The 238,498-nt window shown below is 44.5% G+C and overlaps 8 protein-coding genes and 3 long non-coding RNA genes across 24 annotated transcripts; 6 read left to right on the top strand and 5 right to left on the bottom strand.

Moving 5' to 3' along the window:
• Window positions 1-9,172: 9,172 nt before the first annotated feature.
• abca3b (ATP-binding cassette, sub-family A (ABC1), member 3b) lies at window positions 9,173-67,999 on the bottom strand. Its single transcript, XM_052508448.1, has 17 exons — window positions 67,731-67,999; window positions 61,527-61,621; window positions 54,690-54,948; window positions 44,031-44,158; window positions 36,975-37,140; window positions 35,413-35,672; window positions 35,228-35,344; window positions 34,946-35,066; window positions 27,018-27,191; window positions 26,626-26,807; window positions 24,265-24,402; window positions 21,593-21,722; window positions 18,009-18,163; window positions 14,497-14,652; window positions 11,959-12,169; window positions 9,851-10,001; window positions 9,173-9,377 (listed from the first exon to the last, which is right to left on the bottom strand). Exons 2-17 carry the CDS (start codon window positions 61,578-61,580, stop codon window positions 9,188-9,190), a joined length of 2,592 nt encoding a protein of 863 aa, XP_052364408.1. The 5' UTR covers window positions 61,581-61,621; window positions 67,731-67,999; the 3' UTR covers window positions 9,173-9,187.
• Window positions 68,000-68,685: 686 nt separating this feature from the next.
• ccnf (cyclin F) lies at window positions 68,686-89,032 on the bottom strand. The gene is made up of 17 exons (XM_052508447.1): window positions 88,765-89,032; window positions 87,682-87,836; window positions 87,146-87,252; window positions 86,952-87,019; window positions 86,629-86,825; window positions 85,736-85,789; window positions 82,870-82,974; window positions 82,626-82,703; window positions 79,089-79,243; window positions 78,589-78,753; window positions 78,044-78,167; window positions 77,643-77,823; window positions 76,973-77,060; window positions 74,209-74,308; window positions 73,516-73,649; window positions 72,438-72,619; window positions 68,686-71,496 (listed from the first exon to the last, which is right to left on the bottom strand). Exons 1-17 carry the CDS (start codon window positions 88,775-88,777, stop codon window positions 71,018-71,020), a joined length of 2,385 nt encoding a protein of 794 aa, XP_052364407.1. The 5' UTR covers window positions 88,778-89,032; the 3' UTR covers window positions 68,686-71,017.
• A 28,259-nt stretch (window positions 89,033-117,291) lies between these two features.
• On the bottom strand, window positions 117,292-122,216 carry LOC127924068 (transmembrane protein 100). Its single transcript, XM_052508446.1, has 2 exons — window positions 122,144-122,216; window positions 117,292-122,014 (listed from the first exon to the last, which is right to left on the bottom strand). The coding sequence occupies exon 2, from the start codon at window positions 121,883-121,885 to the stop codon at window positions 121,448-121,450; it is 438 nt and encodes a 145-aa protein (XP_052364406.1). The 5' UTR covers window positions 121,886-122,014; window positions 122,144-122,216; the 3' UTR covers window positions 117,292-121,447.
• A 1,195-nt stretch (window positions 122,217-123,411) lies between these two features.
• cfap70 (cilia and flagella associated protein 70) lies at window positions 123,412-162,583 on the top strand. 5 transcript variants are annotated; one of them, XM_052508458.1, is made up of 27 exons: window positions 123,412-123,591; window positions 143,969-144,041; window positions 144,357-144,540; window positions 144,722-144,820; window positions 144,947-145,032; window positions 145,254-145,439; window positions 145,782-145,964; window positions 146,632-146,726; window positions 146,966-147,068; window positions 147,192-147,326; window positions 148,932-149,093; window positions 150,145-150,237; window positions 150,545-150,636; window positions 150,880-150,940; window positions 151,299-151,493; window positions 156,262-156,393; window positions 157,039-157,164; window positions 157,457-157,590; window positions 157,865-157,980; window positions 158,382-158,567; window positions 158,768-158,961; window positions 159,500-159,652; window positions 160,121-160,282; window positions 160,595-160,684; window positions 160,884-160,985; window positions 161,348-161,395; window positions 161,478-162,583. In XM_052508458.1, the coding sequence occupies exons 2-27, from the start codon at window positions 143,970-143,972 to the stop codon at window positions 161,556-161,558; spliced, it is 3,270 nt and encodes a 1,089-aa protein (XP_052364418.1). In that variant the 5' UTR covers window positions 123,412-123,591; window position 143,969; the 3' UTR covers window positions 161,559-162,583. The 5 variants fall into 5 exon arrangements, with proteins under 5 accessions (XP_052364418.1, XP_052364420.1, XP_052364417.1 ...); XM_052508457.1 differs by lacking the exon at window positions 123,412-123,591 and adding an exon at window positions 143,257-143,400; XM_052508460.1 differs by lacking the exon at window positions 143,969-144,041 and having other exon boundaries at window positions 123,413-123,591.
• Window positions 134,018-143,867, bottom strand: LOC118379665 (tubulin epsilon and delta complex protein 2). 3 transcript variants are annotated; one of them, XM_052508462.1, is made up of 10 exons: window positions 143,761-143,867; window positions 143,131-143,252; window positions 142,950-143,005; window positions 142,223-142,832; window positions 141,933-141,986; window positions 141,354-141,432; window positions 140,751-140,958; window positions 137,892-137,990; window positions 135,417-135,625; window positions 134,018-134,537 (listed from the first exon to the last, which is right to left on the bottom strand). In XM_052508462.1, the coding sequence occupies exons 2-10, from the start codon at window positions 143,232-143,234 to the stop codon at window positions 134,403-134,405; spliced, it is 1,554 nt and encodes a 517-aa protein (XP_052364422.1). In that variant the 5' UTR covers window positions 143,235-143,252; window positions 143,761-143,867; the 3' UTR covers window positions 134,018-134,402. The 3 variants fall into 3 exon arrangements, with proteins under 3 accessions (XP_052364422.1, XP_052364424.1, XP_052364423.1); XM_052508464.1 differs by having other exon boundaries at window positions 142,328-142,832; window positions 143,131-143,805; XM_052508463.1 differs by having other exon boundaries at window positions 140,802-140,958; window positions 143,131-143,802.
• A 322-nt stretch (window positions 162,584-162,905) lies between the features above and the next one.
• On the top strand, window positions 162,906-164,655 carry LOC127924072 (uncharacterized). The gene is made up of 5 exons (XR_008116681.1): window positions 162,906-163,020; window positions 163,267-163,390; window positions 163,666-163,727; window positions 164,157-164,218; window positions 164,419-164,655. It is a non-coding gene; the product is annotated as an uncharacterized LOC127924072 (long non-coding RNA).
• A 4,045-nt stretch (window positions 164,656-168,700) lies between these two features.
• On the top strand, window positions 168,701-180,261 carry hmox2b (heme oxygenase 2b). Its single transcript, XM_052508453.1, has 8 exons — window positions 168,701-168,796; window positions 169,556-169,635; window positions 173,379-173,515; window positions 173,910-174,027; window positions 174,474-174,686; window positions 174,987-175,262; window positions 177,115-177,244; window positions 177,572-180,261. The coding sequence occupies exons 3-8, from the start codon at window positions 173,433-173,435 to the stop codon at window positions 177,697-177,699; spliced, it is 948 nt and encodes a 315-aa protein (XP_052364413.1). The 5' UTR covers window positions 168,701-168,796; window positions 169,556-169,635; window positions 173,379-173,432; the 3' UTR covers window positions 177,700-180,261.
• LOC127924070 (uncharacterized) lies at window positions 175,941-177,108 on the top strand. Of its 2 annotated transcripts, none has more exons than XR_008116674.1 (3): window positions 175,941-176,064; window positions 176,125-176,205; window positions 176,428-177,108. It is a non-coding gene; the product is annotated as an uncharacterized LOC127924070 (long non-coding RNA). The 2 variants fall into 2 exon arrangements; XR_008116673.1 differs by having other exon boundaries at window positions 176,125-176,340; window positions 176,482-177,108.
• Window positions 180,262-180,462: 201 nt separating the features above from the next.
• On the bottom strand, window positions 180,463-190,875 carry dnaja3a (DnaJ heat shock protein family (Hsp40) member A3a). 4 transcript variants are annotated; one of them, XM_052508450.1, is made up of 11 exons: window positions 190,612-190,875; window positions 189,845-189,981; window positions 189,650-189,733; window positions 189,166-189,378; window positions 188,723-188,875; window positions 188,456-188,603; window positions 185,788-185,981; window positions 185,569-185,684; window positions 184,076-184,173; window positions 183,775-183,904; window positions 180,463-182,114 (listed from the first exon to the last, which is right to left on the bottom strand). In XM_052508450.1, exons 1-10 carry the CDS (start codon window positions 190,817-190,819, stop codon window positions 183,789-183,791), a joined length of 1,467 nt encoding a protein of 488 aa, XP_052364410.1. In that variant the 5' UTR covers window positions 190,820-190,875; the 3' UTR covers window positions 180,463-182,114; window positions 183,775-183,788. The 4 variants fall into 4 exon arrangements, with proteins under 4 accessions (XP_052364410.1, XP_052364409.1, XP_052364411.1 ...); XM_052508449.1 differs by having other exon boundaries at window positions 189,845-189,987; window positions 190,612-190,873; XM_052508451.1 differs by having other exon boundaries at window positions 183,855-183,904; window positions 189,845-189,987; window positions 190,612-190,873.
• A 58-nt stretch (window positions 190,876-190,933) lies between these two features.
• coro7 (coronin 7) lies at window positions 190,934-219,556 on the top strand. 3 transcript variants are annotated; one of them, XM_052508456.1, is made up of 8 exons: window positions 190,934-191,331; window positions 193,663-193,759; window positions 194,152-194,232; window positions 196,820-196,890; window positions 202,514-202,700; window positions 204,844-204,920; window positions 216,918-216,968; window positions 219,530-219,556. In XM_052508456.1, exons 1-8 carry the CDS (start codon window positions 191,272-191,274, stop codon window positions 219,539-219,541), a joined length of 636 nt encoding a protein of 211 aa, XP_052364416.1. In that variant the 5' UTR covers window positions 190,934-191,271; the 3' UTR covers window positions 219,542-219,556. The 3 variants fall into 3 exon arrangements, with proteins under 3 accessions (XP_052364416.1, XP_052364415.1, XP_052364414.1); XM_052508455.1 differs by lacking the exon at window positions 219,530-219,556 and adding an exon at window positions 219,282-219,315; XM_052508454.1 differs by lacking the exon at window positions 219,530-219,556 and adding an exon at window positions 218,627-218,768.
• On the top strand, window positions 198,426-200,418 carry LOC127924071 (uncharacterized). 2 transcript variants are annotated; one of them, XR_008116675.1, is made up of 3 exons: window positions 198,426-198,491; window positions 198,562-198,631; window positions 200,126-200,418. It is a non-coding gene; the product is annotated as an uncharacterized LOC127924071 (long non-coding RNA). The 2 variants fall into 2 exon arrangements; XR_008116676.1 differs by lacking the exon at window positions 200,126-200,418 and adding an exon at window positions 199,706-199,791.
• Window positions 219,557-238,498: the final 18,942 nt, after the last annotated feature.

Below are 238,498 nucleotides of genomic sequence, written 5' to 3'. Positions count from 1 at the left end.
CAACTTAGTGGACTTCTCTAGTCTGACTTAGTGGACTTCTCTAGCCTTGATCCAAGGCTTCCAAGATGGCGTAGCAGTAAATCGTCCTGTCGTATCGTCTCGTCTCTCTGTAAATATAGTCTCTTTTTCGTTTTAGATATTTTAGATATTTTTTTCTTCGCATATCTTTAAAAACATTTTGCTAAACCTAAGCTTCCAAATACTCTTCTGCAACCCGCCAATGTAGCTACTTTTCCTAAAGTATTTATATTTACTTTGAAACCGGAACCCTTCAACTGAAGCTAGCCAGCTATGCTCGCGGTCTTCAGCTAACCGGTCATCAGCTAACCTTTAGCTCGGAAAGCTCTCGCCAGTTCGAACAACGCGACGCTATCCAGAGCATAACGGACCTATTTAATTTTTTACCCCCGGATTCCCACCACAAACGGAACATTCTTCAGCTGGATCTTCACAACTAGCTATCGAGCTAAACAGCAACCCTGGTTGATTACTCCTGGCTAGCGTTTCCACCCACGTAGCTTGAAGCTAGCCCGGCCAGAGCTCCTAGCATACTCCTGGGCTACAATACCTGGACCTACGACCGGTCTATCGATATCACTGCATGAAGAGGAATAAACAGACTCACCCCATCGCAACGTCCTCCAAAGGCTAACTCTCTAGCCCTCGCTATCTCCTTGCTTGCTAATTCGGCATGCTAACTGCTAGCTTGTTTAGCCCAGGTCCGCTAACTACTACCTTGTTTACCCCGGCCTGCTAATCTGTTAGCTTGTTAGCACAGGCCTGCTAACCGTCTGCATCGCCGCGTCCCAAAAACACAGTGGCCCATATGCACTTTCTATCTCTTCCCGATTTTAAAAAAATAATAATTTGTTTTTACCTTCCGGAAACCTGCCTCACCCAATGTGATACGGAATCGCTATTATCTTTATTTTTAGAACACACTCAAGAACCTCCAGAAGCTAACCAGCTACAAGCTACTTAGTCATTGTTATTTTTTTTTTACCTGGATAACACTCGCCAGTCCAGCCCCCCTGCCCCATCCACCGCTGCCCCCTGGACTCTGATCACTTGGCTACATAGCTGATGCACGCTGGACTGTCCATTAATCACGGTACTCCATTCTGCTTGTTTGTTTTCTGTCGGCCCCGTTGCCTAGTCAATGCCATTTTACCTGCTGTTGTTATGCTAGCTGATTAGCTGTTGTCTCACCCACTGTTTTAGCTAGCTTTCCCAATTCAACACCTGTGATTACTGTATGCCTCGCTGTATGTCTCTCTCAAATGTCAATATGCCTTGTATACTGTTGCTCAGGTTAGTTATCATTGTTTTAGTTCACTATGGAGCCCCTAGTCCCACTCCTCATACCCCTGATACCTCCTTTGTCCCACCTCCCACATATGCGGTGACCTCACCCATTACAACCAGCATGTCCAGAGATAAAACCTCTCTCATCATCACCCAGTGCCTGGGCTTACCTCCGCCATACCCGCACCCCACCATACCCCTGTCTGCGCATTATGCCCTGAATATATTCTACCATGCCCAGAAACCTGCTCCTCTAATTCTCTGTCCCCAACGCTCTAGGCGACCAGTTTTGATAGCCCTTAGCCGCACCCTCATACTACTCCTTCTCTGTTCCGCGGGTGATGTGGAGGTAAACCCAGGCCCTGCATGTCCCCAGGCACCCTCATTTGTTGACTTCTGTGATCGAAAAAGCCTTGGTTTCATGCATGTCAACATCAGAAGCCTCCTCCCTAAGTTTGTTTTACTCACTGCTTTAGCACACTCTGCTAACCCTGATGTCCTTGCCGTGTCTGAATCCTGGCTCAGGAAGGCCACCAAAAATTCAGAGATTTCCATACCCAACTATAACATCTTCCGTCAAGATAGAACTGCTAAAGGGGGAGGAGTTGCAGTCTACTGCAGAGATAGCCTGCAAAGTAATGTCATACTTTCCAGGTCCATACCCAAACAGTTCGAACTACTAATTCTGAAAATTACTCTCTCCAGAAATAAGTCTCTCACTGTTGCCGCCTGCTACCGACCCCCTCAGCTCCCAGCAGTGCCCTGGACACCATTTGTGAATTGATTGCCCCCATCTAGCTTCAGAGTTTGTTCTGTTAGGTGACCTAAACTGGGATATGCTTAACACCCCGGCAGTCCTACAATCTAAGCTAGATGCCCTCAATCTCACACAAATCATCAAGGAACCCACCAGGTACAACCCTAACTCTGTAAGCAAGGGCACCCTCATAGACGTCATCATGACCAACTGGCCCTCCAAATACACCTCCGCTGTCTTCAACCAGGATCTCAGCGATCACTGCCTCATTGCCTGTATCCGCTACGGTGCCGCAGTCAAACGACCACCCCTCATCACTGTCAAACGCTCCCTAAAACACTTCTGTGAGCAGGCCTTTCTAATCGACCTGGCCCGGGTATCCTGGAAGGACATTGACCTCATCCCGTCAGTTGAGGATGCCTGGTCATTCTTTAAGAGTAACTTCCTCACCATTTTAGATAAGCATGCTCCGTTCAAAAATGCAGAACTAAGAACAGATACAGCCCTTGGTTCACTCCAGACCTGACTGCCCTCGACCAGCACAAAAACATCCTGTGGCGGACTGCAATAGCATCGAACAGTCCCCGCGATATGCAACTGTTCAGGGAAGTCAGGAACCAATACACGCAGTCAGTCAGGAAAGCTAAGGCCAGCTTCTTCAGGCAGAAGTTTGCATCCTGTAGCTCCAACTCCAAAAAGTTCTGGGACACTGTGAAGTCCATGGAGAACAAGAGCACCTCCTCCCAGCTGCCCACTGCACTGAGGCTAGGGAACACGGTCACCACCGACAAATCCATGATTATCGAAAACTTCAACAAGCATTTCTCAACGGCTGGCCATGCCTTCCGCCTGGCTACTCCTACCTCGGCCAACAGCTCCGGCCCCCCGCAGCTCCTCGCCCAAGCCTCTCCAAGTTCTCCTTTACCCAAATCCAGATAGCAGATGTTCTGAAAGAGCTGCAAAACCTGGACCCGTATAAATCAGCTGGGCTTGACAATCTGGACCCTCTATTTCTGAAACTATCCGCCGCCATTGTCGCAACCCCTATTACCAGCCTGTTCAACCTCTCTTTCATATCGTCTGAGATCCCCAAGGATTGGAAAGCTGCCGCAGTCATCCCCCTCTTCAAAGGGGGAGACACCCTGGACCCAAACTGTTACAGACCTATATCCACCATGCCCTGCCTATCTAAGGTCTTCGAAAGCGAAGTCAACAAACAGGTCACTGACCATCTCGAATCCCACCGTACCTTCTCCGCTATGCAATCTGGTTTCCGAGCCGGTCACGGGTGCACCTCAGCCACACTCAAGGTACTAAACGACATCATAACCGCCATCGATAAAAGACAGTACTGTGCTGCCTTCTTCATCGACCTTGCCAAGGCTTTCGACTCTGTCAATCACCATATTCTTATCGGCAGACTCAGTAGCCTCGGTTTTTCGGATGACTGCCTTGCCTGGTTCACCAATTACTTTGCAGACAGAGTTCAGTGTGTCAAATCGGAGGGCATGTTGTCCGGTCCTCTGGCAGTCTCTATGGGGGTGCCACAGGGTTCAATTCTCGGGCCGACTCTTTTCTCTGTATATATCAATGATGTTGCTCTTGCTGCAGGCGATTCCCTGATCCACCTCTACGCAGACGACACCATTGTATACACTTTCGGCCCGTCATTGGACACTGTGCTATCTAACCTCCAATCGAGCTTCAATGCCATACAACACTCCTTCCGTGGCCTCCAACTGCTCCTAAACGCTAGTAAAACCAAATGCATGCTTTTCAACCAATCGCTGCCTGCACCCGCATGCCCGACTAGCATCACCACACTGGATGGTTCCGACCTTGAATATGTGGACACCTATAAGTACCTAGGTGTCTGGCTAGACTGCAAACTCTCCTTCCAGACCCATATCAAACATCTCCAATCGAAAATCAAATCAAGAATCGGCTTTCTATTCCGCAACAAAGCCTCCTTCACTCACGCCGCCAAGCTCACCCTAGTAAAACTGACTATCCTACCGATCCTCGACTTCGGCGACGGCATCTACAAAATTGCTTCCAACACTCTTCTCAGCAAACTGGATGCAGTTTATCACAGTGCCATCCGTTTTGTCACTAAAGCACCTTATACTACCCACCACTGTGACTTGTATGCTCTAGTCGGCTGGCCCTCGCTACATATTCGTCGCCAGACCCACTGGCTCCAGGTCATCTACAAGGCCATGCTAGGCAAAGCTCCGCCTTATCTCAGCTCACTGGTCACGATGGCAACACCCATCCGTAGCACGCGCTCCAGCAGGTGTATCTCACTGATCATCCCTAAAGCCAACACCTCATTTGGCCGCCTTTCGTTCCAGTACTCTGCTGCCTGTGACTGGAACGAATTGCAAAAAAAATCGCTGAAGTTGGAGACTTTTATCTCCCTCACCAACTTCAAACATCAGCTAGCTGAGCAGCTAACCGATCGCTGCAGCTGTACATAATCTATTGGTAAATAGCACACCCATTTTCACCTACCTCATCCCCACAGTTTTTATTTATTTACTTTTCTGCTCTTTTGCACACCAATATCTCTACCTGTACATGATCATCTGATCATTTATCACTCCAGTGTTAATCTGCAATATTGTAATTATTCGTTATTCACCTACCTCCTCATGCCTTTTGCACACATTGTATATAGACTCCCCTTTTTTCTCTGTGTTACTGACTTGTTAATTGTTTACTCCATGTGTAACTCTGTGTTGTCTGTTCACACTGCTATGCTTTATCTTGGCCAGGTCGCAGTTGCAAATGAGAACCTGTTCTCAACTAGCCTTCCTGGTTAAATAATGGTGTTCTCAACTAGCCTACCTGGTTAAATAAAGGTGAAATAAAAAAATATTTTTAAAAAGTCTGAGGGATGAACTTACTTATAACAATTTAACTGAGCTTCCCTACTGAACGGAGCTTTATCAGGACAACATAAGGAAATATACAATTTACAGTAGTTAGATACCTAGTATTAGATTATGACAATTCAATTCATCTGTAAATTCAATTAACTATGCTGAGTTTTTCCAGACCATGTGTCCTGACCAGGAAACTTCAGTTCGAGATCCATTTTTCCCTAATCATGTCAGGTGGTCCGGAGGAATCTTTCTTTGTACTGTATGACATCTTGACCGTTTTAGACTGTACAAATGTATTTATAGACATGAAACATATTAATTCATAATCAGATGAATCTTTGTGTTCCGGAAGTGGCTTATGGAGAGAGCACTCTGTGTGAATCAGACGGATGTTGATGCTGAAATCTCTTCACAGAACTCAGGAACACACCCCGGGGTCTATTGTACACCAAACAAAGGAGCTCATCGGAGAGTACTTAATAAGTGGGAGTGTGTTTGTGTTACTGGTGATGGTGAACATTTTATGTCATTCCAGCCCTGTTAACTCTCTCGTCTTCTCACTCTGAGGGGATGGACAGGAGCTTGGACAACCACAATAGCCTGAAAGCCATTTCTGTCCGTTACAAATGAATGATAATTTTTCAGCCAGCCAATCTCCACTCCCACAACGCCTGACACAGACAGTACTCCCCTCAAAGAGCTTCATCTAACAGTTCAGCCAGCCAATCTCCACTCCCACAATGCCTGACACAGACAGTACTCCCCTCAAAGAGCTTCATCTAACAGTTCAGCCAGCCAATCTCCACTCCCACAATGCCTGACACAGACAGTACTCCCCTCAAAGAGCTTCATCTAACAGTTCAGCCAGCCAATCTCCACTCCCACAATGCCTGACACAGACAGTACTCCCCTCAAAGAGCTTCATCTAACAGTTCAGATGTAGCCAAAAGAACTCCCACAATGCCTGACACAGACAGTCTGAACAGGTGTTCAAAGAGCTTCATCTAACAGTTCTAACTGAAACTGAAATGACAGGACTAATGATCCACCCCTTCAGAGAGCCCCTAAAGCCAGGAGTGTGAAAATGGACTCGGGCCTCTGCTGATGGCAGCTTTTAGTGGAGTTGAAAATGAAATGATAAAACTAATGGAGATGCAGATGTAGTAAGATGAAAAGAAGCAGAAATGACTTGGCAAAGGTAGGAACAGTCTGAACAGGTGTTAAATTAGGTGGCTTTCAGTATATTTGAACTGAAACTGAAATGACAGGACTAATGTAGATGGTCCACCCCTTCAGAGAGCTGGGTGGGAATAAAGCTGAATGAAATTGGTAATGGAAAGAGGCTGTATGTAACAGCCAGGGTGTGTACAGACTGAACACATGTTAAGATGGCAGCTTTTAGTGGAGTTGAAAATGAACCCTAATGATAAAACTAATGGAGATGGTGTTACACCTTTAGATACAGTACATGTATGTATCAGTGTGTACAGACTGAACACGTGTTAAGATGGCAGCTTTTAGTGGAGTTGAAAATTAACCCTAATGATAAAACTAATGGAGATGGTGTTACACCTTTAGATACAGTACATGTATGTATCAGTGTGTACAGGCTGAACACGTGTTAAGATGGCAGCTTTTAGTGGAGTTGAAAATTAAGGACTAATGAGGCTTTTGTATACGGGGAAAGATGGAGACACTCACTGACAGACCCACATTGTGATGTAAAAATAATGACGCCTGAAATGAGATATTTTGGAGGTAATTGCTATATCCTGTTTAGAGCCTTCACAGCTGTGTTCTACTGAAAAAACACGTGCCCACAAGAACACGTGCAAGCAAACAAACTATCCTACCAGACAGTAACACAAAGACATGCATGTATGCTCACCCCCACAAAACAAACACTCACACATTAAAATATGCTTAAAAACACACACACACACACACACACACACACAACAAAGAGGCTTTAAACACAGGCAGAAATAATTGCTCAGATGTAAGCTGAAAGCAGCTGGCTGGTTGGTGATGCAGAGTAATTGAGCGGAAGATGAGAACTGGAATAAGTGTGTGTGTGGAGGCTCTTCAGAGGAGGAAGGGGAGGACCATCCTCCTCAGAAAAATACAAATGTATAAAAAGTTATATTTTTTAGATAAAACTATACAAAATATATTCACATCACCAAATCATTGATTAAAACACACTTTTTTGAAGTGAGGGTCTAGAATAGCCTCAACAACTCAACAACACTCTGTAGGGTAGCACCATGGCATAGCCGGAGGACAGCTAGCTTCCGTCCTCCTCTGGGTACATTGACTTCAATATGAAACCTAGGAGGCTCATGGTTCTCACCCACTTCCATAGACTTACACAGTAATTATGACAACTTCCAGGGGACGTCCTCCAATCTATGAGAGCTCTGGCAGCATGAACTGACATGTTGTCCACAAAATCAAAGGAACAGAGAATGAATTTAGTACTGAAAGCATAAGCTACAGCTAGCTAGCACTGCAGTGTACCAAATGTGGTGAGTAGTTGATTCAAAGAAAGATAAAGACAATAGGTGAACAGTTAAATTAATTTCTTCCAAAATGAAAGAGAAGCAAGAGAAAGATTCTTTTTTTTAAACTTTCAGTTTCACTTACTTAGCTAGCAAATGCAGCTAGCTAGTTTAGCCTACTCAAACAGAGGGATGCCATGTTAGCTAGCTAGCTATGACTATCCAACACAACACTAGAACACTTCCAAGTCAAGGTAAGCTTTTAATTTTACTAATGCATTGCCACCGGGGCCTGCCGGTGTAACTGCTAAACTGTTTACTGACTGCACACTAACGTTACTGCATGATTGTAGCGGGTTTAGTAACCTGTGATTTCTATTAGCTATGTTGACTAGGACGTTACTTTAGCAAATATGGTGACAACGATGTAGGCTTTAGTGGTTATGATATGGTTTGGCTTGGAAAGGTTTCTTCGCCTGGTCACATACATCTAATGTGTTGTGCATTGAAGAAGTCTCAAGCGAAGGGAAAAAGGTGAGAGGAGGAGAGAGCATAGATGTGAGAAGGAATAGAACATGGCTGCTATGAAACAAATGTTCATGAGTGATCAGGGGTGAATTCATTCCACGGATTCTGTTGAAAAACATTTCTTAAAACGGAAGCACACGGAACGAAACAGGGACAAACATTCCTGAATTTGTCCAATAGAAACTCTCATTTGCCACTGTTAGACTAATGATTACACCTTAGATTTGCTAGACGCAGGCAAGACTGTGCAAGGCGGTATTGCATGTGTCACTGTCTGTCACTTCAAATGTTCCTCTCGACCTGTGTGCACCGACGTTGTAAACTTTCATTCACAGGCTAGGTTGTAGCAACCTCATGATGGGTATAGGGAACATGTGAGTTTCATGTAGTAGCCTAAGCCTATCGATGTTACACTGAGCTGGTTGAATGGAATATGAAAGACAGTTATCCAATATGCTGTAATAGAATTAAGCCCATGCGCATGACACAAATCATCCTCCATCTTAAACGGCATCGACCGCCACAGGTGTGTGTAGGTGTGTGTGTGTGTGTGTGTGTGTGTGTATATATATATATTTGTGTGTGTACACTTAAAAGCCTGCAGGTACATACATACTCATGACAAGTGTTAATATTTATTACAACTGCAGGCTTTAAGGTACTCCCTGGGAGCTGTGGTGAGAGGTACAGACCTAGCTGGTACTCTCCCTGGGAGCTGTGGTGAGAGGTACAGACCTAGCTGGTACTCTCCCTGGGAGCTGTGGTGAGAGGTCCAGACCTAGCTGGTACTCTCCCTGGGAGCTGTGGTGAGAGGTCCAGACCTAGCTGGTACTCTCCCTGGGTGCTGTGGTGAGAGATCCAGACCTAGCTGGTACTCTCCCTGGGTGCTGTGGTGAGAGGTCCAGACCTAGCTGGTACTCTCCCTGGGAGCTGTGGTGAGAGGTCCAGACCTAGCTGGTACTCTCCCTGGGAGCTGTGGTGAGAGGTCCAGACCTAGCTGGTACTCTCCCTGGGAGCTGTGGTGAGAGGTCCAGACCTAGCTGGTACTCTCCCTGGGAGCTGTGGTGAGAGGTCCAGACCTAGCTGGTACTCTCCCTGGGAGCTGTGGTGAGAGGTCCAGACCTAGCTGGTACTCTCCCTGGGTGCTGTGGTGAGAGGTCCAGACCTAGCTGGTACTCTCCCTGGGAGCTGTGGTGAGAGGTCCAGACCTAGCTGGTACTCTCCCTGGGAGCTGTGGTGAGAGGTCCAGACCTAGCTGGTACTCTCCCTGGGAGCTGTGGTGAGTGTGTGATCCCATACCTGAGGAAGACCTCCTCCATGGTGGTGACAGAGGCTCCATAGCTGGCGATGCCCAGCTCTTCTCTGTTCATCTCCAGCTCTGCAAACAGCAGCTCAAACCTGGAGAGGGAAGAACGTTGATCCATCAGAGATCAGTCAGACCCGTATCTAAAACAGTCTTCTGTCATGGGGATCTACGGTGACATCACAGGCCGTTAAACAACCTCAACAGTCAGTCAATACTCCCTCCAGATAAAACCAACAACTAGGGCAGGGACCAAAATACCACCCTATTCCCATTTTACTGCACTACTTTTCACCAGGTCAAAAGTGGTCAAAGGTAGTGCACTAAATAGGGAATAGGGTGCCATTTGGAACATAAGCTATATATCTACTTGAAACATCACCCTTACCTCTAGAAGTAGAGGTGTCTGTAATCATACTGTAGCAAGCAGCAACACCCTCAGATTGGACCCAACTTGGGCTCATCAAAATAGACTGACAAAAATAGTATGTGTGTGTCACACTAAACACTGAGCTGTGGCCATCGGCACTGATGGCCTGTGTGAGATTGGGTATTGATTTTGTCTTACCGGTTGGTGCTCTCTTTGGGCAGAATGTATGAGAGCTCAGCCCCAGCACTGCTCTCCAGCGTGGCATTGGGAACGTACATGTGGACCAGCCGTGTGATCTCAGACACGTTGCACAGCGCATCCTTCACAATCACCATGTGGTAGCCAGCACCTGAGACGCAGGAGAAGGAAGGTAAAGTTACATCTCTGAATCACCTCATGACATTCTACAACTATTAGTTATTCACACTATGTTCTGTCTTGTATTCTTCACTCCCACTTCACCCCTTCTATCCAACCCTTTTCATTTCACCACTACATTCCACCTCTTCTCTTCTCTCTGTTTCCACAACCTCTCCATCACACCTGTTCATTTTATCATCCCTCCTCCCTCATCTGTCCCACACCCTTTACCCTCTCTACCCATTCTTCTTTCTCCCTCCCTCCTCTCTTCCCTCTCCCACACCCTTTACCCTCTCTACCCATTCTTCTTTATCTCCCTCCCTCCTCTCTTCCCTCTCCCACAGCCTTTACCCTCTCTACCCATTCTTCTTTATCTCCCTCCCTCCTCTCTTCCCTCTCCCACACCCTTTACCCTCTCTACCCATTCTTCTTTATCTCCCTCCCTCCTCTCTTCCCTCTCCCACAGCCTTTACCCTCTCTACCCATTCTTCTTTATCTCCCTCCCTCCTCTCTTCCCTCTCCCACAGCCTTTACCCTCTCTACCCATTCTTCTTTATCTCCCTCCCTCCTCTCTTCCCTCTCCCACACCCTTTACCCTCTCTACCCATTCTTCTTTATCTCCCTCCCTCCTCTCTTCCCTCTCCCACAGCCTTTACCCTCTCTACCCATTCTTCTTTTCCCTCCCTCCCTCTCTTCCCTCTCCCACACCCTTTACCCTCTCTACCCATTCTTCTTTATCTCCCTCCCTCCCTCCTCTCTTCCCTCTCCCACAGCCTTTACCCTCTCTACCCATTCTTCTTTATCTCCCTCCCTCCTCTCTTCCCTCTCCCACAGCCTTTACCCTCTCTACCCATTCTTCTTTCTCCCTCCCTCCTCTCTTCCCTCTCCCACACCCTTTACCCTCTCTACCCATTCTTCTTTTCTCCCTCCCTCCTCCCTCTCACACACCCTTTACCCTCTCTACCCATTCTTCTTTATCTCCCTCCCTCCTCCCTCCTCTGTCCCACACCCTTTACCCTCTCTACCCATTCTTCTTTATCTCCCTCCCTCCTCTCTTCCCTCTCCCACAGCCTTTACCCTCTCTGCCCATTCTTCTTTATCTCCCCTCTCCCACACCCTTTACCCTCTCTACCCATTCTTCTTTATCTCCCTCCCTCCTCTCTTCCCTCTCCCACAGCCTTTACCCTCTCTACCCATTCTTCTTTATCTCCCTCCCTCCTCTCTTCCCTCTCCCACACCCTTTACCCTCTCTACCCATTCTTCTTTATCTCCCTCCCTCCCTCCTCTTTCCTCTCCCACACCTTTACCCTCTCTACCCATTCTTCTTTATCTCCCTCCATCCTCTCTTCCCTCTCCCACAGCCTTTACCCGCTCTACCCATTCTTCTTTATCTCCCTCCCTCCTCTCTTCCCTCTCCCACAGCCTTTACCCTCTCTACCCATTCTTCTTTATCTCCCTCCCTCCTCCCTCTCTTCCCTCTCCCACAGCCTTTACCCTCTCTACCCATTCTTCTTTATCTCCCTCCCTCCCTCCCTCCCTCTTCCCTTCCCACTCCCTCCCTCTCTACCCACCCTTTACCCTCTCTACCCATTCTTCTTTATCCCATCCCTCCCTCCTCTCTTCCCCCTCTCCCACAGCCTTTACCCTCTCTACCCATTCTTCTTTATCTCCCTCCATCCTCTCTTCCCTCTCCCACAGCCTTTACCCTCTCTACCCATTCTTCTTTATCTCCCTCCCTCCTCCCTCTCCCACAGCTTTACCCTCTCCCACAGCCTTTACCCGCTCTACCCATTCTTCTTTATTTCCCTCCCTCCTCTCTTCCCTCTCCCACACCCTTTACCCTCTCTACCCATTCTTCTTTATCTCCCTCCCTCCCTCCTCTCTTCCCTCTCCCACACCCTTTACCCTCTCTACCCATTCTTCTTTTTCTCCCTCCCTCCTCTCACCGTATTTGTTCTTGAGAAACAGTGGAGAGCCGCAGCACTGCAGCTCTCCCCCAGCCATGATGACTATACGGTCCCCCAGCAGGTCGGCCTCGTCCATGAAGTGCGTAGTCAGCAGGATGGTGCGCCCGCGCTTCTCGCCCTGGAGCAGGTCCCAGGTGGCCCGCCTCGCCGATGGGTCCATGCCCGACGTGGGCTCATCCAACATCACCACCTGGAGGGGAGGAGTGGTGAGATGGAGGGATGGAAGGACAAAGATAGAGACAGGGAGGGGGGTGGAGGAACGGGAAGATTGAGGGATGGAACAGGGACAAAGAAAGAGCCAGAGGGGTAAGATGTGTTGAAATAGCCTTGTGTGTTGCACATACAGTGCATCAAGTATTCATACCAAATTTTGTTATGTTACAGCCCAAATTAAAAATGGATTTCAGAGATTGTTTTTCTCACCCATCTACACACAATACCCCATAATGACAAAGTAAAAACATGTTTTTAGGAATTTTTGAAAATGAAATAAATAAAAGTCTAATTTACCTTAGTGTTCACACACTCGAGTCAATACTTTGTAGAAGCACTTTTGGCATTGATTACAGCTGTGAGAAGGCTGGGTCAGTCTATGGATTGTGCAATATTTTCCCATTTATTATTTTCTAAATTCTTCAAGGGCTGTCAAATTGGTTGTTAATCATTGCTAGACACCCATGTCCAGGTCTTGCCATAGATTTTCAAGTAGATTTAAGTCAAAACTGTAACACAGAAACTCAGGAACATTTACTGACTTCTTGGTAAGCAACTCCAGTGTATATTTGGCTTTGCGTTTTCGGTTATTGTCCTGCTGAAAGGTGAACTCATCTCCCAGTGTCTGGTGGAAAGCAGACAGAACCAGGTTTTCCTCTAGGATTTAGCCGGTGCTTAGCTCCATTCGGTTTCTTTTTTTATCCTGAAAAACTCCTCAATCCATAACAATTTCAAGCACACCCATAACACAATGCAGCCACCCCGATGTTTGAAAATATGAAGAGTGGTACTCAGTAATATGTTGTACTGGATTTGCCCCAAACATAACACTATATATTCAGGACAAAAAGTGCATTTCTTTGTTTTAGTGCCTTGTTGCAAACATGATGAGTGTTTTGCAATATTTGTATTCTGTACAGGTTTCCTTCTTTTCACTCTGTCAATTAGGTGAGTATTGTGGACTAACTACATTATTGTTGAACCATCGTCAGTTTTCTCATAGTAATTCAACTCTGTAACTGTTTTAAAGTCACCATTGGCCTCATGGTGAAACCCCTAAACGATTTCCTTCCTCTCCGGCAACTGTGTTACGAAGGACGCCTGTATCTTTGTAGTTACTGGGTGTATTGATACACCATCAGAAGTGTAATTAATAACTTCACCATGCTCAAAGGGATATTCAGTCTAATTGATTTTTTATCTAACAATAGGTACCATTCTTTGCGAGGCATTGGAAAACCTCCCTGGTCTTTGTGGTTGAATCTGTGTTTGAAATTGATCATTTCCTCTATGGTTGAAATGACTAATGATGTATACATTCCAATCAGAACTGACTAGTCCAAATGCTATAATGTACTGTACATGTGAATTTTCTCTCTTGCTCCCTTTCCCAATTGTATATAATGTAGTCAGGAGTTTAGTAACAATGAAGGTCTGTTCCTTAGTTCATTCAGTTGTACAAATCTCCAGGTGGTGGGAACGGGCCATCTCCAGATTGTCTAGAATGTTGATTTATACTGACTGGCCTTGACTTTGTGCTGATAACGCGAAGGCTCAAGAGCTAGAGGGCCCCTCTACTTGTAAATAGAACGTTTGGAAAACGCTGACGTCATTTTCAGTTTATAACCTGTGGAAATATGTGTATGCGTTTAGTACTCACTTGAATTAAACGCTGTTTACCTGGCTTTTAAGACTGGTCTCGATCTACTTCATGCATAATTAATGAACTTACACCTCATTAATGAATTAGAAACGAGTGCGAATTTGGTTTTGGCTACAAAATACATAGGAATCTAGAAATCCTCTATCAGAAATTCACTTCTAGACGGAGGGGCCTTACATATTGCATGTGTGGGGTACAGAGATGAGGTAGTCATTCAAAACTCATGTAAAACACTATCATTGCACACAGAGTGAGTACATGCATCTTATTACGTGACTTGTTAAGCAAATGTTTACTCCTAAACGTACTTATGGACTCAAGACATTTCAGCGTTATATTTTTCGTACATAAAAAACAACATAATTCCACTTTGACATTATGAGGTATTGTGTTTAGGCCAGTGACAACAATCTCAACGTAATCCATTTTAAATGCAGGCTGTAACACAACAACATGTGGAAAAGGAATATGTATTTATTCATGCAATTATGTTATGCCTGTACTTTGACAATGCCACGCTAACTAACTCTCTGGGGTTAATAAAGTCATTTTCAATTGAGTGACAAGACAATAACTTCAGGTCAAAAGCAGTGCACTGAATAGGGAACTGAGTGGCATTTGGGACACAATCCAATACTGACCTTGGAGTCTCCGATGAGGCCGATGCCAATGGATAGTTTCCTCTTCATCCCACCTGACAGGGTCTTGGAGTGGGAATGTCGCTTGTCCTCCAGGTTCAGAATCCTGATGATCCGGTCCACCTCAGCTGGAATCTTCTCCTGGGAATACCCCTTCAGCTGGAGACGAGAGAGAGAGAGACATAAGGAATAACCCTTCAACTGGAGACAAGACAGAGAAAGACATAAGGAATACCCCTTCAGCTGGAGACGAGCTCGTCATCAAGCTCGAGACCCTGGGTCTCGACCCCGCCCTGTGCAACTGGGTACTGGACTTCCTGACGGGCCGCCCCCAGGTGGTGAGGGTAGGCAACAACATCTCCACCCCGCTGATCCTCAACACTGGGGCCCCACAAGGGTGCGTTCTGAGCCCTCTCCTGTACTCCCTGTTCACCCACAACTGCGTGGCCACGCACGCCTCCAACTCAATCATCAAGTTTGCGGACGGCACAACAGTGGTAGGCTTGATTACCAACAACGACGAGACGGCCTACAGGGAGGAGGTGAGGGCCCTCGGAGTGTGGTGTCAGGAAAATAACCTCACACTCAACGTCAACAAAACTAAGGAGATGATTGTGGACTTCAGGAAACAGCAGAGGGAACACCCCCCTATCCACATCGATGGAACAGTAGTGGAGAGGGTAGCAAATTTTAAGTTCCTCGGCATACACATCACAGACAAACTGAATTGGTCCACTCACACAGACAGTGTCGTGAAGAAGGCGCAGCAGCGCCTCTTCAACCTCAGGAGGCGCAGCAGCGCCTCTTCAACCTCAGGAGGCTGAAGAAATTTGGCTTGTCACCAAAAGCACTCACAAACTTCTACAGATGCACAATCGAGAGCATCCTGGCGGGCTGCATCACCGCCTGGTACGGCAACTGCTCCACCCACAACCGTAAGGCTCTCCAGAGGGTAGTGAGGTCTACACAACGCATCACCGGGGGCAAACTACCTGCCCTCCAGGACACCTACACCACCCGATGTTACAGGAAGGCCATAAAGATCATCAAGGACAACAACCACCCGAGCCACTGCCTGTTCACCCTGCTATCATCCAGAAGGCGAGGTCAGTACAGGTGCATCAAAGCTGGGACCGAAAGACTGAAAAAATCTCAAGGCCATCAGACTGTTAAACAGCCACCACTAACATTGAGCGGCTGCTGCCAACACACTGACACTGACTCAACTCCAGCCACTTTAATAATGGGAATTGATGGGAAATGATGTCAAATATATCACTAGCCACTTTAAACAATGCTACCTAATATAATGTTACATACCCTACATTATTCATCTCATATGCATACGTATATACTGTACTCTATATCATGGACTGCATCCTTATGTAATACATGTATCACTAGCCACTTTAACTATGCCACTTTATTTACATACTCATCTCATATGTATATACTGTACTCGACACCATCTACTGTATCTTGCATATGCTGCTCTGTACCATCACTCATTCATATATCCTTATGTACATATTCTTTATCCCCTTACACTGTGTATAAGACAGTAGTTTTGGAATTGTTAGTTAGATTACTTGTTGGTTATTACTGCATTGTCGGAACTAGAAGCACAAGCATTTCGCTACACTCGCATTAACATCTGCTAACCATGTGTATGTGACAAAACATTTTTTGATTTGATTTTACATTTGATTTGATTTGAGAGAGAGAGAGAGACATAAGGAATAACCCTTCAACCGGAGATGAGACAGAGAGACATAAGGAATAACCCTTCAACTGGAGACAAGACAGAGAAAGACATAAGGAATAACCCTTGAGCTGGAGACGAGAGAGAGAAAGAGACATAAGGAATAACCCTTCAACTGGAGAAGAGAGAGAGAGAAAGACATAAGGAATACCCCTTGAGCTGGAGACGAGAGAGAGAAAGACATAAGGAATAACCCTTCAGCTGGAGAAGAGAGAGAGAGACATAAGGAATACCCCTTGAGCTGGAGACGAGAGAGAGAAAGAGACATAAGGAATAACCCTTCAACTGGAGAAGAGAGAGAGAGAAAGAGACATAAGGAATAACCCTTCAGCTGGAGACGAGAGAGAGAAAGAGACATAAGGAATAACCCTTCAGCTGGAGACGAGAGAGAGAAAGAGACATAAGGAATAACCCTTCAACTGGAGAAGAGAGAGAAAGAGACATAAGGAATAACCCTTCAGCTGGAGACGAGAGAGAGAAAGAGACATAAGGAATAACCCTTCAGCTGGAGACGAGAGAGAGAGAAAGAGACATAAGGAATAACCCTTCAGCTGGAGAAGAGAGAGAGAGAAAGAGACATAAGGAATAACCCTTAACTGGAGAAGAGACAGAGAGAGAAAGAGACATAAGGAATAACCCTTCAGCTGGAGAAGAGATGATCACAGAGAGAGAGAGAGAGAGAGAGACATAAGAAATAACCCTTCAGCTGGAGATGAGGCATAAGGAATACATACCACAGCTGGAGAGTGCAATAGAGAGCGAGAGCATGACAGAACGCAAGGGAGAGCGAGCGCGAGAGACATAAGTGGGAAGAAGGGAAGTATGGAATGTGAGGAAAAGTTAGAGTGAAATTGAGAAAGTAAACTTAAAAGGAACGATAAGAGGACGGAATGTAAGGAAAGTAGAGGGGAATGGTGCCTGCGTGCCTGTCTCTGTACCTGCATGCCTGACTGCCTGTCTGTCTCTGTGCCTGTCTGCCTGCCTGACTCGGTGCCTGTCTACCTCCCTGCCTGTCTGCCTGCCTGTCTCTGTGCCTGTCCTGCCTGCCTGTCTCTGTGCCTGCCTGCCTGCCTCTGCCTGTCTCTGTGCCTGTCTGCCTGCCTGACTCGGTGCCTGTCTGCCTGCCTGACTCGGTGCCTGTCTGCCTGCCTGACTCTGCCTGCCTGCCTGCCTGACTCTGCCTGCCTGCTGCCTGCCTGACTCGGTGCCTGTCTGCCTGTCTGCCTGCCTGACTCGGTGCCTGTCTGCCTGCCTGACTCGGTGCCTGTCTGCCTGCCTGCCTGCCTGCCTGCCTGCCTGTCTCGGTGCCTGCCTGCCTGCCTGCCTCGGTGCCTGCCTGCCTGCCTCGGTGCCTGCCTGCCTGCCTGCCTGTCTCGGTGCCTGCCTGCCTGCCTGACTCGGTGCCTGCCTGCCTGCCTGTCTCGGTGCCTGCCTGCCTGCCTGTCTCGGTGCCTGCCTGCCTGCCTGCCTGCCTGCCTGCCTGCCTGCCTGCCTGTCTCGGTGCCTGCCTGCCTGCCTGCCTGCCTGCCTGCCTGACTCGGTGCCTGCCTGCCTGCCTGCCTCGGTGCCTGCCTGCCTGCCTGTCTCGGTGCCTGCCTGCCTGCCTGTCTCGGTGCCTGCCTGCCTGTCTCGGTGCCTGCCTGCCTGCCTGTCTCGGTGCCTGCCTGCCTGCCTGTCTCGGTGCCTGCCTGCCTGCCTGTCTCGGTGCCTGCCTGCCTGTCTCGGTGCCTGCCTGCCTGTTTGCATGTCTTACCTGTGTGTAGAATAGCAGGTGCTCCTGGACAGTGAGGTTGTCAAAGAGCACGTCGTGCTGCGGACACAGGCCCAGGCTGTGGCGAATCAGAGCCATGTCCTGACAGATGTCATAGCCGTTAATGTAGGCCCTGCCACTGCTGGGAGGAAACAGACCTGGAGGATACACAGAGAAACATAGCTGTTAATGTAGGCCCTGCTACTGAAACAGACCTGGAGGATACACAGAGAAACATAGCTGTTAATGTAGACCCTGCTACTGAAACAGACCTGGAGGATACACAGAGAAACATAGCTGTTAATGTAGGCCCTGCTACTGAAACAGACCTGGAGGATACACAGAGAAACATAGCTGTTAATGTAGGCCCTGCTACTGAAACAGACCTGGAGGATACACAGAGAAACATAGCTGTTAATGTAGACCCTGCTGTTAATGTACTGAAACAGACCTGGAGGATACACAGAGAAACATAGCTGTTAATGTAGGCCCTGCTACTGAAACAGACCTGGAGGATACACAGAGAAACATAGCTGTTAATGTAGGCCCTGCTACTGAAACAGACCTGGAGGATACACAGAGAAACATAGCTGTTAATGTAGGCCCTGCTACTGAAACAGACCTGGAGGATACACAGAGAAACATAGCTGTTAATGTAGGCCCTGCTACTGAAACAGACCTGGAGGATACACAGAGAAACATAGCTGTTAATGTAGGCCCTGCTACTGAAACAGACCTGGAGGATACACAGAGAAACATAGCTGTTAATGTAGGCCCTGACTGAAACTGACCTGGAGGATACACAGAGAAACATAGCTGTTAATGTAGGCCCTGCTACTGAAACAGACCTGGAGGATACACAGAGAAACATAGCTGTTAATGTAGGCCCTGCTACTGAAACAGACCTGGAGGATACACAGAGAAACATAGCTGTTAATGTAGGCCCTGCTACTGAAACAGACCTGGAGGATACACAGAGAAACATAGCTGTTAATGTAGACCCTGCTACTGAAACAGACCTGGAGGATACACAGAGAAACATAGCTGTTAATGTAGGCCCTGCTACTGAAACAGACCTGGAGGATACACAGAGAAACATAGCTGTTAATGTAGACCCTGCTACTGAAACAGACCTGGAGGATACACAGAGAAACATAGCTGTTAATGTAGGCCCTGCTACTGAAACAGACCTGGAGGATACACAGAGAAACATAGCTGTTAATGTAGGCCCTGCTACTGAAACAGACCTGGAGGATACACAGAGAAACATAGCTGTTAATGTAGGCCCTGCTACTGAAACAGACCTGGAGGATACACAGAGAAACATAGCTGTTAATGTAGGCCCTGCTACTGAAACAGACCTGGAGGATACACAGAGAAACATAGCTGTTAATGTAGGCCCTGCTACTGAAACAGACCTGGAGGATACACAGAGAAACATAGCTGTTAATGTAGACCCTGCTACTGAAACAGACCTGGAGGATACACAGAGAAACATAGCTGTTAATGTAGGCCCTGCTACTGAAACAGACCTGGAGGATACACAGAGAAACATAGCTGTTAATGTAGGCCCTGCTACTGAAACAGACCTGGAGGATACACAGAGAAACATAGCTGTTAATGTAGGCCCTGCTACTGAAACAGACCTGGAGGATACACAGAGAAACATAGCTGTTAATGTAGGCCCTGCTACTGAAACAGACCTGGAGGATACACAGAGAAACATAGCTGTTAATGTAGGCCCTGCTACTGAAACAGACCTGGAGGATACACAGAGAAACATAGCTGTTAATGTAGGCCCTGCTACTGAAACAGACCTGGAGGATACACAGAGAAACATAGCTGTTAATGTAGGCCCTGCTACTGAAACAGACCTGGAGGATACACAGAGAAACATAGCTGTTAATGTAGACCCTGCTACTGAAACAGACCTGGAGGATACACAGAGAAACATAGCTGTTAATGTAGGCCCTGCTACTGAAACAGACCTGGAGGATACACAGAGAAACATAGCTGTTAATGTAGGCCCTGCTACTGAAACAGACCTGGAGGATACACAGAGAAACATAGCTGTTAATGTAGGCCCTGCTACTGAAACAGACCTGGAGGATACACAGAGAAACATAGCTGTTAATGTAGAGTTTGGCTTTGAAACAGACCTGGAGGATACACAGAGAAACATAGCTGTTAATGTAGGCCCTGCTACTGAAACAGACTGTTACACAGAGAAACATAGCTGTTAATGTAGGCCCTGCTACTGAAACAGACCTGGAGGATACACAGAGAAACATAGCTGTTAATGTAGACCCTGCTACTGAAACAGACCTGGAGTGTGGATACACAGAGAAACATAGTTGTTAATGTAGGCCCTGCTACTGAAACAGACCTGGAGGATACACAGAGAAACATAGCTGTTAATGTAGGCCCTGCTACTGAGAACAGACCTGGCTGTCTTGTTACTTTGAACTCCTGGCAGGATGAAAATAGCTGTTAATGTAGGCCCTGCTACTGAAACAGACCTGGAGGATACACAGAGAAACATAGCTGTTAATGTAGGCCCTGCTACTGAAACAGACCTGGAGGATACACAGAGAAACATAGCTGTTAATGTAGGCCCTGCTACTGAAACAGACCTGGAGGATACACAGAGAAACATAGCTGTTAATGTAGGCCCTGCTACTGAAACAGACCTGGAGGATACACAGAGAAACATAGCTGTTAATGTGGCCCTGCTACTGAAACAGACCTGGAGGATACACAGAGAAACATAGCTGTTAATGTAGACCCTGCTAACATGAAACAGACCTGGAGGATACACAGAGAAACATAGCTGTTAATGTAGGCCCTGCTACTGAAACAGACCTGGAGGATACACAGAGAAACATAGCTGTTAATGTGGCCCTGCTACTGAAACAGACCTGGAGGATACACAGAAAACATAGCTGTTAATGTAGGCCCTGCTACTGAAACAGACCTGGAGGATACACAGAGAAACATAGCTGTTAATGTAATGGCCACCTAGACCCTGGAGGATACACAGAAAACATTACAATGGTAGGCCCTGCTACCCTGGGAAACAGACCTGGAGGATACACAGAGAAACATAGCTGTTAATGTGGCCCTGCCTGAAACAGACCTGGAGGATACACAGAGAAACATAGCTGTTAATGTGGCCCTGCTACTGAAAACAGACCTGGAGGATACACAGAGAAACATAGCTGTTAATGTAGGCCCTGCTACTGAAACAGACCTGGAGGATACACAGAGAAACATAGCTGTTAATGTAGGCCCTGCTACCCTGAAACAGACCTGGCATCTACACAGAGAAACATCATTAATGGGCCCTATCCCTGGACTGAAACAACCATGAATGGATACATCCCTGAGAAACATATTACAATGTGATTTTTACAATACAAAGTCTATTGTGAGTTTGGTTTTAAGTGGAGGCACAGTGGCCTGTCTATGCTTTCGGTTCTGTTAGCGTAATCACTGTTTTCAATTCGGTCTGTAGATTGTACAAAGGAAAAGTAGCAATGTGTATGGCTGTGTGTGTGTGTGTGTGTGTGTGTGTGTGTGTGTCCCACCTGTCAGCATGGACAGTGTGGTGGTCTTCCCGGCTCCATTGTGCCCCAGCAGAACTGTGATCTGGCCCTCGAACATGTTCACTGTCAGATCCTTGACAGCCTGCCGCGTCTTGTTACCCACTTTGAACTCCTGGCAGGATGAAAATCTAAATGATTACAATGGCATCCCTATCCCTGGATTAACATCATTACAATGGCCAACCTATCCCTGGATTAACATCATTACAATGGCCAACCTATCCCTGGATTAAAATCATTACAATGGTCAACCTATCCCTGGATTAAAATCATTAATGGTCAACCTATCCCTGGATCAACATCATTACAATGGCTTTACCTACCCCTAGATTAAAATCATTACAATGGCCAACCTATCCCTGGATTAACATCATTACAATGGTCAACCTATCCCTGGATCAACATCATTACAATGGCATACCTACCCCTAGATTAAAATCATTACAATGGCCAACCTATCCCTGGATTAACATCATTACAATGGTCAACCTATCCCTGGATCAACATCATTACAATGGCCAACCTATCCCTGGATCAACATCATTACAATGGCCAACCTATCCCTGTATCAACATCATTACAATGGCCAACCTATCCCTGGATTAAAATCATTACAATGGCCAACCTATCCCTGGATTAACATCATTACAATGGTCAACCTATCCCTGGATTAAAGGCATCATTACAATGGTAACCTATCCCTGGATTAACATCATTACAATGGCCAACCTATCCCTGGATTAACATCATTACAATGGTCAACCTATCCCTGGATCAACATCATTACAATGGCCAACCTATCCCTGGATCAACATCATTACAATGGCCAACCTATCCCTGTATCAACATCATTACAATGGCCAACCTATCCCTGGATTAACATCATTACAATGGTCAACCTATCCCTGGATCAACATCATTACAATGGCCAACCTATCCCTGGATCAACATCATTACAATGGTCAACCTATCCCTGGATCAACATCATTACAATGGTCAACCTATCCCTGGATTAACATCATTACAATGGTCAACCTATCCCTGGATCAACATCATTACAATGGCATACCTACCCCTAGATTAAAATCATTACAATGGCAAACCTATCCCTAGATTAAAATCATTACAATGGCATACCTATCCCTAGATTAAAATCATTACAATGGCCTACCTACCCCTGGATTAAAATCATTACAATGGTCAACCTATCCCTGGATTAAAATCATTACAATGGCCTACCTACCCCTGGATTAAAATCATTACAATGGCCAACCTATCCCTGGATTAAAATTATTACAATGGCATCCCTATCCCTGGATTAACATCATTACAATGGCCAACCTATCCCTGGATCAACATCATTACAATGGCCAACCTATCCCTGGATTAAAATCATTACAATGGCATCCCTATCCCTGGATTAAAATCGTTACAATGGCATACCTATCCCTGGATTAAAATCGTTATAATGGCCAACCTATCCCTGGATTAAAATCGTTACAATGGCCAACCTATCCCTAGATTAACATCATTACAATGGTCAACCTATCCCTGGATCAACATCATTACAATGGCATACCTATCCCTGGGGGAATCATTCCATCGAAATGATTACAATGACCAACCTATCTCTGGATTAAAATCATTCCATCTAAGTGACTACAACTGCCTATTTATCCACTGAGAAAATCATTAAGGACCGCAGCCACCCGAGCCACGGCCTGTTCTCCCCATTTCCATCACTCTGACGCGGGCAATATAGGAGCATCATGACAAAAACTTCCTGCACTGTTTGGAGCCTAACAATTTCACTGTACCCTGCAATTACATCTGCGACCCTGTGCATGTGACTAATAAACTAATTTGATGACAACAATAGCCTACCTATCCCTGAGGGAAGTCATTATTTTGCTCTTTATTATCCATCTCCAGCCCTGGGTCTAATCACCTCATCTCCAGCCCTGGGTCTAATCACCTCATCTCCAGCCCTGGGTCTAATCACCTCATCTCCAGCCCTGGGTCTAATCACCTCATCTCCAGCCCTGGGTCTAATCACCTCATCTCCAGCCCTGGGTCTAATCACCTCATCTCCAGCCCTGGGTCTAATCACCTCATCTCCAGCCCTGGGTCTAAGGGCCTAGCGTCATAATCGCCTTCTCCGTTATCCTTCTCCTCATCTCCTTCTCCCAAACTTAGCAACGTGTTTTATCTCCCCAGCCCTGGGTTGTGTTGATTAATCTTCAAACGGAAGAAAACATACAAAAAATGTACCAAAAATCTCCTCCTGCCTAGTTCCAGTTCAAAAACATCATTACATAACAATAAGAAATGAGATGCTCTTTTACATGTTGAGGACCACACTGAAATAAAGGCACACTCCCATAATGGTAAAGTTACAAGGGGATTTCTTTCTTTTTTTGGAAAAACATGTTCAACCACTTGATGTCTCAGTCTCAATTCGCTTCCCAACTCCTTGGCCCAAGCCTTCTATGTATAGGGAACTGAAGAGTCTGAACAGTATAAGCAGTGTAGTGGAGGAGCTTTCACTGTGTTGCTTCCACTCTACAGATCTGCAGACATCATAGGGTTACAGCCAAGGGGAGGGGTAGGGATAGAATTGGGACTGGGTGGACAGGTTGCATTTAAGACCTTGCCTTGTTCAGGTGTTTGATCTTGACTCCTGAGACCAGTCCGGCTGGCTCCTCCTCGATGAACTCTCCCTTCAGAGCCTTCTCCACGTCTTCCTCTTCCTTCACCATGGCCATGCGGGGGCTGCTGCACCAGTAGGACGGCTGGAGAGAAAGGGAATGGGAGAAAGAAAATAAGTGGAATGCTTCTCTTTCCTCAGCTCGTACCCTTATGGTCAGTATCAGAAAGATACCTCTATCATAGGTCTTGTCTATGGAGTAAACATTAACCTAGTCAGGGATGGTCAACTCCAGTCCTCGGGGACGGAGTAGTCATACTTTCCCCCCATCCCTAGTCAACACAACTGATGAAACTAAAAGCATTCTAAACTGAAGACCATGATTAGTTGATTATTGGAGTCAGATGTATTAGCAGGGGCTTTGGAAAACATTCAAATGAGACCCAAACTAAGGTCAATGACAAAGCATCCAAAACAAAACCACCCGATAGTTTCACCCTGCTTTCAAATGGCGCGTTCATTGTGAGAATCCCGCGAGCCCTCGTCGTTTGGCGGGCGAAAATGTTAGTGTCACTCAAATACATGCACTCTATTGCGCGCGGCCGATTTGGGGCACGTTCTTTTCCAAGTAACAGCAATTGAAGGCGGTTTGTCTGTTCGCGCTGATCATTGTTTTACATGTTAAAAACATCATAAAGCTCGATTCTGCACATAGTTTGACCAGTTTAGTCGACATATAATATGTAAATTTGAAGTTTTGATGCGCAAGAGTGCGGGACCAGAAGTCATTTTGGGTGCATTTCAGCTGAAGCTGTTAGCATATGCTAATACAGAGACACACAACGTGAAACCAAACAATGTATTGGGTAAGTATGACTCCTTCTACGTCTTCTGATCGAAGAACATCAAAGGTAAGGGAATATTTATGTGGTTATTTTGGGTTTCTGTGGACTCCAAACGTAGAGGAGACATACTGCTAATATCTGAGCGCCGTCTCATTGTATTACATTTACATTTAAGTCATTTAGCAGACGCTCTTATCCAGAGCGACTTACAAATTGGTGCATTCACCTTATAGCCAGCCAGTGAACGAAATCTGTAACGTTAAAAATAAATGTAATACAGCGGTTGCATTAAGAAGAAGTGTATCTTTGTAACTATATGTAGAACATGTATATTTAGTCATGTTTATTGCTTGTTATCTGACGTTATCTGTCGGAGCTATCATCATTTCTCCGGACATTTGAGTAGCATTTTTTGAAATGTCGTCATTGTAAACAGAGATTTATGGATATAAATGGCATATTATTGAAAAAAAAAAAATGTATTGTGTAACATGTACTATTTCTGTCATCTGATGAAGATTTTCAAAAGGTTAGTTAATGATTTATTTTTTAATCCTGCTTTTATAATTTTATATTTTCTGGGACAAAATGGCTGCCTCTCGTCTTTTGTTTCGGTGGTGGTCTAATATAAATATGTGCTATGTTTTCGCCGTAAAACATTTTAGAAATCTGACTTGCTGGGTAGATGAACAGTGTTTATCTTTCATTTGAGCTATTGGACTTGTTAATGTGTGGAGGTTAAATATTTCTAAGAATATTTTTTTGCATTTTGCGTTATGGTAATGAGCTTGAGCCGTAGTCACGATACCGGATCCGGGATGGGTCGTCGCAACCCTGGACCTTAAAGGAACCATCAGACATCTGTCTAACCCTAGTGGACCTTAAAGGAACCATCAGACATCTGTATAACCCTAGTGGACCTTAAAGGAACCATCAGACAACTGTCTAACCCTAGTGGACCTTAAAGGAACCATCAAAGACATCTGTCTAACCCTAATGCAAGGGTTCTCAAACTTTAAGGGGCTGAGGACCCCTATCGTGGTATCAAATTCATCAGGGACCCACCGTCTTCCATTGCAAAACATTTTGCTATTGTGTGCCCTAATGAACATGTTTGAGTTTCCAGTCCAGGAAACACAGCCAGCCTCACTCTCACTGTCTGACACAACATATACTTCCTGATATTTCTTGTAAATAAAAGTAGTCATTCTGCATTCCTCTCAGACTAGGGGTCAAATGGGCAAAGCTCTAACGCGCATGTGTCAAACTCATTCCACAGAGTGCCGAGTGTCTGCAAGTTTTTACTCCTTCTTTGAACTTGAACAGTAAGGCATTTCCACTGTTTCCATTGTTTAGGGCTTCATTTTTTTTTACCTGCAGACACTCAGCTCTCCATGAAATGAGTTGGACACCCCTGCTCTAATAGATTTCTCCCCTTGGAACACTGACTTCATGGACACACACACACCTTATCTCCCCCCCACACCACCACCCAGACCCAACCTACACCCACTCCTACGTACCAGTAGGAAGAAGTAGCAGGGCAGAGGGACTCCGTACTCCCCTGGGAACACAGCCTCCACGTACCAGGCCACCAGGCCATAGAGCAGGGCATCCAGCAGCAGCAGCCCCAGCACCTGGGCCAGGGAGAAGTCATCGTCCACCGTCACCGACTCAAACAGGTTACACCACTGGATCCCCGTGCCTGAGGGAAGGGGGGGATGGACGGGAGGAGAGGGAGGGAGTAAAGTTGGGTAGAGACATTTGAAATATATTGTGTATAGATTGTGAAGACTCATAATTGGAGTGTTGGTATTTAAACACAACATTGGTATGAGGGCATTGGTGGGAGTGTGTGTGTGTGTCTCTCTGTGTGTGCGTCTCTCTGTGTGAGTCTCATGAGAACATGGCTCACCTTTGCCCTCAAACATGCCTAGTAGCTGCGCTCCCATGGCCATGGCCACATTGGAGATGAGGCAGGAAGACACCTTCTGGGCGTGGCTAAGCAGGTCATAGCGAGGCCATAGGAACACGTACGGCAGGTAGGACAGGAAGTAGATGAAGCCGCCCGCCGCCGCCGCCACATTGGCTGGAGAGGGAGAGAGACGGCGTGTGTTTGAGAAAGATTATAGCAGTCAGACTGCAAAGAATCACTGATCTGCAAATCCCCTTGGATCCCAAATAACTTGTCATTAGTGATTTTGTAGATTGCCTTGCTCAAACTGATCTCCTTAAACACGCTGAGAGGGAAAGGTCTGGAGGGGGGGAAACAGTTGTCACATCGTGGCCCTTTGGGGTGTATATCGTGGATCCCCCCTCTCGCTCTCCCACCACAAGTTATGACTTTATGAAAGAAGGTCATAAATTCCTGCCAGAGATTCTCTCCCCTGGTCATGCAGAAAGAGGGGGGAAATAAAGAGCTTCTCTTGGTTCAACTCCATTTCCCAAAAATTGGAGGATTAAACAATATTTATATTTTTGTGGGAATGGTCCGTGGGTATTTAAAGAACAATCCTGTCAGAGTTGTTTTATTTTGTGACATTAGGAAGGATGGTAGCACAGAATAATGGTAGTTTTTGAAGTGTACGTTTCTCAGTTATTCATTTTCTACCTGAATGTTGTGTACAATATATGATTGAATATGAAACTATTTGTGAGAAGATGTAATGTCATGTTGGCCTTCTAAACGAGATACTTGTTTAGCTATCAAATCAAATTATTCTTACATCAGCTGATATCTCAAAGTGCTGTACAGAAACCCAGCCTAAAACCCCAAACAGCAAGCAATGCAGGTGTAGAAGCATGGTGGCTAGGAAAAGCTCCCTAGAAAGGCCAAAACCTAGGAAGAAACCTAGAGAGGAACCAGGCTATGAGGGGTGGCCAGTCCTCTTCTGGCTGTGCCGGGTAGAGATTATAACAGAACATGGCCAAGATGTTAAAATGTTCATAGATGACCAGAAGGGTCAAATAATAATAATCACAGTAGTTGTCGAGGGTGCAACAAGTCAGCATCTCAGGAGTAAAATGTCAGTTGGCTTTTTATAGCCAATCATTCAGAGTGTCTCTACCGCTCCTGCTGTCTCCAGAGAGTTGAAAACAGCAGGTCTGGGACAGGTAACACGTCCGGCAGAACAGTTGAACAGTTTCGTTAAAGTTTTAACTAGTCAGTGGCCACACCCCAGTGAGCCCAGACATTGCATCAGGCGTCATAGAACCGCCCCTTTTCCCACAGTATAAAACCCACTTCCTACAAAATATACATTAATAAGTCCAGACACGACACGGTGTAGATGCAAGATGGATACCAAATACAAGACAGTCTATGGAAAATGCTCAACACTTTATGAATAACAAAGTATGTTGTACTTGTGGCTTTTATAGTTCCTGTCACACTAGTCGTCCTTGTGAAAGGCAACATATCTCGGCACACACACACCTTGATGAACCGATGTACACAAAGAGGTGTGAGAAGCATGATGGATGTGATGACGGGAACACAAGGTGTGAATGAACACTTCTCTAATGACCCCGTAGGCACAGCCTTGAGACGGTCTGTATACGAATGGTCTGCATGCTTAGAAAAGTCTGTATGATAATTGTCTACACCGATAGGATTCTCGAAAACGTAGGGAAAGCTATAGTCACAATGCATGGTTCCACTGCACCATCAGTGTTTTATAAAGTAACTGTCACACTGTGTTGTTGTTGACTGGTCAGCTTCTACAGAATCTTCAGACAAGACAGTAAAGGAAGAGAGAAATGGGTGGAGAAATAGAGGAGAGAAAACAGAGGAGATGCATTGTGCAAGAGAAATACCACAATACGTTCCTCTTTCTCCCTATTCTTCCTGTGAAATGACTAGGGCCCTGTGAAAAGCCACTTGCGGCTGACAATGTGCTGCTTTAGGCCTGAATGGAGCTTACGTACATAGAAACTACCAAGTTTCCATTATCTGTTCCTTTGGAGAACGAGAGAGACAGAGAGATGACATTCCTTTATGAGAAGAACAATAAAAAGAGGACAGATGAGTGTGTGCAGCTCAACCCATATGAACACAGACAGAGCGCAGAGAGAGAGAGCGACCGGGGGAGAGAGAGAGCGCCGAGAGAGAGATCGTAAGAGCGCCTCGAGAGAGCGAGCGAGCGAGAGCGCCTCGAGAGAGCGAGCGAGCGAGAGCGCCTCGAGAGAGCGAGCGAGCGAGAGCGCCTCGAGAGAGCGAGCGAGCGCCTCGAGCGCGCTCGAGAGAGCGCGGAGCGCGAGCGAGCGAGCGAGCGCCTCGAGAGAGCGAGCGAGCGCCTCGAGAGAGCGCGAGAGCGCCTCGAGAGAGCGAGCGAGAGCGCCGCCTCGAGAGAGCGAGCGCCTCGAGAGAGCGCGCCGCCTCGAGAGAGCGCGAGAGCGCCTCGAGCGCCGCGCCGAGAGAGCGAGCCTCGAGAGCGAGCGAGCGCCTCGAGAGAGCGAGAGCGCCTCGAGAGAGCGAGCGAGAGCGCCTCGAGAGAGCGAGCGCCTCGAGAGCGCGAGAGCGCCTCGAGAGAGCGAGCGAGAGCGCCTCGAGAGAGAGCGAGCGAGAGCGCCTCGAGAGAGAGCGAGCGAGAGCGCCTCGAGCGCAGAGAGCAAGCGAGCGCCTCGCGCGCTCGAGAGAGCGAGCGAGCGCCTCGAGCGAGCGCCGCCTCGAGAGAGCGAGCGAGAGAGAGCGCGAGCGAGAGCGCCTCGAGAGAGCGAGCGAGCGAGAGCGCCTCGAGAGAGCGAGCGAGAGCGCCTCGAGAGAGCGAGCGAGAGCGCCTCGAGAGAGCGAGCGAGAGCGCCTCGAGAGAGCGAGCGAGAGCGCCTCGAGAGAGCGAGCGAGAGCGCCTCGAGAGAGCGAGCGAGAGCGCCTCGAGAGAGCGAGCGAGAGCGCCTCGAGAGAGCGAGCGAGAGCGCCTCGAGAGAGCGAGCGAGAGCGCCTCGAGAGAGCGAGCGAAAGCGCCTCGAGAGAGCGAGCGCGCCTCGAGAGAGCGCCTCGAGAGAGAGCGGCGAGCGCGCGCCTCGAGAGAGCGCCTCGAGCGAGAGCGCCTCGAGAGAGCGAGCGAGAGCGCCTCGAGAGAGCGAGCGAGAGCGCCTCGAGAGAGCGAGCGAGAGCGCCTCGAGAGAGCGAGCGAGAGCGCCTCGAGAGAGCGAGCGAGAGCGCCTCGAGAGAGCAAGCGAGAGCGCCTCGAGAGAGCAAGCGAGAGCGCCTCGAGAGAGCAAGCGAGAGCGCCTCGAGAGAGCAAGCGAGAGCGCCTCGAGAGAGCAAGCGAGAGCGCCTCGAGAGAGCAAGCGAGAGCGCCTCGAGAGAGCAAGCGAGAGCGCCTCGAGAGAGCAAGCGAGAGCGCCTCGAGAGAGCAAGCGAGAGCGCCTCGAGAGAGCAAGCGAGAGCGCCTCGAGAGAGCAAGCGAGAGCGCAGAGAGAGAGCAAGCGAGAGCGCAGAGAGAGAGCAAGCGAGAGCGCAGAGAGAGAGCAAGCGAGAGCGCAGAAAGAGAGCAAGCGAGAGCGCAGAGAGAGCGAGAGAAGAGGAGAAAGATAACCTCCTCCATCCTTTCAGATTAGATGTGAAGGCAGTATTCAGCCTCTGTTCACCCATCAACTCCATCGGTAATTACATACAAGACAACTCTGGGCCAGGGAGAGGTAGTTAGAACAGGGGACTCATTGGTCCTGTGTGTGCAATGCCAGGGTCGAAGATTAATCTTAAAATAGTTATTCTGTGCCCGTCTGGCTATCTGTATTTGCTATTCCTTCAACCTGCATACCTTTCAGACTAGCACACATTGAGAGAGAGACAGAGAGAGAGAGGGGGAGAGAGAGAAAGAACGCGAGAAACATTATTCACAGAAAATTCCACCTGCTTTTGCTCCAAGGTACATTAATAATTCAGTCCCCAGAGAGGCCAGGTGCTACCTAACAGCAGGAGAGGGAGAAAGAGTGAGGGGAGGTGGAGAGAGAAGAGGATGAGCAACAACAGAAATAAAAGCAACAGAAATAAAGGTGATAGAGAGCGTGAGACAGACATTTTCTGCAGATTACACAGACCCACAAAGAATATGTAAACAAATCCAATGTTGATAATCTCCCATATTGATCTGGTGAAATTCCAGTGTGCCATCACAGCAGCAAGATTTGTGAGCTGTTGCCACAAGAAAAGGGCAACCAGGGAAGAACAAAAACCATTGTAAATACAACCCATATGTTTATTTATTTTCCCTTTTCTTCTTTAACCGTTTGCACCTCACTACAACACTGTATATATAGACACATGACATTTGTAATATCTTTATTATTTTGAAACTTTTGTAAGTGTAATGTTTACAGTAAATACTTTATTGTTTATAATCTATTTCACTTTATTTGGAATGCAAGCATATGGTTCCCATGCCAATAAAGCCCCTTAAACTGAAATTGAATTGAGAGAGAGAGACAGGGAGAAATAAAGACAAATTAAGAACTGCCTCATCTCTAAACGCAAGACACTAAAAACCTGAATCCACAGCCCACAAAAGGGGCTCTCCATCCACATCAGCCCCTGATCCAGTCCCCAGTGGACCCCAACATTCAGGCCTGGCTGATTCCTCCATTACTACCAGCAAGAAGCAAAAAGCAATGAAGAAATTATGTTTCAGTTTGCTTCCTGAATTTAAATGAAGCCCCCTTTGCAGAGTCACGCCAAGGAGCCCGTCAATGTGAGTACCCACTCACCTAACTCTGCAGTTCAGATCTGAATGTGAGTACCCACTCACCTAACACTGCAGGAGGTCAGAGTTTCAGGCAGCGGAAGGCCACCTGGAGAGGGGTCCTGTTGTGACTAGGGGCCAGGCACAGCTGAGGCCAGCTAAAAGCCCTTTCTTGCCCTACTCTAATAATGACATCATACTGTATGTCACACACCCAACCAATAATGTAAAAAAAAAAAAAGAATCAGGAGAAAATATATCATGCACACCGTAATCAGACGCAATTTCAACGTTTTAATTTGCTAAGCTTTCAGCTACTCTTTTACAAGCCAAAGCCTGACAGAAATTGTATGGCAGCTGGGAGTAAATAACAGCTTGTCTGATTACACCAGAGTCCAAATTGGTCTTGAACACAAGACCAATCTCCATCTGCACTCTTTTGTTGAGGAACGATTTGGAGAAATTGAACTGGACTTTTTTGTTCGAAAAGATATGGAAGTATAGAAGAAAGAAATTGTGAAAGAGAAATGATAAAGGACTACCAAGCATCATCAACTGAAGGCCATTTAATAATCACCATTACCTTTTTGTGTGAGCAAATAACCAAAGTAGCCTGTGTGAGATTGGCTGTATGTGATTGGCTGTGCTTTAATCCTCGGTCATGTTCAGTCCGCACAAACCAAGAAAACCTTCCGAAACTGATTGAAATGAAGAGGTACCCTCTGAACTTGTCCAATAAGAAACGCTTATTTTTGTTTTACATTTAGATTTTTTTTTTCTACAGTGTGCCTTTCTGAACATAACCCTGACAACGGTGAACAGAACAACCACACAACCTCTGTAAAGTCAGTCCGGAGACTAGTTGACATTTTTTGCGAACCTCACAAGTCATCTTTCCAGTACAGCACAACTCTGACCACACCAGCGGGGATAAAAGAGCAACATCCGCATTGTGCCGAGATGAATAGATCAACACCCAGGATGTGTAGAACTGGAAATGTAATGTATCATATAGCATCAATCGCATTCGATTAGAACATAAACAATTGATTATTCTAAACCTCCCAAGCATGTGTATTGGCTGCTAAACATAAACGTGTAGACATACAGGTTTTTAACCACATCTCCTCTCCCTTTGTTCCAGTTTGTCACTTTGAGTGACTGTTGAATTATTCCATGAGGCCGAATAGACATTTGATTGCCCATCTTCCAGGCTCCAATGACTGATGGAGCTGGTTTACTGCTGTTCACTCAGAGGAAAGACGAAACAACCTCAGAGTCAAATAATATGATCTACACTACATTTACGGTTGAAGTCGGAAGTTTACATACACCTTAGACAAATACATTTAAACTCAGTTTCACAATTCCTGACATTTAATCCTAGTAGAAATTCCCTGTTTTAGGTCAGTTAGGATCAACAATATATTTTAAGAATGTGAAATGTCAGAATAATAGTAGAGAGAATGATTTCAGCTTTTATATCTTTCATCACATTCCCAGTGGGTCAGAAGTTCACATACACTCAATTAGTATTTGGTAGCATTGACTTTAGATTGTTTAATTTGGGTCAAACATTTTGGGTAGCCTTCCACAAGCTTCCCCTAATAAGAATTTTGGCCCATTCCTCCTGACAGAGCTGGTGTAACTGAGTCAGGTATGTAGGCCTCCTTGCTCGCACATGCTTTTTCAGTTCTGCCCACAAATTTTCTATGGGATTGGGGTCAGGGGTTTGTGATGGACACTCCAATACCTTGACTTTGTTGTCCTTAAGGCATTTTGCTACAACTTTGGAAGTATGCTTGGGGTCATTGTCCATTTGGAAAACCCATTTGGAAGTATGCTTGGGGTCATTGTCCATTTGGAAGACCCATTTGGAAGTATGCTTGGGGTCATTGACCATTTGGAAGACCCATTTGGAAGTATGCTTGGGGTCATTGTCCATTTGGAAGACGTATTTGCGACCAAGTTGTAACTGATGTCTTGAGATGTTGCTTCCATATACCCACATCATTTTCCTACCTCATGATGCCATCTATTTTGTGAAGTACACCAGACCCTCCGACAGCAAAGCACCCCCATGACATGATGCTGCCACCCCCGTGCTTCACGGTAGGGATGGTGCTCTTCTGCTTGCAAGCTTCCCCCTTTTTCCTCCAAATATAACGATGGTCATTATGGCCAAACAGTTCTATTTTTGTTTCATCAGACCAGAGGACATCTGCAAAAAGTACGATCATTGTCCCCATGTGCAGTTGCAAACCGTAGTCTTGCTTTTTTATGGCGGTTTTGGAGCAGTGGCTTCTTCCTTGCTGAGTGGCCTTTCAGGTTGTCATTATTTTACTGTGGATATAGATACTTTTGTACCCGTTTCCTTCAGCATCTTCACAAGGTCCTTTGCTGCTGTTCTGGGACTGATTTGCACATTTCGCACCAAATTACATTCATCTCTAGGAGACAGAACGCGTCTCCTTCCTGAGCGGTATGACGGCTGCGTGGTCCCATGGTGTTTATACTTGCGTACTATTGTTTGTACAGATGAACATGGTACCTTCAGGCATTTGGAAATTGCTCCAAAGGATGAGCCAGACTTGTGAAGGTTTAAAATAATTTTTCTTGGCTGATTTCTTTTGATTTTCCCATGATGTCAAGCAAAGAGGCACTGAGTTTGAAGGTAGGCCTTGAAATACATCCACAGGTACACCTCGAATTGACTCAAATTATGTAAATTAAACATTAAAAACATTTTCTGGAATTTTCCAAGCTGTTTAAAGGCACAGTCTACTTAGTGTATGTAAACTTCTGATCCACTGGAATTGTGATGCAGTGAATTACAAGTGAAATAATCTTTATGTAAACAATTGTTCAAAAATTACTTGTCATGCACAAAGTAGATGTCCTAACCGACTTGCCAAAACTATAGTTTGTTAACAAGAAATGTGAGGAGTGGGTGAAAAACATGTTAATGACTCCAACCTAAGTGTATGTAAACTTCCAACTTCAACTGTAACAGAACATACTATACACAATGGAGCATCTCTCAGATAGCACAGGACGGCTGAGGTTTTAGAAAACCATGAATAAACAGACCGATGCAAGGTCGGACAGACATTTTGAGACACACACAAACAAACAAACCTCTTGAAACACACACACACACCTCTTGAGAAGAAGGCACTGATCATGAAGCTGAAGTTGATGGTTGCCACGGCAAAGACAAGCAGGAAGACAAAGACCAGGGTGGGGTCACTATAGGTCAACACAGCTCCATTAGGGCTCACCTAGAAAGGGCCAGGACAGGAAAGAACACCATTATCATCATGAATACTAAACACACTGAATGAAAAATAATTCCCCTCCTCAAAGCAATAGAAAGAAAAGACGAGTTAAGTGTTTTTGTTTGTGTTTTATAACATAACCGTTATGTAAAGTGCAAACTCACCTTGATGCAGAAGAGCAGCGTGACGAAGAACATGGAGATGGCGAGGAAGAGGAAGAACATGAGGAACCAGGCCGTCCAGTGCAGCCAGTTACTGAGGCCCATCATCCGCATGTACTCCTGTAGAGAGTAAATAGAGTGAGATGGACCGTTTGTTTGACTGACAGGTAATCCACCACCTCACCCACCTTGAGCTTCCTCTCCTTCTCCTGCACCACGGCCCTCACGATGTTCAGAGAGGTATAGGTGAGGCTCAGCACCAGGAGGAGGGGCAGCTGGTTCTGGATGGCCAGGATGAACACGTCGTAGATGAATGGCGGGAAGGGGAATCGGCGGAGGACCACCCGGGTCTGGGAGAAGAGCCAGGCTGCTCCTGTGCTGTTATAGGAACGCATGATGGCCTTGTTGACCGCATGCTGCACTGCCAGGAAGCCCTCGCGGAAGTAACCTACGGAGAGGAACCGGGTTGTTAGAATAACTACATCCCAATTCTCACAATGTGGGCCCTTGTGCACTCCTCCCCATGGATCAGCACAAACATGTGCTACAGCCTAGGGAGGTTCTTTAATAAATCTCCTGACAATGTTAGTCTGTGAAACCCAAGTCATGTTTTCCTGTTTGCTTATGGTGGAATACAGCTCATTCAGTTCAGCGTTAGTGCCAGCATCAGTCTGTGGTGGTATGTAAACAGCTACAAAGAATACAGATGAAAACTCTCAGGCGAACAATAGCTCGAGACTTCCTTAGATATCATGCACCGGCTGTTGTTTACAAAAATACGTAGACCGCCGCCCCTTGTCTTACCAGACGCCTATGTTCTATCCTGCCGGTACATCGTATAACCAGCCAGCTATATGATAATATTGTCGTCATTCAGCCACAACTCCGTGAAGCATAAGATGTTACAGTTTTTGGTAGTTGGCAGTTTAATCTTCCCCATAACACGGTGAACAACGCATATAAAACAACAAACAAATATTGGCTGGGGCCACGTAAAACACCTGCCTGCATTCTCCAGCGCCATCTTACGAGGACCCATTCTCAGCGTCTATACCTTGGGCCCATTGTTTTTCCTGTTCATGTCATACTGTATACTAGTGGGGAAAAAACATCTGGTTCTAAGTATGACACTCTTCCATTACCATGGAGATAAACAGGAAATGAGGACTCATTCTGACCTTTTTACCAGATCATTCCTTAACCCCACCAGAAGTTCATTTTAAAATATACTGACCTGAAAATGATGACAACAGCTACTCACTGAATAATCTGAACTGATGAAGGGATAGACTAAAGAGGCAGGAGGTAGGCCTCAGTAATGATGAAGACTTTTTAATCCATATTTAAAATTCATGAATTCTGACTGAAACTCTTTGTGGTTATTGTCAAGTAGACTGGAATGGTTTCCTCTAGGCGAGCCTTGGGCCATATTCATTAGGCACCATTTTTTTTTTAAACACTGAAACATTTTCGTAAATGTTTTCCATTGTGTGCTTTAATAAATATGACCCTGATATCTCCCATTAGAGACACATTAACACAGCTACTTAATTTGAGATCAAAGGTCTGGCTCAGTAGAGAACACCAGAACGCCAGTTCTCCTCTGTTCTCATCATCTCTTCCTCTTTTGAGCTAAAAAAAAAAAGTGTACCTATGATGACAATTACAGGCCTCTCATCTTTTTAAGTGGGAGAACTTGCACAATTGGTGGCTGACTAAATAATTTTTTTGTCCCACTGTACAGACTCACCAGGCGTCCCCCCCTGGAGGTCGTACTGCTCCCTGGGCCCGGGCAGTTGGAAGAGGGGGAACAAGTTGAGGGTGTGCCAGTCAAAGTCATTGTTGATGTTTAGCTCAGACTTCTCCTTGGCCGGGGCATTACGGGGACTAAAGCTGAACCGCAGGTGGTAGCTGACCTGTAGGGGATAGGAGGGAGGGAAAGAAATAGAGAGTAAAAGAGAGAAACATTATGAACAACTGGAAGAGTGTATTTTCTTTTTGTAGATGTGAAAGATCAGAATATATATATATATATATATATATATATATATATATATATATATATATATATATATATATATATATATATATATATACATATAGATCCAGGGTAGAAAAAAAACATTTAAAAAAAAACACGCCCCGTTAAGAACACACATATATATAAATATATATATATATATATATATATATATATATATATATATATATATAGACTTTCAGACCTCTCTGCCCAACACACACCTAATCACCAACACATTCCACTGACACAGGAGTTAAATCTCCATAGGGAGGATGGTGTCCATCAACCCAACCAGGTAATTCTCGTCTCTTTTTCCTGACTTCCTTCCAGCAGGTCATTCCCGCTGCACAGGTTAAACAAACACTGTGGAGCTTTGGCCTTTGGTGTGTCGAGGTCTGCCGCTTTCTGTCCAATCTGCTCATTTCTGTAGAATATCTATGTCTCTATAGGCAACCCCTTTTGGCTCAAGAGCAACCTCAGATGCAAACGTTCTGTATAGCCTCAAACCAGGAGGAAATGCTAAAGTGTGGTTAAAGGTTAGCATGTCAAGGATTTGGCTGGACTGCAGGTGACTCCAGGATTATTGTATTTGAATGAGGGACAATAATACCGTCAGTGATAACCAGATGTTTTCATATGTAAACAAAGAGCTGATTCAGGGTTCAAGGTTCAAGTAGGGTGACCACATGTCCCAGATTGTACGGTACAGTCCTGCATTTTGGCCTTTCGTCCCACAACCAAACAATCATGTCCCGCATTTTACCAACAAATGAAAACATCACTAATTTAGAAAAAAGGTACATTTGTCTTGTATTTCAGTCAGACTTCCTATTCCTTTGCTGAGAAGTGACATTCCAACCGGTCTTGTTTGAAGTCACGTTGAGCTTACGACAAGATAAATATCAAGGATGTGGTGCTGGTGATATTAAACACTTCTCCAATCGTTGTTGAGATCTGATATTCTGCGCAACACAAGAAGAGACATAGGCCAATGTTATATCATCAACCAATCACATTTGTCAAAACCTTTCGGGCTAAATTCCAGCTAAACTTGAAGGACTGTTAATTAACTACTAACAAAAATTGTGTGTAACGAAGAGCTACTAATGTCAGTAAATAGTCATATTAGACAAAGATATAAGGTCATTTTGGCAAACTTGTGAGGCTGTCCATGCTCATTAGTTGCTCATTCAACATATTTGCTGCTACTTCATTCAATACCGTTTTAAAAGTCTCTCTTCCTAACTGTTTAACATTTCCTAAGACAAACCAGCAATGATTCCTTGGCAAAATATAGCCAGGAGTTTGTGTGAGGAAAAAAGTGTAGGCAAGGTACACTTCAATTAGTTCACTCGGTGCTGCGGTAGGGAGATGTGTGTCTGTGTGTGGAAAAATGATTCAGGTGTAGGCTACACTGTCCCACGAATGTCCGTAAAATCATACCATTGTCCCGCTTTTGGGCATTTTAAAATGTGCTCACCCTAGGTTAAAGTACAGTGAAGCAGACTGGTCACACACATACTGTTATTTATTTTTAATTTCACCTTTATTTAACCAGGTAGCCCAGTTGAGAATAAGTTCTCATTTACAACTGCGACCTGGCCAAGATAAAGCATAGCAGTGCGACACAAACAATAACACAGAGTTACACATGGAATAAACAAAACAAGCATTCAGTCAATAATACACGAGAAAAAGTCTATATACAGTGTGTGCAAATGAGGTAGGAGAAGAGAAGTAAAGGCAATAAATAGGCCATAGTGGCAATATAATTACAATATAGCAATTAAACACTGGAGTGATAGATGTGCAGAAGATGAATGTGCAAGTAGAGATACTGGGGTGCAAAGGAGCAAAAATAAATAACAGTATGGGGATGAGGTAGTTGGATGGGCTATACACATATGGGCTATGTACAGGTGCAGTGATCTGTGAGCTGCTCTGACAGCTGGTGCTTAAAGCTAGTGAGGGAGATATGAGTCTCCAGCTTCAGTGATTTTTGCAGTTCATTCCAGTCATTGGCAGCAGAGAACTGGAAGGAAAGGTGGCCGAAGAGGAATTGGCTTAGGGGTGACCAGTGAAATATACCTTCTGGAGCGCGTGCTATGGGTGGGTGCTGCTATGGTGACCAGTGAGCTGAGATAAGGCTTTACCTAGCAAAGACTTATAGATGACCTGGAGCCAGTAGGTTTGGCGACGAATATGAAGCGAGGGCCAGCCAACGAGAGCATACAGGTCGCAGTGGTGGGTGGTATATGGGGCTTTGGTGACAAAACAGATGGCACTGTGATAGCAAATTGGATGCAGTCTGAATAGAGTGTTGGAGGCTATCCTGTAAATGACATTGCCAAATCAAGGATCGGTAGGATGGTCAGTTTTACGAGGATATGTTTGGCAGCAAGAGTGAAGGACGCTTTTTTGCGAAATAGGAAGCCGATTCTAGATTGAATTTTGGCCAGGTCGATGAATACAGCTGCACAGTATTGACTCTTATCAATGGCGGTTATGATATCGTTTAGGACCTTGAGCATGGCTGAGGTGCACCCATGACCAGCTCGGAAACCAGATTACATAGCGGAGAAGGTACGGTGGGATTTGAAATGGTCGGTGATCTGTTTGTTAACTTGGCTTTCGAAAACCTTAGACAGGCAGGGTAGGATAGATATAGGTCGGTAGCAGTTTGGGTCTACAGTGTGTCATGGCGTTGCCCTCTTTGGGTATAGCGAGCACCATCCCCCTCTCTCTGTCTCCTACACCCAGGCTGCTGCAACCGCAGGTTGTAAATTCCTGGAGGAGATTATCTCCTCATGGCCACAGTATAGAGAGAGAGTGAGTGTCAGAGAGAACAAAGTAATTTCTTCTACCTCACAGAACTGGAGAACCGAATGACATTTATGTTCTGGAGAAGGTATGAAAGATCGGCGGTGAAGAATCCAACTACGAACTGGTGCGTTTGGTACAATTTTGTGAAACTCATGAAAGACAATATGCCACATTACCATAACGCTGTTTATAAAATAGCCTCAGTTGTGAGGCTTACATCTAATTGTTGTATAAAATGAATGAGTGAGGATGGAACTGTTTGTGAAATTATGTAATGTGATTTTGGACTGTTTAATGAAGGAAACTCCAATTCCCTTTGGAGTTTAACTAAATTAGAGGGCCGCCCACGAGCACAGTTATGGTCTGGTGTCATGGGACAGGCCCTTTTCTGCTCTTCTGAATAAAACCCCCACCCGGGTTTTCTATCGCCAGACCAGCTTACCTCGATAACTAGAGGGCCAAGGTTTGAGAGGAGACCGAGCTTACCTCAATTACGAGATGGCTAAAGGATGCAGACCAGCTTACCACGAGAGGGCCAAGGTTTGAGTAGAGACCATAAACATGAGTATAAGCTAAGGTTTGAGTAGACAGCAATAAATTAATGTGTTAATAAATAATAAATGCATGTGTTATCTATCTTTCAACACCACATCCACGTGGTTCAGAGGGTTGGTTGAGGTCTTCCGCCTCTATCCAGCAAGGAGAGGATTCAAATAGTGTTTCCCAGTTTGTCCAAATATGCTCACGGTCATGCATCTCATCTACCTTCTACCCCGTTCCCTCACCCAGTCCCTTCCCAGTCTCGAAGCCTGCATATCTCCTTCACCAATGATGAAAGAATAAACTAAGAAACAATTTATTGGTTTGTTAGGAAACGGGCAGGCATACAGTGCAACATTTTGGTCGACCAAAAGTCTGTTCTTTTGACCAATCGATTGGTCAACATTTTTAAACAAGTATTAAACAAGTATTAAACAAATCAACTTTTTACATTGAGTTTGTCTGATGCTTTAAGCACATGAAATAAGACACAAATTACTCAAGAGGGAGCCAGAGATCAAGATAACCAGGAAAAAAAGATAAAAAACCTGACTCGACCGTTCTCTTCCCGCTCCTGCTGGCTTTCGCAGATTCCGCCCTTACTCTCTTGAAGTTTCCGGTGATAGGCCAATTTATCTTAATATTTCTACTGATCTGCATGCCAGTTATGGTTATGTGGAACTGTTTCATTTAATTTATAAATACGTCTTTGTATCTCAAAATCATTGTCATGTGTTTTATCATAATTCTATTCAAATCTAAGTGAAAATTATACAAACCTAAAAAGTAACTTATTTTGGCATTGCCAGCTATGTAAAAATACCCTATATAAAGCCAACAAATAAAAACATTGCAGCCTGAAGGTAGAAAATATCCTGATAAAAATAAATATAGAAAATCACATTGGCTACGCATGGCCTGTCTGCAACCAACTTGAAACATTGTATCAACTATTAACTTGGGTTGGGCATAAGCTCACAAACTTGCAACATTGTATAAAATATTCTGTGCCAGTGAGCTCGGGACAGACAGCTGTAGGCTATTTGTACAAGGGATAATAAGTAATCAGGTAGGCCTATTTTATGACGTTTCCACTGGATCAGAGCATTATATTTTTCCCTTTCACACCGAGTGGTTATTGAATGGGAGGGAACTGGAACGATTTTTCAACTACATTGAGGAACTATTGTAATTCTCAAAGTATGTAAAAACAGACTGTTTGCTTGCTATTTGAGGTGAAGAAAACATGAATTTGAGAAGCTCCACAGCTCATTAATAGTGGTGTGGCAAACAGAAATAATATCAGACCCCCCCCCCCCCAAATGGGCACATTTCTATGCCTACATTTGCGTGCAGGCCAGGTATCCTATAGTCCTACTTCGAATATGACTAAAGTCACAAAATTCTTAAATGGAATGACATTTTTATTTTATCTCACAAGTGTAGCATAGGTTGTATGCTCCGCAAACAACGTGTCCACTCTGACAATGAGAAAGGAATAATAATCAATTGAATGCATTAACAGAAATGACCGTAATCAACCACAATGTAGATTAGAAATAATAGGACTTAATGGTAAATGTACTACTGGTGATATATATATATATATATATGTATTGTATTGGAGGGAGAGAGCACAGTAAGACAGACGTGCATTGTGCATCTTAGCCACACTCACCTTCTTGGACTGTGCAATCCCTCACGGCCTACGCAATCGATTAGTTCACTGAGATGGGCGCGAATAAGACCGGTGTCTCGTGTTCAATCAATTAAAATATACAGTGCTTTCGGAAAGTATTCAGACCCCTTGACTTTTTCAACATTTTGTTACGTTACAATTTTATTATAAAATTGATTTGTTTTTTTCCCCCTCATCAATCCACACCCTATACCCCATAATAACAAACAAAAACAGGTTTTTAGAAATTTTGCTAATTTATTAAAAATTAAAAACTGAAATATGACATTTACAAAAGTATTCAGACCTTTTACTCAGTACTTTGTTGAAGTACCTTTGGCAGCGATTACAACCTCAAGTCTTCTTGGGTATGACGCTACAAGCTTGGCACTCCTGTATTTGGGGAGTTTCTCCCATTCTTCTCTACAGATCCTCTCAAGCACTGTTAGGTTGGATGGGGAGCGTTGCTGCACAGCTATTTTCAGGTCTCTCCAGATGTTCAAATCGGATTCAAGTCCCGGCTCTGTCTGGGCCACTCAAGGACATTCAGAGATTTGTCCCGAAACCACACCTGCGTTGTCTTGGCTGTGTGCTTAGGTTTGTTGTCCTGTTGGAAAGTGAACCTTCGCCTCAGTCTGAGGTCCTGAGTGCATTGGAGCAGGTTTTCATCAAGGATCTCTTTACTTTGCTCCGTTCATCTTTGCCTCGATCCTGACTAGTCTCCCAGTCCCTGATGCTGAAAAACATCCCCACAGCATGATGCTGCCACCACCATGCTTCACCGTAGGCATGGTGCCCTGATTCCTCCAGACGTGACTCTTGCCATTCAAGCCAAAGAGTTAGATCTTGGCTTCATCAGACCAGAGAATATTGTTTCTCATGGTCTGTCTTTTAGGTGCTGTCATGTGCCTTTTACTGAGGAGTGGCTCCGTCTGGTGACTCTACCATAAAGGCCGGATTGGTGGAGTGCTACAGAGATGAGAACCTTTCAGAAGGACAACCATCTCCACAGAGGAACTCTGGAGCTCTGTCAGAGTGACCATCTGGTTCTTGGTCACCTCCCTGAACAAGGCCCATATCCCCCGATTGCTCAGTTTGGCCGGGCCAGCCAGCTCCAGGAAGAGTCTTGGTGGTTCCAAATTTCTTCCATTTAAGAATGATGGAGGCCACTGTGTTCTTGGGGACTTCAATGCTGCAAACATTTTTGGTACCCTTCCCCAGATCTGTGCCTCGACACAATCCTGTCTCTACGGACAATTCCTTCAACCTCATGGCTTGGTTTTTGCTCTGACATGCACTGTCAACTGTGGGACCTTATATAGACAGGTGTATGCCCTTCCAAATTATGTCCAATCAATTGAATATACCACAGGTGGACTCCAATCAAGTTGTAGAAACAGGATGTACCTGAGCTCAATTTTGAGTCTCATAGCAAAGGGTGTTTTTTTTATTTTTAATACATTTGCAAAAAAGTCTAAAAACCTATTTTCACTGTCATTATGGGGTATTGTCTGTAGATTGCAGAGGATTTTTTTATGCACTTTAGAATAAGGCTGTAACGTGACAAAATGTGGAAAAAGTCAAGGGGTCTGAATACTTTCCAAAGGCATATATATTTCTGCTCGACAAAAAATGAAAACCTCGGACGATCATCAGCCTATCGACCAAACAATCGACCAGGCGACTAATTGGGGTCATCCCTAAGTGCAATACAAACCATATGAATACACTATTAAACCAACCTGTTGGGGCAGTGGCTCATCATCGTGAGTGAAGGAGTGCTCAAACACCACAGCAGCCAGAACCTTCCGAGACTGAGGGTCCTTCCTCACAAAGTCCTCAAACTGCTCCTCTGTCTCAAACCCATGCACTGTTGGGGCAAACAGAGAGGAGAGAGAGAGAGAGAGAGAGAGAGAACATTAGTTGAAGTGACAAAATCCCATGGCATGTCTCAATTTTTCACACCGACTCTCCCTTGAACTTCTTTGGGATTGGTGTCCCTTCCACGAGACGGCTGAGCAAACATAGGCTAATACGATTAGCATGAGGTTGTAAGTAACAAGAAAGTTTCCCAGGACATATGGGATATTGGCAGAAAGCTTAAATTCTTGTTAATCTAACTGCACTGTCCAATTTACAGTAGCTATTACAGTGAAAGAATAAAGAGAGTGCACAAGTTTGAACATGAAAAGTTACTAATAAACAAATAAGGCACATTTGGGCAGTCTTGATTTTTTTTAAATACAGAAATCCAATGTTTCATTGGATCAGTCTAAAACGCTGCACATACACTGCTGCCATCTAGTGGCCAAAATCTAAATTGCACCTGGGCTGGAAAAATACATTATGGCCTTTCTCTTGCATTTCAAATATGGTACAAAAAAAAAATACAAAATAATGGTTTTACCAGATCTATTGTGTTATATTCTCTTACATTCCTTTCACATTTCCAAACTTCAAATCGATTCATTTCAAATGGTACCAAGAATATCCTTGCTTCTGGGCCTGAACTACAGGCAATTAGATTTGGGAAAGTAATTTTAGGCAAAAATTGGAAAAAAAAGGGGCGGATCCTTAATTAACCTTGTGAATTCTACCAGTTGACATGGAGACATACAGTAAGAAGAGAAACAAGTGGAAGGAACAGAACAGTCACACAGGCAAAGACAGGCAGATCCTCCGTCTGTACTACCCTGGTTTGAAAGCCAGCTGAAAACACAACAGGCTCATATAACAGTGGCATGATATAGACACAGTGAAGTTGTGAAATAAGCCTCACTTTCACCCCGTGTTCCAGTTACAGAAAACAATCAATATCTTATCTTGAGCTCAAAATATGTTTTCCATTCATTTATAGATTTGTCTACCACTCCCATAGATTTCAACATACTCTGTTAATCTTATCTTGAGCACTGGTATTCAGGCCCACACACACATAGGCCCTCTTACTCTAAAACAGTTAAAAATCAAAAGTAGCAGTCAGTATCTGCTGCCACCAGCTCCTCCTCATTGACTGCACCAGATTTGCCAGTTCTTGCTGTGAGATGTCACACCACTCTTCCACCAAGGCACCTGCAAGGACCCAAACATTTTGGGGAGGTGGGGGTGGCCCTAGCACTTACCCTCCGATCCAACAGGTCCCAGACGTGCTAAATATGATTGAGATCCAGGCTCGTCGCTGGCCATGGCAGAACAGGAAATCACGCACAGAATGAGCAGTATAGCTGGTGGCATTGTCATGTCAGGATGAGCCTGCAGGAAGGGTACCACATGAGGCAGGAGGATGTCTTCCCTGTAACTCACAGCATTGAGATTACCTGCAATGACTACAAGCTCAGTCCGATGATGCTGTGACACACCACCTCCAGAGTACAGGCCTCAGTGTAACGCTCATTCCTTCGACAACAAACACGAATCCGACCATCACCCCTGGTGAGACAAAACCGCGACTTGTCAGTGAAGAGCACATTTTGCCAGTCCTGTCTGGTCCAGCAACGGTGGGTTTGTGCCCATAGGCGACGTTGTTGCCGGAGATGTCTGGTGAGGACCTGCCTTACAACAGGCCTACAAGCCCTCAGTTCAGCCTCTCTCAGCCTATTGCAGACAGTCTGAGCACTGATGGAGGGATTGTGCATTCCTGGTGTAACTCAGGCAGTTGTTGTTGCCATCCTGTACCTGTCCCGCAGGTGTGATGTTCGGATGTACCGATCCTCTGCCACTACGAGGACGATCCGCTGTCTGTCCTGTATCCCTGTAGCGCTATCTTAGGCATCTCACAGTACGGACATTGCTATTTATTGCCCTGGGCACGCATGCCTCATGCATGCAGCATGCCTAAGGCACGTTCACGCAGATGACCAGAGACCCTGGGCATCTTTGTGGTGTTTTTCAGAGTCAGTAGAAAGACCTCATTAGTGTCCTAAGTTTTCATAACTGTGACCTTAATTGCATACTGTCTGTAAGCTGTTAGTGTTTTAACGACCGTTCCACAGGTGCATGTTCATTAATTGTTTATGGTTCATTGAACAAGCTTGGGAGACGGTGTTTAAACCCTTTACAATAAAGATCTGTGAAGTTATTTGGATTTTCACCAACTATCTTTGAAAGAGAAAATCCTGAAAAGGGGATGTTTCTTTTTTTGCTGAGTTTATTTTTTCCTGTTCCTTTTTCATATTGATTCTATACTGAACAAAAATATAAATGCAACATGTAAAGTGTTGGTCCCTTGTTTCATAAGTGGAATTTTTTTTTACATCACAGAAATGTTTCATACACACAAAAATCTTATTTCTCAAATTTGTTTACATTTGCCAAGAAAATCCATCCACCTGACAGCAGAAGCTTATCAAGAAGCTGATTAAACAGCATGATCAATACACAGGTGCACCTTGTGCTGGGGACAAAAAAAGGCCACTAAAGTTGTCACACAACACAATGCCACAGACGTCTCAAGTTGAGGGAGCATGCAATTGGCATGCTGACTTCAGGAATGTCCAGCAGAGCTGTTCCCAGATGATTTAATGTTAATTTCTCTACCATATCCCACCTCCAATGTCATTTTAGAGAATTTGGCAACCGGCCTCACAAGCGCAGACCACGTGTAACCACACAGGCCCAAGACCTCCACATCCTCTTCTTCAACTGGAGTGATCGTCTGAGAGGGGCCCTTTTGTGGGGAAAAACTCCCCAGTGGGTGGGCACACCCACCGCCACGCCCCTGCCAAGTGATGTGAAATGCATAGATTAGGGCCTAATTTATTTATTTCAATTGATTGATATCCTTCTATGAACTCAGTATAAATCGCTGAAAGTGTATTTGTATAATGTATTACAAGATGTGCATAGACTTTAACGTGTCATACCCTGTTGAGTTATTCTACATGCATGACATTCTAAACCTCCATAGTGACCGCTCCCTTCCCCCTCCTCTCACAATCTAAATTATTCACAGCGTTGATCTCAGATGGGCTATTGTGTGTGTGTGTCAAATTTTATTTGTCACATACACATGGTTAGCAGATGTTAATGCGAGTGTAGCGAAATGCTTGTGCTTCTAGTTCCGACAATGCAGTAATAACCAACAAGTAATCTAACTAACAATTCCAAAACTACTGTCTTATACACAGTGTAAGGGGATAAAGAATATGTACATAAAGATATATGAATGAGTGATGGTACAGAGCAGCATAGGCTCTACAGTAGATGGTATCGAGTACAGTATATACATAGTATATACATATGAGATGAGCATGTAAACAAAGTGGCATAGTTAAAGTGGCTGGTGATACATGTATTACATAAGGATGCAGTAGATGATATAGAGTACAGTATATACGTATGCATATGAGATGAATAATGTAGGGTATGTAAACATTATATTAGGTAGCATTGTTTAAAGTGGCTAGTGATATATTTTGCATCATTTCCCATCAATTCCCATTATTAAAGTGGCTGGAGTTGAGTCAGTGTCAGTGTGTTGGCAGCAGCCACTCAATGTTAGTGTTGGCTGTTTAACAGTCTGATGGCCTTGAGATAGAAGCTGTTTTTCACTCTCTCGGTCCCAGCTTTGATGCACCTGTACTGACCTCGCCTTCTGGATGATAGCGGGGTGAACAGGCAGTGGCTCGGGTGGTTGTTGTCCTTGATGATCTTGATGGCCTTCCTGTAACATCGGGTGGTGTAGGTGTCCTGGAGGGCAGGTAGTTTGCCCCCGGTGATGCGTTGTGCAGACCTCACTACCCTCTGGAGAGCCTTACGGTTGTGGGCGGAGCAGTTGCCATACCAGGCGGTGATACAGCCCGCCAGGATGCTCTCGATTGTGCATCTGTAGAAGTTTGTGAGTGCTTTTGGTGACAAGCCAAATTTCTTCAGCCTCCTGAGGTTGAAGAGGCGCTGCTGCGCCTTCTTCACGACACTGTCTGTGTGAGTGGACCAATTCAGTTTGTCTGTGATGTGTATGCCGAGGAACTTAAAACTTGCTACCCTCTCCACTACTGTTCCATCGATGTGGATAGGGGGGGTGTTCCCTCTGCTGTTTCCTGAAGTCCACAATCATCTCCTTAATTTTGTTGAAGTTGAGTGTGAGGTTATTTTCCTGACACCACACTCCGAGGGCCCTCACCTCCTCCCTGTAGGCCGTCTCGTCGTTGTTGGTAATCAAGCCTACCACTGTTGTGTCGTCCGCAAACTTGATGATTGAGTTGGAGGCGTGCGTGGCCACGCAGTCGTGGGTGAACAGGGAGTACAGGAGAGGGCTCAGAACGCACCCTTGTGGGACCCCAGTGTTGAGGATCAGCGGGGTGTAGATGTTGTTGCCTACCCTCACCACCTGGGGGCGGCCCGTCAGAAAGTCCAGTACCCAGTTGCACAGGGCGGGGTCGAGACCCAGGGTCTCGAGCTTGATGACGAGCTTGGAGGGTACTATGGTGTTGAATGCCGAGCAGTAGTCGATGAACCGCATTCTCACATAGGTATTCCTCTTGTCCAGATGGGTTAGGGCAGTGTGGTTGAGATTGCATCGTCTGTGAACCTATTTGGGCGGTAAGCAAATTGGAGTGGGTCTAGGGTGTCAGGTAGGGTGGAAGTGATATGGTCCTTGACTAGTCTCTCAAAGCACTTCATGATGACGGAAGTAAGTGCTACGGGGCGGTAGTCGTTAACCTGTTGATCCTACCCCCTACTTTTTCGAACATTCTGTTAAAAATCGCGCAACATTTCAGCGCCCTGCTACTCATGCCAGGAATATAGTATATGCATATGATTAGTATGTGTGGATAGAAAACACTCAGACGTTTATAAAACTGGTTCAATCACGGCTGTGACTATAACAGAACGTGCGTTTCATCGAAAAGCGCAGGAAAATCTGATCACTGAAAAATATATCAATGCGCCCTTGAATGTATTGTTGCATGGAAACCACAACCTGGAGCCGAGGTTGCAATACCTACAGCTTCCACACGATGTCAACAGTCTTGTCATTTGCCTAGGCTTTGTTTCTTGGTCAAACGAAGAAGAGACAGCCCATTTCTTCCGGTCTCAAACAGGATATTTTGGTTGAGATTTATCCAGACATTATTTCAAGACGTAGAGCTATAAAATATACATCGCCCGTGATCAATTTGATCGATTATTAATGTTTACTAATACCTAAAGTTGCATTACAAAAGTATTTCTAAGTGTTTTGTGAAAGTTTATCGTCGACTTTTTTAATTAAAAAAAATGACGTTGCGTTATGAAACGCTGTTTTTTTCCTTGATCACAGTCTTCATAGATCGATATCTAGGCTATATATGGACCGATTTAATCTAAAAAAATACCCAATAGTGATGTTTATGGGACATCTAGGAGTGCCAACAAAGAAGATCGTCAAAGGTAATGAATGTTTTATATTTTATTTCTGCATTTTGTGTAGCGCCGACTATGCTAATTATTTTGTTTACGTCCCCTGCGGGTCTTTAGGGGTGTTGCATGCTATCAGATAATAGCTTCTCATGCTTTCGCCGAAAAGCATTTTAAAAATCTGACTCCTTGCCTGGATTCACAACGAGTGTAGCTTTAATTCAATACCCTGCATGTGTGTTTTAATGAACGTTTGAGTTTTAACGAGTGCTATTAGCATTTAGCGTAGTGCATTTGCATTTCCAGATGTCTAGATGGGACGCCTGCGTGTCGGGTGGAGATAGGAGGTTAAGCTCAGTTACCTTAGCTTTCTTGGGAACAGGAACAATGGTGGCCCTCTTGAAGCATGTGGGAACAGCAGACTGATATAGAGATTGATTGAATATGTCCGTAAACACACCGGCCAGCTGGTCTGCGCATGTTCTGAGGGCGGCTGGGGATGCCGTCTGGGCCTGCAGCCTTGCGAGGGTTAACACGTTTAAATGTTTTACTCGCCTCGGCTGCAGTGAAGGAGAGACCGCATGTTTTCGTTGCAAGCCTTGTCAGTGGCACTGTATTGTCCTCAAAGCGGGCAAAAAAGTTATTTAGTCGGCCTGGGAGCAAGACATCCTGGTCCGTGACTGGGCTGGTTTTCTTCTTGTAATCCGTGATTGACTGTAGACCCTGCCACATACTTCTTGTGTCTGAGCCGTTGAATTGAGATTCTACTTTGTCTCTATACTGACGCTTAGCTTGTTTGATAGCCTTGCGGAGGGAATAGCTGCACTGTTTGTATTCGGTCATGTTACCAGTCACCTTGCCCTGATTAAAAGCAGTGGTTCGCGCTTTCAGTTTCACGCGGATGCTGCCATCAATCCACGGTTTCTGGTTAGGGAATGTTTTAATCGTTGCTATGGGAACGACATCTTCAACGCACGTTCTTATGAACTCGCACACCGAATCAGCGTATTCGTCAATGTTGTTATCTGACGCAATGCGAAACATATCCCAGTCCACGTGATGGACAGACCTCAGCGTGGGAGCCTCCCGTTTTAGTTTCTGTCTGTAGGCAGGGATAAACAAAATGGAGTCGTGGTCAGCTTTTCCGAAAGGAGGACAGGGCAGGGCCTTATATGCGTCGCGGAAGTTAGAGTAACAATGATCCAAGGTTTTTCCGGCCCTGGTTGCGCAATCGATATGCTGATACAATTTAGGGAGTCTCGTTTTCAGATTAGCCTTGTTAAAATCCCCAGCTACAATGAATGCAGCCTCAGGATGTATGAATTCCAGTTTGCAAAGAGTGTGTGTGTACATCCATCCGTACCAGACTGACAGGCTACAGGGGTGAGCTCCTCTCCATCTCCCCCACCTCCCCATCTGAATCAGATAGTGAAGAGACTGGCCATTACATGTTGCCTGAGGAGTCAGGCGCCATTTCTGGAGGAACCAGTATTCCAAGGACAGCTGAGGCTGGTATACGAGCCTACAATAACACCAGGGCAGTAGACCATGCTATACTACCACAACAACATCCAGTTATACTGCATATATACATCAATGATGTCGCTCTTGTTGCTGGTGATTCTCTGATCCACCTCTATGCAGACAACATCATTCTGTATGCTTCTGGCCCCTCTTTGGACACTGTGTTAACTAACCTCCAGACGAGCTTCAATGCCATACAGCTCTCCTTCCGTGGCCTCCAACTGCTCTATAATGCAAGTAAAACTAAATGCATGCTATTCAATCGATCACTGCCTGCACCTGCCCGCCCGTCCAGCATCACTACTCTGGACGGCTCTGACTTAGAATACGTGGACAACTACAAATACCTAGGTGTCTGGTGAGACTGTAAACTCTCCTTCCATACTCACATTAAGCATCTCCAATCCAAAATGAAATCTAGAATTGGCTTCCTATATGGCAACAAAGCATCCTTCACTCATGCTGCCAAACATACCCTCGTAGAACTGACCACCCTACCGATCCTCAACTTCAGCGATATCATCTATAAAATAGCCTCCAACACTCAACAAATTGGATGCAGTCTATCACAGTGCCATCCGTTTTATCACCAAAGCCCCATATACTACCCACCACTGCGACCTGAACGCTCTCGTTGGCTGGCCCTCGCTTCATACTCGTCGCCAAACCCACTGGCTACAGGTTATCTTCAAGTCCCTGCTAGGTAAAGCCCCATCTTATCACAGCTCACTGGTCACCATAGCAGCACCCACTCGTAGCACACACTCCAACTGGTCACCCCCAAAGCCAATTCCCCCTTTGGTCACCTTTCCCCCCAGTTCTCTGCTGCCAATGACTGGAACGAAATGCAACAATCTCTGAAACTGGAGACTCATATCTCCCTCACTAGCTTTAAGCACCAGCTGTCAGAGCAGCGCACGATCACTGCACCTGTACATAGCCCATCTGTAAATAGCCCATCTATCTACCTCATCCCCATAGTGTATTTATTTATTTATTTATCTTGCTCCTTTGCACCCCAGGATCTCAACTTGCACATTCATCTTCTGCACATCTTACCATTCCAGTGTTTAATTGCCATATTGTAATTACTTTGCCACCATGGCCTATTTATTGCCTCAACTCCCTTATCTTACCTCATTTGCACTCCTTGTATATAGACTTTGTTTTCTTTTTTCGTACTGTATTATTGACTGTATGCTTTGTTTATTCCATGTGTAACTGTGTTGTTGTATGTGTTGAATTGCTTTGCTTTATCTTGGCCAGGTCGCAGTTGCAAATGAGGACTTGCTCTCAACTAGCCTTCCTGGTTAAATAAAGGTGAAATAAATAAATACAATTTTAAAAATATATCTGGTGACTGAGACAGCCATGGCATATGGTTTGTTTTTATGCTCATCAAACCATTCAGTGACCACTTGTGCCCTGTGGATGGGGGCATTGCCATCCTATTTTTTATTTCACCTTTATTTAACTAGGTAGGCCAGTTGAGAACACCTTTATTTAACTAGGTAGGCCAGTTGAGAACAAGTTCTCATTTGCAACTGCGACCTGGCCAAGATAAAGCAAAACAGTACGACACAAACAACACAGAGTTACACATGGAATAAACAAATGTACAGTCAATAATACAATAGATGAAAAAATGTCTAAAAACAGTGTGTGCAAATGGCATGAGGAGGTGAGGCAATAATTAGGCCATAGTAGAGAAGTAATTACAATTTAGCAAATTATCACTAGAGTGATAGATGAGCAGATGATGATGTGCAAGTAGAAATACTAGTGTGCAAAAGAGCAGAAAAGTAAATAAAAACAATATGGGGATGAGTTAGGTAGATTGGGTGGGCTATTTACAGATGGGCTATGTACAGCTGCAGCGATCTGCTCAGTTAGCTGATGTTTAAAGTTAGTGAGGGAAATATAGGTCTCCAGCTTCAGCAATTTTTTGCAATTTGTTCCAGTCATTGGCAGCAGTGAACTGGAAGGAAAGTTGGCCAAAGGAGGTGTGGGCTTTGGGGATGACCAGTGAGATATACCTTCTGGAGCGCGTGCTACGGGTGGGTGTTGTTATCGTGACCAGTCAGCTGAGATAAGGCGTGGCTTTACCTAGCAAAGACTTATAGATGAACTGGAGCCAGTGGGTCTGGCGACGAATATGTAGTGAGGGCCAGCCGACTAGAGCATACAGGTCGCAGTGGGTGGTATAAGGGGATATGGTGACAAGATGGATGGCATAGCTATGGTAGCCAAAATAAATTCCCTGTCCAGCATTTTTATACATGCCCCTAAGCATGATGGGATATTCATTGCTTAATTAACTCAGGAATCACACCTGTATGGAAGCACCTGCTTAAAATGTTTTTCAATTTGGCAGCTACCTGTATATCTGCAATAACGTCAAAGCAGTGGCATAGGCTACTGGGCCTACTATTACAGGCTACTGGGCCTACTATTACAGGCTACTGGGCCTACTATTACAGGCTACTGGGCCTACTATTACAGGCTACTGGGCCTACTATTACAGGCTACTGGGCCTACTATTACAGGCTACTGGGCCTACTATAACAACATTTGTAGATTCATATTGAATAGATCAGCCTACAACAATACAACAACACATAAAGTGAAACAGGTTTAACTATAACATAGTAGATTCCTATTGAATAGAGATTTGCCTTTACAGTATCAAAGCTGTGCCACTGGTTACAGAAACAGCAGCATCCACCCCTAATGCCTAGCATAGAGTGTCATTGGCAAAATGCAAGCCACAGGAAGAGATCATTTACCTACAGTGGCACTGATTCAATTCGATGAATGGCAATGTGGGCTTTGCTTTCCAGAGAAAGTGGGGTCATTACAGTAACAGTATTGTATGTGACTGGGTTTCAAATGCTCAGGGCTTTCTTTAACACTATAGCCAATGATCTTTACAGGTCCATGCTTATAGAATCTCACAAATCTGGACTTAAATAATATAGTTGTCCTCTGAACCGCTAAGGGCAGCGGAGAGATCAGTCACAGAACAGGATGGAGTAACAAGCTGTCACACAAACACGCTGTAACCCCAAATTAACTTGAACTCATCAAAGTAAATAATGTTCTCTGTTCGAGACAATGACACACTGACTACACCTGGGCAACCCAAGCTAAACTGTACATTTGCATTAGGTTTCCATCCATTTTTGTATCCATTACAAGCTACCACTCCATGCAGGACACAGTGACCAGCACAGAGATATGGTCCCAGTCACCTCATAACAGAACACAGACACAGGCTACAAAGACTTGACAGACCAACCCCATCTTCTGTCTATGAGATGGTCTCTCAATGTAGGACGTACTTACACTGGCAGAACAGAGCTTGTTTTCATGATAAAGACTGTATGTTTTCTCCAGCAGAGGAACATCTTTTTTTCAGATGTTTTAGTCATACTCAACATCATCATCCGTTCCCATCTAAACCATCATCATTATTATCATCATCACATCATTTTTGCTTGGTAGAGGAGCACAGCCCTCACACTCTCTCCTTTACTCACCTGAACTGATGACGGGTGCCAGGCTGCGCTGCACGTCCTCCGCCACCCGCCGCACCACACTGGCATTGCCCGGCACGTAGGCCAACTGGTACTGATGGTAGTTGTCCAGTGGGTACTGCAGACCATCCACAGAGAAGCTCTGGTAGAGCGTGGCGTTGGGGTAGTCCTTGAAAGGCACGTTCTCGCGCAGCACGATGAGGATGCCCGAGAAGAGCAGGGGCAGGGCGATCTCCACTAGAGTCACCAGGATCTGACGCTTCTGTATGGGGGAGAGAAAGGATGTATTGGCAGAGGAAAGAAACAAAGTGGTAGAGGAACATCGGCAAAGGTTTTAGAAAGAGGAGAGAAGAGAAAGATCAGTGAGCGGTGCATGACAGAACATTCGTCACCTAAATCATCAAAAGCCTGGACTCAGTAGATAGTAAATCAAAGTGATTACTATCGAATAGTAATTCTCTCTGTGACCTCCTCTGACACACCAGAGTTGGCTCAGACTGAAACAAAAACTATCCATTAGCAGTACTGTAAGGTACATTTCCATAGTTTCAGAAGGAAATTGGTGATTTAAATGTTAGATGAAATGTCTAAGCTGCCATTTGACCAGATGAGTCGAGACAACAATTATTTTAATGCTCATAGGAGAGATATGGTGCATTTCACAAGTTTCTCTGCTCATAGGATATGTAAAGGCCACCCCTTGTACAATGACTGGAGAAAGTAGCAGCTTGGACAGTGTTCAGTTATCACAGTGGAGATGCTCTCATCTCATTCTCACAGGTCAGGGCTGAACCTAAACAGATATTTCTGGAGACATTGCCATACAGACTGAGTGTGTACCATAGAGAACAACAGTATCCGAGAGACAGTTTCATGGGGCCACCGAGTCCCCTTGGCGATGGTACTGAGACAACAGGACTAAAATTGAATCCTACTATGCCGGCTCTGACGCTCCTCGCATGTGGCAGGGCTTGCAAGCTATCATGGATTACAAAGATTAACGTGAGCCTACCAGACGAGCTACATTCCTATTCTCGCTTCGAGGCCAGCAACACTGAACCATGCATGAGAGAACTAGCTGCTCCAGATCTGTATGATCACGCTCTATGTAGCCGATGTGAGTAAGACCTTTAACCAGGTTAACATTCAGACGGATTACCAGGTTGCGTGCTCAGAGCATGCGCTGACGAGCTGGCAAGTGTCTTCACTGACATTGTCAACCTTGACTACAGCTCAGCGCTTAACAAAACAGTGCCCTGCAAGCTCAACATTAAGCTCAGGACCTTGGGACTGCACACCTCCCTCTTCAACTGGATGCTGATCTTCCTGACAGGCCATCCCAAGGTGGTGTGGGTAGGCAATAACACATCCGCCACACAAACCCTCAACACGGTTGCCCCTCAGTGGTATTTGCTTTTTTCCCCTCTTGTACTCCCTCTTCACCCATGACTCCAACACCATCATTAAGTTTTCTGACGACACAACTGTGGTTGGCCTGATCACCGACGAGGAGACCTGGCAGTGTGGTGCCAGGACAACAACCGCTCCCTTAATGTCAGCAAGAAAAAGGAGCTGATCCTGGACTAAAAGGAAACAAAGGGCCTGTCCACACCATCCACAGACAGGGCGGGTCGAGAACTTCAAGTTCCTTGGTGTCCACATCACTAAAACATTATCAGGGTCCACACACACCAACAGTCGTGAAGACGGCACCACAACGCCTCTTCCCCCTCATGAGGCTGAAAAGATTTGGTATGGGCCCTCAGACCCTCAAACATTTATACAGCTGCACCATAGAAAGCATCTTGACTGGCTGTATCACTGCTTGGTATGGCAACTGCTTGGCATTCGACCTCAAAGTGCTACAGAGGGCAGCGCGTACGGTCCAGTACATCATTGGGGCAGAGCTCTCTGCCATCCAGGACCTCTATATCAAGCAGTGTCAAAGACTCCAGCCACCCAAGTGATAGACTGTTCGCTCTGCTACCGCACGGCAAGTGGTACCGATGCACCAAGTCTGGAACCAACAGGATCCTGAACAGCTTCTACCCCCAAGCCATGAGACTGCTAAATAGTTAACCAATTGCTACCTGGACTATCTGCATTGACCCCATTGCACCAACTCATCACATAGGTTGCTGCTACTGTTTATTATCTATCCTGTTGCCTAGTCACTTTATCTCTACCTATATGTACATACAACATCTACCTCAATTACAGTAAACACATCTGTCTATACAAATTGAGCAATCGGGGGAGAAGGGCCTTGGGGGTGACCAAGAACCCGATGGTCACTGACAGAGCGCCAGAGTTCCTCTGTTGATATCGGATAACCTTCCAGGAGGACAACCATCTCTGCAGCACTCCACCAAATCAGGCCTTTATGGTAGAGTGGACAGACGGAAGCCACTCCTCAGTAAAAATGTACAAATGGCACCTAAAGATGAGAAACAAGATTCCCTGGTCCAATGAAACCAAGACTGAACTCTTTGGCCTGAATGCAAAGCATCATGACTGGAGGAAACCTGGCACCATCCCTAGGGTGAAGCATGGTCGTGGCAGCATCATGCTGTGGGGAAGTTTTTCAGCGGCATGGACTGGGAGACAAGTCAGGATGGAGGGAAATAGGAAAATAGAAAAGTACAGAGAGATCCTTGATTAAAACCTGCTCCGGAGTGATCAGGACCTCAGACTGGGGTGAAGGTTCACCTTCCAACGTTTCGCCAGGGTTGTGTTCTTTAGGGCACACTGAATTAAAACGTTTCAAAATATTGTGCAATGGAAAACAAAAACTATTCTTACTGGAACAGTCCATGTAGTCCTTCCCTGTTTCAATCTAATTTTCTGTTTACTCCTGAATGAGCACAACCCAGACCTAAACATTAGATGCTAGCTGGACTGTAGCAGGCTGTGTAACTCGTATCTTGTTCAACTGGTAATCAACAGTAAACCCTTTTAAACAGAGCTCATATCAAATTTAATTTGTCACATTCTTTGTAAACAACAAGTGTAGACTGACAGTGAAATGCTTACTTACAATGCAGAGAGGAGAATAAATAAAACATTTCCAGAAAAATGATATCACGCGGAATAAATACATCTTCACGGTGTACTAGTGCCGAGTCGATGTGCAGGGTTACGAGTAGAGGTCGACCGATTATGATTTTTCAACGCCGATACAGATTATTTGAGGAACAACGCAGATTTTTTTTTAGAGATATATTTGTAATAATAACAATTACAACAATACTGAATGAACAATGAACACTTATTTGAACTTAATATAATACATAAATAACATCTATTTAGTCTCAAATAAATAATGAAACATGTTCAATTTGGTTTAAATAATGCAAAAACAAAGTGTTGGAGAAGAAAGTAAAAGTGCAATATGTGCTATGTAAGAAAGCTAACGTTTCAGTTCCTTGCTCAGAACATGAGAACATATGAAAGCTGGTGGTTCCTTTTAACATGAGTCTTCAATATTCCCAGGTAAGACGTTTTAGGTTGTAGTTATTATAGGACCTATTTCTCTCTATACGATTTGGATTTCATATACTGTTGACTATTGGATGTTCTTATAGGCACTTTAGTATTACCAGTGTAACAGTATAGCTTCCGTCCCTCTAGTTCGCGCATGACCTTACTAGTTAACTGTAAGGTTGCAAGATTGTATCCCCCGAGCTGGCAAGGTGAAAATCTGTCATTCTGCACCTGAACAAGGTAGTTAACCCACCATTCCTAGGCAGTCATTGAAAATAAGAATGTGTTCTTAACTGACTTGCCTAGTTAAATAAAGATTAAATACATTTTTAAATAAATAAATAGGCAAATCGGCGCCCCAAAAATACAGATTTCCAATTGTTATGAAAACGTGAAATCGGCCCTAATTAATCGGCCATTCCGATTAATTAGTCGACCTCTAGTCTGTATTAACAATAGTCAGCTAACTATGTACTTTAGGGTCTGTATTAACAATGGTCTCACAGTAGGAGTGCTAATATAGGATAAATTTTGCCTTTTAGATCTAAAGGAATACTATTACATAGACAGAATTTCACCTGATCTAAGATCAGCACTCCTACTACTCCACCTACTTGGAGATCATTTTTGAATACAGACTGACCCACGTTGACCCCTTACAGAGCAGTTCTTTCTGGGTCAATCCCTGGTTACCTGGTATGAACCTTCCATGCACTCTGTAGTGTCTCTGTGATGGGGCCAAGATAGACACCCTTTTCCTGTCTGGCCTCAATTGAGTCTCCAGGAGTGTGGGTTAATGGTAATGAAACAACCATCTTAAAGGGAGGCAGAAAGCAGGAAATGGAAGCAGCTACACACACTAACACGAGAAACCGTGGTGTGACATTGTCGTGTGTGTGTGTTTCATAATGCAACCACCCTCCCAGATTTGTGAAGGGTTTTGATTAAGTCTTTGATATGAGAGCCATTGTGGGGAGCTATCGTTAATAAACAGCCCAAACTAGTGAGAAACAAACTCAAACACACCAGCACGTCTTATACACACAAGAAAAACTACAGAAGTGTATTTACTTACCATTCAATTCAATCTTTCATCAGTGAATAAATATCCCAGCCCAGTGTGTTTCACCACCTACTGTTTCAACGCAGCATGAAGCTTGGCAATATATCAAGACTGAGGGTAGTCAGACCGTATCCATAAAGATTCTCAAAGTAGGAGTGCTGATCTAGGATCAGGTCCATGTAATCTTATGTATTACTATCAAAAAGGCTCAACTGATCCTAGATCATCACTCCTATTCTGAGACACTTTACAAATACTGGCCCAGGATTTGTGAAAGGACAGAGTTTGGATAGGTGGCTATACCAAACCATCACATATTAATCACTCACAACAGTCAATTAAAGAACTGGTCTTTAAAACCTACTGTAGATCTGTCAATTCATCCACACCATGGAAGCTAGTGGTTACCGTGGTGAGGTGGCAAAGGTACCATGTCAATATAGAATTTGGAAAACAAAAGACAGCAAGGTCATTTAGATTTTAAATTACTACTTTTTGACCTCCACCTTAACACATTTCAGTGCAACAACACAACAGCCAAGACACGCACCAGGCTTTCATGTCCCGTTGCTAACCTCTAAATGAAATCAATGTTGGAGGCAGAGTTGGGGTCGATTCGAATTGAAGTCAGGAACTACACTGAAATTCCAATTCATGAATAGAAAAACATTTGCATATATTATCAATCATTTCTCATTTAAATGAAAAGAAGCTACTTCAAAAGTTTTAAATTGAAACACTTCCAGAATTGACCGAATTTATCTGCAAACATTGATTTCCCCAAGGATTGATAGAACTATGGGGCTGCTAGACCAAACATGGGTCAAGACAGTCTTGTGACAGAACCTGTGGCTGTGACACTGTTTGTCAGCAACCCCAATCCCGCCCTTACCCTAAACCAGGTTTAAATACTAACCCCAATCCCGCCCCTTACCCTAAACCAGGTTTAAATACTAACCCCAATCCCGCCCCTTACCCTAAACCAGGTTTAAATACTAACCCCAATCCCGCCCCTTACCCTAAACCAGGTTTAAATACTAACCCCAATCCCGCCCCTTACCCTAAACCAGGTTTAAATACTAACCCCAATCCCGCCCCTTACCCTAAACCAGGTTTATATACTAACCCCAATCCAGGGTTTATATACACTAACCCCAATCCCGCCCCTTACCTAAACCAGGTTTATATACACTAACCCCAATCCCGCCCCTTACCTAAACCAGGTTTATATACACTAACCCCAATCCCGCCCCAGGTTACCCCTAAACCAGGTTTATATACACTAACCCCAATCCCGCCCCTTACCTAAACCAGGTTTATATACACTAACCCCAATCCCGCCCCTTACCCTAAACCAGGTTTATATACACTAACCCCAATCCCGCCCCTTACCCTAAACCAGGTTTATATACTAACCCCAATCCCGCCCCTTACCCTAAACCAGGTTTATATACACTAACCCCAATCCCGCCCCTTACCCTAAACCAGGTTTATATACACTAACCCCAATCCCGCCCCTTAGCCTAAACCAGGTTTATATACACTAACCCCAATCCCGCCCCTTACCCTAAACCAGGTTTATATACACTAACCCCAATCCCGCCCCTTAGCCTAAACCAGGTTTATATACACTAACCCCAATCCCGCCCCTTAGCCTAAACCAGGTTTATATACACTAACCCCAATCCCGCCCCTTACCCTAAACCAGGTTTATATACACTAACCCCAATCCCGGGTTTATATACACTAACCCCAATCCCGCCCCTTAGCCTAAACCAGGTTTATATACACTAACCCCAATCCCGCCCCTTAGCCTAAACCAGGTTTATATACACTAACCCCAATCCCGCCCCTTAGCCTAAACTGGGCTTGTATACAACCCCAATCCCACCACTTAACCTAAACCAGGTTCGTATCCAAATGTCTTCACTCCTGTTTTGTTTTTCTTACAATTGTAAAGTGATGTTGGGTCCTTGAAAAGCGCTATAAGTCCCATGTATTATTATTATTATTATTAAATAGTACTGTACACATTTCACTCTGCAAAGTACAACTAAAGTTTTAGATCTTATTCAGATGGTTAACTGTAGCATCCCCCTGAACATTTACATTCAATAACCCCTACACCACCCACCTGCTGAAGGTAGTTCTCCCTACACCACCCACCTGCTGAAGGTAGTTCTCCCTACACCACCCACCTGCTGAAGGTAGTTCTCCCTACACCACCCACCTGCTGAAGGTAGTTCTCCCTACACCACCCACCTGCTGAAGGTAGTTCTCCCTACACCACCCACCTGCTGAAGGTAGTTCTTCCACAAGAGTAATCCAAACTGGCGTGCTATCGCCATTTAGAGAGGAGACTGGATACAGACCAGAACTACAGCAGGACCTGGACAGACAAAAGAGAAAGAGAAATGTTCAGTTACTACATTTATCTGGTTCTGAACTAGGCATATCAATGTATTTGGTGTGTTGACAGACATTTGACAGAGCAATCCTACGAAACACAGTTGATCCACAGAGGATTTTCACCTCCAGATAACCATCAGTTCATAATGTAAACAAAGAAAATCAAACAAGCAAAAAAGAGAAGTGAAATTGGATGTTACTCAGCTCGGTATTTGTATAGACTGTACGTATCAAACACAATCAGAAAACCTAAATCCGGGTTCTGAGAAACACGGAGTCTGACAACTGGGGAATGACGACATTCAGCTCAATAGAGGACATGAGAAGAGGGGGAGAAGAAACACGAGAAAAAAGTATACTGTTGACAATCGCTCACCAAACCAGTTGTACCTAGTTTGTTTAGTGAGTGTTGACAGGACATGCTTGTTTAAATGTTTTTGAACTGCCTCAACAGAGTAGGCCTTTGACAGGCAGACAGGAAAAGGTTATAGTATACCAATTCAATGGAATGTTGAGCAAATTGGGCTGAACTATGGGTGTTAAGAAGAAGAACAACCCCACACACCTATCACACCCATCTAAAATAACATGTCTTCATCCCTTCGACAGGGCTGTAGTGGAGCAGGTCGAGAGCTTCAAGTTCCTCGGTGTCCACATCACTAAGGAATTAACATTGTCCACACACAGCAACACAGTCGTGAAGAAGGCACAACAAAGCCTCTTCCCCCTCAGGAGGCTGAAAAGATATGGCATGGGCTCTCAGATCCATAAAAAGTTCTACAGCTGCATCATTGAGAACCCTAACCTTAACCCCTGCATCACCGATTGGCATCCGACCGCAAGGCGCTACAGAGGATAGTGCGGATGGCCCAGTACATCACTGGGGCCAAGCTCCCTGTCATCCAGGACCTCTATACCAGGCAGTGTTAGAGGAAGGCCCTGGAAATTGTCAAAGACCCCAACCACCCAAGTCATAGACTTCACTCTGCTACCGTACGGCAAGCAGTACCGGAGCGCCAAGTTTGGGACCAAAAGCCTCCTGAACAGTCAACAAGCTGAACAGTCAGTCAAATGGCTAGCCGGACTATTTGCATGGACATTGTATTGCGCAGACTCTCTTGCAGTGACTCAATGCACACTCACTAGACTCTACCCACACACTCACTAGACTCTACCCACACACTCACTAGACTCTACCCACACACTCACCACTGACACTCAAACACACAGGCCTCCAGAGTGACGCAGTGGTCTAAGGCACTGCATCGCAGTTGCTAACTGTGCCACTACAGATCCTGGTTCGAGGGTTTGGCCAGCAGGGATGTCCTTGTCCCATCGCGCTCTAGCGACTCCTGTGGCAGGCCGGGCGCATGCACGCTGACACGGTCGCAGGGTGTTTCATTGGTGCGGCTGGCTTCCAGATTAAGCAGGCATTGTGTCAAGAAGCAGTGCGATTGTTGGGTCGTGTTTAGGGGGACCCATGGCTCTCGACCTTCACCTCTCCAGAGTCCGTACAGGAGTTGCAGCGATGAGACAATGTAGCTACCAATTGGATACCAAACAAAATTGGGTAGAAAAACACTTTCACACACGCTGCCGCTACTCTGCTTATTATCTATCCTGATTGCCTGGTCACTTTTACCCCTACCCACATGTAAATACAGTATTACCTCAATTACCTCGTAACCCCATTCTCTCACTGTCAACTGTGTTTATTTTCAGCAAACTTAACATGTGTAAATATTTGTATGAACATAAGATTCTACAACAAAAGTAACAGTCAGTATCTGGTGTGCCCACCAGCTGCATTAAGTACTGCTGTGCATCTCCTCCTCATGGAAGGCACCAGATTTGCCCACTCTTCCACCAAGGCACCTGCAAGTTCCCAGACATTTCTGGCGGGAACGGCCTTAGCCCTCAACCTCCGATCCAACAGGTCCCAAACATGCTCAATGGGATTGAGATCCGAGCTCTTTGCTGGCCATGGCAGAACACTGGCGAACAGTATGGCTGGTGGCATTTTCATGCTGTAGGGTCATGTCAGGATGAGCCTGCAGGAAGGGTACCACATGAGAGAGGAAGATGTCTTCCCTGTAACGCACAGCGTTGAGATTACCTGCAATGACAACAAGCTCAGTCCGATGATGCTGTGACACACCGCCCCACTGTGACACACCAACCCAGACCATGACGGACCCTCCACCTGCGACGATAAACGCGAATCCGACCGGTGAGGCAAAACTGCGACTCGTCAGTGAAGAGCCCTTATTGCCAGTCCTGTCTGGTCCAGCGACGGTGGGTTTGTGCCCATACGTTGTTGCTGGTGATGTAAGGTAGGTCCTCACGAGACAACAGGCCTACAAGCCCTCAGTCCTGCCTCTCTCAGCCTATTGTGGACAGTCTGAGCACTGATGGAGGGATTGTGCATTCCTGGTGTAACTCGGGCAGTTGTTGTTGCCATCCTGTACCTGTCCCGCAGGTGTGATGTTCAGATGTACTGATCCTGTGTAGGTGTTGTTACACATGGTCTGCCACTGCGAGGTCGATCAGCTGTCCGTCCTGTCTCCCTGTAGCGCTGTCTTACACCCTGACTACACCGCTCACGTCACATGCGAAGATGCAAAATAAATGTTTAAATCTATATTATTCCATTTTTGCACCCACACTGCTCGTGCGCGCGTCAACAAGCATCTGCGTTGCCAAGGGCTAAAATAGAAGTCAATTCTATTTGTGATGCAGATCGCGCTGCAAGTCCTGCCTCTCCCATCTCCTCATTGGTTTATAGAAGGCGATACCCACGTGCCATCTCCTCATTGGTTATACCCACGTGGGTGATTGAAAGATGAACTGTGTTGTCGATCGTCGTGGTAAGTATAGATGCCAATCACCATATAAGTTCAAAGAAGAAAAAGCCTGGAAGGAGGAGAGATAACTAGAAATGATTCGGTTGGCCATTTTATGTGTGGATTAATTGTCGGAGTAGAGGACCTTGTGCATTTCAGCTAAAATAACAACTCCATGTTTATATCCCAGGACAAATTAGCTAGCAACAGTAAGCTAAGCTAGCTAAATAGGACAAATTAGCTAGCAAGTGCAAGCTAGCTAGCTAAATTGCAATAAATATTTCATTCTTTTCATTTATTTAAAATAAATGTATGCACAACGGTGCACGCATGCAGCCGGTTTGGGTTCCTTCTCACAGTACTGACATTGCAATTTATTGCCCTGGCCACATCTGCAGTCCTCATGCCTCCTTGCAGCATGCCTAAGGCACATTCACGCAGATGAACAGGGACCCTGAGCCTGGTCTTTTTTGCTGAGTTTATATAGCCTCGTTATTGTGTTACTATTTTTTCTATTTGCTAATTCTCTTACTTTTTAACTATGCATTGTTGGGAAAGGGCTCGTAAGTAAGCATTTCAGGGTAAAGTCTTCAGCTGTTGTATTCGTTGCGTGTGAACAATAACATTTGATTGGATTTGATTCTGGTGTTTGGCCGTCCTTAGCTATTATACCGTTTTCATACTATCGTGACCCAAAACGCACTGTTCCGGCAACTACATAATACATACAAAAGTATACAGACACCTCTTCAAATTAGTAGATTCAGCCATTTTAGTCACACCCGTTGCTCACCGGTGTATAAAATCAAGCACACAGCCATGCAATCTCCATAGCCAAACATGGCAGTAGAATGGCCTTACTGAATAGCTCAGTGACTTTCAACGTGGCACAGACATAGGATACCACCTTTCCAACAAGTCAGTTGGTCAAATTTCAGGCCTCCAACTGTAAGTGCTGTTAATGTGAAGGGGAAACGTCTAGGAGCAACAAAGGCTCAGCCACAAAGTGGTAGGCCACACAAGCTCACAGAATGGGACCGTTCGGTCTTCGGTTGTAACACTCACTACGGAGTTCCGACCTGCCTCTGGAAGCAACGTCAGCACAAGAACTGTTCGTCGGGAGCTTCATGAACTGGGTTTCCATGGCCAAGCAGCCGCACACAAGCTAAGATCACCATGTGCAATGCCAAGCGTTGACTGGAGTGGTGTAAAGCTCGCCCCCATTGGACTCTGGAAATGCGTTCTCTGGAATGATGAATCACACTTCACCATCTGGCAGTCCGACAGACTAATCTGGCTTTGGCGGATGGCGGATGCTCCAATGCTACCTGCCCCAATGCACAGTGCCAACTGTAAAGTCTGGGGCTGTTATTCATGGTTTGGGCTAGGCACCTTTGGGAGGAATTGAAATGCCGACTGCGAGCCAGACCTAATCACCCAACATCAGCGCCCGACCTCACTCATTCTCGTGACTGAATGGAAGCAAGTCCCCGCAACAATGTTCCAACATCTAGTGGAAAGCCTTCCCAGAAGAGTGGAGGCTATTATAGCAGCAAAGGGGGACCAACTCCATATTAATGCCGATGATTTTGGAATGAGATGAGACTTTTGGTCATGTGCATGTTATTTTACCCGTTTTTCTCCCCAATTTCGTGGTATAAAATTGGTAGTTACAGTCTTGTCCCATCGCTGCAACTCCCTGTACGGACTCGGGAGAGGCGAAGGTCAAAAGCTGTGCGTCCTCCGAAACACAACCCAGCCAGTGTGTCGGAGGAAACACTGTACACCTGGCGACTGTGTCAGTGTGCACTGCGCCTGGCCTGCCACAGGAGTCGCTAGTGCGCAATGGGACAAGAACATGTCCTAACCCGGACAATGCTGGGCCAATTGTGCGCCGCACCATGGGTCTCCCGGTCACGTCCGGCTGCGACAGAGCCTGGACTTGAACCAGGATCTAGTGGCACAGCTAGCACTTCGATGCAGTGCCTTAGACCACTGCACCACTCGGGAGGCCCTTGTAGTGTATGTTTGATGCAGAACTGGGCCAGTGCAGCACAGCTTGGCTCAGCTTGCCTGCACTCTGCGGTGCAAAAGGGGTATAATCCAGATGTGAGCCATACGCTTTCCTGTCAATCTACTTCAATGGCCCTGAAACTCTGTGTTTCAACAGCCTTGGAGAGCAACAACGAATGGTCTGCTGCGGACAGATGACAACCGTCATGCGCCTGTCATATCATTCACCACCACCAAGACCTAAATCACCACTACATTCACTGTGTGTGAAGGCAAGGCAGGTAACTTCCTTTTTGAAATATAAGGCCTCTCTATCCTCAGTTGCTACAAATCTGATTATGTCTTTCTGTTTAGACAAAGGGACTGCTGTTGTGACTGGCCTCAAGGAAATAGGGTTCCTCTGTGAAAGGGTAGTTATAAACAATTATCAACCCTTGTAGTTCTTGCCAATGGTCAGTGTGTCTTCTTGTGTCACGTTCGGAGGGTCACACCGAACGTGAATAGAATAGTAATATTAGTTAATTGGGTGAGGAAGGTAGGGAATAAAACTCTCAGAGGCAGTGTCTTCATGCTAAAGTTTATGTGCTGAAGATCTAACGAAAGACGAATGTATGATAGAAAAAGCAGTGTCATTCATCTCATAAATGCATCTCTTTCATGGCCTAATATTAGGCCCAAATTCATTTAAATCAACAAATACTCTGTCTAAAGTCTAGAATTAAGCTATTAATGTTTAATTTTAAATCATTGTATACGGGATAGACAAAGGACATTACCTGCGGAAGACACATTAACTGAATGCCTTCATCTGTACAACTGAATAGGTATCCCCTTTCCCTTTCATGCATTTACAAACGCAATGCTGATGAAGTAATTATATACGATTTGTCGTTCATGTGAAATTTGAACGTCAGTTGCTGACCAAACTAAGATAAACATCCAAGTGATGTTGGTCTTGATATAAACATTATAGATGTAACGCAAATAATTCGTCTGTATTTTTTATAGAAATGATGCCCTCCGGTCTTCACGGTTATTGGTCCAACCGAATTATTTGGCCTAAATGATTGGACAAACGACAATCCCAAATACTGGTGAAGCAGGTCCAAAACAAATATTTCCCCCAAAATAACGTTGCTTTATGATATTTCATTTATTTTAGTCTCAGAACAACTATTAAACACAGTTTTATGAAACCCTTATTGAATCATTCCAAATGCAAGGCAACCTTACCTTATAAAAGAAAGGCTCGATATGTGAACTTCATGGGTTCTCTCCTTAGTCAGCGTATACAATTCCTCCTTTTTAAAACGATGGCTTTACATGTCCTCTCCGTTTACTTTCGACTTAACACCCGAGGTTGCGTTCGTTAGGCTGTGAATGTGTGTATTTTTACTCAGTAAACGCCAGTTAGGGAGGCGATGACATTGCACCAGACACAGTGAAAGGCCGAATTATTTGTGCAAATCCAGATACAATCGTCAACAGATGCAATCACGTGACCTGATCCTGTCTGTCACATGACCCTACACCAGCTGTGTGTGGGTTTTTAGTTGGCTCCTTGCTGCCCGGGACGTCCCAATGATCCCGAATAGCACTAACCGTATGTTCCCTTTTCTTTCGAAATACAGGAGTCATTTGGGGACATGAAACTTGTGTCTCTGGGTATTCTGTAGCTAGGGTACTATTGTATAGTCATTTAAACTTGTGACAATTGCATGGTCCAATAATTATATAAGCAATAATACTTTACTTCTATCAGTTTGATATTAAGAAAATAAACCCTTTCTCATCAGTGCAACTCTTTGCACATAAATTCATGTGCATACATAGTGTATTTTTAACTACCGAGTGGCACAGCAGTCTAAGGCACTGCATATCAGTGTTAGAGACATCACTACAGACACTCTGGCTTTGAATCCAGGCTGTATCACAACCAGCCCTGATTGGGATTCCCATAGGGCATCGCACAATTGGCCCAACATCGTCCGGGTTCGGCCATCATTGTAAATAAGAATGTTCTTAACTGACTTGCCTACTTAAAGGTTCAATTAAAATATTCAAGTGCATGTGTGAACGCTCCGGGTGTGGCCCCCTGGCGGTCGTACTGCTCCCTGGGCAGGGCAGTTAAAAAGGGTGGAACAGGTTGAGGGAGTGCCAGTCAAAGCTAATATTCAACACATACATCTGCAAGTCCACATGCTTGTTTTAATAGAAATTGATACCGGGTGCACAGAAATATCTTCACACAAGTCACTTGATGGTACAATGTAGACAAAAAACAAGCCAAATGTCAACCTTTATGTAGAAAAAGACATGTCCTTCTTGGAATGAAGCCAGAACCAATCATCCAATTTCAAGTAAAAGGCATATTGTCACAGTTCTTTCTTCCCCCCGCCACATTTACATATGTACATAACAGACCAGGGACATAAGAGTCTGACCTAACAGTTTTAAAAACATATTTACAGTCACAATCATTTGTGCACAAGGGTTGTGTCTGAAATGGCACCCTATTCAGTGCCCTACTTTGACCAGAGACCAATGGGGCTGCGGGCAAAAGAAGTGCACTTACATATGGAATAGGATGACATTTCAGTCGGAGCCCAAGGACTCTGTGTCCTGATGTAGGCATACAGTACTTATCAACACATCAAGTAATCATTTGCCTTTTAGTGTCTTCACGTCCGTTTCCCCAAAAGGAGGCAATGCAACTCCACTTAATGGAATAACATTAGTAGTTGATTGTTCAAGCATAGAAAACATCACTGTGGAAAAACAAACACTCCTTATTCAATAGAAGTGCCAGACCTCATTCAAGACGAACCCATTGGGAGAAACGGTGGGCAAAACGAATAGACTTGCTTTGACAAAACTTGTTAGATGTTCTGAACTCCAAATTTCATGTCGCACTGTGCACCTCTTAGTTACTAAACTGTGACCTCATTGGTCAATGTTCATGGCTCAATGTTCAGATGACATCACTGATGATTGAACCATAGAAATACAATCTATATCATCTATTATATTTCTAGGGCATCAATTTTAGTGGTTTCTAACAGACAGATGCAATCATGTGCTCTCACCCATGAAATTAGGTGTTATGGGGTCAAAGGTTAGGGGTGGTGGGGATGACTGAAATATTCTGCTTCTACAAAATGTTATGCTGTTTTCAAAACCTTGCTCTTGTTAAAGCTTGTAGAATTGATTTTTTCCTGTAGTATAGGTTCTCTCCTGTGCTCCAACTCTAAACAGTACAGTACATGCAGCACATGTACAGTACATACAAAACTATAGCTAAGAATGTATTTCCGTACGCTTGAATTACTATCATATCAGTCTTTACAGGTAAAAGCTATTTACCCACCGATAGTCCCCTCAATTAAGTTTTAAAGTACCTTTGGTATGTGAACAAACCAATGACAAAAATGGATCAGAGAAAATTCAGACTCAAAATAAGGCTTTAGACTACACAATAGTAGATATCTAAAGTACAGATCGAGCCTGGAATCCAAACTGAACATGGCTTTGTTTCACTACTCAATTTGGATCCCAGGCTAGTACAGAGTAGCCAACTCCTGACCATTCTGTACAGGCAGTGCATATCAGAATCTCTTCACTGGTATAAAACAGGGATTCATGAAACTCCCAACATCAGAAGAGTTGCAGAGAGCAGAACAAAAAAAAACTGTTGCATTGATTAATAATTGTAATCAAATACAGTCAACAATGCAGGTTGTGGTTCTTTTCACATGTGGAAGACTTCATACAGACATATTTCAAAATGGTCCATGAGGTGTCTTTTTTTTAGGTGGTAGCTGCAATCCTTTGACATCTGAGATAGGTTGTTGTTGCAAAAGTCAATGTGTGAAACCAGCGCGGAACACAATCTGGATCAATGCAATGTAACAAAGTCATGAGGTGGATAGTGAAGAGCTGTTCCAATGGTTTTTCAGCTGATGAAGGTAGTCTCACAAATGACACCCTCTTCCCTATGCAGTGCACCACATTTGAACAGGAATCTAGTCAAAGTAGTGCACTACATAGGGAATAGGGTGTCATTTGGGATACAAGCGAAGTCAGTGAAATATGAGAGGGAGCCATCTGATCTTTCTCAAGCAGAAGATGTCTGTTTACTCGTGCGGAATGTAACAACATTTTAAAAGACTGGATTCTGGAGAGACCGTTTGAGTTTGTGTGTAAAGCTTACAACAGGTATTTGTGATCTTATGGCGTTCCAGGAACCAGTGCAGATTTCAGGCCTTCATGGAATGAAGAATATTGTCAACGACAGAAGTGCTCCTGGTTCGTGTTCATTAGGGCAGGAACATTTAAACTTTTTCAACAGGAGACAGAAATTATCATTTCTTATTGGACAAGTCCAGGTAGTCCCTTTACTTTTGGGTCTGTTTGTCTTCAGTTTGGTGCCTAATGAACGCGACCATGGCAAAAGAGGGTGAAGTTGAGGCAGGGTGGTAGAAAATCATCTGAATCCATTCAACGGTGAGTCAAGTCAGTGCTTACAGGCTTAGGAAACCTACACTTGAGGCATATACCACCTCTTCATCCTCCCCTTCCCTCTCCCCTCCGCTGTGAGCTGCTGCGTTCTTCCTCTTTACCTGTTTGCGAGCTGCAGCCCGGGGTCTTTGCACCGGCACCAGGAGGCGGAACCCAGGCAGAGCCACCGTGATGCTGGAGGCGGAGCCTGGAGTGGGGTCCGGAGGCAGCGCCGTGAAGGAGCAGGGCATCAGGAGTGAAGAGGAATTGGAGGAAGGGCTGGCACTCTGGACAGAGGAGTAGCCTGAGCTGTGGAAGTCGGTTGTGATGAATGAGGAGAGGGGCTCTCGCAGTCGGCTCCTGGCACTCCCCTCCCCTTCATACTCCTCTTCCTCTTTGTTCCCCTCACAGAAACTGTCATCGTCGCTGGAGAGGGCTCGGCAGTGCAGTTTGGAGTCCTCGGGCTCCGTTGCTAGCTCCAGTGTCATGGCCAGAACAGAGGCTACACAGAAGAAGATACTGTTAGCTTGGCAGCATATCATTCATAGTGAGTGTAGTGACCTCATGTAAACAAAAATCCAACCCATGTCAATTATTGGGACCACACGATATCATGATTCTATATGTATTGCGATTTGAGGTTGCCAACATATTGCTCACTATGTCTGCTGCAGATAAGAGAACATGAGAAAACGAGTTTTGATCAGTTACGGAAATAAAAGAGCTGAAAATATATTGATCACTATTTATATTTTTTAAGGTGGAAAACAAGCTACGGGAGTTTTGGCGCAGTAGAGCGGACTAGCGCTAGCTACAGTCAATTATTATTTTTTATTTATTTATTCACAAATCCATACTTCGGAGTCAAATATCGATATAATAATCATCCTGAAATATTGATATACACAACTATCGATTTCCTCCCCGTCACTATGAATTATGGATGCCTTAAAAGGACAACGCCACACTAACTCTTTGTATTTGTTTCATTAGTCCATTGCTGATGTAGTGAAAAACAATTGCGCAATAGATTTCTCAAGATATAAAACTTTCAAAATACAGAAATACAGCCGCCGGTACGATGCATTTTGCATCATATGATGCTGCGTTTTGCATGCGTCTGCCTCTGAGCAGTCTGGTCTGTACCCCACATAAGGAGAATGATGTCTGACTATGTCTTCCAGTACATAGTGATGTCACTACATCTAATGGCCAGCATGACACTCGTCTTCCATTAACCCCCATCTCTAGATAGGGCTGGAGTGTATTCATTAGTGCAAGCTTTGCAATGGAAAACAAAAAACAGGCGTTTCTTATTGGACACATTCAGGTAGGTCCCTCCCGGTTTGGTTCCTAGTGAATACACCCCTGGTAAAGAGCTGATCATAAATGATCAGAACTCATAAATGATCAGAACTCATATAGTTGATACCCTCCACTCACTCTCTCCCTCCTTGGCCTCCTTCTCTCCTTCGCTCTCCTGGTCCCCCTCGTATCCGGAGCATGAGGTGTCCAGGCTCCAGTCCAGCATGTCCCCCACCAGGGTCTCTTCCTGAGTGGACAGCTCAGCCGTGGGTGTGGCCACAAAGCTGCCTCGGTGCACAGGCAAGGACTCCTCCCGTCTCCTGGGGGAGAGAAACAGCATATTTATCCAAGTAAGCTTAGGGTCACGCGATATGGTGTGTGGTCCTCTTACTAGGACTGGGGAAGTCATGCAGTTTATTAGGCTACAGATGGAAGTTATGAAGAATGTCACAGGGTGGTGAAAGTGCAGTGATGAGCTTGATGCTCCTTCCCAAGAAATAGAGGGTCTTATTCTGTTGACATGATGATCGATGCTTCACTAATAGAAATATTCCCAGTCTTCTCCATAATAAATCTCATGTAGACAAGCCTGTCCTGCAGGTAGGAATAGTTTGTTTTACACAGATTTTTAGTTTTGTCAAAAAGCTGTAAAGTGGAAAATGCACTGGACTTTAGATTTTTATTCGGTACATGAAAGGCTTAGCCAAAAGGTACATCGTGTGCACTACATCGTCAGGCAGGCCGTTCGGCAGAAACACCACTGGTATGAAAACTTGCAGATTTTCTTTGTGGAGATTTGGGTTTTTTTTGCATGAAAACATGTAACCTATTTGATGCTACTGAGTCTTCTTAGTTTAGTTTATTCATCAATGTTTTTAAAATTGTTAATAAAGTCATAAAGGATGACAAAGTTTAATATTTATTTCCATTGTGGTCTCGTGGGCAGATGGCAATTACTCAGTACCGCATAAACAAACAACTTTGGTTTGAAAGCACTTTTTTGGATGAGACCAGCGCCGGACAACCACCATAAAAAGGCTACGTGAGAGTGGTCACACTTGCCCAATCCCAAATTAACCCCTAGCGTTGACAATCTGCCTAGACACTTGGCAAGGATTGGACAGAGGAAAATCCTCCCTGGCCTATAAAAGAGAGCACGGTGGAGCTAATCATTATATTGCTCTCACATTTGAGTGGCTTAACGGTAGTAACCCACCTCTTGCTGTTGCTGGAGGGGGAGGAGAGGAAGGTGTGGATGTCAGCTGGCTGGCCCGTGGGGCTGGGCAGCACCATGTAGGGTTCCACCTCCGGGACCTCCAGGACCTGACACAGCTCCTTGAAATCAATCACCTGGGAGAGAACACAGGTACACAAACACACTGGTTAGGGTAGTGTTATCTAGGCACGAACTGGAAGACAAAGCTCTTCAACTGAGAGGTACCATCTGAATTTGTCCAATAAGGACATCTTGTTTTTCTTTGCCTAGTGATAGAGGGGACAACATTATATTGATATTTTGACTTCAAATATTGATTTGTAAAAAAGAAAGAACACTAGGTAACGTTAGCTAGCACTAGTCAGCTGTACCTGTACAAAAACTCACTATTTTTCATCCTATAACTATTTTTTTTTTGCCAATCAAAACTCGTTCTCATGCGCTCTGTAACAGACATATAGTGACCAATGTTTGGAACACCGAATCACAATACATATGTCAGCACCTAAGTATTGTGATAATGTCATATTGCGAGGTCCCTGGCAATTCCCATCCCTAGTTTTGCTACGATGTGCACACCACCAGTACAGCCAAAAGGAGAATATCCAGGCCAGCAGCCCAGCACTGTGCACTTCGCCTTGACATACTAGTTTGAAAAAGGCAACGGTCCATGTCAGGAGATGACAAGCTCACCTTTTCTTTGCTGATGTGTTGGTAGGCCTCGTCCTCAAACCTCTGCTTGACACCTGTCAGAGACATTTGCCTGTAGTCTTTGGGTACATCCTTACTGAAGCTGTCAGAGAGAGAGAGAGAGGAGAGAAGAGGATGATTAATCATCCAGTCTGTTTCTCCAACTGTGTTACATCCAATGGGAAATCATATCAGTATATGATAGTACTTTGTTTGAAAATTGGACGTTGTCAATAAAGTGCAGTGCCTCCCACTCGTCTGACTCACACAAGTATGGTGCAGGGTGAGTCATCCCCACACACACACAGTCCTTAGCAAACACACCCCCTCCCTCTCTGCCACACACACCCTAGGTCCAGCTCCCTCCCACTCACCTTTCGATCCCAGCCAACACCCCACCCCTACGGCCCTCTGCATCAGGGTCACTGTGGCCCTTCGCTAATGATGATTTACGTCGTGGTTAACAGGAGCAGATAGTCTGCGTCCCAAATGGCACCCCACTCCCTACACATTGCACTACCTTGGAAAACATGTGCACTAGGGAATCGGAGACCATTTAGGACATGCCAACAAACAACCTGATTTTGTAATCAATACCATTGTCCAATTTGTCTGTCTGCAGCGCTGGCTTGCAACAGTCTAAGAAATCACCACACTACTTTGTCTTTATAAGTATGTGACTCCATGCGATTTTCTACAGTGTGCTCAAAGAACTGCAGGAGGGAAAACGTAGAACAGCAGGAGCTGGCCTCTGTACGTGTGCGGTGAAAGACAAACAGCAGTCGGTGCATTTTACTGGCTTTATAATGAGACAGCAACGGACAGCCCTCCTGTCAGGGACATGAAGGACAGGGAGGGGGTGAGGGAGATTGTGAGTGGGCGGAGTCTTAACCACCCATGTGGTAAAAACCACCTACCGACAGAAAACCCAGCCTGATCAAAAGGGCTAAGAGGACCAAAACACAACCTTTCATCTCTTCAACTAAAATCACTACAGAGATTGGCATTCCTCACCTGCTGGAAATCACACTCATATTGAAAAGCAGCATGGCATTCATCAGAACTGCTACCTTTCTGACCTGCAGGGGGTTCTACAGTAATGGTGCCCAGAGAACACTTCAGGATTGTAATAATACTGGAGCAGTCCTTTAAATAGCACTTCACATTGACTACTGTGTGTGGATGATGAACCGAGGAATGGAAAAAAAAAAACATCTCAGCAAGTTATATAAAGATGTAATCTCACAAACACATTCTCAATAACACACCTGCATGTACGCTAGTGTTGCCTTATTCCCCCTAACGAAGACTACAAGTATAAAAAAATCTTAAACAAGCTAATGATTTGTTCTAATCATGCGCTGACAGCGCTAATTAGCGACTAGAGAATTAGCACAACTAACCGCCGTCTGTCATTCCCCCATTGCTGCTTCCCAGAATTGTTTTTCTTCCACTAGATAACACAGCCCCAAAGTAAAAATTAGCTATAAACATACAAAATCATTTAAGGATAGGATTGGGCACAAGGTTAGCAGTGTGGTTAGGATTGGGCACAAGGTTAGCAGTGTGGTTAGGATTGGGCACAAGGTTAGCAGTGTGGTTAGGATTGGGCACAAGGTTAGCAGTGTGGTTAGGATTGGGCACAAGGTTAGCAGTGTGGTTAGGATTGGGCACAAGGTTAGCAGTGTGGTTAGGATTGGGCACAAGGTTAGCAGTGTGGTTAGGATTGGGCACAAGGTTAGCAGTGTGGTTAGGATTGGGCACAAGGTTAGCAGTGTGGTTAGGATTGGGCACAAAATGTGGTTAGGATTGGGCACAAGGTTAGCAGTGGTTAGGATTGGGCAGGATTGTGGCACAAGGTTAGCAGTGTGGTTAGGATTGGGCACAAGGTTAGCAGTGTGGTTAGGATTGGGCACAAGGTTAGCAGTGTGGTTAGGATTGGGCACAAGGTTAGCAGTGTGGTTAGGATTGGGCACAAGGTTAGCAGTGTGGTTAGGATTGGGCACAAGGTTAGCAGTGTGGTTAGGATTGGGCACAAGGTTAGCAGTGTGGTTAGGATTGGGCACAAGGTTAGCAGTGTGGTTTCAGGTCTTGTTTTTTTTTTTTTTTTTTTAAACAGGCAGGGTTTATGCCTTTGTGGCTGTGTTAACTAGTAACGGAAGGGAGAACCGCTAATTGCTAGAATACTAATTGATAGCAGGATGGGCTGCTGAGGGACAATGGGGATCTCCAGGAAGAGGGGCTATTGATAGCATGCAGGCTAGCTGTGGTGAGTAACAAGGTTGTTTACTACCACAACCAGTAGCCAAGCTAAAATAGAAACAGCTTGGTTTCAGTCAACAATGAATAGCCACAAAAGCTCTTAGACTACAGCTGGACGATGTGTAAACTTCATAAAACAAGCCAAACTGGCAATTGCAGTATGGAGGATTTTCTTTTCTCTAGTATGCAATTGCTGACATTGCTGTGAGGGTTGTGTGTTTTGCTTTCACAGCTATACACCCACCCTCCTCCGCCAATATGCCTCTATCACCTTGGTAACCCTCATGAGAACAAAGTCAAGCCAGCGAGCACCCCTTGTTTGTCAGGCATTGGATTACAAGGGAGAGAAATAGAGGGAACAAATATTGGAGAAAGAACAGTACAAGAGACAACAGACTTTCTAACCCAGACTAACATTAGCCCGTGTATCTAGTATGCATATAGAACTGTTTAATATCCGGTTATGGTGATTTCTAGGACGTCCGTGGCATGTATTATAACTTACCACTTGACATAGAGTAGTAAAGTGCAGGGGACCAGGTCCTGCTTGGAGAAGCCTGTATACTCAGCCAGCTGGACGGGCCAGATGGGAGCTGCAATGCAGAGAGGAAGAGCAGGGGTCAAGGCGACACACTAGAGCAGGGGTCAAAGCGACACACTAGAGCAGGGGTCAAGGCGACACACTAGAGCATCAAGACGTCAGAAGTTTTAATGAGAAGCTGATGAACTAGACTAGGTAATCAAAGGGTGGGTAACAGGGAACTACAGTGTTGGCCCCCCAAAAAATTGGGGTTGCAAGAAATTTTGAAAATAATGGGATCCCCAGAAGTTCTGCTGGGAAGAAAAATGGAGTCCCTGCTGAAAAGGTTTGAATACCACTGCTCTAGGGGTGTTTGAAAACCTAGGTCAACAGTGTGTGTGTGTGTGTGTGTGTGTCATGTATGGTTACTGAGCAACTCCATTGGGACTGAGGATACAGCACTTAGATAAATCTCAATTTTGAAGACCACCCCCTCAGAAAGATTTTTTTGTTACACTTCAGTTCGAAGCTGATCAAGTGAATACAGAAATACATCATCGGGGTAGATCACATATCAGTTTGTAGACAGAGTTTAGAAGACAAATGGTCTGTGTCCATGGGACGCAACCGTTGACTGCCTGTTCGCCCGCCTTACCGTAGTGGTGCAGTGCCCGTGTGAGCAGCAGGATGGCGTTGGCCAGGTGGGCTGAGGAGTATGTAGTGAGGGCTGAGTAGAGCAAGGTGAGCTCACACAAGTAGCTGAACAGGTGGACACTGAGCCGCTCTAGGGGTAACAGAGACAGCAGCACCTGGCCGTAGTCCAGCAGAGTGGGAGTCTGCTGAGACAACACCAAATGAGTTGAACTCATAGAAATAAAAATTACTAGACAGGACTAAAGAGAGTTGATCATTTTGAACATCCCCCCCACAAAAAATATATATTTTCACTTCAACAGATGCCTTTAACCCAAACTGATGAAACGAATACAGATGCCATCATCAGGGCAGACTAAACATGTTGACATAAGATGGGTATAGACTGTTTACTCCGCTCACCCTGATCTTGCCCTCCAGCACAGAGATGACCTCCCCCATCATGCGGACCAGGTCCTCATACTTGTAGGTGTTGTCTGTGAGCCACACCGCCTCCCGGATGGTCAGGATATCCTTACTGATGTACCTAGAGAAGGAGACGTGGGTCTTATTCATTAGGCAGAAAACAGACTGAAACGGGGGGCGACGACCTGAACTAGTCCAGTAAATATAACGGTCGTTTCCGTACAGTCTCATAATTCTGAGCATTGAAAACCCCTCAGAAAGATGTTTTGTTGCACTTGAGCACCCGCCTTTAGCTAAAGCTGATCCAGTGAATACAGAAGTACTGTACATCGGGGCAGACTACAGAGGATAAAATACTGACTCGTTTGTATCATGCTTAGGGTTGCAAAAATCCAGCTACTTTCCCAAAATCAGGAAGGAATAAGCAGGATGAAACATTCCCAATCAGGATTTGTGGAAAACCTGGACATTTTGGGAAAATTACAGGAACGTTCCAACCCGAATGATGCTACATCCACCTCCAACGTTTTTCTGTCTCGTACCGCGTGCAGACGACCATGCAGGCGATGCCCAGCAGCTGCAGGCGGGCCTTGGGCACGGAGCGCAGGGCCAGGTAGCGGTCCACACAGCCCACCGTCACGTGGAGGGTCAGGCTGGAGAAGTCCTTCATGGTGGTTACCTCCACCAACCAGTCCACCAGGATGTATCTAGAGAGAGATGAATACTGTTATGTACCTAGAGAAGGGGGGACACACGAAAGATAAACACTAATGTACCTAGTGAGGGGAGAGGAGAGGCACAGGAGAGAGATCAATGTTATGTACCTGAAAAAATGTGGTTATGTTAGTAAATAGCATATGTATTTTTACCTATATTTTACTAGGCAAGTCATTAAGAGTGCTTAGAATTTTGAAAGCCCCTTCAAATAAAGAATATTTTCCCTTAACGCGAGTCTTTAACCAAAATTTATAAAAAACAATTGGTACGAAGTCAAGTGATCTTCAGTGTGGGTACAGTCAGTTCCAGACCAAACGTAGGTTACCTCATGGTGTCGTTGATGCCCTGTCGGAGCACCTCCTCCACCCTGCGTCGGGGCACGGGGGGACAGGAGCGAAACAGCTGGGCCACAAGGTCGACACAGGCCCTCTGCTCCAGACCCAGCGGGTTGTCACTGCTGCACACCTTGGCCAGGGACAGCTGGAAGCGTGCACACACACAGAGAGAGAACGGGTCAAAGGGCACAGGTCAAAAGTCATGCCAGGCAAGCTCCACAGGAGGGAGAATGTTTTTTTAACACCACCTGTGCTCAGTAACATCCTCAGTAATTAATCCACTTTAAAATGGTTGGGAGAATAAACAAAACCATAGATTTTGTCTGTGTGTGGATTTGGGCTGCCTGTTCTAGTCAACGGCTACATTATCATGTCTATGCCATTGGAGAGATATAGACACACAACCGTACAAAAGTTTGGAGGTCACTTAGAAATGTCCTTGTTATCCAGTCAAGAGGTTCGAAATAATGATTTGTACTTCAAACTTGGCTTTGTCAAAGAATCATCCATTTGGAGCAATTACAGCCTTGCAGACCTTTGGCATTCTAGTTGACAATTTGTTAAGGTAATCTGAAGCGGTTTCACCCCATGCTTCCCGAAGCACCTCCCACAAGTTGGATTGGCTTGATGGGCACTTCTTATGGTCAAGCTGCTCCCACAACAGCTCAATAGGGTTGAGATCCAGTGACTGTGCTGGCCACCGCATTATAGACAAAATACCAGCTGACTGCTTCTTCACTAAACAGTTATGGCATTGTTTGGAGCTGTGCTTTGGGTCATTGTCCTGTTATGAGGAAATTGGCTCCAATTAAGCAACGTCCACAGGGTATGGCGTTGCAAAATGGAGTGATAACCTTCCTTCTTCAAGATCCCATTAACCCTGTACAAATCTCCCACTTTATCAACACCAAAGCACTTCCAGACCATCACATTGCCTCCACCATGCTTGACAGATGGCATCAAGCACTCCATCTTTTCTGCCTCTCACAAATATTATTTGTGATCAAAACACCTCAAACTTAGATTAGTTTGTCCATAACTTTTTTTCCAATCTTCCTCTGTCCAGTGTCTTTGTTCTTTTATCCATAGTAATCATTTCCTTTTAATTGGCCAGTCTGAGATATGGCTGAGAAGGCCAGCATCCCGGAGTCGTGTCTTCACGGTTGATGTTGAGACTGGTGTTTTGCAGGTATTATTTAATGAAGCTGCCAGTTGAGGACTTGTGAGGCATCTGTTTTTCAAACTAGACACTAATATATTTGTCCTCTTGCGCAGTTGTGCACCGGGGCCTCCCACTCATTCTATTCTCATTGGGGTCCGTTTACGCTACTCTGTGAAGGGAGTAGTACACAGAAATGTACGAGATGTTCAGGTTCTTGGTAATTTCTCGCATGGAATAGCCTTAATTTCTCAGAACAAGTAGACGAGTTTCAGAAGAAAGTTATTTGTTTCTGGCCATTTTGAGCCTGTAATTGAACCCACAAATTATGATGCTCCAGATACTCAACTAGTCTAAAGAAGGACAGTTTTATTGCTTCTTTAAATCAGGACAACAGTTTTCAACTGTGCAAACATAATTGCAAAAAAGGTTGCAATTAGCCTTTTAAAATGATAAACTTGGATTAGCTAACACAACGTGGCATTGGAACACAGGAGTAATGGTTGCTGATAATGTGCCCCTGTACACCTATGTAGATATTCCATATAACAGGTGGCTTTTTAAAAAGCCATTTCCAGCTATAGTAGTAATTTACAACATTAACAATGTCTACACTGTATTTCTGATCGATTTGATGTGATTTTAATGAACAAGCCTTTATTGCTTTTCTTTCAAAAACAAGGAATATTTAAATGACCAACTTTAGAATGGTAGTGTGTGTGTATATATATATATATATATATCACACTCAGCAAAACAAACAAAAAAAGTCCCCTTTTCAGGACCTTGTCTTTCAAAGATAATTTGTAAAAATCTAAATAACTTCACAGATCTTCATTGTAAAAGGTTTAAACACAGTCTCCCATGCTCGTTCAATGAACCATAAACAATTAATGAACATGCACCTGTAGAACGGTGCTTAAGACACTAACAGCTTACAGACGGTAGGCAAATAAGGTCACAGTTATGAAAACCGAGGACACTAAAGAGGCCTGTCTACGGACTCTGAAAAACACCAAAAGAAGGATGCCCAGGGTTCCTGCTCATCTGTGTTGATAGGCATGCTGCAAGGAAGCATGAGGACTGCAGCTGTAGCCATGGAAATAAATTGCAATGTCCATACTGTGAAAAACCTAAGACAGTGCTACAGGGAGACAGGACAAACAACCGATTGTCCTCGCAGTGGCAGACCACGTGTAACAACACCTGCACAGGATCTGTACATCACACCTGCAGGACAGGTCCAGGACGGCAACAACTGCCCGAGTTACACCAGGATGCACAATCCCCCATCAGTGGCTGGACTGAGGGCTTGTAGGCCTGTTGCAAGGCAGATCCTCACCAGACATCACCGGCAACAACGTCACCTATGGGCATAAACCCACCGTCACAAGACCAGACAGTTGTCTCACATGGGGTGATGGTCGGATTTGCGTTTATCGTCAGAGGAATGAGCGTTACACCGAGGCCTGTACTCTGGAGCGGGATCGATTTGGAGGTGGAGGGTCTGTCATGGTCTGAGGGGCAGAGTCATAGCATCATTAGACTGAGCTTGTCGTCAATGCAGGCAATCTCAATGCTGTACGTTACAGGGAAGACATCCTCCTCCCTCATGTGGCACCCTGCCTGCAGGCTCATCCTAAAATGACCCTCCAGCATGACAATGCCACCAGCCATACTGCTCATTCTGTGCGTGATTTCCTGCAAGACAGGAATGTCAGTGTTCTGCCATGCCAGCAAAGAGCCCGGATCTCAATCCCACTGAGCACACCTGGGACCTGTTGGATCAGAGGGTAAGGGCTAGGGCCATTCCACCCCAGAAATGTTTGGGAACTTGCAGGTGCCTTGGTGGAAGACAGGGGTAACATCTCACAGCAAAAACTGGCAAATCTGGTGCAGTCCATGAGGAGGAGATGCATTGCAGTACTTAATGCAGCTGGTGGCCACACCAGATACTGACCGTTACATTTTATTTTGACCCCCCCCCCCCTTTGCTCAGCGACACATTCAATTTCTGTTAGTCACATGTCTGTGGAACTTGTTCAGTTTATGTCTCAGTTGTTGAATCTTGTTATGTTCATACAAATATTTACACATGTTAAGTTTGCAGAAAATAAACACAGTTGACAGTGAGAGGACATTATTTTTTTGCTGATCATACACACACACCCATTCAAAAGTTCAGGGTCACGTAGACATTTTACTGTTTTTGAAAGAAAAGCATATTTTTTTTTGTCCATTCAAATATCAATTACAGTGTAGACGTTGTTGATGTTGTAAATGACTATTGTAGCTGGAAACAGCTGATTTTATATATAAACAATCAGAATTGGCCTGCCTCTGTAAACAAAGCCAAATAGACACACACCTGTGCTTCCCAGCATCCTTTGGCTGCGTAGTCCCTGAGCGTGCGTATGAACTGGAGATACCTGCCTGGGTCCGCCATCTGAGAAGACAGCACAGGACCACAGTAAGTTTTGAGATAGTTGTTTGACTAACATCAACATAACAGGGGTTTTATATCACATTTTACACCCTTTAACTACTCAACATACATTGTAACATTAACAAAGCCTTTTGAGATGGGAGAACCAGAGAGAAGGGAAACTCACTGCGGTTTTACGGTTATGTTCCCAAAGCAGGTAAGCGCTCTGTAGACAGCCCGACTGAGACGACTCTTCAAGTAGTGTCAGGGCCTCGGCGCGCTTGTCGTCCTCCTGAAACACACAGATTAAAACATGTTTCAATAGTCAGTGTTTCAAACAGCACATTAAATACTCCTCTCTATCCAGCACAACAAGGCCTACTGAATATGTAAAAGGGTTCTGAGTATGCAGAACCTTGTTACATATCTGTTTCACAATTCCTGACATTTAATCCTAGTAAAAATTCCCCGTCTTAGGTCAGTTTAGATCACCACTTCATTTTAAGAATGTGAAATGTCAGAATAATAGTAGAGAGAATGATTAATTTCAACTTTTAATTTCTTTCATCACATTCCCAGAGGGTCAGAAATTTACATACACTCAATTAGTATTTGGTAGATTTGCCTTTAAATGGTTTAACTTGGGTCAAACGTTTCTGGTAGCCTTCCACAAGCTTCCAACAATAAGTTGGGTGAATTTTGGCCCCTTCCTGACAGAGCTGGTGTAACTGAGTCAGGTTTGTAGGCCTCCTTGCTCACACACACTTTTTCAGTTCTGCCCACAAATGTTCTATAGGATGGAGGTCGGGGCTTTGTGATTTTTTTTTTTTAGGTCTATGTCTGTTCAGTGAGTTCTCAGTGGGAAACAATATTTTCTCTTGTTTTCAGTTCCTACCGCTTCCACTGGATGTCACCAGTCTTTGGAATTTGGTTGAGGTTATTCCTTTGTGCAATGAATAAGTACGGCCATCTAGGAACTGCGTAACACTGTTGAGTTGCACAAGACTTGAAAAGTAGCGTTGGTTTGTTGTCTTCCTGTATTGAACACAGATAGACAGTCTTCAATTTGATCGATTATTAACGTTTAAAAATACCTAAAGTAGTATTAAAAAAGTAGTTTGACATTTTTGGGTAAAATTTACAGGCAACTTTTGAGATATTTTGTAGTGACATTGCGCAAATTGGAAGCTGTTTTTTTCTGGATCAACCTGCCGAATAAATGGACATTTTGGATATATATGGACGGAATTAATCGAACAAAAGGACCAATTGTGATGTTTATGGGACATATTGGAGTGCCAACAAAAGAAGCTGGTCAAAGGTAAGGCATGTTTTATATTTTATTTCTGCGTTTTGTGTAGCGCCTGCAGGGTTGAAATATGCTACTCTTTGTTTACTGTTGTGCTATCATCAGATAATAGCTTCTTGTGCTTTCGCCGAAAAGCCTTTTTAAAATCTGACATGTTGGCTGGATTCACAATGAGTGTAGCTTTAATTTAGTATCTTACATGTGTGATTTAATGAAAGTTTGATTTTTATATAATTTTATTTGAATTTGCCGCGCTGCATTTGCGCTGGATTTTGGCCAAGTGGGACGCAAGCGTCCCCTATCCTAGAGAGATTAACTTCCTGATGTCTTCAGATGTTGCTTCAATATATCCATGTAAATTTTCCTTCCTCATGATGCCATCTATTTTGTGAAGTGCACCAGTCCTTCCTGCAGCAAAGCACCCCTACAACAGGCAGGCCACACCCGTGAGTCACGGTTCGGATGGTGTTCTTCAACTTGCAGGCCTCCCTTTTCCCTCCAAACATAACAACGGTCATTATGGCCAAAGTTCTATTTTTGTTTCATCAGACCAGAGGACATTTCTCCAAAAAGTACAAATCTTTGTCCCCATGTGCAGTTGCAAACCACAGTCTGGCTTTTTTATGGCGGTTTTGGAGCAGTGGCTTCTTCCTTGCTGAGCGGCCTTTCAGGTTGTGTCGATATAAGACTCGTTTTACTGTGGATATAGATACTTCTGTATCGGTTTCCGCCAGCATCTTCACGAGGTCCTTTGCTGTTGTTCTGGGATTGATTTGCACTTTTCGCACCAAAGTACGTTCATCTCTAGGAGAAAAAACGTGTCTCCTTCCTGAGTGGTATGGCAGCTGCGTGGTCACACGGTGTTTTACTTGCGTACTATTGTTTGTACAGATGAACGTGGTACCTTCAGGCGTTTGGAAATTGCTCCCAATGATGAACCAGACTTGTGGAAGACTACAAAAAAATGTCTGAGGTCTTCAGTGATTTCTTTTGATTTTCCCATGATGTCAAGCAAAGAGTCACTGAGTTTGAAGGTAGGCCTTGAAATACATCCACAGGTACACCTCCAATTGACTCAAATGATGTCCATTAGCCTATCAAAAGCTTCTAAAGCTATGACTTCATTTTCTGGAATTTTCCAAGCTGTTTAAAAGCACAGTCAACTTAATGTAAGTAAACCTCTGAACCACTAGAATTGTGATAGTGAAGTATAATTGAAATAATTGTCTGTAAACAATTGCTGGAAAAATTACGTGTTACGCAAAAAGTAGATGTCCTAACCGTCTTGCAAAAACTATAGTTTGTGAACAAATTTGTGGAGTGGTTGAAAAACTAGTTTTAATGACTCCAGACTAAGTGTACGTAAACTTCTGACCTCAACTGTACACACACGCATAACAACCCCTGAATGTCAGAGAGTCATCAAGGATTGTTGGTATGTAAAATTATTACTGAAACAAAGCTGCTTTAAAAGAGCCGTGTGGGTTCATGGGAGAGCAGAAACAATGAGGTGCGTAGCGAGCAATCAATAAGTGAAGAAGAGGGAGAAAACATTTATCCTAACTGGGCTGATGACGAGCAGGGCTGCCTAGAAGGTGACAGTGTCTTCACAGCCTCATCAGAAACTAACGAACTGTGTTTTGGTTTGGTTACCATAGAAATGGATGACGGCTGTCACTACAAAAATCACCACACTAACGCCTCTGCCTTTCTGGAAGACTTGCAGTGGTGTGTGTACACTTACATCAAAAAGCTGGAGGACTCTGGCCAGACAGTGCAGCAACGTACCCCTCCTCTCCTACAAAAAAATAAAAAACAGCAAAATGTGAAAATGTAGCCTAATGAAAGCATTGTTAAGCACAACCTTATAGTCTACAAAACAATTTTTTTATAGAAACATTGAATTTTGAATTAAAGTCCATTCATTCCATTGAGCAAAGATGGGCTCGTCTATTTATAAAAATCTACAAAACAGAGGTGATACATGCAGGGCACCACAAGAGAGGACAGAAAAAAACAGGCTATAAGGGGTAGAACTTTTGGTCAGAAATAAAAGGGGGGCGAGACACAGCGTTGCACAAAGCAGCATAAGTTTCTCCCCATGTCTTCATTACCAAGGTCCTGTTGGCCTTCAGCAGACTTTTTTGGTAGCAACATGTTTCCGAATCCACCTCTCCTTTCTTCCCATGCAGTGTGATGCCTACATTTTAGTAATTTAGCAGACACTCTTACCCAGAGTGACTTACAGAAGCAATTAGGGTTAAGTGCCTTCCTCAAGGGCGCATTCACCGAGTCGGCTCGGGATTCGAACCAGCGACCTTTCGGTTACTGGCACAACCCTCTTAAAACCCTAGGCTACCTGCCGCCTTTACACATCTTAATCAGTGTTGATCATGGATGGAAAGCTCTGAGTGAATAAACCAGGAAGGCACAACCATAGAAACAGATTCAACATTACTCATTATATTTCTATGGGTAAAACAGCCCTCTAATTTGTATCCAGGGTATTGTACTAAACGTGTGTTTTTCCAACAGAAACCAAGGGAGAGGACAGTGATGGTTGCTGAGGTTGGCTTTGTCTATGGCTGCCCATCTCCCCAGGCAAGCTCAACCAGGCCTAGCCTGGTAAACACTTACCACATTGGTTTCACACTCCGCCTTGAGCCTGTCAAACACCACAGCCTTGCAGCAGCTCCCAGTGGGGGACCAGGGCGGGCGGATGAACACCCAGATGAAGGGGTCGGCGGTAGGGGAACGCAGGCTCTCCGCCAGGCTGAAGAACTGGGATGCCTTCCGGCCGCACACGTCGGCACGCCCTTCATCACTCAGCAACGCTGGGACAGAGAAGAGGGTGATTATTATACAATAATTAATTAAGTGATTTGGTCAATGTCAATCACCGAGCAACCTCATAACCAATACAATGAGAAACAATGGATGACAAGTGCAGTGAGACTTACGTCCTTCATTGTACAAATATGCAATCCCTAGTTTCACAGCTGCCTCAAAGTTCCCCTTCTCTGCGGCCCTGAAAGAGGACACAGAAACATATTAGGGTATGTATGCGCACTTTCAGTCTCCCTCATGTGAAACTGACATTGGAAGATGTACAGAGTCGAGGTCAGGGTTTGGGTGTGGGAGGAGTCCATCCTACCTCTCAAAGAGCCAGACTGTGTTGGGGGATGGCCAGGTATCCCTGAAACTGACCCGGGCCCAAACACTAGAGTGGTTATCAATGATGTCACGGAGCTGAGAGTGTACCTGGGAGATAACCAAATGCCTCAGTTAGCCTCCAACATGGCAATCCTCCATGCATGTTCAAAATATTCTTCTTCCTTTCAATAACTGAGTAAACATAACCTTATACATGCTAAAGGAGGAGTATACAGGAGGAGACTGATACACATTGTGACTCACCAATTCAGGTGGTGACAAGATGTTCAGAAGAGACTCCCTCAAATTATGTTTACTCCATAGGATGTTCAATTGTTAAGAGAGTGTGTGTGTGTGTTTTAGATGTGTGTGTTCACGTCTTTAACTTACGGGGACCAGAAGTACCCACAATAATAGCAAACAAAACAAAATTTGGTTCAGGTTAATGTTAAGGAAAATTGGATTTTGAATGGGACTGGATTGTATATCTCCACAAGATGAGTTAAACAAGACCATGTGTGTGTTTGTGAGACTCACAGCTCTGACAGCCAGCAGGTCCTCAGCAGAGAGGCATTGGAGAACACACAGAAGCACCTCTTCGGGAAGAGACAGCAGTGTTAGGGCTGGAACACGCTTACGGACCCGCTTCCGTGCTGGAACCGTGAAGCATTTGGAACAACGACAGTGTAGCACTAAAGATGAGAGAGAGAGGGGAGAAGTATACTTTTATTTTATCACCCTTGCCATTTTAGATACAGATACCCATCAACAGCAAAAAAAACCTCCCTCTTTCCAACTCAACTGACCCTCCAAATAAACTAACTCCTACTCACACAGTGCCCCCATACATTTAGTCTCCAACTGTGGGGACACCGTTTATTACTGACATAGTTTCATACACCACTTATTTAATAGTATTTGTTTACAGTTCTCATCTATATGCTGCACAAGAGACAGTAATTCCCACCTGAAAGTCAGTTCACGTTTGCTACAGCTTGCTGGCTCAAACTAAATCAAATTAGGCAAAAGTGACCCAGTTAGATATAACTGATATATTATAAAATGTTATGATATATCGGTAGTTATAACCAATGGAATCTATTTTGACTAATTAGCTTGCCAAGTTCTGGCTAATGTTTGAGTTCAGCTTAACTCAGCGCCCAAATTTCCCTCCTCAAAACTAGGTACATTTAACATCAACTGTAAAGCTTCTTAGATTTAAATCCCAAAAAGTTAATTATCTATTTGCGGGGCTTTCAAAACCACACAAATGTAATGACTTTACAACGTAGCTAACTATTATATAAATGTTACGAATGCTTTAGTTTCAAATAAGGCACATTTATAACGTTAGCCACTGAACTAACGACTGGCTCTAGTACTGGCACCAAGCTGTGTACCAGTAGCTAGCTAACTAACTAGCCATCATTACATCAGCAAACCATAACAGATAGCTAGCTAGCAGGCTAGTTAGCTGCTAACGTTATCAAGTCAGCTATCTACTGTAGCTATAAAACTTTCATGCTATCCACTCTCACACAATGCAAGTTCTCTAACCTAACGTTTTTACATGTTAGATGGCACATTCACACCGTAGCTAATTGAGTAGGAGATACTTACCGCTTACTTTCATTTCGTGGAGAGATCACCTTAAATACCGCAAGCTCCCTAGCGTTAAAGTTGTGCAACCACAAAGCTGACAGTGAACAAAATACGAGTAAATATAACTTGTGTTATAAACTATGGTAATTCCAATGAATTATAAATTTGTCTAATTCAAAAAGACATCTTGAGAGCGCTGTCTAGCTTGATGGGATGTTGTGAAATTAATAGCATGAATTCAAATCCATGCATGCATCCCTCTCAACTTTTGAGATCCTCCCAAAATTGGCTAAGCACCGCCCGCGCGCAGAGTTTAAACATCAACTTCGATTTCATTGGCGAAAAACGAGTACGCCCAGCTATTATCTAACGAGCTTCCGATTCGTCTAGGAGAAGAACGACAACTTCGATTGGTTTGTCGATACAAATAATTAAATAAAGACCACTGATTGGATAATATGAAACCATTTTCGAAGTACGCGCTTCCAAATTGATACATTTTATTGGTAAAAGGGGTAACCAAACATGATGACGTCGGCCAGCGCCCGGCCTCTTGGATTGAAACTTGGGATATGTTGTGCAAGACATCAGTCGGTTTATAATTGAACACATTTATGAAGATTTTACACTATTGTGGAGAGATGTACTGTTTGGATTCTTTACATACAATAGAAATAAGCGGAATCATTTTTATGTAATTAATTTCATTATTCTTTTGGCCAAATTTCATATACACAAATGTAAATTTACAAACAGAAAAACACATTTTCGTACCCTACAAAAAGAAATTGAACTGTATTTTAAGACGGTTAAATGCTCTACTAACAAAAAGCTGTTAGTATTGTAAGTATATGCATGTCCCTTAAGGTCCTTGTGTAATTGTAATGTGATATTGTACCCCCTAGCTTGATTGTCTATTGTTTGTAATCTATGTATGCTTGTGTTCCCTCATGTGCTTTATGTATTGATTTGATATGAAAAAAATGTAAAAATAAAACATTAAAAAAATTAAAAATAAATACATTTTAAAACATTTTAAAAATTTAAAAAAGAAACTTGGGATATGTAGTAGTCATAATTTACGTTTTAAACGTAGCATATTTAAAGAGACATTAACAAGAAAATACAGTATCACTCGAGATAATTCATTTAATAAAAATATATTTCTTAAAAATGTTTATGGTGTAATTGCTATTAATTACAATTTTACATAGCTATGGGAGCGGTTGCAATTTACAGAATTGTTACCTGGAGGAAAAGGGAGGGTCATGCTTTTTCAGTTCTAGTAAGGGAGAGGGTTTAGTTTTTGTTTTTTTATGTAATATTTGTTTGCATGAACTAGGCCTACTGATGTCCTGTTCAGTTTGAGAGGGAGTGCCTGAAGATGAAAAGGAGGACCAGAGGTAAGCGTGCTACTGCTATAATTGTTTTGAATAAAAAATAAATGTTTCATTGCCCATAATGAAGCTATTTATCAGAGTTATTGACCTCACAATAAGCCATATTTGAGTAATTAGCATAACTGGACAGCGCATGGGTGCCTTAAGTAGGCTAATTCGAGAAGGCCTAATTGATTTAAACAGTCTTCATTTTAATTTGACTTTAGGCTACTAACAACAAGAGGGCTTTTTGTTGAAGCCTATTTATTTCTATTCCTATTCCTATTGACAGACTAAATCATAGTCTACTATCCATAGATTTTGTCAGACAATTTGTTCAGTCACCATGCACACCTTAAATGTCTCAGTGAAGGGCTTGGTGTGTTAAGGTAAAACCAGGAAGTGTTATGTGAGAGAATGTGAGGGTACTGTGGCTTTAAAAAAAGAAAATGGCTAAAAGCAGAGGCCCCTTGTTAGCGAAATATTTAAAAATCAACAAAATGATGAATCTCATTATATAAAGAGCTCTATAACGACGCTTTCGTCCTGTCTTTCTGGGGAAAGACGTGACTCTGATGCATATGGGATATCTTCCGTTTGTCTCTATGACATTCAGAGCCTGCGCTACAACCTTCTATAGCCGTGGAGACAAAAATATGTACTTTGCTTGGGAAGTAATGTGTGATTCTGTCACTATCAATTGACATTCAACATTTCAACAGGCTATTAAACAACATACTAACTCCAAATCAGTAAGGAGCAAGCCAGCTAGCCTAAGAAGGAAGGAAAATGAATTATTTTAGGCTATATTATTATTATTTCAAGACTATAGCCTGCCATTTAAGAAATTAATTGTGAAGCATTTGTGACACGCTGGCAGGAGCGCTCAGCATTTCAACACATCAACAGAACCTAACATGCCTACACATTTTGCATTTAGGCTGTATAAAAGTAAATGATTTACTTAGAATTAAATAATAATGAAACAAAAAATGCCTTATTAGGCTATACAGTAATTCTACAGTGACTTTTGAATTCACTTTTAGAAACACAAGTTTGGCCAGTCTTTGGTTTGAAGATCATGCACTGAGCTATGTGTGCCTAGTTTGTTAATTTAGCCTTAGCTGATGCTCGTATATTCCCATGCCCTAATCAGTCAACACAAATATATTTTGTTACAACAATATCATGGAATAAAATAGAATAAATTAGAAAACTATTGTATCCCAAATGAAAATAAGTTACAAGTGCATATAGGTCTACCAGTTGATATGCGGCTGCTGTGTTAAAACATTTATGTATTTTTCTCAAATTCATTGATGATCAGACACTACAGTCGTAACTGGTTCTGTTGAGCAACATTTTTACAGTTCTAGACAACTTCAGCACTGTTCCAGACTGAGACTATCCTCTTTCTTAACAATAGCCTGTACAGATGTCAAAACGTGTCAGTGTTGCAGCACGTGCTCATTCCTTGTCATGCTTTGTTGTGGTATTAAAAAAGACTCTGCTTGTCTCCATCATGTAAAATAATGTAGAATTGCATGAAATGCATTTATAAAAGGATATTTTTTTCTCAAACTGCAAATAAGATGATAGATTCATGCAGTGCTTTTAGTATAATTGAGATCTTTTCACCCCTACCCTTAGTCTGCAAATCCACAACCTTCTGGCTACTTTGATATGTAATGCTTACAAAACTAATAACAGTTTCTAAAACTGCATATCTAAGGCTCTGGTCTGTGAGGGTAAACGGTAAGCATGTTCTCTGCTATCCACTTTATGTTCTGACTATTATTTTGGATAAAGGGGAGGGTCACTTTTTTTAAGCTTTCAGGGAGGGGAGGGTAAATATATGTTTTACTGAAGGGAGTGCAATCCATTTTCATTTTAGAGAGGCCAGATTTTCCCCAAGTATCCCTCATTGTAAATAACATACAGTCTCTAATAGAAGTGTCAATACAGCCTACAAAGATGAGCTCGAATAATAGGCTCACAAGAGTTTGGGGAAAGGTTTCTATTTCCAATTTGTGACCTATCAGACCTTAGTTACTCAGATGATAGTCTATAGTCTAATTTAGTGTGGAATAGTATTACTCAAACTGAAAGAGCCGGCATGTGATTTGCAGCAGGGTAAAGGCAAGGTTAGTGCTATCCTGAATCCTTGGGACGTCCCTAGTGTCATGACGGGGCCCTTTTTAGGAATAGCTAGTGGCTTCCCCCTCTCTCTCTCTCTCTCTCTCTCTCTCTCTCTCTCTCTCTCTCTCTCTCTCTCTCTCTCTCTCTCTCTCCCTACACCCAGGTTCTGTAATCTCAGGTCGTAAATTCCTGGCTGAGACACTCTCCCCCTGGCCACGCAGAAAGAGAGACACAGAGAGAACAAAGGATTTCACATGGCAAACTCCTAAATCCCCAAAATGAGAATTTGATACAAAATGTCCACTTGTGAAAAGGTGGGAATCCAAATCAAATCAAATTTATTTGTCACATACACATGGTTAGCAGATGTTAATGCGAGTGTAGCGAAATGCTTGTGCTTCTAGTTCCAACAATGCAGTAATAACCAACGAGTAATCTAACCTAACAATTCCAAAACTACTACCTTATACACACAAGTGTGAAGGGATAAAGAATATATACATAAAGATATATGAATGAGTGATGGTACAGAATGGCATAGGCAAGATGCAGTAGATGTTATCAAGTACATATGAGATGAGTAATGTATGGTATGTAAACAAAAGTGGCACAGTTTAAAGTGGCTAGTGATACATGTATTACATAAAGATGCAGTAGATGATATAGAGTACAGTATAAAAAGTGGGGCAAAAAGTATTTAGTAAGCCACCAATTGTGCAAATTCTCTCACTTCAAAAGATGAGAGAGGCCTGTAATTTTCAACATAGGTACACTTCAACTATGACAGACAAAATTAGGGGGGAAAATCCAGAAAATCACATTGTAGGATTTTTTATGAATTTATTTGCAAATTATGGTGGAAAATAAGTATTTGGGCACCTACAAACAAGCAAGATTTCTGGCTCTCACAGACCTGTAACTTCTTCTTTAAGAGGCTCCTCTGTCCTCCACTCGTTACCTGTATTAATGACACCTGTTTGAACTTGTTATCAGTATAAAAGACACCTGTCCACAACCTCAAACAGTCACACTCCAAACTCCACTATGGCCAAGACCAAAGAGCTGTCAAAGGACACCAGAAACAAAATTGTAGACCTGCACCAGGCTGGGAAGACTGAATCTGCAATAGGTAAGCAGCTTGGTTTGAAGAAATCAACTGTGGGAGCAATTATTAGGAAATGGAAGACATACAAGACCACTGATAATCTCCCTCGATCTGGGGCTCCACGCAAGATCTCACCCCGTGGGGTCAAAATTATCAAAAGAACGGTGAGCAAAAATCCCAGAACCACACGGGGGGACCTAGTGAATGACCTGCAGAGAGCTGGGACCAAAGTAACAAAGCCTACCATCAGTAACACACTACGCCGCCAGGGACTCAAATCCTGCAGTGCCAGACGTGTCCCGCTGCTTTAGCCAGTACATGTCCAGGCCCGTCTGAAGTTTGCTAGAGAGCATTTGGATGATCCAGAAGAAGATTGGGAGAATGTCATATGGTCAGATGAAACCAAAATATAACTTTTTGGTAAAAACTCAACTCGTCGTGTTTGGAGGACAAAGAATGCTGAGTTGCATCCAAATAACACCATACCTACTGTGAAGCATGGGGGTGGAAACATCATGCTTTGGGGCTGTATTTCTGCAAAGGGACCAGGACGACTGATCCGTGTAAAGGAAAAAATGAATGGGGCCATGTATCGTGAGATTTTGAGTGAAAACCTCCTTCCATCAGCAGGGGCATTGAAGATGAAACGTGGCTGGGTCTTTCAGCATGACAATGATCCCAAACACACCGCCCGGGCAACGAAGGAGTGGCTTCGTAAGAAGCATTTCAAAGTCCTAGAGTGGCCTAGCCAGTCTCCAGATCTCAACCCCATAGAAAATCTTTGGAGGGAGTTGAAAGTCCGTGTTGCCCAGCAACAGCCCCAAAACATCACTGCTCTAGAGGAGATCTGCATGGAGGAACGGGCCAAAATACCAGCAACAGTTTGTGAAAACCTTGTGAAGACTTACAGAAAATGTTTGACCATTGCCAACAAAGGTATATAGCAAAGTATTGAGAAACTTTTGTTATTGACCAAATACTTATTTTCCACCATAATTTACAAATAAATTAATTAAAAATCCTACAATGTGATTTTCTGGATTTTCTTTTCTCATTTTGTCTGTCATAGTTGAAGTGTACCTATGAGGAAAATGACAGGCCTCTCTCATCTTTTTAAGTGGGAGACCTTGCACAATTGGTGGCTGACTAAATACTTTTTTTGCCCCACTGTACATATACATATGAGATGAGTAATGTAGGGTATGTAAACATTATATTAAGTAGCATTGTTTAAAGTGGCTAGTGATATATTTTCCATCAATTTCCATCAATTCCCATTATTAAAGTGGCCGGAGTTGAGTCACTGTGTTGGCAGCAGCCACTCAATGTTAGTGTTGGCTGTTTAACAGTCTGATGGCCTTGAGATAGAAGCTGTTTTTCAGTCTCTCGGTCCCTGCTTTAATGCACCTATAATGACCTCGCCTTCTGGATGACAGTGGGGTGAACAGGCAGTGCCTCGGGTGGTTGTTGTCCTTGATGATCTGTATGGCCTTCCTGTGACATCGGGTGGTGTAGGTGTCCTGGAGGGCAGGTAGTTTGCCCCCGGTAATGCGTTGTGCAGACCTCACTACCTTCTGGAGAGCCTTACGGTTGTGGGTGGAGTAGTTGCCGTACCAGGCGGTGATACAGCCCGACAGGATGCTCTCGATTTTTCATCTGTAGAAGTTTGTGAGTGCTTTTGGTGACAAGCCAAATTTCTTCAGCCTCCTGAGGTTGAAGAGGCGCTGCTGCGCCTTCTTCACGACGCTGTCTGTGTGGGTGGACCAATTCAGTTTGTCCGTGATGTGTACGCCGAGGAACTTAAAACTTACTATCCTCTCCACTACTGTCCCATCAATGTGGATAGGGGGCTGCTCTCTCCGCTGTTTCATGAAGTCCACAATCATCTCCTTTGTTTTGTTGACGTTGAGTGTGAGGTTATGTTCCTGACACCACACTCCGAGGGCCCTCACCTCTTCCCTGTAGGCCGCCTCGTCGTTGTTGGTAATCAAGCCTACCACTGTTGTGTCGTCCGCAAACTTGATGTTTGAGTTGGAGGCGTGCGTGGCCACGCAGTCGTGGGTGAACAGGGAGTACAGGAGAGGGCTCAGAACGCACCCTTGTGGGGCCCCCGTGTTGAGGATCAGCGGGGAGGAGATGTTGTTGCCTACCCTCACCACCTGGGGGCGGCCCGTCAGGAAGTCCAGTACCCACATAGAGACATAGGGGGTCTCGAGCTTGATGACGAGTTTGGAGGGTACTATGGTATTAAATGCTGAGCTGTAGTCGATGAACAGCATTCTCACATAGGTATTCTTCTTGTCCAGATGGGTTAGGGCAGTGTACAGTGTGGTTGAGAAATGGTCCTTGGACACTTAAGGGACTGGTATGAAGCGTGTGTTTCATTTGGTGACCTCAGAGAGGACAGGAAACACACATAACTATTTCTCCAAATATGTACATTTCTCAATTATGGTGTTTGCATCTAATTCTTGTATAAAATGAATGAGTAAAGATTAAACTATTTATGAAATTATGTAATGGGATGTTAAACCTTAATGAAAGAGAATTCTATTCCTTTTCAAGTTTAACAAAGCTAAGGTTGAAATGGTTGTTGAATGGTTGTTGAATTCCTAACCATACCACGTGGAGCATTTACTACACAGCTGGAAATCATTCAACTCTGAGACTATCGATCCCTACAGAATAAGAACAAATCTTAGATAATAATTTCTAGTTTTCAGCTAGAAATTATGTCAACTTGGGATGCGAAGACCGCCAACCGCCGAAACATCTATACTATGAGAGCATTTCTGAATGGTACTCTGAAGTATCCATCTAACCACGAAAGACTTTGATCTTCAGGGAAGCAGAGAGAGAGACGATGATGAGCTGACTCTCCAACAGAAGGACTGACGATTCCAACAGAGATCACGACGACACACTGGGCGTAAATATATATTGATTGTAGTTATTCCCGAATGAGTGAGCATTCATGTGCAAATGATTAGCATTTCAATTAATATAATTATCAACTGTGTAGTGACTCATTTTGTCTTTCCCGCCCTTTTCAGTCCACACCCACTTCCCTTTTGTCCACCAAGCCGTCATATCGGCTTAGCCCATTAGGGAACCTCCCCTATAATTTATTTGTAACCATAGCTACTGTTTGTGTGTTTATGCATTTCTGTGATTTAGTTAATTAGTAAATAAATGATTAAGACAATTGGTGTATGGATGATGCATAGTAAAGGCTGGGTTCGTGCAGATAACCAACAATTTACGACATTTGGGATGAGACTAACGTGAGGTAAAGAATTATTCATTAATTAGAAGACTAATTTATCAGATATTAAAATGTCTAAAGAGTTATATTAGGAAAATTGTGTTGTAATCTGAAGATTTTCCTTGGTGCCCTGACTTCCTAGTTAATTACATTTACATGATTAGTTTAATCACGTAATAATAATTACAGAGAAATGATTTGATAAAATAACAGTCTTCACTTTAATGATGCCAAAGACTCAACACTAGCCTAAACCCTTAGCATAACCCCTACCCTAACCTTAATCATAACCATAACCATAACCCTTACCTAACCCTAACCCTAACCCTAACATTAACCCTTACCGTAACCATTTTACATTTCAACTTCATTGGGGTAAGGATGTCCCTGTAATGTATATGCAGGCAGTTAGGAAGCAGGTGCAGAAGAGGAGTTTCATAATAAACATGACGAAACAACAAAATAGGAGAAGCGTACTGAACGTAAAACCAAAACCAACACTGCCTGATGACTGAGGCTACTGAGGGCTATAAGAAGGGAGAGTAATCAGGGTGCTGATGAAGTCCAGGTGTGCTTAATGATGGTGAGCAGGTGTGCCCAATGATGGTTGCCAGGCGTGCGCAATGTGGATTGCCAGGAACGGTGGTTTGTAGACCGGCGACGAGCAGGAGTAGGCGTGACAGTCCTGGCCAATAAGGACTGTAAAGGCAAACGCATTGCTCTGACCCAGTACTGTTCTGTTCTCTTCAGTGCAGTTCAATCTAAAAAAAAATGTCTATCACTCCAATCATCCAAATCACCAGGACAGATCTATTGAAGGTATGTCTGACAGTTTGCTTTCATGGTGCTTGATGCTTCAGAAAGGATGTTTATTAAATGGGTCTTATGGGGCAGGAAAGGAGGGGTAGGAAATAACCAGAAAAAAACAGGGTGGCAAGTCAGATAAATTGTGACTGACTCAAACCAATCTTTTCAAATATGAACTCTTGCAATCTTTTCCAAATTGATGAGCTTCAAACTTGAATAACCCCAGTCAATCACACACATAAAGGAGAGAAACTGGCTCTGAGGAGGAAGATGGAAAGATGATTGCCGATTGTTTGTTGTCATTTCATCTTCTCCGGCTAAACTTATTTAGAAGTTGATTGGCTTGGCATTTGATTACCGATAGGCCTATGTGTGATTGATAGGTGAAATCAAATCTAAGTGACTTTTTTAAATCATTCCACATTGAAGAACAGACCCACGTATCATTTAAGTCCCAAGGAACATGACTGGGCTGGAGTTCCTTTGAAAAGTCTACAAGTCTACAAGTCTAAAAGTCTTTATCTGAATAATGGTTTCCTTCACAATTTCCCCATCATGCCATATAGTTTTTATAATGTTAATATTATATTAATATTCTGCATTTTGTCCTCCTTGTCAGAACTTCATTACTAAAAATATAAGCCATCATTACTATTTGAAATCAATGCAGTCAGAATTTCCCCTCACATTGCAATCTCAAATTCTCAGAAGATCCAAAATATCTCCTGATCTATCTTAGCGGAGTCACCTCCATGACAGGAAGTGATGAACCTGCATATTAAATGGTGGACTTGAATGAAATGGGATGCATAGATTAACCTTTGCAGACAGCTTCTCATCATAGAGACGGGAGACGGGAGATGGCGAGGCAAGGACAAATGAATTAGTTATCATGGAACGGATGCCGGAAATGTAGCACCATGGTGGTCAAAGACACTATAATAAGACGTTAGCCAAAGAATTAGCAAATGAGAAATACCATGACGTAGAGGGAAATGTAAAGCGTTGTATTATGGATGAGCAGCCGTGCATCAGCATCACTAATTTGTACTCCATATTGTCAAACAACACAATAAAGAATCAATACAGGCATCGTATTAAGTCATTTTCATCCTCAAGCACACACACATTCCAGACCCTTCTCCATCACACACACACACACACACACACACACACACACACACACACACACACACACACACACACACACACACACACACACACACACACACACACACACACACACACACACACACACACACACACACACACACACACAAACATGAATCATAATCAGGGGTGATGATGCAGACAGGTAGTTGGCAGAGGCAGAGATTGGATGTTTACCCCAAGTGAGATAGCAGCTGCTGTGTCTGTGGACATGATGTGAGGGTTAGGTCTTCTCTGTTCCCCATGGGAATAAAGAGGGCAACGGTATCTTCAAAATAGTGGCTCCCTTTGATCGCTGCCCACTTGATTGTCATCAAAGCGAGCACAGCGCAGCTGAACCACCACAGACAATGTGATCCTTGTTTTCTTCCTGGCTTTCTCTATAGTGGCCTCACCTCATCTTCTTCTGTAAGGTGAATTCGGAATAAGTGGGACACTTTTTTGCACTTCCGTCTGTAACCTCTTTCGACATCTATACAACATGTTAGCCCAACACATTATACATTTCTGTAATCCTCAAGATGTTTCCTAATCACACACGCCCAAAAATATTGATGTGATATACACAGGAGACATGACACACCCATTTGTGTACAAAATCATAGTCAAAATCATATTTTCAGTTCGCATTTGGGAGACTGGGACAGCAGAATAGATCAACTGGGACACCCTTATTATAGTCCTAATTGTACCCCAATGACAATTCAATTCAATTTTGTGTGGTTAGGAAACATCAGAGAATTTCAGAAATGTATCATGTGTTGGGCTAACATGTGGGATAGATGTCTGAAGAGGTTACAGGGGACGGAAATGTAAAAAGTGTCCCACGTATTCTGAATTCAATCATATAACAGAACTAATAACAGAACTAATAACATAACTAATAACATAACTAATAACAGTACTAATAACAGTACTAAGAACAGAACTAAAAACAGAACTACAAGAAAAAATGTACAGGATATAGTACTACAAGAACCAGAGCCCGGCCTAACCTAAGTACTGGGGTTCCCCAATGTTAACGGGATCTCTTTCCTCCATTGGTAAAGCCTATAAGACTGTCCCACCTTAGCTTCTCAAGTATGTACTATTTTAGCTAGCTATGGTTGGCTAACCAAGAAAATCTCAGAATTACAAAATGTAAACATAATATTGTCAACTTTTTAATGTATTTTGATGCACCAGTTCATAGTACGCACATTTACATCCCAATGTGGCACAGTGCATTATTTATGACAGTTTTATAACCTTACCATCAAAAGACAAATGTAATTAATACTACCGTGTGCTTTGTGGTGTGAGCTTCCTGTTGGAAGCTTGCTCTGTCCCCCTCTATGATGTAACACCAATGAAGTGATGTGATTTTGATCATGTGGTTTGCAAAGGCTTAGTAACAATATCTTTGATTTTCTCTTGTCAGACCAATAAATAAACGTGTCAGAATTAAGCTGTCCCAGTTTACATGATGTCCCACTCTTTCCGAATTCATCCGACCTCACGCTTTCCTTTCTCCCTAGTTGTCTCTCCATATGTATCTTGTATTCTTCCTCCATTCATCTTCAGTTCCTGAACCAACATGTGCCATCATTGTAAATAAGAATTTGTTAACCTGTCTGGGTAAAATAAAGGTAAAACATCCTGCCACACAATACTCCCCACCACCAACCCAAACATCAGAAGAAGGATCTCACAGTGATTATATTATTAAAATATAGGACAGCCACAGACAGAAGCCTAATCCTTATTTCCTCCCGAGTTCATCATTGAATCTTCAGTACCTGTCCCAAAATCACCTCTCATCCTTCCACCACCCCCACTACACCCCCACTACCAACCCATACATCAGAAGAATCCTACAACAGTGTATATTACAAATCAAATCAATCCAATCAAATTGTATTTGTTAATTACTTCCTAAACAACAGGTGTAGACTAACAGTGAAATGTTTACTTATGGACCCTTTCCAACAATGCAGAGGGAGAAAAAAAGAGAAATAGAACAAATGGAACAATAAGGAATAAATACACAATGAGTAACGATAACTTGAACTACGGTTGGATAAACAGCTCGAGACACCATAGATAGTAGCATAATTCTTCCTTTCTCCCTAGCTCTCTGTCTGTCCTCCATTCATCCCCTTCTCATCCTGATCCTGCCACCACCCCCACAACACCCAGCACCACTACTACCAACCATACAACAGAAGACTCCTACTATAGAAATCTGTCAGTAGACTCTTACAGCAGAAATATTAGGTGGTGTAATCCCAGGTAAAACATGGAAACTGTTACTGAAAAGCTCAATTTTGGCTCTAGGTGGCTCACTGTATAAAGCCACACTGCATCACAGTCATGCCATAAACCTGCCACTGTGCGTGCGTGCGTGCGTGCGTGCGTGCGTGCGTGCGTGCGGCTGTGATATATGAGAGGTAGGGCGGGTCCTCTGAGAGTGGTAGAGTGCTAGAAAGGTTCAGACTAAGTATGAGAGATATCATCAGTAATATCAGATCAATGCTTGGTGGTATGTCATTGTTTCCCTGCCACACAATTCATCTGTCATTCCCCTGGAAAAGAGGAATTACCTATGTAATGTAAAGGGGTTTGTAATGTAATGTAAAGAGGAATTACCTATGTAATGTAAAGGGGTTTGTAATGTAATGTAAAGAGGAATTACCTATGAAATGTAAAGGGGTTTGTAATGTAATGTAAAGAGGAATTACCTATGTAATGTAAAGGGGTTTGTAATGTAATGTAAAGAGGAATTACCTATGTAATGTAAAGGGGTTTGTAATGTAATGTAAAGAGGAATTACCTATGAAATGTAAAGGGGGTTGTAATGTAATGTAAAGAGGAATTACCTATGAAATGTAAAGGGGTTGTAATGTAATGTAAAGAGGAATTACCTATGTAATGTAAAGGGGTTTGTAATGTAATGTAAAGAGGAATTACCTATGTAATGTAAAGGGGTTTGTAATGTAATGTAAAGAGGAATTACCTATGAAATGTAAAGGGGGTTGTAATGTAATGTAAAGGGGAATTACATATGAAATGTAAAGGGGTTTGTAATGACCAATGCTGGCACTAAAACTGCACTCAATGAGCTGTATATCGCCATAAGCACACAGGAAAACGCTCATCCAGAAGCTGCGCTCCTAGTGGCCGGGGACTTTAATGCAGGGAAACTTAAATCAGTTTTACCTAAGCAGGAAACACCAGCGACTTGGTCTATAAAATAAGTGGTCAGATGAAGTTGATACTAAACTTCAGGACTGCTTTGCTAGAACAGACTAGAATATGTTCCGGGATTATTCCGATGGCATTGAGGAATACACATCACATCAGTCACTGGCTTTAACAATTAGTGCATCAAGGACGTCATCCCCACCGTGACTGTACGTACATTCCCTAACCAGAAGCCATGAATTACAGGCAACATTTGCACTGAGCTAAAGGGTAGAGCTGCCGCTTTCAAGGAACGGAACTCTAACATGGAGGTTGATAAGAAATTCCACTATGCCTTTCAATGAATCATCAAACAGGCAATGGTTACTGGATACTGGATAAATTATTTGTATTGCTTTTAATATTTTTAAACGAATTTATCTTATTAACACTTTGTTCTAGCTAGCTATTTGTGTAGGTAGCTATCAAGTAAACGCAAAGCGTCAATACAGGACGAAGATCGAATTGTACTACACCGGCTCCAACGCTTGACGGATGTGGCAGGGTCTGCAAACTATTGGAGACTACAAAGGGAAGTACAGCCGAGAGCTGCCCAGCGTACAACACCATAATGCCCTGAAAGCTCATCAAAAAGCTAAGGACCCTGGGACTAAACACCTCCCTCTGCAACTGGATCCTGGACTTCCTGACGGGTTCCCCCAGGTGGTAAGGGTACGTGGTAAGGGTCCGCCACGCTGATCCTCAACACAGGGGCCCTCCTGCACTCCCTGTTCACTCATGACTGCATGGCCACGCACGATTCCAACACCATCATTAAGTTTGCTGATGACACAACAGTGGTAGGCCTGATCTCCGACAACAACGAGACAGCCTACAGAGAGGAGGTCAGAGACCTGGCCATGTGGTGCCAGGACAACAGCCTCTCCGTTAACGTGATCAACACAAAGGAGATAATTGTGGATACAGGAAAAGGAGGACCGAGTATGCCCCCATTCTCATCGACGGGACTGCAGTGGAGCAGGTTGAGAGCTTCAAGTTCCTTGGCGTCCATATCTCCAACAAACTAACATGGTCCAAGCACACCAAGACAGTCGTGAAGAGGGCACGATAAAACCTATTCCCTGATATGGCAACTGCTCGGCCTCCGACCGCAAGGCACGACAGAGGGTAGTGTGTACGGCCCAGTGCATCACCAGGTCCAAGCTTCCTGCCATTCTGGACCTCTATACCAGGCGGTGTCAGAGGAAGGCACTAAAAATGGTCAAAGACTCCAGCCACCCTAGTCATAGACTGTTCTCTCTGCTACCACATGGCAAGCGGTACCGGAGCGCCAAGTCTAGGTCCAAGAGGCTCCTAAATAACTTCTATCCCCAAGCCATAAGACTCCTGAACATCTAGTCAAATGGCTACCCAGACTATTGTCTTTGGAAAGCTGCTGCAACTTTGTTATTAACTGTAAATAGACACTTTAAAAACTCGACCTACATGTACATATTACCTCAATTTCCTCTACACCGGTGCCCCCGCATATTAACTCTGTACCGTCACCCCCTGTAACGGGGGTACTGTTATCTGTACCGTCACCCCCTGTATAGCCCCGCTATTGTTATTTACTGCTGCTCTTCTTATCTCTTACTTATTTTTGTATTTTCTTAAAACTGCATTGTTGGTTAAGGGCTTGTAAGTAAGCATTTCACTGTAAGGTCTACCTACACCTGTTGTATTTGATTTGAATGTAATGTACATTGCATGTATATTTCCCGGTACATATTACAACAGTACCACTCTTCATGGTAAGAGAATGTTACCCCATCTTGGTGTTTGTGTATTCTACACAGGCATGTTTGTGTGAAATTGTAAACCTATTTTTGTTGTGGGTGATTGACCTATGAGATTTAACCTGTATTATAACCTGTTACTGTTTCCAAAGCAACTCCTCAGGCTTTAAATAAGGTGGGTTCTCCTGTGCAGTCCAAAGCATCCATTGTGGTGTTTACTGCAAAAGAACAGTTCTGTTGTCCCCAGACAAGGTCATATTTAGCTTTGTTCTTTTGGTAATACAATTCAACAGACTGTCATTTCAGGTTGCCTTACAAACATCAATTTGCTCTCGAAAGGTGTCATGTCATTTGTATAAAAGCCGTGGTTGATGGAAGAGAAGAATGAGGCATGTACACTATCAGAAGCTGTTGTTCTACCTGTTCAGAGAAATTACTACAGATGGAAGAGCAATTTAGCACACACAGGCTCTGTCAGCTAATTCAGATGTAGCCAGGTATTCAGTAGAGTGTGTGATCTACTCAGGTTTCCCTGACTAAAAGCTTTCAGGAGAGAGTAGGACATACTAGATGTACCAACGAAAGTGTAGTGGTGGTGGTGGTGGGGGGGCATGTTCTGTTATAATCTCCACCCGGCACAGGCAGAAGAGGACTGGCCACCACTCATAGCCTGGTTCCTCTCTAGGTTTCTTCCTAGGTTCTGGCCTTTTCTAGGGAGTTTTCCCTAGCCACCGTGCTCCTTCACCTGCATTGCTTGCTGTTTGGGGTTTTAGGCTGGGTTTCTGTACAGCACTTTGAGATATCAGCTGATGTACGAAGGGCTTTATAAATACATTTGATTTATTGCACCAAGATAAAGTAAGTGGACTGTGATGTTGCAGCTTTTTTCGTCATCTGTGATGTTCATCCAAACGTCCCAGGCCTATGCTGTCTGTTTAATACTTGATTTCTGACCTGCTCCATTCTGCTCCTTCATCAACATCTTCACCACCACCATCAACATACAGAATGAACAAAGCAGCAGAGGCAGTGAGTCATCAGCACTGAGAAATAATTGTCCTTTTTTAATTTCCACTACTAGACATTGTTGGATATCTCCCAAACAAAGAGACAGATGACCGTAGTAATTTCCACTCAACACTGCTGTATTCCTAATTCTATGGTCTGGAGTGCACTATGCCGCACAGCTCTGATTCTGAATTAATTAGCATTCATCCAGGGCCTATAATCATGAAGCTTCAGAGTAGGAATGCTGATCTATGATCAGGTCCTCACTGTCCATGTAATCATATTCAGGATGATCTAAAATACAAGACTGATTCCAGATCAGCACTCCTATTCTAAGACGCCTTATGAATATGGGACCTGATGTCTTAGAGTGTTTGGCAGAATAGAACACTGACAGTATGTCAGAAGAGAACACTGACAGTATGTCAGAAGAGAACACTGACAGTGGGTCAGAATAGAACACTGACAGTATGTCTGTCACACCCTGACCTTAGTATTCTTTGTTTTCTTTATTATTTTGGTTAGGTCAGGGTGTGACATGGGTGATATGTGTTTTTGTCTCATCTAGGGTGTTTGTACTGTTTAGGGTTTTTGTAGATTTATGGGATTGTTTCCATCTAGGTGTTTGTGTAGGTCTATAGTTGTCCAGAGTGGTTCTCAATTAGAGGCAGGTGTTTATCGTTGTCTCTGACTGGGAACCATATTTCGGCAGCCATATTCTTTGGGTATTTTGTGGGTGATTGTTTCCTGTGTCAGTGTTTGTGCCACACGGGACTGTTTTGTTTCCATTTCACTTTGTTATTTCGTATTTTTGTCATGTTCAGTCTTTTCTATTAAAACAAGGACACTTACCATGCTGTGTATTGGTCTGATCCTTGCTACACCTCTTCAGACAAAGAGGAAATCCATTACAATGTCAGAATAGATCAATACAGTGTGCCAGAATATAACAATACAGTATGTCAGAATAGAACAATACAGTATGTCAGAATAGAACAATACAGTATGTCAGAATAGAACAATACAGTATGTCAGAATAGATCAATACAGTGTGCCAGAATATAACAATACAGTATGTCAGAATAGATCAATACAGTGTGCCAGAATATAACAATACAGTATGTCAGAATAGATCAATACAGTGTGCCAGAATATAACAATACAGTATGTCAGAATAGATCAATACAGTGTGCCAGAATATAACAATACAGTATGTCAGAATAGAACAATACAGTATGTCAGAATAGAACACTACAGTATGTCAGAATAGATCAATACAGTATGTCAGAATAGAACACTACAGTATGTCAGAATAGAACAATACAGTATGTCAGAATAGATCAATACAGTATGTCAGAATAGATCAATACAGTATGTCAGAATAGATCAATACAGTATGTCAGAATAGAACAATACCGTATGTCAGAATAGATCAATACAGTATGTCAGAATAGAACACTGACAGTATGTCAGAATAGATCAATACAGTATGTCAGAATAGATCAATACAGTATGTCAGAATAGATCAATACAGTATGTCAGAATAGAACAATACAGTATGTCAGAATAGAACAATACAGTATGTCAGAATAGAACAATACAGTATGTCAGAATAGATCAATACAGTATGTCAGAATAGAACAATACAGTATGTCAGAATAGATCAATACAGTATGTCAGAATAGAACAATACAGTATGTCAGAATAGAACAATACAGTATGTCAGAATAGATCAATACAGTATGTCAGAATAGAACAATGACAGTATGTCAGAATAGATCAATACAGTATGTCAGAATAGATCAATACAGTATGTCAGAATAGATCAATACAGTATGTCAGAATAGAACAATACAGTATGTCAGAATAGATCAATACAGTATGTCAGAATAGAACAATACAGTATGTCAGAATAGAACAATACAGTATGTCAGAATAGAACACTGACAGTGTGTCAGAATAGAACAATACAGTGTGTCAGAATAGAACAATACAGTATGTCAGAATAGAACAATACAGTATGTCAGAATAGAACAATACAGTATGTCAGAATAGAACAATACAGTATGTCAGAATAGAACAATACAGTGTGTCAGAATAGAACAATACAGTATGTCAGAATAGAACAATACAGTATGTCAGAATAGAACAATACAGTATGTCAGAATAGAACAATACAGTTCGTCAGAATAGAACAATACAGTATGTCAGAATAGAACAATACCGTATGTCAGAATAGAACACTGACAGTGTGTCAGAATAGAACAATACAGTATGTCAGAATAGGTCAATACAGTATGTCCGAATAGAACAATACAGTATGTCAGAATAGATCAAGACAGTATGTCAGAATAGATCAATACACTATGTCAGAATAGAATAATACCGTATGTCAGAATAGATCAATAGTGTGTCAGAATAGAACACTGAAAGTATGTCAGAATAGATCAATACAGTATGTCAGAATAGAACAATACAGTATGTCAGAATAGAACAATACAGTATGTCAGAATAGATCAATACAGTATGTCAGAATAGATCAATACAGTCTGTCAGAATAGAACAATACAGTGTGTGAGAATAGAACAATACAGTATGTCAGAATAGAACAATACCGTATGTCAGAATAGATCAATACAGTATGTCAGAATAGAACAATACAGTATGTCAGAATAGAACACTGACAGTGTGTCAGAATAAAACAATACAGTGTGTCAGAATAGATCAATACAGTATGTCAGAATAGAACACTGACAGTGTGTCAGAATAAAACAATACAGTGTGTCAGAATAGATCAATACAGTATGTCAGAATAGAACACTGACAGTGTGTCAGAATAAAACAATACAGTATGTCAGAATATAACAATACAGTATGTCAGAATAGAACAATGACAGTGTGTCAGAATAAAACAATACAGTATGTCAGAATAGAACAATACAGTATGTCATAATAGAACACTGACAGTGTGTCAGAATAGAACAATACAGTATGTCAGAATAGAACAATACAGTATGTCAGAATAGAACAATACAGTATGTCAGAATAGATCAATACAGTATGTCAGAATAGAACAATACAGTATGTCAGAATAGAACAATACAGTATGTCAGAATAGATCAATACAGTATGTCAGAATAGATCAATACAGTATGTCAGAATAGATCAATACAGTATGTCAGAATAGAACAATACAGTATGTCAGAATAGAACAATACAGTATGTCAGAATAGAACAATACAGTATGTCAGAATAGAACAATACAGTATGTCAGAATAGAACAATACAGTATGTCAGAATAGATCAATACAGTATGTCAGAATAGAACAATACAGTATGTCAGAATAGAACAATGACAGTATGTCAGAAAAGATCAATACAGTATGTCAGAATAGAACAATACGGTATGTCAGAATAGAACAATACAGTATGTCAGAATAGAACACTGACAGTATGTCAGAATAGAACAATGACAGTGTGTCAGAATAGAACAATAGTGTGTCAGAATAAATCAATACAGTATGTCAGAATAGAACAATACAGTATGTCAGAATAGAACAATACAGTATGTCAGAATAGAACAATACAGTATGTCAGAATAGAACAATACAGTATGTCAGAATAGAACAATACAGTATGTCAGAATAGAACAATACAGTATGTCAGAATAGAACAATACAGTATGTCAGAATAGAACACTGACAGTGTGTCAGAATAGAACAATACAGTGTGTCAGAATAGAACAATACAGTATGTCAGAATAGAACAATACAGTATGTCAGAATAGAACAATACAGTATGTCAGAATAGAACAATACAGTATGTCAGAATAGAACAATACAGTATGTCAGAATAGAACAATACAGTATGTCAGAATAGAACAATACAGTGTGTCAGAATAGAACAATACAGTATGTCAGAATAGAACAATACAGTATGTCAGAATAGAACAATACAGTATGTCAGAATAGATCAATACAGTATGTCAGAATAGAACAATACAGTATGTCAGAATAGATCAATACAGTATGTCAGAATAGAACAATACAGTATGTCAGAATAGAACAATACAGTATGTCAGAATAGAATAATACCGTATGTCAGAATAGATCAATAGTGTGTCAGAATAGAACAATACAGTATGTCAGAATAGATCAATACAGTATGTCAGAATAGAACAATACAGTATGTCAGAATAGAACAATACAGTATGTCAGAATAGAACAATACAGTATGTCAGAATAGAACACTGACAGTATGTCAGAATAGAACAATGACAGTGTGTCAGAATAGAACAATAGTGTGTCAGAATAAATCAATACAGTATGTCAGAATAGAACAATACAGTATGTCAGAATATACAGTATGTCAAATAGACAGTGTGTCAGAATAGAACAATACAGTATGTCAGAATAGAACAATACAGTATGTCAGAATAGAACAATACAGTATGTCAGAATAGAACAATACAGTATGTCAGAATAGAACACTGACAGTACAGTGTCAGAATAGAACAATACAGTGTGTCAGAATAGAAGAATACAGTATGTCAGAATAGAACAATACAGTATGTCAGAATAGAACAATACAGTATGTCAGAATAGAAACAATACAGTATGTCAATACAGTATGTCAGAATAGAACAATACAGTGTGTCAGAATAGAACAATACAGTATGTCAGAATAGAACAATACAGTATGTCAGAATAGAACACTGAGAGTGTGTCAGAATAGAACAATACAGTATGTCAGAATAGAACAATACAGTTCGTCAGAATAGAACAATACAGTATGTCAGAATAGAACAATACCGTATGTCAGAATAGAACACTGACAGTGTGTCAGAATAGAACAATACAGTATGTCAGAATAGGTCAATACAGTATGTCCGAATAGAACAATACATTATGTCAGAATAGATCAAGACAGTATGTCAGAATAGATCAATACACTATGTCAGAATAGAATAATACCGTATGTCAGAATAGATCAATAGTGTGTCAGAATAGAACACTGAAAGTATGTCAGAATAGATCAATACAGTATGTCAGAATAGAACAATACGGTATGTCAGAATAGAACAATACAGTATGTCAGAATAGATCAATACAGTATGTCAGAATAGATCAATACAGTCTGTCAGAATAGAACAATACAGTGTGTGAGAATAGAACAATACAGTATGTCAGAATAGAACAATACCGTATGTCAGAATAGATCAATACAGTATGTCAGAATAGAACAATACCGTATGTCAGAATAGAACACTGACAGTGTGTCAGAATAAAACAATACAGTGTGTCAGAATAGATCAATACAGTATGTCAGAATAGAACACTGACAGTGTGTCAGAATAAAACAATACAGTGTGTCAGAATAGATCAATACAGTATGTCAGAATAGAACACTGAGAGTGTTTCAGAATAGATCAATACAGTATGTCAGAATAGAACACTGACAGTGTGTCAGAATAAAACAATACAGTATGTCAGAATATAACAATACAGTATGTCATAATAGAACACTGACAGTGTGTCAGAATAGAACAATACAGTATGTCAGAATAGATCAATACAGTATGTCAGAATAGAACAATAGTGTGTCAGAATAGATCAATACAGTGTGTCAGAATAGAACAATACAGTATGTCAGAATAGAACAATACAGTATGTCAGAATAGAATAATACCATATGTCAGAATAGATCAATAGTGTGTCAGAATAGATCAATACAGTATGTCAGAATAGATCAATACAGTATGTCAGAATAGAACAATACAGTATGTCAGAATAGAACAATACAGTATGTCAGAATAGAACAATACAGTATGTCAGAATAGAACACTGACAGTGTGTCAGAATAGAACAATAGTGTGTCAGAATAGATCAATACAGTATGTCAGAAGAGAACAATACAGTATGTCAGAATATAACAATACAGTATGTCAGAATAGAACAATACAGTATGTCAGAATAGAACAATACAGTGTGTCAGAGTAGATCAATAGTGTGTCAGAATATAACAATACAGTATGTCAGAATAGAACAATACAGTATGTCAGAATAGATCAATACAGTGTGTCAGAATAGATCAATACAGTATGTCAGAATAGAACAATACAGTATGTCAGAATAGAACAATACAGTATGTCAGAATAGAACAATACAGTATGTCAGAATAGAACAATACAGTATGTCAGAATAGAATAATACAGTATGTCAGAATAGATCAATAGTATGTCAGAATAGATCAATACAGTATGTCAGAATAGATCAATACAGTATGTCAGAATAGAACAATACAGTATGTCAGAATAGAACAATACAGTATGTCAGAATAGAACAATACAGTATGTCAGAATAGAACACTGACAGTATGTCAGAATAGAACACTGACAGTGTGTCAGAATAGAACAATAGTGTGTCAGAATAGATCAATACAGTATGTCAGAAGAGAACAATACAGTATGTCAGAATATAACAATACAGTATGTCAGAATAGAACAATACAGTATGTCAGAATAGAACAATACAGTATGTCAGAATAGAACAATACAGTATGTCAGAATAGATCAATACAGTATGTCAGAATAGAACAATACAGTATGTCAGAATAGAACAATACAGTATGTCAGAATAGAACAATACAGTATGTCAGAATAGATCAATAGTGTGTCAGAATAGAACAATACAGTATGTCAGAATAGATCACTACAGTATGTCAGAATAGAACACTACAGTATGTCAGAATAGAACACTACAGTATGTCAGAATAGAACACTGACAGTAAGTCAGAATAGAACACTGACAGTAAGTCAGAATAGAACACTACAGTAAGCCTCTGTGGATGGGTGAGGGTGCAGGGGGCAGATGAGCACACCTGACAAATTCCTGTAATTTGTAATAATATATGCCATTTAGCAGACGCTTTTATCCAAAGCGACTTACAGTCATGTGTGCATACATTCTACGTATGGGTGGTCCCGGGAATCGAACCCGCTACCCTGGCGTTACAAGCGCCATGCTCTACCAACTGTGCTACAGAAGGACCACGTATCTGTACGGACCTCAAACATCCAGGTAACTACTTCCCCTCCATCTGCACTCTGGCCCTACTGACCTCTTCACCCTTCTCCACCCCTCCACTCCACCTCCCTCCACCCAACCCCAAACACACTCGCCCCAGTCCCTACATCCACACCTGTTTCCCATCGCCATTGACTACTAGGTCATCTGTAATTTGTACAGGGCTTTCAGTTCATGGAATGCTACATCAAGACATATATTTCACATTACCGTCACCTAGGCCATAGTCTTGTCCAAAGCAACTTACAATAAGATCATCATATTGCATCTATTTGGTACAGTGCTTAAGGTTGATGTGACTGCCACCTGACATCTATAGCTTATTTTACGTTAGTCATGTAGTTTTATACAGAGCGACAAATAATATATGCATTATACGGCATGTGTGGTGATAATTGACAACAACAATTTATGCTACATTTGGAGGTCATGTGTTGTCATAGTTATGGCTGGATCTCTATTTAGCAATGTGATGAGAAGACATACAGAAAGAACAGATAGTGAAAGAAGAGATAGTGAAGGAAGATGAAGAGAGAGTGAAGGAAGAGAGAGTGAAGGAAGAGATAGTAAAAGAAGAGAAAGAGAAAGAAGAGAAAGAGAAAGAAGAGATAGTGAAAGAAGAGAAAGAGAAAGAAGAGATAGTGAAAGAAGAGAAAGAGAAAGAAGAGATAGTGAAAGAGAGCAGGAGAGATGGTAGGAAAAAACAAATGGAAAGAGACAGAGGAGGAGAATGGAACATAATGATAATGAGAGAGTGATTGTGTGTGTGTGTGTGTGTGTGTGTGTGTGTGTGTGTGTGTGTGTGTGTGTGTGTGTGTGTGTGTGTGTGTGTGTGTGTGTGTGTGTGTGTGTGTGTGTGTGTGTGTGTGTGTGTGTGTGTGTGTGTGTGTGTGTGTGTGTGTCAGAGGCAGGGTGGTTAATGGATATTACAGTGTGAGATAGACACTTGCCCGCAACAACAATGGTTTACTTGATCTTACCAGAGAGCAGTATTGAGCAGCATTTGGGCTGTCTTTCTCAACTTCAATTAAGTCATAATAATATGAGAGAGAGAGAGAGAGAGAGAGAGAGAGAGAGAGAGAGAGAGAGAGAGAGAGAGAGAGAGAGAGAGAGAGAGAGAGAGAGAGAGAGAGAGAGACAGAGAGAGAGAGAGAGAGAGAGAGAGAGAGAGAGAGAGAGAGAGAGAGAGAGAGAGAGAGAGAGAGAGAGAGAGAGAGAAGAAATAAATAAATAAATGAGGATACTGGCTTTGTCGTGAATATGAATTTCTGAAAACCCTATTTCACCAGTAGGTGGTGCCTTTTGTTGAGCCAACTTCCCGGGAACATCTCTGGACCTTAGTGATAGCAGATTTATTCCCTGAGTTTCTTCACTACAATGTTCTGTGATGAGACAGGTTTCCTGTTTTGTAATGACAGTTACAATTGACAAAACAGGTTATATGAATCTCGACAGCACATAGCTGGTTTAATGACTGAGATGATGACTCTGGCACAGAGGTGATGCAATGATGAAGGGAAACATGTTTATAAATGGAAGCACTCTCTCTCTCAACACTGTTGGTGAAGTGTTGTTATGATCTAGTTATGACGAGGAGGTTGTGTTCTGGGAATTCTATTGTCCCTTAAATAAACAAATCATTCTTTGGAAAAAATAATTTGTCAAAATGACTCAATAAGACATAACAACCATTCACACACACACAAACATGCTCCAGGCTTTCCAAGAAAAATAACAAATAGCACACTGTCTTTCTCTTTCTCGTTCTCGCTCCTCCCCTCTCATTCTCTCTCTTCCCCCGCCCCCCCTCTCTCCACCCACTCCTCCCCCCTCTCTCCACCCACTCCTTCCCCCGCCCCCCCCCCTCTCTCCACCCACTCCTTCCCTCCCCCTACTCTTCCTCTATTTTTAGCCCAGTCCTGCAAAACAGAAATCCTGACAGATCTATAGGGATAAACCTGGAGTCCAGGTTAACCTGAGCATCAATGAAGACTCAACAGCTCTGTAAACACCTCACAAGCAGTAATTGTGTTATGGTCAAATTAAAGGGACAGTTCAGCTAAATGACATATTTAGATATGTGTTTCCTTACTTTGAAAGCAGTCTATCCCTTTAAACTTCTTAGCCAAAACAGAGTTATCCTTTCTTCAATCAAAACCTTATACCAAGAGATGACAGAAAGAGAGGATTTTCACATCACTGCTTTAAATAACCTTTTTTACTGCAGTGGGCTAAATCAGGGTCACACAGAGTGGTTCTTGGTAGTCAAACAAATCTACTTTGAAACAAAAGTATACACCTCACACACATGGTTATGGGCAACAACAAAAAAAGAAGATGCCAGATAGGAAATGTATTTCAATATTACACTTCATATACATCCCAGAAGACTGAAATATAACAAAACTGTTTGACATAGAAACAAACACCAGATTTTCGGTGGGTTTAAAAAAATAATGTTTTTTAATTATGAAATTATGAAAAATATGAATAACATTCCACCCATGAGGCCACTAGGTCATTCGACTGCAGGAAAGGTGTACTACAACAATTAAAATTAAAATATACACGTTCAGACAGACATAGAGTATAAATATACAAATAGATCTACAGTTGTATTCACCACAGAATAATGGGCAGAGAGACATACATTTTCTGTCACTAGTGACAAATAAACAGCATTGGTTTCAGCAGACAGACATGGCTGTCCACTATTTGTTAAAGACATCCCTCACCCGGAGTAGAGGTAGATGTCCCTCTTTTTCTCTCTTCTCTTTTGCAGCACAATCATCATTCCATCTTTACATCACCTCATACCAGGGACGTGTTCATTAGGCACCGAACGGAAGAAAACAGACCGAAGTAGTGTGGAAGTGCCTGAACTTATCCAATGAGAAACGTTAGTTTTCATATTCCGTTGTAAAATCTTTTGCTACAGTGTGCCCTAATGAATACGACCTAAGTGCTATTCAAGTATCACATCAAGTACTACTACGTACTGTATATATGATTACATAACAAGATGTTCTCCTCAGAAGCAAGCACACAGCTGAACTCACACAGCTGTATACACACACAGTACATCCAATCAAATCAAATGTATTTATATAGCCCTTCGTACATCAGCTGATATCTCAAAGTGCTGTACAGAAACCCAGCCTAAAACCCCAAACAGCAAGCAATGCAGGTGTAGAAGCACGGTGGCAAGGAAAAACTCCCTAGAAAGGCCAAAACCTAGGAAGAAACCTAGAGAGGAACCAGGCTATGTGGGGTGGCCAGTCCTCTTCTGGCTGTGCGGGGTGGAGATTATAACAGAACATGGCCAAGATGTTAAAATGCATGCATGGTGTTCAGAGACCTACGTGTCGGGACTGTGCGTATCCGTGTGCGTGCGCATGTGGGTGTCGGTGTGTGTCCATGTCTGTGTTTCAGTGTGTGTCGTTAGAATGACAGCCTAACTGCTTGTGACTGTATTCCCTGCACATAGCACTTTGTGGTCCATTTCCCTCAATGAAATTGCACAACTCTCTTCTCAGAGTGTGAGAGAGAGAAACATAAATGGAGAGAGAGATAGAGAGAGAGAGAGAGAGAGAGAGAGAGAGAGAGAGAGAGAGAGAGAGAGAGAGAGAGGTTACAATGTAATCATCAGTAAACATCAGAACCACCTGGGGCCTTGTCTGTCTTTCTCTCTTCTAAAGGATTCTCAGAGCGCTGCCTACAAATCATCTCTTTTATAAATATCCCACCCTGCTTCTTTTGAAATTCAGACTTGGCTTCCTTTCTATTTAAAACGATGTTATGTGACTATTTGTGGCAAAACGTCACCAGAGACTCATGAAATAAATATGTTCCTCGGGCTTCTTTAATCGTGTTCAACTAGTGCAAGAGGAAAAAAAGGAAATTCAACAGGGACCCCCTCTTAATCAGAACAAGTCCAGTTTTACCATGACTTCAGCAGTGCATGGCTGGATGAACCAAGTCTCTGGTCAGGGAAAGGAACATTTTAAAGCTCGTCTCTTGACATCAGAGAATTTTTTTTGCAGTATTCAAGCACATTTCCTGCAATTCTACACATTTTGTCATGAGGCAGATACAACTTTGCCGTTTTAAAGGCCCAGTGCAGTCAAACATTATATTTACAGTGAGGAGAACAATTATTTGATACACTGACGATTTTGCAGGTTTTCCTACTTACAAAGCATGTAGAGGTCTGTAATTTTTTATCATAGGTACACTTCAACTGTGAGAGACGGAATCTAAAACAAAAGTAAGATTTTTAAGTAATTAATTTGCATTTTATTTATGATAATGCTGTAAGAGCTGTTCGAAAAGTCCTCCTAAAATGTCATTATGTTTTGATCGGATGGAGTTTTGTTCTGCCTAGCAGTAAATGTGTTAATAGACCAATAAGAAAGAGAGTTCCAAACCTCTATGCCAATAACAGCTATTTTTCACTTTTCCCCTTCCCAGGTGTCTGCAGACCCCACTTTGAGAACCCCTGCTCTAGCGTTTCTAGCCCAAGACTAAGAGCGTCTGGGGTTAAGTATAGACTTGGGATAACCACATGTGAAAAGGCCTTTTGAAGCTAGCCTGCTGGTAGCAGGCCTGTTTGAGCTTCAGCCTGACTCCTTGGTCGTGTCCGTTGTCATGCCAAACTCCACTAACAATGTATGGCATGCCGTGACGACGCAAGTCAGTAGAGCTGGCTGTAAAGCACATAGAATTATATACACATCCCACTGTGGCCACACTGGTTGTATCAATGCTGTTTGCATGTCATTTCAATGAAATTACGTTGAACGGATCAATGCGGAATAGACATTAAATTAACGTCTGTGCCCAGTGAGAGTACTGGAGGAGCCAGCTACTTCAGCCAGTAAAGCCACTTGTTATTCTGTCCAGTAACAAAAAGGACAAGAAGGCAGCATTCCTATTCTGTGGCTGAAAGCCAGGACCACTGCCTTGATCCTGCGCCAGAGCAGCCAGAGTTCAGAGACATTTTCAGTGCCGTTTCCATTAAAGCATTCTAACTACGAATAATAATAATATTCAGTTCAGCATGACCAGTGGTGGAAAGTACTTAAGTAAAAATACTTTAAAGTACTACTTAAGTAGTTTTTTGGGGTACCTGTACTTTGCTTTATTATTCATATTTTTGACAACTTTTACTTCACTACATTCCTAAAGACAATAATGTACTTTTTACTCCATACATTTTCCTTGACACCCAGAAGTACTCGTTGCATGTTGAGTGCTTAGCAGGACAGGAATATGGTCCAATTCACGCACTTATCAAGAGAACATCCCTGGTCATCTCTACTGCCTCTGATCTGGCTGACTCTCTCTCTCTCTCTCTCTCTCTCTCTCTCTCTCTCTGTTCTCTCTCTCTCTCTCTCTCTCTCTCTCTCTCTCTCTCTCTCTCTCTCTCTCTCTTCTCTCTCTCTCTCTTCTCTCTCTCTCTCTCTCTCTCTCTCTCTCTCTCTCTCTCTCTCTCTCTCTCTCTCTCTCTCTCTCTCTCTCTCTCTCTCTCTCTCTCTCTCTCTCTCTCTCTCTCTCTCTCTCTCTCTCTCTCTCTCTCTCTCTCTCTCTCTCTCTCTCTTCTCTCTCTCTCTCTCTCTGTTCTCTCTCTCTCTCTCTCTCTCTCTCTCTCTCTCTCTCTCTCTCTCTCTCTCTCTCTCTCTCTCTCTCTCTCTCTCTCTCTCTCTCTCTCTCTCTCTCTCTCTCTCTCTTCTGTTCTCTCTCTCTCTCTCTCTCTCTCTCTCTCTCTCTCTCTCTCTCTCTCGCCTTTTCACACTATTGTGCCAATCTGAACCATACTGCGTTAGTTCATCAAGCGCAGTAGAGCTCACCTCAGTTTGGCTGGGTTGAAGAATAGAGGATATAAGACAAAGCTGTACTGACTAACACGTTCAATAGAGGACATAGTTACAGTACATTCACACACAATAAGCTGCAACATATTCAGGACAAAGGCAAAAGCAGGAGAAAGGGCTGATCCATGCCATTGCATGTCTATCCTACTACACTAGACATGTAACCATAGAGCTGAGGCTGACCTGTGAGTGGAGAGAGTCTGCGTCTTTATTGGCACCCTTTATTGGCACCCTTTTCCCTATATATGGAATAGGGTGCCATTTGGGATGCAGACCGAGTCTTTGGCACTGAAAGGTTATGTATCTGATTTCTCTTTATGAATAGACACATTTAACACCATGCTAGATGCCATTGGTGTTCTATGGGACTGGATCAATACTTGGCTAATCAATGACACTTTTCTCAAGGGGAGAGCCCATTCAAAACAGGCACCGCTCCAGACTGAAGGCCAGACTCCCTTCTCTACCTCTGTTCACGTGTATGTGCATTCTAATCTACATCCATTTAACTCTCTCTACGCATCCAGAGATACACTGTAGTAGTCAAGACAACCATCAATATGTTAGTTCTATATCATCAAGACAACCGTCAATATGTTAGTTCTATCGTCAAGACAACCGTCAATATGTTAGTTCTATCGTCAAGACAACCATCAATATGTTAGTTCTATCGTCAAGACAACCATCAATATGTCAGTTCAATCATCAAGACAACCATCAATATGTTAGTTATATCGTCAAGACAACCATCAATATGTTAGTTCTATTATCAAGACAATCAGCCCAAGTGGTGGTCTCAGTAACACTGTGTAGCCTCGCCTATTCATTCTCAGAACATCTATTGAGAGAAGCTAGATGAGTACACCTCCTCTATTCCCTAATGACACAAACCTGTACAGATCCTTTTAAAACACTGATTCATCAGTACGAAATGAGGATGGTCCAATCAAATCAATGCCATTAATAAATCCTCACCACCGCAAGAGAGGGTTTCCAGATCACAGAGCAGTTTCCTCATTTTTCACGAACATTGAGGAAAGAGAGGAAAGGATGGAAAACCGGTCTTGGTGTGTATTTGCGTGTGTGTGTGTCTGCGTGTGTGTGTTTGCTTGCGTATGTGTTTGCGTGTGTGTGTGTTTGTGTGTGTGTTTGTCGTGCTGCAGTAGTCCCAGTCTCCTCCAGTGGTCAGTCACAACGGGGTATTCCACGAGAGATGAGAAACATGGTGAGGGGGGAGTAGGACATGTTTGAATGGTAATAGTAATGTGAGGGAAGGAGGGTTGTCTCCCCCTGAGATAGCTGTCTGTCTGTCAGGGTCGAGGGAGGAGAGGGAGAGGAGGAGAGAGAGGGAGGAGAGGGAGAGGAGGAAAGAGAGGGAGGGAGAGGAGGAAAGAGAGGAGAGAGGGAGAGGAGGAGAGAGAGGGAGGGGAGAGAGAGGAGGAGAGGGAGGGAGAGGAGGAAAGAGAGGGAGGGAGAGGAGGAGGGGAGAGGGAAGAGAGAGGAGAGGGAGGAGAGAGAGGGAGGAGAGGAGAGGGGAGAGGAGGAGAGAGAGGAGAGAGGGAGGAGAGGGAGAGGAGGAGAGAGAGGGAGGAGAGAGAGGGATGAGATAGAGGGAGGAGAGAGAGGGAGGAGGAGGAGAGAGAGAGGAGGAGAGAGAGGGGGAAATTCTCAGAAGAGCAGATGGAAACGGGTAACACGCAAGTCAGAGCCTTTTTCCATGATCCAGCTCTCCAGTTCTCTGCTCCACTCGCTCAAGGCACTGGAAAGGGGACGGGAGGGGTCCCTCAGAGTGGAGTGTCACCAAGTCAAAGTGTCCCTCGCTGGAATGTCCCCCCAGCAGTAATGTCCTTCATTTATCCCATCCTGTCCCCTGCTCGCTCTCTCTCTTTCTCTCTCTGTGAGAGAGGAGCTGAGGTCCTACGACTGCAGAAAAACTGACAGAGGTCAATGCTCATAGTCACACTACAGTGTGTCAGGTGTGCAGTGCAGTCACTCAGCTCTCTCCACTCCACTGTCCACTCTCAGAATGGCTGCATGGAGAAAAACATAGTGGAAAATGCCATTATGTCACTTTTTCACTGCGAGGATTAATACCAGTGCTGGACCTAAAAACTCAGACTTTTGTGTTACCAATGGCTGAGGCAGAGACATGGTTTCCTTTGGGCCTTTATGACTCCATGTGGAATATTCTCCTCCTTGGTCTGTATTCCACAGTCTAGAATAGTAGTCTTTTCTGTGCCTCAGAAAGGCACAAAGGCACAGACAATGACCTACTACTGTAATACTGAAGGGACTGGTCACTCTGTTCTAGTGTAATAGTGTAGATGTGTGATTTCTTTGTTCCGTACATTAGTTCTTACACTGGAAAAAGTCCACAGGTTCTGTACATACTCTTTCGGTCCAGTAGAATGTCTTTCTTGCACACACACATACACACACTTACACAAATACACTCGCACAAATAAACACATCATTTTCCTGCCCTCTCCTGCTCCTCTTCTCGTCCCTCTACCACCAGCTGCCAGTAAGATCCTGGCGGACTCAGGTTCCACTCTCCCGTTGCGTAAAAAAAGCCCAAACACATTGCTGCAGTGTCACAGGACGAGTGAATGACGCGGGGCACTGACGCGGGTGCACTCCTCTTTCGGCCCGGTGTCGAGTTGCCGTCGCTGGCCCACTTTTCACCGGTCGGTCGGCTTGTCACCTGTCCTGGCTGGGAGGAATGCCGCGACTGACACGGCCGGTGACGGCAGCACTGACTCCGGCAGCAGCTCGGCATAGCGGATTAAGTGTCTGTGTGGCTCCCGCTGCGTGTGTCAATGTGTGTGAGGGGGTCTCAGGGTGTGTGTGTGCATGTCTCCTGAGAGGTTGTTTTGACACTGGACACCTGCTGTCCGACTGTAAAAGCTTGTGTGTGTGAGGAGGTGGTGAACCCGCATGCCAGACCCATCCGTCTCTCTCTCCCTCTGTCTCTCTCTCCTCAGAGTTCCACAGGTACTTCCTCCGCCCGTCTGTCTGTCCGTGAGCCCTCATCCTCGCCAAACCTCTTCCCGAGTCCTCATCCTCCTCCTCTCCACACCACTTCCTGTGTCCTCGTCCTCCTCCTCTCCACACCTCTTCCTGAGTCCTCATCCTCCTCCTCTCCACACCACTTCCTGTGCCCTAGTCCTCCTCCTCTCCACACCTCTTCCTGAGTCCTCGTCCTCTCCACACCTCTTCCTGAATCTTTGTTTTTCTCCTCTCCACACCTCTTCCTGAGTCCTCATCCTCCTCCTCTCCACACCTCTTCCTGTGTCCTCGTCCTCCTCCTCTCCACACCTCTTTCTGAGTCCTTGTTTTTCTCCTCTCCCCACCTCTTCCTGAGTCCTTATCCTTCTCCTCTCCACAACTCTTCCTGAATCCTCCTCTCCACACCTCTTCCTGTGTCCTCCTCATCCTCCTCCTCTTCACACCACTTCCTGTGTCCTTGTCCTCGTCCTCTCCTCGTCCTCTCCTCGTCCTCTTCCTGAGTCCTTGTTTTTCTCCTCTCCACACCTCTTCCTGAGTCCTTGTCCTCCTCCTCCACACCTCTTCCTGAGTCCTTGTCCTCCTCCTCCACACCTCTTCCTGAGTCCTTATCCTCCTCCTCTCCACGCCTATTCCCGAGCTATGAGCTGAGCCAAGAGCAGCTAGGCTCCATAAAGACTAGGGAGGGCTGGTGGTGGTGGCTAGCCCACCCCCCGGCGGTGCTCCCTTCCTGGGTCTTCTCTCCTCTCATGTCCCTGTGTGGTCAGAATATCCCAGGCTCCATAAAGACTAGGGAGGGCTGGTGGTGGTGGCTAGCCCACCCCCCTGGCGGTGCTCCCTTCCTGGGGCTTCTCTCCTCTCATGTCCCTGTGTGGTCAGAATATCCCAGGCTCCAGGTGTTCCTCACAAGGGGCACTGCTCTGAGGTAAAGGAGCTCCCTCCTCCTCCTCCGGCTCCTGAAGCCCTCTCTTTCTTTTTCCTCTTCTTTCTCTTGTGGACCGTCCAGCAGGCGACGGCGGTCAGTGTCAGCACCAGTCCGGCTATAAGCAACACTACCGTCACCACTTTGGTCAGGGGCAGGTCATTGTATGTGTAAGTAACAGCCGTGCCCGACACACCGATCACCAACGAGATGATGCCAAAGGGGAAGATGCAGCGATACCAGGACTTCTCCATGCCGCCCGTGGCCTGGGAAAGGCGCTCCAGACTAGATAGGACCTCCAGGCCTTTGGGCCCCTGGGCTTCCAGCTGGCTCAAAGACTGATTGTCTTGTCCAGGGGTCGAGGCTCCTGGGGGCTGGGTTGGAGGCTGGCAGGCCAGTTTGCTAGTGGTGCAGCCCATCCTGTTGGACTAACCTGGCCTTCCGCAGGGGGAGAGGAGGTGGAGGCTGGAGATGCAGACCAGGCAGCAGATCCTCCTGGAGCTGCCTCTGCCTCAGCTATCTTCTCCTCAGTAGTAGTCAGCACTGGCCTGGAGCAAGAAATAGAGACAACAGAGACAACTCTGACTCTGTCTCAGAGCACAGAGGAGAAAGGGAGGAATAGGTAGAGTGGGAGGTATTGTGAGGTTTTGGTCATAAAGCGCAGAAATCCTACTCACTCTCCCTGTCTCTTCCTCCCTCTCTCTCTGTCTCTCTGCTGCGTCTGCCCTGCTTGCTGCTGATTCTCTGGCAGCACATTGTACACTATGCTGCCGGGACTGTAGGGGGATATATAAGGGGCCAGCGGAGGGGGTGGAGCCAGGGAGAGGAAAGTGGGCGGAACAAAGCCTCAGATTGGCCACAGCACATGTGATGTCAAAGACCGGGGCAGGGAGGAATGGGGAGTGGTGGGAGAACAGGAAGCGGGAGGAGAGAAGAGGAAGGGGGAAGGGAGAAGAGGAGAAGAACAGTTTAACTGCTCCCTCTCCGTCTCGTCTCTCTCCATCCTTCCTCTCCTTTATTCTCTTTTTTATCTCCATGTGGTAGAGAGAAAGTATCCCCTGGAGAATAGAAGAAACACCTACTGCTACGTTTTCTGCAGGGAGGGGAGCATGACTCTGCCAGGATTCAACTATAGAAAAGATACCAGCAGAATGAGGTAGAGATAGCGTTTCTGTTTGATCAGAGTAGGGAGAGGAAGGGGAGTGTTTGGAGTGTCTGCCACCTCTCTCTCTCACACACACCTCGCCGCAACGGCACAGCTGTATCACGCTCAACATACTAATGATATAACAACGGCATTCCCACTGCACCCTGCCACAACACAGAGGGACACACACACAGATACATTTAGAAACACATTCACAGACAGACATACAGTCCATATATGAAAACCTATATTTATACCAACAAGATATCACAGTCGGACTTCATGCCCCAACGTCCTTGGACAAATGTTTATTTTTGACGAGTAAACTGACTTCATCTCCCAACGTTCTGTGACAAACACAGAAACAACTCTAGTGTGAAGTGTAGGCATTCATTCTGACGGGGTTAATTAGGGGTGAAGGTTTGGGATAGGGATGAAACAGAGACAACTCAGACTTGGTATATTGTTGTGGACGGATGGTGGAGTGGCAATGAGCTCCTGCTCTGTAGACTGTGGGTTGAATCCCAGTACAGGGATCTTGGGCTGGTTCTGACAGTGTCTCCCGACATCCAGTGGACCTGCACAAATGCACGAATTTCGCCTTGGATCTGGTGATCCTTCTGATTTCTACACAGATGCACGTAATAGTAAACACACTCAGCACCCATTCCTCCTCCTCCTCCTCCGCCCACACACACAACGCAGCACCCTTTCCTCCTCCTCCTCCTCCGCCCACACACACGACGCAGCACCCTTTCCTCCTCCTCCACACACACGTACACAAAGCCTCCTGCCAAATGGCTAAATGGGATAAAGGCTACGTATGGATGACAGAGAGGCTAATCCCCTCTATACCACCAGGACCAGCCTCCGGAGCCTTCAGCCTCTCTTCAAATGAAATCAATCCTGACAGCCCTGCCTCCCTAAGTCCTCTCCCAGCTCACCTAAACCCAGTTCCAGGAAGATGCTTCACTACTGGTGGGTAAGGCTCTACTGGGATGACATTCTAACCAGTTTAAATGTTGTTTCATTTAGAATGCACACTCATGGGATGAGTAGAAGACTGATTGGAATAATACATTAAACTCTATGGGATGGGATATATTCATTCAACTATGAATATTGTAAGCATGATTCTAATGAATGATTAGAACAGATAGTAGTTTTGTGTGTGGATGTGAGCTCCTTGATATGCAGGAGGAATGACAGTGTCATTTTAACTAAATTAACCATGTCATGCTAATCAGGAATGTCTCGTCTTAAAGCCGTCTACAAAGAGCCACGCCATATGGTCCCAGACGTCTCCTCCAATGTGAACATGCTTATTTGTGCACAGTGTGTGTGTGTGTGTGTGTGTGTGTGTGTGTGTGTGTACAGTTGAAGTGGGAAGTTTACATACACCTTAGCCAAATATATTTAAACTCAGTAAAAAAGTCCCTGTCTCAGGTCAGTTAGGATCACCACTTTATTTTAAGAATGTGAAATGTCAGAATAATAATAGAGAGAATTATTTATTTCAGCTTTATTTCTTTCATCACATTCCCAGTGTGTCAGAAGTTTACATACACTCAATTAGTATTTGGTTGCATTGCCTTTAAATTGCTTAACTTGGGTCAAATGTTATGGATAGCCTTCCACAGCTTCCCACAATAAGTTGGGTGAATTTTGGCTCATTCCTCCTGACAGAGCTGGTGTAACTGAGTCAGGTTTGTAGGCCTCCTTGCTTGCACATGCTTTTTCAGTTCTGCCCACAAATGTTCTATAGGATTGAGGTCAGGGTTTTGTGATGGCCAGTCCATTACCTTGACTTTGTTGTCCTTAAGCCATTTTGCCACAACTTTGGAAGTATGCGTGGGGTCATTGTCCATTTGGAAGCTTTAACTTCCTGACTGATGTCTTGAGATGTTGCTTCAATATATCCACATCATTTTCCTGCCTCATGCAGCCATCTATTTTGTGAAGTGCACCAGTCCCTCCTGCTGCAAAGTACTTCCACAACATGATGCTGCCACCCCTGTGTTTCACTTTTGGTATGGTATTCTTCGGCTCGCAATCCTCTCCCTTTTTCCTCCAAACATAACGATGGTCATTATGGCCAAACAGTTCTATTTTTGTTTCATCAGACCGGAGGACATTTCTTCAAAAAGTACGATCTTTGTCCCCATGTGCAGTTGCAAACCATAGCCTGGCTTTTTTATGGCGGTTTTGGAGCAGTGGCTTCTTCCTTGCTGAGTGACCTTTCAGGTTATGTTGATATAGAACTCATTTACTGTGGATATAGATACTTTTGTACCTGTTTCCTCCAGCATCTTCACAAGGTCCTTTGCTGTTGTTCTGGGATTGATTTGCACTTTTCGCACCAAAGTACGTTCATATCTAGGAGACAGAACGCGTCGCGTATGATGGCTGTCTGGTACCATGGTGTTTATACTTGCGTATTATTGTTTGTACAGATGAACGTGGTACCTTCAGGCGTTTGAAAATTGCTCCCAAGGATGAACCAGACTTGTGGAGGTCAAAAAAAACTTTTGGGATTTTCCCATGATGTCAAGCAAAGAGGCACTGAGTTTGAAGGTAGGCCTTGAAATACATCCACAGGTACACCTCCAATTGACTCAAATAATGTCAATTAGCCTATCAGAAGCTTCTAAAGCCATGACATAATTTTCTGGAATTTTCCAAACTGTTTGAAGGCACAGTCAACTTAGTGTTTGTAAACTTCTGACCAACTAGAATTGTGATTCAGTGAACTATAAGTGAAATAGTCTGTCTGTTAAAACGTCTTATGGCTGGGGGCAGTATTGAGTAGCTTGGATGAATAAGGTGCCCAGAGTTAACTGCCTGCTACTCAGGCCCAGTTGCTAATATATGCATATTATTAGTAGATTTGGATAGAAAACACTCTGAAGTTTATAAAACTGTTTGAAAATGTCTGTGAGTATAACAGAACTCATATGGCAGGCAAAACCCTGAGAAAAAATCCAACCGGGAAGTAGGAAATCTGAGGTTTGTAGTTTTTCAAGTCATTGCCAATCGAGTATATAGTGTCTATGGGGTCATATTGCACTTCCTAAGGCTTCCACTAGATGTCAACAGTCTTTAGAACCTTGTTTGAGGCTTTAATTGTGAAGGAGGGGGGAATGAGAGCTGATTGAGTCAGGGGTCTGGCAGAGTGCCATGAGCTGATCATGCGCGCTCACGTGAGAGTTAGCTGCGTTCCATTGCATTTCTACAGACAAAGGAATTCTCCGGTAGGAACATTATTGATGTTTATGATAAAAACATCCCAAAGATTGATTCTATACTTCGTTTGACATGTTTCTATGAACTGTAATATGACTTTGTCTGAATTTCACCTGGACTTGCCCGTGCCTCGTGATTTTGGAGTGTGTACTAAACGCACAAACAAAAATGAGGTATTTAGACATAAATGATGGACTTTATCGAACAAATCAAACATTTATTGTGGAACTGGGATTCCTGTGAGTACATTCTGATGAAGATCATCAAAGGTTAGTGATTATTTTTATCTCTATTTCTGCTTTTTGTGACTCCTCTCTTTGGCTGGAAAAATGACTGTGTTTTTCTGTGACTAGGTGCAGACCTAACATAATTGTTTGGTTTGCTTTTGTTGTAAAGCCTTTTTGAAATCAGAACACTGTGGTGGGATTAACAACAAGTTTACCTTTAAAATGGTGTAAAATATGTTTGAGGAATTTTAATTATGATATTTCTGTTTTGAATTTGGCGTTTTAACAATTGTCGATGAGAACCAGTTCATAGACAGGGAATAACTAGTTATTGATGTCAGCCATTGATGAGAACCAGTTCACATACAGGGCATAACTGGTTTTTGATGTCAGCCATTGATGAGAACCAGTTCATAGACAGGGGATAACTGGTTATTGATGAGAACCAGTTCATAGACAGGGGATAACTAGTTATTGATGAGAAACAGTTCATAGACAGGGGATAACTAGTTATTGATGAGAACCAGTTCATAGACAGGGGATAACTAGTTATTGATGAGAACCAGTTCATAGACAGGGGATAACTAGTTATTGATGAGAACCAGTTCATAGACAGGGGATAACTAGTTATTGATGAGAACCAGTTCATAGACAGGGGATAACTAGTTATTGATGAGAACCAGTTCATAGACAGGGGATAACTAGTTATTGATGAGAACCAGTTCATAGACAGGGGATAACTAGTTATTGATGAGAACCAGTTCATAGACAGGGGATAACTAGTTATTGATGAGAACCAGTTCATAGACAGGGGATAACTAGTTATTGATGAGAACCAGTTCATAGACAGGGGATAACTAGTTATTGATGAGAACCAGTTCATAGACAGGGGATAACTAGTTATTGATGAGAACCAGTTCATAGACAGGGGATAACTAGTTATTGATGAGAACCAGTTCATAGACAGGGGATAACTAGTTATTGATGAGAACCAGTTCATAGACAGGGGATAACTAGTTATTGATGAGAACCAGTTCATAGACACGGGATAACTAGTTATTGATGAGAACCAGTTCATAGACAGGGGATAACTAGTTATTGATGAGAACCAGTTCATAGACAGGGGATAACTAGTTATTGATGAGAACCAGTTCATAGACAGGGGATAACTAGTTATTGATGAGAACCAGTTCATAGACAGGGGATAACTAGTTATTGATGAGAACCAGTTCATAGACAGGGGATAACTGGTTATTGATGAGAACCAGTTCATAGACAGGGGATAACTAGTTATTGATGAGAACCAGTTCATAGACAGGGGATAACTAGTTATTGGTGAGAACCAGTTCATAGACAGGGGATAACTAGTTATTAATGTCAGCCATGGAATAGAAGTCCACCTACATTCTTTACCTGTCATCATGTCTCTCTCATGTCTGGCGGCAGATTAACAAAATATCCTACCAGACCACCAGAGAGGCGGAGGGCGTCACCCACAACCATAATAAAACTAAATAAAACTAATAAAATAAAACTAATTCTATGGTCACAATCACAGGAGGTTGGAGGTTCCTTCATTTGGGGGGGACGGGCTTGTGGTAACGGCTGGAGAGCAATGGATGGGATTGTATCAAATACATCAAACACATGGTTTTCATGTGTCTGATGCCATTCCATTCGCTCCATTACAGCCATTATTCTGAGGCGTCCTCCACTCAGCAGCCTCCACTGGTCACAACAACCTGAAGGGGGTTTACTGAGGGGTCAGGTGACCGTCAAAGACCTATTAGTATTATTTATTTACCAAAACTCCCCTGGTTTCAACATAAACAGAGAGAGTTGTGGAACACACTTTCCTCCATAGTCTGAAAGGAAATAAGAGGACATGGGAATAGATCTCCCCCCCCACACACACACACACACACACACACACACACACACACACACACACACACACACACACACACACACACACACACACACACACACACAATGACAAGATTGAACCTTTATTAGGATGTTCCTCCCTGCCCTTCGTTGGAAAGCTCTCTGTGACGGAGTAAACTGACACACACAGGCAGGGTGGTCAGGGAGGAAGTCAAATAATAAACCATTGCTGGAGGGGTAATTGATGAAACAGCGTGACTCAACACTAGCTGCCTGCTGTAACTGAATACCAACAGAGAAAGAGATACAGGAGATTTAGGAGGAGAGGAGGGGGATAGATGGGGGGAGAGAAGGGCTGGGGGCGTCAGAGAAGAGTGGGAGAGAGAGGAGAAAGAAGGCTCAATGAAAAACGAGGTGGATTCTTGGTAACGCAGCATGGTTTCTGTGGCTGTGTACTTGGACACGGCAGTTTATAAAGCACTATGGGTTTTGTACATCTGCCCCCCCCCCCATTCAAATTACAGAGAGGATGGATAGATTAAAGGGCCAGGCGGAGAACAAATAGAGTAGAGGATAATTAAATTCAAACAACATCAGTTGTCCCCTTCCTAAAATGACTAAAAGGAAAAGCAAAAGGGAGAGAGAAAGATACCAGTTGAGTAGAGGAATATAGAACAGTTACACAGAAAACTTAAACGTTCATTTATTTTGTTGCTATTTTTCCTTTAGTTTATTAAGCCAAATCTGTTTGTTGGTTAAGAGCACGTAACATGTGCGCATGTGACAAATACAATTTAATTCCACCAGCACAATACCAGTTTCTAAGTTTTGTCGTAAAAATATACAGTAAAGTGTAACAGTTCTACCCGATGGCATCAAAAGATGAGATTCGTAGTGACGTGGGGAGCAAGAAAATACCCTTAACTGGCAAGAAACTCTTTGTTTTTCTTACATTTAATCCTACCCTGTGATGTCACAGAGAAGCATTTTTTAAGAACTCTTATCTTTTTAATCACAGAAATGCATGTTGACACTGGTATGGTGCTGAAAATAATGAATTTGAGGTTGAAAAGTTGCAGAATTGCCCTTTACGTAAAGACTAGGACATTGCTGAAAATGGTTCAGTTGTCTGAAGCATACATACTACAGTATGTCACCTGGGCGGGACTTGTGTCAGACAAACGGGAACACAGGAAGGCTGAGTTGAATGGGCTCACTGGGACCTCACTGGGACCTCACTGACCTGTGTGTTGCAAATTTATGTTGACATTATTAATGCCTGCCGCTTAGTACTTTCCTGTCTCCCCTCTTCACACGCCCTGGCCTAAACTGAAGCTCTTATCAAGACAGAATCCTCCCTTTCCTGTCTCCCCTCTTCACACACCCTGGCCTAAACTGAAGCTCTTATCAAGACAGAATCCTCCCTTTTGCTGGGAATCCAGCCCTTCCCACACAGGGACTGGCAACCTCAATTATACAGACACATAGTTCATTTTTACTCAATAACACAGTATTTATCCCCTCAGGGGCAATTAAGAAAGGCATAGTTATAAATCACAGTGGATGCTTTGATAAAATGGTTGGGAGAGTTTCCCATTCAATAATGGATTGATATACAGTAGCATCATGATTAAATAAATAATAACAGTATGTTCTGATAGGGACGGCAAACAGGCCCATAAAACCACTGACAGAGCATGTGTGTAGTAGTAAAAGACCTACTGGTGAATACCAGTACCATAGCAGAAACAGAATATTGTGACAGAGGTAGCACTTGATAGAATCATTTCTAAATGAATAATGATCAGTGCCCTCATCACTCTACTGCAGCAGAGGAAAATGACCCGTTTATCGGAATAGAGCTGTTGGTAAGGAAGAGCCAGTCGTCACTGACTACCACACCCATAAACCAGTCATAAACCCAGTCTATTTGTACAATTTCTCTAATTAAAATCTGATTTTCAACCTAACCCTAACATTAACCACATTCCTAACTCTAGCCTTATGTTAAGACCAAAAAGCAAATGTGTGTTAGCACAGCCACAAAGTCAAAATTGGCTATCTAATGGAAAACAGAAAATCCCCATTTTATTCCATTTTGTGCCTCTGAACACCACCCTCGTGTCACCATGACTACTATCCTGCTGTATGCTATTACGTCTCTTTGTCTCTTTCTGGTGAGAAACCTGCTAACCCCAGCTGACGACCATCATAGTAGCTTTCCATGGAACCTGTTCCCCTGGTGACTCAGTCACCCTGGAGGTGTGTGTGTGTGTGTGTGAGGTCTGGTGCAGCAGAGCATACTCACCCACGACCCGCTGTGTAAACCCGGCGCCACCTGTCGCTCAGTCTGGACCAGCTTGTGCCATCCTCACGTCATTTGACCGTGGGTAGACTGAGCACGCATTGAATTGGTCCTTTTTATCCTCTCTAGGCCCCCGCTACCTCTCACACCCACCCTCATAATCTCTCATATCGCATCAGAGGAAAGCACAAAAAATTGTCAGACTCCAGTCACCCAAGTCATAAACTATTTTCTCTGCTACCGCACAACAAGCGGTACCGGAGCGTCGTCTAGGACCAAAAGGCTCAGCTTCTACCTCCAAGCCATAAGACTGCTGAACAATTAATAAAATGGCCACCGGACTATTGACATTAACACCTCCACCACCCCTCCATTTGTTTTGTACACTGCTGCTACTCGCTGTTTATTATCTATGCAGTCACTTCACCTCTACCTACTTGTACAAACTACTTTGGCTAACCTGGACCCCCGCACACTGACTCGGTACCGGTACCCACTGTGTATAGCCTCGCTATTGTTATTTTATTGTGTTATTTATCTTTTTTTTAACTTGAGTTTATTTGGTAAATATTTTCTTAACCAACAGTGCAGTTCAAAAAAGAGTTAGGGCCTTGTAAGTAATCATTTAAATGTAAGGTCTAAACTTACATGTAAGGTCTACTTGTTGTATTCAGTGCATGTGACAAAAAAAATGGTTTGACAGACCCATCACTTCATATTCTAACACAACAGATCCTAGGATAAGATAGAATATTAGATGTGGTCATACCTGTCACGACTTCCGCCGAAGCCGGTTCCCCCCCTTTTCGGGCGGTGTTCGGTGGTCAACATCACCGACCTTCTAGCCATCGCTGATCCATTTTTCATTTTCCATTGGTTTTGTCTTGTCTTCCTTCACACCTGGTTCCAATCCCATCAATTACATGTTGTGTATTCTCTGTTTCCCCTCATGTCCTTGTTGGAGATTGTTTTATTGTATGTTATGTGCAAGTCATGTGTCGGTGTGCGACGGGTTTTGTACCCACTTATATTATTTTTGGTATATTTTGGTTTTTGGAGTTCTATGAGCACTTATTAAACGACTCCGTTTATACCAAGTTCGTTTTCCTGCGCCTGACTTCCCTGCCACCGACACACACCCATTACATACCAGACCTATACAGGATGTAGAAATCTGATCCAGAAGCAGACAGGATGGGAATGTCAGTCAAAATGTATGAAATAGCAGACAGAGGCTATTCCTCTTAGATTAGGCATGGATTCTGGCCAGTCAAAGACACAGATCAAGTTTGTGGCTATGACTATGGAGATGAACACAGACAGCTGGTCCCGTAGGCCTTACCCTTCAATGTTGGCCGATCTGAAGGGCCTCGATAGGAAGTGAAGTGGTGGTGCATCCACCACATTGCTTACACTTTAAACAACTGCAAACATCAAAGGATTAGGTTAGGGCCAAGGGGAAGAGGTAGGGAGTGAATTGGGACTGGCACTTGGTGCGTGACACAGGAGGTTGGTGGCACCATAATTTGGGAGGACAGGCTCATAGTAATGGCTGGAGCAGAATAGGTGGAATGGTATCAAACACATGGTTTCCATGGTGCCATTCCATTTGCTCCGTTCCAGTCATTATGAGCCGTCCTCCCCTAAGCAGCCTCCACTGGTTCGTACCTACACCACCTGACGACCGATGGCGTGTTGGCCGGGCAGATGAGGCTCATGCTGTTGATCTACCTCTTCAGCCCTCCCCAGCCGTCATTAAACTGTTTTGCCAAGTTTTTCCCCACTGGATGTTTGCTTGCTTGTCCTATTCACAGTACCCCTGGCGTGTTTTGAATGCAGCTCAGGGCCAGGATGGATAATAGTGAATCTCCTACATTGTTCTCCTTCCACACTACCCCAAAGACCAGAAGGACAGAGTTAGTTTCGGCCTTCTTTACTCAAATGAGTCACCTGCCTCCTTATTTGCTGCCTTATAAGAGCAAACTCCCGTTGTATTAACCACAGTGCTTCCCGTTGTATTAACCACAGTGCTTCCCGTTGTATTAGCCACAGTGCTTCCCGTTGTATTAGCCACAGTGCTTCCCGTTGTATTAGCCACAGTGCTTCCCGTTGTAATAGCCACAGTGCTTCCCGTTGTATTAGCCACAGTGCTTCCCGTTGTATTAGCCACAGTGCTTCCCGTTGTATTAACCACAGTGCTTCCCGTTGTAATAGCCACAGTGCTTCCCGTTGTATTAGCCACAGTGCTTCCCGTTGTATTAGCCACAGTGCTTCCCGTTGTATTAGCCACAGTGCTTCCCGTTGTATTAGCCACAGTGCTTCCCGTTGTATTAGCCACAGTGCTTCCCGTTGTAATAGCCACAGTGCTTCCCGTTGTATTAGCCACAGTGCTTCCCGTTGTATTAGCCACAGTGCTTCCCGTTGTATTAGCCACAGTGCTTCCCGTTGTATTAGCCACAGTGCTTCCCGTTGTATTAACCACAGTGCTTCCCGTTGTATTAGCCACAGTGCTTCCCGTTGTATTAGCCACAGTGCTTCCCGTTGTAATAGCCACAGTGCTTCCCGTTGTATTAACCACAGTGCTTCCCGTTGTATTAACCACAGTGCTTCCCGTTGTATTAGCCACAGTGCTTCCCGTTGTATTAGCCACAGTGCTTCCCGTTGTATTAGCCACAGTGCTTCCCGTTGTATTAGCCACAGTGATTCCCGTTGTATTAGCCACAGTGATTCCTGTTGTATTAGCCACAGTGCTTCCCGTTGTATTTGCCACAGTGATTCTCGTTGTATTCACCACAGTGCTTCCCGTTGTATTAGCCACAGTGCTTCCCGTTGTATTAGCCACAGTGCTTCCCGTTGTATTAGCCACAGTGATTCCCGTTGTATTAGCCACAGTGATTCCTGTTGTATTAGCCACAGTGCTTCCCGTTGTATTAACCACAGTGATTCTCGTTGTATTCACCACAGTGCTTCCCGTTGTATTAGCCACAGTGCTTCCCGTTGTATTAACCACAGTGCTTCCCGTTGTATTAGCCACAGTGGGATCTAATGTAGTGTATGAGTCTGTATAACAAGTACTAATGTACTATATGAGTCTGTATAACAAGTACTAATGTACTGCACGTAGTCTTTATAACAAGTATTAATGTACTGCACGTAGTTTGTATAACAAGTACTAATGTACTGTATGAAGTCTTTATAACAGGTATTAATGTACTGCATGAAGTCTGTATAACAAGTACTAATGTACTATATGAGTCTGTATAACAAGTACTAATGTACTGCATATAGTCTTTATAACAAGTATTAATGTACTGCACGTAGTCTGTATAACAAGTACTAATGTACTGTATGTCGTCTGTATAACCAATGCTAATGTACTGTATGAGTCTGTATAACAAGTGCTAATGTACTGCATGTAGTCTGTATAACAAGTACTAATGTACTGTATGTCGTCTGTATAACAAATGCTAATGTACTGTATGAGTCTGTATAACAAGTGCTAATGTACTGCATGTAGTCTGTATAACAAGTACTAATGTACTGCACGTAGGCTGTTTTGATTTGAAAGGCGAGTCATGGGTAAAGCGCCACCTGCTGACAAATATAAAATCACAGCATCTGTCAGTGACCCGAACTTAGTTCGCCTACAACATTTTTACTTAAATTATTAAACTAAAATTATTACACATTTGTAGATGTAGACTACCGAATGGAAAATGCAAAGTAACTTTTTCAATATCCATCCATTTGAATAATTTAATCTAATTATAGGAGTCTTACAAGATTTTTCAAAAGGAACAATGTAAAACCAAAATGCTCAATCTCTCCAAATAAATACACAGATTGACATTCCCAACACACAAAAATGCCTCTTTTCAGAAGATTCTCCATTCTTCTTCCTCTGTTCTCAGTGTCCCCTCCTAAGACATACCATTCATTAGTCTATTCTTCAATAGTCTTTCTTGGTCGTGTTCATTAGGCACCAAATGGAAGAACACCGAATGAAACAGGGAGAGGCTACCTGGACTTGTCCAATTAGAAACTTTCATTTGTTTTCTGCTGCATTGTGTGCCCTAATAAACATGACCCAGGTGATTTGGCCTGTTCAGTTCATTTGACCTGTTCCTTTAGTCAGGTTCTGTGTCCAGAACCAGAGTAGGAAACATCACCCCTCCCTCTCCAAGCAGGGAGTAAATGTCACGGAGCGCGGCAGGGTTGGGAAGTCCAGGAGCGGAGGGCATGACCATGGTGTCAGAGAGAGCCTGTCAGAGAAACAGAACACACACCAAAAAAGTGACTAATTCATACATACACAGATGCAAAATCACAGTATTGACCTTTGTGGAGAAATCCTTTTTCCTTTTAACATGGCACAGGTGTGTAATGGCATGGCTCTTGGTAGAAATATGCAAAGGGTGTGTTATTAGCTACCTGATACAGGTGTCTGTGTGTATGAGACAGATGTGCCTCTTACTTGATGCAGGTATGTGTGTGTGTATGAGACAGATGTGCCTCTTGACTGATACAGGTGTGTGAGAGATGTGCCTCTTACCTGATGCAGGTGTGTGTGTGTGTGTGTATATATATATATATATATATATATATATATATATATATATATATATATATATATATATATATATGAGACAGACGTGCCTCTTACCTGATACAGGTGTGTGTGTGTGTATGTATGAGACAGATGTGCCTCTTACCTGATACAGGTGTGTGTGTGTGTATGTATGAGACAGATGTGCCTCTTACCTGATACAGGTGTGTGTGTGTGTATGAGACAGATGTGCCGCTACCTGATGCAGGTGTGTGTGTGTGTATGTATGAGACAGATGTGCCTCTTACCTGATACAGGTGTGTGTGTGTGTATGTATGAGACAGATGTGCCTCTTACCTGATACAGGTGTGTGTGTGTGTGTATGAGACAGATGTGCCTCTTACCTGATACAGGTGTGTGTGTGTATGTGTATGTATGAGACAGATGTGCCTCTTACCTGATACAGGTGTGTGTGTGTGTATGAGACAGATGTGCCTCTTACCTGATACAGGTGTGTGTGTGTGTATGAGACAGATGTGCCTCTTACCTAATACAGGTGTGTGTGTGTGTGTGTATGAGACAGATGTGCCGCTACCTGATGCAGGTGCACCTCCTGCTGTAGCAGCTCCACTCGCAACCTCAGCCTCTCCACCTCCTGGAGCTCTGCCTGGCTGGTGTAGGTAAGGGTGGCGGGTAAGGGGGTCACCCCACTCATGTCTCCCCACTCGCCCTTACTCCTGACGGGGCAGAACGCGCCAGCTCCTTCCCCCTTCAGCCTCCTCCATCGATCCCATGCCTCCCGCTCTGGTCGGAAACATTGTGATTATTTTTAGAGTGAGAGGAGCGTGAGCAACCGAAGCCGAAAACGCTTGCGCCTCCTGTGTGCTTGCTGCTCCCTCAGCTTTAAATAGCAGGGACAAGCCAAGCATTACGCGCAGTCAAGGATGGACTGACTGACGGCTTTAAAACCTCACCATCACGTTCACACAGGGGGACCTGAGAAGGAGCCTCACCGTCACATTCACACAGGGGGACCTGAGAAGGAGCCTCACCGTCACGTTCACACAGGGGGACCTGAGAAGGAGCCTCACCGTCACGTTCACACAGGGGGACCTGAGAAGGAGCCTCACCATCACGTTCACACAGGGGGACCTGAGAAGGAGCCTCACCGTCACATTCACACAGGGGGACCTGAGAAGGAGCCTCACCGTCACGTTCACACAGGGGGACCTGAGAAGGAGCCTCACCATCACGTTCACACAGGGGACCTGAGAAGGAGCCTCACCGTCACGTTCACACAGGGGGACCTGAGAAGGAGCCTCACCATCACGTTCACACAGGGGGACCTGAGAAGGAGCCTCACCATCACGTTCACACAGGGGGACCTGAGAAGGAGCCTCACCGTCACATTCACACAGGGGGACCTGAGAAGGAGCCTCACCGTCACATTCACACAGGGGGACCTGAGAAGGAGCCTCACCGTCACATTCACACAGGGGGACCTGAGAAGGAGCCTCACCGTCACATTCACACAGGGGGACCTGAGAAGGAGCCTCACCGTCACATTCACACAGGGGGACCTGAGAAGGAGCCTCACCGTCACATTCACACAGGGGGACCTGAGAAGGAGCCTCACCGTCACACAATCTCAAAAGGAGACCAAGGAAACCAGAATAAATCCGGTGTAACTGACGGTTTCTATTTTCATTATCCGTAAGTCAAGACAGTGAGGGGTTCATTTAGCTCGTTAGTGTGTGTCCGTGTGAAGATTGACTCTCAGGGAGCACATTTCTCCATTGGAGGATGGTGACCTGAGAATGAATCTGCTCATCATACTGTTGTCCGTTGACTCAAGACAATGCTGCAACAAACGTCACTGTACCATTCTATTGTTGGACATTTACACTGCATTGTCCCAAAATAAAATGCTGCATCATAATCTGACTACCAGAATGTAGATTAGAGATCAATTATAAGAATGATACAGTTCCTTCAGAATGAATACCAGAATATAGATTAGAGATCAATTATAAGAATGATACATTTACATTTAAGTCATTTAGCAGACGCTCTTATCCAGAGCGACTTGATACAGTTCCACTGTGAGGAGTACCCAGTGTTCCATGTTGCATTAGTATCTGTGTGTTAAGGAGTGTGAAAAGGGGAAGATAACTCTATATAAATAAACAAGCAGTAAATTACCTACAGACAGAAACCTGGCGCAATGTACATTTGTGTCTGTTACTTGATTACACAATGTATCTTTGTATAATTTCTACACATCTGTTTGTCAGATGTGTCGAGGAGGAGGATGTACTTTGCTATAAAGAGCTGTAACCCAAATCTGCTGCTGGGTTCTCAGTGATCACCTCTGCGTTTATTGTTGACCAGCTCCATTATTGTAATAATGAATAATAAAGTTGGATTGTTATGAGGAAATCTAAGTCTCTCTCCATTGATTTGAAATATTTCACCACAAATCTGTGCCAAAGGTGCTTCTACAAAGTATTGGTACTCAGGGATGTGAATACTTAAGTACATGTAAATGAGATATTTCTTTGTGAGTGTTAGTGAAGGCCCGGGGCCAGCAAGGACTCTGGCTTTGACTCTGGATAGTGTGTGAGTGTTCTGTAACATTCTGTCACAATCTGGCCCCTAGCCAGTCACCTTGGAGGCTTGGGGAATACTAAAAATGGTCAATTCTAAATAAAAGTCCCCCCCATCAGCACCACACTGTCACAGTGAGATTGGTGAGAGGGGGGAAAAGAGAGCTCAGCTTATAATTGTATTGGTTCAAGGTCGTGGAGAATATGTTGCATTATACTGTGAGATGCTATATAGGCTCATTCTGCTGCGTGAATCAATTGCAAAGGGTCACAATTTCACTACAAGTGAAGTCCCTGGAAAAGTCAGTAAAGGGAGTATTGGAGGGTAATATGCCTACTTTCCAAGACTGATTTTTAACATGCTAACTAATTCTCAACATTTGATTATACTCTGTTGCCAGTGAAAAACACTGAGAGTGGAGATGTGTGTGCGTGAGTGTATAGAGTGAAGCAAGATTTAGTACCTTTTCTCAGCTGTCCAGCATGTTTCCGGAGGTCTGCCACCATCTTCTCCAGTCCTTCCAGCATCAGCAAGGACTCATATTCCCTCTTCTGGCATGTTGCTTCACATAATAACATGGGAAAAAATCCTCCATAAATATAAATGTACAGTGCATTGGGAAAGTATTCAGACCCCTTAACCTTTTCACTTTGTTACGGTACAGCCTTATTCTAAAATGGATTAAATACATTTTCCCCTCATCAATCTACACACAATACCCCATAATGACAAAGCGAAAAACGGTTTTCAGACATGTTTGACAAATTATCTTTACAAAAGAATTCAGACCCTTTGCTATCAGAGTCTAAATTGGGTTCAGGCGCATCCCGTTCCCATTGATCATCCTTGAGATATTTCTACAATTTGATTGGAGTCCACCTGCGGTAAATTCAATTGAATGATAAAAAACATGAGCTGGCGCACACCCAGAATAATAGTTTGTGTGGATGTGCTGACTAACGGCGAATAAACTATCAAAATAAAGAAAGGCACAGTGATGCCGAAACATTGGTAAATACCCATTAAATTGCTGGGAGATTACACATGGAGTGTGCGACTCTCTTTATTTTGATAGTTTAAATTGAATTGATAAGACATGGTTTGGAAAGACACACACCTGTCTATATAAAGGTCCCACAGTTGACATTGCATGTCAGAGCAAAAATCAAGCCATGAGGTCAAAATAATTGTCCGTAGAGCTCTGAGACAGGATTGTGTTGAGGCACACATCTGGGAAAGGGTACCAAAGAGTTACTGCAGCATTGAAGGTCCCCAAGAACACAGTGGCCTCCATCATTCTTAAATGGAAGTTTGGAACCACCAAGACTCTTCCTAGAGCTGGTTGCCCAGCCAAATTGCGCAATCGGGGGAGAAGGGCTTTGGTCAGGGAGGTGACCAAGAACCCGATGGTCACTGACAGAGCTCCTCTTTGGAGATGGGAGAACCTTCCAGAAGGACAACCATCTCTGCAGCACTCCACCATTCAGGCCTTTATGGTAGAGTGGCCAGGCTGAAGCCACTCCTCAGTAAAAGGCACATGATAGCACGCTAGGAGTTTGCCAAAAGGCACCTAAAGGACTCAGACCATGAGAAACAATTAACCCAATCGAACATCTCTGGAGAGACCTGAAAATAGCTGTGCAGAGACGCTCCCCATACCACCTGGCAGAGCTTGAGAGGATCTGCAGAGAAGAATGGGAGAAACTCCCCAAATACAGGTGTGCCAAGCTTGTAGCGTTATACCCAAAAAGACTTGAGGCTGTAATCACTGCCAAAGGTGCTTCAAGAAAGCACTGAGTAAAGGGTGTGAATACTTATGTAAATGTTATATTTCATTTTTTTTTTTTTATAAATTTGCTAAAACATTCTAAAAACCTGTTTTTGCTTTGTCATTATAGGGTATTGTGTATAGATTGAGGGGGGAAATAACAATTGAATCCATAGAATAAGGCTGTAACGTAAGAAAATGTGGAAAAAGTCAAGAGGTCTGAATACTTTCCAAATGCACGGTATGTATAACAGACATGAGCTAAGCATTATTATTACACATTGACAAAGAATTACTCTCTTCAGTATTTGGACATGAAATTAAACAAATGCAGTGAAAGCGCAATGCGAATCGATCTCAAATGTATTGGTAATGGTGCTATAAAAAATGACAAGATTTTGCCGTGTCTAATTGCTTTACATTACTCAGAAGTTACTGTAATTAATTGTTATCTGTAGCATAAAAACAGCTATCAAATGATTGCTAATGGCTTCAGAATTAATAAGCTCAGCAGTAAATGGGGTCAGAGGACTAAGGGGTGATGAGCTGAAAAATAACACTGAACGTTTTCTTATTTCATCTCCTACCAGTTCTCTATCCCCCATACTTCTGTCATCTCCTACCAGATCCCTCCAATTCTGTCATCTTCTACCAGTTTTCCATCCCCCACTTGCTTTTCATCTTCCAGACTCTGGTTCTCCTACCAGTTCATCCCCCATACTTCTGTCATCTCCTACCAGTTTTCCATCCCCCATACTTCTGTCATCTCCTACCAGTTCTCATCCCCCATACTTCTGTCATCTCCTACCAGTTTTCCATCCCTCCACTTCTGTCATCTCCTACCAGTTTTCCATCCCCCATACTTCTGTCATCTCCTACCAGTTCTCATCCCCCATACTTCTGTCATCTCCTACCAGTTTTCCATCCCTCCACTTCTGTCATCTTCTACCAGTTTTCCATCCCCCATACTTCTGTCATCTCCTACCAGTTTTCCATCCCCCACTTCTGTCATCTCCTACCAGTTTTCCATCCCTCCACTTCTGTCATCTCCTACCAGTTTTCCATCCCCCATACTTCCGTCATCTCCTACCAGTTCTCATCCCCCCATACTTCTGTCATCTCCTACCAGTTTTCCCTCCACTCTGTCATCTCCTACCAGTTTTCTCATCACCCATACTTCTGTCATCTCCTACCAGTTTTCCATCGCCCATACTTCTGTCATCTCCTACCTGTTTTCCATCCCTCCACTTCTGTCATCTCCTACCAGTTCTCATCCCCCATACTTCTGTCATCTCCTACCAGTTTTCCATCCCTCCACTTCTGTCATCTTCTACCAGTTTTCCATCCCTCCACTTCTGTCATCTCCTACCAGTTTTCCATCCCCCATACTTCGGTCATCTCCTACCAGTTCTCATCCCCCATACTTCTGTCATCTCCTACCTGTTTTCCATCCCTCCACTTCTGTCATCTCCTACCAGTTTTCTCATCACCCATACTTCTGTCATCTCCTACCAGTTTTCCATCCCTCCACTTCTGTAATTTCCTATTTCTTACTTATCCCTCCTTCCATCCCCCCTTCTGCATCTCCTCTGGTTGGGCTGGTACCTGGCTCAGTGCCAGAGGTTCTGAAGGTCTGGCCAGTCAGCAGCAGCAGCCGCTCGCTCTGGTAGCAATGACTCAGATCCGTGCAGAGCTGTGTCAGTCTGTCCACCTGAGCCCCGGTGTCGGCCGGGCTGCCACTGGTTGGCCACTCTCTGGAGAACTGACCCATAAGGGGACGGGTCAAGGAGAACAAGCAGACAAAACTCTGAGATAATATTAGAAGACACACAAAGACACACACATTTCATTTTCTGTGTGTGAATCCTAAAATCTGGTGTGTTATTTTGAGAAACGCTGGTAGACACTGAATTTGATGCCGTGCTAATTTCTCTCACGTAGGCTGTGTGAACGAGTGGGAGTGAGAGAATTAGTAACGAGTTTATACTCGTTAAAATGAACAATTGATATCTCTGCAGGTCCCATGTCACAAATAAGATATACTATTATAACACTATTTAACTACTCATTAATGTTTAAATGTAAGCATGAGGGTGCATTAAATCAGGTTTGGCTATATGTGGGTGGTAAATGTTCAGTTCATCTGAGGAAGAATACAGTGGCTTTCACTCTCTCTGTGAAGTGACTCCTCTCCGACACAGGTTTGGATTGTAGAGCCAGGACTTTGTCCCATAACCTGTGGGGGGTGAAAGGGTCAAATTAATGTCCATTACAACAGTATACACATCAGTGGAGGCTGCAGAGGGGAGAACAGCTCATAATAATGGCTGGAACGGAGCGAATGGAATCAAACCACGTGTTTGATGTATTTGATACCATTCCACTGATTCCGCTCCTGCCATTACCACAAGCCAGTCCTCCCCAATTAAGGTGCCACCAACCTCCTGTGGTATACATGTATAGCCTACTTCTTGTTCCCCAAACAAACACAGCTCAACATCAAAGAGTATACAAAAAAAACCAATCACTTTTTGGACGTTTCTTTTGGATACCTAGCTGTTCCTGCCAGAATCATAGCACCTGGACACACTGTGGTGCACAAGGAATTTACCCGTTTGCACATAATACATTAGAGAAAATTCTGTATGCATTACAGAACACTGAATGGAAAATGTTACATGGAGGATGATATAGGTCAGACATTTCCTTCACAAAAGATATGATTCACTGGCTGACCTGCTTTGTTTGGTCCTTAGACTGGTCCATTTAGTTAACAACTGTGTGGGAGCCCTGCCACAAAAACACAAACATGTACAAGGTCATTAAACCACACTCAAACTACTTATTGTCACAACAGTCATATTATATCACAAACGTTGAGTTGCTTCTAGCCAACTTCTTAACGATATCAGTACGGTACTTGGACCGTTCCATTTTAATTGGTTATGTTGCTTCTGGAATAGGAATTTGACACTGTCATATACTTTGTTCACTAAGCAGTGGTCTAGTGTTGTCTTGCAGCCTACCCATTCTGTGGAGGTGAAATTACATGTGCTTTTGGCATCCCCTCCATGTGTGAAACAGACACTGTGTCCCAGTTAGGGGGCTGGAAGGAAGTGGCTGCAGCTGACCTGTGGGACACCTCAACCTGATGATGTGCTGATGAGGCCTGTGGTGATTGACCCTGATCATGTGACACAGGACTTGGAGGACCAGCCTGCTTCACTTCCTTCCCAGAGGACTGGGGAGGAAACCCCTTTGACACGACAGATCGTTTCTGCATCTGGACAGAGCTTCTGATCATGCTTGCCCTGCCTTGTCCTGAATGACCTACAGGGTGACCCATCCTCCCCCTTCCACCCCTGTAGAGATGGGAGGCAGAATACTTTTTGGACTCTTTTTTGTCCATCGTGATGGGTTTGGAGGTAGTTTTAATGCCATTTTTATTCCCTTTGTTGCCACCTGGGGTCAGGGCCCTTCCCTTGCCCTGTGTATTGTCCACTGGTTCTTTCTTTGGTCCTGGACAGTTCTGAGGGTCTTTTTGGGGTGCTGTGCCAGCGCGAACTCTGAGGGCCTTCTCCAGCAATCGATTCAGCAGTTCCATCTCCCGTCTATCCTCCAGTTGGACATCTGGGTCTAAACAGAGAAAGAGAAAAACATGCTGACAAAGTAGATATTAAAAACATTACCATACCCAGTTACTACTAGTACACTGGGCTTCAGAGAAAATAGCAGACAGGATCATCATAATACCCTTTTCAACATCATCTGTCAGTTCTATTTCCTTGCCGTCTTCTTGCTGTGGTCTCCTGGTGAATGATCAGATGGCAAGCATGTTATAACACAGGCCTACCGAGTTACCTACTCATACAGAACAACTTTAGACCATTAGCTTAACATATATCAATGGACGTGGAGGTTTTACTGTACTTACAAAGAGCGCAGTATCTCCCTGTATTGAAGGATGTTCTCGTTTATCTTGGTCTCCTCTACTTTACACAACTTGATGGCTTCATCCACAAGGCTAAGCAGTGACATAATGCAGGCAGCCTGGCACTGTCATGCACAATAGATTACAGTTCACAGTGACCATGCGCAAACAAAACAGCGCTACTATATCTGGGGTGTAATCATTAAGTCCAACACGCTTTGCATCGGAACACTTTTTACAGCGAAAACAAGATGCTATATTGGACACATTCAGGTAGGTCCCTCTCCGTTTCGTTCCTAGTGTATACACCCCTGCTCTAGCTCGATGGCTAAATGAAAGCATAGGCACACTGCAAACTTAAATTCATCACATACACATTTGAATTCGGCATCTTGAAAGTGAAAGTGTGACACTTGCCAAACATCTGCATGCAACTTTAGCAAGCTGTTGTTGTACTGACCCGCGAAAGCAAAAATCGGAAGTTACGCTAGCTAACGTTAGCTAACTGGCAAAACAGAGTAGATTTGCAAAGTCCAACCGACTGTGACAAAACCCATTCACCATTGTATGGCGTTCATACACAACGTATACTATGTAGTCCTTTAAATACTGGACAACATACATATTACTCACGTAAAAAAATAGCACACGCGACTCACTAGCAACTAGCTAGCCACTCCTCCACCACCAACAACAACCCCACTTCTCGCGATATTCCGACTCGCTACTATGGAAACGGGGACGCTGATGTATTCACCTGCTGCAGTGCAGGGGGAGTTTTTGTTTTTCCAGAACAATCAACAAACATTTGACTTTTACTCACTCTGATTTACAAAAACAGAATGGAACAATTTCGTGGTGTGGGAGACAAAGCAACACTCGTGAACATAACAGTACTTCGTGGAAATAACCTGGTAAGCTTGTATCCCTTTCCTGTTTCCATTACGTTAATAGCACTGGTAGAATAAGATCGGTCAGTTGTAGCAACTTGCATATATGGCTAACTTGGTGTTTTACATTCTTGGGTTCTGGGGATCCACAGTTGTGCACTTTGTTGTCTTAGCTCAGGAAGTACAACTGATTCAGTTGATAAAGAGTTTGATGACTATCAGTTGAGTCAAATGTGCACCCCCAGCTGTGACAGCTCTATTGATCCAATTCTGCTAGCTAACTAACGTTAATATTATAATAGACCCTAACAAAATGGTGTTGCGGTTTTTCACTTCCAGAGGGGCAACAAGGCTGAGTCCATCCTGAACTATGTGAGAGCTGAGTTCAATGGCATCGTCCTGGGAGATTCCCAGAAGCTGGATGCTGCTGTGGATCAGGGCGTGGATTACAACTTCACCTGCAGCTTTGAGTGCTCAGATGCTGCCCACACATTAGATGACATGGCACACAAACCTGTCATATGTGAGCTACTACTAACTAATCCATTGTTATGATGTGTGCTGCTTGTTTCAGATGTTAAAGCCACTATTTATCTTGACGATTGATCCATATCGTCATTGTACCGTGTCTCCCTCGTTCAGCCAGTTTTTCACTAATCTACGGTTGCTTATCACATTAATCCGTCGTTGTCGTTGTCATTTAGTGACAGTGATTGAGGTCCTTCCCAAGGAGAAGAAGCAGAAGGAGGAGAAGACTGCAGTTATAGGGCAAGCTATAGTGGACTTGCTACCTCTCTTGCATGGTGAGAGACCGACACATTAGATCCAATCAAGTATCCATCTAACTTAATACCTTCCAGGGCCCCCCCCAAAAAAACTCACTAATGTTTGAAATGTAAATGTATTCCTCTCTCTCTCACCCTCGATAGGTCAGGTCAGCTTCTTCTCCACTGTGCTACTTCATCCAACTCCTGGCTCACCTGCAGAGGCAGCCTCACAGGAGGGCAGCTGTAAAGTACGAGTAAAAACTAACCAGCACAAGATACTTTGTGTGTGTGTGACTGTGTGTTCATACATGACTGTGTATGTATATGTATATCATACGTGAATATGTATGTATGTATGTATGTATGTATGTATGTATGTATGTATGTATGTATGTATGTATGTATGTATGTATGTATGTATGTTCAGTTTGTTTGTAATTGACATCTCCCTCCTCTGCCTGGCATCCAGCCATCTCTAGACGTGACCGTCTGTGTTTCCGAGCCTCTGCTATCCGGCGTCCAGCTGTCTGACTCCAACCTGCTGAAGGTTACTGTGGAGACAGCTTACTCTGTTCCGGAGGTGTGGAACCCTGTCTCTGGGTCTGGTCCTCTCTCCAGCTATGTGGCTGCCCTGCAGGTTCCCCTCACTGCTGAGGTGAGCGATAAGAGACCTATGTTGCCATCAGGGTTGGAGCCAATTCCATTTAAATTCAGTCAACACAGGAAGTAAAGGGAAATTCCTCTTCTTTTCATGCCATTTGTGAAATATTTGCTATTGAATAGAATGACAACTCTATAGGTTAGTTCACAGTCAGACTGGAATAGTACAGACCAATTCCCATACTAATGCACTAAAGCATTTTTACTGTGGAAATGTTGTCAACTGTGAACTATTGACAGTAATTCAAGGATACAATACACATACACAGATGAACCCACAATCCCTAATGTCATATGACATTTAACTTGTACCTGACACATTTCTTGTTTCCCCCAGAAAGAGCAGGTGCTGATGTTCTCCAATGGGCTGCTGAAGGTGGGCGGGGAGAGTGAACCCATGGGAAGACTCAGGAAGTGGCCCCTGGGTCCCCTGTTGGCTCCTGGAGCTCAGTTCATACCTGGTGTCTCCATGGAGGGAGAGCCCATTGAGATGGAGGATGGGGATCTCACCAGCATAGAGGTACTCTAGCCTACTTGTACTCTGGTATTATGGTTGGTATAACCATCTCTAGTACTGCAGCACAATCTCACCTTAATACCAAATGAATCAAATGTTTTTATTGTTATGTCATTATTTCAATTATTGTCATTGAGTCATCGTTTGCACTCTCAGTGGTTTGACCAATACATTCTGTGTAATGTATGGATGTCACGGTCATCATAAAGAAGTGACCAAGGCGCAGCGTGGTAGGCGTACATCTTCTTTAATTAAAGAAAAACCACTGAACAAACTATCAAAACAACAACAACAAAAAAACATGGTGCTAATATGCGTAGTGCAGACAGGCAACTAAACATAGACCAAGAACCCACAAAATACCCAAGGAATATGGCTACCTAAATATGGACCCCAATCAGAGACAACGATAAACAGCTGCCACTGATTGAGAACCAATTTAGGCAACCATAGACATATAAACACCTAGACTTACTAAAACCCCTAGAGATACAAAAACCTTAGACATAGAAAACCCCCTAGACAATATAAAACCCCCTAGACAATACAAAAACGAACAAACCACCCTCGTCACACCCTGACCTAACCAAAATACTAAAGAAAACAAAGATAACTAAGGTCAGGGCGTGACAATGGATCTCTTCCCCTCATCGCTTCCTGTGTTTTCCAGGACAGGGATTTCCGGAAAGAAGCGGAGACCAATAAGAAGAGAGTGAGCTGGGACACAGAGCGTCGTTGCTTTCTGGATGCAGATGGTGCAGCCTGGTGAGACAGATACACCACCTCACTGCCAACAATCTGCTTCTATTGAGCCCTGCTTTAAATCTTGGATTTGATCTGTAACAAATATAAATAGAGAGCTACAGTATCCTCAAAGTTTTTCAATATTGAATTGAAAAAAGTTGGACTATAAAATGCGCTGCTACCAAATTGCCCTTTGGGAACAATCATGTTTTATTGAATTTAATTGAATGCTCTATCTATGTTCTATCCTCCTCTCTCAGTCTGACCCGTAGGATAGCAGAAAGCAGACTGTGGCCAGTAGAGGTCATGAGGTCACCACAGGTTGGAGCCACTAAGGGAGGGAAGGCTGGCAAAGACAAGGGAGTAAGACACTGAATTTCTCCTATACAGGATCTGATAAAATCACTCTTGGCCATTATTGTTAATATCCTTACTAATGTTTCTTTGATTTGCCTTTTTTTGTGTGTGTGTGTGTCTGTTCAACAGGGTGAGGATGAGACCCAACTCTCCTTCCATGGAGTGGCATACGTGGACATGGCGCCCCTGTTGTACCCCGGGGCGAGGCGTGTCCGTGGAGCGTACCGGCTCTACCCATTCTACGACTCTGACCTACTGGTCAAGGTGAAAGTAGCTTCGATTACAGCCATTCAAGGTTTCTTTAGAATATGGTGTTGTTGGGGCCTCCAAGGTGGCAGCGGTCTAAGGCACAGCATCTCAGTGTTGCGGCATCACTACAGCCTGGGGTTCGATCTCATTACCGGCCGTGACCGGGAGTCCAATAGGGCGGCGCAAAGTTGGCCCAGTGTCGTCCGGGTTAGGGGAGGGTTTGGCCGGGGGGCTTTACTTGGCTCATCGCGCTCTATTGCGACACCTTGTGGCGAGCCGGGCTCCTGCAGGCTGATTTCAGTTGTCAGTTAAATGGTGTTTCCACTGACACATTGGTGCAGCTGGCTTCTGGGTTAAGCGAGCAGGTATTAAGCGCAGTTTGGTAGGTCTTGGAGGACGCATGACTCGACCTTCACCTCTCCTGAGCCCGTTGGGGAGTTGCAGTGATGAGACAAGATCGTAATCACAAAATTGGGAAGAAAAAAGGGGTGGGGGGATGAGAATATGGTTTGACAGGTTTGGTATCGCAAGACTAAGGTGAGATAGTCTTGCAGTGGCAGGTGTGGAGGAACGGTCAATACTAATTTGACACACTTATTACAGAACCGCTTTCGGTATGTGTCTGTGTGTTTGAGAGAGACTGATTGGGGAAATGAAACAGACTTGCAGAACAGAGGCAGCCATGTTGACTAATTCATTCTGAGACACAGCAGTTGTCCAGATTATCATCCATTCTATTCCGTGCCAGTTTTCGTGTCCTTGTTGCTTTCTCTGTCTATTGGAGTTTTGTTTAAAGTATCATTTTGCTGAGGACATTTGGTTAGTTGTTTTGGTTTGTTTTTGTACATTTCCTATGTAGTTAGAACACTTTTTTGCCCTTAAATAATTTTCTATGATACCCTCAAGTGTCCTAAAATAGAGAATCAAAACACTTGATGGTCCATGTTATTACAATCTTAAAACAAATCATTTGTGTTTGCACAGTACATCTCATAACCATTAGGTTTCTAAGGACTCTTTAGCTTGTACATGAACAAATGTGGAAATATGAGATACATCCGTTAACCACAACACACATTTGACACATCTTTTAGTATTTCACAGCTGTGCAGCGCTGTATCCCTGCGGGGATGGTTTTTGCTCATTGCCAATTGGCTTGTTGTGCCATACTTTGGATTGTTAATGGGGGCTGCTGAGGGGAGGATGGCTCATAATAATGGCTGGAACAGAGTAAATAAATGGAATGGCATCAAACCATGTGTTTGATGAATTTGATACCATTCCACTGATTCTGCTCCAGCCATTACCACAAGCCCCTCCGACCCAGTTAAGGTGCCACCAACCTCCTGTGATGTGCTCTAATGCTCTTACGCTACCCCTGCGGTGCTGAACTTGAGTTTTTGCATTACCCTGGCAACATAGAACCAAACCACCCTGCTGAGTGATTACTTTGTGTTATTATGTGTGACCCGGGTCATGTTCATAAGGTGACAAACGGACTGAAACAGGAGGGACGACTATGGACTTGGTCCAATAAGTACCATCATTTTCAATTACCGTTGCAAAATGTTTTGTTACGGTATGCCCTAATGAACACGACCCTTGTATTGTGTTTGACAGGCTAAGAGAAACATCAGTGTTCTGAGAGAGAGTATCAGGGCTCCGGCCACCCAGGGCCGAGGTAGGGCCCCCTCCTCCGTAGGCTCCTGCAAGGCGGTCCCCAGTAAGATGTTTGACGGCGGTCACAAGGGCGGGAAGGACACCAAGGAATCGCCCAAAAGGGTAAGCGACTGACTTACTTCCTTTTTGATCACGATGGGGTTCTGTGTCTCAGACAGTGGCTCTTTCTCAATTCATCTTTCCTTGATGCCTAGCACCCTCTCTCCTCGCCTCTTTCTCAGAACACATTGGAGAACAAGGTGAGATGGGAGGGACCCTTGACCTTCTCCTCCAATATGGTTGAGTAGGAGGCAAAGAGATAGGATGCAAGGAATCAAAGAAAAACAAATTGCGATAGAGCTAGGATATGACTTCTTTGTAAAAGGTCTCAATAGCATTCAGTGACATCCTGTTGATAGGCCAGCTGCAGTCTCCCACAGAGCATCTTAGATCAGAGATCCTGATTTCCTCTATGATTGAGTTGTGGGTCGGCAGCAACAGGAGCGCTTCCCAAAGCAATTAGCCTTAATGGCAGCAGCTTGCCAGCGTCGTCAGAGAGCGGTGAATCATCTCGTTAGCTGTTAGCTCATCTGGCCCCTCGCTACAGCCCCCCCCCCCCGTGGCCCAGCAGCAGAAGGAGCAACGAACACACACACACACTCATGCGTACGCACACATATATATACGTAAACATACACACACACATACACAGCCTCCCCACCAACTAAGCATCTGTTATGGCCAGACAAATAACAGGCTCTTACACACAGGCATGCACCCACACACACATGTGCCTCCACAAGTGTGTGCATGCCCACGGATGCACACACACAAAGTAGACATACATACACACACACGCAAGCATGGACAGGTACAAACAAGTACATGAATCGTTCCACAAACAACAACTTCTCATTCATGGTTCATACACAAGTGTTGTCTAGAAGTGTTGCCTACACATGCCCACATCCAACCAGAAGATAACTGTTTAATAACTGTTCTGAACTGTAGCATGGTTGAAACATGCTATTGTGTATGTCCAACTTCGTCTTTTTGCAATGTCTCATGGCAATATTCTAACTTGTAAAGAGTGAACTAGAAGAGAAATATGCTTTGTTTGTTTGTTTGCCTTGATTGGTGAGAGAGAAGGACATAGTGATTTGTTTTATTTCAGCCCGGGACACAGGGGAAGTCAGCACCCATTGGCGCTGATAGTGTGACGCTGGTTGAAACTGAACAGCAGCAACAAGTGAACACAGAGGGTCAGGTGAGTTGGGGTTCTGTGAACCATTAAACCATATCAAATCTAGGGGTCGTGTATACATTTACAATGTAGTCATTTAGCAGACTCTCTCTTATCCAGAGAGACTTACAGGAGCAATTAGAGTAAGTGCCTTGCTCAATGGCACATCAACAGATTTTTCACATAGTCGAACCAGCGACCTTTCCGTTACTGGCCCAATGCTCTTAACTGCTAGGATACCTGCCACCCTCAATAAGCAGCACCTATCCTCTGTGTACCATTTCCAGTGTATCTATTGCATGTGGAAAATGAACTTGAACCTTGAACTTAGATGTATGCAGATTCCAGAACCTACATCATCATTGAAATCGCTCTTGAGAAGTCGCTGGTGCCAAAGAGATCACCGGAAGAGTTAGCCAAAAGGTAACGTGACGTTTGTTCAACTTTAATTAAACATGTGGAATGGCCTTAAAGATTAACATGTAAGTCTGAAGTAATTGAGTGGAAGTACTGCAGTAATATAGATTGGAATGGGAAGAAAAAGGGATGGTTTGTTTGAATAGATGTTATAGTAGCAGTTGTAGTAACGTTGTAGCAATATCCTAGTAATGTTGTTGTAACATTGTTTTATGGTTTACTACGGTTTCTCTGCATTTCTGTTGAAAGGGTGATGGAGCTGATACCTCCTAGAGCTCCTTTGCCTCGCAGACCTGCTGGAGCAGAGAGAGTAAACCACCACACACACACACACACATTCCACAAACGCAATCCAAAAATGTGGTCTAATGATTGCACTTCCCTCAATCATTACATTCACTCTGAGTGATTGCCATCTTGTGGCCATAATCTAGACTTGTGTAGAGGCATAAAATGCCAGTGGTTTCCAGTGATGATAGCTGCTGTCTCCTGCGGTCCAGCACATCCCAAACCAACGTCACACTTAACCTTATAACGGGCTCTGGGAAATGTAAATCGTTACCAAATGTCATAATTGTTTGAAAACAAGTCTATTTTTAGCCTTCCATATCCCTTCCTTCCTTGCGGCTTTGCTTCCCTACTTCCTTCCTTCTATCCTGCTGTACCAGGCTGTGCAGGAGTACCAGGCCCAGATAGCCAGTGTGGCAGGCCAGGTGTTGGAGCAGTACCAGCAGCTGTTCGGGCCTGCCTTCCTGCCTGGAGAGAAGCCTCTGGACCCAACCAGCCAGGAGCAGCGCAAGACCAAGCTCCTGGGAGAACTCAACTATTCTGGGAAGTACTTTGCTTTCAAGGAGCAGATTAAGGTGAGAAAGGGCTGGGTCGCATTCATTAGGCACCAAAAAAAATGACGGAAACAGGGAGAGACTACCTGAACTTAAGCAACAGTTGTTTTTGTTTTTCGTTGCAAAACCTTTTGCTTTGGTGTACACTAATGAGTATGATCCGGGTTAGGGGAGTGGGTAAAGGATATTGTTGAGAATGACAGTTGCATGAGTGCTCAATAACTGCTTTTGGACAGCGGGTTCGGGGCTAACCAGTGGCCAGCTGGTGCTTATCTCCTACATTCTGGTAAACAAGCCAGTCTGCTTGTTCTTCTCATCTGAGGTCGGTTCTTTACAATGTATTATAGATTTAGTGAAAGATAAATTGGATCCCAAATATCCTGATCCCAGATCTGTTTGTGCTGTCTTTCCAAGTTGGACCAGCCTAGCTCTGTCGTCCCTTTTCAAGTCTTTTTGAGAAGACATTTCAATGCTGTCTGATACATATGTTTCCCCTGGTATGTTATTCATAAACAATAGTTTTTCATAGAATATCAGAAGTGGGATGTATAATAAGACTAACAATATACAGTTGAAGTCAGAAGTTTACATACACTTAGGTTGGAGTCATTAAAAATAGTTTTTCAACCACTCCACAAATGTCTTGTTAACAAACTATAGTTTTGGCAAGTCGGTTAGGACATCTACTTTGTGCATGACACAAGTAATTTTTCCAACAATTGTTTACAGACAAATTATTTAACTTATAATTCCCTGTATCACAATTCTAGTGGGACATAAGTTTACATACACTAAGTTGACTGTGCCTTTAAACAGCTCGGAAAATTCCAGAAAAGGATGTCATGGCTTTAGAAGCTTCTGGTAGGCTAATTGACATCATTTGAGTCTTTTGTAGGTATACCTGTGGATGTATTTCAAGGCCTACCTTCAAACTGAGTGCCTCTTTGCTTCACATCATGCGAATATCAAAAGAAATCAGCCAAGACTTCAGAAAAAGAATTGTAGACCTCCACAAGTCTGGTTCATCCTTGGGAGCAATTTCCAAAGGTACCACATTCATCTGTACAAACAATAGTACGTAAGTATAAACACCATGGGACCACGCAGCCATCATACCGCTCAGGAAGAAGACGCGTTCTGTCTCCTAGAGATGAACGTACTTTGGTGCGAAAAGTGCAAATCAATCCCAGAACAACAGCAAAGGACCTTGTGAAGATGCTGGAGGAAACGGGTACAAAAGTAATCAAATCAAATCAAATCCAATTTTATTTGTCACATACACATGGTTAACAGATGTTAATGTAAGTGTAGCAAAATGCTTGTGCTTCTAGTTCTGACAATGCAGTAATAACCAACGAGTAATCTAACTGAACAATTCCACAACTACTACCTTATACACACAAGTGTAAAGGGATAAAGAATATGTACATAAAGATATAGGAATGAGTGATGGTACAGAATGGCATAGGCAAGATGCAGTAGATGGAGCACAGTATATGCATATGAGATGACTAATGTAGGGTATGTAAACATATAAGTGGCATAGTTTAAAGTGGCTAGTAATACATGTATTACATAAAGATGGCAAGATGCAGTAGATGATATAGAGTACAGTATATACATATACATATGAGGTGAGTAATGTAGGGTATGTAAACATTATATTAAGTGGCATTGTTTAAAGTGGCTAGTGATATATTTACATCATTTCCCATCAATTCCCATTATTAAAGTGGCTGGAGTTGAGTCAGTGTCAGTGTGTTGGCAGCAGCCACTCAATGTTAGTGGTGGCTGTTTAACAGTCTGATGGCCTTGAGATAGAAGCTGTTTTTCAGTCTCTCGGTCCCTGTTTTGATGCACCTGTACTGACCTCGCCTTCTGGATGATAGCGGGGTGAACAGGCAGTGGCTCGGGTGGTTGTTGTCCTTGATGATCTTTATGGCCTTCCTGTGACATCGGGTGGTGTAGGTGTCCTGGAGGGCAGGTAGTTTGCCCCCGGTGATGCATTGTGCAGACCTCACTACCCTCTGGAGAGCCTTACGGTTGTGGGTGGAGCAGTTGCCGTACCAGGCGGTGATACAGCCCGACAGGATGCTTTCGATTTTGCATCTGTAGAAGTTTGTGAGTGCTTTTGGTGACAAGCCAAATTTCTTCAGCCTCCTGAGGTTGAAGAGGCGCTGCTGCCATGTGTGTGGGTGGACCAATTCAGTTTGTCCGTGATGTGTACGCCGAGGAACTTAAAACTTACTGTCCCGTCGATGTGGATAGGGGGGTTCTCCCTCTGCTGTTTTCTGAAGTCCACAATTATCTCCTTTGTTTTGTTGACGTTGAGTGTGAGGTTATTTTCCTGACACCACACTCCGAGGGCCCTCACCTCCTCCCTGTAGGCCGTCTCGTCGTTGTTGGTAATCAAGCCTACCACTGTAGTGTCGTCCGCAAACTTGATGATTGAGTTGGAGGCGTGCATGGCCACGCAGTTGTGGGTGAACAGTGAGTACACGAGAGGGCTCAGAATGCACCCTTGTGGGGCCCCAGTGTTGAGGATCAGCGGGGTGGAGATGTTGTTACCTACCCTCACCACCTGGGGGCGGCCCGTCAGGAAGTCCAGTACCCAGTTGCACAGGGCGGGGTCGAGACATAGGGGGTCTCGAGCTTGATGACGAGTTTGGAGGGTACTATGGTGTTAAATGCTGAGCTGTAGTCGATGAACAGCATTCTGACACAGGTATTCCTCTTGTCCAGATGGGTTAGGGCAGTGTGGTTGCAATTGCGTCGTCTGTGGACCTATTGGGGCGGTAAGCAAATTGGAGTGGGTCTAGGGTGTCAGGTAGGGTGGAGGTGATATGGTCCTTGACTAGTCTCCCAAAGCACTTCATGATGACGGAAGTGAGTGCTACGGGGCGGTAGTCGTTTAGCTCAGTTACCTTAGCTTTCTTGGGAACAGGAACAATGGTGGCCCTCTTGAAGCATGTGGGAACAGCAGACTGGGATAAGGATTGCTTGAATATGTCCGTAAACACACCAGTCAGCTGGTCTGCGCATGCTCTGAGGATGCGGTTGGGGATCCCGTCTGGGCCTGCAGCCTTGCGAGGGTTAACATGTTTAAATGTTTTACTCACGTCGGCTACAGTGAAGGAGAGTCCGCAGGTTTTGGTAGCGGGCCGTGTCAGTGGCACTGTATTGTCCTCAAAGCGGGCAAAGAAGTTATTTAGTCTGTCTGGGAGCAAGACATCCTGGTCTGTGACGGGGCTGGTTTTCTTTTTGTAATCCGTGATTGACTGTAGACCCTGCCACATACCTCTTGTGTCTCAGCCTGTGAATTGCGACTCTACTTTATCTCTATACTGACGCTTAGCTTGTTTGATTGCCTTGCGGAGGGAATAGCTACACTGTTTGTATTCGGTCATGTTTCCGGTCACCTTGCCCTGGTTAAAAGCAGTGGTTCGCGCTTTCAATTTCGAGCGAATGCTGCCATCAATCCATGGTTTCTGGTTTGGGAAGGTTTTAATAGACACTGTGGGTATAACATCTCCAATGCACTTTCTAACGAATTCGCTCACCGAATCAGCATATTTGTCAATGTTGTTGTTGGACGCAATGCGGAACATATCCCAATCCACGTGATCGAAGCAGTCTTGAAGCGTGAAATCAGATTGTTCGGACCAGCGTTGAACAGAACTGAGTGCGGGAGCTTCTTGTTTAAGTCTCTGTCTCTAGGCTGGAAGCAACAAAATGGAGTCGTGGTCAGCTTTTCTGAAAGGAGGGCGGGGGAGGGCCTTATATGCGTTGCAGAAGTTAGAATAACAATGAATAACAGTATCTATATCCACAGTAAAACGAGTCCTATATCAACATAACCTGAAAGGCCGCTCAGCAAGGAAGAAGCCACTGCTTTAAAACTGCCATAAAAAAAGCCAGACTATGGTTTGCAACTGCACATGGGGACAAAGATTGTACTTTTTGGAGAAATGTCCTCTGGTCTGATGAAACAAAAATAGAACTGTTTGGCTATAATGACCATCGTTATGTTTGGAGGAAAAAGGGAGAGGCTTGCAAGCCGAAGATCACCATCCCAACCGTGAAGCACGGGGGTGGCAGCATGTTGTGGGGGTGCTTTGCTGCAGGAGGGTCTGGTGCACTTTACGAAATGGATGGCATCATGATTATGTGGATATATTGAAGCAACATTTCAAGACATCAGTCAGGAAGTTAAAGCTTGCTCGCAAATTGATCTTCCAAATGGACAATGACCCCAAGCATACTTCCAAAGTTGTGGCAAAATGGCTTAAGGACAACAAAGTCAAGGTATTGGAGTGGCCATCACAAAGCCCTGACCTCAATCCTATAGATAATTTGTGGGCAGAGCTGAAAAAGCATGTGCGAGCAAGGAGGCCTACATACCTGACTCAGTTACACCAGCTCTGTCAGGAGGAATGGGCCACAATTCACCCAACTTATTGTGGGAAGCTTGTGGAAGGCTACCCATAACATTTGACCCAACTTCTGACGCACTGGGAACGCGATGAAAGAAATAAAAGCTGAAATAAATCATTCTCTCTACTATTATTCTGACATTTCACATTCTTAAAATTAAGTGGTGATCCTAACTGACCTAAGACTGATTTTTGTTTTAGGATTAAATGTCAGGAATTGTGAAGCTGAGTTTAAATGTATTTGGCTAAGGTGTATCTAAATTTCCAACTTCAACTGTAAATCTGTGGTGATGTTTATGCAATCATGTCAGGGTCAGTACTCTGTGGTGATGTTTTTGCTACCATGTCATGGCCAGTACTCTGTGGTGCGTATCGTGAGGGAGAAGATGCTGCGGACCGAAGCCTTCTCAGATCCTGAGCAGCTGCAGGCCTTCCTCAGCCAGCTCTATGTGTTCCTGGTGGACGAGATGCACGTCGCCCTCAACAAGGCAAGACACACACCCTTGCTCACCCTTCCCAGTCCCACCATACATACATTTCCATGACCAGTTCTTTCTTTCCATGGAATTCAACCTATTCTGTTCCCTTATGTAGTCTCGTAAACCCGACCGACCACAGGCAAAAACAGTGACTAGGATCTGGTTTCAATGATGGCCTCTTTTGGTAAAGAGGAACTACGTCACTGCCTGCGTCACTACTTTATCCGCTTTAATAAAATACTAAATAGTAGCTAGCAGGATAGAGATCACAGAGGTTATTGTGTGCATTTCACAAATGGCTAGTTTGCATTATCTATCTTAACTAAAAACCACTGCACAGGTTTTGCCTGTAAACTTTGGTTTTGAATCGTGACGTTCTGTCATGGCTGCCTTGTGATTTGTTCGGAGAGTCCCCAGATGTGGTTGTTTTTTTGACACAGACAGTGACGTAGTTCCTCTATACCAAAAAAGTCCATATTTGAAACCAGCCCCTGGTCACTGTGTTGCCTAGGGTTGGGTGTTCATAACGATCCCTTATGGGGCTCTGTTTGTAACATGCTATATTTGGTGAAATATATTCATTATGTGCAATCATTTGTGTCCACAAAATGTACAAAACAATACCTAACTGCCTTGTCCTTCTTCTCTCCCCAGACGTTGTCAGTGGATGCCCAGGAGACTCAGCCTCGCCCCCTGGTGGACTGTGCCCAGCTCATCCACTTTGCCAAGGAGGCCCAGCTCAACGGGGACTACCAGCTAGCTGCTCAGTACTACCAGGAGGTAACAGAGTGTTGGAGGGGATCATTTTGGGAAAGGCGAAGTGCTGAAGCACTCATTTTAATCACATTCGGAGTAGTTACACACTGTCTGTCTGCACCACACACCTTGTGCTGCAGTCACTAGAGTGCCTGTGACAAAACGATTGAATGTTTTCAACCATTGGACCTTTAGTTGTGACGGGAGGGTTAAACATCATAACAACGGGCATTTCTAAGTATGGTTTTAGTTCAGAAAGAGATGTTCTAACCCCGTTAGTGAGCTTGGTTTGTTTGTGATGGTTCTCCCCTTGTAGCAGCTGACTCGTGACCGTAGCGACCCAGCCCACTGGTTTGACTACGGAGTGTTGTACATGCTGACGGCTGACTACCAGAAGGCTGAGGAGTGCTTCCACTACGCTGTGTCCATGGAGCAAACACACCTGCCCAGGTAATAAGGGAGGGGATAGTAACCTGGTTCAGCGTTCAGTCTGGTTTAAACAGACCAGGGGAATAGAGGTCCATACTTAAAACTTACACCCAGTGAAACCAGGAACTTGTCATTTGCATGTATACCTCTCATGGGATGAGGGCCCTCCTACAAGCCGTTTCTGGGGGGTTTCACCCCTGCACAATTTGATTTCATTATTTGATGTATTTTTCTTTTATGAGTAAATAAATGAATTACAGAGTCTAACTGAATGATATTCTCTGTCTGTCTGCAGTTTGCTTATGTGTGGTATCCTGGCAGAGATGGGTGGACGCCTTGAGGAGGCAGAGACATTCTTTGAAGGAGCCACGTGTGTGGACCCGGCCAATGTGGTGGCCTGGACTCTGTTTGGTAAGAGATGAGAGCCCGGGAGGGAGATGCTAGCCTGGTCCCAGATACTGTATGTTTGTAACAACAACACTAGGGTTGGCTCTACAGCACAAAGTGATCTAGGACCAGGATGGAAACACCTCTATTAATCACAAACACAAACAGACACCTCTTACTTTAATTTGTCAGCGAACATCATCTCATCCCAAGAATTCAATACAAAGAAACAAGGACACGCCATAAGACTTTAGTAATAGTTTATACGGTGTTACGATACTAGAATAACGTGTTGCAATAGAGCTGTTTGACTTTAGAAGTATTGGTGTCGAGTCTAATTCTTCAATTTGGAATCAATTGGGAGTCAGTTCTAAAGAATATGCCATCCAATGGTGGTGACCATGTTATCTGTGGTCACTGGTCAGGCCTGTTCTATGAGGGCCAGGAGAACTCCATCCAGACAGAGATGGCCTTCCTGGAGGCCACCAAGCAGCAGAGGGCAGCCCTGGTGGTCACCCCACCCTGCAGGGTGGAGACAAGGGTGGAGTCACCAGACCTGGGGGAGGAGGAGCAGGAGGTGGCGAACTGTGAGTCTTTCACCATTGAGCCAGGTGAGCACTGAAGTGTAGCAGATGCAGTATCGCTAGCTGGTTAGCCCGAGCGACAAATCGAGCATCGTACGGTGGTGCCACCCTGTCTAAGACAAGACATTTTGTCAGCCTTGTTCAACCAAGACCATGCTTTGTGAGTGTGAGGTGTTGTTGTGCAAGAGGTCAAACTAATTTCTGTGATCTACTTTTGTTGGCTGTAGACGTGGATGGAGACACAGAAGCCAGTGTGGTGACCGGGTCTCAGAGCTGCCAGGGCAACAAGCCTGGGGAGGGATACAAGGGAGGTGCTGAGGCTGAACCTAGTGCCATGCGACACCTAGCAACCCCCACCAGACTAAACACCACCATCTATATGGAGACAGTGCAGTTCCTGCTGCAGAACAACGCACTACAGGTCAGCAACATGACCACACATATATATATATATATATATACACACACACACACACACACACACACACACACACACACACACACACACACACACACACACACACACACACACACACACACACACACACACACACACACACACACACACACACACACACACACACACACACAAACACACACAGCTACTAGACACACATGCTGTATAGAAGACTATGGATGTGTATACACTAAACTATGGCCCAATCCAACAGAAGATAATGAGTGAAAAACACATACAGTATGTCAGACTGGTAAGCAACTATAGCTCTGTATAATAGTATCTCTCTCACACTGTCTTCATGCTTATCACTCTTTAATTTGTCCAATATTCTGATACGAGATCTGTGCATCACTCCAGACACATATTTGTCAGCCTTCCCTCTGTGTCCTGTGTTTGCTACAGATGGTAGATGATAAAAAAGAGACTCTGCACAGTGATCCATGTGGTTTTTTTGTGCATATGTTTCTCATCTTGTCCAATTCTGACCCTTTGTCCACAGATGGCCCAGAGAGCGCTGGCCCAGGAGCTCTTGTGTCCAGGGGGGGGTCTGAGCAGCTCCTACCACCTGGCCCTGGCCCGCCTGCAGCTGCTCAGGGCAGAGTACGGCAGCGCCGAGTCCAGCCTGAAGGAGGCGCTCAACGACAGCTTTCAGGTAGAGCCAACAGACATTTCCAGCCCAATTCCCAGACACAAAATAAGCCTGGTCCAGGAGTAAAAAGCATTCTCAATGGTGATTCTCAATTGAAAGAGCTTGTTAGTTCAGAACTAGGCTGAATCTGTGTCTGAGAAGCTGGCCCTTCAAGTTCAACTTTCAACTTTATTGTTGCAAAGAAAAATTGGTTTTGCAGCAAACTGATGATAATCTGATGCTTCTAAATGGTTTATATATTATTCCATACAGGAAACAAATGTCTAACACATTAGTGTGATCCCTGCAGGAATTGAACCCACAACCATGGTGTTATTAAAACCATGCTCGAACTAAGTGATCTATACAGGACCTGATATTCTGGACATGTATAGGGCCCAGATGTGTGTGTTCTGGACACGTATAGGGACCCAGATGTATGTGTTCTGGACAGGTATAGGACCCAGATGTGTGTATTCTGGCCATGTATAGGACCCAGATGTATGGGCGTTGTTTGGGCACATACACCATCTGACTGGGGAGTTTGGGAAGGCCCAGGAGTGTTACGAGAGGACCCTGGACTTTGTGACGGATGCCACAGACACACACCCCATCTACCTGCGACTGGGATCCATCTACCTGCAGGAAGGGGAGGTGAGATGGACAGGGGGTGGGGGTCACACACCACCTGGGACCTGAGAACAATTTATTTACTAAAGTGAATATTCAGGAGTTGGTAGTTGTTTTGGTGGAAACTGAACAATACATTATTCTAAAAAATATTAAAGTGACCCACTGTAATTAACTCCCTGTAATTAAGAGTCCCTAGGAGTGTGTGAGATTCATTGTTTTTGGTCTGTTAGTTTGACTCTGCACCTCGTCCACCAATTAGGTGTGTCTCCAGCTCCTACCTACCGATGTGTGCCAACATGATTGAAATGAACACTTTATGTATTGACACTTAAGTTTCAGAGGGCGAAAACGACTTACCTGCGCGCCTGCAAGAGCTCCCCCTCCTGCCTCACCTGGCTGGGACTAGGGATCGCCTGTTACCGGGTAAAAAACACCATATCTACTCTTCCCAAGCTCCTCTAGAAATGATACCGCTCTTTTTGATTATGTATGAAGGATACATTTGTGTGTGTGTGTGCATTTTTATTATTTATTTAACCTTTTATTTATCCAGGCTAGTTAGGAATTAGGAATACATTCTTAGTTTGTGTGTGTGTGTGTGTGTGTGTCTGCCCGCCCACAGCTAGGGGAGCTGACTGAAGCAGAGGATGCACTGACAGAGGCCAACATCCTGAACAACGGGAACGCGGAGGTGTGGGGTTACCTGTCTCTAGTTTGTTTGCAGGTGAGCGTCCAGTCCATAGAAATAGAATCCATAAAACGGTCCTCCCCATTCAAGTCAATGTTTGCCAGCCAGATTGCCAGAGTTCGAGGTTTCAAACCCTTTCTAAGGATTGTGTTTCTATGATCCAAACCTTATGATGTCACCACCATAGAATTACATATCGAATGAAAGGATCTCTGTTGTTACATCTTGTTATGTGGGACTGAGCGCTATAGTATATACACAGTACAGTATATAGGGTGCAGAAGGAGGCCAGAAGAGAATTGGCTCCTTTAGGGCCGTGTACTGGGTTTTTTGACACAAAGAGTTCAGGTGAAATCCATGTGTATTAACCCTCAAGTGTGTGTGGTTGTGTGTTTCAGACGGGCAGAAGACTTGAGGCAGAGCAGTCCTACAAATACGCCCTGAAGGTTATTCCTCTCTGAATTGTTTCAAAACAATGTTATTGATATGTATATGCATTTAATGAAGTCATTTACTTTTATTTCACAGTTGAACCTACAGAAAGAGGCAGTTCTTCGTGAGATCAAGGCACTCCAAGATCATGTTGGCTTTGGAAATCCATGTTTCTGAAGAACAACTGCCGGCACCATCAATGATTTAGGTTAAAAAACAAAGATGAATTGTAATTCTGGTTGGTAAATACCTAATGGTTGGCATCGCAAAGTGACTGTGAATTGTGGAAGGAATTACACATCAATGACTTGTACACTTGTCTGCATCTTCAGCTATATCTGATTAAAAGTTGTTACTTTTGGATAATGTAGGATATAATATTGTGACACAACAAAGATGTGCAAATCCAGAGAGAGTATCTGTCCAGAGGTGGAAAAAGTAGTCATTTGTCATACTTGAATTAAAGTAAAGAAACCTTGATGATAATGACTAAAGTGAAAGTGAAAGTAACCCAGTAAAATATTGCTTTAGTAAAAGTCTACAAGTATCTGGTTTTAAAAGTACTTAAGTATCAAAAGTTTAAGTAAATGCTATAAATCTAATTCCTTATATTAAGCAAACCAGATGGCACAATTCTTAGGACAACCAGGGGCACATCAAGAATCAGACTCCATTCGCGCACAATCACGATAATGTACAGTTTATAAGCTACTTCCTTCTACATACAAGTGCATTCGGAAAGTGTTCAGACCCTTTCACTTTTCCACATTTTGTTACGTTACAGCCTTATTCTAAAATTATTTAAATTATGTACTTCTCTCATTAATATACACACAATACCCCATAATGACCATGTGAAACAGGTTTTTTTTATGTTTGCAAAGAAAAATAATAATACTTATTTACATGTGGGCAAAGTGAAGGGGTCTGAATACTTTTCCGAATGGACTGTGAACTTAGCGCTTATTGTTCGAATGACCACGGGACGCTGACGCTGCAATGAGAGAGAGCTAGAGGGGAAAAGACGGTTCCTTTAATAAAATTAATAAAATCCCATGACATTGATTTTTTTGCGATTTGGAACAAGCAAATGCACAAACAGGCCTCCAGTGTAATGATATACTTCATGCGAAAAATGAGTTGCTGTAATTTGAACAATGATGATGATGATGATAATAATAATAATGAAAGAAACGAAACAGTCTCTCTGCCTGTTGTAGAATGCTTGATGTCTGGGAGAACTTGGCTTGGTGCTCCCTCACTGTGCGCTCCGCATCACGCACCACATTAAGGTCTGGGAGAACTTGGCTTGGTGCTCCCTCACTGTGCGCTCCGCATCACGCACCACATTAAGGTCTGGGAGAACTTGGCTTGGTGCTCCCTCACTGTGCGCTCCGCATCACGCACCACATTAAGGTCTGGGAGAACTTGGCTTGGTGCTCCCTCACTGTGCGCTCCGCATCACGCACCACATTAAGGTCTGGGAGAACTTGGCTTGGTGCTCCTCACTGGTGCTCCTCTGGGAGAACTTGGCTTGGTGCTCCCTCACTGTGCGCTCCGCATCACGCACCACATTAAGGTCTGGGAGAACTTGGCTTGGTGCTCCCTCACTGCGCTCCGCCTCACGCACCACATTAAGGTCTGGGAGAACTTGGCTTGGTGCTCCCTCACTGCGCTCCGCCTCACGCACCACATTAAGGTCTGGGAGAACTTGGCATGGTGCTCCCTCACTGTGCGCTCCGCCTCACGCACCACATTAAGGTCTGGGAGAACTTGGCTTGGTGCTCCCTCACTGTGCGCTCCGCCTCACGCACCACATTAAGGTCTGGGAGAACTTGGCTTGGTGCTCCCTCACTGTGCGCTCCGCATCACGCACCACATTAAGGTCTGGGAGAACTTGGCTTGGTGCTCCCTCACTGTGCGCTCCGCATCACGCACCACATTAAGGTCTGGGAGAACTTGGCTTGGTGCTCCCTCACTGTGCGCTCCGCATCACGCACCACATTAAGGTCTGGGAGAACTTGGCTTGGTGCTCCCATCACTGTCTGGGAGAACTTGGCTTGCTCCTCACTGTGCGCTCCGCAGCTCGCACCACATTAAGGTCTGGGAGAACTTGGCTTGGTGCTCCCTGGGAGAACTCACTGTGCGCTCCGCAGCACGCACCACATTAAGGTCTGGGAGAACTTGGCTTGGTGCTCCCTCACTGTGCGCTCCGCATCTGGGAGAACTTGGCTTGGTGCTCCTCACTGTGCGCTCCGCATCACGCACCACTTGGCACATTAAGGTCTGGGAGAACTTGGCTTGGTGCTCCCTCACTGTGCGCTCCGCATCACGCACCACATTAAGGTCTGGGAGAACTTGGCTTGGTGCTCCCTCACTGCATCACGCACCACATTAAGGTCTGGGAGAACTTGGCTCCCCTCACGCTCCCACATTAAGGTCTGGGAGAACTTGGCTTGGTGCTCCCTCACTGTGCGCTCCGCAGCTCGCACCACATTAAGGTCTGGGAGAACTTGGCTTGGTGCTCCCCACATCACTGTGCGCTCCTCACTGCGCTCCCGCATCACGCACCACATTAAGGTCTGGGAGAACTTGGCTTGGTGCTCCCTCACTGCGCTCCGCATCACGCACCACATTAAGGTCTGGGAGAACTTGGCTTGGTGCTCCCTCACTGTGCGCTCCGCATCTCGCACCACATTAAGGTCTGGGAGAACTTGGCTTGGTGCTCCCTCACTGTCTGGGAGAACTTGGCTCCGCATCACGCACCACATTAAGGTCTGGGAGAACTTGGCTTGGTGCTCCCTCACTGTGCGCTCCGCATCACGCACCACATTAAGGTCTGGGAGAACTTTAAGGTCTGGGAGAACTTGGCTGCTCCCTCACTGTGCGCTCCGCATCACGCACCACATTAAGGTCTGGGAGAACTTGGCTTGGTGCTCCCTCACTGTGCGCTCCGCATCACGCACCACATTAAGGTCTGGGAGAACATGGCTTGGTGCTCCCTCACTGTGCGCTCCGCATCACGCACCACATTAAGGTCTGGGAGAACATGGCTTGGTGCTCCCTCACTGTGCGCTCCGCAGCTCGCACCACATTAAGGTCTGGGAAACCCATCACTGGGTGAACCTACATGAACGAGGGTATATTTCTGACATTATGAAATGATACGAATAACGTTTTGCTTCATGTACATAACAAGGCACGAAAAAAGATTTTTATTTGCTGCTACATCATGTAATCTATTTAGCCCATTATAAATTAATCTCAGAAATGTCATGTTCCCATAAATATGGCATGTTACCATGTACTGAGAGTTTTACCATGTACTAAGAGTTTTACCATGTACTGAAAGTTTTATCATGTACTGAGAGTCCTTAAACATACTATCCTGCCCAGACACATGATTCATGTTGGCCATTTGCAAACCACTGGACTGTTCCGTGACATAGTCTTCAGGATTATTAGACCTAGTCAGTGTGGATTCAGAAATAGAGGAGATCAAGTGAAAGTCGAAGATAAACAATTAACAAATCTCCTAGTTACTCATACAAGGGAAGCAGAGAAGTTGATGGATCTACTGAACCCACTGTATGACACAGAGGCTGAGTTTACACAGGCAGCCCAATTCTGATCTTTTTCCAGTAATTGGTCTTTTGACCAGTCAGATCAGCTCTTTTGCCAATAATTGGTCAAAAGATCAGAATTGCCTGTGTAAAGGCAGTAATACTTTTATTTAGTTGAACAATGCTTAGCCAGCAACACCACTCACCATATCACCTTGAGGTTGATGAAGACCAAAAGCTGTCATTGCCCCTGACAGGTCTCACACTCTTTTGACCCTTAGCCATCGCTAAGGTCGCAGCTGCAGTAAAAATGTCAAGCAAGCCACCCAAGTGTCTGATAGGAAATAAGGAAATGACTGCAATACACACACTGTACTATAGCTACAGCCATTTGCTAAGTAAGCATATAGTAGTAACATATTACACATTACATATAGGAGCATAGTACATATAGTATATTGTATTTGTCCCATGTGTCGAATACAACAGGTGTAGTAGACCTTCCTGTGAGATGCTTACTTACAAGCCCTTAACCAACAATGCAATTTTAAGAAAATACATTTAAAAAAAGTAAGAGATAAGAATAACAAATGATTAAAGAGCAGCAGTAAATAACAATATTTACTATAATTGCTATATACAGGGGGTGAGTGGCGGATGTGTTGTTACCTACCCTTATCACCTGGGGGTGGACGGTCAGGATGTCCAGGATCCAGTTGCAGAGGGTGGTGTTTAGTCACAGGGTCCGTAGCTTAGTGATGAGCTTTGAGGGCACTATGGTTGAGCTGAGCTGTAGTTAATGAATAGCATTCTCACATAGGTGTTTATTTTGTCCAGGTGTGAAAGGGCAGTGTGGAGTGCAATTGAGATTGTATCATCTATGGATATGTTGGTGCGGTATGCAGTTTGGAGTGGGTCTAAGATTTCTGGGATAGTGGTGTTGATGCGAGCCATTACCAGCCTTTCAAAGCATTCCATGGCTACAGACGTGAGTGCTACGGGTCGGTTACCTTAGACAGGTTACCTTAGTGTTCTTGGGCACAGGGACTATGGTGGTCTCTGGCTGTGGAGAGCGTGATCACACAGTCGTCCAGAACAGCTGGTGCTCTCATGCGTGTTTCAGTGTTACTTGCCTCGAAGCTAGCTTATAAGTTATTTAGCTCCTCTGGTAGGATCGTATCACTGAGCAGCTCTCGGCTGTGCTTCCCTTTGTATTCTGTAATAGTTTGCAGGCCCTGCCACATCCAATGAGTGTTGGAGCCGGTGTAGTACGATTCGATCTTAGTCCTGTATTGACACTTTGCCTGTTTGATAGTTCATCGGAGGGCATAGCGGGATTTCTTATAAGCTTCCGGGTTAGAGTCCCGCTCCTTGAAAGTGGCAGCTCTACCCTTTAGCTCAGTGCAAATGTTGCTTGTAATCCATGGCTTCTGGTTGGGGTATGTACGTACAGCCACTGTGGGTACGACATTCTCTATGCACTTATTGATAAAGCCAGTGACTGATGTGATGTACTCCACAATGCCACCTGAAGAATCCCAGAACATTTTCTAGTCTGTGCTAGCAAAACAGTCCGGTAGTTTAGCATCTGCTTCATATGACCACTTTTTTTATAGACCGAGTCACTGGTGCGTCCTGCTTTAATTTTTGCTTGTAAGCAGGAGGATAGAATTACGGTCAGATTTGCCAAATGGAGGGCGAGGGAGAGCTTTGTGTGTGGAGTAAAGGTGGTCTACAATTGTTTCCCTCTGGTTGCACATTTAACATGCTGATAGAAATGAGATAGAACTGTTTTAAGTTCCCTGCATTGAAGTCCCCGGCATCTAGGAGCGCCGCCTCTGGATGAGCATTTTCCTGTTTGCTTATGGCGATATACAGCTCATTGATTGCGTTTTTAGTGCCAGCATCGGTCTGTGGTGGTATGTAGACAGCTACAAAAAATACAGATGAAAACTCTCGGTAGATAGTGTGATCTACAGCTTATCATGAGTTGCTCTACCTCAGGCGAGCAAAACCTAGAGACGTCCTTAGATATTGTGCACCAGCTGTTGTTTATATAAATGCATAGGCCTCGGTCCCGTGTCTTAACAATGTTGTCATTCAGCCACGACTCGGTGAAACATAAGATATTACAGTTTTTAATGTTCCGTTGGTAGGATAAACGTGCTTTCAGTTCGTCCCATTTATTTTCCAGCGATTGAACATTAGCTAGCATGATGGTGGGCAGGTTAGCCACTTGTTGCCTGATCCTCACAAGGCACCCTCATCTCTTTCCGCAAAATCTCAGTTTCCTTCTCCAGCGAATAACGGGGATCTGGGCCTGGTCGGGTGTCTCCCTCCCGTCCGACTCACTGAAGAAGAAATCTTCGTAGAGTTTTAGGTGAGCAATCGCAGTTCTGATGTCCAGAAGCTCTTTTCGGTCATAAGAGATGGTAGCAGCAACATTATGTACAAAACAAGTTACGAACAACAGGAAAAACAAACAAAATAGCATGGTTGGTTAAGAGTCGATTACATATAGTAACATATTACATATAGTAGCACATTTCATATATCAACAAATAACATTTGGTAACACATTACATACTGTATAGTAACATATTACATATACTAACATATTACACATAGGAGCACATTACATATAGTTACACATTTTTCCCAGTTTTCCTGTTTCTAAAAGCTGTTCAATGGAGTGCCTATCATACTTACTTGCCTTTCCTCTGCCCCTCACAATGATTGTATTGATCACAAATCAGTCCATCCCCACCACCATGATAATCAGATCCATTGCACACTCTACAGATGTTCTGGTAGTGACGATAAAAACAAGGAAATAAATCATCTGACATTGTCTTTTTAAAGAGCATCCACTGACAATTAATTAATTAAAACATGAGACTCTCTTCAGTCCATTAATTAATTAATTAATTCGAACAGACTCACATTAATTTATACAAGTGAATGTAACTGTGGCATTTAGTTAATGTGGCGCACCATAGCGTGGCTAACTCAGTCATCCAAATCTCGTATTCTCTTTCTGTTCACATTGTTCCCAAGACTGCAATGCACCTGTGTTTTAGGGGTTGCCGCAGTGTGTAGGAAGGAGAATCCTAGATGTGAGAAAGTGCAGGAGGGAATGAGATGAAGGAATGTGTAGTATCGGTGGACAAAGTTGTGTATGTAAACTGTTGGTTGCCCATGGGGCTGGAGATCGGAGGTGTCTGGTGAGACAAAGCCAGGTTGAGGTCAGTGATTAACATTAGTACAGAAAGTGTCATATGCTGAAGAAGTGAAGAGAGAGGTAGAGGAAGATGTGTACATGACAAGGTTGCTGTGAGTAGGCAGAGACCAATAAAGAGGGATAAGAAGAATATGTGTTTCAGTGAGGTGGGTTTCTTGGCATTTATAGCCATGGTTGTCAACTGTACTACGGAAATGGAACACAAGTCACAGAAAATAGAGGTTGTGGTGGCAGCTGTAGAGAAGTACTTGGGATTGCGAGGTTTTACTGCAGAAGACTTGCAGGGATGTTGAGTGGTAGTGTTCTGTCCTCTTAGACCGTTGGCCTGGAGTAGGATTAGATAAGGTTAAATTGTGGAATGGGGTGGTGTTTTTTTTTAGTGAGAGCTAATAGTTGCCAGGGTAATTTTCCTTTTCCCCCAATTTTGTATTACCGTAAGTTAATGTAGGTAGTCCGTGACTGAGCTCAAACTCCAGTACAGTAGGTGGCGGTGTATGCACCTAAAAGTTGGATGCGGTCAGCCAACCCAATCTCAAAGAAGAATAAGCAAGACTACATTTCCTATGTTTTGAGCAACACTGAAGAAGAGCTCCGCAGAGTGCGCAGAGAAGGTAAGCTACTGTATGTTTATTCTCTGTACAATAGGGGCAGAGTAGGATGCTAGATAACCCCATGTGAGTTATTTAGCTTTCTACAGCATCACAACAGTAAATTAGGGTATTCTAAGATGTTTGACACATTGTCATCCTGAAGTAAATCACGTATTAACTGTTTAATTAGCTGGCGCTGGTTATAACACTTGTAAACGGTTTCATCCAAAGACTAGCAACTACTATACATAGATCGCTAGCATGGAACATGTCTAACAGCTGCCAGTTCAGTGCCTTGATGTCAAGGGCTAAATTGTTCAACTAGTTAACTGCTCTGCTGGTGGTGGCTAGCTCAGTTAGCGTCTTTGTTACAACGTTAGCAAGACCAATCGACATTCTGATGTTAGTTAGCTTGCAATACTCCCTTGCCATATCCTCAAATGTAAGACGCATTTGATCAAATGGCATGTAACTAGTGTTGGAACACTATCATGGATACAACCAGAACTACTATTTGATGCAGTTTACAGTTAGTTAGCTTGTAAACACAAGACTAACTGAACATCTAGCAATGTGTGTACTATGAGCTCCTTTGTCTGGCTCTCTGTGTAGTTCCAGGCCTCTTCATTGTTGACTTTCCTCATTACTATGTGAAGCGACTAGGGCCTTCTAATGCTCGGCCCCTGCTATGTTGTGCCAGCTATTCACTGTGTTGTTACTTGTGTGTCAGTGTTGCCAAAGTCACACACACATTCCCTTATCTCTGGCACTCTGAATAAGGTCACAGCTGAATCAACTGTCAGAGGACGTTTGACCAGTGACCACCAACGCCCCAAGACGACAACAACAACACATAATTGGTAAGAAAAGAGCATTTCCACTGCTTCCCCTGCCTGCATTGACGACTGCATCTCCCAAACTTATCTGGTAGGCATGGTGAACATGTGTTAATCATGTGGATGGTATTTATTATTTTTAACTCCTTTTTCGCCCCAATTTTGTGATATCCAATTGGTATATTGGTGAGAGGTTTCCTTAGTCTTGTCCCATCTCTGCAACTCCCGTATGGGAGAGGCGAACGTCAAGAACCATGCGTCCTCCAAAACACGATGCTGGCAAGCCGTACTGCTTCTTGACACACTGCTTGCTTAACCCTGAAGCTAGCCACAACAATGTGTTGGAGGAAACACCGTACAACTGGCAACCATGTCAGTGTGCATGCGCCCGGCCCGCCACAGGAGTCGCTAGAGAGTGATGGGACAAGGACATCCCGGCCGGCCAAACCCTTCCCTGTCCCGCGCGACGCTGGGCCAGTTGTGCGCCTCTTCACGGGTCTCCCGGTCGCAGCTGGATCGAACCCGGGTCTGTAGTGATGTCTCAAGCACGGCGATGCAGGGCATTAAACCGCTGCACCACTCGGGAGGTTTCTCATGTGGACTTGAAGTGGATTGGACCTGATATCATAAGGCACAGAAGCTACTCATAATTGTCATATTTATTGTGGTAGGCTGCTCCTGTTACTGAAGTGACACTGATCTGAAAAATCTCAGGTGTTTCTGTAGAGCTTATTCTATAGATCTAGCCTAACCTGTGTTTGGACTGATGTTCTGCTGGTCATAACTAGGCTACGTGTCAACAAGATATTGGATGGAGAGTCTCTGTATCAAATGCTGCTGTTCTGTTTAGGCTCTCTTCTCCTAAATGTAGAGAGATGTTTGAATTGGGTTTTACTGTCATTAGGATATTAACGCGTTATATCATATACCCAATCTTTTGTTTACACCATGAAGACGGTGTAGTATTAGGCTAAATGCAGAATAATATAGTCTTACTTGCAGAATAATAATGAACAAAATCTTTTGGCCCGCAGCAGAATAGAGCAGTAGACCCACCCACATTAGCCTAAGCGCTCTTTTGCCTCTGTGCAAGGTTTTCTTGGTAATCTTGGCACATGAGACATGTTCAGGCAGCAATAACAAAGGGTACTGATTTGTGTGGCCAGATGTTCATTTCATGGACCCTTCTTGATGTTTTAATGAATGTGGCTTTAGTAAATAGTTGAGTTAATTACATATCCAATTTATTTGACTTATTATGACTAATAAGGATGGTTTGGGTTGTCACCCTCAAAGATGTAGGCTATGCTTAAACCCTACCATACTAAGTTTATACAGGCATGAGCCGAGGATTCATCAGAAAATATATATATGCTGTTTGCTATGTTGTATCTGATATGATATGTTGTGCTGGGTTTGCACTAATTAAGCAATTTTGTCTACTTGCACTGTCACGGACCCAATTATAAACTGGGTGGTTTGAGCTCTGAATGCTGATTGGCTTAAAGCCGTGGTATATCAGACCATATAACACGTGTGTGATATGACAAAACATCTTTACTGTTCTAATTACGTTGGTAACCAGTTTATAATAGCAATAAAGCACCTTGGGGCTTTGTGGTATATAGCCAATATACCACAGCTAAGGGCTGTATCCAGGCACTCCGCGTTGCGTCGTGCATAAGAGCAGCACTTAGCAATGGTATATTGACCATATACCACACCCCCTCGTGCCTTATTGCTTAAATAGAATGTAAATGCCATCTAGAATGTAGAGATCCCTTGCTAGCAGGCAGACTGGTGCATGTGGTTACCATGACGATGAAAATAATCAAACAGCTCTGTCAGGGATAGCTAGCTAGCTACCTTGTCAAAACAGCAATCATTACATTTGTTTATTTTCAGTAATCTGCATTTATGCCCATTGCAAGCATTGTTATGATACTTACAATACTATGTTAGCTATTATACAGAGAGAAAAATGTTTCACGGTGGTGGCATTATTTTTTACTTACTAACTTAAGTTAGCTAGCTAAATTTACTGTTCTATGGTTCTGCTTTCTAACTTGGCTAATGTTATGTAAAGTGTTTTTCTGCCTTGTTGTTCTTAAATGTTAGGTTTACCTTGTTATTGTTTGGAGTTAAGAAATATTTCCTTTCTGTATTTTCAGTTTCAGAAAAAAAGCAACACCTCTCTTAAGGATTTGTTGGGCTACTGTTTATGCTAGCTGTCAAACGGTACACCAGAATACAGCGTGGACAGCATACCCATAGTCAGAGGAGCATGTTGGGCTACTGTTTATGCTAGCTGTCAAACGGTACACCAGAACACAGCGTGGACAGCATACCCATAGTCAGAGGAGCATGTTGGGCTACTGTTTATGCTAGCTGTCAAACGGTACACCAGAACACAGCGTGGACAGCATACCCATAGTCAGAGGAGCATGTTGGGCTACTGTTTATGCTAGCTGTCAAACGGTACACCAGAACACAGCGTGGACAGCATACCCATAGTCAGAGGAGCATGTTGGGCTACTGTTTATGCTAGCTGTCAAACGGTACACTGTCAGAACACAGCGTGGACAGCATACCCATAGTCAGAGGAGCATGTTGGGCTACTGTTTATGCTAGCTGTCAAACGGTACACCAGAACACAGCGTGGACAGCATACCCATAGTCAGAGGAGCATGTTGGGCTACTGTTTATGCTAGCTGTCAAACGGTACACCAGAACACAGCGTGGACAGCATACCCATAGTCCCATAGAGGGAGCATGTTGGGCTACTGTTTATGCTAGCTGTCAAACGGTACACCAGAACACAGCGTGGACAGCATACCCATAGTCAGAGGAGCATGTTGGGCTACTGTTTATGCTAGCTGTCAAACGGTACACCAGAACACAGCGTGGACAGCATACCCATAGTCAGAGGAGCATGTTGGGCTACTGTTTATGCTAGCTGTCAAACGGTACACCAGAACACAGCGTGGACAGCATACCCATAGTCAGAGGAGCATGTTGGGCTACTGTTTATGCTAGCTGTCAAACACCAGAACACAGCGTGGACAGCATACCCAGTCAGAGGAGCATGTTGGGCTACTGTTTATGCTAGCTGTCAAACGGTACAGAACACAGCGTGGACAGCATACCCATAGTCAGAGGAGCATGTTGGGCTACTGTTTATGCTAGCTGTCAAACGGTACACCAGAACACAGCGTGGACAGCATACCCATAGTCAGAGGAGCATGTTGGGCTACTGTTTATGCTAGCTGTCAAACGGTACACCAGAACACAGCGTGGACAGCATACCCATAGTCAGAGGAGCATGTTGGGCTACTGTTTATGCTAGCTGTCAAACGGTACACCAGAACACAGCGTGGACAGCATACCCATAGTCAGAGGAGCATGCTAGCTGATCCCATAGACTTTCAGTCATTACACTCACGCTAGTTGGCAATTGCTCCATTAACACTAATTACCTTCAACTTCATTGAAACTGCATGCAGAGACATACAAATGATATCCATGAGTTCATCTGACTGGGTAAATGGAAACAATTGATAAGTTGTCAAAATCTCCAACTATCCCTTAAGACTCTATTGTCATGGACATTTGGGCTTCTGTTTACAAAAGCACTACTTATCTATCTATCTATCTATCTGCACATACTGTATCTAGGCCATGTGGCTCTCATGTAGGCTACCCCACCCACTCAATAGTGAGTCAGTTTTGAATATGTGGGTCTTGTTTTGGTGTTCTGTCTTTGGCAGAGACTGGCAAAGACTGTCTGTCTGAGTGACGGGACCAAGCTGTCTGCAGAAAAGATGGAGGACTCTGTGAAGGCGGAGAGTGTCGCCGATGGAGGAGGCCTGGTGAATGCAGAGAAAGAGCCAGAAGACACTCTCAGGTATAGACATCTGGGATGGTCTAACTTCACTTCAGTGCTATTTCTGAAAATGGATGGGGGCTGGGCAGTTTCTGGAAGTGAGAGGTTTCCTCTCTCAAGTGTATGTTTGAGTGCCAGGGTGTGGGCATGGTATGTTTCAGTTCTGTCAGATTTGGTCTGTCTCTCTTATTTCTGAGGAGAGTTAAACACAATGGGCTTGTTTCCCGGACACAGATTAAACCTTCTCCTGGAGTAAAAAGCATGCTCAATGGAGAATAGGCTACATTGAAAGTGTTGTTTCTTCTTCTCCAGAACTAGGATTAATCTGGGTTTGGGAAGCCAGCCCTATGGGTCATGTAGTTAGTGTGTGCCTCTAGTTTCCCATGCGGTGTCAGCCAGTGTGCCCTCCCCACAGCCCCACAGACCTTTCTGAACTGCTGGCTGCCGGGACCAAAGAGGTTCACGAGAAGGCGGAGAACACCCAGTTTGTCAAGGACTTCCTCAGGGGGCGCATCCGCAAGGAGCTCTTCAAGGTCAGTCTGGAGAATAGAGCAGCCACTTAAGTCTTTTCTGAGACTTAGTACTGCTGCATTCACTGTCTTGAACATTATGCATCATCTGATTTATCCACAGCAGTCAGTTAAGGGTGTAGGCTTTTTGATCTAACTTTGACATCCTCACTTTGCAAACACTTTGAAAGATATTACTGTCAAGAATCATGATGGGTCTTTCAGCACCACTGGTAATGAACAACCACTGTACTGAACAACAATATCTTGTAAGGCTTTAAAGAACATGAAGTGCTTTGACATCCTCACTTTGTGAGACTTTGCCAGGATACAGAAAGGGATGTATCTTGAAAACGTGAATGTTGACACACACATAGTATTTGAGGGACTGTCAAACATGGATTAATGAAAAATATTTGCACCTAAAATGTTTGTTTTGTGGTAAAATTCTGCATCTCTCTCTCGCTCAGCTGGGTGATGTGGCCCTCTACTACACCTACGAGGCGATGGAGGAGGAGATTGAGAGGAACAAGGATCATCCTGACTTCTCCCCGCTCTACTTCCCAGAGCTGAATAGACGTGACGCCCTGTCCCGCGACCTGGACTACTTCTATGGTGAGGACTGGCGGGAGCGGGTCAGCTGCTCGCCAGCCACGCAACGCTACGTGGAACGCATCCATCAGGTGAGTAACCCAGAGGTTAGAGAGGTGGACCGGTAACCAGAAGGTCGCTGGTTCAAGTCCCAGGCTGGACGATGATAAAAGTGGGGGCTGAACTGGCTACTGGAGGGCTGCTGGTTTCAGATTCACATTACCACCATCCACTACCATTGTGCCTTTATGCAAGGCACTTCAGACCTAACGCTACTCCATGGGTGCTGCACTGTGACTCCCTGTGCTGCTTCAATCCTCTGGTGTGCGTGTGTGTGGAGTCCAGGGGAGGTTGACAATACCAGAAGCCAGTGAAGTTGTATTTGTATTTAGGTGGGTCAGGAAGAGCCGGTCTTGCTGGTGGCCCATGCCTACACCCGTTACATGGGCGACCTGTCTGGGGGCCAGGTGCTGAAGAAGGTGGCCCAGCGGGCGCTGAAGTTGCCATTGACGGGCGAGGGCGTCTACTTCTACCAGTTTGACGGCATCCACAGCGCCAAGGCCTTCAAGCAGCTGTACCGGAGCCGGATGAATGAGCTGGAGCTGGACATGGCCACCAAGGACAGGCTGGTGGCGGAGGCCGTGCTGGCCTTTCAGTTCAACATGGAGGTGAGGAAGGGGAAGGGAAGATAGAGCTGGGGTTGATTAAAGAGTGAGACTGTTGCACCTACTGGTGGGGTGGGGTCTTCCAGTAAACAGAGATTGCTGCACTTACTGGTGTGGTGGGTCTTCCAGTAAATGGAGATTGCTGCACTTACTGGTGTGGTGGGTCTTCCAGTAAACGGAGACTGTTGCACCTACTGGTGGGGTCTTCCAGTAAACGGAGATTGCTGCACTTACTGGTGTGGTGGGTCTTCCAGTAAACAGAGACTGTTGCACCTACTGGTGGGGTGGGGTCTTCCAGTAAACGGAGACTGCTGCACCTGCTGGTGTGGTGGGTCTTCCAGTAAATGGAGACTGCTGCACCTGCTGGTGTGGTGGGTCTTCCAGTAAATGGTGGGTCTTCTAATAATTCCTTCTAGGTGATGGCTGGAAATATTGCCATCTCATATCTGTGGGTCCTTGAGTGGCGCAGCGGTCTATGGAAGGTACTGTATCGCAGTGTTAGAGGCGTCACTACATGCCCGGGTTCGATCTCGGACGGTATCACAACCGGTCGTGATCGGGAGTCCCATAGGGCGCTGCACAATTGGCCCAGCGTCGTCCGGGTTAGGGCAGGGTTAGACCGTCATTGTAAATAAGAATTTGTTATTGCCTGATTTGCCTAGTTAAATAAAAATAGATGTTTTGTTTTCAGAGGAAGCCAGGCCGCATTAGTTTAGTCTCTGAGGTAGGCCGCGGTCGTTTAGTCTCTGAGGTAGGCCGCGGTCGTTTAGTCTCTGAGGTAGGCCGCGGTCGTTTAGTCTCTGAGGTTTAGTCTCTGAGGTAGGCCGCGTCTCTGAGGTAGGCCGTCGTTTAGTCTCTGAGGTAGGTAGGCCGCGGTCGTTTAGTCTCTGAGGTAGGCCGCGGTCGTTTAGTCTCTGAGGTAGGCCGCGGTCGTTTAGTCTCTGAGGTAGGCCGCGGTCGTTTAGTCTCCGAGGTAGGCCGCGGTCGTTTAGTCTCTGAGGTAGGCCGCGGTCGTTTAGTCTCCGAGGTAGGCCGCGGTCGTTTAGTCTCCGAGGTAGGCCGCGGTCGTTTAGTCTCCGAGGTAGGCCGCGGTCGTTTAGTCTCTGGCCGCGGTAGGCTCGGTAGGTCGTTTCTCCGAGTCTCTCTGAGGTAGGCCGCGGTCTCTGAGGTAGGCCGCGGTCGTTTAGTCTCTGAGGTAGGCCGCGGTCGTTTAGTCTCTGAGGTAGGCCGCGGTCGTTTAGTTGCATTTGTCAGTATTGTATAATTGAATGAATCATTTAAGCTCAGTAACCAGGCACTGTATTGATCCTGTCTTTGGAGATAAGTCTTGTGCCCAGGGAAAATTAGAGTCTTTGGCCAACAGCAGATGGTTGGATTTGTGCTTATCACCGTAACCACTCTGCTAACTGGTTCTGAGAGCGTAGCCAGACAATGTGCCATCTATCATATTTCAAGTGCTCAGATATGATCATTAATTCACTTCCTCACATCTGGCTTCTGATTACATTACATGAATGTCAGATGTTGAACTTGATCTTATTACGGTTCTGCATCATGGACATTTCTTTGACCAGTGGCACCTCCTTAAGTTAAATATCACTCCTTTCACTCACCCACCGACCCAGTCACATTGTGAAACTGTTTGTGCTAAACTCTGGGTCAACACAATTCAGCTTACTGTTTCAGTTCAGAGATTGTGTTCATCAGGACACACAATATCAAACTGTTCCAAAGTGTTGTGAAAAATAAGCTTTCCTTATTGGACCTTTTCAGATGGTACCTCCCTGTTTAACCTTTTGTTCTGTTTGTGCTGAGTGAAAATGAACCAGTTGTAATCCCCTGTGTTTGGTGTCAGGTATTTGATGAGCTAGAGGAGATGGGTAAGGATATCCAGGAGGAGGTCATGGACGCGGGCATGCCCGTTCACGGGGCCCATGGGACCGGAGGAGACATCAACAAATGCCCCTACTACGCCGCACAAATGGGTACGCTGACACACAACTCCTGTAGGCTCTGTCTGGAAACAAAGTGATTTGATCCAGAAAACCACCTGAAAGAAAGAATTGTTGTGCCATGTTAGCAATACGTGGGCATTTAGAACCACAATACCCTTACCACACTGTCTGGCTGGCTTGGAAATGTGCTTTTCACATTGTCCTTTCCAGCATGGCTCCAGCATCTACGGTGGCTCCCTAACCAGGCCAGTGCAGTACTGCTTGACCTGGCTTAGTGGTGTTAAAAATGGTATGAGTGTTTCACATGGTAATGTGGGAGGTTTGCTGACTGTGTTCTTTGTCCCCTGTCTATCTCAGCGGCCAGTGGGGGCTCGGCGTACTTCGGTCAGCTGGCCATGGCCGTCCTCAGACACCCCACAGGCCAGGTCCTATTCGCCGCCTGGGTCGCCGCCCTCGCCGGATTGGCTGCGTGGTACTTCATGTGATCCGACCCACAGCCAATTGTTGGCTGTTCTGCAGGAAAGAAGGAAGAAAAACAGGGAGGGAAGACGAGAAGAATTGTTTTCTGAACGTTTGGATGAGAACCCATCCGTACCCAGACCTTGTAACCTTCCCTCCTCCTCTCCTCTAATTTTCTCTCTCTACTACCTCTCTCTCACTCTCCCTCCATCCTGTATCTTCTCAGTATGGTTGGTCATATTTGTAGCTCTTAGTACCAGTTTAGAGCCATTTTTTAAAATTCAAACCTGTTATAGCATTTATTTCTTCTTGAGATGACAGTTGATCTTACTTGTTTAGATTATAGTGTGATTTGTTGTCAGGTTGAAGTCTCTTTAATAATCCCAAACAATTGTATTATGGAGTGATTCAATAGAGTTGGAGGGAAAAAACAGCTATCCTGCTATGACAAAAAAGCCTTTGTGGATTTTGACACTTATGTTGCCATGGTGATTTGAAGGACTATATTCTGCTGTCTCCTGGGTGTCCTCACAATCAGTCCATCAAACCAAAATGTAATCTTGAAAATATTAGAGCAGTGAGCCTTTGCTTGAAGTGGACTGAATTAGGTGCCGGTACTTTTTTATTTAGGTGGTGGAACTGAACAAGTAGAGCATTTGAGGTGCTGGCACTCCGTAGCGGTGAGCACCAGCACAACTCAAACACTGCTGAGCCAGAAACAGTCAAAGTAACACGTTCTATGCATATGTTAATATGCAGATCTGGCAAAGTGTAGGAGTATTTCTGTAGGGCAGACTACTATCTCTTTGTGTGAGTAGGTTGAGCGACATCTTTTAAAGTTTGTATTAATGGTTATGGGGTGATACTCTCTTGGGAGTAGTCCCAAGATTTGGTTACGGACAGCACAGGCTAACTGACAGCAAGGGCACACTTTTTTTAGAAAGGTCTAGACTTTAAAATGTTGCCAACGGTTGTCACACATCACAATGTATTATTTTTCTCTTCTCTCCAAATGAACGCAGGCAGAAAATTCCAACCTCCTGTGAAAAGCACAGACAGTGAGTGAGTGGCAGGATGGACACTTAGTTCTTGTTTTAGGATGGACGAGCAATATTACTATTCATCATTTCTGAAGTGTATTTCTTTGTTTTATGCTATGTTGGACTTAGTTATCTAGTGCTGTCCAGTTCCTTGTCCTTTGCTTGGCACTCAGGCAGTCTAGAGAGGAGCAGAGTGTCTGAAAACGGACACATCCGTCCTGGAAACGTGTATAAAGTTGATTTTCAGTATTGTTCTAGGCCTATGAACACCAGGTAGAGGCAGCGAATAGAGCAGCTAGTGTAATGGTCTGGGAGATGGGGCAGGACAGGTGAGATGGGGTTAGATTGGTGAAGACAAGGCACCTCATCAGTCTGAATGGATAACATTGAAGACTTGAAAGCTATGCACCAACCTGATGAGGTTGATCCATCGTTGTTTGGTTGTGGAGAACAATGTGTTGTGCAGGTGACCATAGGTTTGTATCTGAGGAAATATAAGGGCAATACAGTATTTAGCAGATCCTTTTCAGGATTCACACTGACATCAACATTACATTCCTTGATTTGTTTGTAGTTTTAACATTGAAGACAGCAGTTTGCGTTGTATTCTATGCTTTCGCTTGAAGGTGGAGAAGTTGTTAAAGGCCAGAATGCTGAATACCAAAGGTCAAGTTGCTGACATGACATTATCTCGGTTCATTATAAACAGGTTCTATGCTGTGTGTTCAGGTCTGTGGTTCTCTCCTATCCATCTCTGGTGTATTTCCTTGAATTCTTTGCAGGTGTTAGATGACGTATTATGTGTTCAGTAGTCCTTCCTCCATCTGAGGTATTAACCAAACAGAATGAAACCGGGATTATCTTAATTAGTCCAATAAGAAATGTTTGATTTCCGTGGTAAAACATGTTGCCCTAATGAACATGACCCAGGTGTAGTTATGGCTGTCCAGACCAGTCCAGAGCCTCATTAGTCATGTACGTGTTGGGTCTCAGGTTCATGTTAATGAAATTATATACTTAAGAAACATTGCAAGACTTGTCATATTTTAGTTCAATGTAAATGCAATTGTAGTATTTGTTTTCAGGGGATGGAACTGTTGCAGTATTTAGAACATGTTGAAGGAGTTCTGGAATGACCAGACTTGGGTTGTGTTCATTAGGCACTAAACAGAAGAAGACTGAAATATGGAGGGACTAACTGGACTTGTCCAATTAAACTCTTCTGAAAGGTGGGCCCTAATGAACACGACCCATAATCTCAGGTGTCGAGGTGTGAGTGTTGTTGGCGATGGACTAATGGAAGCCTAGTGATCTCAGTGAGTGCTTGACAGACACACGTTGCGTGACTCTTTCTTGCCTTGTCGGCTGTAATAGAAAGCAAACAGTAACCGTATTATCAAACCCATTAGTCTTGTACAGTAAGTACACTGCAATCTAACTCAAGCTTTATCAGTGACTGACGATTTACTACAAATGTCACTGGTCTCATTTTGTGAAAGAAAATCACAGGAATACATTGTAGTAAAATAAATGGTTGAATTTCCTGTATACTTTTGTCATTATTTTCCCTGTTTTAATACATTCCTTGTGTTACTAAGATACACATATCCAACTGCTAACAGATCTGTGCTTAGTAATGTCACTTGCAATTCAGCTCAGTTATTACTTGAAGTATTAGACCAGGGTCATTGGGCCGTTCTCCAGTAGTTTAGTATTTCCACTGTTCACATCTGGCAGCAAGACAAACAATTCATTTAGATTTCACTTTAATTATAGATGTTATTTACTTCTCTAACATGACACATTGGTATGATTGCAATATCAACAGCTCTGTATTTACAAATATAACGAGGCAGAATGGAGGTACATGAAAGTGTGCTGCTTTGAGTGAATTCTCAGATTCATCAAGAGAGAAGGGGTTGATGAGGAGCAGAGTAAGAGGGAAGAGGTCCAGCCACATCTGATCCAACTGGTTTGAGTCATGCCCATCCTGGATGACTGGGTTCTCAGACCCAAATGCATCTCCACACACATGACTTTTTTTTTAATGTAACAGAAAGGTATATTAGCCATTCAACTTCCCCTATCTCACGAATGCTGTTACTAGGTTGGTACAACTCGTTGCAGTGGCTTGCTAGATAGGAAGCAGAGTTAACTTTACAGAACAAACGTATTACACATTAAGAAATCAGGAGGATCTCAACCAAAACAAAGCTCCTTATTGCAGCACAGGCCTTTTAAATTAAATGGATTTTCTATTCTTATACCCTAAGTGTACAAACCATTAGGAATAACTTCTTTCCATGACAGACTGACCAGGTGAAAGCTATGATCCCTTATTAATGACACTTCAGTGTAGATGAAGGGGAGGAGACAGGTTAAAGAAGGAAGTTTAAGCTTTGAGACCAGACTTGTATTGTGTGTGTACCATTCAGAGTGAATGGGCAAGACAAAAGATTGAAATGCCTTTGAACAGGGTATGATAGTAGGTATCAGGCGCACCAGTTTGAGTGTCAAACTGCAGTGTTGCTGGGGTTTTCCACAGTTTCCTGTGTGTATCAAGAATGGTCCACCACCCAAAGGACATCCAGCCAACTTGACACAACTGTGGGAAGCATTGGAGTCAACATGGACCAGCATCCCTGTGGAACGCATGACACATTGTGGAGGCTGTTCTGAGGGAAAAAGGGGGTGCAACTCAATATTATGGAGGTGTCTAATGGTCTGTTTTGTATATCCATGTTTTTTTTAGCCATCACTGGCAACAGTGCATTCCTCAAAGACAGCAGACAGACCATACATTATGAGTGACTGCGCTGCTATCACACGGTTAGGAATCTGATGGACAGGAACATTAGGAAAATCTATGGAATACCCTGTTAAATTTGCCGCCCCGTTCGCTTTACGTACGGATCACGTACCCCAATCTTTTGAACATGTGGTCATTTAAGATGTAGAATTATATTTGTGGATGAATTTACTTCTGCCCGATGCCTTTTATGATATGCTTGAAGACCATTGCGCAACATTTTTGCACATTTAACACCATCCAAAAAACTACAAGCCTAAGAGGCAGTCACTTCCTGGTACTTCCAGAGCATATTTCCTCTTGGATTTGGGTTTTAGGCAGCAGGTATGAGTTATGACCACATTCTGTTTGAGTCTGTTTCAGTCCATTGTCTTCCACTGCTATGGAACTGATCAAGGATGAAAGGAGATCTGTGAAGGTAGATCTGGGGTAACCGGTCTTGTCCAGTGCCAGAGTAGGATACAGTAGACATCATCCCTCCAACACTCTCCCACCACCTGTCCCCATATCTGGTCTCGCCTTGCGGCTGTCTTCTAAGGGCATCATCTCTCTACCCTCGGACACTCGCCTCAGTTCCCAGTGGACCTTTTACCTTTCAGTATAAAAAAAAGAACCAGAATTACTGCATGTGTTTTCAAAACCAGCATATGACAAACTGTCCCTCCACCCATTGAAAGTGACAGCAAAACATTGATTTGAATTGGGATGTCTTTTCTAGTAAATATATTTATATGGTTAAACAATTGTGTGCATGCATGACCAGAAGTACGTGGACTCCTGCTTGTCGAAAAATCTCATTCCAAAATGTGGGCATTAATATGGACTTGGTCCCCCTTTGCTGCTATAACAGCCTCCACTTGTCTGGGAAGGCTTTCCATTAGATTTTGAAACATTTCTGCAGGGACTTTCAGCCATAAGAGCATTAGTGAGGTCAGGTACTGATGATGATGGGCGATTAGGCCAGGCTTTCTAATTCATCTCATAGGTATTTGATGGAGTTGAGGTCAGGGCTCTATGCAGGCCAGTCAAGTTCTTCCACACCGATCTCAACAAACCATTTCTGTATGGACCTTGCTTTGTGGACAGGGGCATTGTCATGCTGAAACAGGAAAGGGCCTTCCCCAAACTGTTGCCACAAAGTTGGAAGCACAGAATGGTCTAGAATGTCATTGCATGCGGTAGCGTTAACATTTCCCTTCACAGAAACTCAGGGGTCGAGCCTGAACCATCACAAACAGCCCCAGACCATAATTCCTCCTCCACCAGACTTTACAGTTGGCACTATGCATTTGGGTAGGGAGTGTTCTCCTGGCATCCGCCAAATCCAGATTCGTCCATTGGACTGCCAGATGGTGAAGTATGACTCATCACTACAGAGAACGCGTTTCCACTGCTCCAGAATCCAATGGTGGCATGCTTTACACCACTCCAGCTGACGCTTGGCATTGCTTGTGTGGTGATCTTAGGCTTGTCTGCTCAGCCATGGAAACCCTTTTCAGGAAGCTCCCGATGAACAGTTATTGTGCTGACGTTGCTTCTAGAGGCAGTTTGGAACTAGTAGTGAGTGTTGCAACCGAGGACAGACGAGCTTGTGTGGCCTACCACTTCGCGGCTGAGCCGTTGTTGCTCCTTGACATTTCCACTTCACAATAACAGCACTTACAGTTGACCGGGGTAGCTCTAGTAGGGCACAAATTTTACGAACTGACCTGTTGGATATGTGGCATCCTATGACGGTGCCACGTTGAAAGTCCCTGAGCTCTTCAGTAAGGCCAGTCTGTCTTCTGCCAATGTTGTCTATGAAGATTGCATGGCTGTGTGCTCGATTTTATACATCTGTCAGCAACGGGTGTCTCAAATAGCCGAATCAACTAATTTGAAGGAGTGTCCACATACTTTAGTATGTATGTAGTGTATGTATGCACTCAACTTTATACAGATGACAGTCACAAACCAGCTGACTGACAAACGGTGTGCCACGAACCAGTGTGTTCCGGAAACAGTTTATCCCACATATGCATGTGCACAAGTGGCAAAGGCAACATCATGACTAGAGTGTCCTTCCTGGTTTGTGACAGTCAGGTGAAGACATCATCACTAAAGTGTCCTACCTGGTTTGTGACAGTCAGGTGAAGACATCATCACTAAAGTGTCCTACCTGGTTTGTGACTGTCAGGTGAAGACATCATCACTAAAGTGTCCTACCTGGTTTGTGACTGTCAGGTGAAGACATCATCACTAAAGTGTCCTACCTGGTTTGTGACTGTCAGGTGGAGCTAAACAATTGTTTTAACTTGGTGAAGAAGCCCTGCTCCTGCTTGCTCTCTCCTACCTCCTCTTGCCTGTCCTGCCCTGCCTCAGGCTGCTTACCACTGCCCCCACCTGGTCAGAAACATGTACTGTGTGAGCCAAGATTTTACTCATAAAAGCATTGTCAGCTTTCATGAGCAGAGCTGGGACCTCAACTAATTGTAAACCAAATGAAGGGGAGCAGGTAAGTGTGCAGTCAGTGTGTAGGAACCGAGCGCAGAAACAGTGTGTGTGTGCCACTACCTGCAGTGGTGCTTGTGACACCATTGACTGTCCCCTCCACTTCAGTCTCATCCTCTGCGTAGCTCATGAGCAGAGCTTTCTGTCTGTCTGTCAGGATCCTGCTCACACACAACAGTGGAGATCGTGAGGAATGAGCATCTATCATTTGTCAGTAATTTACTACAGAGATGGCATCTAAAGGTGTACTGTGAGTAATTTACTACAGAGATGGTATCTAAAGGTGTACTGTGAGTAACTTACTACAGAGATGGTATCTAAAGGTGTACTGTGAGTAACTTACTACAGAGATGGTATCTAAAGGTGTATTGTGAGTAACTTACTACAGAGATGGTATCTAAAGGTGTACTACAGAGAGTAATTTACTACAGAGATGGTATCTAAAGGTGTATTGTGAGTAACTTACTACAGAGATGGTATCTAAAGGTGTACTGTGAGTAACTTACTACAGAGATGGTATCTAAAGGTGTACTGTGACAGAGTAATCTAAAGGTGTACTACTACACCAGAGATGGTATCTAAAGGTGTACCTGTGCAGTAACTTACTACAGAGATGGTATCTAAAGGTGTACTGTGAGTAACTTACTACAGAGATGGTATCTAGATGTAACTTACTACAGAGATGGTATCTAAAGGTGTACTATCTGGTATCTAAAGTGTATGTGAGTAATTTACTACAGAGATGGTATCTAAAGGTGTACTGTGAGTAACTTACTACAGAGATGGTATCTAAAGGTGTATGTGAGTAAGTAACTTACTACAGAGATGGTATCTAAAGGTGTATGTAGAGTTACTACAGAGATGGTATCTAAAGGTGTATTGTGCAGTAACTTACTACAGAGATGGTATCTAAAGGTGTACTGTGTGTAACTTACTACAGAGATGGTATCTAAAGGTGTATTGTGTGTAGTAAGAGATGGTATCTAAAGGTGTACTGTGTGTACTACAGGATGGTAGCTCTAAGAGGTGTATTACTGTGAGTAATTTACTACAGAGATGGTATCTAAAGGTGTATTGTGGTATCAGTAACTTACTACAGAGATGGTATCTAAAGGTGTATGTGTGTAGTAAAAGGTTTACTGTGTGTACACTACAGAGATGGTATCTAAAGGTGTATTGTGCAGTAACTTACTACAGAGATGGTATCTAAAGGTGTATTGTGAGTAATTTACTACAGAGATGGTATCTAAAGGTGTATTGTGATGCAGTAATTTACTACAGAGATGGTATCTAAAGGTGTATTGTGAGTAATTTACTACAGAGATGGTATCTAAAGGTGTACTGTGAGTAACTTACTACAGAGATGGTATCTAAAGGTGTACTGTGAGTAACTTACTACAGAGATGGTATCTAAAGGTGTACTGTGAGTAACTTACTACAGAGATGGTATCTAAAGGTGTACTGTGAGTAACTTACTACAGAGATGGTATCTAAAGGTGTACTGTGAGTAACTTACTACAGAGATGGTATCTAAAGGTGTACTGTGAGTAACTTACTTGGGGACTCGGACTTTGACGTGGACGTAGTGATCTCCGTAACCATAGCCACTGATCCGTGCGATGCCCTTCCCAGAGAGGAGGATCCTCTGGTCTGTTTGGATCCCAGCAGGGATCTACAAGAGGATTCACCAATCACAGTTAGTTACTGGCCATCGATCCATCACTTATGTATGTAGGTGTGTCACAGAAAGGTTGGTCTGTCCGTGTGTCTCTCACCGAGAGGTTGACTGTCTCATAGAGGCCCTGTGCCCGGGCCGTGCCCCCCAGTACAGCCTGAGCCACAGAGATCAGCACGTCAGAGTGGATGTCTGCGCCGTCCCGTCTGAACACTGGGCTCTTCTGGACCCGAAACGTGATGAACACCTCCTTCTTCCCCACAGGCATCCTGACCGTCTGACCGTCCTCAACACCTGCAAAGAGACAACACAGCCAGTCAACCTGGGTGTGCACACTACACAACTTTCAAAATCCTAACATTGCTGAGCCTCTCACATTAAACAACTGTCTTCCCTGTCGTTTTTTGTCTTGCCAACGTAGTGGTGCGCACTACACGATGTGGCACGGTACAGGGTCACACGATGTGGCACGGTACAGGGTCACACGATGTGGCACGGTACAGGGTCACACGATGTGGCACGGTACAGGGTCACACGATGTGGCACGGTACAGGGTCACACGATGTGGCACGGTACAGGGTCACACGATGTGGCACGGTACAGGGTCACACGATGTGGCACGGTACAGGGTCACACGATGTGGCACGGTACAGGGTCACACGATGTGGCACGGTACAGGGTCACACGATGTGGCACGGTACAGGGTCACACGATGTGGCACGGTACAGGGTCACACGATGTGGCACGGTACAGGGTCACACGATGTGGCACGGTACAGGGTCACACGATGTGGCACGGTACAGGGTCACACGATGTGGCACAGTACAGGGTCACACACTACACGATGTGGCACGGGGTACAGTGGCACACAGGGTCACACGATGTGGCACGGTACAGGGTCACACAGGGTCACACGATGTGGCACGGTACAGGGTCACACACACGATGTGGCACACAGGGTCATGTGTGGCACAGTACAGGGTCACACACTGTGGCACACAGGGTCATGTGGGCACAGTACAGGGTCACACACTACGATGTGGCACAGTATCACACACTACACGTGTGGCACAGTACAGGGTCACACACACGATGTGGCACAGTACAGGGTCACACACTACACGATGTGGCACAGTACAGGGTCACACACTACACGATGTGGCACAGTACAGGGTCACACACTACACGATGTGGCACAGTACAGGGTCACACACTACACGATGTGGCACAGTACAGGGTCACACACTACACGATGTGGCACAGTACAGGTTCACACACTACACGATGTGGCACAGTACAGGGTCACACACTTCACTTGGTCGTAAGGATTCTCCATACAGACATGCTGTCTCATGAAAACAATGATGCAATTAGATTGAGGCTGATTTGTTCTAGCTGTACAAACGTTTTCAGTCAGACATTCACACCTAGTTGAAATATCTAACGATTTGACACTTTGGCTTTGGTTAAAGGCAAGTACAAAGGCATATTAGTAGTTGTTATTATCGCTCCTGCTCGAGATTACACATTCTGGGTGACGCCATCATCTTACTGGCATCTTCCCTGGAGACCTCTCATTGGCTATTGCTGAACACCGTTCTCAAAACCTGTCGTTGTACATCTCACACTAGAAGAGCATTGCAGATTTTGTGCCGATAAAATCAAACAGGTTTGAAAATATCAGGACGTCTGGGACGCTCAAAGACGGGATCAGTAGCCCTCAGATTACATCTCTGACCCGCTCACGTTAAACCCACTCACATTAAACCCACTCACATTAAACCCACTCACGTTAATCCTGCTCACGTTAAACCCACTCACGTTAAACCCGCTCACGTTAAACCCGCTCACATTAAACCCGCTCACATTAAACCCGCTCACGTTAAACCCGCTCACATTAAACCCGCTCACGTTAAACCCGCTCACGTTTTATAGACGTTTCAAACATAGGAAGTGCTTCATCAGCATTATAGCGTTTTATAAACGTTTAAAACAGTTTAAAAGAGAATTAGAATATTAGTTTTGGGCCAGTAGCCAAAAGTTGGCTGGACCGAATCCCCAAGCTGACAAGGTAAAAATCTGTCTTTCTGACAGCCTCGCTACTGTATATAGCCTTTCAAACATAGGAAGTGTATCATCCAGCATTATAGCTGTTTTATAAACGTTTAAAACAGTTTATAAGAGAATTAGAATATTAGTTTTAGCCAGCTAGCTGTATATAGGCTGGCTACTGTATATAGCCTCTCTAGCTGACAAGGTAAAAATGTCTTTCTGTATATAGCCTCTCTACTGTATATAGCCTCGCTACTGTATATAGCCTCGCTACTGTATATAGCCTCGCTACTGTATATAGCCTCGCTACTGTTATTTTTCACTGTTGTTTTTATTTCTTTATTTACCCATTGTTCACCTAATACCTTTTTTGCATTGTTGGTTAGAGCCTGTAAGTAAGCATTTAACTGTAAGGTCTACAACACCGGTTGTATTTGGCGCACGTGACAAATCAACTTTGATTTGATAACCCACTGTTCCCCGGTAGGCCATCATTGTAAATAAGAATTTGTTCTTAACTGACTTGCCTAGTTAAATAAAGGTTGAATTTTAAAAATGAGAAAAGGAAGAGATTCAGGATGAGAAGGCTGCTCCTGGGTCTCTCTGTGGGTGCACATTAGAAAATGCATACTACGTTTAGATCAAGAATTGTTTTGAAAGATTCCAGATAAGACTGGGTAGGTATAGGAGTGAGAGTCAGTGTGTGGGTGTCTCACCTGCTGGGACAGGGACCCTTACTGTCTTTTTCTGTCTGGTCTGTCCGGTCCCATGACAGGAGTTACATGGGGTGGAGATCACAGTGCCTTTCCCATTACACCGACGGCATGTCGACCGCATCACAAAGGGGCCCGTGTTCACCGTCTCCTGTACAGGGCAAAACACACAAGCACGTGAGACAAGCACGTGAGACAAGCACGTGAGACAAGCACGTGAGACAAGCACGTGAGACCCGAACACTTCACGCCACACATCATGTCACCTACCATGCCAGAGCCGTTGCAGTAGTGGCAGTGCACAACCTTGGTGCCAGGCTCGCTCCCTTTGCCATCACATCGCTGGCAGCTGGCCTCAGTGTTGAACGCCATCTCTTTGTTGACCCCCTTGGCAGCTTGGGTGAACGTCAGCTCCATGATAAACTGGGAGGAAAGGAGGGACAAGAGATTCATATTAGATGTCTTTAACAAAAAGTTTACACTCCTAAAAAAAGTAATTGCTTCCTGCTTTTACTTCCTGGCATGGGCTCACTCAATATGACCTCACTGAACATTGACTTGAATGAGCAGTCAACTTCTGTTTGTGCTGTATAGCCAACTCATATGGTGGTTGTCATGCACAGACAGCACAAGCAGATCTGGGATTAGGCTAATCGTAACCCCTTCTCCAAACCCCTTGGTTCTAAAAGCAGTATGGCATCCCAACTACATACCTCCTGGGGCTGATCAAATACGGCATTGAAGTCGCCGAAGCCACGGCTTCCAGAGAACTCCCCAAAGATCTTGCGGAACAGTTCCTCTGGGTCCACGCTGTTGGCCTGTCCGCTCCAGTACTGCTGGTGTCCACCACCGCCCGCCTGGCTGGCGTCGAACCCTGCCACCCCGTACGTGTCATACTGCTTCCTCTTCACCTCGTCACTCAGCACCTGGGGGAGGACAAAGCAGGAAGTAAGATGCACTGTCCTCCAATAAGACCAGGCAGTTCCTTCATTGAGTCAAGTGGTTCTGATGTTTCGTTTACTTGATTAACTGACACTTTCTTCCAGAGTGACATCAAATAATACCAAGAAACCGGTTAGGAAAGTAACGAACTAGTGATTCCACAATAGCTACACAAGTCACAGAAATATTGCAATCCTTTAATCTAATTTTAGTTTCTTAAAAGGGGAAGCCCATTTTGAAGAAGGTCAGCCAAACCTCATAAGCTTCAGCCAGCTGAGCAAATTTCTCCTTGGCCTTAGGGTCTTCCTTGTTGGTGTCAGGGTGATACTTCTTAGCCATCTGAAGAGGGACAGCAACAAAAGTTATCTTTCAACCACTGTGGTGATTGGTGACAGCTAAGGACCAATACAGCAAGTCAACACTACACAGAAAGTGATCACACACACACACCTGATAATACGCTTTCTTGATCTCTTTCTGGGTGGCAGTGCGTGGTACCTCCAACACCGTGTAGAAGTCCTGTTTGTTGGAGGCTGGGGCACTTGTGTGGAAGGACAGTGTGCAGATGACATGGGGAGATTTAACACCTGGAACTACCAAGAAAGGGCTTGTGAGTAGATTACACCTGGCAACATGACTGTGGATTATAATTGTTGTCATCTATTTCGAAGGTAGCTACAGGCCTGTACACTCACAATTCATCTATAACACTAAGCAGGGCTCGACATATCTGAGGACTCAATCAAATACATAGTTAGCTGCTGTCTGTGATGATCAACTCTTGGGCCAATACATTTCTAGCAAACGTCAGTTGGCATATATAGCTAGCTAATCAGGGATCATGCAGATACAGCTAGTTCAACGCAATGTTCGACTGTACAGTTCAGTAGCTATTACTGACAGTCCGTTCAAGATCATCAGTGCTGTGACCTGACATTACTTTCCTTGCAATGGCTATGGAGCTGCAGGCTTGCTACAGTACCAAACAGCTCCAGCAATTTGAATGCGTATAAGCTAACTACTAGCTAGTTAGCTAGCCAGCTATGGGCTGAGCGAAGGTTAGTCTGTCTTTCAGTTGTATCGTTAGGAATGTTACCGTGGTGTCAATTTTGTTGTTGGAGACTGTCAGTTGTGTCCAAAAAGGTGAATGGAAACTACGAGAAACGCTAGCATCAAGCTAGCCTAGCTGGCTAGTGAGGCCGTCTCTGTGCACCCACCTGACAGCCCTCTCAATGTCAACGCATTCCCCGTGCCCCCACGCATTGCATTGCTTCCCGGACAGAATTTCTGTGCTCCAAACGTCGACAGACTTCTTGAGCCTCCATTGGAAGAAGGGGGCAGAGCACAACAAGCACGACGGTGACCAGAGGACACAGCAACTGTTATCCAACGTGTGGAGCAGCGAAGCGCTGAGGACGCCATCATTACTTTACTGCTGTTCCTCAGCGGGGACTGCGCATGTGCAAGTAAAGTTGTGTCACGGACATGCGCAGAAGAGTTGACTGTCAATAAATCTATTTTTTGTTTCAAGGTGTTCGCAAACTAACTTTCACTCTGTTGAAACATCTGTACTTGAGAAACTGTGGAATAGTATTTAAACAGTTGTATCCCATGTAGTCCGCTTCTTACTCACGGCAATTACGATTAAAAACAGAAACATTTGTATTTTACCGTGGTCAATCATCATTGATGAAGCTAAACAGGGGTCTGAGTCGATCGTCGATTGAATCGCTCACACAGTACAGCGAGTTGTGACAGTGCTGAACTCGAGAACTGTCATCTGAAAAGGAGTGTGCTGCTGAGTGCTCGCTCTTTTCGAATAGTATCAACAAGACAGAGATACCCGGAAGGCACGAAAGTTAATTCAGGGGACTAGAATGAATCGTTTCAAGACCTCCAAATTCAAAAACACCACCCCGAAGATCGCCAAGAAAGATGTAAGTAATGAGCGTTGCAAGAAAGCCTCGCCAGCATTGGTTTTTAGCAACGGTGAAGAAGACGGAATGGAGTTGTGTTTTGGGGAACGTCTGAAAATGTTTGGAGGAAATTGAACTTCCTGCATATCTGCTGCATCGCAAGAGTGTATTGGAGTGTATTGGTAGAGAAACAATAGTCTACGAAAACCAAGTGCAAACCGCGAAGGCTGCTAACGTGACCATGTTAACCATGTGGTTATTGTTATCTAGCTAGCTTTCAGCAGTCTATGCAAATTCCACGTTTGAAATTGACAGCGGTTCGTATTGGTCAGGATTGTCAGATGTTACAGATAGGCAGGCTGTGATGCCCATCATCACAGAATAGACACATTGTTTCGAATGTATCAGAATTCCTGCTCTCATTGTAACCGGTCATCATTCTACAATGTAGCAGCAATGCTCAGATTTGAGTTCTAAAGTGCACTGTACATACAGTGCGTATCCCTACGCCATTTAACAAAGCTCCTCTCTGTCAACCAATGACTGTAGGCTGTGAGTAAGATACACAGTAGTGGTGTCATGCCATCGGTGATGAAACATACCATTACTTGAATGCTTATTCTCCATGTAGCAAACCTCCACACAGTCTCACAGTGTGAGTGAGTTCCAGCTGCAGAGCGGATCTCTGATCCTGTTACGAGGACTGTCTCAGAAAAGCAACACTCAAAGCACCATCTCAAATGTTAGGAGCGAGGGAGAGGGAGAACTCCAAGGAGTGAGTGAGTGAGAATGGGCACCTTGTTCTCTTTATGCCTGGCTGCCTGTGGAGCAGTAATGTGTGTTTCCTGAGAGAGAGAAACTAGCTGTTTTGCTGGGCTGTCAGACACTGTCTGGGCTGCTAAGTGCTCTCTGTACCTTCCCTGCCGGAGCCCGCGACAGTGTTCAGGCCTGTTGTCTGACATGGTTAGCCCATAACGGTTTTGGCAGCAGTGGTATTGAAACACACAGTGCTCCTGCCTATGCCCTGTTGTTAGTGTTGTGAAAGGAGGTTTTAGAATACGCATCGCAGGGAGTCGCTCCCACTTCCTTAACATTCTGCTGATTCAACATGGAAGGCAGAGGGTGTGTGTAACAACATGCCCTCTGATACCCTCTTCCTTATTATGACAGTCTGAATCTTCCTTATTATGACAGTCTGAATCTTCCTTATTATAACAGTCTGAATCTTCCTTATTATAACAGTCTGAATCTTCCTTATTATAACAGTCTGAATCTTCCTTATTATAACAGTCTGAATCTTCCTTATTATAACAGTCTGAATCTTCCTTATAATAACAGTCTGAATCTTCCTTATTATGACAGTCTGAATCTTCCTTATTATGACAGTCTGAATCTTCCTTATTATAACAGTCTGAATCTTCCTTATTATAACAGTCTGAATCTTCCTTATTATAACAGTCTGAATCTTCCTTATTATAACAGTCTGAATCTTCCTTATTATAACAGTCTGAATCTTCCTTATTATAACAGTCTGAATCTTCCTTATTATAACAGTCTGAATCTTCCTTATTATGACAGTCTGAATCTTCCTTATTATGACAGTCTGAATCTTCCTTATTATGACAGTTAGTCTGAATCTTCCTTATAATGACAGTTAGTCGGAATCTTCCTTATAATAACAGTCTGAATCTTCCTTATTATGACAGTCTGAATCTTCCTTATAATGACAGTTAGTCTGAATCTTCCTTATAATGACAGTTAGTCTGAATCTTCCTTATAATGACAGTTAGTCTGAATCTTCCTTATAATGACAGTTAGTCTGAATCTTCCTTATAATGACAGTTAGTCTGAATCTTCCTTATGACAGTTAGTCTGAATCTTCCTTATAATGACAGTTAGTCTGAATCTTGGGGTGTTTGGAGAAGCAGTGTGTGTGTGCTCTGCCTGTGTATTTAAGTTATCCACAGTTTATTTTGGGATGACAATGAAGGGCATTGCACTTCAGCAGTGTGTGTCTAAAAGAGTGTGAGCTGCTATTCTCTTGTGTGGACTTGTCAAGGGAATGCTTAGGATCCCACTCAGTTGGATAGACTTGCATTTAAGTGAACAGCCAATAACTGAAACATTCTAATGGTTTTCTTGTCAAGGATAGCAACAATTCTGTTCGTCCCTACTCTATTATATTAGCGGAGGTCAGAAATAGCCTACTCATAATGACAGTGTCATCTTTTAGGCCACTGCGATCACCTTTGTTTTATCTGATGGCCAGTTGCTTAAGTCATCTTCCTAATGATAGCTCCAGTGTCCCACCACACCTACCCCTAATGCACTGTGAATTTCCCCTGTGTCCAGGGCTGGATCAGTAATGTCCGGGCAGGATCCTTCACCTCTCAGGGGAACCACATCAAATCCAGCACCAGGCTTGTGGCCTTCAACACTGACCAGGCTGGTAAGGATAAGACTGAGTCAGGACAACTATAGAACCATACTGTGCTTTCTTTTCTAAATGTCAGTTCCTGCATGATTCCAGCAACTATGGTGAATGTGGTATCCTTTTGGCCCTATAGCGTGATTCAGGCAACAGTGGTATGTGGTTGGGGTTCAACTAAGTATATTCTGTCTAGTCTCTGTTATGAGGAGTCATGCTGTCTGTCTCTGGTATATTTACCTGTCTGTGTCTGGTAAGTTCACCTGTCTGTGTCTGCGTGTGTCTGTTGAAGCAGGTATTGCCATCACAGAGCAGATATCTATATCTGTTTTGTTAGAGCAGGCCATATCAGTATGAAAGAGAGACTGTATAGATCATGCTGTCTGTCTCTTGTGTGTGTGTCTTGTCACCAGGTGGAGGAATGCTCGGCCTCACCTCTGTGGAACCAGGGTCTGATGGCAAGTGGACAGTGACTGTGATCCCATGTCATGCTGGTAAGATCCCTCTATCCACTTTTCATTCTTTTTTCCTGAGTGGCGCAGCGGTCTAAGACTCTGCCTCTCAGTGCTAGAGGCATCACTACAGACCTGGGTTAGATCCCGGGCTGTATCACAACCTGCCGTGATGGGGAGTCCCATTTGCCCAGCGTTGTCCGGGTTAATGGAGGGTTTGGCTGTCGTAGGCCGTCATTGTAAAATCCCTCCTTCACAAGCGCCAGACACTATCCACTCATCACAACTCTCTTTTTTTCTCTCTCTGTTGTTTTACATTTGTTAAAGCTGCAATATGTAACAATTTGGGCGACCTAAACAATAAACAAATTCATGTAGAAATGTGTACTATAGATCTGTCATTTGCATTTAAAGGAAGAATAAGAAGTAGATCTGTTCTATGTGAGCTATTTCTATGCTTCCCGTTAAGTTTTGTTTTCGTCTTTTGCTTGAAACAGCTGGAAATACAATATTTTTAGTTATGTAAAATGTTTCGCAGCGGTTTAGATGGTATAATGACTCTGTACACTACACTTGTTTGTTTTGTCACATAAACTGCAATTAAGTGAACTATTATAATTTTACCAACCAGGACATGGCGGAGCCATTTCTGCATCGTGCATCTTTAATATTTCATATTATTACCAAGAGTACGTTTTAGTACAATCCCAGATAAATTATTGTGCGGTCTGTCTGTCTTGCCAACTGCTATGGTCATTGTCACGACTCCCGACCAAAGGAGTTCGGTAGACAGTTACAACCAGATCTGGAACTAGGTGTAGTGAACATGAGTCAGGTACATGGTTGCCCATGGTCCCAAAAGGGAATTTCCTCTTGGTCTAAAGGGGTTTTTAACGTGAGAGACCAGGGTTAAGATGTTTCAACCTTTATCGAACTCACTCCCTTTTGTCTGCTTTTTTAACAAGACCAGTTTATTAAAGGTCCAGTCCAAAATGTGATTTCCTGTGTTTTATATATATTTCCACACTAGGAGGTTGGATAATACTCTGAAGTTGTGAAAATGATTCTAATGGCCTTTTAGTGTAAGAGCTGTTTGGAAAGACCACCTGGAATTTCAGCCTGTTTTGGTGGGGTGGCGTTTTGGCCTGTCTGGTGACATTATCAGGCGGGAAGTTTGTTCATTTACCAATAAGAAAGATGGTTCCAAACCTCTCTGCCAATAACCACTAGTTTTTAGTTTCCCCCTCCCCACTCAGACCATTCCCAGACTGTCCGAGCTAAATTCTTCCTTGAGAAATTGCTCTTTGTTAAGAAGCTTTTGTTTCTTTTTGACCATTTTAATTGAAACCAATCACAGTAAGCTACTTAATTGTTCCCCAGAAGTAATTTGATATTGTGACAAAAACTGCTGCATTGGACTTTTAACTTATCCAAGTGATCACAAGAGGAATGCCATTGTTCTCAAATAAACCCTTAAACCTGTGACCTAAATCTCTTGTTTGTCCTCCTCTCTGTCTCTCTCTCTTACTCAGATCTGACAACTGATTTGTTCTCTCTCTCTCTCTCTCTCTCAATTCAATTTCAATTCAAGGCATGGGCATGGGAAACATGTGTTAACATTGCCAAAGCAAGTGACGTAGATAATATCTCTCTCTTTCTCAGATCTGATAACTGATTTGTCCTCTCTCTGTCTCTCTCTCTCTCTGTCTCTCTCAGATAACTGATTTGGACTTCTCTCTCTGTCTCTCTCTCTTTCTCTCTCTCTCTCTCTCTCTCTCTCTCTCTCTCAGATAACTGATTTGGACTTGTCTGTCTGTCTCTCTCTCTGTCTCTCTCTCTCAGATCTGATAACTGATTTGTCCTCTCTCTGTCTCTCTCTCAGATCTGATAACTGATTTGTCCTCTCTCTGTCTCTCTCTCAGATCTGATAACTGATTTGTCCTCTCTCTCTCTCTCTCTCAGATCTGATAACTGATTTGTCCTCTGTCTCTCTCTCTCAGATCTGATAACTGATTTGTCCTCTCTCTGTCTCTCTCTCAGATCTGATAACTGATTTGTCCTCTCTCTGTCTCTCTCTCAGATCTGATAACTGATTTGTCCTCTCTCTGTCTCTCTCTCAGATCTGATAACTGATTTGTCCTCTCTCTGTCTCTCTCTCAGATCTGATAACTGATTTGTCCTCTCTCTGTCTCTCTCTCAGATCTGATAACTGATTTGTCCTCTCTCTGTCTCTCTCTCAGATCTGATAACTGATTTGTCCTCTCTGTCTCTCTCTCAGATCTGATAACTGATTTGTCCTCTCTCTGTCTGTCTCTCTCTCAGATCTGATAACTGATTTGTCCTCTCTCTCTCTCTCAGATCTGATAACTGATTTGTCCTCTCTCTGTCTCTCTCTCAGATCTGATAACTGATTTGTCCTCTCTCTCTCTCTCTCTCTGATAACTGATTTGTCCTCTCTCTCTCTCTCTCTCTCTCTCTCTCTCTCTGTCTCTCTCTCAGATCTGATAACTGATTTGTCCTCTCTCTGTCTCTCTCTCAGATCTGATAACTGATTTGTCCTCTCTCTCTCTCTCTCTCTCTCTCTCTCAGATCTGATAACTGATTTGTCCTCTCTCTGTCTCTCTCTCAGATCTGATAACTGATTTGGACTTCTCTCCGTTTGATGATAATCTCCTGGCTACCTGTTCTGCAGATGAAACGGTGAGGCCCTCCTGTCTCTCGGTCCTCATTCCTCTAAGGCCCTGTCTTCATTCCTCTAAGGCCCTGTCTTCATTCCTCTAAGGCCCTGTCTTCATTCCTCTAAGGCCCTGTCTTCATTCCTCTAAGGCCCTGTCTTCATTCCTCTAAGGCCCTGTCTTCATTCCTCTAAGGCCCTGTCTTCATTCCTCTAAGGCCCTGTCCTCATTCCTCTAAGGCCCTGTCCTCATTCCTCTAAGGCCCTGTCTTCATTTTTGTTTTAAATGTCCTTCATTCTTTCCTTCCTTCCTCTTGACCTTTCACCTAACTATAAGATGAGTCATAGCTTTAAGAGAGGAAGGAAGGAAAGAGGATTTCGTTATGGTCATACACTCTCATGCAGACTGGTTGTTCTATTTTATTCATGGTACATGGACATCCTCATGAACAGTTGTTTGTATCTTTAGGCCGGGAACGAGGGCTCTGACACATCTGGATGACAAAATGAATTGCATTGACTGTTATTATGTGGAAAGAAACCTTTAGAAGTCACTCAGAGTCCATGTGTGAGTGTGTATGCAGACTCAGCAGCAGGGTCTGCCTCAGAGGGCTGAGTAAACACATGTACAGCCACACTGAGCCAAAGCCTCAGTGCACAGTAAAGTACCCAGCATATGTAGAGGAGCCCTGAGCTCAGCTAGGATACTTTATATTCCCAGCTTTCATCTGCTGCCAAGAAGACATATTGTTTTAGTCACCTTGTTGTGCTGAGAAACACACACACAGACGTCCACACCCACAAAAACACACACGCACACACACACACACACACACCCTGTTTTAAGACTTTGTCATCGCTTTTGCCATGCTTTGGGCTCCTGAGTGGCAGTGGTCTAAGACACTTCATCTCAGTGCAAGAGGCGTCACTGCAGTACCTGGTTTGAATCCAGGCTGCATCACATCCTGCCGTGATTGGGAGTCCCATAGGGCTGCGCATAATTGGCCCAGCGTCGTCTGGGTTTGGCCCGGGGGAGGCCATCATTGTAAATAAGAATTTGTTCTTACCTGACTTGCCTAGTTAAATAAAGGTTAAATAAAATAATAAAACAGGCCCCAGGTGGCATTTAAAAGGCTCCAATTTACCACCTTATTGCTGGATTAAATCCTGTATCTGCAGCTGTATACCACTTGGTTCTCCAGTCCCGGTGTCAGTAGTCCTAGTAGTGAGAACATGGTCCAGGTGTCAGGAGTCCTAGTAGTAAAAACATGGTCCAGGTGTCAGGAGTCCTAGTAGTGAGAACATGGTCCAGGTGTCAGTAGTCCTAGTAGTGAGAACATGGTCCCGGTGTCAGGAGTCCTAGTAGTAAAAACATGGTCCAGGTGTCAGGAGTCCTAGTAGTGAGAACATGGTCCCGGTGTCAGGAGTCCTAGTAGTAAGAACATGGTCCAGGTGTCTGTAGTTCTAGTAGGGAGAACATGGTCCAGGTGTCAGGAGTCCTAGTAGGGAGAACATGGTCCAGGTGTCTGTAGTCCTAGTAGTGAGAACATGGTCCAGGTGTCAGGAGTCCTAGTAGGGAGAACATGGTCCAGGTGTCTGGAGTCCTAGTAGGGAGAACATGGTCCAGGTGTCTGTAGTTCTAGTAGGGAGAACATGGTCCAGGTGTCAGGAGTCCTAGTAGGGAGAACATGGTCCAGGTGTCAGGAGTCCTAGTAGGGAGAACATGGTCCAGGTGTCTGTAGTTCTAGTAGGGAGAACATGGTCCCGGTGTCTGTAGTCCTAGTAGTGAGAACATGGTCCAGGTGTCTGGAGTCCTAGTAGTGAGAACATGGTCCAGGTGTCTGTAGTTCTAGTAGGGAGAACATGGTCCAGGTGTCAGGAGTCCTAGTAGTGAGAACATGGCCCAGGTGTCAGGAGTCCTAGTAGGTGAGAACATGGTCCCGGTGTCTGTAGTCCTAGTAGGGAGAACATGGTCCAGGTGTCAGGAGTCCTAGTAGTGAGAACATGGCCCAGGTGTCAGTAGTCCTAGTAGTGAGAACATGGTCCAGGTGTCAGGAGTCCTAGTAGGGAGAACATGGTCCAGGTGTCAGGAGTCCTAGTAGGAACTGGGAGAACATGGCCCAGGTGTCAGTAGTCCTAGTAGGGAGAACATGGTCCAGGTGTCATGGGTCCAGGTGTCAGGAGTCCTAGTAGGGAGAACATGGTCCAGGTGTCAGTAGTTCTAGTACGGAGAACATGGTCCAGGTGTCTGGAGTCCTAGTTGGGAGAACATGGTCCAGGTGTCAGGAGTCCTAGTAGGGAGAACATGGCCCAGGTGTCAGGAGTCCTAGTTGGGAGAACATGGTCCTGATCAGGAGTCCCAGTAGTGATGAATATGGTTCCGGGGGTTGTCAGGAGTCCCAGTAGTGAGAACATGGTCCAGGTGTCAGGAGTCCTGTAGGAGAACATGGTCCAGGTGTCAGTAGTTCTAGTAGTGAGAACATGGTCCCGGTGAACTGTAGTCCTAGTAGTGAGAACATGGCCCAGGTGTCAGGAGTCCTAGTAGTGAGAACATGGCCCAGGTGTCTGGAGTCCTAGTAGTAAGAACATGGTCCAGGTGTCTGGAGTCCTAGTAGTAAGAACATGGTCCAGGTGTCTGGAGTCCTAGTAGTGAGAACATGGTCCAGGTGTCTGGAGTCCTAGTAGTGAGAACATGGTCCAGGTGTCAGGAGTCCTAGTAGGGAGAACATGGTCCAGGTGTCTGTAGTTCTAGTAGGGAGAACATGGTCCAGGTGTCTGGAGTCCTAGTAGGGAGAACATGGTCCAGGTGTCTGGAGTCCTAGTAGGGAGAACATGGTCCAGGTGTCTGTAGTTCTAGTAGGGAGAACATGGTCCAGGTGTCTGTAGTTCTAGTAGGGAGAACATGGTCCAGGTGTCTGGAGTCCTAGTAGGGAGAACATGGTCCAGGTGTCTGGAGTCCTAGTAGGGAGAACATGGTCCAGGTGTCTGGAGTCCTAGTAGTGAGAACATGGTCCAGGTGTCAGGAGTCCTAGTAGTGAGAACATGGTCCAGGTGTCTGGAGTCCTAGTAGGGAGAACATGGTCCAGGTGTCTGGAGTCCTAGTAGTGAGAACATGGTCCAGGTGTCAGTAGTCCTAGTAGTGAGAACATGGTCCCGGTGTCAGGAGTCCTAGTAGTGAGAACATGGTCCAGGTGTCTGTAGTCCTAGTAGGGAGAACATGGTCCAGGTGTCAGGAGTCCTAGTAGTGAGAACATGGTCCAGGTGTCTGTAGTTCTAGTAGGGAGAACATGGTCCAGGTGTCAGTAGTCCTAGTAGTGAGAACATGGTCCCGGTGTCAGTAGTCCTAGTAGTGAGAACATGGTCCAGGTGTCAGGAGTCCTAGTAGGGAGAACATGGTCCCGGTGTCAGGAGTCCCAGTAGTGAGAACATGGTCCCGGTGTCAGGAGTCCCAGTAGTGAGAACATGGTCCCGGTGTCTGTAGTCCTAGTAGGGAGAACATGGTCCAGGTGTCAGTAGTCCTAGTAGGGAGAACATGGTCCAGGTGTCAGGAGTCCTAGTAGGGAGAACATGGTCCAGGTGTCAGGAGTCCTAGTAGTGAGAACATGGTCCCGGTGTCAGGAGTCCTAGTAGGGAGAACATGGTCCAGGTGTCAGGAGTCCTAGTAGGGAGAACATGGTCCAGGTGTCAGGAGTCCTAGTAGGGAGAACATGGTCCAGGTGTTCAGTGAGTGTAGCTGGGGTTTGAACGTTCAGTGAGTGTAGCTGGGGTGTGAACGTTCAGTGAGTGTAGCTGGGGTTTGAACGTTCAGTGAGTGTAGCTGGGGTGTGAACGTTCAGTGAGTGTAGCTGGGGTGTGAACGTTCAGTGAGTGTAGCTGGGGTGTGAACGTTCAGTGAGTGTAGCTGGGGTGTGAACGTTCAGTGAGTGTAGCTGGGGTGTGAACGTTCAGTGAGTGTAGCTGGGGTGTGAACGTTCAGTGAGTGTAGCTGGGGTGTGAACGTTCAGTGAGTGTAGTGGGGTTTGAAACGTTCAGTGAGTGTAGCTGGGGTAACGTTCAGTGAGTGTAGCTGGGGTGTGAACGTTCAGTGAGTGTAGCTGGGGTGTGAACGTTCAGTGAGTGTAGCTGGGGTACGAACGTTCAGTGAGTGTAGCTGGGGTGTGAACGTTCAGTGAGTGTAGCTGGGGTGTGAACGTTCAGTGAGTGTAGCTGGGGTGTGAACGTTCAGTGAGTGTAGCTGGGGTGTGAACGTTCAGTGAGTGTAGCTGGGGTACGAACGTTCAGTGAGTGTAGCTGGGGTACGAACGTTCAGTGAGTGTAGCTGGGGTGCGAACGTTCAGTGAGTGTAGCTGGGGTGCGAACGTTCAGTGAGTGTAGCTGGGGTGCGAACGTTCAGTGAGTGTAGCTGGGGTGCGAACGTTCAGTGAGTGTAGCTGGGGTGCGAACGTTCAGTGAGTGTAGCTGGGGTACGAACGTTCAGTGAGTGTAGCTGGGGTACGAACGTTCAGTGAGTGTAGCTGGGGTACGAACGTTCAGTGAGTGTAGCTGGGGTACGAACGTTCAGTGAGTGTAGCTGGGGTACGAACGTTCAGTGAGTGTAGCTGGGGTTCCCATTCACCCCTAAGGTTTTCAATGGGGTTGAGGTCAGGGCTCTGTGTCGGGCCAGTGAAGTTCTTCCACACCGATCTCAACAAACAATTTCTGTATGTATCTCGCTTTGTGCACCGGGGCATTGTCATGCTGAAACAGGAAAGGGCCTTCCTCAATGCTGTAGCTAAGAGTTCCCTTCACTTGAACTAAGGGGCCGAGCCCGAACCATGAAAAACAGCCCCGGACCATTATTCCTCCTCCACCAGACTTTACAGTTGGCACTATACATTCGGGTAGGGAGCGTTTCTCAAACCCAGATTTGTCGGTTGGACTGCCAGATGGTGAAGCATCATTCAAGAGAACATGTTTCCACTGCTCCAGAGTCCAATGGCGGCAGGCTTTACATCACTCCAGCCGACACTTGGCATGGTGATCTTAGGCTTGTGTGCGGCTGCTGGACCATGGAAACCCAGTTCATGAAGCTCCCGATGAACAGTTCTTGTGCTGACGTTGTTTCGAGGCAGTTTGGAACTCAGGTAGTGAGTGTTGCAACTGTGAACTGACGATTTTACACACTTTAGCACGCCACAGTCCCGTTCTGTGAGCTTGTGTGACCAACCACTTCGCGGCTGAGCCGTTGTTATTCATCGACATTTCCACTTCACAATAACAGCACTTACATTTGACGAACTGACTTATTGGGAAGGTGGCATCCTATGACGATGCCACGTTGAAAGTCACTGAGCTCTTGAGTAAAGGCCATTCTACTGCCAATGTTTGTCTATTCAGATTGCATGGCTGAATGCCTGATTTTATACACCTGTCAGCAGTGGGTGTGGCTGAAAAACCAGAATCCACGAATATGAAGGGGTCCACATACTTTTGTAATTATTGTGTATGTCACTGTCTTCATGTCTGATTGAGAGCCTGTTCACCTGATACTCTTGTTTGTGTGTGTTTGTGTGTGTGTGTGTGTGTGTGTGCGCATGTGTGTCTCTCTTTTACTCAGCACAACAAGGTTACTAAAAACATGCTTTCTTGGCCTGGTGTGTGTCCATGCAGGTGAAGCTGTGGCGTGTGTGTGAACCAGAACAGGAGCAGCCCGGGGGGGCGGAGGTGACCCTGTGTCCCGGAGAGGGTCGTCTGGAGCTGGTCGCCTTCCACCCCACCTCCTCTGGCCTGCTGGCTGTGGGCTCCACCAAGACAGCCCAGCTCTGGGACACCAGCCGCCAACAATCACCACTAGCAGGTAGGATACACTGGAGGAGAGGAGCTTTACACTATGCAGGCATGAAAGAATGGTGAATGCATGAATGCATGCTCTCTTATAGACACTCACAAATGATTGAAGGAATACACACAAACACTCATAATCAATCACTCACAAATGGATCAATACACTACAAACACACTTCTTCACACAAATATAGCAGCAAACAGACCATACACACAATCTGTCAGTCAGTTTGATCCTTTCACAGTTGAAGGTCGAGAGTCGTGCGTCCTCCGAAACACAACCCAACCAAGCCGCACTGCTTCTTGACACAACGACAGTAGATGGCATCGATGACAACGGCATTAACCTGGAAGCCAGCCGCACCAATGTGTCGGAGGAAACACTGTACACCAGGTGACCGTGTCAGCGTGCATTGTGCCCGGCCCGCCACAGGAGTGCGTGATGGGACAAGAACATCCCTGCTGGCCAAACCCTCCCCTAACCCAGACGACTCTGCCTGATGGGTTGCCTGGTTGCGGCCGGGTGACAGAGCCTGGACTTGAACCAATATCTCTAGTGGCACAGCTAGTACTGCGATGCAGTGCCTTAGACCACTGCGCCACTCGGGAGGCCTAGAGGGTGAACCTCAACTGTGTCCCGTGTGACGACTTTCTTCACCATTTGACAAATGCCGTTGTCATCTATGCCATCTACTGTCGTGTCATCATAACCCATACATGCTATGTTGTATCCAACCAGCCATAGCACCATAACCTCATTATGTTCTGTGTACCATTGATCCAGGTGGTCTTAACTGGGTCAACTGGGTCTGCTTTGGGGTTTCTACAATTTATGTAAGGTTGTTTCATCCTGTGTTTCCCTCTGTGTCTTGTGTCTTGGCCTCACCTGTCCCGTGTCTGGACTGCACCTGTCCTGTGTCTGGACTGCACCTGTCCTGTGTCTGGACTGCACCTGTCCTGTGTCTGGACTGCACCTGTCCTGTGTCTGGACTGCACCTGTCCTGTGTCTGGACTGCACCTGTCCTGTGTCTGGACTGCACCTGTCCTGTGTCTGGACTGCACCTGTCCTGTGTCTGGACTGCACCTGTCCTGTGTCTGGACTGCACCTGTCCTGTGTCTGGACTGCACCTGTCCTGTGTCTGGACTGCACCTGTCCTGTGTCTGGACTGCACCTGTCCTGTGTCTGGACCTGTCCTGTGTCTTGGCGTCACCTGTCCCGTGTCTGGGCTGCACCTGTCCTGTGTCTTGGCTGCACCTGTCCCGTGTCTGGGCTGCACCTGTCCTGTGTCTGGGCCCCACCTGTCCTGTGTCTGGGCCTCACCTGTCCCGTGTCTGGGCTCCACTTGTCCCGTGTCTGGGCTCCACTTGTCCCGTGTCTGGGCTTCACCTGTCCCGTGTCTGGGCCGCACCTGTCCCGTGTCTGGGCTGCACCTGTCCCGTGTCTGGGCTGCACCTGTTCTGTGTCTTGGCCTCACCTGTCCTGTGTCTTGGCCTCACCTGTCCTGTGTCTGGGCCTCACCTGTCCCGTGTCTGGGCTCCACTTGTCCCGTGTCTGGGCTCCACTTGTCCCGTGTCTGGGCCGCACCTGTCCCGTGTCTGGGCCGCACCTGTCCCGTGTCTGGGCCGCACCTGTCCCGTGTCTGGGCCGCACCTGTCCCGTGTCTGGGCCGCACCTGTCCCGTGTCTGGGCCGCACCTGTCCCGTGTCTGGGCCGCACCTGTCCCGTGTCTGGGCCTCACCTGTCCCGTGTCTGGGCCTCACCTGTCCCGTGTCTGGGCCTCACCTGTCCCGTGTCTGGGCCTCACCTGTCCCGTGTCTGGGCCGCACCTGTCCCGTGTCTGGGCCGCACCTGTCCCGTGTCTGGGCCGCACCTGTCCCGTGTCTGGGCCTCACCTGTCCCGTGTCTGGGCCTCACCTGTCCCGTGTCTTGGCCGCACCTGTCCCGTGTCTGGGCTGCACCTGTCCTGTGTTTCTACCTGTGCTTTCTTTTCTTTGTCTATTCATCCTGAATCTGTTCTTTATGTACTTTGTTGTTCCTGGTCTTGTGTTAACCTGTGCTGTTGACCTCTCTGTGACCTTTCCTTGACCTTCCCTGTGATAACTTGCGGGCTGAGCTGACCAGTCTCTTGATCGCTGACCTGTGTTTCTGTCTGTAGCTCTGGAGCCGCACGGTGATCAGCTGCAGAGTCTTAGCTGGAAACAGGACGGCTCCCTGCTGGCTTCCTCCTGCAAGGTGAGTCAGTCCTACAGTACATACTGAGGCCAGACAGGAACTATTATTGTCATGTACAGTACATCTAAATATAACCTCAGCAGAAAAAGAAACATCCTCTCACTGTCAACTGTGTTTATTTTCAGCAAACTTAACGTGTAAATATTGGTATGAACATAAGATTCAACAACTGCGACATAAACTGAACAAGTTCCACAGATGTGACTAACAGAAATGGAATAATGTGTCCCTGAACAAAGGGGGGGGTCAAATCAAAATGAATAGTCATTATCTGGGGTGGCCACCAGCTGCATGAAGTACTGCAGTTCACCTCCTCCTCATGGACTGCACCAGATTTGCCAGTTCTTGGTGTGAGGTGTTACCCCACTCTTCCACCATGGCACCTGTAAGTTCCTGGACATTTCTGGGGGAATGGCCCTAGCCTTCACCCTCCCATCCAACAGGTCCCAGACGTGCTCAATGGGATTGAGATACGGGCTCTTCGGTCGCCATGGCAGAACACTGACATTCCTGTCTTGCGGGAAATCACACACAGAACGATCAGTATGGCTGGTGGCATTGTCATGCTGGAGGGTCATGTCAGAATGAGCCTGCAGGAAGGGTACCACATGAGGGAGGAGGATGTCTTCCCTGTAACGCACAGCGTTGAGACTGCCTGCAATCACAACAAGCCCAGTCCGATGACGCTGTGACACACTGCCCCAGACCATGACAGACCCTCCACCTCCAAATAGATCCCACTCCAGAGTACAGGCCTCGGTGTAACACTCATTCCTTTAACGTTAAACGCGAACCCGACCATCACCCCTGGTGATACAAAACAGTGACTCATTAGTGAAGAGCACTTTTTGCCAGTCCTGTTTGGTCCAGCCACGGTAGGTTTGTGCCCATAAGCGACATTGTTGCCGGTGATGTCTGGTGAGGACCTGCCTTACAACATGCCTACAAGCCCTCAGTCCAGCCTCTCTCAACTTATTGTGGATAGTCAGAGCACTGATGGAGGGATTGTGTATCCTGGTGTAACTGGGGCAGTTGTTGTTGTACCTGTCCCGCAGGTATACTGTTCGGCTGTACCGATCCTGTGCAGGTGTTACACGTGGTCTGCCACTGTGAGGACGATCAGCTGTCCATCCTGTCTCCCTGTAGCGCCTTCTTAGGCGTCTCACAGTACGGACATTGAAATTTATTGCGCTGGCCACACCTGCAGTCCTCATGCCTCCTTGCAGCATGCCTAAGGCACGTTCACGCAGATGAGCAGGGACCCTGGACATCCTACTTTTGGTGTTTTTCAGAGTCCGTAGAAAGGCCTCTTTAGTGTCCTCGGTTTTCATAACTGTGACCTTATTTGCCTACCGTCTGTAAGCTGTTAGTGTCTTAAGCACCGTTCCACAGGTGCATGTTCATTAATTGTTTATGGTTCATTGAACAAGCTTGGGAGACAGTGTTTAAACAATGAAGATCTGTGAAGTTATTTGGATTTTTACGAATGATCTTTGAAAGACGGGCTGGATAGCACAGGAGCTGGATAGCACAGGAGCTGGATAGCACAGGAGCTGGATAGAAAAGATGGCAGAAAGTGCATGTTCACATATTGTGAACTACTTTTCAATGGGATCCTACGATAAAGGTTTGTCACATAGAGAAGTTGCTATCTATTGTCGTGTCTTTGGCTATGCCGGATTAAGTGATATGACATGATATTCGATGAAATAATTTATCTGTAATTAATATCACCTGATTGAGCTAATCATGTAAATGTAATTAACTAGAGAGTCGGGCACCACAAAATAATATTTATAGAGCTGTTATCTTCCAAATAAACTCTTAAAGACCTAGTAATATTTTACATCAATAGCAGTCAATATTAATCTTCATTTTACTTCAGTCTCATAATCTGTAAATTGTAAATTCTTGGTTATCTGCAAGAACCCTGGCTAACAATTAGAATCAGCAATACAAAATTGGGTTTAATTATTTATTTACTAAATACCTAACTAATCACACAGAATTCACATACACACAATTAATCATAACTTGATTACAAATGACGTCATAAAGGAAAACGTCCCTAGTGGGCGGAACAGATTTAGTGAAGGTTGAGTGAAGGAGCGGGAAGACTGAGGAACAAAGGGAAGAAGCTGTGCTATCGTAAATACAGTATCTGATGCATTCTAAATTACCGCCCATTTGGAAAAGGAAAATGCAATAAATATTTACTCTGAGCTGCTCCTCAGTAGTTTGGTGGTAGATGGAAGACCGTGTTGCCAAACCGAGTCCTTTGTCCTTTGAAGAATGTCTCTGGTTGTCAATTGGATACGTTGTAGTAACGTCGTTGTGTGATAGACGGGATACTCTGTCTGTTCCTTCCTAACCCTCGTTGCATCTGCTGTTGGACCGTCGTCCCTACATCTTCGGAACAGGAAGTTCTGTTGTCGTCAAGGCTTTATATAGGAAGGGAGAGAAGGGCGTGTTTGAAAAGTTTTATAGCCCATGTCCCTTCACAGAGGCGGGCCACTTAGTGAGCAGCCCTAACTTATGACAACCCACATCTCACATTTTAGAAGCTAAAATCACATTTCATCCCGTCACAAATCATTTCATATTCAAACATTTAAATTGAACAACATTCCATGTGAATCTGATAACTCTGATGTGTAGACTTTCCACTGTAGAGTTTGTCATCTTATCATTGATGAGAATGTCTCAGATGACAACCTAACTGACATCATATTCATTAAGTACCACCGCATATGTTCAATTGTTCGGATTACCAGAATATAGTTCATTTCCCCCCACCTTCTGATGTTCCCAGAATCTCTATGTTAACCAAGGGGTTTGCAAATGTAACCTCAGTAGGTTAGAGAGAGGAAAAAGGGGGGAAGAGGTGTTTATGACTGTCATAAACCTATCCCCCAGGCCAACGTCAAGACACTATCAAGGAAGATTTGTCACATATCAACCTCTCTTTCAATCTTATGTGTTGTGTCTTAAATACTTCCCAACTCTCTAGTGGCAAACAATAGCAGAAGAGGTTCACATAATGTGTGTGTTTGACATCTACATTACGGTTGTACTGTGCGGAATCACTGATCTACAAGTTAAATTACATGTACATACTGTATATTTAGAAGATTATATCGCAGGTGCAGTGAGATGCTTATGTTCATAGCTCAAACAGCGCAGTAATACCGAACAATAATAATAATATAATAACACACACATAACCCCTAAATGAGAAAGAAATTAATAAATATCAGAACGAGCAATGTCAGAGTCCGTGTGTATTGACATTATGGACAGTATATGAATAGAAAATATATGTACAGCCGTAGTTATGTAGGATGAGCCTTGACGAGAACACATATGAAGTGGGTAAAACAGTAAGTAAACATTATTAAAAACCCCTAAGGTCGTTGTTCGTGCCCCTGTGGACATGTAATTAGCATTATTGCTCCCAAGAGTGTGCGCCTATGCCCTCACAGGCCCACCCATAGCTGCGCCCCTGCCCAGTCATGTGAAATCCATAGATGAGGGCCTAATTTGCCAACCTGGGATGGAATACTGTAGTAGCCGCGTCTCCCCAGTAGATGCCACCAACGGAACACCATATCCCCCTGTTTGCCTGATTGGCGCAACCCGACATTAATCAGCTTCTGTTTTTGAGCGGATCATTCCGTCAACAGGGGTGACACTCATTAACCCGGGTAGAGATCTTGTACTCTGACTGACTGTGTCCCACTTTTTATACTTTTATACAGAGTTCTCCATAAAACCTCAACTTTCCCTTGGGTTCTAAAGTGGAAATGAACACAACTCAGGGATTGAAAAAGAGGGATGAGTCTGAGATCACTGATGTAACAGCCAGTTTGTCTAATTGTTTTAGTGTTCTAATACTTTGATCGTGTTGACAGAGGAATTAATTAATGCAAGAGTGAGTGATCCTCACTGAGCAGCCAAGTCTTCATATTAACATTAGTGTGTTATCAGCCAAGTCTTCCTATTAACATTAGTGTGTTAGTTATCAGCCAAGTCTTCCTATTAACATTAGTGTGTTAGTTATCAGCCAAGTCTTCCTATTAACATTAGTGTGTTAGTTATCAGACAAGTCTTCCTATTAACATTACTGTGTTAGTTATCAGACAAGTCTTCCTATTAACATTAGTGTGTTAGTTATCAGCCAAGTCTTCCTATTAACATTAGTGTGTTAGTTATCAGACAAGTCTTCCTATTAACATTAGTGTGTTAGTTATCAGACAAGTCTTCCTATTAACATTAGTGTGTTAGTTATCAGACAAGTCTTCCTATTAACATTAGTGTGTTAGTTATCAGACAAGTCTTCCTATTAACATTAGTGTGTTAGTTATCAGACAAGTCTTCCTATTAACATTAGTGTGTTAGTTATCAGACAAGTCTTCCTATTAACATTAGTGTGTTAGTTATCAGACAAGTCTTCCTATTAACATTAGTGTGTTAGTTATCAGAGTCTTCCTTAGTGTGTTAGTTATCATTAACATTAGTGTGTTAGTTATCAGAAGTCTTCCTAAGTCTTTCCTATTAACATTAGTGTGTTAGTTATCAGACAAGTCTTCCTATTAACATTAGTGTGTTAGTTATCAGACAAGTCTTCCTATTAACATTAGTGTGTTAGTTATCAGACAAGTCTTCCTATTAACATTAGTGTGTTAGTTATCAGACAAGTCTTCCTATTAACATTAGTGTGTTAGTTATCAGACAAGTCTTCCTATTAACATTAGTGTGTTAGTTATCAGACAAGTCTTCCTATTAACATTACTGTGTTAGTTATCAGACAAGTTGCCTTTTCTTTCTCAAACAGAAAACAGTAGGGAACATTGGATGTGTCATTAGTTAGGCCTTAACGAGGCACTGGAGGCAGGGTACATAACTGTTTAGTGTAGGACAACATCCATCAGGCCCCCGCATGCAAAAAAACCCCAGTGACCTCTGACCCCAAGCCCTGCACACGTCCAGGACCATGTTCATTAGGCACCAAATGGAAGAAAATGGGCTGAAACAGGCAGGGACTTCCTGGACTTGTCCAGTAAGAAATCATTGTTTTAGTTTTCCATTACAAAATGTTTTGCTATTTTCTTCTCTAATGAATACATCCCAAGCCTCTTCTGCCCTGCCCGACCCCTGCCTCTCCTGGGGAGAAGGGAGCTATAGTAAGGGTCCTTTCTCCATCCTCTGCTCCCTGACAGGTTCTGCGAGTTACTGCCTTTTTAAAGCAAAGTAAAGAGCAGAGATGAAAAACACGCAGGACGGGACCTCAATCCTCACCTGGCCACAGAGGCCCGTCGCAAGGCCCCAAGAGCGGGTGATTTAGCGCCCCAGGAGAGAGGACCTAGGCATGGAGGCATGTGTGGTGCCCCCTCCTGTCATAAAATAATAACTGTGCTGGAAGGTATTTCCATCGTGTGTGTGTGTGTGCGCGGTTGAGTAGGGGGTGCCAGAGCGGAGGGAGCTCTAGGTTTATGGAAGGGGCGCAGAGGGAGAGAGGGGAGTTTATGAGTAGAAGTGGAATGGTTTCATGTGTAGTTGTAGTTGAACTTGGACACTAGGCAGGTGCCTTTTCATCAGCGGGGGTTAATATAACTCATTTTTTAACACTTCCTGCCTTTGAGGTACAGTATGTGCTGTGGCAAATGTTGGTGTACTTCCCTTGTCCTCTCCTGCTCTCTTGGACACTTTCTCTGTCACATACAGACATTCGGTGATAATCTAGAATCGGCTTTCTATTTCGCAACAAAGCCTCCTTCTCTCACGCCGCCAAACATACCCTAGTAAAACTGACTATCCTACCGATCCTCGACTTCGGCAATGTCATCTACAAAATATTTTCCAATACTCTACTTAGCAAACTGGATGCAGTCTATCACAGTGCCATCCGTTTTGTTACTAAAGCCCCTTATACCACCCACCACTGCGACCTGTATGCCCTAGTCGGCTGGTCCTCGCTACATATTTTTCGCCAGACCCACTGGCTACAGGTCATCTATAAGTCTATGCTAGGTAACGCTCCGTAACAGTCCGCCTTATCTCAGCTCACGATAACAACACCCGATAACAACCTGGAGACTTATATTTCCCTCACTAACTTTGATCGCTGCAGCTGTACATAGTCCATCTGTGAATAGCCCACCCAATCTACCTACCTCATCCCCATATTGTTATTTACTTTTCTGCTCTTTTGCACTCCAGTATCTCTACTTGCACATCATCTGCTAAATTGTATTACTTTGCTACTATGGCATATTTATTGCCTTACCTCTTCAGCCATTTGCACACACTGTATATAGACTTCCTTTTTTCTATTGTGTTATTGACTGTACGCTTGTTTATTCCATGTGTAACTCTGCGTTGTTGTTTGTGTCGCACTGCTTTGCTTTATCTTGGCCAGGTTGCAGTTGTAAATGAGAACTTGTTCTCAACTAGCTTACCTGGTTAAATAAATAGAAAATCTGGTTGGGTTCTCTGAGACAGAGCAAGAGCCCTGGGTGCTTTGTGTTCATTTGTCGCCAAACATTAAAAAATATATATTTTGATCAGAACAGGGAAGGACTACCTGAACTTGTGCAATAAGAAACGCCAATTTTTGGTTCCTGTTGAAAAACATTTAAAAACGTTTCCATAAGGAACCAACCAAGATCAAAACCTACAGAGAGACAGGCTGTCGTGTGACTCTGTGTGCTTAACAGTTGTGTGTCCGAGTGGGGGTCATTTTCCCCTGTTTGTATTTCCAGTGACCAGAAAGGAGTTCGCCCATCAGTCAGTCAGTGATGGCCCGTGCTCAGACCAGAATTACTCTTAACATGATGATAGTCTTTAGGAAGGCTGCTGCTTGCAGGCTTCCTAAGGAGGGGTGGAGAATGAGGGAGAGAGAATGAGGGAGAGAGAATGAGGGAGAGAGGGAGAGAGAAAGAGAGACCGAGAGATGGACAGAGAAGAAAGAGAAAAGCGAAAGACAGAAAAAGAAAGGGAAAAACAGAGTGGAGGAGAAATGTGACACTAGATGAGAGCGTCTGGGGGTTCAGGCTTCTCTGAGTTGTCTGAGACCTGGGGTGTAATTTAACTCAATGGGCCCTTCAATCTCTCCAATACCCTTTATTTAAGCAAATAGGCCCTGTACGTGTGTTCAATTGAGGCCTGGCTCACCCAAATGGGTGAACATGTGGGTGCGCTACGTCAGATGAAGGGAGACCGTGACCATCCATCCGTCACCCAGTGAGCAGCACTCATCATAACAGTCCTGGGGTGTGTTCATTAGGCACTAAATGGAAGAAAGTGGAGCGACTGGAAACTACCAATAAGAGACGCTCAGTTTTGTTTCCCGTTGCATAACATTCTGCTCTGATGTGCTCTAATACACACTACCCAGATGTAGGGGCCAAGAGATGCATAATTCCATCAAGGGCTGTAACAGACTGGTTTTAAACACTGCAGTTCACCTTCCCTAACCTGTTCCATCAATCCTACTCCAAAAAGAGAAACAGTTCCTATCCCATTCCTCTCTCACTACCTCTGTCTTCATGTACTGAACAGCCTCTTTCACTTTCTCCCCATGCTGTTGTCTGCAGCAACAGTTATGACCTCTCTATGGAGTCTTATAGCTTCTGCAGCAACAGGTATGACCTCAGTCTTATAGTCTGCAGTTGACCTCTCTATGGAGTCTTATAGCTTCTACAGCAGCAGGTATGACCTCTCTATGGAGTCTTGTAGCTTCTACAGCAGCAGGTATGACCTCTCTATGGAGTCTTGTAGCTTCTACAGCAGCAGGTATGACCTCTATGGAGTCTTATAGCATCTGCAGCAACAGGTATGACCTCTCTATGGAGTCTTATAGCTTCTACAGCAGCAGGTATGACCTCTCTATGGAGTCTTATAGCATCTGCAGCAACAGGTATGACCTCTATGGAGTCTTGTAGCTTCTACAGCAACAGGTATGACCTCTCTATGGAGTCTTGTAGCTTCTACAGCAACAGGTATGACCTCTCTATGGAGTCTTATAGCATCTGCAGCAACAGGTATGACCTCTATGGAGTCTTGTAGCTTCTACAGCAACAGGTATGACCTCTCTATGGAGTCTTGTAGCTTCTACAGCAACAGGTATGGCCTCTCTATGGAGTCTTGTAGCTTCTACAGCAACAGGTATGACCTCTCTATGGAGTCTTGTAGCTTCTACAGCAACAGGTATGACCTCTCTATGGAGTCTTATAGCATCTGCAGCAACAGGTATGACCTCTCTATGGAGTCTTGTAGCTTCTGTTAATGTGGGTTTTTCACATTATGGGTTCAAAACAGTGAGCAGATATTCCCCTTTCGCTTCATATTGAATATACTTTTTATCCAGCTCCGTTTTAATAGACACACACACACACACACTCCCATGATAAAGAAATATTATTAGTTATTATCAGTGTGTGACCCAACTCCTCCTGATGTCACACAGTCTGGACAGTCAGTCACTGGGGATTGACACTGTTTTTTGTGGGGAGTTGCCATGGACAACTGGAAAGGGGAGGTTGGCTGTGTGCATGTGTGTGAAAGCTATACAGCAGGGTTGAACTCATTAACAACAGCTTGAGAATGATTTTCTTTCTATGCCACTTTGATTAAACAGCTGCAGACTCTGCGCACACACACACACACACACACATACACACACACACTTGTGTTTGTGTTAGGGAGAGTGTGGCCACCCCATCTGTGTGTCTATGAGAGGGTGGATCACGTGTGTGTGTTTAAAGCCAATAGGTTATTGTCAGGAGGTTATGAGGGACTGTTTGAGTTTGTCTGTTTATACTAGTGGGCACATTGCATGGGACTGACACTCGTCCAGCTGTTTATACTAGTGGGCACATTGCATGGGACTGACACTCATCCAGCTGTTTATACTAGTGGGCACATTGCATGGGACTGACACTCATCCAGCTGTTTATACTAGTGGGCACATTGCATGGGACTGACACTCATCCAGCTGTTTATACTAGTGGGCACATTGCATGGGACTGACACTCATCCAGCTGTTTATACTAGTGGGCACATTGCATGGGACTGACACTCATCCAGCTGTTTATACTAGTGGGCACATTGCATGGGACTGACACTCATCCAGCTGTTTATACTAGTGGGCACATTGCATGGGACTGACACTCATCCAGCTGTTTATACTAGTGGGCACATTGCATGGGACTGACACTCATCCAGCTGTTTATACTAGTGGGCACATTGCATGGGACTGACACTCATCCAGCTGTTTATACTAGTGGGCACATTGCATGGGACTGACACCCATCCAGCTGTTTATACTAGTGGGCACATTGCATGGGACTGACACCCATCCAGCTGTTTATACTAGTGGGCACATTGCATGGGACTGACACTCATCCAGCTGTTTGCGGCCAGATAGTTTCCCCTCCGGCAGATGATTTTGTTTGTTGTTAGAACACTGAATAGTTCTCTTTTGACAAGGGTGGTGTGTGTGTGTTTGCGGGTGTGTGTGTGTGTGTAGTGTGTTAAGGTCAGTAAGGGCAGCCAGTCTCTCGAGGCGATGGTTGATGATCTGTCCACCCTGCCTTGTCTGCTGTGTTTTCCCTGCTGTGTGTGTGTTGGTCTGTGTGTTGTTGGGACAGGGCCTGACACTGTGGTCTCTGAGCCCTGGCTTCAGCCTGGGTCACAGAGGCCCAATGCCACAGCCTTAGGCTACACTAACCTGTGGGTGGGCTGTCACCACACACACACACACACACACACACACACACACACACACACACACACACACACACACACACACACACACACACAGCTTTAGAATTAGGAAAACCCCTGTTTGTTATTCCAAGCAGTGAACAGCAAATAAATCCATCATCCATAGTGGGGACTGCTGGGGGAAAACACACACACACACACACACACACACACACACTTTGAACTGGGTCTTTGAAGGCAAGGCCAGGGGAACCACTTCCTCTCAACAATCACTTTCTTCAACTTTGATTTCAGCTGGGGTGTGTGTGTGTGTCTCACAGAAAGGTTAATGCCGGTCTGCCTGTCTGTTTTCTGGTTGTGTGTGTGTGTGTTTGTGCTTTCACTGTGTAAGTGCACAAAAACCTGAGTCCTTGTATCAGTCAGTGTCATTGCCCTGATTCTTTCTGACATGCCTTGATGTCTTGGTGGGGGTTGTGTTTGGTCTGAGGGTTATTACAGTTGTTACCTGTTATTATGCTGTATGTTTCTATCAGTGTTTCACTGATATCTGAGCCCTGTGTCATATTGAGTGACACACACATACACACCAGGACAGGAGTGTCCCCGGCCACAGCCGGTTCCCATTACACCCCATTTCCTCGCAATCACAGAGGAACCCCTCTCTGATTGTCTGGCCTGATTACTGCCGTATGCTGAGGGCCAGTGGGGGTGAAGTGAAGGGGGGTAGGGTAAAGGGGGGTTGGGGGGGACACAATGGGGCAAGGACGGATCACTGAATTACTGCTCTATGATTCATAAAGCGTCACAGAGTAGGACTGCTGATCTAGAATCAGTTTGTCCTTTTAGATCATAATGACTACCATTATTTGGACAGGTAGGGCCTGATCCTAGATCAGCATCTCCTACTCTGAGATGTTCTATGGAAAAGGGCTGAGGATCAGTCAGATCTGATACATATTCAGGGCCCAGAGTTTTACCGGTTCAGACCACATGGTCAGGAACACCTTGTGCCTCCAGTTACATAGTCTGCCGTAACTCCTGGCTCCTGTGATATAGTCAGAGAAAGTTTGAATCCTAAGCAACCTGCATTCACCTTGTTTGAAGTACAATATACCAACATAGCTTTGATCTACTACAGTAGCTATGTGCTGGAAAACCTTGGTAGAGCATGGATGGAGTAGGCGTTGTGATGCTCATGTGAATTTCCTATCTTTTTTGGCTTCAGACCAATCCCCCCAACTTCTCACTTAAAAAATGTTTTAGTTTTTAATACACTCCAAGGAAAGTTTATTAGGTACACCCATCTAGTACCGGGTCGGAACTCCCTTTGCCTCCAGAACAGCCTGAATTCTTTGGGTAATGGAATCATTGCTCAATTGGTATCAAGGGACCTAACGTGCCCGGAAAACATTCCCCTCACCACCGCCACCAGCCTGTACCGTTGACACCAGGCAGGATGGGGCCATGGACTCATGCTGCTTACGCCAAATCCTGACTCCACCATCAGCATGATGCAACAGGAACCAGGGTTTGTCGGACTAGGCAATGTTTTTCCACTTCTCAATTGTCCACTATTGGTGATCACGTGCCCACTGGAGCCACTTGTTCATGTTTTTAGCTGATAGGAGTGGAACCCTGTGTGGATGTCTGCTGCAATAGTGCATCTGTGACAAGGACTGATGAGTTGTACTGCCGTTATTATTGTACTGCGCCGTGAAAAGCCCAGGAGGCCGGACATTTCTGAGATACTGGAACCGGTGCACGCCTTGCACCGATGATCATACCACGCTCAGTCGCTTAGGCCACTGGTTTTGCCCACTGAATGACTCGATGCCTGTCTGCCTGTTTTATACAGCCAGACACAGACACGTGACTCATTATCTGTAGGAGTGAACCATTTTTGTGAATGGAGTGTTGTACCTAATAAACTGTCCAGTGAGTGTATTGGTGTCTGCTGAAATGAAATCGTCAGTCATTTCATGGACTGTGGGTTAGTTATTTCAAGATTTTATAGTGGTTCACTGTAATCATGGTTGGCTTCTACAAATACCAGGAGAATGCTGTGTTGCACTGTTTAAGACCATGCTAACATTTTCTGGTGTTGTTCAGTTCCATATGCCTGTCATGATTTAGAAGAGTAAGAAAGGGACCAATCAGTTTGGGCTTCTGATTCAAATCTAAAGATCTGTCAACATTGTCTTGTAGCGTTCATTTAAGTACTTCTGTGTCATTTTCCAAGTAACCCCAATACACATCTTTTTTGTTTTCTAGGACAAAAAGCTGCGAGTCTTTGACCCCAGAGCCCAGCTGACACCTGTTCAGGTAAGTTACTATACTGAACTCCACATCTCCTCTAACCCACAAGAACTAACCAGAAGCATCATTCATTGCCATCCATCCAGTGAATGTATGCTGCTTGACAGAGCTCATAGAATGAATGGGTAGATTAACAGAGGACAGGGGTTATGCATTCTGTATGACTGTGACCTGGCTCTCTGACTTTGTCCTGGAGGTCAGCGGAGGTCAGCCTGCCGGACCAGGTATCAGAGGGTTAAAGCGTGTTACTCTGTGTGTCTCTGTAACACTTCACAAGATGGAGAACTACAGGCACGGTCAGCTCTCCATCTCCTCTGTGTTGATTTATAATGGCCGACCTCCTGACCCTTCCCTCTGGAAGCTGCCCTGTCAGTCTGCCTTGCCCCACTCTGTGGTGGGATGGTGTAGGGTGAACTTGCCCCTACATGCTGGTCTTTGCTCAGGTGTGAATTTTCTTCACTTATGGTTAAGATTAGGATTGGTTGAGGGGAAGCTGATCCCAGATCTGTACCTAGGGGAAAGATGACCTAGTCCCACTGAAAAACATGGTGGCTTTGGCCCAAAGCTCTCACCACTGTCCCTCCTCCTGATTTATCTAAGTATTGATTCATTAGGACTGTACACAAGTTAGTTACCCGTGGGAACCAAGGGAAACATTAGGAATGGTGTTGTTGGTGTGACCTTGAACCTCTGTGACCTCTGGTTACTTCCTTACTGGGATTTATCGGAGTTGTTGACGATGGCATCTCAGTCCCAGCTTTTGGCCAATCAACCCTGAGCAAGGCAGTTAACCCACTGTTCCCCGGGCGCGGGAGACGTGGATGTTGATTTAAGGCAGCCAATCGCACCTCTGATTCAGAGGGGTTGAGTTATGTGGAAGACACATTTCAGTTGAAAGCATTCAGTTGTACTACTGACTAGGTACCCCCTTTCCTTTCCAATGGTACTCCATCACAACCAGCAGGAATGAGGAGGGGGCACACGCAAACCCTCCTGTATGTGTGTGTGCAACATTGAGAAATTATTCTCTCACTTTTTGGCAGCAGACATCAAGGGGACTTCCCAGAGAGATTTCATTAGTGTTATAGTCCCTGTGTTAGTCTCCCTCTGTCTTCTGTAAACAGAGACTGGCTGGAAAAACAATACATGCTCTAGCCAGCAGATTAAATATTACACACCGCTCAGCGCCCACCGCCCGGGTGTAAATACCTGGAGGACAGCTCACTGCCAAAGAGGGTGTGTGTGTGTGTGTGTGTGTGTGTGTGTGTGTGTGTGTGTGTGTGTGTGTGTGTGTGTGTGTGTGTGTGTGTGTGTGTGTGTGTGTGTGTGTGTGTGTGTGTGTGTGTGTGCGTGGCTATGACACCTTTGTAAAAGGATTACTGTTTCACAGGCCTCTGTGCCGACTGACATCATGCGCTTTGTCTTAAAGGAAGTTGAGAAAAGTTCCATATGGATTTTTCTGTACGTGGCCTTGGGCATTGTGTACATGAGTCTCTGTGTGTGTGTCTATTTACTGTGAGCGTGTTTGCTGAATCAATGTGAGAGAGGATAACTGGCTCCAGTCCAAGTGTTTGAACCCTCCAGTACAATATTTACCTCGGGTGTGTCAATCTGTCAGACACTGGAGAACCTTTCTGATGACATCTCCTGCTTTTAACCAACAGGACAGCACTCCCATGGAATATTACTTCAGGTTGTGGATGCGTTTGGCAATGGGACCATTGTTAGAAATGAACTGCTACTCAAATGACTGAATTCCTTAGATCTCTCGATGCGTTTGGATAAAGAACATTGTGAAACTGAAGTAAAACCTGCTGGAATGTTTTCAGTTTGCTCATTTAAAGGTTCTTTGTGAAGGGTCCACATGTCTGGAACTCATGACCCAGGGCTTTGGAAACACTCACACTTACACTCACACTCACACACTCACACTCTCATATTCATCAAGATGACCTGATAAGTGTGCAATAGTTAAACCAGAAAGCCCCATCATCTCAGCCCCCTTGACAGGTTTCAGATGTCTCTCTGGAGAACGTGAGAAGGAGCACCACTCCCATTAACACCATGCTAGATGGTAGAGTAGACTTTAACGAGCAGAGCAGTGGTTCATCCTAACACACAGCTGGTGGGTGTGAATCTAAAGTATACATGGGTCTCAGAGTACTGTTAAACACAGTATTACACACAGCATTACATTTCAGTTAACACTGGGGATCTGACAGACATTCACTGCATCACAATGAAATCTGGGGGAAACCGACGGCGGTTTAGTTTTAGATGTCTTTGTGATGCCCCCAGATGTCTTTGCGATGCCCCCAGATGTCTTTGTGATGCCCCCAGATGTCTTTGTGATGCCCCCAGGTGTCTTTGTGATGCCCCAGATGTCTTTGTGATGCCCCAGATGTCTTTGTGATGCCCCCAGATGTCTTTGTGATGCCCCCAGATGTCTTTGTGATGCCCCCAGATGTCTTTGTGATGCCCCAGATGTCTTTGTGATGCCCCCAGATGTCTTTGTGATGCCCCCAGATGTCTTTGTGATGCCCCAGATGTCTTTGTGATGCCTCCAGGTGTCTTTGTGATGCCCCAGATGTCTTTGTGATGCCTCCAGGTGTCTTTGTGATGCCCCAGATGTCTTTGTGATGCCCCAGATGTCTTTGTGATGCCTCCAGATGTCTTTGTGATGCCCCAGATGTCTTTGTGATGCCCCCAGATGTCTTTGTGATGCCCCAGATGTCTTTGTGATGCCCCAGATGTCTTTGTGATGCCCCCAGATGTCTTTGTGATGCCCCAGATGTCTTTGTGATGCCCCAGATGTCTTTGTGATGCCCCCAGATGTCTTTGTGATGCCCCAGATGTCTTTGTGATGCCCCCAGATGTCTTTGTGATGCCCCCAGATGTCTTTGTGATGCCCCAGATGTCTTTGTGATGCCCCAGATGTCTTTGTGATGCCCCAGATGTCTTTGTGATGCCCCCAGATGTCTTTGTGATGCCCCAGATGTCTTTGTGATGCCCCAGATGTCTTTGTGATGCCCAGATGTCTTTGTGATGCCCCAGATGTCTTTGTGATGCCCCAGATGTCTTTGTGATGCCCCCAGATGTCTTTGTGATGCCCCAGATGTCTTTGTGATGCCCCCAGATGTCTTTGTGATGCCCCCAGATGTCTTTGTGATGCCCCAGATGTCTTTGTGATGCCCCAGATGTCTTTGTGATGCCCCAGATGTCTTTGTGATGCCCCAGATGTCTTTGTGATGCCCCCAGATGTCTTTGTGATGCCCCCAGATGTCTTTGTGATGCCCCCAGATGTCTTTGTGATGCCCCCAGATGTCTTTGTGATGCCCCAGATGTCTTTGTGATGCCCCAGATGTCTTTGTGATGCCCCTTTGTGATGCCCCAGATGTCTTTGTGATGCCCCCTTTGTGATGCCCCCAGATGTCTTTGTTTGATGCCCCCAGATGTCTTTGTGATGCCCCCAGATGTCTTTGTGATGCCCCCCCTTATGCATGATGTCTTTGTGATGCCCCAGATGTCTTTGTGATGCCCCCAGATGTCTTTGTGATGTCTTTGTGATGCCCCAGATGTCTTTGATGCCCCAGATGTCTTTGTGATGCCCCCAGGTGTCTTTGTGATGCCCCCAGGTGTCTTTGTGATGCCCCCAGGTGTCTTTGTGATGCCCCCAGGTGTCTTTGTGATGCCCCCAGGTGTCTTTGTGATGCCCACAGATGTCTTTGTGATGCCCCCAGATTGATTGATTGTTTATGTCAAACTTAAAGGGGTACTGATATTAACAGTTTTGATATTTTAAATGAATGATACTCATTGGTTGTTGAAGGATATCCCTTATGCATGCTGTCCAAAGCTCCATCTATGATTTTAAGTGGTAACATTTCTCCAGCCCCATCTCTGAGGCTTATATCAAGTCAAGTGGTAGGGCTCCTGTTTTGTTGTTTTTAAATGATAGAGTGGGTCTTTTAAGATGCATTCCACTAGGGTTTCTGTCTTGTCTTCTGCCCCCACAATGCATTGTAACAACTCTGTCTGTTCTGTCATGATTTGATGGAAGCGAATTGCCGGCGAGGCCACAATATAAACAGTACCGGTCTCAAAACGGTCTGAACTTTGTCTGTGTATGTTGCTACCCTCATAGATAAAAACAATTAGTTGTTTTCTTCATGACTGAGCCATGGTTTCCTCATCAACTGAGGCCACGGAACACTGCACCACAATCTTCTGTCGGAGGAAAGCCGCCCTGGTTCAAACGCTTTCAAATCAAATTGTCATATGTGGTGAATACAACAGGTGTAGATTTTACCATGAAATGCTTACTTATGAGCCCTTTTCCAACAATGCGAAGTAAAAAGTGTTTTCTATTTGCTCATTTTCTAACACAATAAATAACAATAACGAGGCTCTATACAAATTTTTTCTCTAGCCCGCCTGGAGTGCAAAATGGCCATGGTTTATACTTTTGGGACTAGACTATTGGCCCATTAAGTGAGACCAGCTCAATCTAGCACATAATGTAGTATTTGAAATGATTTCCAGTAGTGTTTGAACCCAGGTCTGGAGGAAAGCTGGTAACTATTAAAGAGAGGATCTCCTCTAAAGGAGGTGAGAAGTGATGAAGTGTTTTGACTTCACTAAACAAATCATGTCATCGTTCAGCAGGCGTTCAGTGCTGCAGTACCATCCAGGGCTATATCTTGGAGCCTGTCCTGATTCCACCCCAAGCCAAACCTGGGTGAAGTGGTTGTTAGAGGAGTTTGCTTGCTAAAGCACTGTTGACTGGACTAGCTTTCATTCAGTACAGTACCATCCAGGGACATATGGAGCAGATTTTTGACGTGTCCTGTTCAACCGTAGCCTGGACGCCAAACTGTTGCGATGTTCATTTGGCATGACAATCACCATATGAGTTTGCAAGATGGCACAAACAGATCTGGGACCAGGCTAGTTCAACCGTAGCCGAGATGCCAAACTTGGGTGTGCTTCAGCCTACTCTTTCTAAAGCCTTAACCTTCGTTACGGCAGTTTGTTTGCTTAAGCATAACCATATGGGGCAACCATGCTACATGTAGCTTCCACCCAGCTTCTAGCTACAGTATATCACCATCTCTCTGGTTCCCACTAAGGCCAAGCTGCCAAGTCAAAATGCTCTTTATCGGGAAAATGTATGAAATCGAAAATGTGTGTTTTGCTCTTAACCTACCCCTAAATTAAGGTTAGGATGGACATGATTATGTTCCCTTATAGGCAGGTGGAGTAAATATATAGACAGTAATTGTAGCTGTGATTTTTGCTGTATTTATGGGGAAAGAGAGCTTGCTGGGTAATTTAAGCTTCGGACAGGAAGAGCCGTATTCCAACTGCGTGTGTGTGTGTGCATGCACGCACGCATGCTGCACACATAGTGTACATTTAGATAGCTGGCACAGGTTGTGTGTGTGTGTGTGTGTGTGTGTGTGTGTGTGTGTGTGTGTGTGTGTGTTCTCAGAATCTCTCACTCTGAAACGTATCGTTTTGATCTTTGGATGTTTTCCACTTGGTCCCTTTCAGACAATGTTTGTGAACTCAGTGCAGTTTGCTTCATTTTTTGTGAAGTAGTGCAGGAACTCAGACCCCTCCAAGAGCCCATGAAGAGAACCCAACTGAGGCCATCTCGTGATGTGGTCTGAGTTGTTATTATTCTCGCACCACACACTAGATCAGGTCTTCCCAAACTCGGTCCTGTAGGCTAAGAGAGATCTTTAAGCTGTTTATTTGATTGTGGGGGTTTGAATGGTGTGAGAAGACCACAACATATTTGGTGGGAATCACTAAAATCAATTCTAGCTCTTATATAAGGGGCAGTAGCCTGCATTGGCTGTACAATTTTCAATTACAGCATGATTTAATCTGCAGTTATTCATCTGCTATTAATTCTGTTACCGATAATATTTTCACATTAATTGTATCGTGTGATTACATTATGAGTCTAATAATTGCAATCTATTAGCTTTCAAAATGTTAGTCTGATAACAACATGTTCTGATTACATGGCTTGTCCTGCAATTTGTAAAGAAGTGTATTGAGTGAATTTTGGAAAAAGATCTTGGTTCCCTTCTAAACATAGAAATGTCAACCCAAAGAGGACTGAGTCACTTTAAAGAGGACTGAGATTGGTTCTTTTAAAGATGATTCTATGTGAAAACACCCGTATTTTACATTTGACTACCTTTCAGTGCTTGTTTACTGTCCCCTTTTTTTGTTTCTTATAGAAACACCTGATATTTATCTGTCTCTCCCCATGGCTCTGTACTTTCCCTAATCATCCCCAAAATGTCTGTCTCCCTTCCTAGAGGCATCTTACTGACCTCCCTAGCGAGGCCTCTTCCCTGCCCATACTTAGTTACAAGGTTTGGTGTGGTGCACGTGCCTGTGTTTGTGTCCCATCCGTGTGTGTGTTGGAATTACAGAGCTGAAAATACTCCTCATACTTTTGGGCCAGAGCTGGCTGCAGATTCGGAGGCTGTGGTCCCTGGCAGGGAAGAGGAGAGAGGGAGACAGGAAAGGGAATGGTTTGGTTTCTCTGGCCAGATTCCTCCATTTGGGCTTTGGTGAAATTAGAGAGGGCCTGGAATGGGTTTTGGAGGAGAGTGAGTAGGGCAAAGGAGTGAAAACACACCAGTCAACTGCATTACTGAGACCGGACACTCCCCTCTCTCGAACCTCTCTCCCCTGTAACTTTAAACATACATGGTGTGTGTGTGTCTGTGTCTGTGTCTGTGTCTGTGTCTGTGTCTGTGTCCGCGTGACTGCTCAGAATCTTATTTTTCATTATAGGAGGGGTGTGTGTGTGTGACTGCTCAGAATCTTATTTTTCATTATAGGAGGTGTGTGTGTGACTGCTCAGAATCTTATTTTTCATTATAGGAGGTGTGTGTGTGACTGCTCAGAATCTTATTTTTCTTTATAGGAGGTGTGTGTGACTGCTCAATCTTATTTTCTTCATAGGAGGTGTGTGTGTGTGACTGCTCAGAATCGTATCTTTCTTTATAGGAGGTGTGTGTGTGTGACTGCTCAGAATCTTATTTTCATTACAGGAGGTGTGTGTGACTGACTGCTCAGAATCTTATTTTTCATTATAGGAGGTGTGTGTGTGACTGCTCAGAATCTTATTTTTCTTTATAGGAGGTGTGTGTGTGACTGCTCAGAATCTTATTTTTCTTTATAGGAGGTGTGTGTGACTGCTCAATCTTATTTTTCTTTATAGGAGGTGTGTGTGACTGCTCAATCTTATTTTTCTTCATAGGAGGTGTGTGTGTGTGACTGCTCAGAATCTTATTTTTCTTTATAGGAGGTGTGTGTGTGACTGCTCAGAATCTTATCTTTCTTTATAGGAGGTGTGTGTGTGTGACTGCTCAGAATCTTATTTTTCATTACAGGTGTGTGTGTGTGTGTGTGTGTGTGTGTGTGTGACTGCTCAGAATCTTATTTTTCATTATAGGAGGTGTGTGTGTCACTGCTCAGAATCTTATTTTTCTTTATAGGAGGTGTGTGCGTATGTGGATCTCATGGTCATTCAGACTCACATTTGTCGTTACAGGAAGTCCACACTAGCAGTGGGCATGGTGGGCTAGCTTCCAGACGGTGTGGACTCTGGCTGCCATGACAATGAGGCTCTGTGGCTGACTGTGGCTAGAGTAACTTATACAGTATTACTGTTTTGGGCCAGAGGGAAGAGCTGTGAAATAGAAGAGGTGGGGTATAGGGAGGGAGGCAGGGAGGGTGAAAATAGACAGGCAGAGAGACCTAGAGGCTAACCAATAGATTTCACCACTGGTTTTGTCCTCCTTCCGTTGTTGTTGTCCCTTGATTATGATGTATTTTGGTATTTGGTATTTTCTTAGGATCCCCTTTAGCTGGTGTGAAAGCAGCAGCTACTCTTCCTGGGGTCAACACAGAACATGAGACATGAACATACAGAACAGCACTTTGCAGCACTTGCATATTCAAGATAAGTCGAAACTAGAGCCTGAAAGACTTTTTGGAGTGTGGTGTCAAAAAAGCAGAGCATCTCTTTATTACGGACAGACGTCTCCCCAGCTTTACGACCATTGAATCTATATGTTTTGAATCTGAAAGATTGTAAACTAAGGTGACACCAAGTAATTTAGGCTCCTCAACTTGTTCAACAGCCACACCATTCATTACCAGATTCAGCTACGGTCTAGAGCTTAGGGAATGATTTGTACCAAATACAATGCTCTTCGTTTTAGAGATGTTCAGGACCAGTTTATTACTGGCCACCCATTCCAATACTCACTGCAACTCTCTTGTTAAGGGTTTCAGTGACTTCATTAGCTGTGGTTGCTGACATGTATATGGTTGAATCATCAGCGTACATTGACACACCGGCTTTATTTCATGCTTATGGCAGGTCATTGGTAAAAATAGAACTAGTAAAGGGCCTAGAGAGCTGTCATGTGGTACACCACACTTTACATGTTTGACATTAAAGAAAACCCTCTGATTTCTATTAGATATATATAGTTCTGAATCCATGATATGGCACAGTTTGAAAATCCATAAAACATCAGTTTTCTCAACAAGAGGTTATGGTGAATAATATAAAAGGCTGCACTAGGATCTAACAGTACAGTTCCCACAGTCTTCTTATTATCAATTTATTTCAACCAATCATCAGTATTTTGTGTCAGTGCAGTACATGTTGAGTGCCCTTCTCTATATGCATGCTGAAAATCTGTTGTCAATTTGTTTACTGAGAACTAGCATTGTATTTGGTCAAACACCATTTTTCCCCAACAGTTTGCTAAGAGCTGGCAACAAGCTGATAGGTCTGCTGTAAGAACCAGTAAACACCACTTTACTTGGGTAGTGGAATGACTTTGGCTTCCTTCCAGGCCTGAGGACAAAGAATTTCCTTTAGGCTCAGATTAAAGATATGACAGATAGGAGTGGCTATAGAGTCCGCTACCATCCTCAGTAGCTTTCCATCTAAGTTGTCAATGGCAGGAGGTTTGTCATTATTGATCAATTACAATCATTTTTCCACCTCTCCCACACAAACTAGTCACTCCATTTTCCCCATCTCTTTCAACCATACAGTTTTTCAATTTCTCATCTATCCATGGAGTCAATTTCTTAACAGGTGCATGTTTAGCAATAATTGGAAGAAACAATTGTAATAAATTAATCAAGTGCAGCATCTGGAGATACTCTTATTCATCACAGTGTCCGGAAGCTCGGAGCTCTGTGCGTCCTTGTGCACTCTAATGGGAGAGTTGGAAGGTGCACCGGGAAGCCGGCCCGATCCAGTTGGAAAAACATTCCTCTTGGCCGCAAAGTAGCTCAGATCATACTGCAGATTCCCTTAGCAGTAGTTCTACTACAGTTCTATAGTTCTACTACACTATGCATGGATAGACGTGTGTATGCAGGCATCTGAGCATGTTCACATGCATGCACACACGAACGCAGGCACGAACACAGACTCTTATAGATTGATTTTGACTCAAATCTCCGGGTTAGACACATAGTAGACACGTCAGAAATATTAAAAGGTCAAGAACAAAACTTTTAACTTCCACATTTGAGAGAAATTCATATTTTTGTCTCTTTTAATGTGAATCCCCATCTTCAGCATGAGGGCGACGACCACAGTGGATACAGCGATAGTCTCTCTTGAGTACCAGCATTAAACCCTACTACAGAGACGACAGCGATACAGTCCGTCCTGAGTACCAGGCCAGCATTAAACCCTACTACAGAGACTACAGCGATACAGTCCGTCCTGAGTACCAGGCCAGCATTAAACCCTACTACAGAGTGGCAGGCCAGCATTAAACCCTACTACAGAGACTACAGTGATACAGTCCGTCCTGAGTACCAGGCCAGCATTAAACCCTACTACAGAGACTACAGCGATACAGTCCGTCCTGAGTACCAGGCCAGCATTAAACCCTACTACAGAGACTACAGTGATACAGTCCTTCCTGAGTACCAGGCCAGCATTAAACCCTACTACAGAGACGCAGGCCAGCATTAAACCCTACTACAGAGACTACAGTGATACAGTCCGTCCTGAGTAGGCCAGGCCAGGCCAGCATTAAACCCTACTACAGAGACTACAGTGATACAGTACCAGGCCAGCATTAAACCCTACTACAGAGTCCGTCCTGACCAGGCCAGGCCAGCATTAAACCCTACTACAGAGACTACAGTGATACAGTCCGTCCTGAGTACCAGGCCAGCATTAAACCCTACTACAGAGTGGCAGGCCAGTCCGTCCTGAGTACAGGCCAGCATTAAACCCTACTACAGAGACTACAGTGATACAGTCCGTCCTGAGTACCAGGCCAGCATTAAACCCTACTACAGAGACCAGCATTAAACCCTACTACAGAGACTACAGTCCGTCCTGAGTACCAGGCCAGCATTAAACCCTACTACAGGCCAGATTAAACCCTACAGAGTCCGTCCTGAGTACCAGGCCAGCATTAAACCCTACTACAGAGTGGATACAGGCCAGCATTAAACCCTACTACAGAGACTACCCTAGTGATACAGAGACTCAGTGATACAGTCCGTCCTGAGTACCAGGCCAGCATTAAACCCTACTACAGAGACTATTAAACCCTAGAGACTACAGATACAGTCCGTCCTGAGTACCAGGCCAGCATTAAACCCTACTAAGAGACCACCCTAGTACCAGGCCAGCATTAAACCCTACTACAGAGACTACAGTGATACCAGCATTAAACCCTACTACAGAGACTACAGTGATACAGTCCGTCCTGAGTACCAGGCCAGCATTAAACCCTACTACAGAGACTACAGTGATACAGTCCGTCCTGAGTACCAGGCCAGCATTAAACCCTACTACAGAGACTACAGTGATACAGTCCGTCCTGAGTACCAGGCCAGCATTAAACCCTACTACAGAGACTACAGTGATACAGTCCGTCCTGAGTACCAGGCCAGCATTAAACCCTACTACAGAGTACCAGGCCAGCATTAAACCCTACTACAGAGTACCAGGCAGGCCAGCATTAAACCCTACTACAGAGTACCAGGCCAGCATTAAACCCTACTACAGAGACTACAGTGATAACAGTCCGTCCTGAGTACCAGGCCAGTATTAAACCCTACTACAGAGTGGCAGGCCAGCATTAAACCCTACTACAGAGTGGCAGGCCAGCATTAAACCCTACTACAGAGTGGCAGGCCAGCATTAAACCCTACTACAGAGTGGCAGGCCAGCATTAAACCCTACTACAGAATGCCAGGTCGGCATTAAGTCTGATCTCTGTGGCTCCATTCCCCAACACTGTACTGTACTACATGATGTGTTTATTGATTGCTGTCTGTGTTATCTTGTTGAACTGTATTATCTATGAGCCTATAATCCAGAAAGGAAAAAACTGAGGTCAAAGTTGTTGTTGAGGAGAAGCCCATATCTGGGTAGGTAGACTGTGGGATAGTTCAGCCATGACATGTTTACAACCGGGATGGAAGAGGAATTTTTGTTGGAAACGCACCCACACGTTTACAATGGGAGAAGAGGAATCAGTCTTGGAAACACAGTCCACTTATTAAACCTGTTTGTTTTCAGACAAAGTTCACAGTTAACAAGGTTGCTATAGTAACCATCTAGCCACTTCTGAATTGGGCCATTGCTGTTCAATTTCAAGTCCAGCGGACAGCGTGACTGGGTGTATTAAAAAGCACTGTTAGAAACATGGTTAGATTGATTCCTTGTGTAATGGGGAATGTGTGTACTAGCTTTGACGTTTTCTTGGATAGTTCCCATTCTGTACTTTATGGATGTTGTATTTCGTGTTTCACAATGTTGACGTGATACCACATGATGTGCTGGTGTTAGATGTTCTCTGACCCTAAACACTTTTTATTCTCAAGGAAGTATCAACATCTCATTCTTTGGCAGCGCTGAAAGACGGTTTGTGTGAGAATACATTATTTGGATGAAGAAAAAAGGGAAAACCTGTTAAGTAATTTAGACCTTTTTAAGGAATCAGAAACCTCTAAAGAACCTGAACTATAACAGTTATAATGCTATTCAAATTAACATGGATGTGTGTGTGCGCATTTGTGTGTGTGCGTTCGTGTGTGTACCATTTTGTTTTATTGCACTCATAACCTGGACTCAGATCTGTTTATGCTGCCATGGGAGTTGGCTGTGCTGCACTAACAGATCTGGGACCAGGCTACAATGCTCGTCCTGAAGAGTGAAATCTAAATCGAAAGAGATGCGCATCTGCAATCTGAACTGTACTAACCTGTACCTGTGACCCTTATGATTGATGCTCCCGACCCCCGCACCTCACCTTCCTCTTCCCTCCGCGTAATCCTATATCACATGGTTTATACTGACGTTTTAAACATTTCGGACCAAAAGCACATCTTATTTTGTTAAAAAATTAAATAAAATAAAAATAATAATTCAAATGTATTTGTAATAATTACACCAGCCATTAGGCTGATAGGCTTGAAGTCATAATCAGCGCTGTGCTTGTGAAGAGCTGCTGGCAAAATGCACTAAAGTGCTGTTTGAATGAATGCTCACGAGCCTGCTGCTGCCTACTATCACTCAGTCAGACTGCTCTATCAAATCAGAGACTTCATTATAACATAATACACAGAAATACAAGCCTTTGGTCATTAATAAGGTCAAATCCGGAAACTATCATTTCAAAAACAGAACGTTTATTATTTCAGTGAAATGCGCAACCGTTCGGTATTTTATCTAACGGGTGGCATCCCTAAGTCTAAATATTCTTGTTACATTGCACAACCTTCAATGTTATGTCATAATTATGTAAAATTCTGGCAAATTAGTTCACAATGAGCCAGGCAGCCCAAACTGTTGCATATACCCTGACTCTGTGTGCAATGAATGCAAGAGAAGTGACACAATTACACCTGGTTAATATTGCCTGCTAACCTGGATTTCTTTTAGCTAAATATGCAGGTTTAAAAATATATACTTCTGTGTATTGATTTTAAGAAAGGCATTGGTGTTTATGGTTAGGTACAGTCGTCCAACGATTGTGGTTTTTCGCAAATGCGCTTTTGTTAAATCATCCCCCAGCGTTGCATCGATTATATTCAACACAGGACTCGCTAGATAAACTAGTAATATCATCAACCATGTGTAGTTATAACTAGTGATTATGATTGATTGATTGTTTTTATAAGATAAGTTTAATGCTAGCTAGCAACTTACCTTGGCTTCTACTGCATTCGCGTAACAGGCAGGCTCCTCGTGGAGTGCAATGAGAGGCAGGTGGTTAGAGCGTTGGACTAGTTAACTGTAAAGGTTGCAAGATTTGATCCCCTGAGCTGACAAGGTAAATATCTGTCGTTCTGCCCCTGAACAATGCAGTTAACCCACCGTTCCTAGGCCGTCATTGAAAATAAGAATGTGTTCTTAACTGACTTGCCTAGTTAAATAAAGGTATAGGGCAAAATCGGGGCCCTAAAATACCGATTTCCGATTGTTATGAAAACTTGAAATCGGCCCTAATTTATCGGCCATTCCGATTATTTGGTCGACCTCTAGTACCTACCATAGGAGTCCCCTCTGAGCCTACTATTGACTATGTACATACCCAGCGTGTGACAGAGCTGCAGGAGTTGTGACCCGTTTTTGTTGGTGATGTTGTGCCTAGGGGGGTGTATGGGGGAGGGAATGCTCTCACCTCCAGGCAGGTGTTTGTCCCCATGTGTGCTGAGGGTGTCAGATTCTTGTCCGGTTCTGGCATTTAGGTTGGCACAGACTATTACATGTCCCTGGGCCTAGAAATGATTGATTTCCCCCTCCAGGATGGAGAAGCTGTCTTCATTAAAGTATGGGGATTCTAGTAGGGGGATATAGGTAGCACACAGGAGGACATTTTTCTCTGTTAAGATAATTTCCTTTTGAATTTCTAGCCAAATGTAAAATGTTCCTGTTATGATTAATTTAATGGAGTGAGTTAGGTCTGCTCTATACCAAATTAGCATACCCCCTGAGTCCCTTCCCTGTTTCACACCTGGTAGTTTGGTGGATGGGACTACCAGCTCTCTGGAACCTGGAGGGCAACCAGTAGGTCCGTCTCCTCTATACCATGTTTCTTGTAGGATGACAATGTCTGCATTTCCGATTTCTTTGGTGAAGTCCAGGTTCCTGCTCTTTAGGCCGAAGGCAGATGGCCTCAGGCCTTGGATATTCCAGGATGAGATAGTGAAGGCTTTGTGTTCCATAAAGTGTCCAATGTTGTTGGCCTCAGGCCTGTAAGTGTGAGCAGGGCCTGCTAATGGCTACCGGCTAACTCTACCCAGATGTTGCCCCATTCATTCTCCCCCATCCCTTTTTGCTTGCCTATTGTAGCTCCCTGTATTACTGCCTGGGCCGCATCCCAAACAGCACCCTATTCCCTATGTAGTGCACTGCTTTTGACCGGATCCCGAACTCTGGTGAAAAGTAGCGCAGTATATAGGGAATAGGGTGCCATTTGGGACAGTCTTGCCTACTGCCTCTCCTCCAGTGTCAGTTCTGGTTTAAAAGGATCTAGCTTGTATGGAAGGAATGACGTTTAATGAAGATGGGATTTTACTGTCCTAAATATTTCCTGCACAGAGTCATATAATAACATCATATGGTTATTCCATTCATCCCTGTGCTGAAGCCAGTTATTATTCATCTAGATTCTATGACAGGGTCCTTCCTCTCCAGTCTGTTGGAGTGCACTTCTTATGTGGAATTAAATAGAGAATGTTCACTACTGTGCTTTGTGTGCAGGACATTTTGGAAAGTTTGGGAAGTTAAGCTTGTTCATTATCTGAGAGAGAGAGTTGTTTTTGTTTCTTTGTTTCTATGAGATCATGATGTTTGTGTGTGGGTGTGTCTATGAGATTGTGTTTGTGTGTCAGTTAGTGTATTTGCAGGGAGTTGAGCTAATCAGCTAATGATTATGGGAGGATCCTGGTCCCAACAGAGAGGAGCTCTGTTAGAGGGGGAGGTGACAGAATGGAGTGCAGTGGGTTGGCTCCAGGAGGGGACTCTGGGTCGGGCTTCAGGAGAGGGTTATAGAGGTTCCAGCTGGTTAAGCTAATGAACAGAGGTGTGTGTGTGTGTGTGTGTGTGTGTGTGTGTGTGTGTGTGTGTGTGTGTGTGTGTGTATTTCAGTGAGCTTATGCTGGTGAAGTGTTCTTTTTGAGGAGTGAGGCAAGGGGATTGTGTGTGTGTGTGTGTGTGTGTGCCAGCTGGCACAGAAAGACAGAGAAAGCTCTCGCAGCTCGATTCTGACTGCAACATGTGTGTGTTGTTTGGGAGCGGAGGGCTCATTAATGCGCTTGCAGCCTCGGGACCGTCAGTTTCCAGCTAATTAAGCCTAGTGCACAACACGTGGGCAACACCTGGAGCCAAGATGGCAGAGGCAGAGCCACACTGAGCCATGCTTTCCTGGGTTGGGTCTGAAATTGGAGCCCTTTTCCTGGATGGGGAATAGGTTGCCGATTAGCGGGGGATGCGGTGGATGGTGTGATTCTTCTGTTGTAAGAGCCCAGCTCACTTGGGCCGTTGTTGTTTTGGAGGGAATTTGTTTCTCGTCATTATGTCTTAATAATGTGGTATTGTGTGTGTTGAAGATCATGTCAACATTGTCCTCGGTTTCTGTGATGTAACCACATTCTACATAATTGGTCTCCCTGAATGTGTTCTTGATACATATGTGTTACCGTTTAAAGTCATTGCTTCATCCTTCATATCCAAACTACAGATCATGATGCTGTTCTACTGTATTTACCCTTTTGTTACTGGAGCTGTTGAGACGACACAGAGAGACCAATTAGTGCTGATCTAGAATCAGTTTAGCCTTTTTTAGATCATAATGAATAACATCTGGACAGGGAGCACCTGATCCTAGGTCAGGACTCCTACTCTTGAGACGCTGTATGAATATGGGCCCAGAAACCATTTAGCCTCCGTCAGTCTTTCCGTCATCAGATCAGGGTTGTGTATACCTGGTTGGACTAGGTGTGTCTGTTCATTGTAGATCTCTTCTCTCCCCTGTGTTGTGTTGGTAATGAGGCAGTACACTGCTGGGTTATTTGTGAAGTGTGTGGGTTTGGGGAATGTGTGTGTGAACTGATGTGTGTGTTTGTGAGTTGTAGCTTTTGTGGTTAAGGTGTTTTTCCTCTAGTGTCAACATTTTAGCTCATTGCGGAGTTACACACTAACATGCGAAAACACACACACACACACACACACACACACACACACCCCCCCACCCCCCATTGCTTTGCTTTTCTTGGGATTGGAATTTGATCTAAATCACGATGATGGTATACCGATACTGACAGGCAAGTGGAATACTGAGCACCTCAGAGAGTTAAACTGTCATCAGAGATCTAAGTCACTGGGCATCAGAGCGGAGCTGGGAGCAGACCCCACGGTGGAGCTGGGAGCAGACCCCACGGTGGAGCTGGGAGCAGACCCCACGGTGGAGCTGGGAGCAGACCCCCACGGTGGAGCTGGGAGCAGAACCCCGCGGTGGAGCTGGGAGCAGACCCCACGGTGGAGCTGGGAGCAGAACCCCGCGGTGGAGCTGGGAGCAGACCCCCGCGGTGGAGCTGGGAGCAGACCCCACGGTGGAGCTGGGAGCAGACCCCCACGGTGGAGCTGGGAGCAGACTCCCACGGTGGAGCTGGGAGCAGACTCCCACGGTGGAGCTGGGAGCAGACCCCCACGGTGGAGCTGGGAGCAGACCCCACGGTGGAGCTGGGAGCAGACTCCCACGGTGGAGCTGGGAGCAGACTCCCACGGTGGAGCTGGGAGCAGACTCCCACGGTGGAGCTGGGAGCAGACTCCCCCGGTGGAGCTGGGAGCAGACCCCGCGGTGGAGCTGGGAGCAGACTCCGCGGTGGAGCTGGGAGCAGACTCCCACGGTGGAGCTGGGAGCAGACCCCTGCGGTGGAGCTGGGAGCAGGCACCCGCGGTGGAGCTGGGAGCAGACCCCGCGGTGGAGCTGGGAGCAGGGCCCCAATGCGAGCTAAGAGCAGGCCGCAGGACTCAGCTGAGATCGACCTTAGTGGACCTTAAGGAAATGAACCGTAGAGTAATGTTGCTTAATACTCAGAGTATGTTAGTTAGCTGAGTCGTATTCATTAGGCAGCAAACGGATGAAAACGGACTGAAAGAGGTAGGGACTACCTGAATTTGTCCATTTAATAAGTGCTATTATTTTAGTTGTGCTACAATATGTCATAATGAATATGCCCCTGACCTTCTATGGGCTAACCAATGGTGGTGCAATGAAGCTAGCCTGTTTTCCTTCCTCATCAGCTTGCTGTTTTCTACATAACACACACTAGTCAGTGAGCGTATAACATGTGCTAGTGTACAGTCGTGGCCAACATTTTTGAGAATGACACAAATATTAATTTTCACAAAGTCTGCTGCCTCAGTTTGTATGATGGCAATTGGCATATACTCCAGAATGTTATGAGTGATCAGATGTGATCACTGATCAGATGAATTGCAATTAATTGCAAAGTCCCTCTTTGAACTGAATTTCCACTGCATTTCAGCCCTGCCACAAAAGGACCAGCTGCCATCATGTCAGTGATTCTCTCGTTAACACAGGTGTGATTGTTGACGAGAACAAGCCTGGAGATCACTCTGTCATGCTGATTGAGTTCGAACAGACTGGAAGCTTCAAAAGGAGGGTGATGCTTGGAATCATTGTTCACATTGTTACCTGCAAGGAAACACGTGCCGTCATCATTGCTTTGCACAGAAAGGGCTTCACAGGCAAGGAAATAGCTGCCAGTAAGATTGCACCTAAATCAACCATTTATCGGATAATCAAGAACTTGAAGGAGAGCGGTTCAATGGTTGTGACGAAGGCTTCAGGGAGCACAAGAAAGTCCAGCAAGCGCCAGGACCGTCTCCTAAAGTTGATTCAGCTGCGGGATCGGGCACCACCAGTACAGAGCTTGTTCAGGAATGGCAGCAGGCAGGTGTGAGTGCATCTGCACGCACAGTGAGGCGAAGACTTTTGGAGGATGGCCTGGTGTCAAGAAAGGCAGCAAAGAAGCCACTTCTCTCCAGGAAAAACATCAGGGACAGACTGATATTCTGCAAAAGGTACAGGGATTGGACTGCTGAGGACTGGGGTAAAGTCATTTTCTCTGATGAATCCCCTTTCCGATTGTTTGGGGCATCCGGAAAAAAGCTTGTCCGGAGAAGACAAGGTGAACGCTACCATCAGTCCTGTGTCATGCCAACAGTAAAGCATCCTGAGACCATTCATGTGTGGGGTTGCTTCTCAGCCAAGGGAGTGGGCTCACTCACTGAGAACTTGTGGTTAATCCTCAAGAGGCGGGTGGACAAACAAAAACCCACAAATGCTGTCATACTCCAAGCATTGATTATGCAAGAATGGACTGCCATCAGTCAGGATGTGGCCCAGAAATTAATTGACAGCATGCCAGGGCAGATTGCAGAGGTCTTGACAAAGAAGGGTCACCACTGCAAATTTTGACGTTTTGCATCAACTTCATGTAATTGTCAATAAAAACCTTTGACACTTATAAAATGCTTGTTATTATACTTCAGTTCCATAGTAACATCTGACAAAAATATATTTGTGTCATTCTGAAAGCATTTGGCCACGACTGTAATAATAACAGTCCTGTTGGTAAACTACCTATTAACATGGCAGGCCTGTGAAATTCAGAGCACCATAGCAGCCTGCAGCCTGCAGCCACAACGGCCTCCAGCCCACACAATGATGATCCTTGGTTACTGACATCCCTAGTTAAATAAAAAATACAAATACAAATTGGACCTCAATTCTCCCCTACGTGAGGCGGGGGGGGGGGGGAAGTGTGTGTGTGTGTCTGAAGTGGTGAGTTGTCCAGACTTTCTCTCACATACACACACACTATAATGATTTATTTTCCTTCTTCTGTGGTGCGGTGTTGCCATCTGTGTGTGTAACGGTGTTTGGGGGTTTAGTTTCAGCTCCACTCATCACGTAACTGTGGTGCCGCAGAGCTCCCAGATCCACTCATCACGTAACTGTGGTGCCGCAGAGCTCCCAGATCCACTCATCATGTAACTGTGGTGCCGCAGAGCTCCCAGATCCACTCATCACGTAACTGCGGTGCCGCAGAGCTCCCAGATCCACTCATCACGTAACTGTGGTGCCGCAGAGCTCCCAGATCCACTCATCACGTAACTGTGGTGCCGCAGAGCTCCCAGCTCCACTCATCACGTAACTGTGGTGCCGCAGAGCTCCCAGATCCACTCATCACGTAACTGCGGTGCCGCAGAGCTCCCAGATCCACTCATCACGTAACTGTGGTGCCGCAGAGCTCCCAGATCCACTCATCACGTAACTGTGGTGCCGCAGAGCTCCCAGATCCACTCATCACGTAACTGTGGTGCCGCAGAGCTCCCAGATCCACTCATCACGTAACTGTGGTGCCGCAGAGCTCCCAGATCCACTCATCACGTAACTGTGGTGCCGCAGAGCTCCCAGATCCACTCATCACGTAACTGTGGTGCCGCAGAGCTCCCAGATCCACTCATCACGTAACTGTGGTGCCGCAGAGCTCCCAGATCCACTCATCACGTAACTGTGGTGCCGCAGAGCTCCCAGATCCACTCATCACGTAACTGTGGTGCCGCAGAGCTCCCAGATCCACTCATCACGTAACTGTGGTGAGTGCCGCAGAGCTCCCAGATCCAAAGGTCTGTTTCCCTCAGCCTTATCTAAATAACGGTTGATGTAGTGGCTATTATTGGCTATTTTAGATGAATGTGATGCAGCTTGTACAGTAGATATTACATTGCTGTTACTGGAGTTGGACGCAGGTGTGTAAGGTGTATACAGACAGTTGACCTACCTACAGTGCAGTAAAATGTATTAAATCGTGTTTTCCCCTCATCAATCTAAACGCAATACGACATAATGACAAAGCAAAAACAGATTTTTATACATTTTTACAAATGTATAATATATATTTTTTAATATCACATTTACATAAGTATTCAGACTCTTTACTCAGTGCTTTGTTGAAGCACCTTTGGCAGCAATTACAGCCTTGGGTCTTCTTGGGAGTGACACTACAAGCTCTGTCAGGTTGGATGGGAGCGTTGCTACACAGCTATTTTCAGGTCTCTCCAGAGATTGTTTGATTGGGTTCAAGTCTGGACTCTGGCTGGGCCACTCAAGGACATTCAGAGACTTGTCCCAAAGCCACACCTGCGTTGTCTTGGCTGTGTGCTTAGGGTTGTTGTCCAGTTGGATGGTGAACCTTCTCCCCAATCTGGGGTCCTGAGCACTCTGGAGTAGCTTTTCATCAAGGATCTCTCTGTACTTTGCTCCGTTCACCTTTCCCTCGATCCTGACTAGTCTCCCAGTCTGTGCCGCTGAAAAACATCCCCACACCGTAGGGATGGTGCCCGGTTTCCTCCAGATGTGACGCTTGGCATTCAGAATCTTGTTTCTCATGGTCTGAGAGTCTTTGGGTGCCTTTTGGGCAAGTCGAAGCAGGCTGTCATGTGCCTTTTACTGAGGAGTGGCTTCCGTCTGGCCACTCTACCATAAAGGCCTGAGTGGTGGAGTTCTGCAGTGATTGTTGTCCTTCTGGAAGATTCTCTCATCTCCACGGAGGAACTCTGGTGCTCTGTCAGAGTGACCATCGGGTTCTTGGTCACCTCCCTGACCAAGGCCCTTCTCCCCCGATAGCTCAGTGTGGCTGGGGGGCCAGCTCTAGGAAGAGTCTTGGTGGTTCCAAACTTCTTCATTTAAGAATGATGGAGGCCACCGTGTCCTTGAGGACCTTCAATGCTGCAGAAATGTTTTTGTACCATTCCCCAGATCTGTGCCTCGACACAATCCTGTCTCGGAGGTCTACGGACAATTCCTTCGACCTCATGGCTTGGTTTTGGCTCTGACATGCACTGTCAACTGTGAGACCTTTATATAGACAGGTGTGTGTCTTTCCAAATCATGTCCAATCAGTTGAATTTACCACAGGTGGACCTCAAGTTGTAGAAACATCTCAAGGATAATCAATGGAAATAGGATGCACCTGAGATTAATTTCGAGGCTCATAGCAAAGGGTCTGAAAACCTATGTAAATAAGGTTTTTCTAAAAACCTGTTTTCGCGTTGTCATTATGGGATATTGTGTGCAGATTGAGGAGGAAAAAACGTATTTAATACATTTTGGAATAAGGCCGTAATGTAACGATGTGGAAAAAGTAAAGGGGTGTGAATACTTTCCACATCTGAATGAAAGGTGCGGGTGTACCTGCCTTAATTGACATCGGCGCTCTGGGGAGCGGTTGTTGTTGGTTAACTGTCTTGCTCAAGGGCAGAACAACAGATTTTTGTCTTGTTGGCTCAGGGATTTGATCAAGCAACTATCCGGTTACTGGCCCACCGCTCCGACCCGTCAGACAAACTTCCTCCACACCTCTCTGAAGTGTGCACAGTTCCTACGTCATTTCAATGCACTTTT

The sequence above is a fragment of the Oncorhynchus keta genome, unplaced genomic scaffold (genome assembly GCF_023373465.1).
Source record: "Oncorhynchus keta strain PuntledgeMale-10-30-2019 unplaced genomic scaffold, Oket_V2 Un_contig_3627_pilon_pilon, whole genome shotgun sequence".
NCBI classification, from domain to species: Eukaryota; Metazoa; Chordata; class Actinopteri; order Salmoniformes; family Salmonidae; genus Oncorhynchus; species Oncorhynchus keta.
The sequence above is the reverse complement of the archived record's forward strand: the minus strand, read 5'-3'. Positions and strand labels throughout refer to the sequence as shown.

Coding starts and splice junctions, on each gene's coding strand:
- LOC127924068 (XM_052508446.1), bottom strand. CDS start 121,885: ATGGGCTGCACCACTAGCAAACTGGCCTGCCAGCCTCCAACCCAGCCC.
- LOC118379665 (XM_052508462.1), bottom strand. CDS start 143,234: ATGTCACTGCTTAGCCTTGTGGATGAAGCCATCAAGTTGTGTAAAGTA. Junction 137,991..140,750: donor GGGGATGGAAGGAGGGATAA/GTAAGAAATAGG, acceptor TATTATGTGAAG/CAACATGCCAGAAGAGGGAA. Junction 135,626..137,891: donor TGCTGGACAGCTGAGAAAAG/GTACTAAATCTT, acceptor GTTTCCGACCAG/AGCGGGAGGCATGGGATCGA.
- hmox2b (XM_052508453.1), top strand. CDS start 173,433: ATGGAGGACTCTGTGAAGGCGGAGAGTGTCGCCGATGGAGGAGGCCTG. Junction 173,516..173,909: donor GAGCCAGAAGACACTCTCAG/GTATAGACATCT, acceptor CCCTCCCCACAG/CCCCACAGACCTTTCTGAAC. Junction 174,687..174,986: donor ACGTGGAACGCATCCATCAG/GTGAGTAACCCA, acceptor ATTTGTATTTAG/GTGGGTCAGGAAGAGCCGGT.
- ccnf (XM_052508447.1), bottom strand. Junction 78,754..79,088: donor GGCATCAACGACACCATGAG/GTAACCTACGTT, acceptor ATCTCTCTCTAG/ATACATCCTGGTGGACTGGT. Junction 77,061..77,642: donor ACGGGCACTGCACCACTACG/GTAAGGCGGGCG, acceptor TCTGCATTGCAG/CTCCCATCTGGCCCGTCCAG.
- dnaja3a (XM_052508449.1), bottom strand. CDS start 190,819: ATGATGGCGTCCTCAGCGCTTCGCTGCTCCACACGTTGGATAACAGTT. Junction 189,988..190,611: donor GACATTGAGAGGGCTGTCAG/GTGGGTGCACAG, acceptor CTTTCTTGGTAG/TTCCAGGTGTTAAATCTCCC. Junction 185,685..185,787: donor ATGAGACAGTCAACCTCTCG/GTGAGAGACACA, acceptor ATCCTCTTGTAG/ATCCCTGCTGGGATCCAAAC.
- coro7 (XM_052508454.1), top strand. CDS start 191,272: ATGAATCGTTTCAAGACCTCCAAATTCAAAAACACCACCCCGAAGATC. Junction 193,760..194,151: donor CTTCAACACTGACCAGGCTG/GTAAGGATAAGA, acceptor TCTTGTCACCAG/GTGGAGGAATGCTCGGCCTC. Junction 202,701..204,843: donor CCAACAATCACCACTAGCAG/GTAGGATACACT, acceptor TTCTGTCTGTAG/CTCTGGAGCCGCACGGTGAT.
- cfap70 (XM_052508458.1), top strand. CDS start 143,970: ATGGAACAATTTCGTGGTGTGGGAGACAAAGCAACACTCGTGAACATA. Junction 147,069..147,191: donor AGGCTGGCAAAGACAAGGGA/GTAAGACACTGA, acceptor TCTGTTCAACAG/GGTGAGGATGAGACCCAACT. Junction 150,637..150,879: donor CCGGAAGAGTTAGCCAAAAG/GTAACGTGACGT, acceptor TTCTGTTGAAAG/GGTGATGGAGCTGATACCTC.
- abca3b (XM_052508448.1), bottom strand. CDS start 61,580: ATGGCGATAGCACGCCAGTTTGGATTACTCTTGTGGAAGAACTACCTT. Junction 18,164..21,592: donor CACACTGTCCATGCTGACAG/GTGGGACACACA, acceptor TGTATCCTCCAG/GTCTGTTTCCTCCCAGCAGT. Junction 10,002..11,958: donor GTTTCTCAAGAACAAATACG/GTGAGAGGAGGG, acceptor CCTGCGTCTCAG/GTGCTGGCTACCACATGGTG.